At 41.7% G+C, this 288,358-nt stretch overlaps 5 protein-coding genes and 1 pseudogene across 10 annotated transcripts; 2 read left to right on the top strand and 4 right to left on the bottom strand.

The window, feature by feature from the left end:
* Positions 1-45,939: 45,939 nt before the first annotated feature.
* On the bottom strand, positions 45,940-125,494 carry Mylk4 (myosin light chain kinase family member 4). Of its 4 annotated transcripts, none has more exons than XM_076939206.1 (15): positions 125,278-125,494; positions 123,134-123,404; positions 73,606-73,684; positions 72,829-73,249; positions 71,493-71,596; positions 69,265-69,370; positions 65,413-65,506; positions 65,226-65,335; positions 63,789-63,930; positions 60,693-60,763; positions 59,778-59,906; positions 58,973-59,125; positions 56,028-56,106; positions 52,138-52,204; positions 45,940-47,749 (listed from the first exon to the last, which is right to left on the bottom strand). In XM_076939206.1, the coding sequence occupies exons 1-14, from the start codon at positions 125,292-125,294 to the stop codon at positions 52,163-52,165; spliced, it is 1,818 nt and encodes a 605-aa protein (XP_076795321.1). In that variant the 5' UTR covers positions 125,295-125,494; the 3' UTR covers positions 45,940-47,749; positions 52,138-52,162. The 4 variants fall into 4 exon arrangements, with proteins under 4 accessions (XP_076795321.1, XP_034366618.2, XP_076795320.1 ...); XM_034510727.2 differs by having other exon boundaries at positions 71,304-71,596; positions 125,278-125,493; XM_076939205.1 differs by having other exon boundaries at positions 71,304-71,596; positions 123,284-123,404; positions 125,278-125,493.
* Positions 125,495-142,270: 16,776 nt separating this feature from the next.
* Wrnip1 (WRN helicase interacting protein 1) lies at positions 142,271-161,925 on the top strand. Its single transcript, XM_034510543.1, has 7 exons — positions 142,271-143,292; positions 145,583-145,774; positions 147,202-147,443; positions 155,681-155,910; positions 159,500-159,655; positions 160,331-160,410; positions 161,206-161,925. Exons 1-7 carry the CDS (start codon positions 142,486-142,488, stop codon positions 161,479-161,481), a joined length of 1,983 nt encoding a protein of 660 aa, XP_034366434.1. The 5' UTR covers positions 142,271-142,485; the 3' UTR covers positions 161,482-161,925.
* Positions 161,926-187,746: 25,821 nt separating this feature from the next.
* On the bottom strand, positions 187,747-196,881 carry LOC117713787 (leukocyte elastase inhibitor A). The gene is made up of 7 exons (XM_034510244.2): positions 196,754-196,881; positions 195,561-195,736; positions 193,886-194,023; positions 192,648-192,765; positions 190,914-191,056; positions 190,561-190,728; positions 187,747-188,562 (listed from the first exon to the last, which is right to left on the bottom strand). The coding sequence occupies exons 2-7, from the start codon at positions 195,726-195,728 to the stop codon at positions 188,158-188,160; spliced, it is 1,140 nt and encodes a 379-aa protein (XP_034366135.1). The 5' UTR covers positions 195,729-195,736; positions 196,754-196,881; the 3' UTR covers positions 187,747-188,157.
* Positions 196,882-203,228: 6,347 nt separating this feature from the next.
* On the bottom strand, positions 203,229-208,454 carry LOC117713351 (leukocyte elastase inhibitor A-like). The gene is made up of 4 exons (XM_076938817.1): positions 208,367-208,454; positions 207,892-208,067; positions 206,661-206,778; positions 203,229-204,842 (listed from the first exon to the last, which is right to left on the bottom strand). The coding sequence occupies exons 2-4, from the start codon at positions 208,057-208,059 to the stop codon at positions 204,751-204,753; spliced, it is 378 nt and encodes a 125-aa protein (XP_076794932.1). The 5' UTR covers positions 208,060-208,067; positions 208,367-208,454; the 3' UTR covers positions 203,229-204,750.
* A 19,804-nt stretch (positions 208,455-228,258) lies between these two features.
* Positions 228,259-234,737, bottom strand: LOC117713350 (leukocyte elastase inhibitor A-like; annotated as a pseudogene). Its single transcript, XR_013112194.1, has 5 exons — positions 234,657-234,737; positions 233,241-233,622; positions 231,352-231,492; positions 230,995-231,162; positions 228,259-228,773 (listed from the first exon to the last, which is right to left on the bottom strand). The product of XR_013112194.1 is annotated as a leukocyte elastase inhibitor A-like (transcript).
* Positions 234,738-259,062: 24,325 nt separating this feature from the next.
* LOC117713560 (serpin B6-like) lies at positions 259,063-278,255 on the top strand. 2 transcript variants are annotated; one of them, XM_034509812.2, is made up of 7 exons: positions 259,063-259,386; positions 261,607-261,781; positions 264,606-264,758; positions 266,467-266,584; positions 269,197-269,339; positions 274,387-274,542; positions 274,874-278,255. In XM_034509812.2, exons 2-7 carry the CDS (start codon positions 261,617-261,619, stop codon positions 275,270-275,272), a joined length of 1,134 nt encoding a protein of 377 aa, XP_034365703.1. In that variant the 5' UTR covers positions 259,063-259,386; positions 261,607-261,616; the 3' UTR covers positions 275,273-278,255. The 2 variants fall into 2 exon arrangements, with proteins under 2 accessions (XP_034365703.1, XP_076795317.1); XM_076939202.1 differs by lacking the exon at positions 259,063-259,386 and adding an exon at positions 259,477-259,519 and having other exon boundaries at positions 274,874-275,419.
* Positions 278,256-288,358: the final 10,103 nt, after the last annotated feature.

Here is a 288,358-nt window from a genome sequence, read left to right as displayed (position 1 = left end):
ACTCCAGTCCCCGAAATAATAGTTTTTATAGACACTCTGCAGTGTGGAGGTTCAGACCTCCAGGCTCATTCACATCACACACTGTAGGAAGAAGTCTGTCATAATAAGGAGCTTCCCACGCGCCACAGAAGATAACACTTGGCTGTGGCAGGGATGGCGTGGGTGGAATCTACATTTAGTTGGCAAGGATTTTCTTCCTTGGTTATTTTTTTTTTACAATGATATTATTGTATTAAGATAGTTTTAAAAGTTGCTGTTTGAGTTGCTGAGTTTCTATAAAAAAAACTGGATGACTTTTGGTATGAGATTAAGACAAAACTCTCAACAATTTAAAAATAGCCCTATATTTGCCTCTGCCATTTCATACTATGTATTTATTCAAAGAGATTTCTCAGTATTGGCAATTGCAAAATCAAAATATTGATTAACTTTGAAAAAGGCTGAAGATGATCTATGTCCTATAGTATCAAGTATCAGCCAAGATTTAATTCTTCATGTGCTATAAATAAGCGATCTACCTCATTAGTATACAGGTCGACTTTCATCTCTAAAAATGTATAAAATTATGTGTATACCCCAAACTATTATTATTATTATTATTATTATTATTATTATTATTATTTTATTATTACTGTGCCATTAGGGGGCTCATTTGCCATGGTATGCTGGAGACCAGAGGCCAACTTTGTCGAGTCAGTTCTAGGAGTTGAATTCAGGTCATTAGACCTGTATGACACATACTTTCAGGCATTAAATCATCTTGACATCCCCAAATAACTACTTAAAATATATTTTTTTTATGATTTATTATCAGATAAAGTTTGGTTTATATACCTATTTTATATACTTATATGTAAATATACCTGTAAATGTATAAATTTTGTATATGTAAAAAATTTCTCAGGCAAAAGGTCCATGTGTGTTTTCATTGGAGTTTTCATTTCATTTCACTCTGATTTTCAGTGCTGAGGCTGAAGCCCTGAATTACATGGGTGCTAAGAAGTAATCTGCCCCTGAGCTACCTGTCCAGCCCTCGGCTGTGTATTAATATAGACCCTATACATAATCTCTACAAATGATGTTTCAGAAATAATTTTAAAAAGTAATCAAAATTCTTCATCTAAAAGGACACTTTGGGATTATTTTATAGTATTTTTTATTTTAATCACAGAAATTGCCCTAGTTACTTTTCAATTGCCGTAAAGAGACACCATGACCAAGAGAACTTATAAAAGAAATCATTTAACTGGGGACTTGCTTATAGTTTCAGAGGGTGAGTGCAGAGAGCATGGCAGCAGGCAAGCAGGGACGGCACCTGAGCAGTAGCTGAGCGCTCACATCTGATCTGTAAGCACATGGCAGACAGAGATGGAGACTGGCTGGCGTTTTCTTATTAAAGCCTCCAAGCCCACCCCACTAACACACCTCCTCCAATAAGACCACATTTCCTAGTCCGTCCTAAACAACTCACCAACTGGGAACTAAGTATTGAAATATATGAGACTAAGGGGGATCATTATCACTCAACTACCACAGAAATATTATCAAGTCCTTTTTTTTTTTTTTGAACAAGGTAAATATTCTACTTGAGAATAGGCAAAGTCTGTGTCAATTCCTTGGTTTTGTCTTTGTATAAAAGAAGAAGCAGTAGTCATAAGATGGCTTGGGAGATTGGGAGCACTTCAAACCTGATGACCTGAGTTCAATCCCTGGTGCCCATTTGGTGGAGAGAACTGACTCCAAGTTGTCCTCTGACTCCTAAAAGTGTGCTAGTGTTTAAGTGTGTGCACACACACATGCACACACATTCAAACATGCACATACACACTCACATACACATGCATACACATGTGCATACACACACGTGCACACACACATACACACATGCACACACACTAACATCACACACACACAAACACGTTAAAATGTTTTTAAAAGTTTAAAGCCTCCCCATTCCCACCCTGTCTTCACTATGTATTGTGTTCCAGAGAACTATAGAAAGTTCTTCTTGTGGCTGAAGCTTGTCTCCCTTCAGTATGTGAGGCAAATGAACTTGGACAGCAGACTCTTGATGTTTCAGGGTATCGGTGAGAAACAATTTCATAGGAGGCTTCTTACTGATGCTTAGAAACTAAAGGAACTGAGAAAAAGAAATGTGTGTGTGTGTATGTCAGAGAGAGAGAGAGAGAGAGAGAGAGAGAGAGAGAGAGACAGAGACAGAGACAGAGAGAGAGAGAGACAGAGACAGAGACAGAGACAGAGACAGAGACAGAGCACATTCATCAGTTTATAGATACCGTAACAACTACTCTGCTGCTCTTTAAAAACCTCTGGGCAAATCTAGAGTTATTTGTGCTACTTGCACACACTTCCTGTAATGATACAACAGTATTATCACATACACTTCTATAACTCCCTGTGTATTGACTGAGATGCTATTTTGACACACACACACACACACACACACACACACACACACACAAACAAACAAAGGAGCATTTTTACTTAAGAAAAAACTGGAACACATCAGCTTTGTGCTGCATGCCCTTAGCTTTCATGAACCAGACTTACCATTGGAAGCCACTGGGATTTAACCACACCAGTGTGGTTTCCCTTCGGTAGCTAAGATCCCTGGGACTAGGGAGTTGGTTTTACACTAATAGACTCCAGCTGAGTTAGGTGGAAGACTGTTCCACAACAAAAACTCTATCCAGAGACCAAACGGTAGTCTGTCCTCAAGAGTACTTAGGGTATAGGTCAGTAAGTGTGGCAAAGCTGCCCTTCCGTGAAAGATCTAGAAGAGAGACAAGTGGTAATCTGTCCCAACTTGCTATTTTTCTGCCTGGGGTGGCTGGGGCCCTGAAGGCTCAGGTGACTGGCTGGAGCCACACTGTAGTTAGTGGCAGAGCCAGGATGTGCCTGGGACCAGTGACTCATGTCAGACTTTCCTGGGCTCTGAATTCAGCAGAGGAAATGCTTTGTTTTCAAAGCTAAGTTCTTTTCCTTCCAAACTTCACTTCCTGCATTTATAGGAGAAAATGACACTTGTTAGAGAACTTGGTCAAAACAACAACAAAATGTGGTGATGTAAACACCACAGTTTGGACAGGACAGTAATGGGAATTGAGAAGGAGTATTTTTTAAATGTAGAAAACATTCCAGATGGACGTTAATGTTTGCATATACAATAATGTGCTTTCTCAAGTTTATGTCTAATAGCTATGTTCTCTCCATCCTTGTTCCTCTCTCTAGCCACTGGTCTGTCTCCAAGCCCACATCCCCATTCTCCTGTCAGATCATAGGCGCAGGCATGTCAAAAACATCAATCTCACAAAAGCGTGCTACCATTTCAGTCCCCTCTCCCAACAAACACATTACAAAATATCCAAATGTGCTCATCCCATACAAAAACTGTAACAGTGTCTGCATATAACCCTCCATATATTCCTGTATCTTTTCAGTCATCTCTGAATGACTTGTAATAACTAACACATTGTGAGTGCTGTATAATTAATTCTACTTCATTGTGTAAGGAAAGGTCTGTACATGTTCAGCATAGATGCAGTGTCTGGCTGGGGAATATTTTCTATCCAAATTGGTGCAGACCCAGAGATATGAAGGACCAGCTATTCTCCACCATTCTTCATTGATTCATTCTACCATACCTGTTGAATATCAGTCCAATCATCATCTCCTGAGTGCATCCTTCTATATCCCATAGGCAGAACTTATGAATCCTTACTGTGTTGCATTGTTGCACCCATGGTGACTTCCACTATAGCACTTAGAGCCTTTAATTACTGTTATTTGATTACCAATGTTCATCATTCCTTATTTGATACAAGGATGGGTTCAAGGCATGTCGATTAAAAAAACAAATACATAAAGGTCTCTGGCTTTAGCTTGGGGCAGAACCATTGTAGATAGAAATCCCTGTTAAACAAGCAGCACCTGCAAAGGACAAAGTTCAACTTGAGGACACTTGACACTTAACACTTAAAAAATATTGTACTCTGTTCAACCCTGGAGGATGTGGGTAGTCAAGGAGTCTAAAGGTAACCAAGGACACTGTCGCCCTCTGGCATTTTAAACTGAAACTGAAATCCTAAGTTGAGTCTGGGGACTATCTCATTCTTTGTTCTTTCCAGATCTTTCATATCACCGTATATCTCATGTAGCAAAAAAATGTGCCAGTCGTAGAAGCTGGGAGCAAAATGGTCTATCAAGGTGTAGGGGAACTATGCCTGACATGTGGTGGAGTTTGCTAGAATCCCCCAGTGAACTGAAGACTGATCCATGCTTAAGGAATTCCTTGGTTCCATTTGAAGACATGCAAAATAATATTTCTTAAACACCATTGATAAGAGACTAAGTGGTTAAGTCTGATCAAAGACTAACTTGGGTCCCAAGCCCAATACTGCCACCTGCTGCTAAGTGACAGGGGTAAACTTCCATGTCTCCCTCTTACAACCTCCCTTCTCTTCTACCACAAAGAGGAAGACATGGATGTTAAATGCTCTGCATGTCATATAGAAATAGCCAAATGTTGAAAGCTTGTGAGAATGCCCTGGTAATGGTCATGAAACTAAAATTTCCCATTTCTAAGAAAGTTGCTGGCTTGACCACTTATAGACAGCATTCATGTGGCACACATATAACCAAGATTACTGAAATATGAAGAAAATCCGCCATTTCTTACAAGTGGTGATGTTTGTCTCAAATAATGAGAGTACATATGTGGAATCCATTTGGTCACTGTTGTTATTGGAATATAAAACATTCCCTAGAGGCTCCTATGCTTGATCACTTAGTTTCTAACTGGGAAAGTCATGGAACCATTAAGAAGTGGTGTTTTGGTAGAGAAAGTTCATCACTGGAGGCAGGTTTTGAAGTTAGATAGCGTGTCGTCACTTCTCTCTCTCTCTCTCTCTCTCTCTCTCTCTCTCTCTCTCTCCTTCCTGAGTACAGATGAAAGATGAAACCTGATCAGCCAGCTTCCTGAACGCCCTCTCTGCCTAGCAATTCTGCTGTCGTATCTTCCCCACCATGATAGACTGTGCCCCTGGGAAACTGTGAGCCACAATAATTTCTTTCTTTCTTAATTTGCTTTTGTCAGGATATTTTATCTCATCAGCAGAAAGGAAAATAATACAGTCACCTAAGTGACAGACAATAATTTTCTTATTATATCCCACATTTGCTGTATAAACACTACCCCCAGATCTCAAAAGCATGTTACTAGGTAAAAGGTGCAAATCCAAAACTGCTCCACACAGTATGACCCCCAACTGTGAAACTGTCTGGAAAAGACACAAGTATAAAAGCAGCAAAAAATGTCACGGATGCCAAGGGTTGGGAGGAGGGAGGGATGCGGCCAGGAATACAGCAGACTTCCAGTAAACCTATGAGGACAGGCACTTTATGAGTACAACACACACACATGTATCAATGACTATAGCTTTACAACATGAAGAATGGACCAAGGTGTGAATTCCAGAGCTCAGTTAACAATGATGCGCCAGTGCCAGACCCTTGTGGTAGTTGGCTTGGCATTATTGTACCAACTAATTTGAGAAAAAAGAGTTTTTATGGGGTGGGGTACAGCTTACAGTTTTATTTTTTCTGTAACTTTGGGGTCCATTGCAGGGCAGAATACCATGGTTGGAGAATGCTTCCCTCATGGCAGCTGGGTAGAAAAGAGAGAGGGAAGAGAACAGAGTACTGGTATCCATTTTAAGGCCACAAGCTTCAGTTACTTAAAGTCTCCATTTGTCTCCACCCCTTAAAGGTCCCATAATGTCCCAGCTGTAAAGGTAGTATTTTTCTTTTCAAACTGCCCGAAATCTAGTCAGATATCAGAGCAAATAGATTGCTTGCTCTCTATAGTGTAAAGAGTAGCAGGGTCCACAGCCTTCTTCAGCTGACAGTAGTCTGAGAACAGTGACTATTTAAAAAGCAAAACTGCAGGGCTGAGCATGGAGGTTGGTAGTAGAGCATTTGCCTAGCACATGCAAAGCCCTGAGCTGAGTCCTTAGCATCACACACACACACACACACACACACACACACACACACACACACACACACAACATCACACACACACACACACAAAGAGAGACAGACAGATGCACAGAGACACAGAGAGACACACAGAGAGAATAAAGCCACAATTCTTAAGTCTAAATGAGGAAGATTTCCCAAGATGCTTTTATAAACAGTCTAAAGGAACACTTTCAAGACTCCAATTATAACCCAGCAGTGCATCATACACAAACAAATGCTGATGGATGTGTAAAAAAGGACAGACAGGTTGTATGGAGAGCATTTTGAGGGATTCTAACAAGTACTACAATGTGACATAGTGACTGTGACGCAGGAATTCATTTCCAAAGGTCCTGTGGGGCAGGAGCGCCTGCTTTGTCCCTTGTGTGGTATGCCAGTCTCTTACATGACAGTTTTACAAGGGCTTTGCAGATCTCAAGTGGTAAGGTTTGTCCCTGCAGATCCCGACACCGGTCACCAATGGTAGATGAGGTGCGAGGGCTCTGGGTTGAAGTGGAGAGATGTGCAAGCACACAGAGCCCACCAGAAATGGAGCCCATTTCTGGAGTGTTCAAGGCATAGCAGGGGACAACTTTATCCACACAAAGCTACTCCAGAGTCAAGGGAAAGAAGCCCCCTTCTTTGGATGACCACGATAGGGAGCCAGCAGAAATAACTCCATCCAGTGAGTAAAAAGTTGATGCTTAGCGCATGAATAACCTACAAGTGGTTTTTCATCATTCACAGCATTTTAGACAGAACATTCTGCCGTGTTTTTACAATTAGCCCAGCCTTTCTCCTCAGAGAACAAAAGCAAACTTTAGTTAATGCTCCTAACCCAAATCACAATTTTGGTAATCGACACACTTCCCTTTCTCTTTGTACCACCCATTAGAAAGATAATCAGCTCTGAGCTGAATCTCAGAGCAATCATCACCAGCAGCATCAAGATTGTGTGTGTGTGTGTGTGTGTGTGTGTGTGTGTGTGTGTGTGTGTGTGTCAGGGGTGAGGGTGTCAAGCCAAATGGCATTTGAAAGTGCCTAGGAAGGGCTCTGCCTCTAGAGCACACTTACTTACAGTTCACAAATCATTTCCATCTGAGGAAGGGTGGGGGGTGAGTATGACAGGAGAGGAGGGGGGTCAGCCAGTAATCTGATCTCAGAGAAAATTGTCACAATTACCACCTGTGCTGGTGGTCTTGGCCCAAGTTCACACTGCCGGGGAAGAGAGAGAGAGACTCTACTCCACAGCTCTCCTTCTGGTCCTTGGAGGTGTAGCTATTGTGGCTTCAGGGCTGTCTGCGGTAACAAAGCATGAAGTCTAGCATGCCACCCATGTGGGAAGAGCAAGCACAGGACAGAAGGACCCCAAAGCCACTCACCCAATAGCCACTCACACATTTCAAAGGTCAGTAGGGTAGGCAGAAGTCTGGCCCTGCTGATGTATGCATGTATGCTCTGTCACTCAGTTCAACATTAAATACCGATGTGAAGGGTTATTGCGGATGTCATTAAAGTTTAAGATAAATTCACCTTAAAACAGAAAAATCACCTGCATCCTTTGAATCTGGGTCAGAGATCCTCAATGGAGAGGCTGAGGATGGTGTTGCTGAAGGAAAACCCATCTAATCCTTAGACGAAGGGAAAGTTCAGGAGATGTCTTAGAGGGTAAAGCAGTTGCCGTAAACACATAAGAACTAGAGATCAAATACCCAGAAAGTCTGTAACAAACTGGATGGCATGGTGGCTAGACTATAATCTCAGCATATGGAAAGCAGAGGCTGGGAATCCTCAGAGCAAGCCAGCTGGTTAGCCAAAGTATGGCGAGCTCCAGGTTCAGGGAGACCGTGCCTCATTGTTCAAGGAAGAGTGTTACGGAAAGGCACGTGACATTAGCCTCAAGTCTCCAGTCTTGTGTGTGTACAAATGCATGTGCACATTACAATTATACTTACACTCATGCCAACACACACACATGCACATCACATAACACACACACACACACACACAAACACACACACACACACAAAGAGGGGATTAGAAGAGATGAACAGTCATGGTTTAAATTTGAAATATCTCCTGAGGTTGGGTTTTTAAATGTTTGTTCTCAGCTGGTCATGTTGTTTGGGCCGACTGTGGAACCTACAGGAGGTGGGGCCTGAAGGGTCCAAGTAGGTGACTAGGAGTGATCCTTTGAAGGTGGTCCCCAGTCCCAAGTCATGGATACTCCCTGATTCTTAGCCCACCTTGATGTGAGGATCCTTTGCTGTACCCTCCCACCATTGTGAACATGCCTTCCCACTCTGAGCCCAGGTAAGCTTTCCTCCTGGAAGCTGTTAGGGATTCACCACAGTGACACAAAGGAACTAGTGGAAACCACGGAGTGATGTGACCAAAAACTAGTGGGGAAATGGGGCCTACAGTTCTACAACCTCGGGCGCTGGGTTCTGCCCATAGTGGGCACGAGATGGAGAGAAACACTTCTCCAGAACCTCCAGAGGAAAACTCAGCTCAGCACACATTTTCTGTTTTTACTCAGAGCAAAAGCCCAGCCCTGCCGTGCTGTAGACTCTGAGCTGCAGAAATCCAGCCCTGCACACATGTTTCTTTGAGCTAGTAAGGCTGAGACATCCATCACTCTACGGTAGATACTCATTAGTTGCTTTGTCCCCCTGCAGTTAGCCCGCCTAACCTTCAGGTTCTAAATCTTCCACTTAGACCAACCAGAGATGCAAAATATTTGAAAAAAAATATTTAGCTTTTACTGAAAGTGTGAGGAGGTATCTCCATCATTCCTTAAATAATCCAGTATAACAAGATTAATATTCCTGCTATTATGTATTGTAAATCAGCTAGATATGATTTAGAGTGCAAAGAAAGCTCCGGGTGGGTTCTATGCAAACATTTCTTTATGTCACATACAGGACTTGGGCATGTGTGGACTTTGATGTGCTTTGGGGATCGTGGAACCAATGTCCCTTGGAGACCAGAACCCGTTGTGTTTGTTCTTCTCTCTCACTTATTCTGATTCTATTTTTGATGTGCCTATGATAACACGTAGCAAGACATATAAGAATAGGTTTATTTCTCTAAATCTACAAAAAAGGGAGACTACATCACATGTTTTAAGATAAAATAATAGTTATTTAACAAGCTTTTGGTGATTAAGGCTTTGTGTCTTTAATTGCCAAATAGCTTGGTATCTGCATATAATATAGATAGTGACTCTCAGCTATATGGGCAACTCTCCACCACAGCAGCCAGCAGCTTCTGATTCTGAGGAAGAAGAGCAAGGCCAGAGCCAGAGGGAGGCAGGTGAGGCATTCATAGAGTTGAAGAGAACATCCAAAATTCAGTCACCAAAATAAATGATAATATTTAATTATAGGGAAATGCACACTATAAAACGTAGTAAGTGCACAGTTCAGTGGTGGTAAGCACACCCCAATGTTGCATGGATACCACTGCCTTCATCTCCTCAACCTCTGTGTCCATGAGGGACAATCTTAGGATCAAAGCAATATTGAACAGAGTGGGTAAAGATCTCCCATTCATTCTCCTCCTCAGTATTTGGTCACGCCCCTTATCATCACCTACCCTATGGTGCATTTGTTAAAACAGATGACTCTACAAAGACATATCATCGCCACCAAGCTCACCGGAGTTTATATAAGCATTCACCCTGGGTGTTGTAGGTGCTCAGGTTTAGACAGATGACTAATGGCATGTGTCTACTACAACAATACCACACTGAGTAATTTCATTCTGAGTAATTGCCTAACCCCCCCCCCCCTTTTACTTTTCATGATTTCTTTCATTATGTCCTTTCCAGGGTAACATCTTCTTGGAATTACATAGTGTGGCTATATTCAGACTGACTTCTTGCACTTGGCAACTTTACTTTGTTTTCGGTATTGGCAATGGAACATGGGGCACTGCACAAGCTGGGCAAGTGCCTGACCAGTGAACTACAAGTCCACAGTAACTGTTAAGGATCAGAATGAATACGAATATATCTAAGAAAAATGACCAGAACATACGTAAGTGCTGGATCCCTGTGGCCACACACCTTAACTCATTGTCTTCTCTGACAGTCACATGTCCATTCTCTTATAAAATCGGGGCATCCTTTATTGGTTATTTGTTGCCAACATACTTTTCTTACTTTGAATCAGCTGTGACAGCCTGGGAATACTCTTTAGGCTACATGAACACCGCCTAAGAGTGGGGTACATTCTTTCTCTTTCCCACCCCTCCCCTGCTGGACACTTCTGGGAAGTTCCTAGGTGGTGGGTGGTGTAGATTACAGCTGAGAAATTAGTTCAGATCATGCAAATAAATAAGAGAAATAGGGAATCAGCATGGGGCTCTGTCCTGGCTTCCAGCACAAGCTCCCATCCCTGTTTCCAGAGCTTTTACTGGCATGACTTCAAATACCTTCGCCCTGGATCTCAGCAGTGGAGTGCCTGCAGAGATGAGAGAATTGCTTAGTGACTGGGGAAAAAGGCAAAGCCTGGCGCCTTCACCAGCTGGCTCTTCTTTCTGGTCTTCTCCCCACCCACAGGGTGCTGTGAGGCTGGGATCAAGTGGCCACAGGCACTGGCAGGTGCTTATTCCCTCCCATAGCAAGGAAGAACTCAGATAGGTGACACCTCCGGGAAGGCAGCCAGGGAGCCTCTCCTCCAGGTGCTGGGTGGGCAGTTTGGGTCTCCCCTCTCAAATGAGCTGGTACATGGAAAGGAAGGTACATTTGAAACTGATTCAAGGAGGGACCTCTGCCAGTGTCTCTCCAATCTCTCTTCAATGGAAGATGCTCTTTAAATGTTTCTAACATCAGGAAGTAAATCTGGTAACTTGCTCCTTTAGGGCTCATGAGTGAAGGGAGAAATGCGTCAGGACTCAGTGGTTGTTGTGGAAAGATTGAGGAAAGCTAAGGAGTAAAGGTGATGCAGGACCAGAGAAAGGACAGAGGAACTTGAAAGCCACTTGGAGGCACTGAAGTCAGAGGCTTGGATGTGGCCCGACCGTTGGCAGACTGTTTAGGTGCCATAAAAAATCCCAGGCTCTTACAAGATAAGAAGCCTTGTTCCCATTCTCTGGGGGAGAGGATGGAATGTTCTGAATTCGATCAAGCACAGATCCATGAATGATGGTGAGAGACAAACACGCCTCCTTTCCTGTGTTGGTCGTCCCACATTTATCCTAGATGGGCCAGTTTAAAAGAGAACTTCACTGACCCTCATCCTCGGTCTCCTGGAAACTACTGAGCTGATAAGGCAGGAACTGGACTATAAGGATCTTAGTAAGGTGATGGATGAAAATCAGAGAACCCCCACCACCCACCAACTCTATGAGCTGACAGAGAAGAGTCCCTAGACTTATGTCTGGGCTTTATGTCTGCTGTGGAGAGTGGGTAACTCTGGAGTTTACTAATGAGGAAACTAAGCTCATCCATCTGAGTTTCCTGCATAGTCAATCGTCATAACTAGAGATAGAGCTACCCAGGTGTCTGTCCTGGACAATGCCCTTCACTGGCTGACTGAGAATAAATGGATTTCCCAGAACAGATGAGGGTGCATGGCATGGGGAATCCCAGGGCCTGAGTGCTTGATGAATAAAATCCAGTCAACAGTGCATAGAGCAGTGTTTGAAGGCTTTTTTTTTTTTTTTTTTTTTTTTTTTTAGGAGTGGAAGGTGTTGAGCTGGTGGATAGGTTGGTTGTTTTTACTCAGAGTCTCACAAACATTAAGCTTTACTCTACAGCTGAGCAATACTCGTAGCCCTGAAATGTTTCCCGTTAAGGATTTTGCAGTCTGTGTGGGATAAGTGAAAAGAAGAAGCTGGGCTTTAGGGGATTTTTTCCTATAAATAGTTATTAAGAAGACTCTTGGGGTCTAACTCCAGCTAGCTCCTCCTTCAAGGACAGTGAGAAAGTGCAGTTTCACACCCCATGGTGTTCTGTGGCTGTGCCCTGCATGTGCCTGAGGTCAGGAGGCATGAGAATAAAGCCATAGTTCCTTTGAAGCACATGGAAATGATATTTGTGGAAGTCGTCAGGAACTCCTACTCCCCATTCCTGTCCCCAAACTTTAAACCAAGTTTTCTGACTGCATGATTACATCCCAGAATATACTGTATGTAACAGTATTCATTTAGAGGGCATGGAGTGGGTACTTACTGGAACCTAGGATTCCTGAGTTTCTGCACTCAAGGTCTGGCTCCTGAGAGATTAGAGAGAAGCTCTTCTCTGTTTGCCCAACAGTTTGGATTGAGACTAGGGTATCCGAAGAGGTCTGTATGTAAACCCTACTGACAAGGGAAATGGGGTGCATCACATCCAAGAAATTCTATACATGTTGGTGTGTCCTACAATGAAAGTGACTCTGCTACCTCTTTGCTTGATTTACACACACACACACACACACACACACACACACACACACACACACACAGAGCAGATATATCACCCTGGCTCTATACAATCTGTTTTACTACATAGCACTTCTCTGAAACCATCCATGGAATAGTTTATCAGTAGCACCAAGATGAGTTCTGTTCCTGACTCAACTGCAAGAGAAAGGAAGGGAAGCAGAGCAGACCTGCAGGTGTCCTCCGTTTCCTCGAATTGCACAGATTCCACATGAAAACAAATAGCACTAAGCATGCTCAGGAGCTGTGTTTGTCCCCATTTGTCATGGTCTATGTGGTCCTTTTGCTATGTCTCTGCTGCATCCTAAGCCTTTAGTTGTAAGTTTCCCCTTTCCCCGGATTTTCTGTTCTTTTGAACGTAGGAAATGTCAGTGGTTTGTCCTAAGTATCTCTGGGCAGGGACGAGACTTTTTTTTTATTTTTTTTCTCTTTAGAGTCAGAGCAGGAAAGGGGCATTCAGCTTATCTTGCTCACTTCCTGAAATCCAAACAACTCTCAGAAAACTGCCTCACACCCTATCCATACAAATACGTCTCTGCCCTTGGAAAGGAGATATTCCGACTTGACAAAACTGTTTGGAACTGGTTTGAGACGCCTCCATCGATTTAAGAGAAATAACTTAGAAAGTCTGAGGCAAAAATTGGTGTGGTTAGTTTTCTCCTGTGGAAAAAATTTAGAAAAAAAAAAAAAAACCTTTCTTCATTCAGAGAATGGGACTCCAATTGTCTGTCCAAATTCTCTAGTGGACTGATGGCAGATAAATTCAAATTCTGCCCCAAAGTCTGTGTGCCCACTGAGCAGGGGACATCTGCTTATTCTCAGTGCTCCCCTTGTCCTGGCTGGAAAAATGTGCTTTGAGATCTGTGTGTGATAGAAATGACAGGTTTTGAATAAATCTACTTGCCCTCAGTCAGATCAAATATATTTTATAACCATTAAAAGGACATTAGGATTCTCACGTATTAAAAAAAAAAGGAAGAATTCTAACACAAAGCTTTTGTCTAGAAAGAAAGAAAGAAAGAAAGAAAAGAAAAGAAAACCAGTTACCAGGCAGCTAAGTCATTTGTAAAAATCAAGTACATTTCCAAACACAGTGCGTGTCTCGGGCAATGACCTACGTCACTGTCCACAGCTTTCTTCAGCTTTTATGGGGAGCACAGAGCTGTGAGGGCCCAGGTTCAGGAAGTGGCCATGAGCAACATTATCACTTGACATGACGCTGAGAGGTACCTGCACACTGGATGGTGTACCTAGTGTGGTCTTGGGAACATGACTGTGTTGTGCGGTCCCTATGGTCATGCCTCTGAATCCCGAGGCCTGCCATGGCTTCTTTGCCTAGTTGGTGCCACGAGGAATCTGTTCATTGTTATCATCTGAGACAGTGGGCGTATTCATCTGTCAGCTCTCACCACTCATGTGGAAACCCTTGGCCAACACTCATCAGAGGAGCCAGCCTTAAAATATGGGAAAGTTCCATTATCAAACCACTGGATTTGTAGTCATAATTCATTGTCAGAGTTAAAAATAAAACCCAGCCACCCCAAATCATGACATCTCATTCTTTTTACTAGAATATGATCATTCGCCATTTTTGAATAAATTCCAGTGGCATTTTACTTAATAGGTTGCTCTGATAAAGACTGAATGTGAGAGGCATCCAAGCAATTTTTTAACCCTTTAAACAACTTGTTTGTTTACTTACTTTTGCTTTGAACCATGACGTTTTGGGTTTTTTTTTTTTTTTTTGCTTTTTATTAAAAAAATATATTTGTTTCTCATATAATATATCCTGATTACAGATTTCCCTCACTGTACTCCTCTCAGTCCCTCCCCACATACCCTCTTATCCATATCCTCTTCCTCTGTCTCTCATTAGAAGAAACAGGCTTTTAGGGCTTAATAATTAAATATAATAAAAAATATATATTAAGATAAAACAAAACCCATCACATCAGGGTTGGATAGGACAAACAAAGAAAAGAAAAATGACATAAGAATCAGAGACACACTCATTCACATACTCAGGAATCCTCCAAAACACTAAACTGGAAGCCATACTATACATATGCCGAGGACCTGGTGCAGGCCCATGCAAGCCCTGAGCATGATGTCTGAGAGTTCATATGGGCTTTGTCCATGCCGATTCAGGAAGCCTTGCTTTCTTGCTGTCCTCCACCTTCTCTGTCTCTTATACGCCTTTTGCCTCCTCTTCCTCAGGGTTCCCTGAGCTGTGTGGGGAGAGATTTGATGGAGATATCTCATTTAGAATTGTGTGTTCCAAGGCCTTTCACTGTCTTCACATTGTCCAATGGTGGGCCTCTGTATTTGTTCCCATCTGCAGAAGGGACAAATCCCAGAAGCAGGAGGAAGCTCCTCTGATGGTGGCCGAGCAAAGCACTAATCTTGGAGTGTAGCAGATAGTCATTAGGAATCATTTTATTGCTACTTTATTTTTTAGGACAGTAATATTTGGTTTTACCTTAAGTCCCTGGACTGCTTAGTATCTAGTTTCAGTTCCCCCAGGCAGTGTAGGGTATGGGTTTCATCTTGTGGTGTGGTGTGGGCCTTATGTCAAATCAAATACTGTTGGTTACTTCCACAAGCTTTGTGCAACCATTGCCCTAGCATATCTTGTAGGTAGGACACCACTGTAGAGCAAAGAGTTTCTGGCTGCATTGGTGTTTACGGTTCTCTTTTGGTAGCATGCAGAGTACCTTCCTGTATCCAAGATGCTAGAATGCATCGTGAAGGCTCCAGCTTGACTTCTCCATGTTCAATCTGTTGCATAGGTGTTGTCTTTAGCAATAGGGACTTCTTGTCAGTTTGTGGAGAGCAACCTATAGCCTTGACAAGACCCTGTGATGTTTGTGAATTCTCATGGGACCTTTTTGGCCAACAGCTCAATCAGATGTAATCCAACCCTGGTACTGGCAGCTTCATTTGGTAGAGAAAAAAAAGCCATTTGGAACTCTGACTCTCTCATTACTTGGCTATTTCATTTAGTTAGCCTTCATGTATATGGCTATTTTAGGAAATGTCTACTGTATTATATTACATACCACCCTTTAAATAATCCTTCATTTTAGCTGTCTTTCCTCATATCCCCTCTCCCATCCTCCTGCCCTTGATCCTCCCACACCAGGCCCCCTCCTTCCATTCATAACTATATATTCTATTTCCCTGTCCTAATGATATTTACCTGTATCCTCCAGCAGCTTGTTCAGTACCTAACCTCTGTGATTCTAGGGATTGTAGCTTGGTCATCATTGGTTTAACAGCTAATATCCTCAGATAAGTTAAAATATACTGTATTTCTCTTTCTAGGTCTGGGATACCTCAGTAAAGATGGTTTTATTTTTTTAGTTCCATCCATTTGCCTGATGGCTCACTGATAAAGGCTCTTACCACAGCTTATTGATTTATTTTTTTGGTGCTGAGGACTAAACTCCGTCTCATCTAAGCACGTGCTTCTGCCCCTGACACACACCTCCAGTTCAGCACATTTATTTTCTACCTTAACTATTTGGGTCATATGTTCCTCCATGAAATACATTGTGAAACCTTCCATTCTCTTAAAAACTCAAGTTTTTAAATGGTGATACAAATTCAAAACATCTAGACAGAATGATAAATATCTATAATCCCGGATAGTTTGAAGGCTAAAGCAGGGAGATAAAATAATTCCAGGCCATAGAAGCTTCATTCCTACTAGCTAACTGATATAGTTCTGAAAAGTACTATGAATACTATCACAGAAGAGTGATCAGCATCTGGCCCAGCTACAAACAATGTGAACTACAATGATTGTCCTGGCAAGATATGCCCTGGGACTTGTGCAACATTGGCATAAATGTGGTTAGAGTAACCAAACACTTTCTGATTGGACCTAAGGCCTGCTTCACAAGATGGAACCCATACTTGGCACTGCTACTGGGCCAAGACAGCAGTAAGGGAGGATAAACTGCTATTATTCTGTTAAATGGCTATAATATTGAATTGACTTACTGACCTATTTTTGCATCAATGGCTATAATATTGAACTGACTCTTACTGACCTATTGTTGCATCAACAAAGTAGTATATCTCTTCTTCAGAGAAGCTTCTTCTTGAAGTAAATGGCAATTAATATGGAGATATCCAATTAATTAACATACAGAGACTAAGAGGCCACACAGTGTTCAACCCTAATTGGAATAGTCATATCGAACTCTTCTCCCCAAGAGTCAGACGTCGTCACAGAAGAGAGAGACTGGAAAGATGGTAAGAGCCGGACGCAGTGCATGACTACAACAAAGCTGTTCTCTGAACACGCCTGGGCAGTTGCACACATGAACTCACAGCAGTTTTGACAGCATGCTCAAGATCTACAGTAGCTCAAGCCAGGCAAAATCCCAGCACAGAGGAGAGGTAGACCCGGAGTCAAACCCTAGCTGACGAAGCTGTTGGCAATTGGTGTCTGTTGACAAAAGGAGAGTCAGTGTGCTCTAAGGTGTGACTCCTGGTAGGTCAACCAAGCTCCAGGGTAGAGATCATAGCCAGGAGAATCTTGGCAGCACAAATGGACTCCTTGTGTTTAAAAGAGAAAAGAAGACATAAAATTGGGTTGTGAGGTTTGGGAGTGGATCTGGGAGAAGATGGGGAGGGAAGGAATGTGAGTAAAAAATACATATGAAATTTTCAAATAATTAATTAAAATATTTTTAAAGAATTATGAAATTATAAATTAGCAAAAAAAAATTTAAAGAATCTCAGGTCAGGCTGGGGTACACAGTAAGTTCAAGGCAAACTTAGGAAACTTAGTGAGCCCTGCCCCAAAATAAAAATAAAAGCAAACTGGGAGATGGGGTTCAGTGGTAGAGGTTTTACCCAGCACACACAAGGCCCTGGATTCAATCCCACACAATAAAAGAAAAACAATCCTGTTCATTTTTTAATTCTATAGGCCAGTGGTATGCAGAACATTTGTCAGTGTGATTTCTCTGGGTGAAGGCTCCAGCTTGACTTCTCCATGTTCAATCTGTTGTGTAGGTGTTGTCTTTAGCAATAGGGACTTCTTGTCAGTTTGTGGGGAGCAACCTATAGCCTTGGCAAGAGCCCCGTGATGTTTGTGAATTCTCATGGGACCTTTTTGGCCAACAGCTCAATCAGATGTAATCCAACCCTGGTACTGGCAGCTTCATTTGGTAGAGAGGAAAAAAAAAAAAAGCCCTTTGGAACTCTGACTCTCTCATTACTTGGCTATTTCATTTAGAAAGCCTTCTAAATGTATGTGATTGTCTATGTGCATATGTGTATATCAATGTTGTGTGTCTTTTTCTATCTTCCCTTACCTTGCTTTTTGAAAAATACTCTCTCACTGAACCTGACTTGGTCAGACTGGCTGCTGGGCAAGACCCGGTGGTCCTGTCCTTTACCTTCCCAGTGCTGGAATTATAGGTGCACACTGCCAAACCTGCCTTTTTACATGGGTTCTGGGAATCCAAACTCAGATCTTCATGCTTTATGTTTAAGTAGCAAGCATATTAGCAATCAAAGCATCTCCCTAGCCTCGTAAGTTACATTTATATTGTTGACCAACCATTACACTGTTCTTGAGTCAATTATATATCTTAACCTTGCCTTGATATAAGAGCTGATTCATTTTAACATAAATTAATGTTGTCTTGATATATCCTTGCCATTGTTATGTGTTCCCCATACTTTGATCTTCTGTAATGTTTTTCAGGGGAAAAAGTGAAGTGTCTATGGATGTTTATCCTATACACTAAGGAGCCTCAAGCTTTGAGGGGCTTTTGAAGTCTTAAGATACTATTATCTTATTGCTCTTGGATTTTTGTTACCCATCTTCTCCTACAAGGGTGTAAACAATAATTTTTCTTTAGAGGAAAATTCCCTATTCCTGAATTCCCTACATTCCCTCTTTCCTGTACTGCTACAGGGGCAGCCAAGAGCTAAACTTCAAGTCTGGCTACATAAAATTCTGTGAGTACAGTCACAACTGCTCTGTGAGTGCACTTCATGGTGTGCATAGTGGTAACTGGGAAACATCCTTGCTTCTTGCAGGACATTGCAGTGACTGACAGATACCTGACCTGTAAATAAAGGATGGCTCTCATTCATATTTATCTTGGTTGCCTTAAACTTCCCTTAACATCAAAAGGCAGAGTGCAATAATAACATCTGCTAGCTTGGTCCCCACTGTGAAAGCAAAGGAGAAAATTCAATTAAGGAGTCAGAGAATTTAAGCAAAACTCCCTGTTAGGTTACTATCATTTCCTGCCATCAAAATAAAAGACAGATTCTTTCTGTATTTACTCTTGGTTTGTCTTGCTCATGAAGTTATTAACTCCCTCTACATGTCAGACAAAGAACTCTGGCCAGAACCTAAACCTTTAGATCAACCAGAAGGCAGGCACTGTTGGAGAAGACACCAGGTGCATGGGAATGCTTGTCCAACATGTCCTAGACAGAGGAGAGCTTCCTGGAAACATCTGCCACCAGTGCTGTAGTTTGGCATTTCCATTAAGTCATTGGTTTTACTGTGGGTAATCTGGTCAGCCAGGATATATTTGACACTATCTGCAGACATATGTGATTGTCACACAAAAAGATGAACACTTCTCTATCCAGTGAGTAGAGACACTGATACTGCAAATATCCTGCAGTATATATAGGTCAACCCTTCCACAAAGCTCTATTTCCGACTGCCAGGACTGCCCCAGGTTAGGATTGCAGAGAACACTGGAGAAAAGAAATAGAAGCACAGGTAGGTACTGGGAAGAGAGCAAGACACCAATCTCTATGGGTAATAACAAAAATGCGGAAAGGTTCATGAAGTGTCCATGGGTGGCAAGAGTTCCTGGAAACGGATACAGGAGGCCAGAGAGCTATTGTTTGAGTTTGAACGTACAAAATGTGAAGGAGCCTGCAGGAAGTTGTGGCTGCAATGGTGAGCTGACTGGAGCACTTGTTGGTATGCTTCTATGTCTCCTCTAAATGTGTGACCAGCTTTCTTCCACCCTAACAAGAAGGGGAGAGGATGAACTAAATATGCTGAATGCTGCATATAATGAAATAGTTATAGATCTTTGAAAGAACATTCTGCTTTGGTTCATGGTTTTGAAACTGCAGTTCAAAGTCCATTGACCCTATTCTTGCTGCTTTTGGAATTGTGGGGAGACAGCACACCAGGATGAGGAAGGAGTGGTTAAAGAATCAAAAGATAGAGGGGGCCAGTGGTGGCACACGTCTTTAATCCCAGCACTTGGGAGGCAGAGGCAGGCGGATTTCTGACTTCGAGGCCAGCCTGGTCTACAGAGTGAGTTCCAGGACGGCCAGGGCTACAACAGAGAAACCCTGTCTCAAAAAATCTAAAAAAAAAAAAGGTAGAGGGGAAGGCACCAAGTCTAGCCATCCCTACTTCAATGGCATGCTCCCAATAACCTAGATGCTTTTTTAAAGGCCCCATCACCTTCCAGTAACACCACAGGACAGATCCGAACCTTTAACATATGGGGCCTTGGGAGGATTTCAGATCTAAACTATAGCATATGAGGATGGGACGGACTTGTCTGTGATTGGAAGGCAGTTCTCATTCCTCCTCCCTTAGTTCCTCTCTTTTTTCTTCCTTCTCCTCACTATTTCTGTCCATTAGATAGAGGCAGAGATCTTCAGTTCTCTAGACAGCCTATTGATTCTGTTTCTCTAGAAAGTCCTAAGAGAGTCTGTTACAAAACAACATTGAAGACATTCTAAATCGCTACCATCAATGGATTTGATAAATAGCATTTAGCATATTCATATGATAGAATTCAGAATATTCATCTGTATCAAAATTAAGTTTGAATTATTAATGGATGAATGAATAACAAACAAATACATTAAGTTTGTGATTTTTTATTTGAACAGTTCTCGCCAGTGAAATGCTGACTATAACAATAGCCTTAAATGATTTATTCAACAAGATGTCAATTATGCAAATTATTAAAAAGACAAAACATTCCTAAGCTTCAACTATGAAAAATATAAGTTGAGAAGAAAATACAGAAGCGTGTGCTGGAAGGGTGCATATCTAACTAAGGAGGGGTTGGGGTCCACTAGGAAATATGTAAATAAATGGGACTATGAAGGGACCCAAAGAAGGCTCTGGTTTACCAGAAAAGCTTGGTTTTGTTGTGACAAATGTCTGGACCACATATGACATGATGGTGACATTTGTCTTTCCCAAGTAATGTTTGTGTTGAATAATGCCTCTCCCCACCCAAAATATACATCTACCTTAGTCTGCGAATGAGGCCTTGTTTGGAAGCAGAATCTTTGCAGATGTAACTAGGGTGCATCCTAAGTCCACTGTTGTACTTTCCAAATGTAGAATTCAGTTCTGATCCTAAAATTCTAAAACTAGTACCCCAAACCATGCTGATACACCCTAGAGAGAATGCAGACCCCACTTAAAGTATTCGCTGAAGTCTGGTTGGCCCAACAGCCCCACTGACTCCTGCCTTCTAAGTTTCTCTTGGTGAAACTTGGGGGCCATGTGTTTCAGATATCAAGGATACAGGTAGATCACAGTTGTCCTGGAGGGAGCAGTCTGACCTTGACTTTAATGGGCAAGAGGTACACTTTTAATTGTTAATTTATTTATTTTGGCTTATGGAGACAGAGTCTCCTGAAGCCTAGGTTGAACTTGTTACATACTGAACTCCTGATCTTTCTGCCTTCATCATGTCTGAATGCAGGAAGGGTAGGTGTGTATCACCGTGCACAGCAAGGACACCTGTATTGTGTAAGTGAGATCTCAGGGTGTATTTGCTCTGCAGCAAAGCCCTCACTCTGACATACACAATGCCTAGAAGTAACTATCTCATCTTTAATCTACCGTCCTCCCTGAATATTAACATTTTCAGAACTTGCGACCCAAATTCATCTTCTATTATTAGGGCTCTGTCAGTTCTCTTCAGGATTATTAAGCCATTAGTCAATGTGCATTAAAATCAAATCACAGCCTCCTCCACTGGGACCTCACGAATGCTCCATAGCCAAGTAATAGTGCACGTCTTTGCTCTGACTCAGAAAAGGAAATCGTAACACAACACATTTTGCTCAATAGTAAAAACAAAGCCATGTTCACTGAGGCTTTGGGTGCCAAGTATTGTAAAATCACTCAGCTCTGCCCTCAGATGCCTGTGGGGTTGTTCACTGACATTTCAGAAAGGAGAAGGGACACTTGAACATGACTACGGGTGTGAAGTTGTTTGTTACTTGTAACTGATGAAACTTTGCCTAGTCTTTCTTTTTTTCTTCTTCTTATATTTGTGTCTTTCTGTCTTTCTTTCCATCGGTCCACCTGCCCACCTGCCCATCTATCATCTATCTTCCTATCTATCTATCTATCTATCTATCTATCTATCTATCATCTATCTATTACCTATCTATTTTGAGACAAGAGCTGTCTTTAAACTCATAATCTTCTGCCCTCAGCCTCCCAGCCACTGGGACTACCAGCATGTGTACACTCATTCTTCATCCCTAAGTGGCCACAGGGGATGGCGTTTGGTTGAGTTGTTACTTTATTTTACCAAATCTATGAAGCACTATTTTTTTTTAATGAGAAGAAAACATGAAAATAAGGAGGGAGGAACCGGTGGTTCTGAAATTGAAGCCTGCCTTCACATTCCAAAACTACCCCCATCAACTGTGACCTGCATGAGTCACAGAGCTATTGAGGACATCAGATTCTCCATCTAGAGAGTGGGTGCAATAGTTTTTATCTCCTTGAGAGCAAATAGTTTTATCTGAAATGTAAACTCAATGATTTATATTCCAGACATCTAAAAGCAGGCTCAGAAAGTGGTGAAGGTTTTAAACAAATTGCTTTTAAACACTCCAAGTCATCAGAGAGACTCACTTTTTTCCACACACTTGCTCTTCTCAGTGTAGACAACCCCAGGGAAGTTTGGTGCGACTTTTTTTTAAAAAAAAATTTTTATTGGATATTTTATTTATTTACATTTCAGATGTCATCCCTTTCCTCCATTTCCCCTCCCTAGAAACCCCCTATTCCACCCCCTCCCCCTTTTGGCTTTTATACCATTTTAATTTAGTACTACTTTCTAATGCTTTGACATGAATTGCGAGGGCGTCAGGGAGGCTATGGGCACGAACAGAGAATGTTCTTGCCACACATCCAGGTTTTAGTATGAGCACCAACCTGAGTCACAAGTGCATACCCCCGCATGCCACTCCAGGCCATCTTTCCCTGCCAATGCCACCCACTGAGGCCGAGCCAGGTGTCTGTGACTCAAACCTGTCTTTGCTTTGACTTGGCACCACAGAGCTTTTGAATGGAGTCCACAAATGCGTGAGACAAAAATAGGCTAGCTAGCCCTCACCAGGCCTTCATTGTTGAGGGATGATGGTTGGCTGGTGGTTATGCAACCGAAACCTGGGCCCACCATGGAAACGCCAGCTCAGCCAGACAAAAGGCCCGAGCTCTCTGCCCACGGCAAGGTCCTTTGTTCTTTTTTTCTCTGCCACTCCCCCACCTTCCATTCTTCAGAATCCAATTGTTAGAAAGTTGACAGGTAAGCTGGTGACAAGTCTCCTTAGATAGCTTTCCTGTCTTCAGATTAAAATCCTGAGAGGACTGGAGAGGCTCAGTGGGGTGTCATTCATACCCAGATTCCAGTGGAGGGAAGGAATATACCCTCTGGCTAATCTTATTTCTTTGGGGCTTCAGTTGTTCTTTCTGTCATTGTACCACAAGAACCCATTAATGTTTTTACAATTTTGTAGTAGAGAGAGATTTTTCAATACACTGGTCTTGTTTTTAAATTTTAAAATACTGGTCTTGTTTAAATAATAACATATCTTACAAGGCTCACAACACCATCTTTTTTTTTTTTTTCAGTGCTATAATTTGCCCCTTTCCCTAACACAGTTTGCACCCTGCCTGCTGGTGCCAGGAGATGATGGCCTATGCCATCCCCTGAGGCTTGCTCTGGCTGGGCTCTAGGTATATACTCCGACAAGTTCTCCTCCTTGTCCTTCTGGGCTGTGACGTCTCCCACCTCCCTCTGCTTCTTGAGACAGAAGAGGAAGAGGAAGAACAGGGTAGAACTCAGACCCCCTTAGACCAGTTTTAGCCAGGCCACCTGTCACTCTTGGGCAAGAAGTGCACACAGTGCTAGACATCATTTGCTCAGCTGGCAAGAACTGTAGTGGGATGAAGGTGAACATCCTTTATGTGTCTTGCCCCTGGGTGCTCATCCCCGCCGCCAGCCTTGCTCAGGAAGCCGGCAAAGCAGAGGTCAGAGACAGCGTTTCGGAGCCAGTGGCAGTGTGCATCTCAGCTCCGTGTTTATCTCCTTGGCTGCATAGCCTTGAACATCTGACTTACAGTTGTTTTCATCTTGAAAACAATGAAGCTATCCACCTTGGTGGAGGGCTGTGAGAACCACGGAAACTTAAATAAGGCAGCCGGGTTGTAGAGCTAGGAGGCTTGGGTCAAATGGCTCAGGAGGGGCCCTGATCTTCTGGTCCAACACAATAATCTGCCAACTCCGAAGTCTCTTGTTATCTGTTGACTCTAACCGCTGTGCCAGTTTGATCAGGTTTTCCTTTTTATTATCCCATCAACTTAGGCATCTCCGATTTGCCCAACTAATGAGTTGCTCTTTTCCAGTGCCCCAGTCCACAGTCTATAATCCCTTTTGTCTATCCTTAAAACGACCCACTAGTACACACCCCACCCCCAGGCTCTCAGTCCTCTGTAGTCTTGCTGTTGTAGGGCTCCCTGCGTTCATTTACATCCTTCTGTAAACCAGGAGGAGCACAATAGTTTGAAGCCAGGAGCAGGGCTGGACCGAATGACAGGGCTGATTCTGGCCCCGAACATATTGGCTACCAGGAAATGCATAGATTGTTAATGTTCAAAGTCCATCCTTCCTCTTATAAAAATACATTCGTGCAAGCGCTCCACTGAACACGGCTGTTTTCCCTGCTTGATGAGGAAGCCTCCACACTCTGGCCAGGTCCTGTGCCTCCATTTTTTTTTTTTCCTATACCCATTTGAACACACTCATCAGTCCACCACCCTATCCTTTGAGGGATTTGTACCTCTTATTTGTGTTTGCTTCTGCGAGGTTCTCTGAAGCAACTGGGCACAAGGAGGGGAGAAGGAATCTGCTGAGAAATAGCGCTTTATATAAAAAAAAAAAAAAAAAAAAAAAAAACATAAAATACTATAAGCACTAGAGGCTGGAAAGAACTTGTGAGCCCCATGGGGTGGGGCGCAGTGTGCTAGTGAATGACAATACTGCCCTCTGGTGGTCAACTTAAGGAAGACACCCATAGGTTGCAGGCTGCACCAGGGAGTCTCTGTAAGTTTTCCCACTAATCCCAAAGAAACCATAATTGAACAATGTAAGGAATTCCCCATGACACCCTGAGGTTACAAAGACTCAAAGGATAAAAACTCATGTAAATATTCAATTGTTTTAGAATGTGAACATTTCCTTTCATTTTTTTTTTTTTGCACTAGGCAAAAATGCCACATTCCATTATTGTACTTTTTCGTGTTTAGTTTTCACATTGTGTACTCTATCTATAAACTCATAATTTGGGTTCTCTATGAACTAGAAACCTGGCTTCAGTACTTTCCCCTGGGCCCAGTGAGAACAGTCACTGGTAGGTGAATGAGTATGATGAAGTCTCTTTTTCCTAGGCTGTCCCTTTAAAGTTTCAATGGCTCCCTGTAAACTCCTCCAGCCTGGGGTGGAAAGAAACCTGCAGTGTGCTTGGGAGTTGGGTGGAGGACTGGAGTCCAGAACAGCACAACCCTTTTGCTATGTTTTCACTCTGGGAAGTATAACCTTGGACATTTAACTCTCTGTTTCTTCATAAACCAACCGACTTCTGATTCTCATTCTACTACAGTTTTGCGTGGAAAAGAAGGGCAGAATTTTTTTTTTAAAGAGTGCTTGTAGTTTCTTCCAAAGGAACAGCTCTGTAAAAACCAACTTCTGCAAAGCAGAAAAATACCATCTATCAGCTACAGAAGACCAAAGTTAAGGTCAGTGGCAAGGGCCTGTCACACCAGCAATCTGGACACGGAAGTGTATGGACCCAGAGTTCAAGACTACAGCCATATAGAGAGTTCAAGGCCAGTCTAGACTACATGAGGCCCATCTCAAAGCAAACCAAAAAAAAAAAAAAAAAAAACCCCGCAAAGTCTCATTATGGTTGTGCATTTTCTTGTGTGAAATATAATTGCCTGGTCAGTTGAAGGCCTGGTCTTGACAACAAGTGATGTTTCACTGTTGATTCATTTTTAAAGATTTATTTGCTTGTATTTTATGGGCACACAGGTTTTGTTTACATGTATGGCTACATACCACATGTGTGTCTGTTATCCAGGGAAACCAGAAGTTACAAACAGCTGGGAGCCACCATGTGGGTGCTGGGGACTGAACAAGGGTCCTCTACAAGAGCAGCAAGTGCTCTCAACTACTGAGTCATCTCTCCAGACCCAGACAAGTGGTGTTTTGGAACGAAATAGTAAATAACATAATTCAGAAGAGGGAAATCTAAACAAACACAATGAGGAATGTGTGTGAATGTCACACTATTCTCTACAATCCCAGCCCCCCACCCCCCATGGGCCTGGCAAGTGATGGTCCCGGAGCACGGCTCCCTCTGGTGAGGATGGGGTGTGTGTGCGGTTCCTCTACCATGGAAGTGAGTGTCCACTGGTTTTACAGGCATCTTCTTTTTGTAGTAGTAGCAAAGTGTACTTAATAGACTTGCTTGTCCGTTGTTTTAGAGGCAGTCACTGTCCAGATGAACACTCTCACTTGATGTGTGGCCATTGTGCTATCTAGCATTCTGCATTCTGTCCTCGTGAATCTGACCGCTCTGAAGTGAGATCATAGCGCTTGCCCGTTCGTGACTGGTGTATTTTGTGTAGCATTAAGTCATCAGCTTCATCCCGATAGCATGCGTCACAGTTTCTTTCCTGCTTGAGACTGAATCATACCCCACTGCACAGACGCATCTTTGCCCATCTCTTTTCCTGTCAGTAGACGCTGATCATTCTCTCTCTCTCTCCTTGAGCTACTACAAATAACACTGTTATGGGAATAAGTGTAGACATCTGTTCAGGACCCTATGTTCAGTTCTGTGTCTATCTAATAGAATTGTTGTGCTGTTTTTCACAGCAAACTCTGACAAAGCAGAGAGCTCCGTGTTCTCCTGCCCTTGACCAAACTTGGGAATTCTCTGTTTCTTGATCACAGTCACCTTGAGGTGGGCTTGGCTGCCTGCTTCTGATTTGATGTGACACTCTTCCTAGGAGCTTTACAAAATGGCAGTTTTTCATTGTGGTGCCTCAGAACAGAACGCAATGCCGTAGTGGGCACAGTTAGTCATGATCTACTGAAAGCCAGTTCAGCATGAGACACAGCCTTCCCCAGAGCTACCCATTCTTTCTGCTTCCCCTACTGCTGCACCTAAAAGTAGGCTGGGAGCAGAACACTCAGACTTTGGGGAACCTCAGAGTCCTTGTGACCTAGTGTCTGGGTGGCATCTGGAGGGTGAGCAGCAGCCAAGCTGGACCACACAGCCCCAACATTGTAAAGTCACCCTCTTTGTGGCTAGAGCTGCCCATGGTCTGGTAGCTGTCCTGAATGGGTGGGGCAGCACGCCGATGTCCAACCACACAGTGGTTTCCATGGAGCCTGGGAAAAGTGAGAAACCCTGGATTATGAGGGAACAAGACCCAAAGGACAAAAATGACTGAGTGGGAAGCCACCATAGCCCTGGCCAGGTCTGGGAAGGAGACGGGATGGGAAGTCATCTAAATATAGTCTGTTTACGGCCAATGATGGGCTCTCACAGACACTGTTTGTGTGTGAGTGGGTGACTGCCACTCCAGCAAATGACTAAACCAGCATTTTATCACCGGATTTTACTTGCGTCTAAAGTGCTTTTATTGTATGTACCAGAGAAGGAAAACCCCAAACTGTGGCTGGAAGATAGGCAGACTTTCCCATGGGAGCTTGCCATCTATGCCTGTTGGGTGTTTGAATATTTAAAACAAAGAAGGTCTGAAATAACAACTTGTCTTTCACATCCTTATATTCATCTTACTTCCGGTTTCTGACTGAAAAGTTCCACATCCACTCTTCCTTGTTCCAACGAGTTGTATCAAAATACATGTGAGCCTTTCAGATGCTGGGGGACTGGTTGCCATTTTACTTGGGACAATGAAGTTATCCTGAGCTCTTGGCAGAAACCTACCTTGTAGTTTTACTCATTGTTGGTAGCGTTTCCTCAGATTCTGTCGACTGAAGACTTCTATCTCCAACAGTTGTCTACACCCTGGGCGACATGGGAAAATGACCTGAGCAGATTCTCAATGCTGCATGCATACCAGGCTTCACCCTACCTGGCTCAGTTCCGAGCTGTTGGAGTGGGATGCTAAGCCTGGCTGGTCCAGTCTCAAATTGAATGTGGGTGGAGGGCTACTGTTCCAGCAATGGTACAGCTGAACTCAGGGGCTTCTCTAATTGTGCATCCTAGTAACAAAAGCTCATCTTCGTTTTCGTTATTTTTCTCAATTGACACATAACTGGACAAGTACAAGATCTGGTATGATGTGGTATTTCTAGTTCTTTCCTTTTTCCCAATACCCAGAGCACCTCAAATACCCATTAGATTCCTCCTGTTTTACTACTGAGCTAGCTATATCCTCAGCCCCTTTTTGTACTTTTTATTGTTCAATAGGGTCTCATTAAGTTGCTTAGGCTGGCCTTGAATTTATTTAAAGCCCAGGCATACCTTGAACTTGTCACCCTCCTGCCTCATCAGCCTCATGAAGCTGGGATTACAAGTCTGTGGCACTGGGTTGAGCCAAGGTGGTATCTCAATGCAAGTAAATATGCAGTACAAGATGTCATGATCAGAGCAAGTGAATGGCAGTCCTGGTAACTCAGACTCTGACCATTTCTTGCTGTAACAGGTACTCGAAAGATGACAAAGAGACTGGAGAGATAGGCCTGGGCTACTCTTTCAATAGTTCAATTCCCAGCACCAGCATGGCAGCTCACACACTGTCTGTGACTCCAGTTCCAGGGGATCCCATTCCGTCCTCTGCTTCACATGATACTGCGAGCATATGGGTCACATAAGCTTGCAATGCAACCATATGAATATAAAAATAAAAGATCAATACATATTTTAAAAATGAAACCCTTCAAAAGGGACTCCCATGGCAGGGAAAACATAGGATCAATCATCCTATGAACACATTAAAAATAAATAACTGTGTGGGTTTGTATTCAAAGAACCATGTGTCTTTTCTTCTCTATGTATGTGGTAAAGGATGGGCTGAAGCAAGTCTACCAGCTGGTCGTTTGTACGGCAGTTCCAGCTTCATCAAGTTGGTATCTGTCTGAGTTTGAGCCATTCTGGAAGCAGAGTCTAGCGTGTGCCTCTGATGCAGGTAGTTTCCTGGGAAAGGAATTCCAGAAAGCAAGATGAGGACCTGAGACAGGAGACTGACCGATAAGAAAAGTCAGCAGAATGGCCAAAATATTTGAGCCAACTTCCCTGTCCAAAGTCATTTTCATGTCTGAAGCTTACTTTCTTGTTCTAGCCTAAAATTTAGATTCCTGCCTGAAATTACTTCTTTGATAAGCCCTTAGAAATAGTGATCACGGGAGTGTTCACAGAATTTTGTTTATTGTCTTGCTTATTCTTTGACTATTTGTGTTTATTGGCTTTCTTGTTCCTTGACTATTTGCATCTATTGTATTGCTAGTTCCTCAACCTAGAACTGACCTTAACACTCACATGTAATTAAAATGGTATAAAAGTAGAAAGGAGGAGGGGGTATGGGATAGGGGGTTTCTAGGGAGAGGAAGTAGGGAAAGGGGAAGGCGTCTGAAATGTAAATAAATATAATATCCAATTAAAAAAAAGGAAATGCCTACAACCTGTCAGTCATCCATAAGGGAAAAAAATTCATTTGACTCTCAAAAAAAAAAGAAAAAAAAGAAAAAGAAAGAAAGAAGGAAGGAAAGAAAGAAAGGAAGAAAAAAGGAAAGAGAAAAGAAGAAGAAAGGAAGGAAGGAAGGGAGAAAGGAAAGAAGGAAAGAAAGGAAGGAAGAAAGGAGAAAAGTCAGCAGAGACTGTGGCGGGGCTACAGTGGCAACTAGACTGGCCCTCGAGTGACCTTGTGAGGAATGGTGAAGAACATACCTCAGAAAACTGTGTCCATTCATGGAATGGATGCCTGAAATGATCACCTTGTGAAGAAAACAGGTGCAGTGTAGCTCACGGTTTTGGAATGCCAGTCTATGGCCAGTTGGCTTTTGGGCTGTGGGGAATCAGCATATCTCAGAGGGAGCGCATGACAGAGCAACCATTTCACCTCATTGAAAAAGGGAAACAATGAAATGAAAAAAAGGAAGAAAGAAAGAAAGAGGTTGGGTCTCAGTAAACCCTTCAAGGGAACACTTGCAATGATCAGAAGGCTCTGGGACCAGAGTTCAATTCCCAGGACCCACATGGCAGCTCACAACTGTCTGTAATTTTATAATCTGACACATTCACTCAGACATACATGAGGGCAAAACACTAATGCATTATTTTTTAAAAAAATGATTAAAGTTCTATTCCCTCACAATGACACCATACTTGGAGGCCAGCCTCTAAGACAGGCCTTTGAGAGTCACTCTGTTGGGAGCCGACTTTAAGCAGAAAGCAGCTATCAGCTTTGCAGCCATCTTGAGCCATATACCCTGACGTGAGACTTGTTTTTCAACAGCCTACAACAGCTGAAGCACACTCTGATATCCCACATATTTTGTTTTGCTGTTTACTGCCCCCAGCTGCAAGGCGCACGTGGTAGCCACACCTGCAAGGCATGCAGTTCACGTGCTGTCCACGTGCTATCCATGCCATACATGCCTATAAGGTGCACGTGGTATCCATGCCTGTAAGGCTTACGTCATATCAACACCTACAAGGCACGTGGCAAAAGCATATAAATACCCCAGATTTCCCTTCAATAAACGAGACTAGAGACTTGATCAGAACCTCTGTCTTGTTTCCATTCTTCGAGTCTCTTCCCCTTTATCCCCACTCTTTCTCTCTCGCTAGACCCTAACCGGCAGACCGGAGTGGCAGCTTGGGCTGGGAAACAGTGGCCGCCAAGCGTGGAGTGGAGAGGGCCGCAACATCCCTCCAGATCCAAACTGCAGCAATATTTTTCCCCCAACAGTCAAGAAGCTTGGAATTTCCCGCTGGCTCCTAACTCCTATTAGTGAAGGGTCCCTACTGCTGGGCTGTACTGGACAAAGGTACTATCAGGAATTTAGGAAAAGTCATGAGGCTGAAGGGAGACAGCTAGGGCACTCACCTGAGCATGTTCAGAGCTTCTTACTTCAGCCACACAGAAGCTGGGTGGGTGGAAATGTGGGCCATTTCTCAGCATCAGGACCCAGGGAAAGGCAGCCATCACTGGCAATCAATTTAACTAAAGATACACAACTATGGGGCTTGATAGATTGCTCAGTGGTTAAGAACACTGACTGTTCTTACAGAGGACACACGTTCAATTTACAGTCATCTATAACTCCAGTTCCTTGGAATTGAACACCCTCTTCTGGCCTTTGCTGTCACATGCACTCACACAGACATACACATAAATAAATCATAAAATACATCTTTAAAAAAAATACACAAATATACCACCCCCCCCCCCCAAAAGTTACAGGGCAAGGCAGTTTATCCTGAGCAGCTTTGGAAGTCCCTTGAGCTCTGTCTACTAGGAGGCACTAAGATGAGCAGATGAGCATGAAGCTTCCACGGGTTGCCAGTGGTCTGTGGCCTTTGTTGATCCAGCAGCTAGCTAGGCTCCTCAACTCTAGGATAAAAGGAGGTATTACCATATATATACCTCTCCGCCTGAGGCTCAGACCAAGTCCCAAATAAGCAGTGTAGACAGTTCAGTGACTTCAACCTTGTCTAGGTCCTCCAGAACACACTTTCTGCTCCCTGAGCTTGCACCTGCAATGAAGGCCCTGGGTCGAAGTGGGAAAGTGAGCTGCATTGTGGACAATCTGCTACTGTCATCTTCCCCTGGAGCTGTTCATGACACACAGGCATATAACCAGAGCTCTGAGGGTGACAAGACATTTGCCAAAAGGCCTTAGGGGCAGTCTGTACTCTTTAAAATTTTGAACAGGGAGGGCTCAGCCTATTTCTGCCAAGTTTCAAACTATCAGCTAAATCTGCCCTCATGCTCAGTGGAGGTCACTGCAGCCGGAGTTGAGAGTCAAGGTCTCCTTCTTTGAGAAGCTCACCTCCAGGAGCGTACTCTTGCCAACTGCTCCCAGCAGAGGAGACTAAAAACCCAGACAAGTTCTGGAGAGGCAGTTACAGGGCAAAGGGGAGATAGTTAAGTAGGTTCCTAATAGTGAAACCTTTTTCTCAATAGTGATGCTTGTCTGTCTCAAAACAGAACCTGACTGAGTACCTTGGGTAAGTGCCTGGCCAGGGCATTGATATAATATTCAGTAGAAAGTGTGCACTAATTTGAATAGCTCCAGAGCGGCTGACAAACAGGACCAACGCTTTTGACAAGGAGTCGAAGTCTAGAAGTGATGGGACAAATGCACTTTAAACCAAACAGCGGGCACAAAGCATCTATCACAGCAAGTTCACAAACGTGTTCACCACCAGTAGCCATGGCGTAGACACGGGTCTCACCTGGAAAAGGGGCAGAGTTACTCTCTCAAATGTGAGTCCTTGTCTTTCTGCTCAGAATCATGGCACTCTATAACAAGGGCAAAGCTACAGTTGGCAGGAAGCCCTCTCTTTCTGTCTCTCTGTCTCTGTCTTTGTCTCTCTATGTGTGTTTCTCCGTCTCTGCCTGTGTGTGTGTGTGTTTGCACACACACACATGCATGAGAGAGACAGATAGACAGACAGAGAGACAGAGACAGAGACAGAGACAGAGACAGGGACAGGGACAGAGACAGAGACAGAGAGAGGTTTCCATCCTGAAGCCAGCATTACTGGACTGAAGTTTCGTGCATGGACTCACGGGGATGCTGTGTGTGAGTTCCTGAGAACAGAAGCACGCTTACGGTTAACAGGAGTGCTGGCTGCCTTTCTGACCACAGCAGCTGCTGCTGCTCTCCTCCTGCTGCCACTGTGGCAGACAAACATGTTCTCGGAAGCCCCTGAGAAGATTTTTCACAATGGAAAGTTGTTCAAACTTGATCAAATGGAGTCTCTCCTGAGTCTCTCCTCTCCAGTTGTACTTTGATGCCATGCTTGCCAGCTCAGCACCCATGTGATAACGCTTATTATGTGCTTGTGGATAGGGTCTGGCAGCTGTGTAGTAGAATGCAGTTGGAAAAGCCAAGGGGGTGAACTTCAATTTGTCAGTTTGACCACCTTCCAAACCAAATGGCCTTCGTGTCACCTTGCTATAGAAGACTTAGTTTCCCGAGCTGAAAACCAAAAATGGTTTATAGTAAGACCTAACGCTGTATGGGTAATTGTGTGCACTGAATCAGGTTATGATCTCGGCACAGTGTCAGGCACACAGTATGTGCTTAGTCGTGATAGCTATGACGGTTGGGTGTCAGAAGACGTTTCATGTAAGTAAACATGCTTCGGTGCTTCCTGACTTGTTTCTCATCGGGGCCCACCCGCTTCTCTGAGTGGGTACATTGAGACATCACTTTAGCTTGGGACGGAAGAGTGTAAGCTCAATGACACTAATCTGCCACCAGCTACATCCAAAGAGCCATAGGTACGAAGGAGTCAACACAGCGATGGTTTTGCCTGCAAAGATGCTGCATGGTAACGCGTTAGCGTGCGTGATGCTGTGAGAAGTCTGCAGGCTTTCCTCATCCTGCCACCCCGGCTGTTTCCGATCTGCGTGGCGCTCCTGGCTAAGGCAGTACGTAATGGTAATATGAGACAAGAAAAACTATTTCAGAAGTGTGACCCAAACTTCCTGAAGAAATTAGGGAAAAAAAATGCACAAACTCAGCCTTTGGGAAGAAATAAAGATAAATGATGACAAAGACCAGAAGTCCCCTACAAATAAAATAAAAATTAACCGGTGAAACAATAAAATGTAGGCTAGCTCTTTAAGAAGAGTTTGAGAAACCCTGAGTTTGATCCTCAGGAACAATGGCAAAAACAAAAAAAAAAAATCATTTTTTCAGGACTCTAGAAATTAATAAATGCTCATGACAACTCATTTGTGACATTTTAACTTACCCTCCTGCACCCCTGTCTTTAGTCCTCAGTGGCAGTAATGGTTAATATTGGTTCTATTTAATAGGATCTAGAATCATCAAAGAGACAAGTCTTCAGGATGTGTGGGATTAAATTAGGTTGGGGTGGGAAGATATCCCTTAACTGTGGGTGGGTCAATTCTACAGACCAGGGTCCTGAACTAAATTTAATGAATAAGGGTGGTCTGAGCACAGGCTTCATTGCTCTCTGCTTCTTGACTGCAGGTACCATTTGAGCAGCCTCAAGTTCCTGCTGCCAACATCCACCCCCTCCCAAGGTAAACTGCACCTCTACTGTCAGCTAACATTAATCCCTCCTTCTCCAGGTTTTCTTCATGTCCGGCGCCTATAACAGCAAGACAAGGAACTAATACAGTGCTCTTTGAATCCAGCAGCCTAGCAGGCTCCAGACAGGGTGCAAAGGGTGTGACATTCCTTCAACTTCCATCCTGAGGGCATTGTCACTATCATATCTAACAGGTAGTTTCTTGGGGGAATTCCTCAAGAGTTTTTGTGATGTGAGCCAACCTGGGAGCTCCCTGGAGGAAGGGGCAGTGAGCAGAGTCCTGTGCCCCAGTCGTTTACCCATAACAACCAGTGGTCATTGTTTGCCTGAGGTGGAGTTGCCAACTGGAGCTAAATAAGAGGCTATCCAAAACCCATGAAGAAAAATCTACAGGAGTAGATGTTTATTCGGGATGTTGAAAAGTACTGACATATACTGTGCCCATGTGCAGGCTGGAATTCCTTAGGAATTGCCTAAGAAAGACAATATCTTGCCTCTGGCTTTGAGCTTTATGAAAATGAGAAATAAGACTAAGCAGGATTCTAAATTACTGTTGTATTTAAGATGTGGCCCAATCCAGATGAAGCTCCTTCTGAGGAGTCATTGCAAACATCATTCAAGGAGAGACTTGAAAATTACCCTGGAAACAGGATGACGACTGAGCATCAAAGCACTCAAATGTTATTCTGTCATCAGAATCCTCCAAAAACAGTTACAAATTACATTTTTCATATTTCCAAGATTAATTTACATTTTGATAGCATTTAAGATTCTCTATGTCCTTTATACATTCTCCAGACTTGCTTTCTCTGTAAATTAAGTGAGTTTTTTTTTTTTTTTAAACACAACAGGTAATTTGGGAGTGCCCTCTAATTATTTCAACAATGAGAGCATCAGTTCAGTGACTTGTCTTCTGCCTTGAAGTGCCTGTGGCTGGTTAGTAATTATACTGTGTGAGAGTTCATTTATTTTTCTTTTATATTTTCTCAACTAATGCAGGTTAGAAAATGTTGTGTCTCATATTTATTTCTCAGTGTGTAGAACGCCGTAACGTGTAAAATGAAATGTAAAAAATTAATAATAATATTTTATACCAATTTTAATGCATTTGGAAGGAATTTTTAGATTTTTAAATCTTAACTGTCTTTCAAGTTTCAAAAGCCAAAGCATTCCACTATGAGAAAATGACATATCTTGGGGGAATTTAATGTCTCAGAGTCATTTTAGTACTCTAAATATTGGCATGTGCCTTCTAATTAAGTATTTTCAAATGTCTCTTACCTATTCTCTTTATCTATTCATTTGTTCAAAGATATGCATACTAAATAAAAAATGACTCAGTGAAAAAAAATGTGGGAGCTTCAGGCGTGTTCCAAAAGGAGAGTCCCTTCAGAAACTCGCCTTATGTGGCCTATGGCTTCCACTGGTTATTGTTCTGTCTGTTCCACAGTAAAAGGAAGTTAAAATGAGGAGTGGTTGAGAATCGGCTTAAGAGTTCAGTTCTTTAGGTCAGGTTTATATTGATCAGATGCAGTTCTATTTTTTGTTAATTTTATTTTTCTCCTGCGGTCTGTTAGAATGGACCATCTGCTCACAACTGAAGATGTGTGCGCTCGTGTGTAGGTGAATATGTGAAATTAAGTGATTATTTTAAAATGGAAAAGTCTGTATGTCATATACATCTGTTTGACTTTTATCCTCCCATCATCCTACTGCCATACAGAATAACTTCCAGCAACAAATGAGAAGAGCTGGCTGTTATGCTTTACAAATTACTACATACAGGATAAATACTGTTTGCTGTGAGCAGGTGGAAACCTCTATCCTCCAACATGAACATGGAGCCCTCTTAGCCTCTCCTGTAAGGAGCATTGTTTTGAGAATGGCAAGTCTGAACAGATTAGTCCAACAAGGAACAAAACCTGGGGAGGGAGGAATCGGATCATTATCTGATCATTTCTTCCTATGGCACGACCAAGGCTTCAGTGGTGTCAGGCGCTCCAACCAAGCGATGTGTGATGCTCTGAGACACATGTGGGTGTTAGTCAAGTTTGCACAACACACTCTGCAGTGAGAGACCATTAAGTGAGTAGGCAGAAGGAAACATCACAAGAAACCATCACAAGAAAACAGTGACCCAAACTGGAACCTAGCTGGTGTAAACTTGGCAGAGATGGGCTTGGCATGAGTATGTGTTTCACTATAGAAGTTTGTGCACTGTTGCACAAGAGGCCAGGTGCTGAGTTAATGATTGAATGATAAGATTTTGGACAAATACGAAAGTTTGGAGTGAAAGGGTTTTTTAACAAGTTTTTGAAATGCATTCATAAAGGCTGACCATGTGCTATCTTTTGAAACCTTAGAGAAACATTTTTTGAAATATAAAGTTCAATTTTATTAAACATATGGGTAATCTCAAAATTATCCAGAATAGTAAAAGTAATTTGAAAATAATTAAAATTCAGAAAAACTTCAGGTGTGTATCCAAGTTCTGAGCAAGTCTAATATGATGTAAAATGGCTGAGGAAATTTACAATGCGCAGGTGTGTAAAGTAATTGAAGGGGAAAAGTTCAGACATTAATTAGCAAGAATTATGAATATCTTTGTTGGATTGTTTTTCTCTTAAATTGGCATGTTTAAGCATATGTATAAAGAAATATTTAAATTACAAATACAGACCCTAATTCTTACTCATGGAAAGAAAACTTTATAATGGTTTATATACTTTTGCCATCAATCACTGGATGAAACATAGAAGGGAAACAAAATGGGGGTCTAAAGCAAAAGAAAATATGATTTTAAGTAATTTTCAAAATTTATCCAATAAGTCTTATAGTAGTGTCAAACTGTACTTCATCAAAATCCAGCCAAATAAGCACACATATGCTCAGAGATTATCTCTGCTTAGAACTGGAGAAAAGGTTAATAATGCCAAAAGCCAGCCCCTGCTTCCTGTATGCGAAGGTTTTAAGTATTGTTACAGTTATAAAACAATCTAACATCTACCCAGAGAGGATGCCAAGAGTCATCAGGACTGGGACAGGACAGTGGATCTACATGTTCTCAGGTAGACAAGACTAGTTTTATTTTCTTTTTAAAAGAAATTATTTAAAGAAAGAAAAGATGCATAAAACTTTAGAATTACAAAGAAGCCCACTGCACTAGTGTTGATGGCATGAAGCAGAATACTTTCACTTAAGGTGTTGTGCTCAAAAGACCACTGTGCGGAGAAGTGAGTACAATGTTCAGCTGAGTACTGTGAGTACTCCATGACAAATCCCAAAGGGGAGAAAGAGGCCTTGGTACCAGAGCCACTTAAAAAAGCTGAAAAGACTTTGGGAAGAATATTTAGAGTTGGAAGAACCTAAAAGAGCATCTCATAAAAAATCCTCAAAATGTTTGAGAAGTCTGAGAGTTGAGTATGTTAAGGACAGTGAAGAAAATCCCCTTTGAAACTGGAGACAGAAGATCTCTGCTGTACTCTGGTAGAAAGTTCATCAAGAATAGGCTGTCTCTACAGTAATGGGGGATGGGATGACTACTGAACTATGTGATCTAGTGGAGATTCCCAGAAAACACAGAGAACTCTTCCTGATTTCTTCTTGCCTCTTATTAAGTGCAAGGGTCTGGGGGGAGTGAATTTAAAAATTCCAACTTCTATAGACATCAAATGATCCTAACACTCAGGAAAAGGCACCTCCTTAAAATTTAAAATATGGACACAGGGGACTACTGCATAAGATGGTGGATGAGAAACCTTATCACTGAAACTCATAAAAGAGAATAGTAAAGATAATATGGTCTTATGGTTCTATGCAAAGGACAAGGCCTGTAAACCAATTTATTAAGCTGGAGGGAGATCTCTGCAGGGAGCAGATGGTAAAGCTGAGATTGGAGCCAGGTATATGGCCTCTCCACACCTGCCAGTGGCTTGCAGAATAAAGCTGCCCAGGTAACAGTGGTGGAAACTACAAGAAAGGGGTCGATTTCCATCTACACCAGATATGCAGGCCTAGGAAAGTTGCAGTGTAGGAGTCCAGGCAATTGTCAGAAAGAGACTCCTAATCTCCCTTTGCCTACAGGTCAGAACTCCAGGAACACTGAGGTTTCAGAGGTTAGCGGTTCCTACCTTACCACACAGTACCATGAGAAACCCACTAGAAGCAGAGCGACCTAAGAACTTCACCTTTCGGCACACAATACAGCTGTGCCAGCAATTCCTTCCATACATGTTCTTTATCTCTTGTATCTTCTGTTTGATTTCTACTCTGATATGACTGTCTCATGGTGATTTTGCTTCTTTATGGACACTGTTCATTTAGGTTTTAGAGCTGTTGTTTGTATCTCTACCCAATTTACTATAAGGCATTCTCCTATACACCAGCCACACCCCATACTACTCTCCTCTTTTATTCCTATTCATTTTCTTCTTTCATTTGTATCCTCTCCACCTGTTACCTCTTAATTGCAACCTTCTATCACTTTAACACGTTCTAAAATCTGTGGATCCTAACAGTATTTTATCTTCCCCACTCCTAGCTAATTTACCCACCTTGAGTTTTTTTTCAAAGTCAATCTAATAATTCTTAATGTTATGCATACTATCTGCTTCTCAGTTCTAATTTTATTAACTAAAACTAGGGTATACTCCAAATGACCCTCAATTGTTTACACTGCAATGGTTACTGAAGACAAAGGGTCCATTGTTGTCAATTGACTAGTACAAAAATTGCAAGGTGACAGCATCAAGCCACTGTGGTTACTCTCCTAATTAATAACCTACCTGGGGGATAATGTACAGTTTACAGCAGGCACTCAAGGCTCCTAGTCTAGGCAATTATTTTCTAAACTACAACCAATGCTACCACATCGAAGTTCTACTTGAATACTGCAAATACTTCAACTGAAGGAATAATTTTAATTCAGTTGACAGGATAATTTTTAAAGTGAATCAAGCAAAGAAGTAATACCAGGTGTGTGTAAATCCCAATGCAGTAACATAAGAAACACATACAGGAAGAAGGAGAATGATGAGGAAGAGGAAGAGGGGGGAGGGGGGAGGAGGAACAAAAACCCAATTCCTCCAAAAAAAAAATTATTAACACTACAACAATGGCAACTAGTGAGAGTGAGTTAGATGAAATCCAAGATAATTCAAAATAACAATTCTAAGTATGTCAAAGACACAAACAGCTGAATGAAATAAGAAATATGATGGATAATATGAACTAGGCATTCAACAAAGACAGAAATGCTAAAGGCAAACCATTCTAAAATGTGGAAAGTAAAAGACACAGTCAAATATACTCTATACAGAGTCTAAGCAAAATAGTGGATCAAGAAGGGGCAATGTATCTGAGCCCGAAGACAAGTTGGAGGAACCTGAACAATCTGATAAGTACAGAAATAAACTAGTAAGAAGGTACCAGTAGGAATTCATACACATCACTCTGACAATGTCAGAGTTATGCATTGTATGGATAGAAGAAGAAAAACATTTTCAAAAGAATCATCACTGAAAAGTTTCCAGAGTTAGGATACAAGATGTCAGTCCAGTGGGAGATATTTGGTATACCAAATTGTCAAAACCAGAAGAAGTAAAACACTAAATTTACAAAACATAGGACGTATATTGGACATAGCAAAAGAAAAATACTATGTCATAATAAAGGTGGGCCTATCACAACAATGATGAGATTATTCAACTGAATATTAAAGTCCAATGAGCTTGGAATGACATATATCAAGTTCTGAAAGATAACAACTGCTAACCCAGAATATTATACCCAGCAAAGGTATCTGTCATAGTAGAAGGAATTTAAAAAAAAACTTTTAGTGATAAGAATAAACTAAAGGAATTTATGAGTAGTAAGCCAGCTCTGCAAAAGATTCTTGTAGGAGCTTTTCTGACTGAAGAGAAAAATAAATCCATCCATGAGGCCACAGAAAAGAATAAATCATGTTAAAATGGTACTAAGCAAGAGAAGAAGAGAAGAAGGAAGGAAAGAAGGAAGGAAAAAAGAAAGGAAGAAAAGAGAAGGAAAGAGATTATGAGCAAAGATCAAATTCAGGCTCTCTGCTGAAAAGATGAACTAAACAGGAAACAGGGAACTTAAAACTCTTTCCTAAGACCTCAGAAATGCCAAGGACAATGAATCAAAGACCCATTCTGATAAGAGGCTGACCAAAAATGAAGATAAAGTGGGGTTTATCTGGAGGGACGTTTGGGCACAGTCTTCATCTAATGGAGTTCAGTCTCAACGTTCATAGGAACTCTATAAATTTTTAGGAAATCCGTACTGTCAGAAGCATCATCAGCTTAGACTGAAGTAGTCGAATATAACTCAAAAGCAACAAGGCTTCTGCACTCTCACACTGAGGAAAGCAAGAGTGCATGTGCTTTCCTCAGAGTGGATGAGAATGATTCAGAGAATGAGTCCAAAGCCTAGAAGGCGGGGCCAAGATCTACAGCACTCAACTGGAGACTGAGTAACCTCGAAGCCAAAAACAACTGCACAGCCGCTTGGACCAGTGAATCACCTGATTGCTTCCCTCTTCTGGCTGTCTTAACTTGTCCACCACTGTCCAACAGGTGTCTGTGCTGGGGAAGCATGACTCTTCTCTGAACTCAGAGAAACTATACGCTGAGAGCTAAATCTAGTGAACATTCAAGGAGAAAAAGAGACGAGCCCAGGAGACAAGCAATGAAACATGAGATCTCTGCAGCGTGCTCCAGCTAGTGCTCCCCAATGACAACACTGAGGCGAAAAGGTGAGAGGTGCAGATGTGTCAGAGGGAGGCAGATCATGACTTACAGAGGTAACTTTGCCATTGCTAGTTCAACTTGTCACAGAAATTGTAGGCTTTACTCTAAAAGGAAGTAAGAATCAGGAAGACCATTCTGCTGGTAGGGTAAAGGCCACAGTGTCCTTGGGAGCAGTCTTCTTTTCCACATTTGTGTCCACTCTGGGACATTCCTCATTGGACTTAAGAAGAGAAAGTCCCCAGAAGGGATTCTGGGATGATGTGTTGGTGTAGTGAATGGGCACGTCCTGATGTGTGCATTTTACAGCAGAGATTGCCTTCAGGGGATCACAGAGAGGTGAGTCGACTTCAAGGGACTTGGGTGTTCCTCAGCCAGCTCCATGAGAAACTAAAAGAAGAAGCTAAAATAATTTTTTCCAGCAAGGATTATGTGAGATTTTGTGGCCAAGAGGAGTGATTTTATCTGTAATTTCTTATAAAACACTCATACAGAAGTGAGGTAAGATCCAGAAAGTACTGACTTAATCGGTTCTATACCCCAGAGGCTGGGAGGGCTCACTTAAAACTTAGAACCCCTGTCTTCTTTCCCTATATTTATTTGTTCAAGACCAGAAGTTCTTAAATTAGTATAATGGAGACTATAGTTATTTCTTGGTAAAATGAGTAGTGTCCAAATTATGTAGACTGGCTAGAAAAGCAGCACATGTATTTGCACCTTTACATGAAGAATGAAAATATAATATAGTAAGAAAATAATTCATGGTCTTCCTGTTCAACTCCTAGGTTCATGTGCTTAGTCATCTTGCCTCAGCCTCTTAAGCAGCTGGGATTACAGGCATGCGCCATGCTACTCCCTAACAATCTACTGCTATGTATAAAGAACTCAAAGGTCCAGGAGCCTAGCCTCTTAAGAGTGGCTCTCAGACCTTCTTATTCCATTGCCTTTTGTCCAGCCATTCTTTGAGGATGCTGTCGCCTGATCCAGTTAGACAGTTAAACCAAGGTTCAATCATCTTTGTAAGTTCACTCGAGGCAGATACTGTCATATCCATGTTGGGTGAAGCCTCCATATGGGACACCTACAAAAGGCTCTAAGAACTTAGAAAGGGAGATCTTTTCTAGGCTAACATATCAGTTTGTCTGTAAGTGTACTTGCCGTTCACCATCTGCACATGCCTCATAACGCAGCCTAAGCCTTGTTCTTGTATCAGATTCCATCCAGAAGGCAGGTTGTAGGGATCAGGGTGAGATCTGTTTATTACCTTCACTGGCTTCTGACTACTGGAAGCCTTTAGTTGCTCCGGAGAAGATTGCAATGGTTGTAATGTCCCCATTTCCCATAGTTTTATCTGAGCACAGGAAATGAGTCTAGTGCTGCATGGTGACTGTTCTCAGCTCTTCTGCCCAACCATGCTCATTGCATTAGTGATCGGAGACTCCTGAAAGATTTCAGCACTGCCTCCTTGGCAGCTCTCCTCTGCTGGAGGGATGCTGGGTAGCAGCACCATTGGCTGATGTGGCTGGGGGATGGATAGGTCCAGAAGAGCAGTAGGGAGGTGATTTGCAGTGCTGTCCCACCACAGGAGGCCACGCTCCCTGACACGTTAGTTCCTAAACTTGTATAAGAATATTTTGGACGTTACCAGAAATAACAGTGAGTGTTGAAAGACCCATGAGCCAGCTAAATAAATACAAAGGACACTCTTGTATGAGACTGTATTTATACCTAGCAATGGTCAGAGAAAATTGAAAATAAGTTCTTGAAGAAACCTGAATTAGGAGGTGTGGAAAGAAGTTACTTGCAGGAAGACCCCAAGGAACCATTTTCTTTTGACTAGGATCATGAGGCTAGAATGGTGATGCACTTTCCTGGTAGGAACTGGAAAAGGAAGTCAGAAGGGTCTGATGGCCTCCTGTAGCATATTGAGGAAGACAAACCTGCCTTGCCTACTCTAGTTCACCCTGGGAGACAGACAAAAAAGGACAGGAGAGGACTTGACTGGCCCTCTACCCCAAGTGGCAGGGCCTCGAGATTGCGCACTAAGAACTTGTTCCTGATGAAGAATGAGTCCAGGACCACTGATGGGGTTGGTGAGTGAATGTGGCTTCCTCCTTGCGGAAAACATGTCAGATGACTCACCTAAAGGGTCAGGCCTGAGAGACTGGGTTCAAGAGGATGTGCAATTACTCTAGTGAAGAAACACAAGCCTCTACCTCTACCTGTGACTAAGGGACTGGAAAATGCATGTCCCTGGGTAGGAACTTCACAGTTCAAGAACACATCACTACAGGCCTCAACCAGTTCTGGCATTACCCCAGCTGTGCATGCACACTTGGGAGCTGAACACTCTTATCTTTAGAGTGGACACTCAAGCCCAAAAGACATCACAGCAGCCTATGGCAGGGCAGCCACTTGGTACTGAGGTTCCATGCTGGGGAGTTGTCACTGGCAGATGCTAGGGGTTATGCAGCTGTGTTAAACAGATTGGGAAGCTCTTCTCTATTCTCTGGCCCTAGACAATTTGCAGATGCATATATGTGTTGTTCAATATTTTTGGATCGATGGGAAGAAGAGCTGAACTTCTACACTGGACCAACCATGTCTTCAAGTGGGACAGCTACTTTTCTCCTGTGGAATTCTTTGCTAGTCACATAGATGGTTCTGGAACCTTCATAAACAGGAAGCTCCTTTAAGGTGCCTTGGAGATCTTAGTGTCATGTATCATCAGACAGTCAAAAAGGGAGGGATTTGTGTTGTGTTAGCCAAGACTTCTTTATTGAATAATTTAAATCATTAACAAAGATAAATAAGAACAAAGAAAATAAGATAGTTCTTTAATATAATACACATACATGACTTACAGTGCATCTTCACAAGGCAAAGAAGTACAGCCAAATGTTCCTTCCACATTCAGAAATAAAAATATACATGACAGTCACTACACAATCCACTTTTAGTTCAGATCTGCATGAATGAACCTCTTCAGAAGGACACACTGACATCTGTCAGCTAGGGTGACAGCAAAATGCACACATGTCCAACTTTTCCACGTTGGGGTAAGGTATCTGCTGTTCTTTTGAATGTGCTCAAGCCTTCCATATATAAAGGTCACTTATAGAAACACACATCACCAGAATGTAGCAAGACGATATGTACGGCACTTCTAATTTGAGACACTGCAGACTTCAGGTTGCACGAGGACATGGTGTGAATCTTGAGCCCAGTATCACCCATCCACTTTCTTGTGTCACTGAAGGCACTTTGCCATTTGGAAAGGAAATTTTCATCTTAAAAAGGTCACAGAGAAGTTTATGTGTAGCTCAGTGGCATAGCATGTGCTTAGTATGTGCTTAGTGTGTGCTGGGGTCCATTCCCAGCATGAAAGAAAAGAAGGAAGGAAAGAAGGAAGGGAGGGAGGAAGGGAGGAAGGGAAGAAAGAGGGAGGAAAGGAGGGAAAGAGGAAGAAAAAAGGGATGCAGGCTGACTGGCTCGTAGAGGAATATCATAATGAGGAAGATGGACTAAATTCTAACTTAAGAAAAAGAAATGAAGAGAAATTTAAAAGCAAACACATTGTCTGAGCTCTGGAGATGCTGAACAGTGAGCTTCAGCCAGCATGGCCTACAGGGATGGCAGAGCTGAGCCTACCCACCACAGCCCACAGGCCCTGCCTTTCCTTGTTTATACTTTTACAAATAAATTTTCCAAGGGAGCTGGCCTGGAGCCCAAACTAAACAAGAAAATGTATGCACACTGCACCCCTTGCCCAGGTGAGGGGGTGACAGGGAGCAGTCAGAGGAGAAGGAATGAATTAAGAGCGTGACCCTCATTTCCTTAGTATAAAGTCCATATTTTGATTCCAAAACAAGGAAATTGACTATGCTAATTTCCATAACTATTCACATGTTCTTCAAAACACTAAAGTACACATGCCTATTTACATTTTAAAGAAAGAAAATAAATTAATATTACTTGGGCAAAAAGCCACCCAAAAATAAACTCATGGATCTCAACACGTATGTGTTACCTAATTTAACCTGTGAAGCCTTGCCCTAAGCTATCGTAGAGAAGAATTGATTCCAATTTCTTTATGGAGCACATGGGAGCGTGAGCTCTTTCCTCCGTGTTCTGAAATATCAACTGTTTCTGGGCAAATGTTGGTATCTTCCAAACTCTGAGCAAGGACACCCTTCCTTCACAGCTGTCTTCAGGCTATTTCTTCCTGAACAGCACCGGTGCTGTGTGCTTTGTTTCTTAGCTAAAGAAAGCACCAGCTCCCGGGCAGCTTCGGTGGAACAAAGAGAAGCGTCCTGTCCATGAAGAAGGCGGAAGAGAAAACAGTACCCCAAATCCTGATGACTCTCAGAAAAGTGGGTGACAGGAGCCACAGAATAGCCACAGCCACAGAACTGGCATCTGCTTTGATCCCCCAGCTTTGCAAAGCCCCTTTCCCATCAGAGCTGACATTCAAAAACAGAGCTGACATCATTGGCTCTTACTGGAGCAGCCTTACGTGGGTGTGGAGCGAGGGGACATGCAAAGCCAGACTGATCATCTCCTGTACCACTGTAAGTCAGCCTGTAATTGTCAACTCGCCTCAGCTTGCCTATAAAATGCTCTTGCTGGAGCAGGGTACCCAGCTTTCTATCCAAATGTGCAAGCTTAATTGCCCACTGGAAGATCCACTCTCAAAGCAGTCTCCTCTCTAAACCTCGAAAAACACAAACTAAAGCAATCACACCCACTAATTGTGGGGTCAATGTGGAAATTCAGGTGGCCAAGAAATCATGCCTGTATGTGTCCTAAGCTGTCCTTTCCACATGTGGCAGGTCCAGGTGTACAGCAATGTGAGTTAGAATAAAAGTTGCATGTCTTACTGAAGATCTCTTCCCCAGAGAGTCCATGCCCAGAACTGAAAATGCCCTTCTATGCAGGGTTTTCAACCAGACCCTTGTGTCCCATTTAGCATTTGAGTGAGTGCCAGCCTGCTGTGGTCAAGGAGGATTAATGCATGCACTGACTTGTATATTTTTCCCTATGCTCAGTGAACAGCATCCGCTAAGCTTAGCACAGTAATAGGACATTGAAGTCAAAGCTTCTCCACCTGTCCTAGCTTGTGTGTGTGTGTGTATTTTCTTTTTTAACAAAGGAAGAAGAGGAGAAGAAAAAAGAAAAAGGAAAAGAAACATTTTAAGCTCAAAGGGGGTATTAAAAACCAACCTTGGATGAACACATGGACCTAAAGAAAAGAGAACATATCTGTGTCACAGCCTGAGAACACTGTCTGGAACAAGCAAATTTTTACAGAGAGCACAACAGTGAAATGATACTGGCCTTTGATAAGTGGCACCTACTTCCCCTTTACTTCAGTCGGGCATGAAAAGGCTGTGAGGACACGTTAGCTATTGGCGGGCATGCTTATGGCCATGAGGGTTTGGCGATTAGTCAAGGGCCTCAAGTTGGCCTTCAGTGACAGGGCCATTTGGTTATTCTTACCATTGCAATTGTGACATCAATTTATGGCTAAAACTGGGGGGCATTGTTTGGCTGACCTAAACTCAATGGAAATTTGGAAATGAGAGCCTGAATGTCAGTGGAATTTCAGAGAGCTTTGCAAAGTCTTGTCTTCATACAGAAATGTGTTTTCTGTTTTACTTTCTGTAGCTCCAAGTCATCCTGTTACCTAAACACCACCTACAGTGGTGCTTGGATTCCTAATTAAATGCATTACAACAAATAGCCCATGAGCTAGGAAATAAGAAACTTGCAACCAATGCCAGGCATGGTAGTGTGTGCCTTTAACTCAGCATTCTGGAGCAGATGTAAATGGTTTTCTATGAGTTTGAGGCCAGCCTGGTCTACATAGCATGTTTCAGGCCAGCCAAGACTATACATAATGACACCCTGTCTCAAAAAAAAAAAAAAAAAAAAAAAAAGGTTGTAATCAGAAATCAGTTTTGCCTTAACCTTATAACCATTGACTCCTATGAGAATTTGCATAGTTTTGAATTTGTGTAGCTACGATTAATGATCTTTTAAGTGTTTCAATTTACCCAGTTTCTGGAGCCACTTTCTAGACACTGACCCTGGACATCAAGCATCATATTTCCCCTGGATGCACAGACCCAGCTCCTACTGGTGGCACCTAGGTCTTGAGGGAAGCTCATATGGCTGTCTTTTGAAGGTTGTCATTTAAAAGACTAACCACAAATATATACCTTCCCAAGCCACCATGTTTAATGGGGATAAACTTGCACATTAGGCCAGAGCAAGGGGAACTCTGTAAAATGGTGGCACATAAATCTGAACATGAAATCAACCACTGGGTAGAAACTGTTGCACTTGAGAGAGAGTTCAGAATACATGGAAGGTACCATGTATGAGGGCTTATCTTGCCTTAGAAGATGTTCCAGCAAGCTAACAATCCATCAAATTCATCTCATTTCAAACCACATAGAAATGCAAATCAAAGGGTCCGAATCTTAGGATTTTCCTGGTGATACAACTGCCCCCTTGAGAAGCACAGTGCAATGACTAGAAGCCTTTTCATCTCCCCCAGTGCATCCTCCAGATTTGTACATCTCAAGCACCGCTCTGGTAGTCCAAGAAACAGCATAGCATACCCACTGCCCCACTAACATCCCAAACTACAAACAAACATTGAAACACAAGAAGCCAAGAAGGCAGAGAAACATCTTCCCCTCTGTACACTAAGTGGGATGTGGGCATCTGTCTGAGCCCCTAGGGAGCAGCCCTGGGTCACCCACTGAGAGCAGCAAAGCCTCTCCAAGTTCAAGTTCAAGGCCGCCCATGCTATGGCTGCCAGTCATCCCAGGGGTCAAGGCACCAGAACTGCTGATTTTTCCAAAAGCCTTCTCAAAGCAGCAGCAACCGCAGCAGTTTTCCTGCAAAGCAAACAAAATACCAGTCTTGTTAATTCAGCAGGACTTTAAAATTGTAATTAGCTGGTTGTGCCCCTTAGGAAAACCACAGAGGACTTTTCATAATGTATGTGTGTATGTGTGTGAGACAGAAAGAGAACGTTTGACAGATTCCACTACACACCAGGGCTGTTTTTTTTTTTTTTTTTTTTTTTTTTTTAAGTCCCTGTGAGTATTTTAACATTATTTGCAATGCTGAAGGACAAGGCCCTCTTTGTTTCATCTGAAGCACAACCACTCCTGTGCTCTTGTCATCAGTCCATGGTCAACTCCACCTCAGCATTGAAGTGTGCATTTGGGCTAGGCAGGGAATTTAGTCACCTATCATATGGGGTGGGGGAGGGAGTTCCACTGACCCTCCCACAGATGCCAGAAGCCACAGAAGCCAGCTTCCATATATAAAGTGAACCCCTAAAACTGTGCAAAACCTATATACAAATCCCTACATGTTTAAAATCATCTTTAGGTGGCTACCAGTGCTAGCAATATAATACCACATGAATAATTGTACCCCATTGATTATGGAACAGTGATAAGGAAAGAGTGGGAACACTCAGCATAGACACAGTTTTTCTCTGCAAATATTTTCTACCTACACTAGACTGGATCCAAAGATAAAGGCCATAGAAAAGAAGGAGCTGACTGTATGCCCACCGATGATAGAGGCTTGTACACTGTTGCCGCCTGGCCTCACCACTGAGCAACATCTCAGTGTTTATCCTCATAGATGAGAAAAGACACACAGTTGGTTATGAAAGCTCCAGGCTTGTTTTAAAGGTGTTTTATTGGTGCATCAAGAAACTCTAATGGATCGAAGGGGACTTATGTGTCTCAATTTACATTATAAATTGTGCCTTATTCATAGGACTTACATCTCTTTCTTTTCCATAAGAATAATTTTTAACCACCAGGTTTTTAGATAAATATTTAATTTAAATACTAGTTTCACATATAACATCTTTCCAGAAACCTCATTCATCTTCTCAAGTGGATTTGCTCAGTGGTGATACCTACTTCCACACATACACAGACACAGACACAGACACAGACACAGACACAGACACAGACACAGACACAGACACAGACACAGACACAGACACAGACACAGACACAGACACAGACACAGACAGACAGACAGACATGCATGCATGCACGCATGCACATGCGCGCGTGTGCACACACACACACACACACACACACACACACACACACTTTCTGTTTCTTTTTGAATGGTGCAGAGGATTGAAATTAGGGCTTTGCACATTCTAGGTAAGCACCATGCCAAGGAGCCATAGCCTCAGCTCTCTTTTATAGTTTTACATTTTGAGACAGGCTTTAATAAGACACCTGGCCTGACCTTGAACTCATTCTACAGACTAAGCTGGTCTGGAGTTTGCCCTCTGAGTTAATACTTTAAATTTAATTTTTAATTTAAAACTAGGGGTTCCATAATGGACTCTATGCTTATCAAGCCTCACATAAGGCTGGGTTCTACTCCTGGAGCTGAGAATAAAGAGAAAGCAATTGAATAATGAAGTACATAGATTGTGTAGATTGGCATATCTAAAACCATTCTGCTTGGCCTGCAAGGAGACTCACAGACCGAGGGAGAGTAAAGGAACCCAGGGAAGGGAGGCAGGCAGCCCACAAGACCATCATGAGGCAAACCTGTCCGGTCTCAGTAATTCCTGCAGAGTGTACCCAGCTGTACGGTGTGACCAGCTCAGTGCTTCCGCTGCTGTCTCCACATGGGCTGCACTGTCTTCCATCACACTGGGTTCAAAGTGACAGCTTTGGCATGGAAGGATTTTACCTCCTCCCACCACCATTTCCTCTTCATTCTTTCCCCACAGACCCTGGCGACAGGCCCGCCTTGGAATGCAACCTCCTGTCACCCAGTACGTTCATTCCCACCAGGCCTCAAAAGCAGCGACTCCAGGACTTTCTGTGGGAAGGTGGTTTGTGGTAAACCCAGGGGGGTTGTGGTGGCTGGGGACAAAGCTGCTTCTAAAAGAAAGGCTGGGGGAGAGCAGAGATGGGGACTAGCACTGCCTGGTTGCTCTGGGGCCCTGACTGTTAACAGCTCCCAGTACAGGCCATGGCTGAAGGCTGTCACTTATGTAGACTAGGGGCTCCTACGGACCTTAAAGCAATACCTTCCTCTGCTTTCTCTCACTTTATTGCCCCACAGTTTTTGACAAACAAGAATGTCTTGTGCACACAAATCCCAAACCTTCTTAACTGGTGATAGATTCTTATATAAATGAAAGACACTTAAATAACCCTGACACTTCTAAAGGCTATGTAACAAACCCTGGTTTGAGCTTTTAACTATGATGTACTGATTTATTCCCTCCCCATCATATTCTCCAAAAGATTCAAGGCCACTTAAAAGAATATATCCTGGCCGACATAGGCAGAAACCCTGGGCCCAGAAAAATACAGATCAGAATGAAAGATTAAAACCAGTTAGAGCTGGAGCTACTGTTCAGTGTTAGAACACTTGCTTAGCATACATATGGCTCTGGATTTGTCCCAGGCACCACTAGAAGAGAGAGAGAGAAAGAAAGAGAGAGAGAGAGGCGCCATGCACTGCAAAAATATAAGCCCTGTGCAGTTGTTAAAATTAAGCTGCAAGAATGACTATAGACTTTCTAAGATTAGAGTAGTATCTCCTTTCAAATGCTAAATTCTGGGATTTTTAAGTCTCTCTTGGTTGATGTCCTGTTGTTTTATGTCTTCTCTAGAAATTTGTGTTGCATTTACTATTGGTATAAAAGAAGGCATACATAAAACCATCCCTTAATAATTCAACCCAACTGAGCATGGGGCAGAGAACTCATTTTTTAGTTTGTGTGCAGTGTCAATGTGTACAGTGACACTATATACAGTGAAACTGGGTACAGTGTCAATGTGTACAATGATGATGTATGTAGTGATGTGTGTTCAGTGATGATGTGTGCAGTGATGGTGTGTGTAGTTATGTGTGTGAAGTGATGTGTGTGCAGTGATGTGTGTGCAGTGATGTGTGGGCAGTGATGTGTGTGCAGTGATGTGTGTGCAGTGATGTGTGGGCAGTGATGTGTGTGCAGTGATGTGTGTGCAGTGATGTGTGTGCAGTGATGTGTGTGCAGTGATGTGTGTGCAGTGATATGTGTGCAGTGATGATGTATGTGTAGTGATGTGTGTGCAGTGATGATGTATGGGCAGTGATGATGTGTGCAGTGATAATGTATGTGCAGTGATGTATGGGCAGTGATGATGTGTGAAGTGATGATGTGTGGGCAGTGATGGTGTGTGTAGTTATGTGTGTGCAGTGATGTGTAGGCAGTGATGATGTATGTGTAGTGATGTGTGTGCAGTGATGGTGTGTGTAGTGATTATGTGTGTAGTGATGGTGTGTGCAGTGATGGTGTGTGCAGTGATGATGTGTGCAATGACATTATATACAGTGAAACTGGGTTCAGTGCCAATGTGTACAGTGATTATGTATGCAGTGATATGTGCAGTGATGATTTGTGTAGTGATGGTGTGTGCAGTGATGGTGTGTGCAGTGATGATGTGGGCAGTGAGTGATGGTGTGTGCAGTGATGATGTGGGCAGTGAGTGATGGTGTGTGCAGTGATGATATGTGCAGTGATATGTGTACAGTGATGATGTATGTGCAGTGATATGTGTGCAGTGTTGATATGTGCAGTGATGATGTGAACAGTGATGATGTGTGCAGTGATGATATTTCTTGGGGTCAAAAAGCCAGGGTGAGAGGCAGCTGCTATGTGGGGGAATGCAGCCTTTAGCTTCTGAAACAGCAGGGTATGTCATGCCACTGTTTTCAGGTTAAGGGTGCATAGCTTCAGGTGAGCTATTTTGTTCTCTCAGGAATCACTCAACTGTAAGGCCTCTGACATCACCCAACTGTAAGGGTGACCTGAGATAATTTCTGTGCAAAGTCTGTATCCCACTCTGCTAGGAAGTCTCAGGGCTCTGCCTGTGTGACCCTCAGAGGGGTCACTCTGCAAGCTGTGGCACAGAGCTATCTATAATCCACACAATAGGGAACTGCACTTCCTCCACTGGAACATGATAAAGCTGAAGTGAAGAAAACACAATAATCTGATTGGAGCCTGCCAGATAAAACACTCCCTGTTTCCCTCAATGTCCACACAAGAAATACTCAATTTCTCTCTTACTCCATTCATGTAAGCAATCCACAGACATCACCCAGCAAACAGCTCCAAGACCAGAAAAGCACACTGGAACATGATTTTCCTGGGGCGCAATTTCAGTTATCCCCAAACAAATGTGATTTTATTTGTTCCCATAGGAAGAGATGGGGGAGACTTGAGACCAACCTTTTGAATAGGCTCCTTCCATGACTTATTTGGTCGTGAGGTTAGGAACACCAGAGTTGCAGTTCTTCTAAGGAAACAAGAGACATTGTGGAAGAAGGATTAGAACAGTTTTCACCAGTTTCTGACTTACAATAGGAGAGCATGAGAAGAACTGATCATTTTCCACTGGGTTCATGGTGCTCTTCCAGAGACATCCAGGAGGATAAAATTCCTGGCAGCCTTCTGCTAGGCGCACCTGTCCTCATCTACTGTAACATCCTAACATCACTTCCTTTCCTACCACTGAAACCAGCGTCCACCCACCTGCTCCCTCATCACATTTAATTTGCAGATGTATGTTTGTTTAAAGTCCACTTTGCAAAGCCGAAGAGCCAGTACTCATCTCACTGGGGCTACGACAACTAAAGAGCACAGCTACTTTCTGGTGAGATCAGGGTAGCAGATGAAGGGATGTCAAGAGGCATCGGAAGATTTAAGAGGACAGACAAGGCCTCAGACAGAGACTCTGCAGCCATTGTAAAGGAGGTGATACTGAGCATTAGCCTTAGTCAACGGGATGCAGGGTGATAGGAGTGGTGGAGACGAGGCTGGTGAGTAGGGTAGATTAGCACGGCTGTGGCTGCTGGTGTGTTGCCTTGGTGTAGACAGTGCAAGATGTGTGGAAACGTTCTGATTACAGATTGTCATGATACAGTTTGGATCTTAACTGCCCCTCCCCCAGGCCCATGTTCTAAAAATAGGCTTAGCCTCAATCCTGCTGTGTGTTAATGGGAGGCGATGGAACCTCTAAACAGTCACTGGGGGGCATGACCTTGAGGAGATGATAGCATCATAGCCTGTTCTTTCTGTCTTTCTCTTCCTGTTCACAAAACGAGCTCTCTTGTTCTCTAACTCCACAGGTCCAATAGTAATGGGATTATAGTTGTGGTGCAAAATAAAAAAAAAAAACTTATCACAAGAACTTTAACATCTCATATATTTTTATAGTGCTAGAAAGATGACTAATACAGAAGTTGGAAATGAGGAAATCCTTTGATGGAGAATGAGTGGCCTATGGTGTTTGACCATACACTAGGAGAATCTGTTAGTAGATCTGAGAACAGGGAGAAAGAAAGAAGGAAGATTTGTTCTAGGGGAAAAAAGCCACATTATCCTTAGGTACATTTCTTTCTTCCGGCTCCAGAGCACCAAGGAGTTTAGTAGGAGGTGCCCAGTGAGCTCTGGTAGTTGAGAGGGCTGCTTCTGATGGGGATGTGCAGCATATGGTTGGGGACATAAGACAGAGCAGAATTATTGTGTGTCATTAGAGACTAAGCCAGAAGGCAGAACTTTCTGGCTTTAGTTTCTAAGAGAGAAAAACACACTTCTTAAAAAGAAGACGGCATGTTCGACCCATCAAAAGCTAACTAAGAGATTTTGAACATAAAACAATTAAAAGGGATAACAAGAAAACACAAAATACTTTAAATAAATGGTTAAAATGGTAGTTTGATCAGAATTAAAATTGTATTGTAATACAAATATAAATTCTTATTTTTTTGAGAACCTATAAGAACCAGGTTATTTCAAGAAAATTTGCGAAAGTTTAGTCTCCACACAGGTTTAGTATTCCTCATCCAAAACTCTGAAATTTGAAATGCCTCAAAATCTAAAACTTTTTGAATGCCAGTAACATTACTCATAAGTCGAAAAGCTCACATCTGAACTTGTATGTCATGTAATGATCAAAAATGGAGGTGCGCTGAAAACATTGCACACACTTTCATGAAAATATATGTATAAGGTGTATATGAGTCAAGGGGATTCCATGCCAAGATGGAGTCCCTTTCTTAAGATATCTTACTATGTATATGAAAATATTCCAAAATCTGAAGAGATCCAAGATCTGAAACTCTTCTGGCCCTAAGCATTGTAGATAAGAGACATTCAACCTGCATTTCTTTAAAAAATAAAATATAGTTTGGTTGGATATAGGGACCCAGGAACGTTGAACTTCTACAGTAATCAAGTGGATCTAGAAACATGTTTCAAGCCCTTACCCAGCCATCAAAAGAGTGGTAAAGCTCTGCCAAGACTCTGACACTTCCCTGTCCCTCTTCAGTGTACTTAACGACAAAATCGGGATGGTAGTAATGCCAGGGTTATGATGTCAGCGTGAGGGTTGCATGTGTTCATCTTTGTAAGGCAGTTAGATTCAGTGCCATGTGAGTATAACTTTAATAATGAGATGTATGTACAAACATTTGAAAAAATATGTTCTTGTAATATCTATTTGTTTCAGGTATCACCAGCTGGGTGGCATAGCACAAAGGTGATTCTGTAGTTGTGGTCCCATGGTTTAAAATATTTCTAAGCATTTTTTAGCCTGTATAGTGTCATTAATTCCTTGCTGTGGTTTCTATATTGTCCTGACATGTCAATGTGTATTTAGACTCTTGGTTAAAAATACATTGGTGGAAAATGGGCTCAAAATAGATTGGTTGCCCTAATAAGCAGTTTATGTAGTCTGGGTGAGGTACTGGCTAGGTAATAAGTCTATTTTAATTTGGCATCAGTACCAATTATCAAGGAAAGGTATATTCAGACACAAATAAAACCCAGTACTGATGCTGAATTTAGATGTAGATTTAATTTCAATAAGATGTGGCTGTGGAAAAAGTGAGAACCTGACACATAGTCACTCCACGGTCTGCTGGTCTGAGAGAAGTTCCTTTCCAAACCTCAGGGAGTGTGGACAATGAGGAGAGAACAGGAGGAAATGGAAGTAGAGAGAGTATGTACTATCCCAGGCATGGCACCAGCCAACTGAGGCACACATTGAAGACATCCTTCCAAGCCTGAAGCTGGAAGGTGGAGCTTGCATACCGTGTCCATGTTCCTCTGTCCCAGTTAGGCAGCCTACATGTTGAGCAAAGTTACTCAATGCAGTGAATCTGCCTTTGGGTTATCTCTATAATCCATGGTTATTTAGAAGAGAAAGGCATATGAGGCAGAGAAGCCCAGCTAGGAGGCGACTGAAGCAATTCAGGGAGCAGGTGTCCCAGGCTAGGGCAGCATGGCATAATGAGAGCCAGAGAGAGTCCCAAAGCAATTAGAACATACAAGGTGCAGAACTTGTAGGCTAATCCAATATGAAATGAAGGACTGAGAGAGGAAGGAAACAGGAGCTGCTCATGAGCTGACTGTGCCTCATAATGGACGTTCTTTGCTGGAAGAATGGTTAAAAGTGACACAAGATGGAGAAGAGTCTGCCTTCAGGCTGAGAAGACCCAGGTGGAAACATTTAGGATACATATAATTTCAAAGTTTAGATTCTGTCCCAAAAGGACAGATGAGAGAGTCGGAACACTAAGGTGATGGGAACAGATTCCCCCTAAGAGATTAGCATAGTGTGCTCAATTACCCTAAAAAATACTTCAGTCTTTAGTCTCCAACAAAAATCTCTTTCACATATGCTCAAACATATGCTCATCATACCAAGCTTAGTATTAAACTAAGATCTGGTGCCCAGAGGAGAAAAATGTATACAAGGTAAAAAGAGAATTTAGAATTGTAAACTTTTTACGGAGAGAGTTCTTCTAAATGTATTTTAGCATATCTTCTCCAAACTATGCTTATATATCCCAAACCATATATCTGTATACTTGTGTGAGTCTGTGGTATGATACATTTTACAACAGATACAGTGATTTCATAATGCTAAAGGTAATCTATGAAACGTATATAAAATATAACATTAATATCTCAATGAAAATACTCCAAGCAATTTATTTCTAGCATGAGGTTTGAGGCTGTGAGCAAAGACATTAGGAGAAATCTCATTGAAGGCTGAGTTACATCTGAAGAGACAGGCAAATGGGAAGTGAAGAGGAAGCAGAAAACATGGTCACCTGTGCACGTAGCCTGGAGTGGAGCTTGTGGTCTGACAACCAGGGGTGCTTGAGAGCTTCACTGGCACTTATTCTCCAACTGAAAGGAAATTCAGAAGCACGTTAGAGGAACACACAGATGACGCCTGCATCAGCAGTCTTTCTCTGGCTCACAGAGACTTTGGTACAGTGGCTAACCCACATTCAAGCTTGTCTTCTGGACTTGTGTGGTATGAAAGTGTCCAGAGGTGATCATCAGCTCTTACCACAGGAGCAACACTGGTAATACAGGCTGGACAATAATCAAATTCTTATTAATAATTGAGTATTTTTTCAAATATAAGCAATTATTCTCTGATATGACATCCAAGCTTCATAAATTGAATTCTTAACAGACTATTGAAAAATAAGTACACATTTTTTATTTATAAGAATAAAACGCTACAGTAATTCTCAATGAATACAAAAGCAATTTAGGTGGAAAGTCATTTGTCTGCTAACTTTTGAACGGAGGAGTTTTGAAGAGTTTAGAACAGACAGAGTTACCATAATCATAACAGAACATATTAGATTACTTCATAAAGAAACTATATTCTTTTGGAGATTAAAAAAAAGGTTTACAAAACTTGAAAAAAATAACATGATGAGTAATAAAAGTCATATCACATCCTAATTCTAAAACTTATAAACATACTTAGTTGCTGATAAATACCACATTAAAATAACCTTTCAAATTAAAAACTGATTGCAACAATATGAAATATGCTTCTGCAAAAACATCAAATAGTTCTAAGCAGTCACAATGCTTCCATGTAGAGGATTGCTTCAATATAATTGCTTTATTAAATGCCAAATATTGAAATGTAAGTCTTCACTTGCAATGAAGTTATTGAGGAAAAATCTCTGTTATAGGACCCTGAACATATAGAAATTATTAAAAAAAACTCCTCAGCCCCATCAACCCCACATGGTTCTACTTAGTATCCTAAGGTTTTGCTGTTGGATCCCTTGACCAACAAAGGGGGATGGTGTTGAAAGATGATTATTCCTACACTCCAATGAAAAATGTTTAAGATCTATTAAAAAGTTATTAAGATTGTACTTGTAACTGACTTCTAATAATATTTCAGGTTCTTTTTTGTATTCCAGATATTTATTTGATGACAGTGATATTTGGCCTGAACTTCAACCAAGTGTTGACTTGAGAGCTAAGTCAGTCGTTCATCTGTTATCTGATATTTCTTGGATACTTAAGAGACCCCAGACTGTTGGAGAGGGCAGGATTCAGATGCCCACACCCAGAAAACTCACTTCCAGATCTGTTCTGCTCTAGCCACTTGACTCCATAGCTCTCAACCTCTCTTTCTTTACATGACACTGTGATGATTATTTCCACGTATAACACGAGTAAGAAGAAGTTAAAAATACACATATCACACACACATTTCATAGTAAATGCAGTTTTTCATCCTCCAAAGTTCAAAGAAGTTGGCATTTTTCCATCTGCATTGTCTAGGATCCATAAAGGTAAAACAATAACAACTTTGGCTATTATGGGGCCTAGAGGTCAAGGACAAAGAAATTATGTTTCTAAATTGTTCCTCCCCCACCCCCACTGATGTTTTTTATTAAGCTTGGTCTCCTCGTTCTCTAGAGCAGTGGTTCTTAACTTGTGGGTCATCACCCCTTTGGTAAACTTCTATCTCCAAACAATTACATTATGATTCAAAAAGTAGCAAAATTAGTTACAAAGTAGCAATGAAAATAATAATATGGTTGTGGTCACCACAACATGGGAAACTGTATTATAGGGTTGGGGTCACAGCAAAATGAGAAATTGTATTAAAAAGTTGGGGTCACCAAAACATGAGGAACTGTATTAAAGGGTTGTAGCATTAGGAAGGGTAAGACCCACCACTGCAGAGGCTCAGATCTGGCCCAATTGTTCTATGAAGTACTTTGTATTGTTTCTTTCTAAAAGAGATAACTTGCCAGACTGATGGTATCTGCCTTTTCTCAGCACCAGTGAGACAGAGGCAGGCAGATCTCTATGAGTTTGAGGCCAGCTTGGTCTACAAACTGAGTTCCAGGCCAGCCTTGACATATTTCCTGGGGATAGATGGCCTGTTAAGTGCTTACATGAAAGAATGGCCTTCCTGGCATCATAACCCATTATCCAGGCTCCTACTCTCTCTTACATCCTCCTCCCTCTTCCTTCACAATCTTGTTTATTAATGGGCCCATGTGCTGCAGAGACAATAAAGTAACTGTTATTGGCTCTGAAGACCTTAAATGTAATCTACTGTCATATAATTTAGATATAAAGCCATCTAAAGTGGCTACTCAGTGTCCATATGTGGTGCCCACTATATGACACTAAAATCAAGATGCTATATTTCAATATCACACTTGTTCATCAGCTAAAATTTGAATTAATGTGTTTTTAGCATGAGATAAAAACATAAGGCTATGTGACAGCCTAGAGTATGAGCTTGAAGGAAGAGAGACTTAAGTTTAGTGTTATTCCTGCCCGCTCCTAGCAGTGTGATCACAGGCTAACTACATACCATCTCATCATAAAGAAGTCATAACAGACACTTCTCTCTCTGGGAGTTAAAGGCTATGATTAAAAGAAATAATGTCCGAAAGGCAGATGACACTGTCAGGACCATAAATGGTTATAGACATGAACAGATTGAGGGCAGGTCACCTGAGGCCAACCAGAAGGGCTTGACTGCAGGAGCTTCATTGTAAAATTCAGAAGGAGACAAGTTTTGCAGCCCCGTCCAGCCTCATGACTGAAATAGTCCTGGGCTTGAGTGGAATGTGTCAAGGAGACTGCCTCATTGAGTTCAGAGCTACACACGGATTGTGGATGTCATTGAGGGAAAGGGATCCACTAACTCCATGGTGCACACTGCACATCACCCCTACTCCTCCCACAACATGAGACGGACTTGCTTTACCTCTTCTCCTTAATCAGGAGCTTGGAAAGGAACTCCTTGGCCTCCTCTGAGATGTCCTGAAATTCTTCATCTTCTAAATCCCACCGGCATGCCAGGATGTTGGTCAGTGTCTCTGCATCATTATCACCCAAAAAGGGGGACAAGCCACTGAGTCTACAAGGCATAGGGTTCAGGGTGAGTGTTTTGTAAACAGTCATGAGTCCTTTATAGACAGGATGCTTTCTGGTTTTGTCATTGAAAAATAAAAGCAAAAAAATAGCAATAAACTGCAAGTATATAATCCATCATTGCAGCCAGGACTCTGCCTATGCATCTCATCCCAACCCTTAATCCAGCAACTGCAGCAAACATGGTTGCAGTTATACCTGAATAAATCTCAAACAATAAAATAAAATTTCTTTTCAAGTATTTTACAGGTGGCAAGACGAGATACAGTCGCATACCCAGAAAGCAAACCCCAGAATATCATTGCTGAGGTGAAGCTAAGCAGATCAGTGTATACTGATCCAAACAGATCAATACCTAGGGTTTTTTTTTTTTTTTAAATCATGTTTAGGGTTTTTAGTGGTATCCCAGAACTCAAGGTAACCCATGGAAAAGACATACATATATTTTTTTTCCTCCCCCTAGAAACAACGGGGAAAGGAATAAACTCTTCAAATTGTAAGACTCAACAGAATCTAAGCAACAGGAGATGGCACAGTGTTATTGTAGAAGACCTAGGTCAAGGCTTTCATTCTAGTGAAACCTCCTAGACCATTCACAGACTAAGGATGAGTATGTGAGAGGCAGGGAAGTTTCTTACAGCATGTATGTGATGACGCCCACACTCCACATATCTGTAGGAAACGAAACGAAATCATAGTTCACAACTTCAGGGGCAAGAAATTCTGGGGTTCCAAAGTTCACCTTCAGCTTCTCTCTAGGCTTGTATCTGAAATTGAGGGGACTAAGGTGAGGGTCGGGCATGTCAATCAAAAATCAAAACTAATGAACATTGAGAACAGACACCATTTATAAGATACAGCCAACTTCAGTTATACAGCAAACTAAAAAATAAATGAACTTTCACCAGAAATTGCATGATGTCAAAAACCAGCAAAACATTCTGGGGGTGTTCAAAAGTAAAAATAAATTTTACAAAACCTTAATATTCTGAAACAGCTGTGAGAAATCTACTCCGAATAATTGGAACATCTAAATACAGACTGTGGCAGATACCCTCATTAAGTCCTCGCATGCACTTGGCCAGAATAACCCTTCCACACTGACAAGATGCTGCCATAGCTCACAGCATCTGCTTTCAGCTCATTAGCACACTGAGCTATTAACATACCCATGTAAACTCTTTGTTCCCCTAGGAAACCAAACCCCTCTACAGCCTTGTTTAAACTATTAACATTTTAAAGTCTTCTCCTTATAAATGGAACAAATAAAAAAAATTAGATAAACACAAATCCTGGATTAATAAACTTCTAAGTTCAAAAACTTCACTGGACTAGGTTTTCATTTCTCATTTTGTTATTAGATGCATTGTAGATATTTCTCAATGTTCGAGTCTCAGCTCTAACAGGGTTAGGGTAAATGCGAATGTGATTTTCATTAAATTAATTCTAAATGAAGGCATGGGATCTGAGACATATTAGCTATGTCTCTGCAAAGAGGAGCATGCATCCCATCCCCTGCCTCCATCCCAGTACGTACACCCAAACAGCCATACCTTCTGGCCAATCCAAAATCAATAATTTTTATTTGCTTAGCATCCCGATTCACACACAGGATGTTCTCAGGCTGCCAGGAGAAAGAGACACATTAGCAATGAAAACAACCATCTTTCACTCAAATTGTCCTTGAACCACAACTAAAAATACAACATGCTCAGGAAAAACATATCAGGCCGTTCACTCGGGGGCTGGTTTGTCTGTGTGGGTATTTTCTCCTTTAATTATGTGGTGGATGAGGTTGTGGGTAGCCTGCCAACTTTGCATTACCCTGCCTGTCCCTCTTCATGGTTTTACAGATTGCCATAATGCATGAGTTCAGGCAGGGGCCTTCTTGAGGAGAGAAAGAGAAGGAAGCTGCTCCAGCACTTCTCAAATGGGCTGGTGTAGGCCAGTTCAGAACTGACAGAACCCTCCTCCTGTTAAAGTATTAAGTATATTTCCTTCTTGAAGCAATATTTCCCTTAAGATTTACGAGTTCCAAGAGAAATGGCCTGATTCAGTTAAACCACCACGCTGAATGCGCAATATAATGCGACCAGTTTTGACCTCTGGATTTTTCCCTGGTGCTTTGTCTATGGGAACGTAGCATTCTAAAGGAAGGCTTTTGTCTCCTGTTCATTCTTCATCCTCCAAAATTCCAAGGTTTTGCTGAGCTTGGTCTCAGTGCTTAAAGTCCTTGACTAAGTGTTCCCTTGGAGTTAGATGCTAGTAAAACTTGGCCCTGCTAACCTGACAGGCTTGGGGGAGGGGACGAAAATCAAGCAGTGCTACTCAGTGTCCCTGGAATGTCCTGCAGATGTAGCTATATTTATTGGGATAGAAAACTTTAAGTCTGGGAAAAATAAGTAATTTCATTTAAAGCCAAGGTCATCCATAAAACAAGAAATAGCATTTTCAAAGAAGAGCCAAGAACTCTTAAATCCTAATTTCAACTCCACTAAGAGCTGGGCATTAGCAAAGTTGCCAGGTGCCCAGGATTCCATCCCCATCCTTTACATGGACCACGCCCCTTCCACATCCTGTCTGGTGGAAAGGAGGTCCAAGCAAGGCAGAAACCCAGACACACTTTGTGAAATGATGTAGTGTCTCCATATCAATATCTAATCATCCATTTAGTTGTGTGTAATATCTTTGGGAGCCCTTTCCTAAAATGCCTCTAAAACAGATGCCTGAGAGTAAAAGCCTCTTTACACAGCAGTGAGTGCTGTACTAGAGCAGTTGGAGATGTATTTAAATAATGGGCTGAGCAAGTAAAAACTGTCCTATTACCAAAGAATACCATGGCATCCTGAAAATTCTTTTGCAGCATGCAAAAAAAAAAAAAAAAAATCTTTGTGGGCACTTCAAAAAGGTAATTTCTGACACTAAAACTAAAGAATGTCCATTATCTATGTTCAGATAATATTTACAGAAAACACGATTACAAAGGAAATTATTTTTAGGTCACCTCTCAACCCCCTGTGGTGATGCATACTCAATATCTTCAGTCTTTGCTTCCAAAGAGCTCTCTGAGAAAAAAAAACAAAAACAAAAAACCAACCAACCAACCAAACAAACAAACAAAAAACGCAGGTCCTTCGAGACCCATCCAACTGTCGCTTTTATTATTATCTTTATATATAAACCATAACTAAAACTGCCCATTGCAAGTCTTCAATCAATGTTACAAAGCCACAGATGGAGTCATTTGACTTATGATAGGTCAGCCCCTGGCTCCAGTTGCCAATCAAATCCCTTTAGGGATATCTGTAGAATATCCAGTAAACAAAAGTGCTCCTTGAAAATGGACATTATAATAGTCATTGTGGCCAAGGACTTTGCTAATGATTTTTAACCTCTGACTTTGTCATTTTATGTATCACTTTCCCCCTCCTCCTGTGCAAGAGTGAATGGGAAAGGCAAGGCACATAAATCAAGACAGTGAGGGAAGCCAAGTTTTAGGAAGAGAGGCCCATGGAAACCTATTTAAGGGGGCCAGATTTATTCAGCTGTGCCATCCCTGGAGACTTACAATACACGGTATGTTACATAGAATACAAATTTATCTCACTGTCATGCTGTGCAAACAGGGAAATGAGAAAATGATCAAGCCACACAAGAAGATGCACTTTATGATAGTAACTCTAAAAGACTGGATCGGGGTTATTAGGGCTTAGTTTTTTGTTGGCTTATCTAGAGCTGTTTATTGTCCAGTTCTGCAGACTTTATAATGAGAGAGAGATAAAGAGTGGGAAGGAAGTGGCCTGGTTTCCCTCATGCTTTCTGACTTGTGAACGACTACCCTCTCTGCTCTTGGCATTGAAGCCACACTTTCTACAGGCCTGAATTCCATTCTCCATGGCTTCTACTCAGTGTTAAGCAAACTCAGAGGAGAGTAAATCCCAAATCAGAGATTCCTAGAAGAATTCAAGAGGCTACTGGGGATTTTTAAAATCTGGAGAGGGTAGATGCAACTTGGGAATTGAAGACTAAAATTCTCCCACCATAAAAAAAAAAAAATTCTCCCACCATGTACTCTGATAGTAAGGAGTAAGGAATATTGTGAGAATGAAGCTGGTTTTAATTCTATACTTTTAGGGAAATGGCCTTCTGTGTTGATTTAATATAGGTAATTATAAGAATCTCAACAAAATCTCAAAAGATGGACATGCAAATAACAGTCCCTGAAGGTGGTGACAAAAGTTGAAAATGAGAAAAATTCCTGATTATGCTAGGTGTTCTGTCCCAGCATCTGACAGGCTGAATTGAGAAGAAAGCTTGAGCCCAGAAGTTCATGGCTAGGCTATGTGATAAAGCAAGACAACTCAGAGAGAGAGAGAGAGAGAGAGAGAGAGAGAGAGAGAGAGAGAGAGAGAGAGAGAGACAGAGACACAGAGAGAGACAGAGACACAGAGAGAGACAGAGACACAGAGAGACACAGAGAGAGACAGAGAGAGATAGAGAGATACAGGTTGTTATTAATTCCTGAAAAACATGACCAGAGACAATGCAACTTTTCAAAGCTGGTACATAATATTTCACAGGTCCCCCAAACAACGTGAGAGAGGAGCTAACATGGCTTTGCATTTCACAGGATGAAAAACATGTTGTACCTTGAGATCCAAGTGGAGGATGTACATCTGGTGCATGTACCTTATCCCCTCACAGATCTGCTTCATGAACAGAATGGTGTCCAGCTCTGTCAAGTTACAGTTTTCATCAATGATTCGGTCAAACAGCTCCCCGCCCTCCACACTGCAGAGGGAAGAGGTGAAACTCTTAGTCCTGACTCCCTAAACACTGTATGCTTTTCTGGTGTTGAATTGCTGCCTGAGTTCCTTTAGCTCTTCCATAGGTGTGTGTGTGTGTGTGTGTGTGTGTGTGTGTGTGTGTGTGTGTGTCTGTGTGTATAAGCACACACAGTTATTTCTTTCCCTTCTTTGCCATATGAGTCTTGTGTTGGATACCTTTAGTACACCTTATGTACATATGACCTTCAATGTCACATAACTAAAGTCTCAAAGTCCCTGTCACTAGTAGCTGCAGCTCTACGTGAGTCCATGTTTATCACTTAGATACTGGGGATGAAGAGGACTCAAGGACACTGAGGAGAGATTCCAGTCTTGACAGAAAGTGAGACAAGGTCTTCATGGTTTGAGTTCTTAGATTAAGTGTGATGGCAAAATGCTTGTATGGAGTAGATGCTGGATACTTAAGTTTTCCAAATGCCTTCTATACCATGGAAAATAAAACTCACAGTTTTAAAAATTGAAATAAAAATGACCTGAGTTTTCATGTCTGTTCTGAATTACTTGCATTTTGTGGTGGGTATGCTGATGGTCACTGGTAGGACTTAGATGGAAAGCAGGCACCACACACACTAGGCAGGCACTCCACCTCCCACCTGAGCTGATTGGATCTTTACAAAAGTGGTTCTGAAATGAAGCTGCTTAGCCTAGTATCAGTGGCTGGGCATGTGCTTTGTGTTCACAAACACTTAACCACCCCTCATGCACAGCTTCATTTTGCTAGGTTTTAGCTACTTGTGGTTACCTGTGATCAGTGTAGCACAAGAGATTCTGAGATACAGACCGCATTCACACAACATATATTGTCATAATTGTTTTGGTTTATGATGAGCTAATAATTTATAAGCTAACCTCTACCATGCGTATTTAAGTACCTATAGGCTCAGTACCACTCCCAATCTCAGGCATCCATTATAGGCTTTAGAACATGTTTTTGAGGATAAGGGAAATCACTGTTGAGAGAAACAAAGCTCACAAACCACTTTTTTCTAGATTGCCCAAAATAAAGTCCAGCCTTGGTTTTTGACACAGCTTAGATACAGGATGCATCTATTTTGTCCTGCTCTGTCTCATCAGTGAGTCACACTGGAAGATTGCACTTAAAAGCAATTTCCTTTCTGACCCTGGCAAGATCCCATGTCTCCAGCAACTCAGATCCAGAGGTGCACTACCCATGGTTCCGGCTGAGTCATGAGTGCTGTGCAGGTGTGTGAAGGTGGATGGGTAGGACAGAACACCTACCACTCCATGACAAGAATGATGTCATGCTTGGACTCAAAGGCATCATAGAGCTGAATGAGGTTCACATGGTCCAGCTGGTTCATGACGTTGATCTCGTTCTTCACATCCTCCTGAGGAGAAGGAAACAGTAAATTAGTACAGTGAAGACTGGTCCAGCTTAGAGAGACTCACCTCCCATGGCTTTTACCTTGTCCTTTGCACCTCTAATCTTAATGATTTTAGCAGCCAGCTTCAGGCCTGTTGCTTTCTCTTCACACTTATGAACCTGGCCAAAACGCCCCCTGCCAAAGAAGAGACAGTTTAGTTAGGCACTGTAGTCTGCAGGGCCCTGCCAGGTGGACAGGATGAGTTGCCTATGCATTTGCCTCTTGAGTGAGCAAACCTACAAAGACATCTACTGTATCTAGAATATCACTGGTCAAAGTGAGCTCTATGGGTTGCCTATATCCCTCCCATAAATGGAGCATTAAGAATACTGTTTCTGGGGCTCTGCGTCTGTGCAGGAAGTCATGGTCCCAGAGTCGGTATTTTCAGCTGATTCATAGGCATACTAAAATTTGAAAATCACTAGTGCAGATAATAAAAATCTTTCTGAATACATATGAATGTAGAAAATTGGAATTTGTAATCATATGAACAATACAACCTGTGGGCCAAGGATATTAAAATCATTCTAGAAACGGCATTTAAATAAGATAACAATTTGCACATAGAATCATAAAATCAAAAGTACATATTGTATCCAATGAGTCCCCAGTGAAGACTTTTATGTAGGCTTAGATATCAACTTAATACTTTATAAAAACAGCTGCTTCTATGGACATGGTTTAACTATGTTCCCAGAGGTTCAAGTGGTAGAAACTGTGTCCTCAGAACAGAGGTGCTGATAGTTGTGTTGAGTCTTTAAGAGCTAGGACCTATTGGTAAGTAACTGTGTCACTAGAGGTCTTCAGAGTAAATTAATATAGTTCTTATTGTGCCCTAGTTAGTTCTCAAGAAAGAGTAGTTACAAAGCAAAGTCCAATTGCTCTATGGCTTCCTGTTCTATATGATTCATTTTCTGTCTATCTCTGCTCTGTCTCTCTTCTCTCTGTCTCCCTCCCTCCCACCTTCTCTTCTCTCTCATCCTTTGACTTCTACCTTCCTCTCCTTCCTCTGTTTCTCTGTCTCTCTCCATCTCTCTCTGTCTCTCTCTCTCTCTCTCTCTCTCTCTCTCTCTCTCTCTCTCTCTCTCTCTCTCTCTCTCTCATCTACTATGATATTATGCAGCAAAAGGGCCTTTCACCATAGCCAAGTGATGCTGGTAGCACATTACTAATTCTCCAGAACTGTAGATCAACCTCATGTCATCACAAAGTACCCAGCTTTAGTATTTGATTATAATAGAAAACAGGATAGTTGGTTTTCAAAACATCAGAAGTCCATAGAACTGACACTACAAATATTTATATATTAATGTTCATTTTGATTAGAGACCTGTCTGCTCCTGACAGCTTCCTGTCGTGGATTCTAAGAAGAAATTGAGCATCCTTGGAGTTACTCCAGTTGTGTGGTGACAGCCACTAGGCAAGAATTGCCTCTCTCCATCTACAGACAAATTACTGTCCAGAAAAGGACTCACATGCAGAATAGTCGACTGATTATATCTGCCTAGACAGAGTAATCAGCCCTTAATAATCCTGCATCACTAAGGTCTGTCAGATGATTCTGGGCCAGAAGGCTGAAGATTTGATGCTCCAGCGTTCGGTAGTATAGGGGCTTTTCAGGTGTTCAGCGGACTCTATAAATTGGCTAAGTTTTAGAAGTTATGTTTAGTGCTTCCCATAACTTCAGTTAACTCAGTCATTCTGGATTTCTGATGGGGTTGAAGACCTATAGTCTCATAGCCAATCCTGGCTATTTACTTTGAGAGAAAAGATCTGAGTAGATGGTTTTCAGCTGACATTCATTCTAAAGCAAAAAAAAAAAAAAAAAAAAAAAAAAAAAAAAAAAAAAAAAAAAAAAAAAAAAAGGCCAGGATCAAAAGTAAGTGTTTTAGTTAGAAGAGATAACAGAGGTTCTGGTTAGTCAACAAATGATGGACTTGGAATTAGGACTATCTTGTGCCTCACTGGTACAATTAGGAATAAGTATGCTCTAATTGTATTTTGAGAGAAAAGTTTTACTTTAACAGGAAGAGTGATATGTAGGAGGAGCTAAGTGGGAAGGAGTACTGAGAGGAAGAGATGGAACAAGGAGAGAAGATGAAGAAGAGGAGAAGCTAGGTGATGAGAGAGAGAAAGAGAGAGGGGGCATGAAGGCAGATGTTCGCATGTCTCCACCAGTCAAAGATAGTTTTTATATCTAGGTTGGGTATTGGGTTACGCTTCTGATTGAGCATTACCAAACTTATAAATCCTTTGATTAACATTTTAAAAAAATCGTATAAAAGCAAAAAGGAAAGGGGGGACATGGGACAGGGGTGTTCTAGGGAGGGGAAATGTGGAAAGGGGATGGCATCTTAAATGTAAATAAAATATAAAATAAAATTAAAAAGAAAAAAAAAGAAAACAGAATACTATAGATTCTTACTTATGTAACTGCATTCAGAAGTGCATACACATGAGAAACTTGACTTGCTTCCCTTAGTGCTTATTAATAAAGGTAGGACATAGGTCTCTGCTCTGTGCATGATGGCTTTCATGGCAGAGAGCAAAAGGGAATCTTCCATAAAGGACCATATGCCTGTCACCTACAGAGATGAGTGTGATCGTGCTTGACATGTACGGCGTTAGTAGCAGCCCAAAATTACTCTGCATTACTATGAGTGTCCATACGTGTCCACTTAGATTCCAGCACTCACTATAATGGCCCTCTGTGCTGGCACACATGAACATAGGCCCAAGTACTTCCCATGTAACCATGATTAAGGAGATGTCTTTTTCTCTCGTTAGCACTAATCCTAGAAGTGCCTGGTCAGCAGTTATGTCCCTTCACTGTCTGACTCCAGTGATATCTTCATGCTATGGATTTCACATGACTTGTTCTAGAAGGACCTTGATACTGAGGCCAACACATAGAATCCATGCAGAAACACCAGAGTCATGCTAGCTGAACACAGACATGAGGTATACACATGGTTAGCCTAAGGGAAGAAAGGTTTGTTTTGACTCCTGGGTTCAGAGAGTTCAGCCTATGATCAGCCAGTGGTGCTTTGGGCATGCAGCAGCACGGCACATCATGGCAGAAGAGCTGCTCACTTCATGGCAGCAGGGAAGCAAAGGGTAGAATAGGATGAGAAGCCACAGAGTTTCCACTACTCCCTTCAAGGGCATACTCCTGGTTGCCTAATTCCATTCAGATATGCCTCACATCCTAAATGTGCCATCTCCCAATAATGCCACCTAGTAGCCTGTAGTCTCTTATACACATTGGGAGAGATTTTAACCCAAATGACAACACTGACATAAAAGTACCCTAACACCCAGAGAAGAAGATGAACCTAACAAAACTGCTGAGAATCCAATGGTATTTTGACCTGTTTCAATATCTCCTCCAAGTAAAAGATAAGCTATTGCATAATGTACACTTTACTAATAACGTGTCTGCTACTAACACTTTACTGCTAACTAGTGTCCTGAACTTGGTAGAAAAAGCAATTAAAGCTAAAACACCAGGAATGGAAAACCAGCAAGAATGAGAGAAAGATGAAAGCCATGCCACTACAAATGCATAGATCTGGTGCATTTCACCTCCTAGGGGCTACAGCTAGCTTTTGACAGTTCCTGGACCTTCTGGTAACTCACACTGGGTTTTTCCTACTCTCGGACTTTACGATATGGCAAACAAAGCAGACGTTAAATGAGAAGTATGGTCACCACACCAACCGCATGGGACCGGTGACATTTTTCAAAAATGGTCAAAACCTCTTGAAATGTTTATTCTTAATGTTTGTAATTCTCAAGTCAAGACTGGCAAACATTTCTGCATCTTGGGCTCTGCCTCAGGAAGGCTCCCTGCTTTTACTGAGGGGCGGCTCCTCAAGCAGAGCCTCACTCACCCTCCTAGGATCTCAGATTTTCTCACGGTGTATAGACTGTCGACGGCAGCATGTTTGGCCATTACAATCCGATGATCAAATGGGGCAGGAGGAGCAGGGACATCATCTGTAAGATGAGAAGAAAGGGGCTGTCCATCAGGAAGTCTGACTTCCTTTCAGCACTAAGCAGCATGTCTCAGAGTAAAAATCTGCTCATGTAAAAGTAAAATACAATTGGCCATCTGCCTTAGTCCTAATGATGCTAGATATACATTTTCATTCCATGTATGAATGGACTGTAACTGAAGAACATGTTATCTGGTATCTTTGAAAAGAAATGTCATTCACAAACTCTTTAGGGTCACTTTTAGACAATGCAAAATAGCAAGAAATCTACAGTTCCAGGACAGTGTCATTTCTGGGGCTGGTGCTGATGCTTGGTGGAGAAGTAGTTTCCTAGCATGGACTAAATTTTTGGTCTGATCTCTAACACCTCAATTATTTTTTTTCTCATATGTTTCCAAGCCCAGGACCATTTTTCATTTGACCATGAGAAATTAATTGATCCATCATTTTGGAAAATGACCCTGTATAACTCATATTTTAATTAAATTATTTAATTATTATTATTTAATTTAATTAAAGCATAGAGGAAAAGGGGAGAAGCATGAATTATTTCCTTATGTCACTGAAATATTTAATACTGTATATTACTCTTTTAAAATGTTTTAGTCTTTATTCCAGTGGCATTTAAAGTGCAGAGTTGAATTTTTCCTGGCTGAATGGAAATAAAACACCCAGTAAAACTTGCAAGTTATATTCTCTAGCTATTCAATTTCTCCCACTTTCCACCTTCTACCATATATATTTAAGTGATAGTCCACAAAGACATGAATCCTAACATAAATAGCTACTCAATAATATTTCTCAATAATATTTCTCCGACTGGTCTTCATATTTTCCCATGACCATTGCTATTGATGAATTTGCTCATCCACATTTAATTCTTAAAACAGCTACTCCATAATTCAGCAAGGGTATAAAGAGAGAGGATAGAACAGCTAGATCCTTTATTTTATTAACTCATTCATTCATTCATTTAATTTTGTGGGTTTTTTTAAGACAAGATTTCTCTGTGTAGCCTTGGATGTCCTAGAACTCAGAGATTCACCTCTGCCTCTTGAGTGCTGGAATTAAAGGTGTGGGCCACCACTGTCTGGCTCCAAAATAGCTAAGTTATTTAAACTTGGCAAATATCCAATACATATTTCCTGAACACTTATCTTGTTCTAAGTATACTACTAAATAGTAATATTAATTATGTTTAATTAATTTGCATTTTTATATTCAGATAACACAAATCTCTTGGAATCTAATTTGATGTAAATGTTTACCTTTGCCATACACTTGGAAAAAATCATGAGAGAATTCTTCAGGAAGCATTCATTGCTTCACATTCTATTCAGGCTGGGATGATATCTCAGTGGGTAAGAGAGTTTTGTGTGCAAGCCTAAAGACCTGAGTTTGGATCCCTAGGATCCAAGTAAAAAGCCTAGCAATGTGCCTGCAATCTCAATGTTATGGCCACCAGCTGAGCTTCAGTCTCAAAGAAATATATGTGTGTGTGTGTGTATCATAATATTCACACATGCCTAAAATAAATAATAGATAATAGATTGTACATAGATAATAGATGATAGATAGATAATAGATGGATGATAAATAGACAATATATGAATAGATGAATAGATGATAGAGAGATAGATAATAGATAAATAGATGGTGGATAGATAGATAGATAGATACATAGATACATAGATACATAGATACATAGATACATAGATACATAGATGCATAGATAGATACATACACACACAGACAGACAGACAGGACTGGTTCTCTTGCCTATGCAAACAGTGTTCAAACATAATAATAACATTCATATGTTATTATTATGTATATGTCTCCTTAAATCTGTTAGGATAAGAGAAGTTAAGTTGGAATCCTTGCTGGGGATAGATAGGAAGCTTTAAAAGTCCAGAACAAAAGGCATTTCCTACCCAGTGGGACTGCCGGGTCTTGCTCTCTAGTGGTGGTGGTCATTCCATCCTGGAGTCTACCATCCAGGCTCCTGGCTTGTCTGGTTTCCTCTGTCCTGTCTGTGGGCTCTTCCCCCGTACTCACTACATCTATTCTGCTCTTTTTGTTGTCCTCACTGAGGAAACACTCCTCTGCCACCCTGCGCTTACTGCTGCCAGTAGACTCTGTCTGTTCAGTATTCTGGAAAGTGGGTCCTGATGCTGAATTTCCAAGGATTCCTGGCGTAGCAATGGTCTTTAGATTACTGATGCACCTGGAAAATAAAATACAGTTTCAAAGATTCAAGAGAAAATGCTCAGATCATCAAAACTCTTTGGAAACTGATACTTTCTTATGACAGCGTCTGGGGAAGACAATGTGCTTTATGACACAGAGAAAACCAGTCCAGCAGTTGAGGACATCAAATTTAAGATTCAGACACGGAGAGTCTTCCAAGGACCTCACTTTGAGCCCTAAAGTGACCATTTATGAAACCTAACTTAATAGAAGAGAGAAATTATAGAAAAAAAAAGCAATGATCTCTTTAAAGATTGACGGCCACCGAAGAGCCATTACTGGGGAAGATCAGTCTTAATTAGCATATTCTGGCAGGCTCAGTTTTTCTAAGCACATCTTATGGACTTTAATAACAATCCTGATTAACATATTGAAAATTATATTTGTTCAAGATTAATCTCAAATGCTTTATACTAAAGCTAAGTGATAATCATATCTTAAAAGACATCAGAGGTGCTTGGATACTCTTTATTCCAAACACAGTCATCAAACTTAGAGCAGCTAAGTTTAATTGGATACAAAACTTCCAGAATTTGTACCTGACACTTCATAGTTTTAATATTAAGGAAGAAACTTAGTCAATTATCTACTTCCTACAATACTAGGGAAGAAACCACTATTGCAAAATGGATTAGGCCCACTCTTTCAGGTTGGGTTTTTAGTTTACAGCTCAACATAATCATAATTTAATTCTTAGCCTTAGAAAGAATATTTTTTCTTTGTTTTTAAATGACAGAACTTTTTCTACTTGACCTTTAGAGAGTACTGATTGCTGGTGATATTACAAATGGTGATCTCGGTATTGGTGTTAAGACTTAGGAACAAGCAGATGCGGCTCAGGGAGGAAGCTTGGGCTTAGCTGGAGCAAGGCCCTGAGCTCCATCTCCAATGGAGAGAAGCAAGGAAAGAAGGAAGAGAGGAGTTAAGGAATGGAGAGAGGGAGGAAGGAAGGGAGGAGAGAAGAGAAGGGAGGGGAGGGCAGGGCAGAGGAGGAATGAAGAAGAGAAATAACTGAAAATACTGGCAGGAGGAAAGAGAAATAGCGGAATAATAGCAAAATAGCCATGAAAATCAGTATACAATAGAAGGGTGGGTTCTAAACATTGCCTTTAAAAGTGTCTTCATTGTTCTTTCAGGATGGCTTCAAATATCACAGCACAAAGAGCTGTAAGACACACCAACTGCAGATGTGTAATCTTACAACACTACCTTTCATGGGATGGGCCACCATTCATGTCCTCAGTGTGCTGGCTTTCAGTCGAGTGTTTGCCCAGCACTGTTCCAATTGCAGCTGATGAAGCTCTGTTCTCAGCTTCTGTCCCTCTGGAATCTTCCTTCAAAGGAATCCCACTTTTCCCTCCATTGTCATCTTCAATGTCTTGTTTATCTCCCAGGTTGTTGCTCTCTTGTTTTTCCAGACTTTCTATGTATGGAACATCTTTGGCACCTGCATTCTCTCTTAGCTCTGTGGAATTCCTCTGAACAAATTCTATCCTGTCTTGTCTTTCCACATGACATATGACACAACTTCTCTGTACTTCTGAGGCACTGGTCTTCTCTGCATTTTTCTTGTTGAGATTAGTAATCTTTTCTTTCTCGGAAGAGAATTGGTCTTTCTGGTCAGATATCTCTAGAAGCCACAGAACACAGAACATTTTAATGAAGAATGCACATGGTCACTTTAATTCTGCCTTTATTTAATGGTACCTCTATTCTGGCTCCTATTAGACAGTCGATTCAAGCTTTCAGAAGCAAAGCAGAATAAAATATACCTAGCTGACTGATAACTGCACGTCAAGAGATTTTCTTATTAGTCACAGGTATGGACAAAACCATTCACATAAAAATAATAAAAAAAAAAAAAAAAAAAAAAAAAAAAAAAAAACCCAGCACCCTTTTCTACAGGATTTAGGAATGTGTGATTTCCTCTGAATAAGAGTAGCAACTGAACTTTTTCCATAATTAGTAAATCTCCTAAGATGTTACCTGTGAGGGCTGATGTCCTTCCTCCTTTGACAATTGTCCTTTCGTTCAGCGCATGGTTGGACCACACATTTTCCTCAGCCTGTGGGTGCACACACAAGCAACTGAGGTTACCAACAGTGTACCCAGTGCTTAGCTTCAGCACTATCAGCACAGGCTGCCCAGTTCTTCATGCAAAGAGCACCACAGCACAATGATGCTTAGCATTACACCTGGCCTCTCCCAACCAGTGCCAGGAAAAACCTGCCTTCCAGAAGTAAGCGCCAGAAGAACCGACTTCAAACTATTAAAATTTAATTTCTTGTTTTGCAGTGCATAATACATTGTTACTGACTATATTTACCAGCTGTGCAAAAATATCTCAACCATATTCTTGTCTATCTTAAATGTTGTTCATTTAAAATAATATTAATAAATCAAAATGTCTCCAAAGATTATTACATTTCCTCAGGAGTAAGGGGAAATTTTTTTTCCAAGTTGAAACTAATATATTATATAATTCAACCATGGATGGCAAAAGCACAGAAACTAACAGTCATGTAAAGTATAAAATAATCTGAGTTAATGGAACCCTACATAAACAGCAATATCAAAGAAAAAGAGCTCACTATTTTCAAAGAAACTACAATTCTGTCATGGTGTGTGGAAGGTAACCCAACTTCATTACTTCATTAAAGGGTTTGAATAGTATGTTTTCCACCCTTGACCTCCACTTTAGTTGTCTTGGTTTAGCTCACATATAAATTCAATAAATATTAGAGAATATGTGTGAATGAGTGTTCTAAACTACAAAGACATGAAGGCAGTGAGCTTCATAAAAATGAGCTTTTTCTTCCCCTAGAAGATGCCTTTCTCTCAAACAATTAAATGTTCTCACAATCCTAGCTTCCCCAGGTTAGCTTAACAAACCCTTTCACATACCATGTGACAGGTAAACATCAGCCTAATGTATACAAGTTCTAAATTATTCATTATAAATTGATAAAAATCACAGGAAATCCATCTCTCCTCTTTTCAGCAGTACATGATTTGCCCCGGAGTTCTGCAAAAATGAAGTATCACAAAAGTGCAGAGTGTAGGTATTAAGATAAATTTCAAATACTCTTATAATTCAGAAAGCTTCTTTTTTGCAAATGGGCATTTCACAACACAGAGGAACATTTAGTACATTTATAGAAAGCCAAGGTTGGAGATCAAAGCTATAGAAAGCCTCTCACTTTTAAGTGCAAATACTGATATGGAAAGGAAAAAAGTCAATTTTCCTTGGGTGAAACCAGTAGCTACTTCTGTATGTGGACATAGAAGTTGGTACGAATACAATACCAGCGTCCCTTGTAACATTTCACCAAACCTACTAGATGATGGGTTTATTGTGGCCATGGTGCTTAGACCAGAGACATCACAAAGTGATGATGGTGGTGGTGATGGTAATGGTGGCAGCAGCAACAGCAGCAGCAGCTGTGGCGATGTAACGATGGTGATATAAATGAAGAAGAAGATGACGATAGTGTGATGATGGAGATAATGATGATGAAGATGATAATGATAACTAACACGTATTGGACACAGACAGTCTGTGAGAAATTCTTTGATGCACTTTGCATGGTTAACTCACTTGTGATTCTCGGAAGCTCTTTGAGAGAGACTATCAACCATATTTTTACAATGAAGTCAGGATTCTAATTAATTTCTCTGTTTGGTCTGTGCCCTAATGACAGCATATTCGATACTATTTTTATGGTATAGAAAGGGACTTTAGCCAACCTGTATAGTTAATATTGTTTGGAATCTACTGCAGAATAGGCACCATGGAATAAAAAGAGTAACAATTGGGACCATAAAATAAAAGCATTAGCACAGTGAGGAAGATATATATGCTCATTAGTTAAAAGATTAGAATTAACATGGAAGAGGAGAGAAAGAGATAATTTAATTTTAATTCTGAGAAGTCAAATAAGGCAGTTTAACAAATTGTGTTGGTGGCATTTTTGTCTCTTGGTAATTTCTCTTCTGAAGTATGTCTGGAGTATTGGTAGGCACCGTGCTTTGGGATTTAACCTATGTGGCATAAATGTTCCAGTAAGAGCAAAAGTGAGCTTAATAATGATGAAAACCTGGTGTGTCTATTCCAACCCATCAAAATATGTAAACTGTGGCTATATAACTGCAGAGCCAGTCGGACCATGAGTATCCGCTGGCAAATGTGAGCATGCTGTGTCCATACTGTTCAGACAGAGTCTGGACTAGCCAAGGGCAGGAACTGTCAGTGCTGAAGGCTCAGGAGCCAGTCACTAAGCAGGACGTACTGTGATTATGCGCCACACACGTGTTTTACCATTTAAACAATGCAAGGCCTCCACTCATTGCCGCAGGCTGTTTATAGTTTCATTTCCCTATGTAATACTGACATCTAGAGGAACGTTGAACTGAAGCATCTCTAATAAGCTAAAGTATCTCTTCCTCTCTTCCCCAGCAACCTAGTGGCCTTCATTCCAAAGGCTTGTCATTTTGCATCTCCATTTCTCCATAGGAGTTCCTAAAATAGGACGCAAGTCTATGGATATGTTTTATTTGTCACCTAAACATGACATTTGTTTCCTATGAATGTAGTCAGGATCTGTGCTGTTAAGCCAGATATTCCTAAAACCGTTCCCATCATCCCACAAGAGAGGAAGCCTCATCAGGGTCGTGCTCTTCTATTAGATTCCCGAGAGGAACAAAAGAGCTCACTTCATTCAGATTCATCATTTTAAGAAGATGTGTGAACTTTCATACAGACACCTTTTCCAACTCCTTTCACAACAACTCTCTTTAAATTTATATTTTACATGTTTAAAAATGTGTATTAATAAAATTTGGAAAACATGATTTATGAGTTACTATAATAAATGTCTCTTAAGAATAAGCAAGCCCACATTCATTATCACTGCTTCTCACACATCACGCCAAGTCAACTCTACAGTAACATGGATGTCACTTGCCATAGGAGCCAACCATGCACTTTGGTGGACACCCACTGCCTGGGCATGAGTTTCTTTTTGTCCTGTACTTCAAACCTGGTTTGGGACCACATCCAAACTCTCTCAGAAGTGAGGGATGACAAAAGGGAAATTAACCCCCAAGGGCAACTTGTACCTACTCCTTCTTTCATTCCAGTCAATAAAAACTATCTTTTTTCTTTCATTAATTTTTTATTCACTTTACATCCCATTGCTGCCCCCCTCATTCCAGTCCCCCCCACACACATACAGTTCCTCCCCTAAACCCCCATACCCTTCTCCTCTGAGAGGGTAGGGACACACTCAAATCAATTCTAAAATGGATTTAACCTTAACTGTCACAGTAAAAGTGAAACTCCGAAATACTGTTATCAGCTTTTGTGTTGCTGGGCCACTGTCCTCTGACTGGGATATGGAGTATTCTATTTTTGTTTCTCTAGCACTTGAACGAGAGAATTTAGAGCTCTAAAAAATGGCCAGGAAAGCAAAGTACAGTGAAGGGAGGAAGCACTTGCAGAACCGGGTCTATCAGTGTGGGAGCGATCTGCCATTAGGCTGTGTCACAGGAAAGCAAGACTTCCCTGGGGACCATCTTGGAACATCTCTGACACTCATATCCATCGCTTCGCCTCAGAACAAAATGTTACATGACAATTATATTCCTGCATTTACGAATTATAGTTGCTTGCTTCAGAACAGAAATTTGTAACATCACACATGGAACATGACCAAGACTGAACCTCGATAGTGGCTTTGTATCTTGTTGCTATGGCAATGCCATGGTGAGCACTTTCTGGTCATTTTAACCCAATGTCTAGTAATATAAAAACAAGGTTATAATGATCTAAAATAACTTTGTTAAATTTAAATTAGGTTCTTAATGGGAGAATTGAAAATAATTCCTGAATATAAAGAGGATGATTTTTAGAAAAATAGTAACTTTCACTACATTTTCCTATTGGGGTATAAAAGATTAATTTTGACATTTTATGTCTATTGTTTGTTTGTAGTGAGTGTGCCAGAGCAGAGCGTGGGGGTCAGAGAACAGCTTGCTGAGTTGATTCTCTCCTTCTATCATGTGGGTGCTGGAAACTGAGTACAGGTCTCCATGCTTGGTAGAGAGTACCTTTACCTACTAAGCCATCTCAACAGCCTGATGAAAGGTTAATTTTAGAGATCATTTGTAAGCAAATCTATTTCTCTTGATCTGTGGATGCTCTCAAATTCCTGGTGCACAAAACAGAGAAAATGCCCCGTGTCTCTGGTCAAACAGGAGGAACTCTCTCTCACACAGCACAGCTTGTGTTGTGGGCTGTGGCGAGTGGCACGGGGTAAGCCAGAACAGGGTCTCTGGGAAGGAAAGTATTGGCCTTGACCTCAGAACTGAGGGAGTGGCTCTTCCCTGAGTTGTGGATGACATCAAGCAGAATCAGTCACCTGAGTAAATAACCCTGAGCGGAAAAACGAAAGCCAGTGGATGTGTCCACAAGTCAGGGAACAGTGCTTCATTCAGAAGCTTCATTCAGAACCATGAAAACTGGACTTCATGGGTCTGCCAGTAAAGCTGCCAGTTCAGGGAAGTCTAATTAGACCATCTGTCAAATGAAGATACATGGAAATATAATGTAGAATTTAAGTTCCAATTTTTGAAAAGACACTGTATTCTTTAGCCTTCTCCTGCAGAAAAGGCCAGCACAGCATAACGTTGGTCCAATCATCTTCTTTGGCTGTTCCTTGATGACAAAGACCTCTTCTTTTCTTTTTCTTTTTGTCTCTTTCCTTTTATTGAAGGTTGAACCTAGGACTTCATGCATGCTAAACAAGTCCAAAGCCCGAAGCTCACCTGGATAGTATGTCTAAAGGAGTTTTGAAAGACCAGTGACTAGGGCTGGCTACAGAGGCTGGAGAGTGGACCCCCAGTGTCTACTCCACCTTTATTGGGGTACAGGCTATGGGTCACAGCTATGAATGTTCCCCTCCATGCTGTTATCCAGCCTATCTCTGGCAATTTTAGAAAAAACAAACAGTTTAAAACAAGCCAACTATAAGCTTTTACCTAATGTTTAGTCTGGTACTTAGTCATGTATATCTTATGTCCATGCTAAGATACATTATAAAAGATCCACATTTCTTTTTAAACTTTTACTTACTTTTGCTTTATGTGTATGGGCATTTTATCTGGGTCTATGTGTGTTTACTACATGTGTGCCTAGAACCCAAGAAGGACAAAAGTGAGTATTGGATCTGCTGGAACTGGAGTTACGTTGTTAAGACTCAGGAGGGGATGGGAATTGAACCCGGGTCCTCTGGAAGAGCAGCCAGTGCTCTCACCCACCCATCATCCTTCATCTCCTCATTTCTTTCTACTTCTTTTCTCCCAAAAGAGAGAACTTAAGGGTTCTTTGGAGAGTCAGTTGTGTTGGATGGTGTTTTGCTGGGAAAAAAAATATGGAGTGTTTTCCTGAAGTGGACACAGGTGAAAGACTAAGGCAGACTTGTGAAGGAATGTTTCACTGAAGCAGACACAGGAGAGAGGATGTTTTGATAAAGCAAGCACATGAAAGGACACATGATGGAGAATTCTTTGCTAACAACTTGCATGTATTGGTCCACCTTACATTGTGTAGTTGAACTTCACTTGTCAGGACTCTGCGGACTCTGGCTGATTGGATATACATATGTGTTGAGGCAAGGTTCGTGGAGGAAGTGTGATGTTTGGATGGTATAAATCGGACTTGGGAGTGATGGAGACAGAGCTAGGCTTGTTGGTGCAGCTTGCTGTGCAACACTTGTGGGTCTCACATCTTCACAGATCTTCGATTCCCTGAGAGAGGCACAGCTGAGAACTTGCCTTGTGTCACTGCTGTTGCTAACCCAACTCTACCAAACTGGGATGCTGGTGTATCTACGATGTGTTTGTGAGTGGATTGAGCTGCCACTGCCTGCTAACCTGTGAATCGAACTGCCAATTTCCAGACAACACAGACAGGAGTTGCTCCAAAGAACCTTTCTAAACAGGTCCACTCTCCCTCCTCTGGCACACACTGCCCCCATCCTTTCTTTTCCACTACCTCTGCTGGGTAATGGGCTACAAGGGAGGTTGAAGCATTTAAGAACGAACCATCATTAAAAACAGGATTTGAAAAAAAATTAAAGTTACAGAGAATGCAGAGCCCTTTGCCTTTGTTTGTTTCCCCCTCAGATGGTGACTTTTCTGCATGCCACTCCACCTCCACATCTACCTTCTTTTGCTCCAAAAACTCTTGGCTCTGAATGCCAGGTCCCTGCTCCTAATGGTTCTAATAAAAGTGGTAATAAAGGAGGTGGGTCTCAGACCCTGAAGTCCTCTTAACCCCACTCACAGTTGTTTGAATGTACTGCAACCCTTGTGAGCCACCAGTCTGTCCTTCACTGCCCCCAAGCCCGTTTTACTTGTCAGGTACTCACCCCTCACTCTCATAAAACCTTCAAGCATCTTTTCTCTCATCTAGGGCAGAGTGCCTACAAACCCCTGCCTTACCTTTGACCCAGGTATACAATATGTAAGTGGAAATCATCCAAAGCACTACCATGGGGACTCCAAGTCCCCTTTCAAAAGTGACCTATAGGGTACCCAAAGAGAACTGTAAAATAAAAAAGCCAGTATCCTTAATTACACCTCTGGTCCTCTGTCTGAAGGCCTTCTGGTTACTCCTTAGTCACAGTGTGATAAGTAGCCAGGGAAGGGCTCAAGTTGATGGAGAGAAACATCACTGGAGAGGTCACAGATTTATAGCTCTTTATATAAAAGTAAGTCTGAAAAGTATAAGCCATGGTATCCTTTGGTCTCCTTGGGATTCTATGTCACAATAACACTTGAGTGTGCCAAAACCAGCACTGTCACTTCTAAAAAATTGTGAATGTGGGCAAGTGTATGAGAAACGAAATTCAAAGGGAATCCTCACTGTTTTACATTCATTTGGTTAAACCAAGTCTTACATGCAAAATTCTTTTTGTACTACACAAGACTAAATCTTGGAAGATTTGCACATGAAGTTTACAGTGTTTTTTCATCACCCAATAAAGCTTTTGATTTCTTCCACTGCAGACAGTTTTAAGAGCGTTCATTTCACTTGGTGTTCTCAGTGTGCATTTTATTTTAGACTCAATTTTATCCTTCCACCTCCTGTCTCCCACCCTAAACATTTGTCCTATCAACCCTCATTCCCCCAGACCAGCTCTCTGTGGTGGCATTTGCTGGCAAAGCCTGGGTAGGAACACAGTGTCTTCTAGTGGAGGGGATGTGTCGTCCTGTGGATGGTAGAGACCTCAGAGATTTAAACTTAGACCAACTGAGCAAAATACTTAACCTCTTAATGGCTGGCCTTCTGCGTGTTCCCCTCAAGTAGAAAATGCTAGGATATTCTACAAAGCAGAATAGTTTGTGGAAGGCCACTATTTTAAAGCAATGAGAAGCTACAAAGCTCTTCAAATGTTACTAAACTTCGTCTATGTAATATGAAACCTAGATAAAAACTAAAGGCCAGGAGTTGAGGGGGATAGTAGCTGTTAAGTGGCTCTGCTGGTAAAGCCTGGTGACTTGAACTGAATCCCTGGAATCCACATAGTAGAAGGAGAGGACTGAATCATAGATCATACACATTCCATAGTCTGCAGATAGCATTGAGTAAATAAATAAATAGTTTAAAACCTAATTGGTTCTAAATACACTAATCCTTTAGTTGTCTGCAACCTTCTACTTAACATGGGTCTGTGGACTGGCAGCATTACCTTTCAAATGCTATTAGAAATGCATACAAGGGCTAGGAGAGCACCTTAGAGGTACATCTGGTGACTGGCATGCACGCCTCTGGGTCCTGTCACCAGCACAAGGAAAGAAGGGAGGGAGGGAAAGAGGAAAAGAGGGAGGGAGGGAGGGAGGGAGGGAGGGAGGGAGAAACAAAGCAAGCCAAATCCTAGCCCCCACTACCTAGAACCTGCATTTCAACCAGTCCTCAGATTAATTTCTATGCACATTAAAATTTGAGAACATGGAACTAGAAAATCCATATAATGAACTAGTGTGAATAAATCACACAAATATTTGTGATGGCCTTATGGATCATTTTTAATGCTGCCTCCATCTTTAAGGACCTCACCAGCTAATCTCTTACATACATGAACTCACAGGAGAAACAACAGAAATGGGAAAATGGCTGACAACACTGAGCTGGTCTGGCTGGCTGGCTGATGACCTCAAAGGGAGTCACATTCGAGAACCCAACACTGGGAATAACATCAATAAGGTCTTCAGAGTATCCAGACCCTGACAATGGCCAGGACTTCCATCAGGAGCTGAGAAAGGACAATGTATGGGGGGGTGAATATCATACTTAGAACTTTCCAGTAATTTTGAGGTATACAGACTTTCGAACTTGGATCTCAGAGAAAAAAACATTAAGACTGGTGCAACCATGTAAGAATGAGTTCCAAAGAACTGGGAATACAGTCATCAGAGTGTGTGAAGGAGGCTGGTCCCGGGATCTCTGCTGACATTAAGATCCACAGATGCTCAAGTTTCTTGCATCAAATGGAGTAACCCTTACTTACATAAAAACTACACATGTTCCACATGCTTCCAACTACCCATAGCTCCCTGACGCTGTTTAGCGCCATGTAATGCTGTGTGAATAAGTGGTTGTTATACTTCACCACTTGGGAAATGATGACAACGTCTGTACATGTACAGAGCTGATAAAAATTGTCCCCAAAATGTTCAGCTGGTTGAAGTTACAGATGCAGGAATCCTTGTATGTAGAAAGTCTGTACACACTGATTGGCTCCACCAGAGCAAAGAATACAGTTATAATGAAATAAGCTTTTTAACTCGGATTCTTCTTATAAATGTGCCCAAAAAATACTTTCATGTAGAGAAAATTGCCAATCTGTACCTCCATAAAAAACAATAGTCTTCTTAGACTACAAATATTTGTGTCACCACTAACATCTGGAACTCTATTCCTACTGTGGTTTTTAAAAATAATTTACCATTTGGCCACCTTCTCTACAAACGTTTTATTTCTAATGAAAATCAGAACATGAACTGCAAATGTTCATTTGTTATTCACATTTCCGCACTGAACACAACTTCTTCAACATGTAACTCCTTTAGCACATTAGTGCAGAGAGACATTTCATGAGTGCTTTTGGTGAGAAAGAAGAGGTTTCAATTAGTCATGGTCACTGCCACAGTTCAGTTTACTATAATTATCGAATATTCTTTCCAGAAGGCAAGAGCAAACAGTAGCTATTTCCTTTGAAACAGCTGACGAAACTTCAGTATACATTACCTAGCCTAACACTGAGTAGGTGTGAAATGTCTTTATATTTTACTGTTAAAGTTCTTCACAGCCAGGTATAGCAGCCCTATATCCTCTGTCCCAGTTTCCTATGAGACTGAGGCAGGACCACGCTTGCCCAACAGTTCAGGACTAGTCTAGCCTAGACAACATAGCAAGACCTGTCTTAGGGAAAATATCATGTGTGTAATTCTACTGTCTCTTCTGTTTTATAAATCACAGAATAGCCGAGACACCATCAATGAGCACATGCTGAAGCGTCTGGTATAATAAAGCACTCCTCGGGTGCTTTGCCAGGGACCTTCAGAGAACTTCCCAGTGGAGGGGTTCCTAATTAAGAATGTCTCTGAAGCTCATGAAGGAAGCAGTCTGTACTTATTTTCTAAGCATCTGTAGTTCATGTCTGCTTCTCAGGAGGCAAGAGCTCTGCTTGGCTTTAAGACCAGGCTCTCACTGCATCAGTGACATCAACCAGAATTCTGTTGCAGACTCAGTTTCCCAAGTGTCCCTATCTCTAAAGGTGACTGGAGTACAGGAACTCAATATTCCATTTGTTTTTAATCTGAAGTAACAGTTTTTATTTGAAGTAAAATAATATGGAAATAAAGACAAGGAAATTTGAGGGGGGGGATGATGGATAAGTTTAGGACCTTGTCCAAAGTGATGGCATCAAGGGTCTTGCCCACGCCTAGACTCAACAATGTACTCTGAATGTATTTTTTGTGTATTTTATTTATACTTCAAAATAAAGGTTTTTAAATGGGCATAATAGCAGACAAGATTAGGCCAGATTGTGGTGGTGGTGCAATTGGGAGAAAGAGGCAGCCAGATCTCTATCTCTGTGAGTTCAAGGCCAACCTGGTCTACAGAGTGAGTTCCAGGACAGCCAGGGCTATACGAAGAGACCTTGTCTTGAAAAAAAAAAGATTAAGAAAACTAGATTAGTGACTGTATTAGTAGGCCTTACATTAGTATAACTAATCCCTGAGATAAACAGCTTACAAAGAGAAAAGGACTATCTGTACTTAAAGTTATAGAGGTTTCAAGCCAGGATAAGTTGGGCCCACTGCTCTGAGCTCCCTGGTGACACACTCATAGACAAAATGCTATGTGGAAGAGGGAAGAAAGGAAAGAGCCAGTGTCCCAAAATGCCTCAATGCTGTCCTCTCAATGATCTAAACACTTCCAACTGGAGGTCACACTATCTCCCAACTGTGCCACCTTGGGGACCGAGTTCTTACTTTTTTTTTTTTTTTTTTTTTTTGGTTTTTCGAGACAGGGTTTCTCTGTATAGCCTTGGCTGTCCTGGAACTCACTCTGTAGACCAGGCTGGCCTCGAACTCAGAAATCCGCCTGCCTCTGCCTCCCAAGTGCTGGGATTAAAGGCGTGCGCCACCACCGCCCGGCCCCGAGTTCTTACTTAACACATGGGCTTGGAGGGGGGAACTTGAGATCTAATTCAGCAATGCCTGTGGAAACTAAAGAGAATCCTTGGACTCAGCCTTTGCCTGTGCAGTGCTTGAAAACTCTGAGTGCTACCTTCCTTCTTTGGCTGTGGACGTATTCAAATGGAACCCTCCGGAGCAGAAGAAAAGATGCATGAAGGCAGATTCGCTCTTCTTCCACTGTGCTGAAAGCTTCAGTAAATTAATGTTTACAATGGGGTGGCAGCTGGCCTCTGCAGCACACCAGAGTCACAGATGGAAGGTTCAACTGTGGGTATCCCAAGAACAGAATTCAAGTCTGCTTCTAGTTAGACGTCTCATAAAACCATGCTCCATCTGTGTTTACCACATGCAGCTGCGCCTTCCCAGCCAGTTAACGAACTTTCTCTCCTTTGTGAACACTGCCCTGAAGAAGTGCACGGTCACAACCACTTGAAGCACAAGTAGTGAGCAAATGCTTCATAAGACAACACGAAGACGTAGATGTATGTTCTTTCCAAGTGACTGAAGTTTTGCATGCTTCAGGTTTGCAGCCTAAGATAATTCATCAAATCACAGAATGGAAATCCAAACTGTGAAGTGAGAAACTGCTTTAAAACATACATGGATTTTTTTTTTCCACCTATCCTGATTCCATCTCACTATTTTTGAGTATTAAAATTGAGGTAGTGGTCTAAATATATTTTAATTTCACATATAACGAGATGGGTTCAGTTTGTAATTTAACAATAACTAATAAAATTGTTCATTTTGAACTGATTCAGTTCTGTACTGATATGTCTCTCAAATCGATCTCATTATTGGTGGAGCAAATGTATGCAAATGCGTGACTTGCTGCGGCAACACCCATCAAAGCTGGACATGCAAAGTGCTTTTTGTGTATTTACTTTGCTATTGATCATCTTTATTCATTCCCACAAAATCAATGGCCTTGGCATGAAGCTGTCCTGCTTAACAGACTCGTAGTGTGAGATGACAAGGAGCACGCTCAGGCTCCAGGTAGATGCCATAAACATGACAAGAGTTTTCTCATTCATTAATTCTACTTTTAGTTTGTATCACCTGAAATTTTTCCTTACTAACAATATTATGACAATAAATGTCAAAGTCAAATTTGATTTCCCTTTTGAGTTAAAAGAAAAAGAAAAACAAAAACAAAAGAGTACTATATTCTTATGAAAATTAACATTATAAAAATGAGGATTCCAACTCTAAAATATGCCCCTCTATTCAAAATCCTAAAAATCTATATTTTTTTTCAAATCAAGGTTGGTTAATTACCTACAACAGGTATTTGTTTTTAATGAAATTGCATTCTATTTAAATGCATTATATTTTTATTAAATTATTGTTCCCATCAGTACCGGTTCAACCAAATTTACATTCATAGAATACACATAACCTTTTCCTTCTAAAAACTCTAATTTATTAACATTTAGGAATAAGAATTTTGATAGCAATAATCTAAACTTTACATTGAGTGATACTCTCTCTAAAGCATGAGTCACTTGGATAATAAGCAATGTTAATAAAAATTTCCCTGCTAAATTCACAAAAGAAAAGTGGGTAAGATCACTTACTAAGCAAGCCTGAGGACATGAGTTCAAATGCCCTGAACCCATTATGAAAGAACAGAATGACCTCCTAAGAGTTGTCCTCTGACCTTCTGTCTCTCTCTCTCTCTCATGCATAAACACACAGACTCACATACACACATACACATAATGAAAAAAAATTTATGTGTGCTCATGAGTAGTATTTCTTAATGAAAACCCCACTTTTAAAACTTGGCCTCTGAGAGTTACATGTGGTTTCACTCTTTTGTAGTGGCTTAGTGAGTTAATTTTAGAATATATAAGAGTTGATGTTTGCATATCAGGGATTAACTTTGCAGGTTCGCCCCACACTGAACTCTCCTTTGTCATCTTGACTGTGTAAAGGGGAAGAAATGACTCACCTGTTAACAAAACAGAAGGAATTATCCAACACCAAAAACTGTACTTTTACTTTGCCACAAGCCCTCCATGTCATGTCTGACAGCCATGATAATCACCCAGTGCTTAGGGCTCCTGGAAGCTCACAGCTACTGACAAGGGCTGCTGCTATGGGTTAGTCAGGACTCTGTCCTAGCCCCCTTCTCTTAGCTTGTCACTGTGCACTCCACATTATCACTACAAGTTCTAGCTTCCATAGAGGATGTGGGTACTCCCATGCAGAATCTTTCACTATAGAAAGAACTGAGTTCATCTTCTGAGACATAAATTATCCTATATGACTCACATCCCTGACACCATGGAGTTTCTTTCTAAATGAGTAACTCTGATATGGGACCTTTTAAAAGAGTGTAGCCATTCTCATGGAATGCTTGGACCTGTTCACCGTGGCAGCTGTGGCCCGCCTCCTGCTCATGATGGCCTCATCTCTCTACACTGGCCATCATAGCACCCTGGTAGTCCTCTCCTTGACTAGTCTTGGAATCTATGGACGTTGAATACATTTATTCTCACTCCTCCTGGTAAACTCATCCAGCCTTCAACTCTACACCAATCATTTCAAAATGTATCTCTATCCCTCTAAAACAATAATTACTAAATCCTAACATTGGGTTATACTATAAAGGGTGTGTGTGTGTGTGTTATACATGTGGGTGTGCACACCTGTATGCACATGGAGGTCAGGGGATGTTAGCTGTCCTGTTATTTCCACCTGAATCCTTTGACACAGGTCTTTCAGTGAACTTGGAGCTATGCTGGTGGCCAGCAGCCCCAGCAATGTTCCCTTCCTAACTTCTAACTTCGTGCAACACTTAAGTGTGGCCACACTCAGCTTTTTACGTGAGCCCTGGGAATTTGAACTCAGGTGCTCATACTTGCCCAGAAAGTACTTTCACCTCCCGAGTCATATCTCCAAACCCAACGGTTTTGAACTTTATGTATCAAAAAGAAAAAGCCATCTGTAATCAACATCTTATTCTCTAAATTGGCTTGTTGCTATAGTTTGGATATGGAATGTTCCTCATAGGCCATATATTAAAGGTTTGGTCTTCAACTTGGTGCTTCTGGGAGGCAGTGGAACTTTTAAGAGCCAAGACTTAGTGGTAGGTCCTAGGTCACTGAAAGTATATCCTCAAAAGGATTGTGGGATGTCGCCCTTTCTCTCCTCTCTCTCTCTCTCTCTCTCTCTCTCTCTCTCTCTCTCTCTCTCTCTCTCTCTCTCTCTCTCTCTCTCTCTCCAGACTGAATAAGATAAACTTCATTCCACTATAGGCTCCTTGCCATGATATGTTGCCCTCACCCACTAATCTCCAAAACAATGGAGTTGCCTGACCATAAATTATAACCCCCCAAACTATGAGCTAAATTGTCTTCCTTCATTTGTGACTTATTTGTAGAACTATGGAATTTAGAACAGAAAGCCTGATCTGTGAAGAATTTTCACCTCTAAGAAAGCAAGGTCAAGGCTGCAGAGATGTCTCAGTCAGTAAAATGCCTCTGATGTAAACCCAAGGGCTTGAGTTCAGACCTCCAGCAACCATGTAAAGGTCAAACCTAGTTGCAGATTCCTGTGATCTCAGTACCGGTGGGAATAGAGACAGGCAGATCCTTGGGGCACATTGGTCAACTAAATCAGTGAGATTCAGGTTAGTAAGAGGTCCTTCTTGAAAAATAAGGTAGAGGGTAATCCAGGAAAAAACTTGATGCCATTGACCTCTGGCCTTTACAAATATATTCTCTCTGTCTCTCTCTCTCTCTCTCTCTCTCTCTCTCTCTCTCTCTCTCTCTCTCTCTCTCTCTCTCTTCTATGAGTCTTTTGGATGTGTTATTAACCATAACTTCATGATTAGGTGCTTTCATTCCCTGCTATCATTTTCTGTTACAATGTCTTATTCAACTCTGTACTTTTGGTGCAGTAAAGATGAAATAAGGGCAGGAGAGATGGCTCAGTGGTTAAGAGCACTGACTGCTCTTCCAGAGGTCCTGAGTTCAATTCCCAGCAACCACATGGTGACTCACAACCATCCATAATGAGATCTGATGCCCTCTTCTGGTGTGTCTGAAGACAGCTACGGTGTATTTATATACATAAAAGTAAATAAATCTTTTTTTAAAAATGAAATAAAATGTGAACAAGACTTTATTTTAATTTTCCAACTTTGTGTTACTTTGATACAGAAGAATAGCTGTTTAGGTGTCTTATGTGAGCTTTGCTGTAGAGAGCTAACCTCATGGAATGTAAATAACTGCACATGAACAAGTTTTAACAGGCAGTACTAGTTGAGAATCTAGAAGGTACAAGAATGCTTTGGAAGCGACATTTGAAACACGCATTTAATATGTAACATATATTAACTGAAAAGAACTTTTAAGAATTGTGAAATTGGATTATTAAGGCAAAAATTAAGGTCTATAATTTTAAAGTAGGTTCTGAAAATCTTATTCCAAACAGCAGCATGGAGTAATAAATGTTTCCAAACTAACTAAAGCTCTTTCTTCCAGCCATAGTATCTACTCATGGCACAGTAGCACTTAGGTTAAAATTTAAAACATGAAACACATGTTATATGTTATTCAAGTAGATGCATATTAGAAGATAGTCCAGAGTGGGCCATTTGAAGTAGTCATATCTTATCTTTGGTTTTAAATTCAGAAGAAAGAGACTAGTGCTAGCTGATTTATTTAAAGAAATGATCACCATGTCTCTACCAGTGTTCAGTAAGCCAACACCCGCAAACCCTGATCTTTGGTGCCCTACAACAGCAGCGTCCTCATGCTTTTAGGCTCACATTCAGCAGAGGCCACCAGAGTTCATGGATGATCTCTCCAGAGAATAGGTAGAAAGCTAAGCTGGTCCCCTTTAGTCTTTCAACAGCTTCACCAGCTGCATCCACAGGCATCCGTGTACTCTCTATGATAGGTAGGGGTAGTCAGCAAATTCTAGAAGGTGGAATGCCTATGAGAAAGCCTGCCCAGGCCTGTGTGACAACCTCAGATCACTTAAATCCTAGCAGAAAGGCAACAGTAATTCAAAGGACATTGCCAGTGATTGGAGTGTGGTCAGTGGGGTCTCTGACTATAACAGTAACAGTGAATTCATTAATTTATGCCATTGTGTTTCAAGAGGTGATTTTTAAATCATCCCAGTCATATGCCATGGTTTCTAAGCTTATGATGGGAATCTCAGAGACAGTTCATTTGATAAAGTGCTTGTTAGATAAGGAGGCCCTGCCGGGCAGTGGTGGCGCACGCCTTTAATCCCAGCACTTGGGAGGCAGAGGCAGGCGGATTTCTGAGTTCGAGGCCAGCCTGGTCTACAGTGTGAGTTCCAGGACAGCCAGGGCTACACAGAGAAACCCTGTCTCGAAAAACCAAAAAAAAAAAAAAAAAAAAAAAAAAAAAAAAAAAAAAAAAAGATAAGGAGGCCCTAAGTCCCATCATTAGAACAGATCATTAAAAGATGGGGGGGGGGGGGGGGGGAGGGGGTTTAGCCAGAGGCAGTGATGCATGTCTTTAATCCCTGATCTGCATAGCTAAATTCCACAACAGCCAGACCTACATAGTAAAACACTGTCACAAGGAAAAAAAAGGATTGGGGTGTGGGGGATAAGAATACTGGTGACAACCTTGCTCAGCAGGTAAAAATGCTTGCTGTAGAGCCTGACAACCTGAGTCTGATGTCTGAAACCCACATGGTAAAAGAGGAGAACAAACTCCTGCAGGCTGCCCTCTAACCTCTACATATACACTGTAGACATGCAACATGTCCCTCCTTAAAATAAATAAGTAAATAAATAAATAAACAAACAAACAAAAATCTTTCAGAAAGTTGAGTATAGCTGTGTGCACTTGTAATCCCAGTGCTGGAAAAGCAGAGAAAGAGAACCCAGAGATTGACCTCCAGCTTCTTCATGCACATTTATACACATGTGTACGTACAAATTCACATACAAACATACACAACACACACATACACCACAAAATAAACAAATTTAAACAAAATAGAACAAAATCAGCCAAATTAAACATTAATGGTTTCCTGGGGAATTTGGTGGTTAAGAAGACCCCTTAAGATATGCCTGTCTTCATCAAACTGAACTCCTGCACTGGAGTTTTAAACACTAAGGCATAGGTAAACACTCTCTGTAACACTCAACAGAGTAACTTAGCTCAAGCCTAGTAAAGTCTTGAAGAAGGCAAGCTATTCATCTCCATCAGGTTCACTCCAAGGGATTGTTTCTGTCAAAACCGAAGACTGACTTGGAGCTAGATACCAGATGTTGTGTTCTGAATAAACAGTGTCCAAAGACCCATGTGTAAAAAGTCTGGACACAAGCCAATGACTGGGAGATGATGGAACCATTAGGAGGTTAGAGGGAGAGAGTTAGGTCATTGTGGCTGTGCTCTTAAAGGAGGTATTAGGACCACAGGCTCCTTTCTCTCCTTATTTCTGGTCACCATTAGATGAACAACTTCTCTAACACATACTTCTCACCTTCATACTCTGCCTTGCCACAGGCCCAGAGGCAATGGAGCCAACCACGGACTGAAATCTCTGAAGTTATGAATCAAAATAAACTTTTCCTCCTATTAAGCTAATGGTTCCAGTATTTTGTCATAGTATTGGAAAGCTGAATAACACAGGCTTTGATTCCATGTCTGCTGACCAACCATATGCCCTTGAGGAAGTCATGGACAACATCTGCTTCTGTCTGTTGAATATATTCCATAGAATTGTGAGAATAATGCACAGTGACATATGTAAAAGTGTTTGTAGAAAAAACCAAAATAGCAAAGTGTTAATTCAGTTTAGACTTCCCTTGACCAGTCATTTTCAAGGTCTACACAAACATAGCAGTGCACTGATACTCTCTCTACTGCTAAAATAGAAGGTTCTCCATGTATGAGTCTCAGGGTCGTGTCTTTGTCACCTCTGCTGAAATTGGAGGAGTGTCCATGCTTGACCCTTACAGGTGGAAAAACACTGTCCGTTTTACGTAACAGCCACAGAAAGCTGCCCATAGTAATATGTTAGGCAGCACATTCCCTATCCAGGGAGTCAAGTCAGGATTTCACAGCCCAGACTCTCCTGGGGCGCTCACTAAGGAACAGCAGGGGCTGGTGGTGCAGCCAGTACCTGTTAAAGGTCACATCCTACTTTTAGCCCTAAGCAGAGGCTGTCAAATGTGTCCTGAGTTGCCATTTAGTGGGGGATCTAGCTTTAAAATATTTCCTCTTCAAAGCATAAGTTGTAGCCACCCCCATTCAAGGCAAGGTGAAGAACAACTTTTTGTTTGTGTAAAAAATAATGCATACTCAACCAAGCTGAGATGCAGGCTACAACAGTGCCTGCTGTCAAAATCGGGACATTACTAAGGAAGCAGCAAACCTGGACCTTTCGTGGGCTGCTGATAGAAATGTAAAATCGTCTGTGCTGTGAGAAGGCTGTGCAAGTCCTTCAAAAGAGGGGACCTAGCTAGCACTTCCGTGGGATCCAGCCATGGCACTTCTGGGACTTCTGGGTCTCTACACACAAGAATGGAAAGCAGGGTGTCTTAGAGTTCTATTGCTGCAATAAAACACCATGACCAAAAGCAAATTAGGAAGGATAGGGTTTATTTGGCTTACACTTCCACATCACAGTCCATTATCAAAAGAAAACAGGTCAGGGACCTAGAGGCAGGAACTGAAGCAGAAGCCATGGAGGAATGATGCTTACTGGCTTTCTTCTTATGGCTTGCTCAGCCTCACTTTTTATAGCTCCCAGGACCACCAGCCCTGGGGTGGTACTGCCTATAATGAGTTGGCCCCTCCCACATCAGTCAACATATGCACCATGGGCTTGCCTATTCTAGTGGGAGCATTTTCTCAACTGAGGTTCCCTCTCCCAAAATGGCTCTAGATTGAATCAAGTGACTTAAAACTGGCCATCACATGGGGCTAGGTTCACATTGGTATCCACGGCAGCACTACTCATAACAACCAAGAGCAGGAACCCAACCATCTAGGGACAGAAAAATGAGATAACAGCATGTGATGAACTCTTACAATATAATACTCCATAGTATTAAAAAGGAAGAACATTCTGACACACTTCTATATGGACAAACCTGGAGAACATTATTCTCAGTGAAATCCATCAATCAAGACAGGGTAAATGGTATATGATTGCTCTTATGGGAGAACTTGAAATAGATGTATCCATAAGATGAAGAACATAGCAAGGTTTGCCAAGAACTAGGAAGGTAACAGGTGTTTGGTGGTTGTATTTTCAGTCTGTGAGGATAAAGTTCTGGGGATGCTACTGTCAACGTGTCTGGAGAGGGCTGAGATCAGTGGGTGCAACCATATGAATGCACTTAAGGCTTGAACTGTGCCCTAAAGTATGCTGAGAATGGGAGGGCATGGTGAGTCACAGCCCAGCATTACAGGAACTGGGGTAGCAGTATCACCATGGGTTCAAGGCCAGTCTGGGTTACACAGTGAGACCTTTGGCGGGCAAAAACTGACACATTTATTAAAATGGTTGGCATGTGTGCTCTATAACAGGTTAAGAACCTAGGTTCAAATCCTGACCTGATTATTTCTTAATCACACAATCTTAGGCAAGCAATTAAGTCTTTCTTTGCCCCAACTTTCTATGCCTGGTGGTTTTCATAAATTGCTTAGTGGGTGTCTACAGGACAAGTGCTCAGAACTGGGTTAGCATAGGATAGGCACTCTACAGATCTCTGATGTTACCAGCGGTAAAAGACAGGCATCACACCATAAAAGAAGGGATCTCTGCTGTCAGATTTGTAACTCCTGAGGCTTGGAGCTGAAATAAGGATCAGATGGAATGTGAAGACCACTGGGCGACTGCAAGGTGAAGAAGGAAAGATGGAAGCAGAGGCAGCTCTATGATGTGTGGCCACTGTGAACTTCTGAACCTTCCTTCCAAGAGCAGCACAAGGAAATGAGAAAGAAAGCAACTTTGTTCATATTTTAAAAGTCCAGCACTAGTTCCTGTAAAGTCTGACCCTCCATAAGGCATTTCAGGCTCACATGTTAAATTTCTTTTTTACAGTCTTCTTGGTAGACGTTCACACCTGATCAAACATCTGTAAATGAGCTAGTATAAAAATTGAAACCCCTGAACTATAAGGCCAATCCCCAAGCAGACCTCCAGGGCACAGATTGCCTCACACCTCTGAAATCTAATCGACACCTGCTGTGGGTGTTTGTGGTTAGGAGAGGGCCTGTGTATGACCTTGTATCTCCCCCAGTACCTACTGAGCTAGATTTAGAGGTGAGGATCTTGCATGTCATATGTTGTCTCCACCCCTAAATTGGAAGTTAGACTACAGTCTTGGCTATTCAACTTGGAGGTCTTATTGATTGAAGACAGATGTGCTAAAAACACTTCAAAAAAAGAAAAAAGAAAAGAAAAAAGAAAACAACCCATAAGTAGACCTTATGATGAGTCTGCATCTAAAATCCAAAGTGATCCAAAACCTGAAATTTCTGAAATGCCATAGAATACTACAAATAAAAACCAACACACTTAACCTCATACAACGTACTAAAACCATAGTATAAGATGACAATCAGTGTACGTGTGCAAGTTACATATATAACATAAATGGATTTCATTAGACCTCAGTCCCATCTAAGATATGTCACTATTAAATACAAATATTTCAAAATATGAAACACTTCTAGCTCAAGCTTTTTAGATAAAGATCACTCAGCTTGTATTTCTCTCCTGGGGTGGCGTGGATGGGGAGCTGCTAAGGAGCTGAGCAGCTTGCCTGATGAGTAGCTGGAACTCAGACTCACGTCTTCTGACTTCATATTTAGTGCTCTCCACTGCTACCTTCTGCTGCCTGCTCTGAGCAATACCTTAAACCCAATACCCCAAGATATCTCCCAGAGCCATGGAGTATTGTAGACGTGAGGAGCTTTGACACCTCCAACCCATGCACCAAGACTCTGCTATGCACACAGGCTTAAATACATCTCAGCACTGTCTGTCAATCAGACAAATCAAAGACTTTTAGGAATCTATTCAATATCCTTTCCCGTCTTTCAACCATACAGATATCTGTGAAGCTATTTCCTGAAGATTCTATTGCAGATCGGGCAGTCAATAACATAATCATAAAAGAATAAGAATCTACCATGGAGAACTGTCTGCTCTATTATCACCTAGTATAGCAACAGGAGCTTGGCCTTGGACCTATGGGGGCGGGGGGAGGAATCAAAACTTTGGGTTATAAATTAATATTTTAACCAGCGCTGGGATTCATTTTTACACATTTAATATTTTACACATTTAAATTTACACATTTAATTTTACATATTTAATCTGATGTAGTTAAGGCTCTGCTAGAAGATGCTTACAATCTCCACCTGATACACAGACGAGTGATTGCTGGGTTATTTCATTGCTTTTATACCTGTGTGGTTTGTTAGAATCACATTTACTTGAAAGAATAGCAAATAAAAAATACCCACTTATCATATTTTAATGTGACAAATAAAATTTTAATTTTATTTCAACATGAAATAACAGAAGAACAGATGTCACTATGAGGGAGTCTTGAAAGGTTCCTTCTTCATACATTAAGAAGTGCTGGAGATGGGGGAGGGGTGGTACTATTGGTGGGTCATTTTAACTTTAATAGGGTGGGAAGTCAGTCCCTTATGGTCTCTGGGTGTGTTTTTAAGGCCAGTCTCTGGACTCACAATAGGGGTCTCTTTCATTCTTCTGACACTTCTCACTGCTGTGGTAGACGGAATGAAAATAGGAGCTGGCTTTGAGCACAAGCCTCCTAGCTTCCCAGGAAAAGCCAGCATTCTTCACAAAAAGACTCTTCAAAGGGCAGGATGTGCAGCTAAATCTCGAGCTACATTCTTGAGTTACATCCACCCACACATGGGGAAAAACATTCCCGTCAGCTTCACAAGTACAAAAAGCACAATGAATGTTTATCCAGGACAGAGAAGAACACAGGAAGAGAAGGGAAGTGGAAAGGAGAGGAGTCCAGCAGTAGGAAGACAAATGGGCAGCACGTGGGAAAAACAAGCATCAACACTGTGACCTAGAAGGCAGAGACGAAGTTTGTCTCCATGTGTCCTTACAGTCCTGAAGGAGTTAAAAGAGCGTGACAATGCCCCAAGAAAACTATCAGTTTAAAAGCAATGCCATATACAATAACAATCTGTCCAACTACAGAATGGATGGACTGTGCTAAAAAGTCAGTATTAACTGGCTAAGAGAACATGCAGCACCTCCTAGCCTTGGGCTACTTGCCCACGCTTACTAGTTTATTAGCTATAACTGACACCTGACCTTTCACAATTTGTCTTGTCTAACTTTTCACAAAGTTAATTCCAAGTCCAAATAGATGGGAAGTTTATTAGAAAATTATCAAACTGTGGAGCATTAGCTTCACATCAGCAGGCAGCATTTGTAACCGGAAGAATTCATTCATTTTTCTACCCACATTTTAATAACTACTGTGTAATAGCCACTAGTATTTTCTCTTGCCTATGTTGGCAACCTATTTGCAAACTTCTCCATCACCTTTGTTTTCAAAGTTGGGGATAGAATCCAAGACCTTTCATGTATTATTAGGCAACATGTCCTACCACTGACACACCCATACACACCCACACCCACATCCTCATTCATATCCACACCCATACCGATACTCACGCCAACAAGGCTCTTTTAAAACTGAATTGTCTTTTTGTCAAATAAGACAAAGATAAACTTTAACCAAGCCCATCATCTTTAGCTGTAAATGAGCAGTGTCCTAATGAAGTTGTCTAGCTAATATGAAGGTCTCACACTAGATACTTGGGTTGTTTAAGGCTATTCACTCTCTCCTGAACTAAGTTCTCAGTGCTGCCAGCATGGTACAGGTAGTCAGGAGTCTACTTGGAAATCAGCTCTATACCTTTTCTATCTAGCACTCTTGAGTTATATCTACTCAAGCATGGGGAAGCTACTCCAGTTAGCTTCACACCCCAGGCCACTACATTGACTCCATATCAGGGAGCAGGGAGGAAGAAGAAAGGGAGAGAAGAGAGAAGGGAGGTGGTGTAGAGAGAGGGAGAAGACTATGCTCTGCTGCTTCCTTGGATGTCACTCAGAGCAACAAAGAGATTTGAGAATAGCAAACACATACACATAGTCAAAGAGACAGGAGGCAACACTAATAGAATTCTGGAACTAAACATCACCAAGAAAGCTAACTCTTAAAGAGAGCAAAGAAAAAATAAGTTGGAAATAAACTCGAGTTCCATATTGAACCTCTGTAAGTCTGCTTCCCAAGCAAGTGGCAAAAGAAGACACCCAGAAACTCAAATAATTACAACTCTCCATCATGTTGCAGGAAGCACATGGAGGTTATAGTCCACTTAAATCAGAGATTAAACAAATAAGCAAACAAACAAAACAAAAACAAAATAGAGGCGATCTAACATAGAGAACAGCTCTTACCCCCACACCAGCTGTGCTTTGGGTGCAGTGGGATGAGGTCAAGACTGAGCAGAACTGAATTGGAGAATTTTTCTCCAAGAACATAAAGTTTGTAGACTATCTAATACATCTGAACGTGTGTAAAATGATTTTGATAATTAGTATATAGTTCAGCTTTTTACTAACAAAAAAAAATTTAGATCAAGGCAACCAATAACTCTGGGCAGAGGACAGTTTAGCAAGAAATAAAAGTTATGATAATGTTTCACTCTGCAATCACTCACGAGTAGAATTTTCCAGAAGCACTTAACTCTTATTTAACAAAATTTGGTAATAATTCCATGTTTGGAGAACAGAACCAAGAAGAACAACCTCATAAGTTTGTGTGTGTGTGTGTGTGTGTGTGTGTGTGTGTGTGTGTGTGTGTGTAATGCAGTATATGTGTGTGCTTGTAGTATGTTGGAGGTAAAAAGTGGGAGAGATCTAATTCTTATCTCCTTTTATAAATAAGTCATTTAAAAAAACAAGTATGAGAAGCAAAAGAAACAAATATATACTATTTGAACATACAGAGGAAAATACTAAACAAATTAGTCAATTAATGAAAGTGTCCACCTCTGATGAAGAAAAAAATGGGGAGGGGGATACTGATTGCTGTTCTCACAAAAACTTCGTAGAACTTTGAGTCTTCAGATCACATAAATATATATATATATATATATATATATATATATATATATATATATATATCATATATATTATATATAACAATATTAAATATTTAATATTATAGTTATAAGTGGATTGTCGTAATTTTAGCCTGGCATTCACTGCTATATCATCTCAGTAATTAGTGGTTTTCAATAAAATGGAAGCTTTTTTTGTTTGTACTTCTTTAACATCATTTTATTTTTAGATTAATTTTCTTGTCTGATCCTACATATCATATGTATATATACTGCTTGTATGCCTGGTGCCCATGGAGGTTAGAAGAAAGTTCTGAACCCTCTAGAATTGAAGTTACAAATGTTTGTGGGCCACCATGTGGGTTCTAGGAACTGATCCTGGGTCCTCTGCAAGAGCAACAAATGCTCTTAACCACTGAGCCATCTTTCTAGACCCTTTCCTTAGTCTTTAAAAAGCTTTGTGAATGCTGAGAATTGTTAAAGCATTAAGTAAAAATTGAAACATATTTCATCTATTCCCTATCTTCCCAGACCATGGGGGAAAGTTGGCTTTACAGCTCTAATTTGAAATGAATCTGCTCAAGAAATCCAGCAATCAAATATTTAGAAATACAGAATATACAAAGATTTCTCAAAATAGTTAGGTAATCTCCTCTGCCTGAGTCACCACAAGGTTCTCCTATCCTTACTGGCAGGGCTGGGTCTTATTTGTCTTTCTGCATTTCTCCTTCATTCATGGTCCAGTCAGAGATTCTCAGGAACTCATGACTTGGCCTTTTGACATTCATTGAGAGCTCAGGGGAAGATGGCCAGGCTGTGCATCATTCTGGTTCCAGTCATCTCTGGCTAGACAGATACCCTTCATTAGGTTTCTAACATTCATGGAAGTCTCACCTATGATCAGTTGCTGCCACTGGCTCCATTGACAGAGCACTTTGAAGTTGACATTGTCCTCTTTCTGTAACCCAAAGTGACATTTCTCTTTGTTCAGCATCCACCTCATATGAACTATCCACACACAGGACATTTTAGTAACTGCTTAGTCATTCCTAATCTAAGGTGGCATAGGAACTTGGTCTGGACAGGGACAGGAGTCCTAGAGAGTGCAATGTATAGGAACTATAAAACTGTATCTCCGATTTGATACCATTAAGGAGAAATCAAGATATAACTCATGTAAAAAGTAGCTACAAATCTTTTGTCAGCCTCTGGTTAAGATACAATCTATGAAATGAAAGGCATGGGAAAACTGGTTAGAAAAGAACATGTTCTAGAGTTAAGATGTGAAGTGATAATGGTTTGGTTTCCAGTGAGGCACCTCAGGGAGGCAGTAGAACCTTTCAGAGGGAGGGCTTAGTAGGAAGACACTGAGGCATGTGCCCAGGAAGGGGATTGTGGGACTCTCAACCCCTCCTTGATCTCTTTTAGTTATTGCCCACAGGGTGAGTGGTTTTGTTTGCTGTACACTCCTACCATGATGTGTTACCAGTCTACCATGGGCCTGTAAGCACTGAGTCAGCTCAGTAACAGGCTAGAACCTCAAAAAATGGAGACTCAGGCAACCCTTTTCTTCCTGCAGGCTGATTATCTCAGGTGCTAATTGGTATTATAAATATAGGCCTTCCAAATACAGACTTCTGGCTAAAACACCAAGAGATGCATCCTTTGACTTTCTTCCTTGCTTTCTTTTTAATTCGTTGCTTAAAAGCCCATGACAGTTGAACCTACTATTCCAAAGCTTATCATTTATTGAGTATCTTGAGGAATCTATTTTGCAATGATAAAGTTAACAGTGGAAGCCTACCTAGTCTAATGTTCTAAGCAGGGTACAAATCTCACATCACATGAAGAGAGAATTATCAAATACATACATGAAGAGAGAATTATCAAATAATAAAAATATGAGATTTGGAGAGCCTCATATTCTAATAACATAAGAAACACAAAACTCAAGAATATTGAAACTCTATTGAAAGTAAATTGTAGGTAAGATGTTAAACCTCTCTATTAAGTTAAATTTTTATAGGCAGAGCATTTTCAAATAATCTTATGTGTTTGGCAGAATGTGTCATCATAATTCAAAGTTTATCTAATTTTGATATTTCAAATCATTCTATAGTTCAGAAGCTCTATGTGTATGTTGAGCATTTGACCTTGTGTGATATGCCTAGCAGGTGGTTATCTAGCCACAAACTTCTTACTACGTAAGCCTTTTCTGGGATATAATTATTTCTGTATTTGGAAGGCCTGTATTTATAATACCAAAGTGAACATTCCTGGTCTCTTATCTTAAACACATTGATTTGAGGGGGTCTCCCAAGAAGCAGGCTATACCAGTGTACACCTCTTTCCCTTGGCTTACTTATTGTTTTATCAGATGCACATACTGCCAAATACCTCATATGGGCAGGAGCATCAGAATACTGTAATAAAACGTCTTGTCTACATATACAGTGTGTTTAGGAAATATACATTGCATATTAAAAAGTCCAAAAATGGCATTGAGACTCTCTGCTGACAGAATTTCTATAAGAAAAAAATGTCAGGTTAGACAGATGTAATAAAAAGCAGAGAAGATGGAGTAGGTGTGAAGAGAGCGAGGGATCTGGGCACACAAAGCCATATCCATTTCCCCCAAGAAATTGTTTTAAAAGTTTTTAGAAGGTAGGCAAGCAGTTAGCATGAAACCAGATCTTCAGTGTTAGGTGTTTACTTAAGTAGAGTCCAACTCCAGCACGCTCTCCTTCCCGTCCTTGAGAAAATTACTTAAATGCAGAGGAGACATAAGCCATGTCCAGAGTTGCTGGGTTCTTACCAGAGATGAGGAAGCAGAGAAATGTTGAAATGGCTCAAGGGAACCACAAACCAAAGTAGCCTCTAATTGTCAGCTCTGCCTACAACTACCTGAAGACAAGTCCGGCTTAATAAATTACCAAGTAAATACCTCCACATGGTATTATTACCTCACAGCAGGAAAGCCCCATTTTGTGGTAGCTAATGCATTTAAACATATCAGAGTGTGATCTAAAAGGTGGTCTTGCAAAGGCCTCTATGCAAAGAGCAGAGGTGCGGAGGTGCAGAGGTGCAGAGGTGCAGAGGTGCAGAGGTGCAGAGGTGCAGAGGTGCAGAGGTGCAGAGGTGCAGAGGTGCAGAGGTGCAGAGGTGCAGAGGTGCAGAGGTGCAGAGGTGCAGAGGTGCAGAGGTGCAGAGGTGCAGAGGTGCAGAGGTGCAGAGGTGCAGGCAGCTAGGGCAGAACCCAAAAGGCATCTGTGACTAGCTTTCTGTTCTTTGTCATCTTCCTGGGTCTTAAAGAATGGGCTCCATGAAGTAAAACTCAAAGGCTGTTCTCTCCACAGCAAAACCAAGCCAGTGCCTGGCTTCAATTACACAGGAATTTCCCACTACTTTAAGGTTCTGCCTTTGAGAAAAGCACAAGACTCTGGAAAGCTCCACAAGCATTTAGAATTAGATGGAAGTTGAGAAGAATAGAGAACGGTGGGCAGTAGGGCTGATATCAACTGTAGAACAGAAGAGCCTAGATAGACTCACTCTCCACACCCGGTACTCTCAGGTGGAGCAATGGAAGCTATCATCCCAGGATAGCATTCTTTCCCAGAAAAGAAAAATCAGTGAGTCTGTGCTCCCGTCTGCAGCAGCACACACATTAAAACTGAAACGGTGGAGGTTAGCAAGCACAACCCATGTGCAAGGATGACACCCAAATTCTATTTTATAGAGAAAGAATCTGAAGTTTGGTGGGTAGGGAGGTGGGAGAGAATCCAGGAGGAATTAGGGAAGGAAAATGAATGTGATTTAAAAACACTGTATGAAATTCTCAAAGAATAAATAAAAATAATTCTTTTATTTTTCAAGATCAGTGATTTAAACTTTCAAAATATTTAGGAACTCAGAGTTGTTAAATCTGAACATGAAGATCATAGACTTTTATTCTGTAGGTCAGGAATGCTTGATGTATTTTTAAAAGCACACAGATCTTATCTTATTATGATTACTATTAGTACCTAACATTTATAATGACCTTACTCTGGTCCTGACGGTCCTTATTTAAGGTCTAGCTCTACCTCATATATGCCACACACACACACACACACACACACACAGACACACACCAGCCATTGTATACTTGAAAGGTTAATGTCTCTGAGGCCATACAGCACTAAGTAGCAGATTGGGTGAATACAGTTGGGTGGTAAAGCACTTACCTAACACTTAAAAGCCCTCTTCTCTAGCAGTACAAAAACCACCAACAAAAAAGGTGACCATTTGAACTGAAAATCCCATAGTAGTACACTTAGCTTTTGAGTATTTTTCATGGCCAACAGCAGGGTCAAGAAACCTGGCTATTTTCTGCAGAATTGGAGAATGTTAGGGGCCCCTTGGAGGGTCCACTTTACATCTTTTATTTAACTTATTCGTTATTTATTATTCAAAGAAAGTGCTTTGAAACAAAACAAAATACGTTGGTAATGTCTGGCTTTTGCAAGTTGAACGTTCTTTAAACAGTTTTCCTGTGGCTTCCCCATGCCTGACTTCTGCAAAGTCCTGCATCTGCTTGAGGACTCTGTATTCTTTCCTATCTGAGACCTCTCTCTTCCTGCTTACACCACTGGTTTCCAGAGAAGACTGAGGCTGAGAGCCAGCTGGGGGTCCACAGAATGGACTTCTGTTCTGGTTGCCAGAGCAACCAAAAATTCCTGGCACCCAGCAGGCTTCTCCCTGATGTGGAAATCATACGACTTCACATGTGCTTTCTCTTGGTTTTCAAAGCACTTGTCAAGTCTACTCCCAGTCCGTAGACTCCCTGAGACCTCAGTTTCACTTGAACTGAACCTACCTCTAGTGCCTCCAACCCCAAGAAGCATTGGGAAGAAGCTAGAGAACATTAACTGTTCCCAGCAGCATTGGTTTGGGTTCTTTTTATCTTACATTGCTGCCTCCTGACTTCACAACCCCAGTGCCCTGTATAATAATGAAGCCTCTGCTGGCTGCCATTCCTACTTGCAATGCAATGGTCCCCAGGATGTCCTCACTTCCTGTGAATGTCTACCATCTGTGCTCACACAGAACTCAGTTCTTCAAATGTGCTTATGTAAGCCTGGCCTTCATTTTGGAAGAGAAAAAAAAAAGTCATATTTTATTTCTTTCTAGGAGACTCATTTTCAGGGGCTTTGTTTAGCATTTACAAATTGACATCATTGGGAGGGCAGTTATTACCAAACACAAAGAATACTGTTAGAAGCAATGACTTCTGTGTTTTGTTTTGTTCATTACATAACCATGAAGGGTTACTTAATCTGTTTTTTCCCCAACAGAACCAGTGATCTGTCATATCTCCACCCAGCAACATAGTGACTGGTCTTTAAATACTGGGTTTTCTCCCTATGGGCAGCTGGCTAAGAGCAAAGCACTGGGGATGTGTCTAGAGATGGCCAATGGTAGCTCATGGTTCACACACTGAACATAACTGTTCTTTGGAGAGTTGAATTTGCTGTAAGCCAGCTTATGCTCCCTTGGCTAAGCCCAAGAAGAGAATGTCAGCTGGCCAAGATGTGTGTCTACAGTGCACGTAGAAGGATGTCCTTGTCACTCTAAGGCCCCAGAGGGAACGTCTTTTTAAATTTTACAGAACTGCACTTGGCTGGCTTAGAGTGGCTCTCTATTCCAAGAGAGTGTCCTGGTATTGAAGAAGGAGGACATATAAAGCACAAGGCAGGTACTAAAGTCTCAAAAACCCAGTTCTTCTCATTACCACATTGATTAAAGGCAACAGATAGCCACGGTGTAGAGCAGGTCCCTGTGTGGTTAAAGGCTCAGCAGTTCTCTTACCTGGCATTTGTAATCAAAACGTTCAGTGTCAGGAGGAATGCTGAATGAATGGGGCCGTGTAGGAATCCCCTGTTGTTGATGAAGAACTTAAAAATCAGGACAGCAATGGTTTATGCTGTTTCATGCAGAGAAGACCCTTACCGTGGGTTCCCATACCTTGTTTTTCCCTTTATTTGAAAGAAGAAAAAGTACAATTTATGCACCTTAAGAAAATACAAAGTGAAAAATTATCCATCAGAACAGCAAAGACCTGTTTCCAGGAAATGGATTTTGAAAGGAAAGCCTTGGTGTCCTAAGGTTGAAACCAGGAGGTCTCCTGACTTTGAAAGTGAAGGATGAAAGAACCCTATGTCCAGGTGCAGGTCAGGCGGGCCTCATTTCTGCTGCTACAGGAGGCTGCTTAAAGCCCTGGTTGTGGTCCAAGAATATCCTGGCAGTTAGTATCCTGCATTAAAATTTATAAACCACAAAAGACCTTTTCTCACAGAGAAGTTAATTCAGGCTGCATAGCCTTTGAAAAAAAAAAACCCTTTAAAAGAAGGTAGTCATCAGAAGAGGTTGTATGGAAAACTAGAAGTAAGTGATGCTTTTTACTCCCCCCCCCCAAATGTACTAAAAATACAGCAATAGGAATTTCAGAAGGAAGGGAAATGGCACCACGTATAATTTTATTTCAAAGAGGTCTCAGGAATGAACTATGGGATTGCCAGAATTAACTTTTAACGGTAACTAAAATATGGGAAGAGTATTACAGGGTACAGACCCTGCCCGAAGAATGGAAACTGTCTCACCTTGGTTTCTCACTCGCTGGAGACTCAAGGTTTGAAAAAGTCCCCCAACCAGTGGCCCTATGACTGTCCCCAACAACCCTGCTGTCTGCCCTGCTCCCCTCCCCCTGAGCTTCATGGGCACCTCTTCTAAAATACTCTGAGTTAACTTGGCCATCCTTTGGTACCAGCTGCAGCCCAAGAAGCCATTCTAACTCTACAGGTTAGGATAAGTCTCCCTGCTATGTGTTCCTCCAGAGCCTGCTCTTACCTTAACCCTTAGCAACCTTCTCCATTGCCTGGGCAGGGTAGGGTGTGGTTAGGTTGGTGCTTTTATTCAGCACCATATCCAACTTTTACTCATCCACCCAACATACCCAGTAAGCCCTCATGAAGTAAATGAAGGCCACGCTTCCTAGGACTCCAGCATTCTATGTTCTGTTATAGCTCCTCATTACTACACATCGAGACAATCGACTTGCAAAGAGAAACGTTTGAGTTGGGCTCATAGTTTTTAAGGTCCCAAGGCATGATAGATTGGTCCTGCTATTTTGGAGTCTGTAGTGAGATAGTACATCATAGTAGAATTGTGTAGCGGTGCAAAATGGCCATAGAAATAAAAACCCGAATAAGAAGAATTTAGGGTCACTCTATCCCTTCAAAGTATATGTTTTCAATGTCCTGAATGTCATCTCATAGGCCTCATTCCTAAAGATCCATCACCTCCCACAGTGCCAAGCTGGCTTCCACCTTCTACAGGTCTACTACCTCCTGTCAAGAATCTCTCTCTCTCTCTCTCTCTCTCTCTCTCTCTCTCTCTCTCTCTCTCTCTCTCTGTGTGTGTGTGTGTATGTATGTGTGTGTGCATGACAGAAATTCATCTGCCTCTGAGTGCTGGGATTAAAAGCATGCATCACCATGCCTAGTCAACACATCAACTTTTGGGGAGGAGGATTTTAATCAAAATATATGCTTTCTTTATCTTTTATTCCAAAAGGACCTGGATAATTGGCTCTGAAGTTGACATTCTGAGGATACTGGTAAAGAAAATGAAGTAGCATTAAGAAGGTAATCATTCAAAAACAGGTAGTCACAATGTTGTTAAGCTCCACAAAGTAGTTAAGCCAAAAACAATCAGGCTGGTGGGCAGCGAAAGCATTTCACTTTGTAGGAGCAAAAGTGAACACAAAAACTATGCTCCTAGCTGTCTCAGAAGTCAACCTGCTCCAGCCTATACTGCACCTGTGGGACAAACCCACATTAAAGGGAACATCTGGAAGGGTACAGGACAGATGTGGAGGATTACAGGACATACCCAGAGGGTTTCAGACCCCAAACCCAATCTCAAATGAACTCAGTCTTGTTTTCCTTCTGATTTATGTAATTGGTCATTTCAACCACAAGAAAATAACTTTCTAAAGTACCATTAACAACATCATTAGTAGTTATTTTACCTATTTGCTAAGTGCCGACTTTATACAGGACACAGGGCTAACCATTCTGTGCCCAGTTTCTGTTTATCTTCCACCGAAGTCTAAATGAGAGCGAAACCATTAACTTGTGTCTGGTATCTAAATTGAAAGCTGGAGACGTGTGTATATACCACAGCTAGTCATGGTAGACACACCCAGGCAACTCTGTTACTTTGGCCTTCTCTGCAGATTGTTGTGGATATCTGGGTGCAGAGGAAGCATTTATGAAGCCTTTGAATCAGCTCAAGCAGAGTAGAACAAGTCTCCAAGTTTTGACTTTCAGGAGCTGCAAGCTGGGCCCCACATACAGACATGGGGTCTGTCCAAGAAGACCCCGATTTTCACAGAATCCAGCGGTCTTCTCTGAAATGAAGATATGCTCTGTGTGCTAAGTGAGACTTGAGGCTTGCAAAGCTGATGGGCCAAGGAAAGTGTTAGAGCAATATCTTAGGAGATTGCAACCTTCAACTAATGCTAAAACTGAAGATCTAGAGGGTCTTGCAAGAAAGGCCAAAGGGACTGAGCTGGTGCCTCAGACCTCCTGGGAGTGACCCATGTTGCATAAAGTTTGGGCTGCCCTCCATCCATGCTTGGCTCTTCCTGCCAGACATGAAGCCTTCCATAACCTCTGTCCCTGTCTGCCCTCTCAATCTATTTTCAGATGTGACTTAAGCTGATGCCGTGGAGTTGAATTTTGGTCAGTTCTCAAGTAGCTGTCAGAAAGATACACTGCTTTATAATTACTCAGGACGGTGACTTCTACCTGCTTTCACATAGAGCAAAGGGATTCTCTAGTCTTTGCTCAAGTCTACTGTAACCTATATTCTTCTTTAGAATTATTTTTAACCTATTAGTCTTATCTGTACATATCACTTTTTCTACTTCAGCTATCTGTTAATTCCTTTATACCAAACCTTAAAAGAAGCAAGCCTTCGATTAAAAAAAAAAGAAAGAAAGAAAGAAAAAGCTTTCTCACTCAGTGGGCAATGAGGTAACCAAAGTTTTAATCTCATGTACATCTTTTAGTCCAGTGTTGCTGTAACTCACACAAAGGTAGGAGTCGTGGGCTGCAATGTGCTGAAGCACAAGTGGGGTCCTGAATCCATGTCCAGCACCAGATCAGAAAAAGGAGATATTACACTGGTAATGGGAAAGTGTGCATGACAACTATAGTCTCCACAAGTTTCCTATGTTACAGTCCTCAGAAACCATGACCACAGAAACCAAACAAGCAACAGGAGAAGAAACTCAGTAATTAGTCAGCTTATAGGCCTATACCATTTATTCCAAACAAAGCTATCTAAGAGCTGTGCTTGTCCTCTGCGTCACTCTGCGAAGATCCTAAGGAGCCACACGGTAACTTAACTATAAGAGGTAAGATTTATGCGTAATCAGCCCAGAAAGAGGTCAGTGTTTTAAAATTTGATATTTTTATAGCTTAGAAAAATCCCCAGAGGTAATATGACATCTTTTTAGTCACCAGACACAACCAAAAAGGGAAAGAGAGAGAGAGATCTGGATAGTAATCCAGTGGCTGCCCAGGAAGAGTGCCAACTATACTTCTCATTGGAACCTTGGTGTTATTAAAGACATGGACTCCCAAGCCCACTCTAGCACCTACTGCTGAAGGATTCTTGTGGGGCCTATGAGTATCTGTATCTTTAATCCAAGGGATGCTTGTTTCCAGTGTCTCTCATTCCATAACAAATATCAAAGTGTCTCAAAATGCATAGATGTCAAGATTGCTTATCTGACACAAGTTGCAGGGCTCAGATGGAGTTGTAAGCTCCATTCCCTACTGACCTTTCCATGTGACCCTCGGAACTGTGAACCTAACATTAGCATGGACAGAGTGCAGGGAGATCCAGTGGCTTCCTGCCATGGACACTTATATTTGCAGGCCCTGCCAGGGAGCACCTGGCAGGAGGGACTTGGTGACAACAGAGAATCTCACAGCCTGTTCTTTTACTCAGAATACATGTGGCTTTCAATTAAACCACCTGCTGCCTTGCTGACAAGGGCAGACCAAGGAATTTCCATGATGCACATTCTGTTGGTGTCCTGTCACGCAGCAGCCTCCTTTCAAATGGGTAAAGAACTAGATGTCCAGACCACCTCCCTGGGGATGAATGTGACCCTTCCAGGGAAGGCAGGGTGTGCTGCCATTCACATGTCCCCTCGCCCGAGCTTATCTGACTGGCTGAGAGACAAATTCTGTGTTTTGTCTGCCTGGGAAATCTAATGGAAACAGCTATTAATAGACATATTTATTTTATCAAGAAAAATATGCTCTTAAAATGTTCAAGAAAGGATATTGCCTAGTTCTCAAGGACTAGCCTGAGAGAGCCTTGAGAACACACACACACACACACACACACACACACACACACAATTATAAACATACATATATATGCAGGCATCCATTATCAAACTAAGCATGTATACACAACTGTACTAATATCACATTTCAGCAGCTTTCATGGAAAAGTTTCAACTGCAGGAGGTACTTAATATTCTGGTGCTTTTCAAATGTTAGCATTTACCCAGGTAACCGCATATGGGTGGACCTGAGAGTATATATCTGGAACAAGTCCCTTGGTTACACCAATGCTGCCTGGAAGGTATGGGCTGCTGTTTGAGGAATGAGATTCCACTTTATGGTGAATGGCCGTTTTTGTATCACCATAAAATAATAACTGACAAAGTAGAACCTATAAAGCAAACTATTCAGATTGGCTTATTCTTTTTAGGTCGAGTCTAAAAGGGACACCAGAACCTAGGCAATGCCTTATTGCTGCTGTTAAAAACAATTTCCAGTATGCTAGTGCCACTGCAGAGTAGAAGTTAACAATTTTGACTAAGGAGAATCAGATTGTCTTCTTTTCTGGAGGGAACAGATGGTATCCAGTAAAACGAATGTCTTTCTTTATACTGATTTTGAAGGAAGACAGTCAGGGTGTATCAGACCACACTGACCTTGCAAAATTGATCCTGTCTGCAGAGGAAGGATTAAAATTCACTCCAGTGTGTTGTCTTCGAAGATCTTGGAAAAAATAGGCAAACCCAAGTTATCCAAATATCCTGACTGGCCACACTCATGACTTTGTTTAAATATCTAACTAAGTATATTAATCACTGTCACTTCTAAAACTTAAAAAAAAAATGTACCTAACAGCTATAGATAAACAGTACACAAAAGTAAATGGGCTTATCTCATTGAAGGATATGATACAAAAATAAATAAACAGGGAATAATCCCCTTGGAGAGAAAGCTCTAGCTTTCTAAACATGAAAGAGTTTACCTGCAAAACAGTAATGATCATAAAAGACACATAAAGTAGCCACAGGCAGCACAGGGTCCTTAAACAGTGTCTATGAAAGGTCAGACTAGAACTATTTATGGTGAGATTTGAATCTGGTCTTGAAAGATTTCCAAAGCTATCTCAGAGGAAGAAAATGATCAAAGGTATGGAGTATAACCAAGAAGCAGGTCCATGAGTCAATGTGGAGGTTGTATGTCTGTACAAGGAACCAAGCTACCTGCTTATAGCCACATTATCTTTTGGAATTCTTCCCCCAAATAATTTGACATTATTATAGCAATGTGGTGGTACAAGAACTTAAACAAAGAAAAATTTAATGAGTAATGTCATGCAGCTATTGAGTGGCTCCCAGGGATGTGAATTTGAGCAGAAAGGGTACTAGAATCAAGATGTGAATCCCCACATCTAGCTTAGAGTTCCCCAGGCTGTTAATTGTGAGTTGTGAAAGAATATTAAAGTAGAATAATTAGAAATAAATTTTAATGGGGTTCAGCTATAACCCTTTATTTTATAGACTGTAATATGACTCGGCATGAATAAGATGTTAAACAACTTTATAATTTAATAATGAGAACGTACCTTTATAAAATCAAAAGTGTGCGGTAAATGCTATGTGGTAGGATCCTATCATTTGACTTGTGAGAACCAGATAGTAAAGGCTTCATTGAATGTGAGGAAAGGCAGAGGTTTGGCATTTTATTGACCAGATTAAGAGCTGTGCCTTAAGAACTGAGAAAGTGCTGGCATTAGTTTGAACAACTACAAAGAGTATGCTGGGCTGATGTGTAGCACAGTGGTAGAACACTGGCCAAGCACACAAAATTCCTGGGTTCCATTCTCAGCACCAGGAAAAAACAAAAAGCCTGAAAGGTCATCTTCCGCCCACAATAGCTTTTCAACTTCTTTCCACTGGAGGTCACTGTTACTTTGCATTAGCTGACAAGAACCTTAGTTTACAGGTTGGCAAAGTGGACATTTAAAATCTACCCAGTCCTTTTATGTGTACTTGAAAAGCAAACAACTAAAACAGTCATTAAATTAGGAAAAATACTTCAGATCATGTGAGGATAAAACAAATTGTCCTTAGAAAATTCTGTTTGTCTATAAATATTTAATGTTTTTGTGGCCTTTTAAATTTTAAATTACTATACTGATATAAACATGAAATTTTTAAACTCGTAGACTGTACACTAGGGGTGAGTCTCACTGTAAACTCTAGTGTACCAGCATAGGCCTGTTAGTTAGAACAAAAGCACGGCTCAGCTAGGCAGTCTGTGTTGTGGGAGATGCCAGCGTATGCAGAGCTCTCTAACTTTCTCTTGGTTTTGCTACGAACCCAATACTTCTTTATGAAACAATTTTTTAAAAGAAACTCTAACAAAAATTCTGGCAATTAAGCCTACATGTGGGTTTTTAATGTTCAGCAAATTAATCTATTCAGAAAGAAATACCATCACGGGCATGCAGCTATATCACTTTGGTTAAATTCCTAGTACATTTCTAGCTTAGTAATAGTTGTTTTTTAATTAAGTTAATATACAATCTATATGTAATGATTTAAATTAATAATTAGATTCTGCTATGGGTGGGTTAGATATATTTGTGAATTAAAATTTTGCATTAATTTTATGTCTGACCCTTGTCTTAATTTCATTAATATAGGCATTAGACTATGTAGAAAATGTAAGAATTGGCCCAGCTTGCTCATGTGTGGAATACAAATACTGGAAGCTAACAGTTACTTAGACATGTTGGAATGTGAGCTCACACACGACTGGCTTCTAGCCTAGTTATTTCTCTTTTTATAGAATTTCCTGATGCCTGGGCCACTGACAAGATCATTAACCTCACACCTGTTACAGCTTGAGTCTCTGGACTCACCCCCTGCTGTGCAGGCTTCCAGCTCTCAGGTTGAGACATTCAGAGAATTTCTGGGTGCAGTGCTGAGCCCCTGGAAATTAAGCACCAGTGACAATCAGTGTAGAGCTAGAAACCATGAGCCCAGGTGAAAGTTCTCGGGCCTGGCTAGTGCTTTACCATCCCAGAGGAGGCCCTGCAGGACTGGGGGAACTGAGCCAGATCTTGATCTGTAGATCCAATGTAGGAAGTAGCTTGTAGGGGGTAGGGGTGGGGGCTGACCCTAATAGAGACAAGAACTCTGAATTAAAAATCTGGCTCTGGCAGCACAGAAGATGAGTTGGAAGTAAATCTTGATGTTCAGAGAAGATATTCCCTCTTGTGTCAGGAATCTTGGATAAATCTGTTTTACTGCTCTTGGGTTTGAGTTCTCCTTTCAAAGATTTAGATAAGCTGGCTTCCAAAGTCCTTCCTCTGTGTGTAGGTGTGTGCATGCCTGTGCGTGTGCTTGTGTTCTGTCTGTCAGAAAGCAAATCTAGAGCCTGTGCATTGTAGGCACAAGTTTGACCATAGAGCTGTACCCAAAATTGACTTACAACTAACATACCCAATAACACAGAAGATATTATTAAAAAGCACCACCATAATTTATGAGCAGCAGAACCTCCTGCTGTGTGAAGCCATGAGCCATGGACTAGTACTAAAGATTGATGAAGGTATTTTAAAAACCATATATCATTTTAATTCTATAAAATGAACTCATAAATCAAGTGCTTTCCCTTCCCTAAAAAAGCATTAGATGAGGTTGAAAGAATTGTTAAAACAAACACTAGGGGGCACACACAGCAGAGGCTGTCTCCATGTTCATGGTCATCTATGTGAGATGACATAAGACCTGAGGCTCAGATGCAGAGGAAAGCAATGCGCTGAAACTGGTTACAGTTACAGAGCTCCACAGTTTACAAAGCCTTTCCACATATACGTGCTACTTTATTTTATCCAAACAGTGCCCCAGTAGGACAAAAAGAGACTGCTATTCAAAGAACATAAAGAACTCCTGTAAGTGGAAGAGTTGGGGCTGGAAACTGTCTCTATTCTTGGGGCAATGCTCAGTGCTGGTTTTGAGAACAAGCACAGGAGTCACTCTCAGTCCTCTTCCTGCCTGTGGACTGTGGTCAGGCATCATTCATTTCTGTTGTGGCAAATACACTAACACAGTGGCAGAAGGGGATTACTCTGTTTACAATTCCAGGTCACATCTCTCATCTGGGGGAAGCCAAGGCAAGAACCCAAGCAGCTATCACATCACATATGATGCTAAGAACAAACAAGAAAATAAGTGTGTGGCTGGTTGCTGATTATCTTCCACTAGTGTTATTCAAGTTTACAAAATCTAGGATCCATTACCTCTCCCATATGCAATTACCAGTCGAGATAATCCCCCAAAGACACACCCAAAGGCCAACATGATCTAGATAACCCCTCTTTAAGATTCTTTTCCTAGTTGACTCTAGGTTGTGGCACATTAACAGTTAAAACCAACCAGCACAGCAGATTAACTGACTCCAACTATATAGAGAAATATTAGTGTGTACCTCTGAGATGGAGCAGGGAAGGCCATGGTACCCACCAAAGATTCCTGCTAAACACTGGCTGCTTTCAGAAAGTGGTTTCCACCAATGACCAGGTTCAGAGAATTGTCTCCCCCCACATAACAAGTACTCCATCTAGGGGTAAGGAGCAATGGCAAACACCTCCACCATTTTTTGTGAGCATCGTGCAGAAAGACCCAATGTTTCATGAGCATTGGGTCTGTGTCACGTGAAAAACCATATGTGGACAGAAAGAACCGACAAGGTGTGCAGGCATTCTGGGAGCCTGTGCAACAGTGAGCAGTGTATCTGGTAAAGCCAAGGTTTCAACTGTATAAAACGTTTTACTTTGCGACAGGGTATCTTGGGATGAACCCCAACTCAGAGATCTGCTTGCCTCTGCCTCCTGTGTAATGGAACTAAACCTAGTGTGCCCCACTAGGCCGCATGTATAAATAAGCTTTGTTCCTCAAGCCTCAAGAAGCAGTCCTGAGACCCAAAGCCATGCAGACACTTGTCTCCCTTGCACTCAAGCACAGTCCCCAAGGAAGGCTTATTGTGATGCTAGGAGTGCTTGCTTCTTCATGACTTTTTGTTTGTTTGTTTGTTTTTGGTTTTGGTTTTGGTTTTTTGAGACAGGGTTTCTCTGTGTAGTCCTGGTTGTCCTGGCACTCACTCTGTAGACCAGGCTAGCCTCAAACTCAGAAATCCACCTGCCTCTGCCTCCCAAGTGCTGGGATTAAAGGCGTGCGCCACCACCGCCCAGCTAGACTTTTTTCTTAAAGTGTGCAAAAGTTCCCTGGAATAAGCCAGTCATGTCAAAAGTAAGCTAGTACTACTACAAGCTGGAAACTGGTAAAACCAAAACTGGCAACAACATTAAAAAAAAAAACAATGCCAAACTGAGCAAAAGAATGCTATCTGATTGGCAAGACCTCAAAGGAAAACTTTGAACTTAATGTATTTGAAGACTTCCTTTCTGTGTTCTTTCCACTGTCTGGTCTACCTCTGTTCCAGCTGTTGTTGAAGCAACTATATGGAGACTTTTTCTGGACCCTTCAGAGTTACTGCATCTTGCCTCCTTCCTAGAGTTCTCTGGCATTTCTGAGTGAACAGCTTCACAGAGGCTACTGAACATGCCACAGGGCGTGTTAAACTTAGCATTAGAGACAGACCTACAACAGGGTGCAACCATGAGTCCTCCTGGCCACAGTGGCCAGCTTAGCTTGCACCACGCTGGGGCTTCTGTCTTTTACTATCTCACACTTCAAGGTTCCATACCTATTCCTAGGAGCCAATTTCCAAACTAAGGATCCTGGTTTCAGGTTCTGCTTTCTCGTGGGAATTAGGGAGTGGCAGTTTGGAGAGGCTAGACATAATAGTCTTGGTCACATAAAAATTCTAAGCAAACTTTCCCAATATCAATGTTCTATATATATTATCAATTTTCTCTTTCTCTAGAAAGAAGACTCTGCTGTTGCCTGCTTACCTCGGTTTCCTTGGACTCTGTGATTGCTGCCACTCAATAGACAGGAAATAGAAGAACACAGGGAAAGAGTTCCTGTTGCGGGTGCTGGAGGCTGATCAGGGAATGCCTGGTTGTGGGGGCCGGTTTAGGTTCTCTGATGTCACATACTAACAAATCATTTTAAATTTTATGTTGTGTATACATTGCTGTGCGTTTGAAAAATCTGTACTAAGCATATCAAAATCATAATTTTGTTCTGTTTTTGATTTTGCTAAAAATGCTTTAAATAAGTTGGCATATTAGAATGTTAATAAAAATAAAAGGAACATGAAAGGAGCCATTGGCATGTATGCTTGGGAAATCTGTTTCTGGAACCCCTTCCACTTTAAAAAAAATCTTTTATATAAACTGTCACAAGGTTTACATATGATTGGGTACCTCCTCTCTTATGTTTTAAATCATCTCTGACTTACTTGTAATACCTACAGCAGTATGTATGCTGAGAGCTGTTGTTCTCTTATTATTTGGGGAATAATTACAAGGAAAAATGTCTGCAGATGCTCAGTACAGACATAATGTTTTCTCCATGGTTGGCTGAATCCACAGATGTGCATGCAATTCAGGGATATAGAGGGTCAATTGTGTAGCAAAAGTCATGAAGATAGTCTGTGAAAAATGGAAGTCTGGGTAATGCTAATAGATAAATGTACATTTTTATGACCATAATGGTTTTGGGAAATGGAGGAACACAGTCTGGTAAATTATATTTAGAAATTTCATTAACACATGTGCTAAGCATTTTCTTACCTAGAAACATAGACATAACTAACAACAATTATATATTTAATTATATAACTTTAGCTTTGATAGATATAGGCACAATAAATATATTTTCTTCATATTAAACAACTAACAGAAATTATATAAATTATTAGAATTTTGATTTTCAGAGACATTGGGACAATGTATCTTGTAAGGTCACTCATCTGTATCCTTATTCAAGGGCACATAAAACTTTATATGAGACAGAATCTATTATACATAGTGCATCACAAAGCTTTTACCCCTTGACTGGAAACAACATTACAAATGGATTTTCTGACACTTCTGTGAAAAATAATCCATAAACTGTTGTGCTTGGGCAAAGTTCTAAGATAATCAGTTGTCAACATTATAAATAACAATTAGTGATGAAAAAGGGTAATAGTTATGTTGTAAATCTGACATAAATAAGTTTTTCTTTACAGGTAAAAAGCTACAAGAGACCTTTAAGAGAATATGTGTGGGACTTCTAAAGGCAGATACCAAAGGTAGAAATACCAGTGGCCCACATCTCAGAGCTTCAGTGAACACCATTCTTTGCCATACAGAAGCTGCAGGCCCTCACAGTGTTTCTCACAGAAGAAATGTTGCCCTCCTGATATTTCCCACAAAAGATACATTAAACAGCCAGACATGATTAATGCTTGGGCACCAGTGACTGGGTCTGAAGAGTCCCAGGGCAGGCAACTGTGAAGTCAGGAGTGGCCCAAAGACAGATTTGTATATGCTTCAGGATTTTTTTTCTTTTGCTGTTTTTCTCCTACAGATTTTATGTTGCCTTCAACTATTATCTCAAGATTCATCTGGTTTTTTTAATGTGAAGTTGATAATCAGAGAAGCGAAGGCTCAGGAACTTGGGAAGCACAGAGCTGTGTCTTCTAAACACCATTAAGATGCAGAACTTGTGACTTCTCATAGGATAAGATGTAACTAATGCAGACTGCCTGAGTGTGCTATGAAACCACCCTCTCTGGACAGCCTTTAAACTGTAAATAATATATTGCCAGCAGAGCAATAGCACTCTGGTGGGGCATTGGTTCTTTGTGGAGAAGAGGTGAAGGAAATCTTACTCTTGGTATGTGTAAAGGATGTGCATATATAATGCATTCAGGCATAAATAGTATTTACTGAAAACAGAGTTATCTGTAGAAATAAGGTTCATAGGAAGGGCTCAGCAGCACTTAACTGGAAACTTTAAGGCCCTGGTTTTGATGCCTAGCACTGGATTCACGCAAGCAATGTGATGTTAGCAGGGGTAGGAGCAGGGAGAGGGTAGGGGTTAGATGTCCTCAGGAACACCACCTACTTTTTTATGAAACAGGAGCTCACTGGAATTCACTAATTAGGCTAGATTGGCTGGCTAGTAAGCACTGGGATCCAGCACTGAGGTTACAAGATGGGTCAACATGCCTGACATTCTTACAGGGTTCTGGGATCGAACTCATGCCCTCATGCTTACAATGCAAGCACTTCACCAACTGAGCCATCTCTCTAGTCCTTTAGAAAAAAAAAGTTTTTATATATTTATTTATTTATTTAGGAAGGAAAATACAATTTCACGTAAGAGATGACTGGGGAGGGGGTGCTGGAAGAGAATGGAAGAGAAAGAAAAGGGTGCAGAGAAACACTGTTGCAAGCCTGCCTTTCCACTAGACTGCTGGTCCCCAGACTGCTAAACAATCTAGAAGTGTTTCAGGACTTAGCAGATGATGATTGATGAGATACGCAAGTTCACAGGGAGAACTGGTGTTCTGGGAATGAAGACCTCCTCGCAGAAAGTACTAATCTCTTTACACTGGCAGCATTTCTCTTCCAGAACTGTATTTTGCCCACAGAATTCCATCCTAGGAATAGCTTATGGAAAGCCACATCAGCTGCGGCCCAAAGCATAGGAGGAGACATTCCCCATACTCAGCACCCCTCAGTGCTATGCCTACAAAAGATTTCCTACAAACAGGGTGAATCTTGCATTTTTTTTTCTTTCATAACTAAGACATAAGAAGGACAAGAATGAAATGATGCCAACATTACTTTTAGTTCTCATACCCAAAACAGATCACCAACTTAAAGTTAATTCCAGACACAGCTGCTTCAAGATTCCCCGAAAGTTGGTACAATTGCTAGAAATGATGAAAGTTGCCACATGTCACTATTATTATCCCAGCCCTCCTAAGACAGTAGTCCTGGGCAAAGATCCAGCAAGGCATAGATCAACTGCCTTTGGCAAGCACCACTGCTGGGCTGGGAATGTTCAAAGAGAATTGCCAAATGAATCTGCCCTAGTTCAGGAGGATTTCACTACCTGTGCATTCTTAAGTGCAGGTGCCTGCTTGGGGCCTCCCCACGCCGTCACTGACCGAATCAATCTCCAGAAGACCGAAGAGGACAGAAGGCACACGCTACCCACAATCCAGAGGTCTTTTCTTCGAAGTGTGGAGTCCATTCTCTGGGAGCAGCTGTGAAGTCCCTGGCTTTGTAGGCACCTTCCCTGCCCTGGTCTAGCACAGCCACTTTTGAAGCTCCCCGTGCTGCTCTGAGGAGTGGGCATTGTGAACTGCAATGGGATTCTTTGTGCAGTCCTACGCTGGGTGTCTCCGGTTACATGATCGTCTAATACTCTGCTTCTTTAAAAGGAAACACATGATGGCTTTTTGTGACAGATCAGAGACAGGTGCAGGGACTGATGGAAATCGCCGGTCATAATTTTCACTGACACACGTGTGTTCGTCCCCTGGTCAAGGACTAGTAGCTGCATCGTAACTGGCATCAGCCACCTCTGCTGGGCCAATGCCACCTAGGAAACTTTCCCTTGTCATTGTGGGGCAAACAGCAAAACACGGAGGAGGGTGGAAGAATGTAGCTTCAAAAATAAAAAGCCTCCATCTTTATGCTATTTTGAGATCCAAGAATAGTCATTATGAACATGGCTGGTGTCATTCATAGCAGCTGTCAGGAAATGCCACTTGCTATTAAAACAGTCAACTCAATCAAAATAGGGACACCCATGCTTTACCCAACCAGCCCTCTCTAGTCTTTTGCCCATCCGGCTAAGAACTATTTCTGTTTAGTTCAGTCTTTGAGTACCTGTGTGAGAGGCATTAAACATCCCAGTGATTATGAAAGCCTGTCTCTATTGGGAACATCTTAATCTTCCCTTCCAATTGGGACTATGGAAGAAATAAACCTGTTTTTGATGGTGATAGTATTATATTTTGAGGTTTGTTTATTTATCGTTTCTTTTTGTCTTTTGACAAAGGTCTCATGCATCCCAGGCTAGCCTCAAACTTTCTGTGTATTAGAATAATTTTCAGCTTCTGATCCACTTGCTTCTGATCCACCTCCTAAGTGCTAGAGTTATAAGCACAGCATCATCATATGCTTTTAAGGTTATAGGGCTATAAGCATGGGTCATCATGCCCAGTTTATGTGTTGCTACTGCTCAAGCTCAGGCTTCATGCATGTCAAACAAGCATCCCACTCACTGAAGAGCATCCCCAGTCCTAAAACCTGGGGCTTACTAAAGAAGACTTCTGTACAAATCATAATTAGCATAGATTCATAAGTGATCCACCTTGAATAAACCCTGGAGGAGTGGCTCACAAAGGCATATTTTTTTTTTTTTTTTGTAAATGGACCATCCAAATTCTAATGCCCCTTAGTTTCTGCACTTGGGACCAAGCTTTCAAGGTAAATGACAGGAAATTAGGGTTGCACAGGAAGGTGGAGAAAGCCAAGAGAGGTGAGCATAAATTGTCTTGAGTATAAAATGTAGAAATGTGGGTTGGGGGTATAGCATATCCTTGAGAATTTGGTTTGGGTCCCCAGAACCAAAAGTATAAATATTAAAACTCTATGTTTGATTATATCAAAGTAGCTGTAATTGTAATTGTGAGAACTATTTTTTCATTTACAAGGTCATGGTATATACATGCTGGCTACTAAGCTCATCACCCAGATCAACTGCTTGTTAAGTTCCATTTGATTTCAATAATATACTTTGAACAAGCTTAGATCTAGTGTATGTTGGTACAGGTTATCTGTGGAAAATCCTTTATTCAACCATTTATTTAATTTCCATATGTGCATGATCTTTTGATCATGTTGTAGGTGTCCTTATGGGAGGGCTAGGGCAAGGGCATGGCCTAGGAGTGAGTGTAAAATCTAGGTTTATGTACTGAGCATTTCAGAGAGAATCGGGGAGTCCTTGACCTGTGCAAAATCTTGCAGATAAGATAGTCATGCTTGTGGGAAGTCCGGTTGGAGATGACTGGGAAGTGATGGATATAGAGTACTGATGGTGGCGCAGATTTAATGTCTTCTAGAGGTTGAGACTGAGCTGAAGAGTTAGTCTTACAGAGCTCATACATGTGATATAAAGAAAGAAGAGGAAAAATACCTGGGGGAAGGGAAGTGGAGCTGTGGCCTTATTCATGGGACAGGTGACTATCACTTTCTATCTATTGCCAGCTCCTTGCTTGGGGAGAGGCCTCTGCCATCCTTCAGAGTCTTTAGTTTTGAGATATGGGATGAAAAAGGGGGAGCAAACGGAAGCAAGCCCGTGGATTCCTGCTTTAAGTCATAACCCTTCTTAAATCCATCGGTACTGTAACAGAAAAGCAACGGGGCATTAGAGGATCAAATGGAAAATGAAGACAAATTAAAGAAGCAAAGTTAAAATAACAAAATAAATTAAATGTTTTGAGTCCAAAGAAGTAGAATATGCAGTATTTAATAATTCACACAGAAAGTGGAGGAAGAGAAAGGTAGTTTAAAATAAACCCAGTGAAAGGAAAATAAATGAAACAGAAAATCCTGGTTAAGAGCAGGAAAGGTTTAAAAAAAAAAAAAAAAAAAGAACCAGAGTTTCACTGAACTATTTTAGCAAATACAGGTTGTTAAATTTATATACAGTTTTTCTGCTCTTGGGACTGAGAGCAGATAAAGTTGCTTTTGGAAATAGTTCTCCAAGCTTCCAGAACAAAGCTGTGTCCCCAGAGAGCCTGAAATCCAGTGAAAATTGCCTTTCAGTTCAGCCAGCAAATGTTTCTGCCATTAGCAGTCTTAATCTTCTCAGAAAGAGAATGGTAGGGGGGAAAGAAGAGAGAGTGAGAAAGTTGACAGGCCTTTAAATGGTCCTAGGAGAGAGAGTGGCACAAGAAAGACCAACTGCTGCCCTGCAGAAGATGGAGACAGCCATGGTAGCCCAGCTGTGTCCTCACACAGAAGCTGCTTTTCTACCTGCCAGCTGCTGGGCCTGCTGGCTGTGCTGCACCCACAGATTGGGCTTTGACTACCATAGGGAGAGCTCCAAGCCTATCATGTACCTGTCCATTCTGTGAGTGGCCAGAGAAGGACAGAGGTACTCATGGTGACATCTCTGGGCCCTTCTCTGATTACAAATAAAAAACTGAACAGACATTATGGCACTCCTTGTCACTGGTGTCTACCTTTGACAGACTCAACTGTAGTATGAAGCCAAAAGGGACCTGCTACACAATGTTTGTTTACTTCTTTTAGGGTCTCTGCAACTCAATCTTTTCCCCCAAATGCCAAAATATGTAACTTCCAAATTAAGTTTCAAACTTTCTAGAACAGTTGGTAATGATAAAACAATTCTTCTAAAGAAAGTTTATAATACAACTCACCATTACCTCACAATTTTAAGGCTGTTGCTTTAACATTTTTATCACATAAGCTTGGCGTGGTGGCACACAGCTGTAAGCTTAGCTCTTAGAAGGTAGAGGCAGGAGGATCAGAAATTCAAGGCCATCCTAAGTACACATGGAGTTCAAGGCCTGCCTGAGCTACACAAGACTCTCTCTCTCTCTCTCTCTCTCTCTCTCTCTCTCTCTCTCTCTCTCTCTCTCTCTTTTTAGAGGGCTGACATTTTATTAAAGATGTTGGTTCTAACAGCTTTTCTTTTTTTTCCCCTTTTATTGGATATAATATTTACATTTCAAATTTTATCCCCTTACCCCATTCTCCCCACCACCCAGGAACCCCTTATCCCATCCCCCCTCCTCCTGCTTCTATGAGGGTGTTCACCCTCCTACCCCCAATCCCCCTCCCCACCCTCAGGTTCCCCACCCCCCCTCAGTGCTCAGCCTTCAAGGTACCAATGACCTTGTCTCCCACCTATGCCCAACAAGGCCATCCTCCCCTACATATACAGCTGGAGTCATGTGTCTCTCCATATGTGCTCCTAGGCTGGTGGTTTAGACCCTGGGGAGCTCTGGCTGGTTGGTATTGTTGCTCTCCTCATTGGGCCACCAACCCTTTTGGTTCCTTCAGTCTACTCTCTCAAAAGAAAATTATACCACAGGTTTATGAGAACAAATGGACTTAACAAATAATTAAATCCACATAAACCGTTTGTTGATTTCTGTTGAGCAAAGTGACAAAGGATAAAAGGTTTTCTGTTTCCTAGGGAAATTCATGAGGAGAAAATAAATTCTGTTTACTTGTTTGTGTTATTAGTGGCCCCATTGAGGGTGTCTTTCATATCTCCCTTACATTTTGCCTATGATAATTTCTTCTTCTGTCTCTAAGAAGCTGGACTCTTGTGTGCACTTTGATAGCTCCCCCATCTGTGGCATGCAAATGGCTTGGACCCAGGAGTTTAGGACTGTGAGTTTTACCTTTTGTATTTCTCCCACCCCAAATCTATACAGTATGCATTGGGAGCACATAAGGAGGGACCTATGGCTACAGCTGTATATGTAGGGGAGGATGGCCCTGTCGGGCATAGGTGGAAGAGGAGATCCTTGGTCCCATGAAGGCTGGACACCCAGTGTGGGGGAATTTGAGGGTGGGGAGTTGGGAGTGGAGGGCTGGAGGGGGGCACATCTTCATAGAAGCAGGAGGAGGGCAGATAGGATAGGGGGCTCCTGGGTGGAGGGGAAATGGGGTAAGGGATAACATCTGAAACGTAAATAAAATATCCAAAAAGAAAAAAGAAGAATCTCAAAGAGAAGAAAAAAAAGAAAAGTAACCAAACCATGTTATTTATTTTATTATGTGTCTGAGGTAGAGAGTGTGTCCACAGGAGTGTTGTGCCTGTAGAGGCCAGCGACATTTGGTCTCCTGGAGCTAGAGTCACAGGCTGTTATGTGTGACCCTCTCATGGGGGCTGAGACTCAAACTCAAGTCCTTTTCAAAGTCAGTGCATGCTCTTAGCCACGAGCCATCTCTCTAACCCCTATATTAATCTTCAAATTTTTCTTTAATCTTTAACACTGTTGTTAATTAATCTTTTTAACTTTTTTCTACTTGTTATATGTGTGAAAGAGATGGGGTGTGGCACGTGTGCCACCACAGGGTGGGGCTAGAAGACGACGTGGACTCAGGTCTTCCCTCTACCTTTATGTGGGTTCCTGGATTCTAGCTCAAGCCACAGTGCTAGCGTGAAGCACCTCTACCTACTTAGCTATCTCTCAGGCACACAGCTTTGAACAGTGTAACTTAGAAATCCACAGAGTCAGATATGAGTATATGGTGCAGACACCTAGATATCCATGTCTCGAATTTCCTGTGTCACACACACACACACACACACACACACACGTATGTGTGCGTGCACACAAGCATGCATGATTTACAAATTAGCTTTTTTCTCTATTAATAAACTTAACAACTCTGACACAACAACTATTCTACAGTATAGTCAAGGATAGCCTTTACTTGAGTGGAGGTTCCTGGGGTAACAGATGTCTTCGGTATTATGGTGGCAGGCTAGACTGCTTTCCCTACCACTGCTGACACTAACACTTTCCCCTCACCCTGATTCGCACGCATCCAAAACACTTACCATGCTTTAGACATAGTACTCAACCTACTGTCATAGCACTTGTCACCTCATTGATCAGATTAGGCAGGTCCATGTTTGAATTTGATGCACCTCAGAGCATTTGTTCTGCACAGTGGTCACAGGGTTCTCCCTTCATGATATCAACAAGGAATGCTTTCCCTTCTCTGGGCTCTGTTGTCAGCAGCCCTACTCTCACAGAGCTCAGGATTTTTAGGAAATTAGAAGGTGCTTAGTTATGCCCCAATTGGTGCTTCTCCAAGTTTTCAGCCCAAACGTGTTTTAAATGATCCTTCTATGAAGCATGTCTTCCATAGCATATTCCATAAATATGTATGTATGTATTCATTCCTGGTTGACAGGGGTGATGATATGGAACCCAGGGTCTCCAGCATGTTATGTACAGCCTCTACCACTAAGCTACCCACTCCCAGGCCCCAGGAACTTATTTCAAAACTTCTCAGCACTGCAGGTAAAATACACGTCCAAAGGCTTTCAAACTATCAACCCAACTCAAGTGTAGAGTTTTCCCACAATCCTCAGAGAAGTGGAATGGTCTGTCTGTTTGCAAGCTTCCTTGGTCCTACGTGACAACATTGAACTTGAACAAAAATAGCACCATCCCTGAGGTAAGGCAGCACATGATTACCTCACTGTCTCCACACTGCAGATCCAGATCACTCGAATTCTCCTCCAGAAAGCATTTCACCTTCTCCACCTCTTCCATGCACTGAAAAAAGGCCACCTTCTCCAGCGGGTTGCTGCTGTGGCACGAGCTAATTTCCTCCAGCCTCTTTACCTTCAGCATGCTGGTGGTGAGCCTGATCAAGCTACTGTCAGGAGTGGGGCTTTCATCTCCCTCTGTCTCCGATTTGTAAATGAGGACACAATCGTGACTTTTCAGCACTCCCTTCTCTTGACTATAAAGAAAGAAAACAAATAAAGAAAACCTTCAGGTTATTTATTCTCCATCAACTTCCCAAATCAGGAGCGACCTGAATGTTCACATTGAAACTTTTTCCACTGCTGGGACTTTTAAAAAGGAAAAAAGAATTTTCAAAACATTTTCCCAGGAAATCTAATAGTAAGAAGCACCATACCAGGTGGCCATGTGCACCTTTCACTGCATTAAACAAGGTACACACTGAGAGAAAATAAGAAATCCAACCCCAGTGTTGTTTATGCAGTATTTTTCAAATTGGTTATTCAAACAAACCACAGATCTTTTACACATAGGAATGGCTGGGGAAATCCTTTTGTAAAAGGAAATTTATATGATCTAGGTTAAGAAGTAACAGATGAAGATAGAGGTATTTCCATCTCGTATATCCCCCCTTCCTAGAACCCAGGAAAGACTGATTCAGCCCAGTAAGAAGAGACAGTGGGCTTCACATCTGCCCTGAACAGAAATGATCATAGGAGGCTGCCATCTGAAAGAATTCATGTGCACCCAGGATGTTTGTGCATTCTCTTTGATCTTCTAGAGACTTCTCTTTCCTTTCACCCGAGAAGTCCAAACTTCAGTCCCTTCAGGCTCTACATAAAAGACCACTATGCTGCCCCACTTCATGCTTCGAGCAAGCATGTGCTTTGTTTTTTTTCTAAAAATCTATTCATTATCAGGATTTTTCTTCACAGACTAAAATTTAGCCAAGCTGCAGGAGATAAGGGGCAAATTAAAAAACCTGACACCGGATAAAACACAGTATAAGGATTGGGGTTTTTGCCTGCAGTGGCGTAGCTTCCTCCTCACAGTCCTGCAGGAAAGAAAGGCCTGTCTCAGAAGAAGGAATTCTCCCTCTTCCTTTGGAAATTGTGCCTCTTTTGGCAGTGTTTTCACCACAGTGATATTCTGCCATCCTCCTCTGTAAGTTACTCAGTGTTGGGAATTAAACCCAATAACCTACACAAGTTAGGTAAACACCTCTACCTCTGAGTGACACCCCAACTCCTCTTGCCTACATCTTAGGACATTTGGTATTGATTTTTCAAAAGAAATTCATTTCAGAGGAAGAATGTAGCCAAACACTTTTCATTGCATCTTTACTAACAGCTGTACACTGAGTTCAGCTGCTTCTGCTTTCTCCGAAATATTCTCCTTACAAATTAGGTAATGCACGTGCAACAAAGTAACACTTAATTCTTGACACATAAATGCATCTCCGTATTTTTGTATCACTTGGCTATAGAAGGAGACAAAAATTAAAGCAATACTTGAATTTTTTTGAGCTTTCCAGTGGCTAGCCCCCGAGGCCCCCTGCTGGAAATTCTCTGAAGTTTACTTCATTTTCTCTAGTAATGATTTCTAATTCTGCCAATGAAACTTCATTTGTACAATTCATAGAGTAAAATAACCTACTAGAGTTATAAAGTATTTTAAATTCAATTCTCTACAAATTTGTCTATATTGCCTAAAGAACTTACATTTTAAAAATGCAAATAACATCAACCAGAACTCTAGAGATTCATTATAGACCATTACTAGTATTTTTTTTTTTTTTAACATTCTCTGGGGTGGGGGGTATTCTTAAAATAAGAAGACAGATGCATGTCTGTTTAATGGTGAACTGTGGATAAGACATAATGTTGAATTGCAGGCAATACCAGAAATAGATCAGGAAGCCACAAAATTTTACATATTAAAACAGAAGTTTAGGTTTAACACACAATCATTCAACAAAGAAATACCAAGCATTGAGCTCTGCCTGAAGTTTGGAATGACTTGTTAATTAAAGCAACACAGAGAAAAAAATTGCAATTATATCAGTTATAACAATAAACAGAAGTAATTACCATCTGTAGGAGGACATCCTGGAGTCTGAACCACCCCCACAAGTAGAGGATTCTTTCCAACAGATAACAGGAATCTGCAGAATTCAACTGGACTGCAGAACTCTCCGGGAAGAGACTTCACTCTCAGTGGGCAGAAGTCATCTGGAAAGACCAGTGTCTACCACCAGAGGAAGTGTCTTCCTTCTCCAATGCCACATTGAGCCCTTGTTTAAACTAATGTGTTCCTTGATCTCATGTTGCTCAGCTGTTGCTTCCTTAGTCAGATGGAGAAGAATATTAATTTTAGATGCCAAGCCTTTCAAAGCTGATGGCTCCATTTCAAAGGTCAGGTAAGGAGAGGATGAACTGAGAACACTGGATGAAATATCACCTTTACCTTCCCCTCTAAGCCCCTTGTAATTACTGGGCTGGATTTGTGCTTGGTGGTCGCTTGGTGGCTCTCAGACATGATTGCAGCTGCCAGGACGAAAGGAATGGGAGTCCAAAATGTGTCCCCTGAACATTTGTTTTAATGACTATGAAGTGATCCAAATGTAGTATGGGGCCTTCTGAATCCATTTAGTGAGTACTGTTTAATTTACTCAGTCATAATAGTATTTGAAAGGTCTCCAGCTCTCCCTAGTTCAGGGGGAAAGTTAAAGGCATACATATCCAGGTAGGTACAAAGACTAGAGGTGGATTTTGCACAGATGCTTATGAGTAACACTGTGACTCTTCCCAAATTATTATGAAAACAACCACCTTTCCAGGTTTACTCTTCCTAGATATATACACTTGATATAAAACTTCCACTGTTAACACACTAAAACTGACATTATAATCAGCTCTATAATGATTTTACAACACAGACAATTGTCACCTCTTGTTCAGCCTTTATAAAGCCCTGTGTCCCATTGTCACAGGTAACCTCTGACCCTTTGCTTGTGTGTGTGTGTGTGTGTGTGTTTAAATCAATGTTTTCTAGTCAAGACGAAAATGGTGTCTTTCACTTTGAGTAGTATTTGAAGGATTCTAGCAGAATCTCACTTGAAAAGCAGAACTGTTGCTATTGTTCTAGGATTCCAAAACTTAGTTCTTCAGAAAGAAAATACATTATTCTACAAAGCATTCTTAAAAGGCTAAACTGACTTTAGGCTACCAACTTTTATAGACATGATTAAACTGTATATGAATGCTGACAAAGACAAATCTTTCCCAGAATAAGGAAGTTGTATGTGGCCACACCCCCAGTCAGAACATAAAAATGAAGTCATTATTCCTATCTCCTTGGCTCTTAGCCACAAGCATTAGAGATCCAGGCCCAGCAGATGCACTACTATTAACAAAACATAATAGTTAATTTTCTTCACTCCTTTTTGGTTCTAGAATCCCATGCATGCTTCCACATTTCATTTGGAGCTAACAAGATTTGTGATGGATTAGGCACAGGGTATAAAGGGAAGACCATAGATGGGATGATTTACAGATTCCTTCTGCATACCTGAAGGACAAAGGTGAAGTAAGTAAATAAGATGGCTGTGGGAGGCCATAGAAAAAGCGGTCCCAGCAAAACTTGCCCAGTGTTTTCTTGACATTTTTGGACTTATTTCATACACACACACACACACAAACACACACACACACACACACACACACTAGCCTTTCACAAAGCTAAGAAATCACTGATTGTAAAACAGAATGCTCAATGTTAAATAGGATGTCTTTATCCACTCTCCCACTACCAAGGTTTAGGAAACATCGCTGAAGAGGAGGCACTGTAAGTGCTGGAGCATATGAAGGAGAGCTGTGCTGTGTTTCACACTTATGAACCCCGTGGTTACCTGCACAAGACCTGCACAGGGCCAAACCAGCTAGTGTTCTACACACCTCACCCCTCTCTAGGGGTCAATAGCTTCTGGGGAAGGGAAAATCATTCTTTTTAGGAGGAAACAAAGTTGGGACAAGGCCATGTTGCAGGAATATGAGGAAGTCAAAGGAAGGAAATGGAGCTGGATGTATTTCATTGTATACATGTATGATGTTCTCAAGAATAAGAATGTAACTCCTTGACATTTTAGACAACATTTCCACTACCCAAGGAAGAGACTGCAATCTGAGGAGACACACAAACAGGTGTCATTGACAGCTGACCTTCTGTTGGGCATTCAGAGCAGGCCTGAAAGTGTTGATTATTTCTGTTTATACACAGCTTTCTGAATTTCTCCAGAACATCAGGCTTCTACACACAGAAGTGGAGCAATAGTCACGGATATAAACACGTAGCTGAAAGGCTGCCTCATTGTAGCCGCCTCCCTAACAATTACATGTTACACCTCCCTAAAGCACCAAACAGTATGATTCTAAAAGCAGAAATTGATCAATTGCACTCCATCAAAATCCAGAGTCTGCTCTTCAAAAGACAGCATTAGAACAGTTAAATGACCAGCTATAGTCTGGGGAAGATGCTTTGATAACCCAGATGTGATAAAGAGCTTATATTCAGAGCATACAACAGATTGTTGCATCTCACTAATGGGATGATATACACCCCAATTTTAAAAGTGGACAAAGGATCCGAATAGACAAGCAGACAGAATGTCAGCCATCAGGGAGATGCAAATTCAATCCACAACAAAACTAACATTTTGTACTCTCTAGGAGAGGGTTAATTATAAAGAGAAAGAGGAAAAGCAAACATGGCTAGGATAGGAGGAAGGGGTGCTCTCATCAGACAGGAGATAGGAAGGAAAATGGCACAAAAGCTTTTAAAAGTGGAATGTTTGCCAGTTTAAGTTACTTCCCATACATCTGGTACTTCTGGGTACACAGGCAAAAGAAATGAAAACACAAGAACATGCGGCACTTGCACATAAGTTTGGGGAGGTGCAGTGCCCACAACTGCCACAATTAGAAGCAATACAAATGTCTAGTGATTAGTTTTGTTAGTGGAGAATACAAAGTGGTATGTCCATGTAAATAGAAGACTAAGTCAGAAATGAAATCCACTACTTCCTATAACATGAATGGATCAAAACTTGATGGTAAATTTAAAAAGCCAGAGACAAAGGCCACATACTATGGGATCCTATATAAAAAAAGATCAGTCTGTAGACATGAAAATCAGAGTGGCATCAAGAATTAGCTGTAAAGAGTATCTTAGTGGATCGTGCAAAATGGTAATGATTACATAACTCACCAAATTTCTTAAGATACTATTGAATTGTATACTTAAGATGAATAAATTTTATGAACAGCAAAGTACACTTTACTAAGTTCACTACGAAAAAAGGAAACTCAGTTTTAATATGATTCATAAAAAGTAATCTTGCTAAAAGAAGGGGGCAGTGCTACTGGGCAGTTTGGAGCTGGTTCCAAGTGACCAAGGCTGGGATCCAGAGAGACATAAATTAAGGCCACAGTACTGGGTCACCTAGGGCTGAAGAAAGGAGAAGGATAGGTGGGAGAGAAAGTTAGTCTCATACTTTTTCTCTAGCACAAATGCCATGTAACATGAGATTTTCTCATTAGTAAAAAAATGTGTGCTACATGAATGGAGTTAGCTTCTACCACTTATGATCGCCTTGGAGATAAGATACTCTCAGCCAAGAGGGTAATGATGTTACAAAATGTCCAGACTTGTTTACAGTCCATTTGATATTAGACCTTTAAAATTTCCAAGTGGCAGTGAGTAAGTAGCTAAATATTTTGTAACAAAAACCAAGGAGTCTAAAACTCCCAGGCAGGCTGGGCATGGTTAGGTGGTAGAGTTCTTGCCAGCATATATGAGGCCCTAGGTTAATCTCCAATGCCACAGGGGAAAGAAAAACAAAGAAATAAACTCATATTTCTCTGGCATGTAATTCATTTCCTGTTTCTTTTACTATTTAAAACATGAAAACAAAAGAACTGGTATAAAACTGCATAAAATATAAACAGGAACATTTAAATTAGTTTATCTTAAACATATTAAAAACTGTCTTAGTGAATTATTTCTATAGTAGTTGTGTACTGTTCTTTTAATTATATGTCATTGTATTCATTGTTGGATACAAATACTTACCATTGAGTTGATAACTTATTTAAAAAATAGCATATGATACTTCATTTGAATCGTGCAATATTGATTATAAATATAGTGGCAAAGGAGTTCCTAAAGTCATATATGACTTTTACAAGATTTTGTTGGATTCCTTTGCTTCCTAAACCTTTAAAAACAAGCCAGGAGGCTAAGAAAAGTGTTTGTTTAGGATGCAGGAGGTCCTGGGTTTAGTTCTCAGAACAGTAAAAAGAGATACATGTAAAACATTTTAAGTTCCAGAGTAAATTGCTATATACAGTTTTCTTATCATCAGCAAATGGTAAAGTGTTTTCCTCATTTGCTGTTTCTGTCTTCCATGTAGAGGCTGCAGTTTTCATGAGGCTTCATCCCTACATGCCTGAGCATGTTTCCTCAGAAGGAAGACACTTCTCACGCAAGCGGGTCCAGTCAAATACCCCATAGTGCATTTGTTGTAAAGTCTTTTTTAAATCTTATTTTCTCTACTTAGGAAGCAACCACCCCATTCTTTTTTTTTCCTTTTATTCTACATGATATTGTTATTTTTGAAAACTCCAGACAAATATAGCTTCATAAATTATCACAGTTTGAATTGCCTGATTGTGTCTTCATATGTGGAAGCAAGCTAGATTTGTGTCAAGAAAACCAGAGAAATATATTTTTCTCAGGGTATCCCAATAGGTGGCATCCCAATGCCACCCTGTGCCATCATTAGCTAGTAAAGGTAAATTTGATGATTTGATTATGGTGGTGACCAGATTTCTCTAATGTAAGGTTAGCTTTTTCTCTTTCAAACGATACATGAATTATGGGGCTCTGAGTATCCTGTGCTCCAGCAATTCAGTGCCAAGATTAGTATCTATTCTTGGTTGGATGGATTGCCGTGGTGATGGATGATGTAACAGTCAGTTTCTGAGCCTACCATTTCTTCCACATTTGTTAACTGGTATTCTTCTAAATCACAAAGCTTCCTTCCTGAACCTGCATCTCTCCATTTTAAGTGGAGATATAACGTAACACCAAAACCAAACCAAACTAAACCAAAAAACCTTACATTTTCCTTTTGATGCTTAATTGTCAAAGTGTTGCGTATTTGTTCAAAGAGAGCATCTGTGTTGCTGTTGTGTACTTTTGATACACCAATACTATTTCTGATTACTCTTTACTTCCTCTGTATGTTCACTCTATTTCTGGAATTTTCCACTTCTTCAAGGAACACTGGTTCTTTTTTAAAGAAGGAACATATTTCAAAACTCAAGACCAGACCACAGAGATGCCCCTTAAAAATCAAGAACTGGGCGCAAGGATGCTCCTTGCTACTAAGGTGTCATTGCTTTTTGTCATGACAATAAAAATAGCGCCTTATATTATATGATAATTCACACATTTATAATTCCACCCCACACTGTAGGATTCTGCCTCTTTTTATGTCTTCCATATGTATCTCCCTTGTTGGTTCTTTAAGCCTAAGTAGGAAAGAAGAAAGTAAGATGCTTGCTACAAGGTACAATTCACACTATTGCACAGATTATCCAATCTAAACACGTGGAGGGTGTCTAGGAGACTGATGTCCCCTTATGAAACCCCCAGCCTATGGCATGAATCATCATTTTCTAGATTTAGGAACTAGAAGAACAGTATATTTATACTGACGTGCTTAGAAATGCTCTTCTACTTTCTAAATTAGAAGAGGATTTGAGGAGCCAGGAGCAGCTTATGATAGCGACGAGGCATGAAATTACAGAAGTGCAAACTTCAAGCCACACACTCTCTTACCAAAGCTGGTGAGCCAGAGGGCAAGGCTCAGGGGAGAAATTTTCCACAAGGAAAAACACTGCACTAGGGGGCATGGTAGTGGCTGATGAGGAGAACTGGGGAAACCTCACCCATGGCTGGAATGTGTTATTTACTGTGAAATAAAAAAGAATTTTAGGTAAAATAAAACTGGGCAAGCTCAGAATAGCTCAGAGGAAGTTGCTAGTGTTTATTCTATATGTTCAAAAGTATTGAAGACTTTGACTGCAAGGTCTTCAGTGCTCTGAAAAGACTCCTTATAACCAACAAGAGGATGAAAGGCACTACCAACACAGTTCCCACCCAGAACAAATGTCCACTGTGAAGAAAGCTGAGTGAGGTGGGGTAGATGCTGCTACTCTCACACATGGTAGAAAATGAAGGCTCAGCTAATTATGAATCATGAAAGACACCATGGGCACACCCTTCAACCACATCAATGCATTTTTTAAAATACTTATTTATGTTATGTCTATGAGTACATATATATTCATATATTTTATGCATATGAGTACAATGTCTTCATGTACATCAGAAGAGGGCATCATATCCCATACAGACGGTTGTGGCTACCATGTGGTTGCTGTGAATTGAACCCAGGACCTCTGGAAGAGCAGCCAGTGCTCTTAACCTTTGAAATTATCCTTGAAGGTATCATATAGTGGCATTATTTTTATGTTTAAAACATTAATTAGGCTATGAGATGTAGCTCACTGGTAAGAATATTTACCTCTTGTATTCAGTCTTCAACACTGCCAATAATAATGATAATAACACATTGCAAATAGACATTAAAATAAAATGTAAGTATAAGAGTGTCTTAAATAGGATAGTATCTCCATGAGAAATATCATTTCATTACTCCTATTTAACAATATAAAAATAAATTTAATGATCAAGTTGAGAAAAAAATTAAAGATTCCAAAACAGTATTTTCAGTAGGTTCCAAATTTGTTTGCTTGAGACAGGTCTTACTATATAGCTCTGGTTGTCCTGGAACTCACTATGTAGACCAGGATGGCCTCAAACTCACAGAGATCCACCTACCTCTGCCTCCTAAGTGTGGGATTAAAGGTGTGTGGCACTATGGTTTAAAAACGTATGCTGTAAATAAATATTACACAAATGATAATATATAGAGAAAAGTAATAGAAAATGTCAGACAAGATTGTTGCAACACATATGACCTATGCTTTTCTAAAGTTATCCACTGGTCTATAAGCATGTATTTTATTTTTAACCTGAATGAAACTTCATTTAAATAAAACAATTGATGCCACAATAAATCAGCTAGCCTAGTGGGAATTTGTGGGCATTATAAAGAGTGATTGGAGGTTTGAAGTTGAGATTCCCTTACTGTGTAAATTCAGAGTGGCTGTGTGGTCATCCTAAGCCTTGGTTCTTCTCATCTGTTAAATGACAGTAATACTATTTATGTCACAGAGATGAGGGCTAGAAAATGAGGTGAAAGTGATTGATGTGTAACAGGGACTTGACAGATAGCAACTTTTATGTTATTTTTGGTACTATTATCACTATTAATTAATTATCACTAAATTATCCCTCCCCCCGACAAAAGATATCAACTAAAAATTTAACCTAGATTCTAAAAGGGAAGACATTTCTGAGGATTTTAATTTAATTATTCCACAGTGCACCTGTAAAATATTTTCCCCTTCACTGGGCTGTTATACATAGAAAATTCAAAAATTAAAGTATAAATATAGCTTAAGAAGAATAATGATCTCTCATAAAGCCACCACCAGGCCACACACCTGCACCCCTAAACCTCATTCTTTTACCTTCTCTCCAACTAAATTCTAATCTGAGTTTTTAGACGACAATTGCCTTGATTTTCTTCATAGTTTTACCACTTGCATGTGTACTGTGAACATATAACTTTATGCCAGTCTAGGGTTTGTGTGTAAATGTATCCATACTGCTTGTATTCTTTTGTGTCTTTTTTCTGTCAATCATCTTTTTCTTGTTTACTATATTTTTGTGTCTGCTCATCCATTAAATGCATGTGTACAGGTTTTAATTTCATGCTTTAATAAATTTTCCATTATTTTTATCACTATGTAGGAATTTTCAAATATGTCTTAAATATTATGTTGGCTATATTATATTTTATTTAATAATATTTATAAATAAATTTATTTATATTGTGTTTGATATTTTATTTTCTAAATATGTCATAATTTGAACTTCCCATGTAGGAATTTATTATGAACGAAAGTAGATCCAGTATTTTCATATGTTCTCTCAGTATCTCTTATAGAAAAGTCTATTTTTTTCACTAATTTTTAAGACAGTCTTTTCCTGTGGTAGTACTTGTATGTTTGAGATGTGTGTTTTGACAAGCTCCTTCACTCACTGAGGATATCTTGATATTCTTAGCTCATTTAAAACATTTGTAGGCTCAAAAGATGACTCAGTGGCTAAGAACACTTCTACTCTTCCAGAGGTCTTGAGTTCAATTCCCAGCAACCACATGGTGGCTCACAACCATCTGTAATGAGATATGACATCCTCTTCTGGTGTATGTCTGGAGATAGCTACAGTGTGTTCAAATACATTAAATAAATAAATAAATAAATAAATAAATAAATAAATCTTTTAGCCAGGCAGTGGTGGCGCACGCCTTTAATCCCAGCAATTGGGAGGCAGAGGCAGGTGGATTTCTGAGTTTGAGGCCAGTCTGGTCTACAGAGTGAGTTCCAGGACAGCCAGGGCTACACAGAGAAACCCTGTCTCAAAAAACCAACCAATCAACCAACCAACCAACCAAACAAACAAACAAACAAAATACCCAACACCCCCTCCAAAAAAAAAACCCCAGCCATTTGTAGAATTAGATTGTTAGTTTATAAATGCATACCTGTGGCCTATAGGCTGGGATGGAACTGAATCTGTAACTGAGTCTGGCGGTAGTTTGTATCTTACACTAATGGGTGTTAGGAGCTGCAGATATGGAATATCACTCCATTTATCACATTCCATTTACTTTCTGTCAGGGAGATTGTACAGCCTCCCACCTCTGAAGGAAGAAAACTGTCTCTTCCACGAGATTTACTGTTACGTATTTTGTATTTGTGCTGCTGCTTCCTGCTTTGCTCTTTAGCCTCTTCCCACTGTGCCCACTTACAATGTTGGACATTTAAAGCAGACAACTCATTAAACTGATATCACTGAAAATAATGTTTCTATCCATAATTCTTTGGATATTCTACGGATAAAGATGTGTCACTCTTCCATGCGGTCCGCAGTCCTTACCCTTACTCATTCCTCACTCTCTTTCTTATGTCATAGTGCTTCTAGCACAACATTGAATAGAAATGGTCTGACATTTATTATGAATTCTCTTAGATGAAACTCGACATTATCGTTAGTGCTGTTTCTGCAATTCTGGTTAAAAGGGAGTGACAGCCATTGTGGTTTTAATGTGCATTTAATTTTACACACTATTGTCTTGAAACTTTTACTCATTTGTAATGGGATTACTTTGTTTTACTGTTATAGTGAGGTCCCTTTCCAGATTCATAACACAAATCTATTTTCTCAATTTCTTTGTGCTTAGATTGTAGTTTCATTTTTGTAAAGGTGTCCTTTTTATTTATTTAATTTATTTATTCATTCTTGTAGTCCAGGCTGGCCTTACATTTGTAGAGACTGTTTGGTCTCTGCCCCTCAAGTGCTGGGATTACAGGTGTGAGTCACCATGCCCAATATCCGAAAAAGTCTTTTCAACAAATGTATCTAAATTTTGACAAAATCAATTTTAACATTTTCATGCTCCACACTACCCAGGTCCTCCCCAAGAAACCATCTACCCAAAGCCATGATGTGGTGACACTTTACAGAACTCTCCATTTCTTGAGACTGATGATCTATGTTGAATTCATTGTTTTCCATGTGGGACCCTCTCTTCTGGATAATTAAATCTTGGCAGCACCGATTACTGATCTCCAAATAAATTCCAAATACATTCCAAAGGAATGTCTCTTAAATTTCCCCCTTTCCTTTACCATTCAACCCAGCTAGCACATGACAGAACCCAGTGTGTCCCCTACAGATTTCTGGAAGTTCCTCAGAGACTCAGCTGTGTTCACAACCAGTCCATCAGTGAGGCCACTGATGAAGACCTCACTACTGGCCTGCTGGGGATGCCCACACGCAACCCCAAAGTCTATGTGGTAGGTGCTTTGAGCATGTGTTTCCTGAGCTACCATCCTCTGAGGCCAGAGTGAAGCTGGAGAACATGAGTGCTTTGGGCCTTCCAAATCTTGGAGAAAAGATGGCTTCCTGAAAGTCCTGCTCACGTCTCTTTTCCAGCCTTCTGGCCATTGGACATCCAACCCAGTGTGGTAGGGGAGAACAGAATGTTTGGTATGTCTACCATGTCTCTTTTGTCAATCCCACTGCTCTCAAAAAGGACCTGTGTTTTCTTTCTACTTTTACCTCTGCATTCTTCCCAGATGACTGTTATACTTTTTCCTCTGAAAATGTTTTTTCTTTTCTTTTTCTTTTTCTTTTTGGAAGGCCTCTCTAAATATTTAAATCTGCAGAAAGTCTTCATCTGACTTTTACTACTTTAAAAGCCTCGGTCAGGTGGTTTCCCCAGAAGAAACAGAATGTTCCAAACATTAGCCTTGAGCAAAATGAGTTAAGCCTACACATCAGACCTGCCCAATTGCTTTTACCCACTAATTCTGTTCCAGCACACCCCACAGCATGTGAGGCCCAGTACTTGGCATTGAGCTGGCAAGGGGAAGAACTTTACCCTCTGGTGGAGGTTGGCAGGAGTAGTGGAAACAGACATAGTAACTGGCAGTTGGGATACTGCCAGGTATCTGCTCTGAGGGACAGTCAGGGTCAAATAAGCATATGGCAAAGAGCAGCAAAACGGCCTGGAGCCAAGGAGAGGCTAACAATAGCACCTCTATGCAGAAAGGTAACCAGGGTTCCAAACCTAGTGGAAGGCTAGAAAGGTACTCTAGGGTGAGGCAGCAGGCTGTGCAAGGGTGGGGAGCTGGATACGAACATAAAAGCCACCTTAAGTGCTTCTGATCATTAGACATCATAATGGCTGCTGGTTGAGGCAAAAAAGAAATCATGAAGTTAAGAAGGTATCTTTGGTAAAGCTTTGTTGTTTGTAAAGTCAAGGACTGATACAGATTGCCATCAAATGTTCACAAGACAAAGAGGCATGCTTTCTCCAATAATTTGACAACAGTTAGTATTAGAATGGAAAACTCGAAAATTCTCCTTCTATCAGCTGTGTATTCTGCAATTCAGTTCTGACACTGTGCCGCTCAGTTAGTACATCCTTGACTGGTCAAGAGCAATGTCCTCCACACAATGGCTCCTCCATCACTTTAGACTGAACTGATGTCCTAGGAATTACTTTTACTCCGGATAAGGTGCAAATGTGGTATAGTTAAGCAGAAACTCGTCACAGAACTGGTTGGAAAGAAAAACTATACTTAAGAGATTAAAGCCTCATTATAAAGGAGATATATAAAGAAAGAATATGCGGGGAGAAGGGCAAACCCTGATTATGAAATCCTATGTATTGTTGACAATGGGTACAACCCTGTCAAGGACTCCAAAGCCTTGGACCCATGGGACACTGGCAAAGGTGGTTCCCCCTGTGGTCCAGGCTCAACATGGGTGCCAAAGTTTTCCTCAGGAGTCCAAGTATTAGTGTTTACAAACAATTGGTCAGTGTGTGCAAAGACTAGCAACTTCAGCTTCCTCTTCCAGCTAATTAACACCATCCCCCAAAACCTCCGTGCCTCAAGCCACACACACACACACACACACACACACACACACACACACACACACACTTGCCACATTCTGGGATGTACATAATAAACATGCTGAGATTTCATGTTGTAGGGCATAGAGTTCAAAGAAACTTCCACCATATCCAACCAACTACAGTCTATGTGTGTCTGTCCTTTCTTCACTCCATCCCTGCAGCTACTCAGGATTCTGGGGCCCAAGCCTTGCAGGCCATGGTGAATGTGTTAGTCAGCTTTCTACTGCTGTAAGCAAATGCTTGAAACAACTTTTTGAGAGGCAAAAGCTTATTTGGCCTCACAGTTTTGGAGTTGCTAGCAGAATAGTGGACCCCATTGACTTGGGCCTATGGTGAGGCAATTGAGCATCAGGGTAGGAAAATGAAGGGGAGAAAGCAGCCTCAGAGGAGCCAGGAAGGAAGGAAGGAAGGAAAGAAAGAAAGAAACAGGAAGGGTTTGCTAGGATTCCAACATCCTCTTCAAAGACGCCTCTCCAATGACCTACTTCCCACTAGGATTCATCTCGTCAAACTTCTATCATCTCCCAATAGTTCCACAGGCTGGCAAATAAGGCTTTAGCAGACAAGTTTTTGAGGGATACTCCAGAGATAGCAGTAAGGCCCAGGGTCCAGGCACAGTGCTCCATGCCCTCTTTTCCTCATGTAAAGGCATGCCACTCTCTCTCACTTCTGTGTGATCATCACCAGGAAGTTCCACTGGGTTTTTCCTGGAGATTCACTCTCTGGCAAAACTGACTAAATCACCATCCAAGTTTCAACCCTAGGGAGCACTGGGCATTGCATATTTGCATAACACAGGCATCTTAGTACTCAGGAAAACCCCAGATTTGAAAGATCTGGGCCAGCTGGAAAAAGATCAGATAATTTTTTTTTACTGTGCTACAAATTAAACTGGCTAGAGACTAGGTATAAAGCAAATAAGCACAAGGCTCTTTGAAGGTGTTTGCAGGTCCTACCTCTAGATCCTACCAGAAACTAGCAAAATCCAATCTCTAATTGAGCATGTGTGGAAGAAACCTGTTCAGTCAGCCGATGCCCTCTGCTGTTACAAACTTGTCACTCACATAAAAAAAAAACGAGATACTTCTCACTGAAAGGAGTATGCAAAACATGAAACCTGGGACAAGGCATGACTGTCTATGCCTAAGCACAAGAACTTTGACCAGTCCCCCTTCTTAACCATCCAATTAGTAAGCTGTTTCTCCCCTCTCTTCCTATAAACTGCATCTAGGTCAACAAATGGCATGCATACATTTGAACACTCTTCCTGTGTTAGTCTTTAACAGAAGGCCTTTGTGTTTTACCACACAAAACCAATCTGGTGCCACAACATTGGCTTTTATGTGCACAAGGCAGTGGGTTGGCATTCCCAGTGTTAACCTAAAAGTGAGAGACCAAGTCTTTTAAGTTCAGACTCATTTTAGAGAATTTAAACTCAGGTAAACTAACAGGCTAGTACCTAACATTAGCTTCCAAGTTACCCCCCAACAAAACCCGAGCCTAGCTCTAGTTTCTAGGCTAACCCCAACAGACCAGCGTCTCCAGATTAATCTCCCCCAACAATCCAGCATTTCCAGGTTAATTCCCAACAAGCCTACCCCCTAACAACCACCAATGCAGAGGGAAGCAAAAGTTTATGGTTTGACTCCCAGCACCAGACAATTATGCTAAAGGCCATAGTAGCCCTCTAATTAATTGCCAGGCTAGAAAGACTCATCTCCCACCTGTTGCTTTCTATAAAGCCTTACCCTGATAGATGTTCAGGGCTCCTTTCCATCAAAACCATCCTGCATGTAGGCAGTGGGCTGAGGGGCCTGAGCTAGCTCAAATAAGGCCCTGTTGTGATTTGCATTGGATCAGCTCCTGTCTGTACTTTGGGGGTTCGCTAACACTTCCCTGGCACTACAAAAGCACTTAAAACTACTAGAAGTCACGAATATGAAAAAATTAACTCTTAAAAATCCACACAGTTTTATACTAATAGAGGTAAGGGAATAGCATTTGAAAGTCCTACTTGCAACACCAAGAAAATATCTATAATATGTTGGAATAAACATAATAAGTAATGTGGCCTAGTCTCAAGAGAATGCAAAAAAGAGAACCATGAGCTATGGGTAGGGGAATGACACAGCAATAGCATCGGATGATCATAGGGGTAGCTTAGATGAAGGTGACTGAAGATGGCTGAGATGCTTGCTGTGTGGAATTAACTAGACTTGAAAACAGGCATGAGGGTGTAAGACAATGCCCAGAGGTTACACATCCCAAGGATGCTCACAGTACACCTGTGTCTAAGGACAGCAGTGTAGCACTCTGTTTATGCTCATTGAACTGCTCAATCAGATCTATTCCAGCTTCTAAGGACGCCACAGACTCCACTCTGACCCTTGAGGCAGGAGAGAGAAGGTGTACACAGCTCAAAGTAAGCACTCAAAGACAGCTGAAAACCATCAGTGTCTCTTTTAAGGAGAAAAATCAATTCTAGGCTTTTGGTTTTTCATTTCTTGTAATTTTGTGGCAGAGTTTACATGTATTTGCATTTATGCTGATTCAAAAACAAACTAAGTTTGGTTAGCTAGGCAATACAAAATGAAGAGTGATGTTTTTTTTTTTAAGTCCTTGCTGGTATGGTTTATTTTTGTACCATCACCATCTAGTGGAGAAAACCTTGAACTTCAAAGAGCTAAGGTTTGAGAAGAAATGCAGGGGCATTACACTAGTTTTATTCATTCTGTTCTCACAAAAACGGACTGGGAGGTCATTGTTCTTCCTTAATATCTGGAAACAGGGTCAGAAGTTAAGTGAATGTGTATCTTGATATGGAGAATTTCCTTAATTATATGTGTGAACAAATGGCATATGCAAAGGGACTAGGATGAAGATAAAGTAGAACACATAGTTAGTGTGTACAAGGCCCTGGCTTTGAGCTCTACCACAAGACAATGAAAGCAAGAAGAAGGAGCTAAAAAGAAGGCCCCCCAAGAGACTGAACTGACTTCCTTTATCCCTGAATACCCACTTCTTCCTATATGAGCTAACTATTTGTTCCTCTTTGAAGCGAATATTCTTGAATCTTAGGCATTGGTGGTTGGTCATGTGCACTGTATATTCAGATCTGATTTCTGTGCCCAGAGATCCATTTGCAGTATGAATGCTAGCATTGTCTTGATTATTGAACCATCTCCTGTATCAATGTTGTGTAAATAAAACTCCCCAAGGGCTGGAGAGATGGCTCGGTAGTTAAGAGCACTGACTGCTCTTCCAGAGGTCCTGAGTTCAACTCCTAGCAACCACACGGTGGCTCCCACATCTGTAATGTGATCTGAGGCTCTCTTCTAGTGTGTCTGAGGAGAGCAACAGTGTACTCACATGAGTAAGTATATTTTAAAAAGAATGCTCCCCAATTATCTCTGATTGGTTAATAAAGAGCTGATCAGCCTATGGCTGAGCAGAAGAAATAGGAAAGCTGGACTTCTGATCTCAGCCAGATAGAGAAGGAAGAGAGGGACCACGAAGACAGAAGGTGGAGAGAGCAATATTTGCCATGAGGTTGAGATGAAAGAGCAGACACACATGGAACAGAGGGAGCCAGGGCAAGACTAGATTGGCATGTAGTGAGGCATTTGTCTGGGTATTAGCAGCCCAGAGCCTCTCCAGCTTAGGCTTACAGCTTGCTATTACACTTAATAGGTCGTTGTGTCAGTTATTTGGTCGCCAAGAATGGGAACAGTTGACGTCTATGCTTAGGTATGTAACAGAATTTATAATTCACTTCACATTAGCTATTGCCAGTTACTTCGTAGCATAAGGTAATCAAACCTCCAGTGGGAAAACAGTAAATAAGAAGTTTCTATAGTAACTCATAATGGTATACTGTTGGGTAGTAAAGCAAATAAAAAACTCAATTTTTGACAAGATTCATAAAAGTCTTCATTTTTGCCTTAATACCTTTAATTTCTGATTATGGACAATAATCAATTATAATAAAAGTTTGATATTTTCGGTACCCCTAGGTATTTGAGAGGTTGAGAATTCCAGCCTTAGCAACTTAACAAGTCACACTCCACTCTCCTCTAAATCTCCTTATATGTATTTATATATCTTTTAAAGACTTATCGCTTTTTTTTTTTTTTTTTTTTTTTTTTTTTTTTTTTTTTTTGGTTTTTCGAGACAGGGTTTCTCTGTGTAGCCTTGGAACTCACTCTGTAGACCAGGCTGGCCTCGAACTCAGAAATCCACCTGCCTCTGCCTCCCAAGTGCTGGGATTAAAGGCATGTGCCACCACTGACTTATTGCTTTTATATTTACATGCTTTCCTGCATGTATGACTGTGCACCACCTAGGTGCAGTGCCCCTAGAGGCCAGAGTAAGGAGTCAGATCTTCTTAACCGGAGTGAACAGTTTTGAACCACCATGTGGGTGGTGCAAACTCAAAGAGTCACCTCTCCAGCCCCTTTTGCATCTTTCAAAGGGGTAACTTACAGAAAAGCAAAATAAAATCATAGGCAGTAATACACAGACGTAGACTACCACACTTATTTTTTAAATTTGTTTTTTAAAAGTAAAAATACAATTTTGTATTATGTAACCCTGGCCGGCTTGGAACTCAATATGTAGACTATGTTGGCCTCAAACTCAGAGATCCACTTGTCAGTGCCTCTTGAGTACTGGTATTAAAGGCACACAGCACTACACCCAGAGACTGTATAAATGTCTATGGCACTCATTTCCTGTTCCTGCGAATAAGTTTAAGGGCTGCCTGCCATCATTTTGTTATGGGGATACAATGGTGTTTTAGAGTTTACGGCTATTATATAAGCTAGAGATAACTCTTAAGTACTTTGGGTGACAGGCTCTAAAGTAAAATTAAGGGGGACAGAGAGGGAATCCCTTTTATTGCATTTCCTTGAGCAACCTTCTGAATTGAACTTTGTCTACCTGGGTAGCTGCTTGTGTTTTTATGTCGAAGTCTTTTCTCCAGTTTCCTGGGCACCTCTGGGGTATTTCCATTTTGTTTTAGTTTTATTACAAATATTCTCCCTGATGACAGCATCTCTGGTTCCGCACCTAGAAGGCCAAAATCCTGGAAAGCTGGGTTCCCAAGTTCCCTCTGCTTTTGCTTTACTCGAAGGCGGCTGTTTCCGGTACTGAGCGGGGGATGCGCACGCGCACCACGCCTGTCCTAGCCGCGCCACAGAAAGGCCCTTCCTAGGGACGGAAGACTCGAGGCCCTGTTGTGACGGTGAACTACATTTCCCAAACTGCAATGCGAGAAATTGCCGGCGGCGATTGGGGCAAACGGTTGCGGACTAGTCTGCCCGCTTTGGACTACACTTCCCGACACGACGCGCGAGGCGTTGCCAGCTGCGGGGCTGAGGGCGAGTTGACGCGGGAGCTCGGGACGTGAGGCATGAGCGGCGCCCTCCCTCGGTCCGTGCGTGTCCTGCTCTCTACCCGCGCGAGGGTCTCGCGGCACGGGGCCTAGCAGCGGGCGTCGGCGTTCTCAGGGGCAGGTGCAGCCGCACGGGAGCCAGGGAGGGCAGCTGCCACCATGGAGGTGAGCGGGCCGGAAGACGACCCCTTCCTGTCACAGCTGCACCAGGTGCAATGCCCAGTGTGCCAGCAGATGATGCCTGCCGCGCACATCAACTCGCACCTGGACCGCTGCCTACTGCTGCACCCTGCGGGGCACGCGGAGCCAGCGGCCGGGTCTCACCGCGCTGGGGAGCGGGCCAAGGGGCCCTCGCCACCCGGCGCCAAGAGGCGTCGACTGTCGGAGAGCTCGGCGCTGAAGCAGCCTGCCACCCCGACGGCGGCCGAAAGCAGCGAAGGCGAGGGCGAGGAGGGCGACGACGGCGGCGAAACTGAGAGCCGTGAGAGCTACGACGCACCGCCCACGCCCAGCGGTGCGCGCCTTATCCCGGACTTCCCGGTTGCCCGCTCCAGCAGCCCGGCCAGAAAGGGTTTGGGGAAGAGGCCAGCGGCTGCAGCCGCGGCGGGCAGTGCATCCCCGCGCAGCTGGGATGAGGCGGAGGCGCAGGAAGAGGAGGAGGCGGGGGTGGACGGCGATGGCGACGCGGACGTGGACGGAGAGGACGATCCTGGGCACTGGGATGCGGACGCCGCTGATGCTACGTTCGGAGTCAGCGCGGGCCGCGCGCATCCCCGCGCGCTGGCGGCTGAGGAGATCCGACAGATGCTGGAGGGCAAGCCGCTGGCGGACAAGATGCGTCCGGACACGCTGCAGGACTACATCGGGCAGAGTAGGGCGGTAGGGCAGGAGACTCTGCTCCGCTCGCTACTGGAGACCAACGAGATCCCCTCGCTCATCCTGTGGGGCCCGCCAGGTTGCGGTAAGGTGAGTGCCGCTCTTGCCCAGGGCCGCGGAGGTATTCTGCGCCGGGTGCGGTCCTCGGGTTTCTGGACCCCTCCTCTGGAGAGAGAGGCCTGGGGGCGCGGTCCTGATGCGTGAGCTGAGTTTGTAATAAGCAAGCATGTCATTCCCCCAGATTCCTTAGATCCCTTGTTGGGCAGTTTCCAAAGGAAAATGCCCGAATTTCTTGGTTTATGCAGAAATTCGGACTGAGATTCGAGCTATCTTTGTGGTCATATCCCTGATTTTTAGTGACCCAATTCCAAGCAAAGGGCGGGCTGCAAACACTGGGGAAGAAACATTTTGTATACTCCATTTGTTGTGGAAAAGTAATTAAAAATTTTTTTTCTATTATACTTTCTCCCCCTCCCACTAGTTGGTTTATTCTAGCTGGTCTTTGGAACTGATAGAAGTCTCCCTTCTGTGAGTCGTTTTCAACAGGCATTTGCATAACTTTCCCACTGATGCTCTCGAAACAAGCATCCTTGCTGTAGTGTCCTGTCCTGTGTTTCATCTTAACTACAGCCGGAGGAGATGGAGGAGATTGGTTGGAATACCGTGGGTTTAGAGAACAGGTCACCAGAAGGATACTTGAGAAAATGTGATGAAGTGAATCCTGTTCATAGGATGCCCTATCCTATGGACAGTCAAGAAGGAGCCCGGGAATATAAAGAGCTCTTGTCAGTTTAAGGTTCATACTGCTTCATTCACAAGCACATTCCTGAGGTTTTTCCTGCTTTTCTTTGCAGCTCCTCTCAGCCACACCTCCTTATTTGCTGGAATACATCATTCCTTTTGTGCCTGCTTGTTCTCATGTTCTCGCAGACCAAGCATACATCAGATGTATCCAGATAACATTTTTTTTTTTAAGCCCAGGCCCTTGCACTCTACTCCATCATTGAGCTACACTTCCAGCTCCAAAATAACATGCATTGTTGAACATGTTTAGCATGCTGACTGTTAGCATCTCGCCCTCTCCTCCCAGATTTAGTGGTTTCTCCGTTCAGGGGTTTGGTCAGTAGCATTGGTAGTAATTCTGACATCTGTGTTACAACATGAAAATAGCCAGCTAGATGCTTGTAGGCTTTGAAAAGATCTGCAGAGAGATGAGTGGTGAGTCATGGAGGATTGAAGACAAGAGATTGACTGGGCCAAGGCTGCTCAGTGAGGCGCTTAGTGATAGTCACAAGCCTATATGACAAGGGAGCCTCATTCCAAAAGGCACAGGTAAGCTGGGATTTGTTACCAAGCAGCCAGTGTCTAGTAACACTCAACTATACAATTTCCAGAAAATAAAGTACCACCTTTCTATTCAGGGATAGTTAGTCATTCGGCAATCAACCTTCTCTTTTTCTTTCTTCCCATTTTTGATATTGAATTGCTAACAGTAGTAGTAGTGGTGGCAAATACATATTTATTGGGCACCCATTACGTGCCAGATATTGAATTAAGAGTTTTCTGGAGGTCCTGAAAGGTAGCTCAGTTGTTAAAAGCACAGACTGCTCTTCCAGAGGACCCAGGTTCAATTCCCATATGGTGGCTCATAAGCATCTGTAACTGCAGTTCCAGAAGATCCAGTGCCCTCTTCTAGGAGATCTGACCTCCTCTCTTCTGACCTCCCAGAGCAAGAGGCACACACATGGTACAGGCAAAACATCCATATACATAAAATAGATTCTTTTTTTTTTTTTTTTTTTTTTTAAAAAAAGGTTTTCTTGAGTCTTTCCTTTGTTTTCTTAAGTACTAATAAGATTACATTGCTCCCTTTAATTTCCTTCTAGAGTGGATGTTCAGAAGTGGCATGTAGCTGTTTCATATGCTAGCTGCTTATTGCCCTCAGAAGCTGTTCATTTTGTTTTTCTCAGCTAATCTGCTGGCTTCCCATTTAAGCTTGGTTCTGGGATCAACTCTTATCCTGGGGCCTTTAGGCCATTATACTCTTGGCCAAAGGAGAAAGAATTTTCTCTTTGGTGAGAGGTCACAGCTGTCACCCTGGCTTTGCTAAATCAAGACTGCCATTCTTTATTGGGATTTGTAAGATCTTAAAGAGTCCACCAAAAAGGAATCAAAAGAAGTTAAGGGTGGAGGATGGTCAGAATTGGCCTAAGATTTAACTATCTGCCCATTTTCATTGTAATGCTTTTGTTTTGTTTAATTCTGTATAGTCTATGCTTCAGCACTCTTCCATGTTCAGTGTACTTAGCTAAGTAGATATGATACCTATGCATAGTGCCCAATCCGATTAGGTTCTTAAACTTTGTATATCTTTTTCTAGACCACCTTGGCTCACATCATAGCCAACAACAGCAAGAAGCACAGCATAAGGTTTGTGACATTATCTGCAACAAATGCCAAGACAAATGATGTTCGAGATGTCATAAAGCAAGCTCAAAATGAAAAGAGCTTTTTCAAACGGAAAACCATCCTTTTTATTGATGAGATTCATCGCTTCAATAAATCTCAGCAGGTATATTAACTTTTTACTTTTTTTTAGATACTATGTATATATAAGATACTATGTATATAAGATACTATGTATATAAGATACTATGTATATAAGGTACTATGTATATAAGATACTATGTATATAAGATACTATGTATATAAGGTACTATGTATATAAGGTACTATGTATATAAGATACTATGTATAAAAGATCTTAGAATGTAAGATCACTTTGTAAAGTATAACGTAATATACAAATGCAACAAATGTTAACTTTCCTCAAGACACATAGGCTTGCCATCCATCATCAAACCCCTCCCTCCCTCTCTACCTCTCTACCTCTCTCTCTCTCTCTCTCTCTGTCTGTCTGTCTGTCTATCTTTAAAGTATTTTTAGATGACAAGAGAATGCTTTCTCCCTCTGATAAATGAAATAATTGCCATATCTCTGAGCTGTCAGTAGAAGAAAAGGTTCTTTTGATCCATTTTCCAACTTTTAGAGCCTTTTAATCTAAAAAGACATTGTAACAAGTTGAACTCAGTCTAAAGATCATTATTTAAGGCTAGGGTATAAAGCACTTACTTATCTAGCTTACGAAAACCCTGAATTCTAGCTCTATGCCCAGCCCTCCGAAGTTCATGGTTTTATCTTTCCCCAGTATTTTTATGTTCAAAATTATTTTCTGTTTTCTGTGCCTTCTAGTTCTTGTCAAAATAAAAATTTAAGATATTATTTTAAGCCCTTTAGAAAGAAAACTATATTTTTTTTTATAAATAAAACTTCTTTTTGAATTAGCTAAATAGAAAAAAAAAACATTTTTAGGCATACTTTTTTCTTTGATTTACATTATTATAGCTTTTTAAGTATAGGTAGAAATAGTTCCCAAAACTAGTAAACCTTTTTTCTCCAGACTTGAATCTTTTTGAGTATTACAAAACTTTAGAGTTCTACCTGATTTTGGTTTAAATATGGGACCAGTGAGTTGGCATTTCCCCTTTAGACAATGTCTGCTGGTTGTGTATTCACCAGTTTGTTAAGAACAGTAACATGGTGATTGAATACTTGTAGAAGAACATTTTAGAAATATTAACAGTGATCTTCTGTAAAAAGCCAATGTTGCATACGTACACAATGCGTACTAGTTCATAGTTCAGATTGGGTAGAAGGTACTTTTCTAAGCAGAGAAGTAGTTTACGTTGAAGCTGTTGGATTGTACTTAAGAAATACTACATTCTTCCAGCAAGAGACCAGAGTTAGAAATGGGCACCCAGAAGTTGCACTTTACAGATACTAACCAAGAAAGATACTCTTGAAATTGATGTGTCTATACTGATGAGTGTCCTGAAAAGGAAAAATGAGAAAATGAAGGAGTAGATAGACAACTTACGTAGGGCTCTGCACGTGGCTGTTGAGTGGAATCACTTTCTTCTCTTTTCCTCCCATGATTAGGACACTTTCCTTCCTCACGTGGAATGTGGGACAATCACGCTGATTGGTGCAACCACTGAGAACCCTTCCTTCCAAGTCAACGCCGCACTTCTGAGCCGCTGTCGGGTAATTGTTCTTGAGAAGCTTCCAGTAGAGGCAATGGTGACGATTTTAATGAGAGCGATCAATTCACTGGGAATCCATGTCCTAGACTCTAGCCGTCCTACTGACCCTCTGAGCCACAGCAGCAACTGCAGCTCTGAGTAAGTAAATGTGTGCAGCCCCTGGGTGCCCACACCTCCCTGAGAATCTCTTGGCAGAGGGCCAGAGAGGGCTGGGCCGTAGGCCGTGGACGGGTGGAGGCAAAGAAGAGCTGTTGGTCTGTCTGTAAGGAAAGTGAAGGAGGAGGAAAGTGCTTAGTCCTACCTGCAGGATCTGCCTAAGGTTCCCTTTTCTTAAGGTGCATCTTGTGGCTACTGATAGGTGTGTCTGCATCTCTGATCTTTAATATTGCTTTGTTATTATAGTAACCTGGACATTTGCTTTTATGCTTCATACTTTTTCCTCACTCACTTATTTTAAAGGTTTAGACAGACTATAGGAAGCCTTATTTTAAAGGATTCAGGCCACTCATTAAATAGAAGAAATAGATATATACTTCTAGAATTAATTTACAAATCTTTGGAGATTTGTGTTAGATTCAGATTTCTTTTTGCCCCCCCCCCCAGTGTAATTTTCAAAGTATTGAGGAAAAGGTAATGTAATTCTACCCATACAATTACTTAAAACATTTTGTATATTCCAAAACTCATTTCCATGAAAGTAAAGAAGCATTACTGAAAGTAACAGACTGAACAGACTGTCTCATTCCTTTTGTTGACTAGCTATGCATCCTGATCATCCTGTAGCCTTTCTTATAGTTAATCTGTTTGATTTCGTGGGTCAGAGGTTTTTCTTTATTGTTAGAAATGTTGTTCAGAAGTCGTTTGTTGATGTGCTGGCTGAAATAATGCAGCAGAACATAATGTGGTCTGAGGAGAATCTATTGCCCACCTCCTCTTGCTGTGGACCAGACAGCTGCTTGTGCTTGCCCCAAGGCCAAGTTCTGGGGTCACTTTTCTGTGAGGATTAAAGTACAAGGCATAGTTGTCCTCTTAGGTTTTAGGTTTCAACAGTTTCTCCCTATGTGTCTGCACACTCCCATTTGCTTTTGTCTTACATTTAGGAAGAGTACTACCATCATGCCTCATTTAAAAAAAAAAAAAAAAAAAACAAAAAAACCACCTTGAAATATTTGGCCAAAGATCCCTGGGCAGAATGAAGTTGCTTCATTGTAGTGTACAGTTATGGAATGGCCTTTAGGAGTGTGGCCAGAAAAATAGTTTGGGACCTGCTGTTATCTGACCATTGTTGTCAGATCAGGGGCCCTTGTGGGCTGGGTCTCAGGTCATTGTATCTACTGTAGTCTTTTCTCTGTCTCTTTAGAGGTTTGTTCAAGGACCCCTCAAAAATAAACATACAGATACTTATGTACTCTCTATAAAAAGATGCAGTGTTTGCTTTAAGTCTGTACACATTCTCCCATGTACTTCAAGTTCTGATTGGATTGGTTTAGTTTTTGTCGGGAAGTTTTTAACATTTTTTTTTTCAGTCAACTCAGTACCTTGTTGATGACAGACAAATGTTTTATTACTGAGCCGTGCTTCTACCCTCCCTAAAATATAATGCCGGATATGATACAAATGCTATACAAATAGTTGTTACTCTCTGTTATTTTGGGACTAGGGACAAGGAGAAAAGATCTGCACATTTAGTAAAAACACATTTAAAAAATGTTTTTTCTGTCAAAGATATTTTTTAGGTGGTAGAGAATCTATGGGTCAGCTATAGACCCATGTCAGCATGTGGTAAAGGCAAATTGAAACGAGAAAAGCAAGGAAGAAAATTATCTAAGCTTTAGGAAACTATTTTTATCCTATGTGTTGGTTGTAATGTGTCTGTAAGTTTATATCATGAATAGTCAGGGTCATTTTTATTTCCTGTCCTTTCATGGGACTGAGATACCCATGTTCTTCCAGGCTTCCTGTTCACTGCTTTGCCATGATTGAACTGAGGTCAATAGAGCTGTGGAACTCATCCTTATGAGGAGGGTTTCTGTGCTTTAAGAGATTTCCAGATGATCTGCAGGCACATAAAAAAATGAGAAGATCCAGTAGAAGAATTAAGATTTCATATAGATACTGACCTGCTGAAAAGGCATTGCAGTCAGTGCAGACCAGGGTTTCTGTGCTTTAAGAGATTTCCAGATGATCTGCAGGCACATAAAAAATGAGAAGATCCAGTAGAAGAATTAAGATTTCATATAGATATGACCTGCTGAAATGGCATTGCAGTCAGTGCAGACCTCCGATAGCCAACATGGCTTACTGTTTCCTCTGTCATTTGTTTGTAGCTGATCTTAGTTATGGCTTCTTTTCATTCTTGCTTGCTTCTTCTGTCCTCTACCTTCCTGGGAAAGCTAAGAAAATGGGAAGTTGTCCTTGTTTATATCCACATCACCCTGTCAATCAGATCTTATATGCTTGGTGATTGGTTAGAGCGTGGATAAATCCTAGCTTGTAATGTGAAAGACATGGGTTAGTTCTTCAGTGTTGTCCTTTAGAGGAGATAATTGCCCAGGTATGAGAACCTTTTTCTTTAGTAAAGTATCCCTTTTTACCTGTTGAAAACACAGTAAAGTACGTTTTAACCTTAGCTCAATTGATGACTGAATGGCTAGCATTACTGACAAGAAGTTAGGAGATGTCATAGATCACAGAAAAACAAACACATTCTAGGTGACTTCCTGAAAGAAGCAGCTGCCACCTTAATTTCCAAGAATAATTTTTGACTTTCAGTTTTTGTGAATAAATATTACTTTCAAATCACTATTTACTGGCATCAACTGTGCTTTCATTCTTACACACAATAATCAGCTTGGTTACACTAATCTAGCTAGAAGAAAGACTCAGACCCCAGTCATTGATTCCTCTCTGGGAATACTGAATGTGCATTTGTGTTGATGTATTATATTTTGGTGCTATAGGTAGAAACTAGAACAGAGAAATTGTAGACTGTTGAAGGCTGTGCATGAAGTGGCAGGTATGGCATCTAGGACTACTCCTAGTGATGTTTACGCCACTTGATTGTATTTGCAAATCCAAGTTCTCACACACAGTGTCTCCATTACAGCAGCACAGAAGTATTCAGTTTCTTGCTTGTTTTTGTGCTGAGGTTCATACCCAGGTCTTTTCAGTTGCTCAGCCACCGAGCTCCACCTATCTCCACCCCAGCCTGCATGCTCTTAAAAAACAATTCCTGAGGCCTTTAATCTCAGCATTCCTGAGGCATTAAAAGTCCTGCATATGCTAGGTACTATGCTTGTTGAAAAGTACATTTCTGTGCCTGTAGAGAGCATGTAGTGTGATAAAAGTCAGATGAGCAGAGAGCTCGGACTCTGCTATGGTCATTTGTACAAGGGAGCTCCTAAACTTGGTAGACTAGAGATCCTTTTCTTCCAAGAACTTGTATGACCCCAGGTATATAAGAGAGGTATAAAAGTCGTACTTTGATGGGCAATGATGATGATGATGATGATGATGGTGGTGATGATGATGATGTTTATGTTTTTGTTTTTCAAGACAGAGTTTCTCTGTGTAGCCTTAGCTGTCCTGGAAATCACTCTATAGATCAGGTTGGTATTGAATTGAAAGATCCACCTGCCTCTGCCTCCCAAGTCCTGGGATTAAAGGTATTCACCACCACTACCTTTAAAATGATTTAAAAACAGTTATTTAGTGTACATGTAATTTTTTCACTAAAGATGAAATTTATTTGCTTAATAATGAGATGAGTATAGTTGCTTGTCTAAAACAATACAAAGGATACACACTAATTGAAACTATATACTGATGAATGACAATAGAAAAATATTAAAAGTCTTTCTTGTCTTGGAACTAGGGATGTACCTCAGTTGGCAGAGTTCTTTTCTAGTATGCATAAAGTCCTGGGTTTGATTCCCAGCACTGAAAAAACTGGGCATGGTCACATGCCTGTATTCCAGCACTCAGGAGTAGAGGAAAGATGATGTAAAGTTCAAGGTCATTCTAGGGGTATAGTTCAAACCCGGTGTCTTGGGTCCAGTCAGACAGCTGACTGACTGCACATGTGTCACTTAAGTGCTCTTTACATATACTTCATTTCAGCTCTGGCTTTATATTCAATGAACCAGGCTGGCTTCTTTGGTTCTCCCATGAAGTCACAAGAAATTTTACTTTTCAGTATCATGTGTCGAAAACAAAACCCAAAAACTAATGTGCAAAAGAGTTGAGGCTTCTAGAAAAAACGAGGGAGTTTCCTGTGTTCTTCTAAGATCAAAGCTTTTTCTGCAGTTGGAGAAGCTAGGTTCTAAGTCTTTTACCTCTGCATCTTGTTAACCAAAAATACATTTTCAAGTGTATTTGTTTTAGCCAATTTTTCCTTATTACAGAAGCTTTTATATCTTTGTTGTTGTTATTTGCTTTTTTTTTTGATAATTTTGATGAATTATTTCTTCCCCTCATTCAATTATAGGACATTTTATTTTTAAGTTTTAGTATTTTTTAAAGGTTTTTTTTATTGTTAATAGTATTGATGTGTCACTGTGTGGGCTTGTGCAGTGCGTGGGTATGAGGGTGCTAGAAGAGGGTAGTTAGAGCCAGGTGTAAAGATGGTTGTGAGCTGTGCCATGTTGGTTCTAGGAACTGAATTTGGGTCTTCTGCAAGAGTATTGCATGCTCTTATTCACTGAGTCTTCTCCCTAACCCTAATTTTTAATTATTGTGTGTGTGTGTGTGATTTATGTGTGTGAATGAGTACATGTGTATCATGGAGCATATAAGAAGTCAGACAACAACTTTGTGTAGTTGGTTCTTTCTTTATGTAGGTTCTCAGCACTGATCCCAGGTCTCCAGGCTTGCACACTGTCTACCTTTACCTGTTGAGCTGTCTTCACTGCTCCCAGAGTATTTTAATGCACCTTATGTCATTACTCTTCACAGCTTATAAAAACAGGAGTTCGGGATGTAACTGAGTGATGGGGAGAACCTTGGAAATTCCTGCCCAGGATTCCTAAGTAGGGATTTTCATTCGTACTTTGCTTCTGCCCGCTGAGTGCCATCAGCACAGTCCCTCTTACTATTTGGACAGAGTTGCTGACAGATTTATTCTGTTTTAAAATAACTCTGACAGAGGAAAAGTTGCAAGTATGAATGATATATAAAGGGAAGAAGGAATGGTGGCTCTGTGACTGTACTGGGACAGAAGAAGACCTCTGCATTAGAACCTGTAATGACAGCTAGCTTGGTTAGCTCCATAGGCAATTTCTGGATTCAGTATAGATAGAAATTGAGGAATATACTGGGGCATCAACCCCAGACCTCCACATGCACCAGTACACACATGTGTGTACACACACACACACACACACACACACAGTAGTTAAAAGTTTAATGTTTAAGGGGGTGGTTTAATTTTCCCAAGAGGATAAATCCCATGTCCACTTTTGAAGCTCTAGTCACAGTGTGTTATTTATAAATCTTTGGAGCACATGCTCGTAGAAGGGACATATACCACAGTGCTAATTTTAAAGACTAGCATTGTATGCTTCTATCTTTTTTTTTTTTTTTGGTAGGTTCAATATAATATGTATTTGCTTTAGAAATGAGGTCTGAGCAGCTATTTATTTGAAGAACATTATACAGTATGATTCCAGGAGTATTTTAAAAATTAGCTACACTGTTAATGGCTGGCTGAATCATAAAGGAAAATTAACAAATGACAATGTAAATGTTATTTCTGGTTGATAGAAATAGGAATTTTGTTTTCTAATGCTTTATTTTATTTTTTAAGAAAAGAGTGTCTCACCATGAGATGCTAAGAAAGGCAAATTAATCCACTCATTACATAAATTTTGAATGTCTGTTATCTACCAGGCATTGGGACTACCACAGAAGGATAGACCTCCCACCTCTGCTGTCCTTGTATGCTGTCTTTGTAGGATAATAAAAATAATTTCAAAAATGACATTCTCAAATACCACACTCAGTGTTTATTGGGGACTCTTGAGAATAGTGGTCAACAGCACACCTCATGGTTTAGGGCTCACAGTTTTTGTGTTGCTAGGAGGCAGAAGATGTTGCTTTTATTCCAAGGCAAACTAGAAGTATTCAGGCAGTTTTGTTCCTTCCATCGCCTTCCTCCCTGGCATGTCCTTCCTACTCAGGTGCCCCTCTGGTCCTGGTCCTTTCTCTGCACATTTTGTTTAGTATGTGTCTTTTGATTTTGTTTTAATTCATCTTCCAGAAAATCCCATCTCTAGTTGATAAATGTTTCCTAGGCTCTACAGAATGCTAATGGTGTAGTCTAGATGTGTGGTGAATCTTCTGGTGAAGTGTCTGCTGATTGGAGCTGCCATTATAAAGGAAGAAGGCCATTCACCAGAGCTGTGGGGCTCAGGTGGTCCTCAAGAGTCTTCGTAGAAAGCAGTGTTAGAAAGTTACATGATGAGAACTGTAGTGTCCTTGCTTTTTTGTCAACTTGTACACTGGAGTCATTTGGGAAGAGAGAACTTCAATGGAGATAATGCCTTCATCCACATTGCCTCTAGGCAAGTCTGTATTTTCTTAATTAATGATAGCTGTGGGAGGACCCAGCCCGTGGGAGGCGATGGCACCCCTAGGCAGTTGGTCCTCAGTTGTATAAGAAAGCAGGCTGAGGAAACCATGGAGAACAAGCCAGTAAACAGCCTTCCTCCATATCTGCTGTTTCTGTTCCTGCCTTGAGTTACTGCCGTGACTTCCTTCGGTGATGGACTGTTACTTAGAACTGTAAGATGAAGTAAACTCTTTCCTCCTGCTTTTGGTTATGGTGATTAATGACAGCAGTAGAACCCCTAAGGCACATAATGAATAACTAGAAATCCAGGACAACTTAGGTAAAGAAAAGAATATCATTTTTAAAAATTATTACCATACAAAGGATTAAGTTTTGTTACAGCTTTTTTTTCGAATAAAATTTGGTGGGTTTATTGTTGTTTCTGGTTCTCCCATCTTCCTCCTCCGAGGCTATTTTTAAAACATTAGACATTACTCTTGTGGGTGGGCAGGTAATAACAAACACTATGTTAACTCCAACAGACAGGCTGGATCCTTTCCTCTTCAAGACCCTTTCTTAGCCTAGCCCAGTTCATTGTACACTGTTTTCCAGGTAGCTGGCTTGGGCATCATTGTTACTATAAATAATTTTAACAGAAGGCTGGAAATAATACAAATAAACTATAAATTTAAATATTTTTTTCCTCCAAAAAATACAACTAACCACTCAGTCAAAAATATTCTAAATAATACGTGTTTGATGGCTAACTAGGTTGGGAAGAGAAATTTTATTAAATTAGGCTTTAAAGGTAATCATAGTTTGATCTTCTTTTTGAAAGTCTGAATTTAGAAGTGTGATTGTGTATAGCTAGTATGACATAAGTCCACTGCTGGGAATCAGGTAGGAAGATTGCTAAGTTAAGGCTGCATTTATTGGTCTTCGTAGAGAGTCTATGCCTCAAAAACAAACAAACAAACAAACAAACAAACAAACCAAAAACTGGAAAAATAGGTAAATGAATAAATGTTATTGTGAATTTCAGTCCTAAGAGGTTAGGTGACTTACTCAAGTTCTGAACGAGTCCTCTAATCAGTTCAAGGATAGTGTGAAATACCAGATGCTCTTCATTACACTGGGAAGATTTTATATGATTAATGCCACAGAAAGTGGCATGTTGCCATCCAAGAATGCCATGGCCAAAATTCCAAAGGCCTCTTGTTCCTTGGTCTGCTGTGCCAGAGTAATTGAGATTCTTGTTTACTTGTAAGATGAGGGATTTGGGCTTTCTGATTAAAGAAATGTGATGCTATCTTTACCCCATGTGGAAGGTGATCCAAATATTCCTGTGTCATCAGATGTGGATTACCCTTGACATAGGCTTTCTATACACTATGGTGAAATGCTAGCATATGTAATAGTTTTCATGATTCTATAGGCTTGAAGCAGCAGCCCACTTGTCAACAGCGACTTTTTATAGCATTTGATGACTTGCTTTGTACAAGCCTGTATAGATGAACTTGTACAGTGAGGTCCTCTGTGGCTCATCGGTAGATAGACATGACAGCCTCAGCTTGTGAGATAGAGAGAGATACCTACCCTACAGCTCAAGTCTGGTAAAGTGTAGTGACATGACCTTATGACTTAGGAAACTTGGTTAGTTCTTAATTTAAACAATGCCTAATTATCTATGTTAACAATATGATTTCAGAATAAGTACTAAAATATTTGAACCAGAATGCTTTACTGAATTTAAAGTTAAATTAAAATGTGCTGCAAATGAGAAGTTGAGCCTTGAATGTGCTGGTAACGAACACTGGTTTCATTGCAGGCCCTCTGTCTTCATAGAAGATAAAGCAGTGGACACTCTGGCTTACCTCAGTGATGGTGATGCTCGGACTGGCTTGAATGGACTGCAACTGGCAGTGCTGGCCAGACTAAGCTCTAGAAAGATGTTCTGTAAGAAGAGCGGTCAAACCTATTCTCCTAGTCGAGTTCTGATCACGGAGAATGATGTAAAAGAAGGCCTACAGCGGTCCCACATTTTATATGACCGTGCAGGTGAGGAATTGAACCATGGGAAATTAGAAGTGCAGGGACAAATGTGCCCGCAGTTCTTTCCACTCTCTGATCTTCAGCTGGGTCCAAAGCATGCTCCAGATGCCCCATTTGATCTGCATATTATAATGGGAGTAAGCCTCTTACACAGGGATGACCTTTCTGAAGACAGAAATAAAACAAGCTGTCTTGATAAGAATCAAGAAGAACTTGGGAGTTTGAAATAGGAGGCTTCCTCTACGTCTTGTCAGGTGGTTAGATATAGATTTCCCCTTGTTGTCTGATAGCACCGGGGGAACTTGGCAGTTGACAGTGATCCTTGTGATCACTTCCAAAGTTAGTAAGGCAGAAAAGATTTACTGGTTTATTTGAGAGTTAAAAATCCTTCATTTATAGTCTAAAAGATGAGTTAACAGGGATTTTGATAGTTTGGCTTTATAGTAGCTTTGAAATTTTTAATTTTGTAGTATGTGCTAGGTGTTTGTATAGAAACATGTTTATAGATGGCAGATATCCAGTTCTTATTAAATCTGTGAACTGGTAATATTAACTATCGTAAGCACAGCATATTTGTAACTTACCATGAAAGGTAGAGACGAAGATGGCTTATTGTGGATTAGGATGAACTCTATTCTAGAACATTTGTGTGACTCTGAATAGTATCATATTGCATAACTATGGAGTGGAATTTCCATGCCTTTAAAAGTCCTGCCAGAAAAAGAAGCTGATAATTGAACCTTCCAGGTCTCACATTGACTATGTCTCCATTCTGGTATTTCTTAATGATGAGAGTTCTCCTTACAGGCTAGAGAACTGGGGGTGGCGGGACTGTAGAATGACTCAGGTCCTAGCCCCTGCTTTTCATGAGTGAGCTGGCTGGCTATGCTTTCTGAGTGACCAAAGCATCCCTAGCTGATAATACTGTGTGATATAAATAGTGCTGAGGATACATTGGTCACCCCTGTCCTATCTGTGCTGTGCTGAGCATGTGCCCCAGCTAGTGGCGTTTTTGCATGCTCTCCCTTGATATCTTGTCCTTGAAAAGCCTGGGAAGTAAAACATCTAGGCATAGTACCCTACTTTGCTTTTAGGCAAATATTAACACAAGATTAGAACAAACTGAACATTTTTTAGAAGTGAGCAGATTCTCGCCCACCTTTTTTTTACCTCCCCTTGTGAGCATCCCAGAAGACCCTTTTCTTTGACTAGACCATCTTTCATATTTATAGCTCACTAGTCAAAATCCATAGGACATTAATGAGTGATTTTTTGAGTGTTTTTTTTATGTTTTCCAAACAACCTTAGAAGGTAGCTTATTAATATTATTCATACTTTATATAAAAACTCATCTCAGTTAACAAAGCATGTGCTAAAAATGATCCTAAAATTCACCTTTATCTACTTCCCAAGAAGATGTGCTGCCTCACTGCCTGCATATAACCCCATGCCTACCTCATGGAGTCACTAAGTCAGTCTACCTAGGCCATGTTACTGAGAAGAGACACTTGGAGGTGTTCAGCCTAGGGAACTGTATATGAGGGAGCACTTTCTTACTAGCCCTCTGCTGTTCCAGGAGGAGCTGAAGGCAGTGGAAGCTACTTGGCTTGGTAGCACAGCCGTGAGGACCCATACATCATGCCCTCCTATATCAATGTGCTTACACTGCCCATCCACACCAGCATGTGTGTCCCAGAGGGAATCATCAGACACACATAAATATAATTCACATTCTTAGAAAACGTACTTTTATAGGTTGTTCCAGAAACAAGAATTGTAAAACTATTGCCTTGTAAATGTGTTAGCTTAGACTCTTGAAGTTTTTTTATAACCCTGATCTTTGTTATTAATTTCTTTTAATGTCATAAACTACATAGTGCCCCCTAGTAGGATCCAGTAAGAGGTTCAGATGTTTATACACCAGAGTGAAGGTATTTCTGAATGTGAACAGATGGTCTGCCCTGCATTGACCTCATGCTTTTAGGTTAATAGTATGAACTCTCCAATTCTCAAGCTGTATATAATAAAAGCAAAAGTAAATGTATTATTTTTGTAGGCTAGTAATTAACGCTAATAGGTTTAGTTCTTCCGTACTGTTTGCTCTGTCCAAGGCCTGTGTGTTTAAAACAATTACATTTTGCCTAGTGAGAATCCCAGTGCGTGGAGAACTTGCTAAAGTCTGCATTGCTAATAAGCTTGAGCTTCAGGTCCAAACTACCTTGGGCTGGAGCCTATGGTACTGTTCACTGTATTGTACAATTGGATTACCTCTCGTGTTAAGTCAGTAGAGATGAGTGACCTGTGTTAGAGGGTATAAGATTAACTGGTATAAAGGACTAGAGGTGGTTGCCTATCCCTCCCCTACCATAGGCCCTGCTCTGTTGAGAGATCAGGGTTCAGAGTACCCAAATTAAAGAGGTAAAACGACCAAAGCCATGTAGATCACCCAGGATACTTCCAGCCAGGGTCTATGGCTCACTTTATTAGAGAAGCTCCAGGTAGGGGACACTGCTTATTCATAAAGTTTAATAACTAGATTCATGTCATTGACCTGGCCTGGATTTCCTTAGGAATTGAAGTTTTGAGGCCCTGCAATCAGCCTGTTAGATACTTACCCTTTGGTAGACCAGTTTCTCGTCACTCTATTTGAAGACCAAATGTCATCTTAGCAGCTGTTAGGCTTTGTTCCTGGAGCCAGAGTGCTCTGCCCACCAGAACACTGTCGCATTGTTGATGTAGCTCATGATGTCTACAGAGCAGGTGCTTCTCTGGAAGGACTTGGGACCAGAGGATTTTGCCTTCTCAGCTGTCATGTTCTTAAACTTACATGAGAGAATGGTCAGAAGGCATGGGCATGTGTAGAGAGCACTGCTTATTTTTGCTTATTTACTCTTCAACTATTATTCCGTTCTTAAATTTTTTCTAAAGTATATTTTGCTAATCTGTTTGCTCGTGAATCTAGGATTAAAGAAGGACTGAGGCCAGATGGTAAGAATGGGGCCACGGTACTTTGAGGCTGAGAGCCATTAGTTCATTTGCTGATACCCTAAGATCCTGCTTCACAAATGTCCCCACAGTCTATGGTGTAATGACTGTGGGCTTTGGATATTAAAGTGTCAACTGGCAATGACACTGAGGAACAAATGGGCTCTATCAGCTGTCCTTGCCACTTTCTCTCAACCCTGATGACTATGACCAGGCCCAGTCAGTTTTACTCAAATAGACTTTGTGTGGGCAGAAGATAGAACCAGGACATGAGAATTTCTCTCCCACCTCTCTTGTCTCTGACAATCCACTGTGATAGAGATCACCCTTAAGACCGCCTGTCCCCTCCTTTCCCTTTGCCAGCCTCTGTGTCTAAGTGTCCTCAGTGTGTATAACCATCAGGAGTTTCTCCTCTGAATAGGACTGCTAGGAAACAGGCCTGGAGCCCTGAGTGAGCTCTGGGGCTTAACCAGGTTTTACCCCACTGCATGTGGCTGGAGGGCAGCTGTCATGCCTGCCTTCCCCAGCACAACTGGGACCTGTTTTAGTGCTGCTTTGTATGTTGGTTAGGTGTACAAGGCAGCCATGTGACTGTTGTTCTGGTGTACAGGGGAAGAGCACTACAACTGCATCTCTGCCCTACACAAGGCTATGCGTGGCTCTGACCAGAATGCTTCCCTGTATTGGCTGGCCCGGATGCTTGAGGGAGGGGAGGACCCACTCTATGTGGCCAGGAGGCTGGTAAGGTTTGCCAGCGAGGACATCGGTGAGTGGAGGAGAGTCTGTGTAGGGGTGGGGATTCTGAGAGGGAGTGTGCATACTCTAGTGTCATGTCATGCAGAATAGGCAGGAAAAGAAAGACTTGTCTTGAACTCAGTGGTCAGTTGTTCCGTGTGCATGTGTCTGACTATTTACAGAGTCACTGTTTCTGCTTCTTTGGAGATGATCTCAAGATCATTCAAAATACTGATATGTAAGAGATATTTTTGGTTTGCTTTGCAGCCAAATGTTAAGGTTTTTATTTGTTAGTTCTTGAAGTAGAAATGGGAGCTTCTAGACACCATTCAAGACAAAGATTAGAAAATTTAGAAGATTAGATTTTCCTTTTCTTATTGTAGATACTGTGTTTTGATTCATCCATTCTTATGAATGCCTTCATGGCCTTTGCACTTTCTGTCTGTCATGTTTAGTCTCTAGTTTTTTCTACTGGCATGTATTTTTTACAAGAGGCCATTTTGACACCAACAGTAACTCAATAAACAGTAACAACTATCATAAATGTAATGTGATTGGAGATTAGAGATAAATTGGTATAATTGTGCTGGGTGTTTATCCCTAAGTCTGCATACAGTAGTGGTTGCTGGTTACAGCAGCACACTGACAGGTCAGAACAAGGGTGTCCTGTGACATAAACTGTATTTTGTCTCTTGTTGTATAATAGGTCTGGCAGATCCATCAGCATTAGCACAAGCAGTTGCTGCCTACCAAGGCTGTCACTTTATAGGCATGCCTGAGTGTGAGGTAAGAGACCAGCTCAGTTCTTTGTAAATCTTTGTTCTGTGCCCTGTCTTTTGTGGATTTGAATGTAAGTCTTGCCTTCATCCCAGGTGTGTTAAGACCACTGAACAAGATGCTTAGCTTTTGAACCTTGTTATGTAGAATCTTAGCCTCCTAGAGAGATGAGAACTTCCCTGTCTCGTCAGATTGTGATTTGGTTTTGGTTTTGTAGTATTGGAGCTTGAACCCAGAACTCGCATGTGCTAGTTAAGTCCTCTATCACAGTGCTATCCACAGCCCTGTTTTAACTTTTTAAACCAGGTCTTTTAGGTTGTTCAAAAATAGTCCTTAACCCGTTCACTAGCCCAGGAAGGCCTTGAACTGAGAACTTCCTGCCTCAGCCTTCTGAGTTACTGAAGTTATAGGACTGTCACCAGAAACAAGACTACTTTCACACTGTCCTTAGGAGTCTTGAGGCTCAGAAGTATTCTAAGCTTTCTGGGAACAGGAAGGTAGTGGGTTCACCTCCATACCAGACAGCTTCCTAGACATTTGCTTTATGAATCAGGGCTTAAGAAAGATTTGATTTAGTGAGAAGTTCATAGGTTAAATGAGAACTACTGATCTAGTTCCTACCTCATAAGACTTTCTCTGTTGTTACTAATTGTCCAGACTAAATGAAAGGAGACTATAGAAATTAATTTAAGAAACAAGCAAGCATGAATCATCGAAGAGTTAACTAGGAGGAATCATAGAATACTCTGCCAAACAGAAACTTTGTGGTGTCTTCCTGGTGACATGTGCTTTTCTGTGTCCTAGGTGCTTCTGGCCCAGTGTGTGGTCTATTTTGCCAGAGCCCCCAAGTCCATTGAGGTGTACAGTGCCTATAACAATGTAAAAGCCTGTCTGCGGAATCACCAGGGGCCCCTGCCTCCTGTACCCCTGCACCTGAGGAATGCACCCACCAGGCTGATGAAGGATTTGGGCTATGGCAAAGGCTACAAGTACAACCCCATGTACAGTGAGCCCGTGGACCAGGACTACCTGCCCGAGGAACTGAGAGGAGTTGACTTCTTCAAACAGAGGCGGTGTTGACTCTTGGGCCATGAGTAGGATGCTTGTATCTTGAGGAAGGCCAAAAGTCACTGGATCTTGGAGTTGGTTGCCTGGGGAAAGTTAAAATAGACCAACTTTTTGTGCCAGAAATTAAGGGTTCCATAGATGGAGGTGGTTACTTCAGCTAAACGTGTACCATTGAAATTGTGTTCATTTGCACTCTGTGCAATGATTATGCTTATACCTGGCAGCTTTGTGCAATTAATTAATGTTATAAGGAATTATCTATTTTGTCATAGTATTTAAGTCATAATGTCATTTCAAAATTCTGTTCAGTAGACTTTTTTTTCTTTTAAAAAATGTATATTCTGGGTAGTTATAATTGGTAAGAGAAAATGTAATTGTGATTTAATACTGCATAGTGATTTGGGTATTTTTTTTATATGCAAAGGTCTTATGAGCCAATAAAACTATTTCAAAGTACTCTTCAGTTCTTCAGTGTTCCTCCTTTTTGGGATGGTGGCACCAGTGTCTGCCACCATTATATTTTAGGAACTGAATACAGAGAATGAGCAAACACCATAGGGAAGAAGATTGGAAAGGTAGGGGATTTTTCTGAAAATTAGGTATTTTCCTGTTGGAGAATCTCACTGTGTAGCCCAGACTGCCCTTGAACTTGTGGTCCTTTCCCCTCACTTCTTTGGTACTGGGCTTCTACAGGGAATGCCACTGTACTCAGCTCATTTTATTATGTAAAGGACTACACCTGTATAGTTTTCCATGGCCTGTGAGAGACTCTGGCATTCCTAGCACATTCCACCCCAAAGCCAGTAGGCCTGTTTCTAAATCTTTCTTGCTTTACTTGTTTTGTTTCCTGAAGTTATGCCACTATCACTTGGCTTACTGCCTTTGGACTGGATGCTAATTCTTCTTAGATGCATTTCAAGGGCCAGTCTGTGCATATTTCCACAGGAATAATGGTCACTTTTTACTCCATTAATGTGATCTCTCCTAGAGATTCCTTAGCCAGTCCAGAGTTGATGTCAGCTGTTTTCCTGGGAGTGCCTCTGCCTTCCTGATGAGAATACCTATTTTTGCACATATCATCCTGCTGCTGGGACATCTAGTTTCATCAGCCCAGAAAGGGAGCGTACTATAGAGGCTATTCATCCTTGCTCAGGCAGCATACTGCCTTCAATAGTGTTGTCACTGAAGGATGCTGAAAAGAGCCACTCAAGACTCTTGAGGACTGCACATGGTGCTTGTGGTCTACCTTTAGGCTTGTCTGATGGTTTGGCTGGAAATACATTGTAGGTAAGGAATTATTTGTTGTCTTTTACTTTCCCAGTCTGAGGATGTTCTGATCTGATATCATATCGTTGGTTTGTAAATACTACAAGCTTATAGAGCCTTCTGTTTATAGAAAGTATATAGAAAGTCTTTAATAGTCTTTGTGTGCATTTGGTAGGACCTTCCTAGATGGAAATCCCTGACTTGTCATTCTACAATATCTCTATCTTCGTTTTTTTTTTAACCCATTAAATATTGCCTGCTTCACACTAAGCAATCTTGTTGATGTTGGAAACACCAGTGAACAGAGAAGCCAGTTTTGCATTTATTGAGTGAAAAGTTAGTGTTGTGCCATGTAAAGAACTGAGTGAGAAATGAGGTGGAGAAGATGCAGAGGTGTGGTTAGATTGAGCTGGAGGAGCAGTGGGGATTTCAAAGAGGGACGGACTGCTACCATCTCCCCTCCACTCTAGCCCCAGCCCTGTTTTCCTTCTTACTGTAGTTTCTGGGAAATTTCTTCACCTTTAGTTTTTTGCTCCTTCATTGCTACCACCCTGTCTTAAATTTCCCAGGGCCTGCTTTTCTTCCCTGTCTGGTCCTTCCCTTCCTCCCCCATTGTTTCCTTCTGTTCTCTATTAGTTTTTTTTAAAGTCTATATTTATTGTATTACTTGTTTGATGACTGCTTAACTCCCTGAGGATATTAATTTTTAATTTTTTTCTATTTTTTCCTGTTTTGGTCTCTCGTATTGCTTCCCCCCTACCCTCATGCCAGGCATGAAATTGGAAACTGAGCATGGTATAGAAGGGCAGTGTCTTGTGTTAGCTTTGCTCCTGTTCGGGCTATTTGTTGAAAACCCTGCAAGTCCAGTCCTTCCTTGGGGTTTTCCGGTTGGATAGTGGGAGTTCCCTCTGTTGTCTGCCTGTGGGAGAAGATTCAGTGCCTTGAGTGTTGAGTGTCAAGCAGGGAAACAGTCAGGTTTGACCTCTGATGTGGTGACAAAGTGGGACCCAAGCTGTTGGCTCTACTTGGAGTTTTACAATTAAGATGTCCTGCTGTGGCCTGGAATAAGAAGAGATTGTCCCTGGCCTTGTGAGTGTCGCCCGAGTCTTTGAGACAGCTTCCTTGGAGAATAAGCATGTTCTAGGCTTTCGTCATTGAACTTTTATCATCTCTGACCCTAAACATCATGTGCTACCAACTTCCTTGTTTACCCATTTTTCTCTTTCCTTCCTTTCTTCTTTCTTTCTTCTTTTCTTTCTTTATTATTGTTGTTGCTGTTTGTATTTCAAGGCATGGAACTCTAGACCAGGGTAGCCTTGAACTCATAGACCCACCCCCAGCCCCCAAGTGCTGGGATTAAAAGCTGTGCCACCATGCCAGGCATTAACCCATTTTTCTAGGGATAGATGCAAGATTTTAAAGATTGCTTCACCATAGTTTTGATGAAACTTAGGACAATATGAAATTCCTGTAGGACTAACTGGCTTTACTGATTTTTTTTTTTTTTTTTTTTTTTTTTTTTTTTTTTTTTTTGGCTAGGATTCACTACTCAAATGTTTCATCAATTTGCATTCTCTAAATATGGAGATGAAGTCACCTGTTTCCTTGGGGTCTGAGTGAGGAGGTACCAGAGAAATCCATAAACACTGTCTGTCAAGCTAACAGGCTGTGGAACCATCTGCTCTCATCTTACTGGGCGTTTAGCTGAGGACATCACAGTATGTGAAACAGGAGTGGTGCCTTCCCTCAGTTGTAAAGTCCTATGGAAGTCAGGAAGTGCTTTTTGGGTGATTCAACAAATCTTAAAATAGGAAAGCAAGGTTTTTTGTTTGTTTTTTTGTTTTTTTAAGGTAGATATTCACTGGCCAAAACAATATATACTACAACACACACCTAGGGAAAAAAACAGTACAACTCAGTGCACAAGGGAGTCACGGCATTTGCCAACTGGAGGCAGCTAACCTGTGTTGCCGTCTGTTAAGGTCATGTTATAATTCTGAAGAGCAGTATACAAACAGTTCACTTGTTGTGTCCCAGGGGTGGTTTTTTTTTTTTTTTTTTTTTTAACCCTGGTGCAGCACTCTAAAATTCAATGATGTTATGTAAATGACTTGCAGAGAACCTCCAGTTGCTGTAAAAACAAAATGATCATCTTTTCAAGGTACACATCTTCAAACTAAGACATTTTGTCAATTTCAAATGAGAACCCAGCTTTTATTAATACTGTATTAGAAAGTCTTGTGTTCTAGGTAGGATTAGGGAGAAGCCTCAACAGATAGAGGCTTCACATAAACCTAGAAACCTGAGTTCAGTTGTTGGAACCCACATGTATTTTCAGTGTTACTTTTCTGTTGTGATAACATGACAGCTAAGGCAACTTAAGAAAAGAAGAGTTGGAATAGTTTCAGAGGGATGAGAGTCTGTGATGGCCGAGTTAGAGCATGGCTTCTGGAGTAAGAAGCTAAACACTCATGTCTTCAGACCACAAACAGAAGTAGAGAAAGCAACTGAAATGGCGTGACTCCAACAGTTAAAGCACTGGCCCCAGATTGATTCCTGGCACCAACATAATGTTTCACCACTGACTATCTCTAGTCCCAGGGAGATCTGAAACCTTCTGGCACAATGCACAGACACACATGTAGGCAAAATGCTCATACACATAAAATTTTATTTAAAATTCGAACTCCCAAAGCCTACCTGCGGTTATATACTTCCTTTAACAAGGCCACACCTCCTAAATGTGCCCCAAACAGTTCCACCAACTGGGGACCAAGTGTTCAAATACATGAGCCCATGGGAGCCATTCTCACTCAAACCCCCATACTATATAAAGGTGGAAGGAGAGAAACAACTTCACAAAGTTCTCTGACATACATGGCTGCATTTCAGACCCCTAGAACCCATGCAGGAGCCATGCTTTAGAAATGATGACCACCTACAACCCAAGGACTTAGGAATCAGAGATGGGATTCCAGGGGCAAGCTGGCTAGCTTGACCAGAATTAGCAAGTTTGGTTTAGTTGAGAGACCTTGCCTTATGAAACAGAGAGTAACCAAGGAAGATAACTGCTATCAGTGTTGTGTTTCTACATGCACTTGCATATGTATGTGCATTCCCTCACATGTACCCACCCATACACACAGACACACAGACATGGAGGTGAAGGAAGATGTGGAGAATACAACTACTCTCTTAGAGGAGGCTATTCCTGCATTCTTCAGGCACTAGAGAAAATATCTGAACAGTAAAATGGCCAGATGTAAACAACAAATTCAAGTTTTAGCCACTAGGCACGAGCTGCACACATACCCAGAAAGACTCCTCCAATGGCAACCAAAACTGAACTTGTCAGTAAGGAGGACAGGATAAGGAGCATGCTAGAAACAGAAAACTTGTATAGTTTCTGAGTGAACCCTGCCTTTGGTTTGTTTTTGTATTTCTATCATGCTTAGCATGTAGAATGTAAAAGTACATATCTGCTAAATAATAAAATGAATGGAAAACGTTTCCCCGAGGTCTATGCAGTTGTCTGAAAATCAAGCTAGTCTTCAAAGCTGCTCTCCAGCAGGGGTCAGGCTGAGGCTGGAGCAAACTTTCTGAAGCTGCATCTCAGTCCAGTCCACCTGCCTCAGTGACCAATGCAAGCCAAGATTGTCTGAGTGTTTGTGATCAACAGGACAGATAAAGTAACCTCTTTAAACTAGAGTCGATGTGTCTGGTTGCAAAAGCAGTGTTTGATCACTACAAAAATGAAGGGAGAAAAACTAATTTTCCTCAGTGGTAACTACTGTGAGTGAGTAATTCAGTATATGTCCTCTGGGTTACAACCAGTAAATGAAGTTTAATAGACTCTATTAGTTATTGATAGGACCTGGCCAGCCCCCCAGTAACTGAGGCAGAGTTCTATGGATTTATTTAATAAGCTCTTACAGTTACTAATCTATTTTTCTAAAGCTAGACTGGCTACTTCCCAGCTGCTCTCCCTATGGAACTTACTGTTTGAGTCTCCCTCAAGTTACTTGTTCTCCAGCAGTCTATCTTGGGGACGGGGGTGGGATATTTGACTGGGGCATGTTCTCCTGGCCCATCACATCTCCTGTTCTCTCCATCTTCCTCCTTCACTCTCCTTCTCTCTGTCCCTTGTAGAAACTTACACTACCTGTTTAGCAGCTATGCTCAGAGCCACCAGGGGGCGCACAGTTCATGTCCACATCTCCAGCTGTGCCACCCACATAGGCTGTGACAGAATGGACAGCCTAGGAACTGGACTTTATAAGAGGAATGAAGCCCTTTGTGCACTCTGCCTGCCAACCTTTGCCATCTACCCAGCCATCTATGCACAGTGAGGAACATGGACCTGGAATGAGTTTGCGGGAACTCAAATTCTAGCTGGGCTATTTCATGGTCAAGGTTATTATCTCTGCTTTTCTCCTTCTTCATCTGTAGGAACTTAATTGCAATGGAATCTCATCGCTGAGGACTGAAATGGACAGGGTCTCACCTTGCAGCACTAAGTTCCTCATCTCAGCCTTCTGAGTCCTGGGATTACCAATGTGTGCCATCATCTCTGTCTGATTATTTCCAAAATTGACTTTAAAACCCTACCACAATGTTGGCATCATACTGTATTCTTTGCTGTTGCTTGGGAACGGACTCCTTTAATTTGTGAGATCCTGCCTCAAAACAAACATGTCCCATCACTAAGCAAGCAGTGTATTTTGCACCCCAGGCAGTGTAGTATGTTTCTTGGCTGTAGCTGCACCACAAACACAAGGGAGACATGGCACATAATGGAACTAGGCCATGGGAATGTGGGAGCTCCATTACAATCTATGGCAGCACCATCATATGTAACAGGTACTAACTGGCAGTGGCAAAATGCCAGGATACAGGGAAAATGTTTGTTACAGGACTCAAAGTCCCCTGTGCAATCTCCTTCCTGGTTATATAGTAAAAGTGTTCCTTTCTGGTCCTGAGTATTACAGAAGTGGCTGGCATTGCTTTGCTGTGGTCCAGGTGCAGCTGTTCTGACACCTGCAAAGCCAGATGTGTTAAACGTTAATTCCATGACTTCCTTCTGAGGACTGTTTTTCCTGTGTTTTAAAACATGACTATGTGGAGCTGGGTAACAATCTCTGATTCAGCCTCAGGACATATCATCGCAGGACAGGAAAGGAACATTTGAGTCACTTACTCTAATTCCTGCAGCGTGACAGCAACTTGACCATGGTGGAGATAAAAAGATCAGAATTACAGTTTGCCAGATGATGCGTTTGATCATGACTTTTTCCATTAAAGCAGGCTCAAGAACACCAAGCCCTCATTGAATTAATTGCTTCATACTGTGTCTGCAAGCATAGAAACAGCACAGTTTTAAAAAGTGAATTGTAGATACAGAAGCTGTAACAAGACAGGACACCTTCGTAATATGTGAGTAACAAAGTTAGCTCCTCTGTTCTATGTACTTAATCAAACTCCCATGACATTCAGTTAGTTCTCTTAACATCTTTGCTGGAAACAGGTCTAGAAAAGTATTATAGAGCCATCTTACTGTGCACTGACTGATATCAACTTACCTGCATCCGACAAGATACAACATATTCACAGGCAGTAAGTTACAGGCAGTCAGCAAGAGACTGGAAGGGCAGGGTGCCCTGGGAACTGAGCCTTAAGGCTCAGGAATGCTTAACAGAGTAGATGGACTTCCTACCATGCACCACCACTGATAGAGCCCAGAAAGCATGCTATCTTGGTCTTTATTTTCCCAGGGCTAATTGACAAGCTGAACTAAAGTTCAGAAAGACAGCTGGTTTCTAGAAGAGACTCCTCTTTCTCAAGCTGTTGTATTCTTAACACTGAGAATGTTTATTTCTGAGAATAATTAAGTAAGGAACTAGATTGATCCAAGGTCCCCTGAAGAACCCACCCAACTCAGTTACCCTCCTTACAAAGCTAGTTTGTTTCCAGAGTCCTGTCTCCCAGACACATGTGCCATGGTCTCTTACTATAATAGTGGATTTGACAACTTCTCCTTTCATTTTTATCAGTCTTGACTCAGTGTATTTTGAATCCGTTATGTGCATAGATTTAATAATCCCCTAGGAGAATAGATAATTACAGATCTTTGGATGATGAAAGTAAGATGCTGATGAGAATGAAGGGAAACCAAAATAAGTCTGTGATTGTTTGTTATCTGTGGATTCGGTGTTATATAAATCACTGTACAACAAGGCTGTCCTAGTCAGGCATCACCTTGTCATTTTCTCCTGAGCCCAAAGCCCTCAGGATCCCTCTTCTGTCAGATATTGGACTCATATTCTTCATCTCCACAAAAATAGAAGTGATAGATCACTACTAAGTAAATGGCAACTAAAGATTATTATTTTCACGGCAAGTATTGTCATCTTAAAGAGGCCTGTACTGGTTACTTTTGTGTTCCTGTGACTAAAGAACTTTAAGGGAGTAAAATTTTGGGAGAACCATCATGGCAGGGAAGCTGTGTCGGGTCAGCTTACTGCTTAGCAAGTGAATGTAGTGGAGGCTGTTCATGTCCCAGAAGAACACTAAACAGAGCTCCACAGGAACTGGGGGCTAGACATTACTTTGCCCACCATGAAATCCTGCCACTTGGACCTACCCTGTAAAGTCTACACAGTCTGTAAATGGAGCATATAATATGTATATTATACATACGTACTAATATGTAAATGTCACTATTAGCTGGAGACAAGTGCTCTAAACATTTCATCTTCGAATGCAAGTATTGTCACATGTAAAGGCAACGGATGCAGCTTGGCTACAGAATTTCAGACATTATCAGACCTCTGAGCCTTGAAGCCCTGAGATCCACCAGGAATAGCTGTCAAACTTTTTTTCAGGGGCCTGAGGAAATAGCTCAGAGGGTAAAGTCCTTGCCAGATGTTCAAAGCCCAAGAACCCATGTAAAAGTTGGGCAGGCATGGCAGCCACTGGTAATCCTTGCAGATAATCCCTGAAGCAAACTGACAGCTAGAGCAGCTGAAATGGCATGCTGCTCGTTTAGGGAGAAGAGTCTTGCTTTGATATATAAGGTACAGTAATCAAGGAAGACATTTTGGGCCACCACATACATGTACCTGCACACATACCACATATATAGACTACACACACACACACACACACACACACAGGAAAACAAAATTCCTCATGGCTTAAATGAACCTGACTTCTGTCACAATACATCCCTCAAATTTCAACTGTTCTACCTAAGACTCTTTCAGCATGTTGACCAATAGAAAAAGGAACCAACCATACCCTCCTGCTTTATGTTATTCAAAGGTCTTACCCCACCCCACCCTGGCCCTGTAGGCAGTCTAGTTCTGACTAAATCCTCCCAGCACTTGAAGCTAAACCGTGAAATTTCTTCCATCCTGACCACGATTGCTGTCACAGGATTTGCGGGTGGTGCTTTAATAGTCAATAGGAGTTTCAAGTAATGCCTTAAACTCAAACTGAAGTTGGGGCTGAAATAATAGTGAAGCATCCAGCTTTTTATGTCACAATTAAGCCTGACGAAGCTATCATTTTCTCCTGCTGCCTGGCAAGCCCAGAATATAAAGGAACTTTATTTCATGTGGGAGGGAACAGAGAATAGGGATAGATTTGTGGAAGTTGCAGAAACAATGATAAGGAGAGATAGGAAATCAACAAGGAAATTGTTGCCAGGCAACATGGTTGGTTGTCAAAGAGATAACCTTCAGTAATAAACCCTTGGCAATCTTCAATATTAGGCTGTAAATCTCTGAATAAGAATGACTGTGCTGTGAATAGATCAGGGTGGACGCTTCCAAAGAACCAATGCACCCAGCTCGCCCATTCTGTCAGTAAACATAACTTCCACCTCTCTGAGAACTGTGCATCTGTTTCACTGACTGCAACACTTTCTCTCTCGTCTTTGTCTAAAAGCTTTTAGAATTGTACTGTGATTGTATTTTTTTCCTTAGTTACAATGAACCCAGATTGCCACCACCTGACTTGCTGGATCTCAGAACTCTGGCTAGTGGTGGCAAGGGCCACAGACAGTGAAACTGGGAATCTGTGGGAGTTCTCCACAACTTGAAACTAAAGCCTGTTTATTAAGTAGGTCCTGGAGGAGGGACTAGCTAGCTCTGTGTGGGAGGTCTGGATGAGCAATACCAGTCTGTAAACACTGGTGAGGAGGAAGATACACTTGCTAGTTTTTGTACACACCGGGGAGGAGGAAATACAGTTGCTAGACTTTGTACACACTTATCAGCCTTCCTAAACAGTCATGCTGGAACTCCCGAGAAAAGCCTTGCAGTTTCTCTTAAGCCTGGCTCATATGGAGAACAGCTTTCCCCATTTCCCATGTGTCCGAGGCCTTGCGCATCCTTGACACAGCTGTGTCCCGCCTGGTTTATATGGATAATAGTTTTGTCAGTTGGCCATTGCCATTGTCAATTGGTCTGGCAGGCCTTGGCCATGATAAAAATACATATCTCCTCAGGATTTCACTCACTCAATCCTTCCTTTGCTTTCTATACCAGATTATGCCAAATTACCTTATATTATCCTAGTTAGATCACCAACATTTGACCGGTGAGTGCTATGCATTCCCAGGTCCATGAAGTCTGTAGGATGTTGGATTAGAAGGAACATTACGGAATACTGGACCACAGTCTTCATTTCCATGGCTATGGGATTTCCGGGATTCAGAAACCTTGACAAATGGATCTGAGCAATGACCTCCAAGAACTGCAGCAAAGCTTAGTCACCTAGAGGTTGTCTTGACACATTTGGAAGAGTCTCTCCTTCTCTCCCTTCCCTGTGTGAGACTTTGCGCAAGACAGTGTCCATGCATAGATGAATGAGCAGGCTCTCTAGGCTGAATACTGGCTCTTGAGACCGTTGACAACTTGTGTAACATCTATTTATTGGTTTCATCACCCATACAGTTAGGACATGTTATATCCAACTCATTAGCAAGAGTCTATGAAGCTTAAAAAATTCTAGTATGTAGGTATTATATCATATGAGGTATGTCTTCATTTTTGAATCTTTGCCAATATTCTTAATCAAGATGAAGCAAAATCTGTCTCCCTCCCAGAAAACTAGGACATTCTGTTCTCAAAAATGAAGGTTAAATTCAAGGGCAGGAAAGGTCGAGGTGTTGGGGGGAGACAGGTGTCTCTCCTATGGAGGGGGTAACTTTTCTTACTGGGTTGGTGGGATTTTTAGCAGTATAAGCTACACAATCACTTTGTTTTTTTTTTTTTTTTTTTTCAATTAAGACTTGTCACATGATGCTGACTTCAGTTTATTTTTTTCAGAAAGTGAGCTGACCAAGAGGGTTTGATATACCATCACAACAAAGCTGTGGTTGAACCGCTCAGGAAGACAATGGTTTCCTGTGTAACTGGAAACAAAACTGCCTGTATCTAGGGCAAAATGTTTCTTAACATCCAAGAGAAAAGGGAAGACAAGGACCAGAACAGCAAAATGAGATCAAAATTCTTTTTTAAATTAGTGTATATTGATTGCACAAAATAGTGGGTCCCATTATGACAGATGTAAGTAAGGGGTTTGATCATATCTATCTCCCAAAACATACACTATTCTCACCCCCACTTTTCTTCGGTCTTGTGCCTTGATGGTACATGCCCCTTGAATTTCAGGTCTTTTTATTTTTTTTTTTTTTTTTCAAGGTGAGAACTCTTTGTGAATGTTGGCACACAATACTGAAGATTTAACAGTACCAGCCTCCATATTGGAACTGCTGTGGGCCAAAAGGATCAGTTAAACAAGTGAAGTTTCTAAAGAGCTCTTTTATTAACTAAACACAAAAGAAACCGGTGGAGCCTGGGAACACAGCTCAGGTGGTAACGTATTTTTCTTGTCCCACAAGGACTTGAGTTTGAGGCACAGAACCTATATAAAAAAATTCTAGGCATGGTGGTTTGCACTTGTAATCCCATCTGTGGGGAGGCAGAGACGGCCAGATCCCTGGGGCTTAGTTAGCTTAACTCACCTGGCCAGTTCTGGGCTGGTGAGAGACGCTATCTTTTAAAAAGGTTCTTGGCTCCTGGAGAATGATACCTAAGTTCTCTGGCTTTCATCCATATATGTATTATGTATATAGATAGACAGACAGATAGATGGATGGATGGATGGATGGATGGACAGACGGACAGACAGACAGACAGAAAGACAGAGAGGCAGTTAAAAAATTAGAAAAAATGCAGAAATCCTAATGTATATAGGCATGTCATGTGAAGTCTAGGCAACTCTTACTAATATTTACTGCATTGTCTTAATAGAAAACATGCAGGTGGCTGAGCACAGTGGAGTATGTATGAAATACAAGCACATAAAAGGTTGAGGCAGGAGAATTGTAAATTTAAGATAAGTCTGGGATATATAACAAGATTGTCTCAAAACACCAAGAGAAGGAAAAAAGAAGCAGCATAGGTTTATTAACCATGAGGGGAAGAGACTCTTATTTAATGTCCTAAGTATTTTAATGAACATGATACTTTACACAGAAAACTGAAATCTGTGGTGCATCTACATTCATTTAAAGCTAACTGCTAAAATATTGTGCAATGTTATTTACATTTTTAAAATACAGGGAAACCATTTTCTCTGTGGAATTGAAGTCTCAGTAGGATCTGTCGTAACAGTCTACAACCTGAAGAAAGGGCTGGCGCAAGCGCACTTTGAAAACCACATTCGGTAACATCCGCTTGCTCTTGCAATGCAGAGCTCTCCTGCACCCTGGAAAATCTCTCAATTTAATGAAGCATGTAAGACAGCACACTGTAGGATCCCCTTGGGGCCGTTCCCTGCACTGTATTCCCTCTCCACACACCTCTGTGTTCATTTCCCTGGTGTTGAAGTATTGCTGTCACCTCCAACACAGCATGCGAGGGCCCGATAACTCAGGTGTAGAAATTCTTTCCCACTTTATAACCTCCACGTCTCTGAGCCATCAGCTTCTCTGAAAGTGAAATGTAACCACTCTTTCCTCAATCCTGCATTGTCTTTATTTCATGTATACACTCACTCTCAGGCTCACTCATACTCACTCTCACACTCACTTTTACTCTTCACTCACACATTCACACACTCTCACATTCACTCTCATATTTACTCTCACTTCTACTCATTCATTCTCACTCACACTCATTCTCACACTTATACTCATTCACATGATCACTCACACTCATAATCATTGTCACTCATACTCATTCTCACTATCACTCATACTCTAACTCTCACAGTCATTCTCACATTCACTCTCACTCATTCTCACACTCTCACTCACTCTATCAGTCACAATCACTCTCATACTCCCATATCACCCTCACTATCACTCACACTCACTCTCACTCTTACACTCACACTCACTCATAGTCACACTCACACGCATTCTCACTCGCTCATTCATTTAATGTGTTGATTTCAATGCTGGACATTAAATCCAGGGTCTGTTCATGCAAAACTCAGGCTCAACCACTGAGCTAGATACCTAGTCCCAAGTGACCTGGGTTTGGTGATGATGCTGACTGTTTATAGAGATTTTGGATTTTGTTGGAGCCACTGGAAGAAGGAGGACTGCTGAACTGGTGCCACAGAAAGATGACACTCAACAGCTTCTCCTGGAATGCTATTTACTCGCTGTCTTCCATCAGTCTCAGCTACCTTGTTGAATAGAAGTTTATTGGAGATTGAAAAATTATCAGTGTTTCCTTTAATTGGCAGCCAGTGAAAAGGCATTGATGTTAAAGTATAAGGACCTCCAAGGATAGCCGAGAACCCACTCCTCCTCTTTGTGGGCATAACTCTTTGTAGAAGTTGTCGGGTACCAGCCATGAGCTTGGAAACATATGCTTTCATTCTCCTCTGAGCTCTTCCATGAGATGAGGACAGTAGTATCCAAGGCATGATGTCAGGGCTGATACATCATAGACATCCAAATGTCAGCCTACAGACCCAGGCTTACTCCATGTTACTGTTCTTTTGCATTGGTTTCTTTCACCATAACAGGATATGAGGCTCTCTTCCGATAAGGCTCCCAGGTTACATTGCCATGACTTTCTTTTAAGTAGAAAATTTGTAATGAAAACAATAATAATTTTAAAGAAAGAGAGCAGTGCAAAATGTGTCAGACGTCTGCTGTAATTTTGATGATTTGTAAAACACTCTTAAAGGTAAATGAACGAAAGCACCTCAGTTTTGTAGCACTCAGCCAGATTCCTCTCCTCTCCCCCTCATAGCCACCCCTTTCCTTGGGCCATTAAGGGCAGTGTTTCTACCTTATAAAAGCCGAGAAGCCATTAGAAAGCTGGTTTTCTGCCACGGCGACTTCACAAAGCTCTCCCTGCTGTCAGCTGTAGTTTTTTGTTTATTTCATTTGAGATAAAATGAGAAAAGTTCTGGAATTGGGCTGTTCCCACAGATCATTCTCTCGGAACTTATTTAGACTTTACCTCTCTATCGGGCTGTGGCCCATGCAAATTATTAGGAAACTTGCTATTTAACTCCAAGTGTGCATTTTGCAAAAATGAGGATTTAAGTTGGCTAAATCTAAATTTAACGAATAAAAAAATATTAAAATGTCCAAATAAGCTGAATGTGGTTGTGTACACCTATAAACATAGCTGCTTGCGAGGTTTGGGTGGGAGGATGGCTTGAGTCTGAAAGGTTAGTGGGGAAAGAGGAAGAAAGCAAACAAGAAAAGAAAAGAAAAATGGAAGAAATGAGGAAGGTATGGGGACTCCAAATGCTTAGGACTGGAGAGATGGCTTAGCAGATAAGAACTCTCTCTCTCTCTCTCTCTCTCTCTCTCTCTCTCTCTCTCTCTCTCTCTCTCTGTGTGTGTGTGTGTGTGTGTGTGTGGTGTATACTACATTTATTTATGATGCCTTCAGAAACTGGAAGAGAGAGGACCAGAGTTACAGATGGTCGTGAGCCACCACATGGATGCTGGGCATCAAACACAGGTATTGTACACGGGCAACAAGTGCTCTAAACTGCTACATCATCTCTCCAGCTGCCATACTTGCTGTCCTTGCAAAGGACCTGGATTCAGTACGCACATGGCAGCTCACCACAACACTTAGCTCCAGTTTCCCAGCTGATATCTTCCTCCTACCCTCCATGGCCAATAGGCATGCCATGCCTGCAGGCAAAACACTCATATACATAAATTAAAAACAAACATATTAGTACCTTTCAAAATGTCTAAGTCAAATAAAAGACTTACTTCTTGTATATATATTCTGCTTAGAAATCACTTCTTTCAAGAATTGATTTAAAAATCCCACATATTTGGTCTTCTGTCACCTTCTGAATAATTTGTTTTGCTTGCACAGTTAAGTCTACAGTTGTGCTGCTGTAAATTTGTGCACAGGGTGTAAGGAAAAATTCTATTTTATCTTTTCCCACACAGGTTCCTAAATGTTTGAAAAAAAATGTATGGGAAATTTCCTCCTTTCACCTTTTGCCCTGGAGAGCTTCCATGTATTGTCAACATGTGGTCAGTGGTTTCTAATACCAGTCAATTCCATGTGGAGAGTAAAAGGTGGCATTGGGAATAGTTGTCCCCAGGTATTTGCAGGGCTATGGTTCTAAGACCACACCCTGTGGTCATCCTTCTGTCCACCATGGATATAAAACAAAGGACCAAAAGTACCTTAGATTACAGCATTTGTATAATTATACATATCCTCCCCTATAAGAAGTTGAGTTATCATTAAATGACTTGTAATGCTTGATACAATGTGCAAACAGCATAAATCATTATACTTTTCTGATTGGGGAATTATAACAAGAACTAAATATCTGCATGTGCTCAATACAGACACAAATTTAAAATACCTTTCATCTCCAGTTGATTGACTGTGATGTGGAACCATGTACCTGGGGTAACTGGGATTGCACTGGGATTAGAGGCACAGACAGGCTGCTCTGGGAAATGGATCCATGGTCTTCCTCATCAGAAAGCAGGGCTCATAATGAGCAGGGTGACTTCTAGGCTTTCTGTTCCATCCACTTCTGACCATCTTCATGTATAAACTGTCCTGACTCATTTCTGCAGCACTGCCCTAGAAGGTTTGTGCCTCAGTGTGTCCTCTTACCTAATTTGTCTTCTTGTTAGTCTTGGACATTCTTGGTCTTTTCAAATTAATACAACTATTAGCTACACTTTCTCTATTTCACAGGAAAGAAGATGTCTTAGTTACTCTTCTGTATCTGTGAAGAGACACCAGGACCAAGGCAATTCATAAAAGGAAGCATTTAATTGGAAGCTTGTTTACAGTTTCAGAGAGTGAGTCCGTGACCCATGACCATCACAGAGTGGAGCACAGCAGGAGGCAGGCAGGAGCAGCAGTTGAGAGCTTACATGAGACAACAGTCATAGGTCAGAGAGAGAAAGAGAGAGATAGGGGTGGGGAGGAATGAACATGCCTGAACTTTTGAAAACCCCAACAGCCCCCTATTGATACACCTCCTTTAAGAAGACCATACTTAATCCTTCCCACTTCCACCAAATGTGGACCAAACATTCAATTATATGAGCCTATGGGGGCTATCCTCATACCAACCACCACATAGAGTAAAGCAAAAGTGAGCTGATATGGATGTAACTGGGTTGTATATTCCAGATATCAAATAGTGTTTTTGAAATACTAGATCACAGGCTGGCAAGATGGCTTAGAGAGTAAAGTCCTTGTATCACATACAAGGACTTTATGTGAGAACCTTAGTTTTATCCACAGAATACAAGTAGACATCTATAACCCAACACTAGGGGATGAAGACAAACGGATCCAGGGGGCTCTCTGGACAGTGAAACTAACTGGAAAAGGGGGTTTCAGATGCTGTGAGACATTTTGTCTCAAGATATAAAGTGGAGAACAGTAGAGGAAAGAGGAAGACATTTTTACATCCACCTTCAGCCTACACACACACACACACACACACACACACACACACACACACACACACACACACAACTGCAGATTTCAAATCACTGAATCATGACCACAGTGTACCTCTCTAGTCAGATCTTTTTCTCAGTGATGTTTGTAGTTTTCTATATAGAGACCTGAGGATCTTTTTTTGGACTTATTTTCAGATACTAGAGTATTTTCTGATTTACTCTTAATTTTAAAACTGCAAGTGTAAAGATTACATGGACATTAAAAGTGGTTTTGTAAACTGAACCAACTATCTTACTTAACTCCCTTCAATAATAATAATTTAAATTTTATAACAAATAATCTAGAACATTATGAAGTTTTTTCTTCCTTTGCAAAATAGTTCTATATTTTTCAATTATAGGTAGACTCTTTATTAACATACTAGATTATTATTTATCAAGTGTTAATTACATTTATTAATTATTAATTATGGAGAGCATGATTTCATTTTATATGGATATTTTCTCCTTTAATTTCTTTCTATTTTTGTTCTTTCAGTTTGAGGGAATGCTATTGAGTGCATCCAAATTTAAAATTTTTATATTTTCCTAGTGTACTAAATCTTTTTCTCATAAAATGTTTATTTCCAGGATAGGAAAAGTTATTTTTGCCTAGTATTAATATAGCTACATCTACCGCTATGGTTAATGTTTGCATGGTATGTTAGCCAGTGAAATGTTTTCTGTTTGGAGATTAAGAGACACAAAGGCAGATTGTTCTTTGCATTCAAGATTAGAGGAGTTAATAACATCATAGATGTACAAACAGACAACAGCATGACTGGACACTGAGGACAGATGCAGCTGTGTAAAGGAGTAAGGATTCTTCTACATTTTTGAGAAAGAATTATGGATAGATTGAATATGGATATGATTGAATATGGATAGATTGGATATTGAATATGGATAGATTGAAGTGTTTCTGTTTTTAACCCAAGGTTGGCTTTGGTGGGGATCAAGAGCATATTTGATGAGCATATCTCCCAATTGGTGAAGACTTGGAACCAATGGGACAGGGAGACAAGAACCGGAGAAATAAGTTCACTGTATTCTGGAAACCAATTGACTGTTGTTACTGGAACTGACACAGTTGATTGAACCAAAATGCAAGATGGCATGGTCCTGGCCAGCAGTCAGTTTTCTCACTGTGGCAGTTAAACACCTAAGAGGCTGCATGATGGTGGAAAGATGGATTTGTGCTGATGGCTTTGGGGGTTTCACTCCCTGGTTATCTAACATGGATGCCTTTCACTACATCATAGCTGTGAAGTGGGTAGCAGATGGTGAGACTTCACTTCTGGACAAACAACAAGTAGAGAGACAGAGAGGAGCCTTGATAAGACAACAGCTTCCACAACCACACCCATTGATCTGTTTACTCCAGCTTGGTCCCACCTTCTAAAGTTTCCAGAACTTCCCCTAATAGAGCCAACAGCTAAGGACCAAGTGTGTAACACATGAATGAGCCTGTGAGGCACCCTTCCTACTCAAACCTATAGGATATTTTTTTTCATTTCAATATATGTTTCCTTTAAATGTTACACATTTTTTAAAATTTATTTTTATTAGATATTATTTACATTTCAGATTTTATCCCTTTATCCCCCTTCCCTCCACCACCCAGGAACCTCCTATCACAACCCCCCTCCTCATGCTTCTATGAAGATATGCCCCCACCTACCCCCACACTCCCACCTCCCCACCCTCAAATCCCCCCCCCACTAGGTGTTCATCCTTCAAAACATTTCAAATGCCCTACTCTAAGCCCTACTTCTGTGACTTTTCTTTTTTTTTTATTTTATATTTTATTTACATTTAAGATGCCATCCCCTTTCCACATTTCCCCTCCCTAGAACACCCCTGTCCCATGTCTCCCCTTTCCTTTTTGCTTTTATACGATTTTTTTTAAAATGTTAATCAAAGGATTTATAAGTTTGGTAATGCTCAATCAGAATCGTAACCCAATACCCAACCTAGATATAAAAACTATCTTTGACTGGTGGAGACATGTGAACATCTGCCTCCATGCCCCCTCTCTCTTTCTCTCTCTCATCACCTAGCTTCTCCTCTTCTTCATCTTCTCTCCTTGTTCCATCTCTTCCTCTCAGTACTCCTTCCCACTTAGCTCCTCCTACATATCAGTCTTCCTGTTAAAGTAGAACTTTTCTCTCAAAGTACAATTAGAGCATACTTATTCCTAATTGTACCAGTGAGGTACAAGATAGTCCTAATACCCAGTCCATCATTCTGTTGACTAACCAGAACCTCTGTCATCTCTTCTAACTAAAACACTTACTTTTGATCCTGGCTTTTTGGCTTTAGAATGAATGTCAGCTGAAAACCATCTACTCAGATCTTTTCTCTCAAAGTAAATAGCCAGGATTGGTTATGAGACTATAGGTCTTCAACCCCATCAGAAATCCAGAATAACTGAGTTAACTGAAGTTATGGGAAGCACTAAGCATAGCTTCTAAAATTTAGCCAATTTATAGAGACCACTGAACACCTGAAAAGCCCCTATACTACTGAACGTTGGAGCATCAAATCTTCAGCCTTCTGGCCCAGAATCATCTGACAGACCTTAGTGATGCAGGATTATTAAGGGCTGATTACTCTGTCTAGGCAGATATAATCAGTAGACTATTCTGCATGTGTGTCCTTTTCTGGACAGTAATTTGTCTGTAGATGGAGAGAGGCAATTCTTGCCTAGTGGCTGTCGACGCCCAACTGGAGTATCTCCAAGGATGCTCAATTTCTTCTTAGAATCCATGACAGGAAGCTGTCAGGAGCAGACAGGTCTCTAATCAAAATGAACATTAATATATAAATATTTGTAGCATCAGTTCTATGGACTTCTGATGTTTTGAAAACCAACTATCCATGTAAGGTAACCTGGACTGGTGTCTGTTCACTCCTCTCAGCTATTTCTAAATAAAATATGGAAAACACCCTAACAATAAACTCAAAACCATGAATTTGCTATAGTCCCTCAACTCATAGGTTAACTGTCCCAAATCAGTTAAAAAAGTTAAAAAAGGGCTGGGTCTAGGCCTTGTATTCCTAAATGTGTTATACAGGCACAATGCCCATGAGCGTATCAATAATTCATCTCATTTTTATATTAATAAGAGGCTCATACCAATGAAAACCTTAAATTTTAAATCAAAGTAAATTTTGTACCATTTAAGAAATTATAACTTCATCTTGATAATAATTATACAGATTTCTACCAATAGGTTATGGCTATGCAGTAAGTCCTAGCTAATCCCCCCTGTTCCAACAAAACCACTACTTTTCCCTAGAAAGACAGGCCATTATTAACCACATTAGTCCCCAAGCTCAGGGAATAGGGGCGCTGACTCTTCTTTAACTTCTTCAAGCTGATTAAGGGTGTTGAGATTTTAGAAGAGGGGTGGGGGGAAGAGTAAGTTGATAAGCCTCTGATGCTGTGTCTTCACTGAATCCAGATGGAATTCCAGGACATCGGAGGTTTGGGCAGGTCTGCTCAGTATGCTTGATGAGTAGATACACCAAGGCTGTGTATTCTGCAATATACAATTCTCAGAACAAGTTTTAGTACCAAGAAAAAAAATTTCCCACCCCCAGGGGGCTGACATTTTTTTTAAAGATGTTGTTTCTGACGACTTTTTTTTTCTGCTTGTTAAAATTGGTTGTAGTATTTACGTTTCAGATTTTATCCCCTTACCCTACTTCCTCCCACCACCCAGAAACCTCCTATCCCGTCCCCCTCCTCATGCTTCTATGAGATGTCCGACAAGGCCATCCTCCCCTACATATACCTCTGGAGTCTTGGGTCCCTCCCTATGTGTTCCCAGGCTGGTGGTTTAGACCCTGGGGAGCTCTGGTTGTTTGGTATTGTTGCTTCCCACCTGGGGTCACTAACCCTTTCTGCTCTTTCAGTCCTCTCACTAAGTTCTCCATTGGGAAACCCCTGATCATATCAGTGATTAACTGTGAGCATCGTCCTCTGAGTGTGTTAGTCTTTGGCAGACCTCTAAGGAGACAGCTATATCATGTTCCTCACATTATGCACTTCCAGCCATCCACAACAGTGTTTAGATTAGGTGGCTGTACATGGGGTGAATACCCAGGTGGAATGGTCTCCTGATGGCCCCTCCTTCAGTTTCTGTTCCATGTTTTGTTTCCCTATTTGCATTTTTGAGCATTTTTGAGCATTTTTGTTTCTCGTTCTAAGTAGAACTGAGGCATCCCCTCTTGGTCTTCCTTCTTCATGAGCTTCATGTGGTCTGTGGGTTGAGTCTTTGCTAATCCAAGCTTTTGGGCTAACATCCGTGGAGATATGTTTGTGTAACTATCTTCTTTTGGGGTTTTTGGAAGATTACTTTCTTGCTTTTTCTAGGTTGTAGTTTCCCTCCTTGTGTTGGAGTTTTCCACCAATTATTCTTTGAAGTGCTGGATTTGTGTTGAGATACTGTGTAAATTTGGATTTGTCATGGAATATTTTGTTTTCTCCATCAATAATGATTGAGAGTTTTGCTGGGTATAGTAGTCTGGGCTGGCATTTGTGTTCTCTTAGGGTCTGTATGATATCGGTCCAGAATCTTCTGGCTTTTATGGTCTCTGGTGAGAAGTCTGTTGTAATTCTTATAGGTCTGCCTTTATATGTTACTTTGCCTTTTTCCCTTACTGCTTTTAGTATTTTTTCTTTGTTTTGTACATTTGATGTTTTGACTATTATATGGCAGGAAGTATTTCTTTTCTGGTCTAAACTATTTGGAGTTCTGTAGGCTTCTTGTATATTTATGGACATCTCTTTCTTTAGGTTAGGGAAGTTTTCCTCTATAATTTTGTTGAGGATATTTACTGGTCCTTTAAGTTGGGTGTCTTCCCCCTCATCTATACCTATTATTCTTAGGTTTGGCCTTCTCATTGTGTCTTGGATTTCTTGTATATTTTGGGTTAGTAGCTTTTTGTATTTTGCATTTTCTTTGACAGTTGTATCAATGTTTTCCATGGTATCTTCTGCACATGAGATTCTCTCTTTTATCTCTTGTATTCTGTTGGTGATACTTGTGTCTATGACTCCTGATCTTTTTTTTTTTTTAGGTTTTCTATCTCCAGGGTATTGTCCCTTTGTGATTTCTTTATTGTTTCTACTTCCATTTTTAGATCCTGCATGGTTCTGTTTAATTCCTTCTCCCGTTTGGTTGCATTTTCTTGAAATTCCTTAAGGGATTTTTGTGTTTCCTCTTTAAGGGTTTCTATCTGTCTACCAGTGCTCTCCTTAAGTTCTTTGAGAGTGTTATTTATGTCTTTCTTAAAGCCCTCTATCATCATCATGAGAAGTGATTTTAATTCTGATTCCTGCTTTTCTGGTGTGATGGGGTGTTCAGGGCTTGCTCTGATGGGGGAGCTGGGTTCTGATGATGCCATGTAACTTTGGTTTCTGTTGCTTACGTTCTTGCTCTTGCCTTTTGCCATCTGCTTAACTCTAGTGCTGCCTGTACTTGCTGTCTCTGACTGAAGCCTGTCTTTCCAGTTATCTAGCTTGTGTCTGATCTCCTAGGGGTCCAGATGTCTCTGTGATCTTTTCCAGCTGCACTGATTACAGTGGTACCTCTAGGATGCCTCAGGATATGGTGCCTCCAAGGTAGTAGTCCAGCTAGGTGTCTGCTGTTCTGGGTGCAGTGTCTCCTCTAGAATATCTCAGGATATGTTGTCTGATGCTCTGAGTTCAGTTGTTCCTCTGTGGCTCTGGGTTGAGTGGATCTTCCAGTATGTCTCAGGTGGAATCCGGGGTCTACACAACAGCAGACCTGGCAGAGGTCTGATCCAGGCCTCAGATCTGAGAACTAGTTTCTAAGACACTGTCCGAGTTAGAGCGCCTGGGATCTCTGCTTCCTCTGGGTTCTTGAAGGTTGGGGACAGAGCTGCCACCCAAGATCTGCTCAGTGCTCTGGCCCATACCAGAAGGAACCAGTGTTCCGGGCTGGGAGTGACTTCCTGGGTCCTTTTGGTTCCCAGTTACTCCCTGATTAGGGCGGGCCCTGCTGTCTGCTCACCTAAGATACTGCCTGAGTTAGAGTGCCTGGGATCCCTGCTTCCTCTGGGTTCTTGGAGGTTGGGGGCAGAGCTGCCACCCAAGATCTGCTCAGTGCTCTGGCCCAGACCGGAAGGAACCAGTGTTCCCGGATGGGAGTGACTTCCTGGGTCCTTTTGGTTCCCAGTTACTCCAATGTTACACATTTTTAACATAGACTGACCACTGTTGTCTCTTAACTAAACCACTTAGTTTATGTTTCAAGTAATTACTTAAATACCTATGTCACACTCCATTTTGTTGTTTCTCATGTTTCTTGTATTTGATCTCTTCCCTCCTTCTTGCCATCTTTGGATTGATTGTACATTCTTTGTGTCTCTTTGGTTTAATATAAAAGCTGTCAAAACATCTTACTGTTCTTCTAGACCTTAGATTTCAGCACCAATCCATGGATTATCTTCCCAGACAATGCAAGGACCTTGGAAATTTTTCTCTAAGTGAAGTAAGTACTAGAGACTGAGCTATTCCTCTAGACCAATAGTTTATTAAACTCCATTCCCTGTCCTCTGACTTCTAAATATTTATTTAGAATTAAAGTCTTAATATGGTGTGATGTTATGTTGAACACATAAACTCAAATCATGCTCTTGCTTCAGCATCCTAGGTATCTAGAACTATAGTCAAAGCTCCAAATCTGGATTGTGATTTATTTTAAATTCTTTCCTATTGTTCTGTATACACTGCAAACTACTTAGACACCATTGCTACTATCTTATATGGTCAGTATTCACTAAAATTCACCACAAATGCACATTCTTGTTCTTTAATTTCTTATTTCCAATTCCAACATTCCTGTGCATAAAGAAGATTTTTCAGAATAGTTTAAAGGCAAAATTTACATAAATCAGTGCTCTAAGTTTTTATCTGAATGTGTCTTGAAGGATATTTTTCTCAAATATGAACTAAGTTGAAGTTGGTAGGGTTTGGAGTTTATGTTTCCAAGCAAACTGGAAGAGCTGTCTGTGGCCTGGCTCCACAGCTGTGTGGCTGTGTGTTGTTAGTGTGGCTGCTCCATCTGATCTCTTTTATTTTTTTTATTTTTTTATTTTTTTTTATGAACCTTGTCTTAAGACTTCTGCAGTTTTTCTAGGATATACTTTGTTTTATTTTCTTTCTAGGTCCGAGTTGTTTTGTTTCATCTGCTATGGTTTAGAGTGTGCACTGATGCTTTTTATCTAGTTTAAAATAAGCATTTTGAATGTTAGCTTTTTTCTTTTGGTGTATGTGTATGGGGGTATATGAATGTGTTGGTGAGAGTGGGTGTGGATGTGTCTACACACATATGCATATATACATATGGGTGTGCACACATGCATGCACCTGCACTGGAGGCCACTGCTCATCACTGTCCACCATATACTTTGAACACTGTCTCTTTCTGCACTGGCTTGGATATTTGTGATTGGCTAGCCAACTTCAACTTAGACAATTGTCTTCAGGGATACACTTGTCTCTGTCCAGTGCTGAAGTTACAAATGTACCCTTCTATACAGGGATTATATGTGTGTGCTGGTGATCCAAACTCAGGGCTTCATGTTTGCAGGGAAGGCACCTCAATGACCCAGCCATCTCCCTGGCCAAATGTTTGCCCTTTATATATTATTCTACCCTTTACCCCCACCCTGTTTCCTATGCATCTTCCACCTCATTTTTTTTTTTTTTTTTTTTTTTTTTTTTTTTTTTTTTTTTTTTTTGTAGAGGTGTTTTGAGATAGAGTGTAGACCTTGCAGTCCTGTAACTGACTTTGTAGACCAGGCTGGCTTCAATCTTGGAGATCTGCCTGCCTTTGCCTCCTGACTGCTAGGATTAACCCTGGCTGGCTTCATCCTAACTCTTTTGAATTGTTTATCATTACTTCTGCATTTTCTATACTTAGTTTTGATCTTGGAGTTTATTGACTATATTTGACTTTTTAGAAGAAACTAAAATCAGTTGATTACTTAAACATTTTAATGGATTTCTTCATAAGACTTTAAAATATACAAATTTTCTTGTTATCTAAGTTTTTCTGTGGAAATAATTTATTATATGTTTAAGCTCTTGGGTTCCTTGTTCCTTTTCACCCAGACACGCAGTGTAGTTTGTAAGTTTCTAACTGTCTGCTAAAGTTTCTGACCTTGGATTTGTTGTTCTCTGCTTTGTATGGATGGCAGCAACATTTAAAGCCTTCTACTATTGTCATTTTTTTTGTTTGTGATGATTTTTGTCTCTGTTGCCATGGCTCCCCACCCAAAGAGTTATCTTTGATTATACTCTGGATGTTATACTTGAAAAGCAGATTGTAGTAATGATTTGAGGCTTAAGGCTTAGTTACCTCCCCTACCGAGACAGACATGACTTTAGTTTGCATCTGCAGACACCCACCTACAGCCCATACAGATTAAGGATGAGAAAGTGGTGTTATCCAGAAGTTTCAGCCTAGCTCCAAACTTTTGATGTACTCTGGAGGTTATGCAAAAGCAGAGGAGAAAAACAGGAGTCCTATTCTTAGAAGGGCAAATTGTTTCCCTTTGCATTAATAGTGACACAATCTGCCATTCAGTTATCATTACCTCCTCTGGACTGGCAAGTGTTACTAAGGCAGAGTGGCCAAATATGTCCCTGAGTTTTCAGTTTCTCATATATATATACATACATATATGTATATATATATATATTTATACACACATATATATTCATACACATATACATATATGTATATTTACAAAATATTTGAATTAAAATCTAGTCTGTGATCTGTGACTTAAAAATATGTTTGACCTTTAGCAACATACGTGTAGTTTCCTCACAGATAAAAAAGATTTAAGCAGAGTTGCTTAGATACTTGGGATTTAGTTTCTGGATAATGAACACCATTTAGAATGAAAACAGTGGTTTTGCTGGAGAAATGTGTGAGTCAGCTTCTCATTACCATGACAAGCACCTTAGATAACAAGCCTATAGGAGCAAAGTAGGATTTGGTCTCCATCTCAGACTTCTGTCCATGATCACGTGGTATGGGTGGGAAAGCCAGGTGGCAATGACATGAATCAGGGAGTAAACTCATACAGCACACATGGAGACAGAACAGAAGAAGAGACTGGGCCATACATCCACTTGAGGAACACACCCACAATGATTTGATGGCTTTTCTTGAGCCCCCCCTTCTCCACACCTCTTAAAAGATTCACCATCGCCCAGCAATACTATATTGGGGCAAAACTGTTAAGAAATGGGCCTTTGGGGAACATTCTAGCTCCAAACTAAAGGAAGCCATCCAAAAGAAGTGCTACCGAGGCTATGCCTGCTGCATTTGTCTTTTCTACCACAGATAGGAAAACCTGGAGTTCAACAGGTGCTGGTATTCAGGTGGGGGAATAGGGAGAAAAGGAAGAAAAGCTTCTTGGTAATGTGCTACAGTTTTGTTTTCAACCTGTAGAACCCTTACCATATCTACATTGTCAGGCAAATCGCCCTTAGGAGTGTAGCTTTGGCTTGCTGAGACCCAGGATAAAGAGGATGGGCATCATCTAGCTTGCAGATGCTAAGAAATCTTAGATTTGTTAAATCCACCAGTATTGTGGAAGAATAAAATATAGAATTTCAAACCCCATTCAACAGAGTGCATTGGACAAAGGGTCATACCAACCCAAGAGTCTCCAACACAACTTCCTTCACATTGTACAAAGCCATCCTATCACCATAGCTACCCAAGTGATGGGGGTCAAGAGGCTTTATCAAGAAACCCAGAGAAGCTGATTAATGAGGACTCTAACCCTACAGGGCAGAATCATGAAAAAAGTTATATCTTCACAAGAAGGGGACTTTCAGTTGTATTTGTTCCTATGACATATCCGCCTTTAAATCCTCCCTTCAACAACCTGGGATGCCTTCCAATCTCTTTCTATAAAAAAAGGTGGGGGCATGGTTTCATGTCACAAAGAAAGAACTTAGATAGCAACTGTTATTTTGGATTCATTTATTAATGCTTTATTACTTATTGTTTTTACCTCTTCATTTTTGCCTTACTCTAATGTTAGACTGAGAAGCAACTTGCTTTTTCCTGTTTGGGAGTGTATCAATTCTATAGGTTACCTCATGGTCAAGAGTCTATACATCTATTTCATTCCTTTGCTTTTAGACTTGTTGCTGTCAACAGTGACAACTGGATTTTTTTTCATTGTATAATCAAAATAGGCATACCCACGCCAAAAGACATGGATATAAAAAGCCATCAGGGTTGAACATACAAAAGAAAGAAAGATTGGTTTCTGGTTAGAGGTTTCATTGTCGAGTACAAATGAAAGTAATCACTATTAAAATCTCAGGCAATGAAACCCTAAGCTCTGCCTTGTATCTCTAAAGTCACCTTCTTCTATGGGGAACAAACCCTGCCAAGGAAGAGCACATTAGCTGTGGGGTTGTGCCGGATAAAGAAAATGAATGGATGGTCCACTGTGAATTCTTCCTCAGGCATCAACATGCAGAATGCGACAACGCCTGCCGTGGCAGCGGCTGCCTCTGTTCCCTCCTCATTCACTTCCACAAAGGACTTGTGGACAATTGTTGAGACGAAAAGATCTCTGGATCCTGACATGCCAGACAGATCAGCCTTGCTACTGCTAAAGAGATCCTGTAATCCCAGTCGACCCAGGTTGGAGTTGAGGATGTAGCTCTCTTCTATCTTGAACCGGGGCAATTTGACATGGACATCAATGTTTTCCAAGTTCTCACTTTTGGTCCATTCACGTAGTTTTTCCAAAGTTATTTGCTCCTCAATCTGGAATTAACATAAAGCAGATATTTATTTACTTACTTGACATTTTGATATTTATATGGTACTTAGTATATGCCAAACCCTCTACCTACATAAATTTATTTGATGGTCACAGAAATGTCCCCCCATCACAATGGTTCACTGAAGACAGAATACATTCTGAATATTTACATTTTAGGATTCTGGGCTGGGAGTGTGGCTCAGTAACAGAACACTTACCTGGCCCAAGGTACTTGAACACTGTGAATAATAAAATAATAATAATGATAGAGGTTAATTTATTACCACAATAATGTACTATCTCAATGAATGGAGTCACAATTGCCACAACTCACAGCGTTTCCTTTATCTTTTTTCTGACCAAATAGATTCCACTTAGATTTAATTTTATCTGTAAATTTCTGGAATATAGCAGAATTATTTCCAGGTCTTTGAGGGTCAAGGTACAAAAACATTTAACAACAGGTCTTTCATCCATTCATCCACCCATCTATCTATCTGTCTATCCATCATCCATCCATACATACATACATCATTTATCCATTCATCTATCCATCTATCTTTCATCCATTCATCTATTCATTTCTCTCTGCCTCACTCACTCCTTTCATTTATTCTCTTCTTCCCTTCTATTCCTCCTTCAGTCCACCCATTTGTCTATTCTTCCATGCACTCAAGATTTTTAAACCCTTATCCTACTGAGTCACTGGACTGATGGACTGTTACAGGTTTTATTACCCTGATTGCTTAAATGGTACAAGGGAAATTTTAGTAGTTTTCTTTATTTTGAAACTTTCTAAAGTTATAGTGGTGTGTACACTCCACTAGAGCTGAAGTAATATTCCATAACTCCTGGGTAAAAATATAAAAAAAGGAAAAAACTTATGGGACTTACTTTATTTAAAACAAGTACAAGCAGTTGACATGGGGCTACACACCCTGCAATCTCAGCATTTAGGAGCCACTGACAGAGGACTGTAAGCTTTGGCTGCACAGTAAGACCTTGTCCATGAAATAGAGTCCAGTAGAGTAGGGTTGAGTTTAGTGGGATAGAGTAGAACATTAGAATAGAATAGAATAGAATAGAATAGAATAGAATAGAATAGAATAGAATAAGAATAGACTAGACATGCTAATGATACCAACTTTGTAGCATTGCTGTAACCATTGAATGAACTGATAAATGTAAAGGTTTGGCACATAGTAAGTACCATATAAATATTAAGTATTATTGTTCCTCTATTGGACTAGACCAGAACCACTTATCTTATGGAGACCGACAATTTCATTCTTTAGATCAGAGCATCATTTTGTAATGAGATAAATTACCAGCCAGAAAATACAACTGACAAATATACCACATTCATGTCAGTGCACAGTCTGTACAGTCAAGTGACAGCAGGCTCCTTCTTGATTGCAAGTGTAGGCTGGGAAGGAACAGGAGCTCAGTCACAGGGAAGTCTGGGATTTCTGAGGGAAAACTGTAATCTTCATAGTTTGTCTACTTCTAACCCTATTAGAAGACACACAATCCCCTAAGACAAATCAATTCTTATTATAATTCCTTTAAAGTTACTTTAAGAGGCTTTCTGTGGGGGACTATTATCACTGTTACCTTTACTTTTAAATATCTACATGTTCCCCCATCACAACGGTTCACTAAAGACAGAATATATTCTGAACATTTAAACTTTAGGCTTCTGGGCTGAAACTGTGTCTCAGTGACAGAACACTTACCTAGCCTAAGGTACTTGGGCACTGGCAATAATAAAATAATAATGATGATAGTAATAACAATAATAGTAATAATAACTGTATAAACATTAGGCCTCAGAGTAGTAACACCTGATGAACTGTATTGACAAAAAAGGGACTGTAGTGGCAATAGATTTTTGGTAAAGTCTGTGGATGAATGAGTGTTTACAGTTCAGTGAACACATGTGGAATCTAAGAGCAGTACAGTGAAAGGAAACATGAACCATGGCATTGAGAGCCAGTTACCTTCTTAAGACCTGTGGACTCATCCTCAATGTCTTCAGGCAGCAGTATAACCATGCTAAGTTCTCCACCCTGGTAAGGCATCTCCAGCACCTTGCACTTCAGGTCCGAAATGTAACCAAATGGAAGTTTTTTCTTTTGATACATCATCTTCACTGTTTTTGTGTCTTTCTGAATGGTTAAAAAAATACTCAAGTTATTCCCTCTTGTCTTTTAGAGCAGAAGTGAATTTGGGGTTTTGGGGTAGAAGGCTCACTGGTGAAGGCCTGGCTGACCATGGGGGAGGCCCTGCACTGCATCCCCAGCACTCACACATATACAACCAAGAACATCTCGGGATGATGGTGTCACCTGACCTTGTTCAGTCGGAATGGAGCATCTGTTGTGTCTCGTTTCATGAATTTCTCCTCCCACATTCCCTTGAAGTAGATGGCATTCACTAGCACAAGCTTGGTCATACTGTCTACCACACCCACAGCCAACAGTTCTGGGATTTTACCTGAAAAGAAAAAGTAAGCTTTTTAAAAGGTTCATATTGGAATTTTAAATTTAACCCAATAATTTCTTAGCTCTAACATAGACTTCACACTTCATTTTGTTTTAATTCATTTTGTTTTAATTCAGTATTAAGTTAGGAAGGACTTGTCTCATTTTATTTTAAACAAACCAACTTGTAAGACCAGGCAGGCTTGTGCCTAGTGCTTCTTGAGACCCTAAGTTCTATCCCTTTAACCAGAGGGGAAAAATATCATTAATATCAGTCAATGTCTTCAAAGGTTTAAAACAAGCAAGTCTTCCTTTCTGCCATGCAAACAATAACCATTATTTTGTGAATGGCTGCTCTTTAGAGAAAACAAACAATATTTCCTAGTGAAAATGTTTTGGTCACTGGTAAATAATGTCTTTAAATCTGCTAGGTAGAAGCCTGCTCTTTTTATATGGTCTTTGAATAAATGTCCAAGAGATAGAAGATTTATCCTAGGGTAAGTCTATTGAAACAGAAGCCACTCTCTGCACAGCCTAACACACTTCTGGGAACTGATATAATTCCAGACAGGAGCCCTGGGTGCTGACTCACACAGAAACAAGACTGTGGACAGATCTATTACACAGCTCAATTGAGCCCAGAGGGTGAGTCACTCCTACCCACTACTTCTGAGTTACTGGACAAGATGGTAGCCAAAATATTATGACTGCAACAGTTTCTAAATACTGACTTCATGGTTCCATGAGGCTTCACGTCTCAATCCTTTCCATATGATCACTAAATACCTCTGGACAGGCATTTTTTATTAATGTTATTCTGCGTTTAAATGCTGGTTTTAACTTTCAATTGTACTTCAGGGGAACCCATAGGTATTCAACTGGTTCCATTAAATCACGTCTGTATTTCTCCACTAATAACTTTCTGACATCTTATGTTGTTCCTTATTCTAGGGAATAGCATCTGAGTTTCAGTGCACATAAGCCAGGATTTGGGAAGTTGTGGGAGGCAGAAAGGAGATGCAAGTGAGAGAGTGCAGGGGAGTGAGAACCTGTGCACAATGGCTCTGCTATGGTTCAGAGGGGTCCCCCAAAGGCCCCTCTCTTAAAGGTTTGGACTCTGGTCCATTCTGCATTGGAAGATGGAGGAGCCTTTAAAATATAGGTCCTAGATGGGGGTGGGGGGGTCTACCCACCTATAGATCACTGGGAATGGTTTTTAATTTGTTTTTATTTTGAGACAGGGTCTTGCCATATGTGATCAAAGCAATCCTCCTGCCTCTGCCTCCCAAGTACTGGGATTGTAGGTCTTTATCATCAATCTTACCTTGGAGAAGTCTTACTGGTATTGAAAATGGCTGTGAGACACTGGTCTCTCCCTCTTTCTTTTTATTCACTAGTGAGGTGAACAGGCCTCCTCAGCTGTTCTGGCTTTTACAAGAGGCTCAGTGTTGCCATAGGGGCAAAGCAATAAGGTCAGTCATTAATAAAATGAAACCTGCAACACTGTGAGTCAAAAGCAGCCTTTAGTCCACAAGCTGATTGTGTCAGGTCTGAGCTGCAGAAGGGAAACTGACTGACAGAGCCAGCACTGCTCAACCTCTCACCTTCTGTTTGACCTTTGACCCACTGGTTTATCTCCTTCCTGGCATCCTCAGAGGCATGCTGAAAATCCACAGGGGCCAAGTCAGCACCGTACATTTTCTGGGTTGAAGCCAAGAAGTCCTATTTTTTTAAAAAAGAAAGTATCATGAACAACTTCTATTCCCTACATAAGTTTTCTGAAATCCCCAAAAGAAAATAACAAAGTCCTAAAATTTGAAAATGTTTTATTAAAACCCAAGCTTTAGACTTTTTTTTTATTGTTTTGAAAACCACACAACAGTAAATTTGCTGTCCTAATCATTTTCCTCCCTCCCTTCCTTCCTCCTTTCCTTTCTTCCTTTCTTCTTTCCTTCCTTCTTTTGTCCTTCCTTCCCTTTTCACTTCCTTCTTTCCTTTTCCCCTTCCTTTCTTCCTTCCTTTCTTCCATCTCATTCTCTCTCTCCCTTGCAACCCTCCCCTCCCCCCATGTCTCTTTAGATAGGGTGCCTATTTGTACCAGCCCTGGCTGTCCTGGAAATCACTTTGTAGATCAGGCTAGCCTTGAACTCACAGAGATCTTCCTACCTCTGCCTCCCATGTGCTGTGTCCTAGTCATCTTTGAAGGTTACAATGCTGTAGTGGCGAGTATATAACATATCTGTTGTTAAAACAAAGGCCACTCATTCTTTTTGAATTTTACATTAACATTTTCATAATTGAGGAAGTGTTGATTATACTTCAAGTGGCTTTTCAGACCCACTTTTGTGTGCGTTTGTGTGTGTATGTGGGCATGGTGTATGTGTGTACATATGTGTATATGGATGTGTATACCTGTGCAATCCTGGAGGTCAGACAAAGATGTCAGGGTCTTACTGTCACTTTCTGCCTTATTCCCTTAAAACGAGGTCTCCCACTGAACCTGCCTAGGCTGCTGGCCCACATGCCCAAGGGGTCCTCATAGCTCTATTCCCCACAGGGCTGGGTTACAGGAGACTATAGAGCCAGGCCTGGCATTTTTCATGGGTTCTGGGATCCAGGCTCAGCTTCTCATGATTGCACAGGAAGCTCTCTTCCCTATGGAGCCATCCTTTCAGTCCTTGCGTTAATAAGACATCCAGGAGGGATCCTTTCATTAGAAAGACTGAGATGAAAATTTACAAACATTCTTTGCTGTTTTTATGAATGGCCTGCAACATGGCTGTGCCGGGAAAAGTCTTCCTCACTTCAGGAAGTTTCAGAATGTGAAGTGCTAGGTACTTACAGGGAGGAAATTGTAGGTTTTCTCTCCATACAGTCTGTTAGCAAGTTTCAGAGTGTGAGATGCTCCCCGCTTGCTCACTTCAGCGTTCAGGCTTTGAAAGCGTGAATGGACGTCCTCCACAGAGTCAAAATGGAAAGTCTAAAGGAAAGAAAACATTCTCTATACAATCATCTCTTTTGAAGTTACGAAGTGATTCTGTGTTGTCTACCTTCACCTAATCACTTTTATTTGATACCAAGTAATTCCAGCCTGGTAGTTTATTAATATATTGTTGGCAAAGTAAACAAATGGAACCAACAATGTATGGCTCAGTGAGACATAATTAAACATGACTTCTAAATAATTTTTAATAGTTCCCCAAATGTGGATGGTTAACAAGCTAAATATTTATGTCTGAATTTTTTAAATTCAAATAAATTCATTTATTTTTCAAATTCAAATAAAGATTTAAATGGTATGCTTATGTTTCTATTCTGTGCCATATACAAGTTTGCTAAAAAAATAAATTAATTTTAAAAAAATGAAACAATCTCAGAAATAAATGAGCAGTGTCAATAAGACTCATTCCTACTGTGAGACCAAAAAGATGGGACTGACTGAGACCTTTCTCTTTGCTTATTTTAGAGTTCACAACTCATTCCCTAGAGAAATAACTTTCTTAAGTTTATTCTGGTGAGAGTTTACTTCCTCTTCTGTCAGTTGTAAATCAAGAGGCCGCTTATGGTTGTGTGAGGTCTGGGCTGCCTACTCACTTCTAGGACACAAAGGACAAAAAGCACACAGGGTCCACAGTCCATGCTGAGCTATGCTTGCTAGATTGCTACATGGACACACCTACTAGACTGAAATGGGGAGGGAAAGGCCTTGAGAGTATTGCTTCCTGAAGCTGTCAGCAGTAAAAGCCTTAACACTGAAGCAGACATAACCTGTGAGAAGCACCGAGCAGCGGGTGCAGAGGAGCCAGGCAGGTCAGTTAGGAAGCACTTTGTCCATCACTGTCTAGGCTTCCAAAGGTGGCAGGATTCCCCTCTCAGAATTAAGGAACACCAAGAGCAGAAGTCCCCTCCACACCCATTAAGGAAGACTCAGCAGCTGTGGGGAGGGAGGCAAAGGTGACCTGCTGTCTCCCAGGGGTGGGCTGAGGGGATGTGGGTCCTGTCCACCAGGCCACAGGGACTTTCCAATCTCTCCCCTGCAGAGCCACAGCCAGTGAAACCAAGCTGGAGAGAGGCACAGGGCTAACCCTGAGAACACAGACAGATGGCTGTCTTTACCTTGTCCCCACAAAAAGCCACCACCACCAAGCTGCCTCCTCTAGCATGTTCCTATATCTGTCATGCCTGAAGGTGACACTGTATTTCAGGCATGATTTATGAGTAGTGTTTATCAACACAAAACAAAGACATTAAACAGCTAGCTGTGGGGAGGTGCAGGGCTTGCTTACATGAAAGCCTGTTATTTACTCTTGTGAATGGGAGAACAAAACCCACAGGATTTGTCATTATCTGTTTTCACTTTGTGTCCCCAACTGAACAGAAACTCTGCCTTAATCTCATCTAAAGCTGCTAGTGAACCAACAATGGATTGTTCTGGGTAAAGTTGGTTCTGAAAGTCTGACGGCACCATGTTAGCAGGGATAAGGCAGGGAGAGCTGGCCAGTTTAGCTTCTGCTAACCTTGGAGAGCTGGGCTGCAGTGCTGCCTTTGGCCCCCAGGAAGACCATGGCCAAGGCAGAAGAAATGCTGAAGGGAGAGAAGAAGACATTTCCTGTGGGGTTGCTCTCAGTCAGGGTGTGGAACAGCTCCAAGGCGAAGAGGGTGTTGGCTGAACTCAGCTGCTCCATGGTGAAGGCTGCAACAGAGAGGAGATCAGGATTGCCAGCTACAACACCAGCAAGACCACCTACCTCAGCTTTGACACCCACCTCTAGGACCTGCAGTTGGTTAATCCTGCTCCCTCCCAGTTTTTTTCCAAGAGGGCAAGCATACTCCTCCAGTCACACAAAGCTGGGGACAGATTTCAGCAGTGACACTGGACCAGGCTTAGGGTGTCTTATGGCTCTAACCTTCCAGACAGCTGTGTCTGAAGAGGAACCATGCCGGTGGCCTCAGCACAGTGTCCACACTACACAACCTTCTGTCTGGAGCTCACACATCTCTCTCTGTGGATGTCAAGTTCTAGTTTATGTTGTCAATGAATCCAGACAACCACATGGACCTCCTCTGCATACAAGTGGATTCTGGTAAAGATAGCAATGTTATCATTTTAATTCTCCATGGATTAAGTTCTCCAGGCCTGAGGTCAAGGCTGCAGTCTCAGCTGGAGAGACATACACAAGTTTGTGATCGCCACTCATTCTCCCTAGTCAGGCTGTTGGTGACAGGGAAGAGGAACACTCTCTGGTGTCCCTTTTGCAAACAAGCTGGCCCCTGCAGTGGGTATGCATGCCCTGCTTGGGAGCCATCTGCTAATCCATCTGGGTCCCAAACTCACAGCTCCAGTTTGTCCAAGTACAGGCCAATCACAGCTGCCTGTTTCTAGCTGTTTGGCTACCAGGGCCACACCCAGTTCTCATTGTTGAGGATCTAGGCTCTCACCCGCTTCCCTCCCAGCCTCCCTGCTTCTAAGATTGACCTCATGGAACTGCAGGGCACTGTCTCTCTGATCAAGATTTAAAAGGAAAGCTGAGAGAAAGAAAAACTGTGGCAGGATCACCTTCTGGCCTGAGTCCTAGAAAGGGGTGTAGCTGGGACTCCACAGAGCATTTACAGGTCACCTCTTGAGTGAGGGTGAGGTACCAGGAATGTGCTGGTTCCTGGAGGAGGTGCCAGCCACCTCACTCCCTGCTAGGGCCCCTGAGAATCTTACCTCCTGCTTAGCAGATCTGGCTCCACTTGCTGGCTGACCTAGGAGGAAGTGCCCAGAGCCAGCTGTTGCCTTTATAGTATGCAGAAGGGGAGTGTCTTACTGGCGAGGCCAAGCTGGGTGGAGAGGTGTTTAACACCCAGCTTGGAAAGCTGTCAAAATAAAAGCAGAAGATTGCAGGCAATCCCAAGGGGCCCTTACTTTCCTCAGTTCCAGGCCTTTCTTTACTTCTCTAAGCGGAGACCCAGTAAGTTATTTCTTCCTCAGCTGCAAAAGCCAAGAGAATAAATGTCTTCTCTTCCAGGTCAAAAGATTCCCTTTTGAATTCCACTGAAACACTGAAAAATTTTATGGAATCCTTTTTGTGAGGTGTGTGGGTAGGCGTGGAGAAATACCTTTGTGGCCCCTTGCCAGTTACAAGCAATACCCTTGGCTGCTCTGCCTCTCAGGAGCCAAGGCTAGCTCAGGGACCACACCATCTTGGAGAGGCCCTCAACCCACCATTCTCCACTATTAGACTAAAAGTTTAGACACATTCCCTCACCATGCAACTTAAATTAGAATTGACTAGCCCAGGCTATCATTGGGTTGATGGGCTCAGCTTTATTCTCCCTTGAAGTGTCTGGATCTGTAAAGTCACAGAAGTTTTTAATGCTTCTTGTCTTTATTCAGAAGGACAAAGTAAGAATCATACTGTTAGTGAGGGTCACAACAACATGGGTTGGTGTTTGTTAGACCTGGGAACTCATGAAAAGAGGAGAAAGGGAGATGGGAAATGGGTCATCGTGTCTCCTGAGTACTCCAGTGTTGGATATAATGCCCACTGTGAGGGATCAGAAGATAGAAACTTAGTGTGTGGTGGTTGGGAGGTGGGGGCTTTGAGAAGTGATTAAAATTACACAAGGTTCTCAGGGTGGGGACCCCTGGCTGAATACGAGGATATCCTCATGACCACTAGATGTCGTGCACGCCCCAGCTCTTAAGGGGTATGAGTCTGGAGTTCATGGCTTTGCCAGGCTGCTTATGTTTCTTAGCTGTCAGCACCTCAGCTCTGAAATCTTGGAGGAAGCCTTTAGCTCTGAGAAACATAGTCCTGGTGAGGACTCAGCAGTCTGCTTTTATAAGACAGGAAAGATCAGAAGAGACACACCTGTGCTCTTTTTTTTTCCCCTATGATACCTTGATGCCTTATACTTTTTGGGACCCTATTCCAGACACAGGCTATTTCAGATGACAAGTCTTGAAAATGAAGAATTTATACTTATTCAGCCTCAAATTTTTTATAACATAAATGAACATAGTCCTTTTAACATACAAAATATATTCATTCCATATATCCCTACTTTATTATAGTATTACCAAAATGAGATATGAAATTCAAAATACTATTCCCAGTGAGTCTGTGAAATCAAATAAGCTAGTTTCTTCCAAAATAAAATGGGACCAGCTTAGAACAGAATTTTCTTTTTAAAAGTCAATGACAAGGAAAAAGTGGTAGGTCCTACAGACTTTCAAAGCCCAGCATTACAAGTACTGTGACACCTTGAGGTTTGAATACTCCCCGGCTCCACAGTCAGGGAGGGCAGGGTACTTGGATGTCCAAGGCTCTGGCGAACTTCAATCCCATGACCACTAGATGGCGATGATGCAGACGCCCTCATGGGCTGACTCCAGTGCTTTCCCAGACTACAGAAGTCTGTAATAACGTTCTCCTGCTCAGGAATCTTGGAAAAGAATTCGCCTTTAGTTTCTTGAAACATCTTCCCTGGTGGGAACTTTGCAGTGCCACAACCCCAGGCTCCAATAAGCAGCCCTCTGTGGTGACTCCATGTCTTCCTAGGACCTACATCATAAAGGCATCCCTTTAAATCAAGGAGAATGTGCCACACTGCACCACCTCACAACCAGCTGGCCTGAGACATCTTGACACAACATCAAGAACTTCCATCCAGAAAGACAGCAGACCAAAGAGTGCCACATTATACTGTGGGAGCAGTGGTGGCATCTCAAGACCCACAGTGCACTGGGTCCCTACCTGGATCCCTCCCTGGAAACTCTCGTGTCTGAGCCATTCTGGTGTGTGATAGCCATGGCAACTGGAATAATTCCTTGATGGCTTTGACTCACTCTGGCTGGCAGTAATGAATAGCCTCTGGCTTCTTGCCATATTAATCTCTTTATTAAATGTTACCTTTGTCACAGCCTCCATATTCTTTCCTGAGCATGTGGTTTCTTTCTTTAACATGGGGCGGGGGAGGGATTTCCAAAATCCTTAACTTTTATGCTAACTACCCTTCCTCTATCCCTCCATCTTCCCTCTCTCCTTATGTCTCTGTCTCTCTGTCTCTCTCTCTTTGTGTGTGTCTCTCTCTGTCTCTCTGCATGTGTATATGTGTGTGGAGGGGTGGGGGTAGGGTGTGTTGGGGGAGATAGAGGATTAAGCCCTCCTGTCCTATCACTGTTGTATCCATCAGAAAGCACTAAATTGTTCAAAATGGCCTGTAAATGGCCATCTTTCTGTATCAGACTCCCAGATGGTTTGGATAAGTGTGTTTCTATGGGAATTACTGGACATTTCCATTTCTATCTTAGATGCACAGATTAACATGAGCAACTGAAGAAGGAGCAAATGAAGTCATGAAGAGGGGGACTCCTGTACTCAGCTATTGCTGCTGCCCTGGCCCTTGAGGGCAGAAGTGCTTTACTGACTCTTGGTCCAGGCCATGCATGCTCTTCGGTTGTGGTTTAGCCCATGAGAGGCTCCAAGGGTTCAGGTTAGTTGGCTCTGCTGGTCTTCCTGTGGAGTTCCTATCCTCTTCGGGCCTGCAATCCTTCCTCTAGCTCTTCCACAAAAGTCCCCCAAGCTCCATCCTCTGTTTGGCTGTGGGTCTCTCAACATCTATTTCGGTCAGCTGCTGGGTAGAGCCTCTCAGAGGACAGTTATGCTCAGCTCCTGTCTGGAAGCATAACAGAGTATTATTAATAGTGTCAGGAATTGGTGTTTAGCAATGGGATGGGTCTCAAGTTGGGCTGGTTATTGGTTGGCCATTCCCTCAGTCTCTGCTCCATCCCCTATCCCTGCACTTTTTGTAGTCATAATAAATTTTGGAATAAAAGTTTTGTGGGTGTGTTGGTGTCACTTATACTTTGATGTCTTTAAAAAGATCTGTGATCAATATTGAGGGAAAATGCTATGTTTAGTGAAGGGACTTTAGCTGTCCTGAGGATGGCAAGCATGGCTCTGGCAGACCTTGCTCTTTGGCCCCATTCTCTCTCCTTGCTAAACACTGTTAGATTACATTCCTAAAGCTGGCTACCAAGGTTTAGTGCCTTATTTGTCTACTTCCTCCTTCTGGGGCTGACTACCAAGTTCTATCTATCAAAGTATTGAAGTCCATCAATCAAAAATCCCCTTGTGGTTAACCTAATTAACATGGAGAGTAAAAGGTGGCATTGGGAATAGTTGTCCCCAGGTATTTGCAGGGCTATGGTTCTAAGACCACACCCTATGGTCATCCTTCTGTCCACCATGGATATAAAACAGAGGACCAAAAGTACCTTAGATTACAACATTTGTATAATTATACATATCCTCCCCTATAAGAAGTTGAGTTATCATTAAATGACTTGTAATGCTTGATGCAATGTGCAAACAGCATACATCATTATGCTTTACTGATTGGGGAATTATAACAAGAACTAAATATCTGCATGTGCTCAATACAGACACAAATTAAAAATACCTTTCATCTCCAGTTGATTGACTGTGATGTGGAACCATGTACCTGGGGTAACTGGGATTGCACTGGGATTAGAGGCACAGACAGGCTGCTCTGGGAAATGGATCCATGGTTGTCCTCATCAGAAAGCAGGGCTCATAATGAGCAGGGTGACTTCTAGGCTTTCTGTTCCATCCACTTCTGACCATCTTCATGTATAAACTGTCCTGACTCATTTCTGCAGCACTGCCCTAGAAGGTTTGTGCCTCAGTGTGTCCTCTTACCTAATTTGTCTTCTTGTTAGTCTTGGACATTCTTGGTCTTTTCAAACTAACACAACCATTAGCTGCACTTTCTCTATTTCATAGGAAAGAAGATGTCTTAGTTACTCTTCTGTACCTGTGAAGAGACACCAGGACCAAGGCAATTCATAAAAGGAAGCATTTAATTGGAGGCTTGGTTACAGTTTCAGAGAGTGAGTCTGTGACCCATGACCATCATGAAGGGGAGCATGGCAGGAGGCAGGCAGGAGCAGTAGCTGAGAGATTATGTGTTGAGACAATAATCATGGTGCAGAGACAAAGAGAAAGAGGGGGAAATGTAGTAATTGCAGTGGCTTGGGCTTTTGGAACCCCCAAATCCTCCTAATGACACAGCTTCACCAACAGGACCATATTTAATGGTTCCCCACCTATTTCACCAACTGTGAACCAAACATTCAATTATATGAGCCTAGAGGGGCTATTCTCATTCAAACCACCACATAGAGGACAGCATAAGGGAGCTGACATGGATGTAACTTAGGTTGTCTATCTCTAGATATCAAATACTGTTTTTGAAATACTGGATCACAGGCTGGAGAGATGGCTTAGAGTAAAGGCCTTGTATTACACACGTGAGGACCTTAGTTCAGATACCCAGCATACAGGTGGATATCTGTAACGCAACACTGGGTGATGAAGACAAATTGGATCTAGGGGGCTCTCTGGAAGCCAAACTAAGCAAAACAGGGAGCTCCAGTGTCTGTGAGACACCTTGTCTAAAAATATAAAGTGGAGATCAATAGAGGAAAGAGGAGAACATTTGACATCTACTTTCAGCCTAGACATGCACACAGACAAACAGATAGGAATACATTCACAGAAACGTGAGCGCGTGCGCACACACACACACACACACACACACACACACAGAGAGAGAGAGAGAGAGAGAGAGAGACAGACAGAGAGAGAGAGAGAGAGACGAGAGAGAGATTTCAAATCACTAAGTCATGACCACAGCGTATCTCTCTATTTATTCGGATCTTCATATTCCTCTCAGTGATATTTGTAGTTTTCTACATAGAATCCTCAACATATTTTATTGAACCTATTCTTAGACACTAGAGTGTTTTCTGTCTTTCTCAATTTATATATCATTCAGAGTCTAGAGTCTGGGATCTGTGACTTAAAAACATGTTTGACTTTCAACAACTTACTTGTGGTGACCTCATGGGTAAGAAGGATTTAGGTAGAGTTGTTTGGCTTTAGTTTGTGTATGTTGAATACTATTTAGATCTAAAACAGTGGATTTCACTGGAGAAATGTGTGAGTCAGCTTCCCATTACCTTAACAAGCTTCTTAGAAAATAATCAGCTTATAAATAACAAAGTAGGATTTGGCCTCAGTCTCAGATTCCTGTCTAGGATCACATGGTCTCTGTTGGAAAGCAAGGAGCAGGAAGTAAACCCAAACTGCTCACATGGAGACACATCAGAAGAAAGAAGACACTTGGGCCATCTATCTCCTTCAGGGACACACCGCAGAATGATTTGAAGACTTTCTTTGAGTTCTACCCTAACCCTACCTCTTTAAAAAATTCACTATCTCCCAATAACACTATATTGGGGAAAAACTATGAAGACTTGGGCTTTTGGGGAACACTCCAGATTTAAACTAAAGGAAGCAACCCAAAAGAAGGACTGCAGAGGCTGTGCCCACTGCTTTTGTCATTTCTGACACAGCTAGGAGAACCTGCATTTAGTAGGTGCTGGTATTTGTGGGGAGAAGCAAGGAGAAAAGGAAGAAAATCTTCCTGATGATTTGTTACAGTTCTGGTTTTAACCTGTGAGGTCCTCACTACCATGAATATTATATGATTAATTGCCCTTATGAATGTAGCCTTGGCTTGCCTGAGCCAGAGAGCAAGAAGACGAGGATCATCTGGGTTGCAGATTCTAACACATCTTAGATTTGTTACAATTCACCAGTCTTGTGGAAGAACAAAATGTATAAAACAAGGCCCATCCAAGGAAGTGCATCTAATAACAGGTCATACCAACCCAAGAGTCCCCAATTCAGCACAAAGCCATCCTACCACCAAAGCTACCTGAGTAATGGGAGTCAAGAGGCTTTATCAAAAATAAACCACAAAACAGAGAAGTTGATTAATGAGGACACTAACCCTACAAGACAGAATCATGGAGAGGGTATGTCTTCACAAGAAGGGGGCATTCAGTTGTATTTGTTCCCATTATATACCCATTTTTAAGTCTGGCTTCAACAGCCAGGGAAGGTTTCTACCCTGTTTTCCAAAACTCTTTAAAAGGAATAGTGTTGTTTCATTTCACAAATCACAAAAGAGAGTAGACAGCAATTATTATTTTAGATCCATTACTTTTATTAGTACTTTATTGTTTATTAATTATTTATTATTTATCTCTTGCTTTTTAAAAAACAGGTCTTTCATACATTCATCCATATAGCTATTTATCTCTCTGTCCATCCATCTGTCCATCCATCTATCTATCCATCCATCTATTCATCTATCCATCATCCATCCATCTACCCATCATCCATTCATCTACTCATTTTTCTCTGACATACTTACTTACTTAGTCCTTCCATTCTAGTCTTACTTCAGTCCACCCATCTACCCATCCTTTTCATCCCCACAGGATTTTTAAACCCATATCACATTGAATCACCAGACTGATGGGCTATAAGAGTATTTATGATCGTGATTGCTTGGATGGTAAAAAGGAAATTTTAGAAGTTTCTTCTATTTAGTCTGAAACCTTCTAACAATGCAGTGATCTGTAAACTCCACTAGAGCTGAAGTAATCTCTAATAATCCTTGGGTAAAAATTAAAACAATTGAAAATGTGTGGGACTTAGTTCATTTAAGACAATGACAACCAGCTGACACGGGGGCACACACCTGGCAATCTTAGCATTCAGGAGCCACTGAAGGAGGGATGTAAGCTGAAGGCCAACCTAGACTGTATAGCATGACCTTGCCCATGGTGGAGAGTAGAATCGAGTAGAGTAGGGAAAAAATAGAGTGGAATAGAGAAGAACATAATATAGAATAGGGATATTAATGACACCAACTTTGTGGCATTGTTGTGACCATTGAATAAATTGAAAATGTAAAGGCTTGGCACATAGTAAGTACCATATAAATATCAAGCATTATTGTTTCTCTATTAGACCAGAACAGAACCACTTATGTTTTGAATAGTGACAATTTCTTTCTTGAGAATAGAGCCTCATTCAATTATCAGCCAGAAAACATAACTGACAAATGGACCACATTCATGCCAGTACACACTCTGTACATTCAAATGACAGCAGGTGCCTTCCTGATTGCAAGTGTAGACTGAGAAGGAACAAGAGCTAAGACACAGGGTGGCCTAGGAATTTTGAGGAAAAGCTATAATCTTCACAGTTTTGTCTCCTTCTGACCATGTCAGGAGACACCCAATCCCCAAAGTTGTAAATCAATTGTTATTATGATTCCTTTAAAGTTAATTAAGAGCCTTTCTGTAAGGGCCCATTTATCACTGTCACCTTTCGTATTAAATCTTTAGATGTTCTCCATCACAATGCTTCACTGTAGGCAGCAAATGTTCTGAATGTTTATACTTCTGGGTTGGGAGTGTGGCTCAGTGACAGAACATGTCCCTAGCCCAAAGTACGCAGGCAGTGTGAATAATAAATAATAATAAATAATAATGATAGTAACAACAAGAATAACAGCAATAATGACAATAATTACTGTATAAACATGAGGCCTGAGACCATTAACACCTGATAGACTGTAATGACAAAAACGGGACTGTAGTCACAATAGATTTTTGGTAAAGTCTGGGGATGAACAAGTGTTTACAGTTCAGTGAACACACGTGGAATCTAAGAGCAGTACAGTGTAAGGAAACATGAACCATGGCATTGAGAGCCAGTTACCTCCATAAGACCCATGGACTTGTCCTCAGGGTCTTCAGGCAGCAGGATGACCATGCTAAGTTCCAGCATCTTGCACTCCAGGTCTGGAACGTAACTGAATGGAAATTCTTTCCTTTGATACACCATCTTCACTGTTTTTCTGTCTTTCTGAATGAATACAAAAAAATCACTGAAATTATTCTCTCTTGTTTTTTAGAGCAGAGAGGAATTTGGGGTTTGGGGGTAAAGGCCTGGCTGACCCTGTGCTACATCCCCAGCACTCACACACATACAACTAAGAACATCCCAGGATGATGGTGTCACCTGACCTTGTTCAGTTGGAATGGAGCATCTATTGTGTCTCGTTTCATGAATTTCTCCTCCCACATTTTTTTGAAGTAGCTGCTATTTACTAGCACAAGTTTGGTCATACTGTCTACCACACCATCAGCCAACAGTTCTGGAATTTCCCTGGAAAGATAAGGTAAGCTTTTCTAAAGATCCATATTGGAATTCCAAATTTAAATCAATAACTTCTTAGCTCTAACATAGAAGCCACACTTCATTTTGTTTTAAGACTCATTTGTTTATTTTTTATTTGAAATAAACCAACTTGTAAGACATAATAGGCTTGTGCCTGGTGCTCCTGAGATCCTAAGTTCAATCCTTGAGCCAGAACAATATCATTAAAGTCAGTCAAATGTCTTTGAAGGTTTAAACAGGAATGTTCTCCATTTCTCTGTGAAAACAATAACCACTATTTTATGAATGGTCGTTCTTTACAAAAAAGAAACAATATTCCTCAGTGGAAATATTTTGGTCACTGGTGAATTATGTCTTCAAATCTACTAAGTAGAAGCCTACTCTTTTGAAAAGCACTTTGAACAAATGTCTAAGAGATAAGAAGACTTATCTAATAGGTGAGTCTATGGAAACAGAAGCCACTCTCTACACAGTCCGATGCACTTCTGCCAACTGATAGGATTCCAGACAGGAGCCCTGGGTGCTGACTCACACACACAGAAACAAGACTGTGGACAGATCTATTACACAGCTCAATTGAGCCCAGAGGGTGAGTCACTCCTACCCACTACTTCTGAGTTACTGGATAAGATGGTGGCCAAAATATTATGACTGCAACAGTTTCTAAATGCTGACTTCATGGTTCCATGAGGTTTCACATCTCAATCCTTTTCATATGAGCACTAAACACCTCTGGACAGGCATTTTTATTAATGTTGTTCTGCGTTTTAATGTTGGTTTTAACTTTCAATTGTACTTCAGAGGAACCCATAGGTATTCAACTGGTTCCATTAAATCACGTCTGTATTTCTCCACTAATAACTTTCTGACATCTTATGTTGTTCCTTATTCTAGGGAATAGCATCTGAGTATCAGTCCACATAAACCAGGATTTGGAAAGTTGTGGGAGGCAGAAAGGAGATGCAAGTGAGAGAGTGCAGGGGAGTGAGAACCTGTGCACAATGGCTCTGCTATGGTTCAGAGGTGTCCCCCAAAGGCCAAATCTCTTAAAGGTTTGGACTCTGATCCATCCTGCATTGGAAGGCAGAGAAACCTTTAAAATGTAGGGCCTAGAGGGGAGTCTATAGATCCTTGGGGATTGAGTTTTCTTTTTATTTATTTTTTATTTTGAGACAGGGTCTTGCCATGTGTGATCAGAGCAATCCTCCTGCCTCTGCCTCCCATGTGCTGAGATTGTAGGTCTTCATCATCAAATCTACCTTGGGGAAGGGGTGCTGCTATTGAAAGTGGTTGTGAGACTCTGGTCTCTCCCTCCCTCTCCTTATCCACAAGGGATGTGAACAGGCCTGCTTTGCCATGTTCTTTTAGTAAGTCCAGTGTTTATAAAGGGAAACCTGTTTCAGTGTGAGTCAAAATCAGCCTTTTCTCAGTAAGCTGATTGTGTCAGGTCTGAGCTACAGAAGGGAAACTGACTAACAGAGCCAGCACTGCCCAGCCTCTCACCTTCTGTTTGACTTTTGATCCACTGGTTTATCTCCTTCCTGGCATCCTCAGAGGCATGCTGAAAATCCACAGGGCCCAAGTCAGCACCATACATTTTCTGGGTTGAAGCCAGGCACTTCTGATTTTAAAAAAGTAAGTGTCATGAATAATATCTATTCCTCATAGAAGTTTTCTAAAATCCCCAAAAGAAAAAGGTATACAAATGAAACAGTTTAATTAAACCTTAACCTGTATGCTCTGTATTGTGTTATAAAACAAATAACACTAAATTTGCTTTTCTAACTAATTTTTAAGGTTACAGTGTAGTAGTGGCAAGTATAGTCCTTTACTTAAAGTTTCTGGTGTTAACCTAAAGGTTACTAATGCTTTGTGAATCTTACATTAACATTTTTGTAAATCAGAAAATATTGCGCATACTCCAAGTGGCTCTTCTCATCTCCTTTTGCTTTGTGTGTGTGTCCAAGTAGCAATCAGATATAACCTGTGAGAAGCACCTAGTAGCAGGTACAAAGGAGCCAGGCAGGTCAGTTAGGAAACACTTTGCCTACTCCTGTCTAGACTTCCAAAGGTGGCAGGATTCCCCTCTCAGAATTAAGGAACACCAAGAGCAAAAGTCCCCTCCACACCCATTAAGGAAGACTAGGCAGCTGTGGGGAGGAAGGCAAAGGTGACCTGCTGTCTCCCAGGGGTGGGCTGAGGGGATGTGGGTCCTGTCCACCAGGCCACAGGGACTTTCCAATCTCTCCCCTGCAGAGCCACAGCCAATGAAACCAAGCTGGAGAGAGGCACAGGGTTAAGCCTGGGAACACAGACAGATGGCTGTCTTTACCTTGTCCCTACAAAAAGCCACCACCACCAAGCTGCCTCCTGTAGCATGTTCCTATATCTGTCATGCCTGAAGGTGACACTGTATTACAGGCATGATTTATGAGTAGTGGCTGTCAATGCAAACAGAAAACAAGAAACAGCTAACTTCAGGGAGGTGCAGGGCTTACAGGAAAGATCTCAGATTGACTCCTGGGAATGGGATGGACGCTCAAAGCCTGTAGGTGTTGCTATTGTCCTTTTCACTCTGTGTCCCCAACTGAGCAAAACCACTACCCTATGCTCAGTTAAAGCTGCAAGTGAACCAACAATGGATTGTTCTGGGTAAAGTTGGTTCTGAAAGTCTGACGGCACCATGTTAGCAGGGATATGGTAGAGAGAGCTGGCCAGTTTAGCTTCTGCTAACCTTGGAGAGCTGGGCTGCAGTGCTGCCTGTGGCCCCCAGGAAGACCATGGCCAAGGCAGAAGAATTGCTGAAGGGAGAGAAGAAGACATTTCCTGTGGGGTTGCTCTCAGTCAGGGTGTGGAACAGCTCCAAGGCGAAGAGGGTGTTGGCTGAACTCAGCTGCTCCATGGTGAAGGCTGCAACAGAGAGGAGATCGGCATTGCCAGCTACAACACCAGCAAGACCACCTACCTCAGCTTTGACATCCACCCCTAGGACCCTATAATTTGGAATTCTCATCCAGCTTTGTTTTTACCAGGAGGGAAGAAGGGCATGACTTGGGGCGTAGCTGGGGATGCATGGAGCCTTTCTGGGCTGCTGGCTGCATGAGGGTGAGTGTGAGCCTTGGAAAGCATGCAGGTTCCAGGAGGCAATGCAGAGAGGTCTGCCCACATCCTGCCATCCAGCTCCCTGCTATGCCACCCAAGTGCCTTACCTCCTGCAATGTAGGTCTAGGTCCACTTTCTGCAGATCTAGGAAGAAGCTCCCAGGGACAGCTGTAGCCTTTATAGTATGCAGAAAGGGACTGTCCTTCTGGCAAGCACAAGCTGGGTAGAGATTATTCTTGCCTGGCTGAAATCTGAGCTTGCAGAGCTGCCAGACTAAAAGCAGAAGATTGCAGGCACTCCCTGGGGACCAGTGCTCTTCTCAGTCCCAGGCCTTTCTCTGCTTCTCTAAGCAGAGTAAATTATTTCTTCTTCAGAATGGCTTAGAGGATAAACAAACTCTCTTATAGTCAAGTGATTCCATTTTGAATTCCATGGAATCAATGCAAAACAAACAAACAAACAAACAAAAAACTAAAACAAAAACCACTCGGGATCCTGTGAGGTGTGTGGGTGGGGTGGTAAAACACTATTGCGATCCCTTGGATAAGGTTACAGTGTGCCAGTTTCAAGCAACACCCTTGACTGTTCTGCCTTTCAGATGCCAAGGATATTTCAGGGAGTCTCCAGCATTAGAGAGGCTGGAGAGACCCTCAAGTCACCTTTCTCAACTATTAGACTAAAACTTTGGGCACATCCCCATCTCGTGAGATGAAAATTAGAATTGACCAGCACAGTCCATCATTACCTTGAGGGATTTGGCTTTATTCTCCCTTGAAGTGTCTGGATCTATAAAGACACAGTTTTCCAATGCTTCTTGTCTTTCTTCTGAAGGGCAAAGGAAGAGTCCTATTGTTTACTAGTCTGGGAACTTATATCTATGGATAAGAGAAAGGAGGATGGGGAAATGGGTCAGTTGGTACCTTATTTACTATCCAAGTGTGAGGGACTGAGTTTGGATCTCTGAACCTCTGTAATCTTAGTGCTGGGATGGGGGTGTGGTTGGGGGCAAGCCTTCCCTAAGAGGAGCTCAAGGCCAGCTAGTCTCACTCTCTTGGTAGACTCCTGGGTCTGTGAGAAAACTTGTCTCAAAAAATGAGGTGGAGAATGATAGCAGGAGACCCACAATGTTGACCCCTGGCTTCTGTTTGCACATATGTATCTGTGTACTTGCATGCACACCACTCACCACCAGGAAAAGGGTCACAGTCTTAACGCAAACAAGCAGTCAAACAAACAAAGAAGCAAGTGAAATGAAAACAGAAAAAAAATAGTTTACAGTTGCCATAGTTAGTTGCCATGACTTGATCAGATCTGCAACTGCACTGCTATTTCCAATAAAACCGGAGAACTCCCTCAATGAAAGTATGTCAAAAAGGTTAAAATAGTCATCCAAACACTGAAATTAAAGACATGGGACAAGTGGTACACCTCTTTGGGAATGCAATTCCCTCCCACACTCATGAAGCTTTGGGTCACATTCTCAACTCAAGCCAAAAGAAAGAGAAAACAGTGTTCTGAAATCATTTTTTTCGACACGTCTATTGGTGCTTACCTAAGATCAAAACTATTTCATATATATTTTCCTCTAATTTCATATATGTACATGCATATACATATGTGTACACACACACACACACACACACACACACACACACACATATATATATATAGTGACTTTTATGTCAAGTTCTATAGATGCAAATGGCTAACGGTAGTACCTATTAGCATCTGACAATTGCATGCTGGCTTCTAGCCTACATTAGTACCTGTGCTCTTCTCAGCTGGTCTCATCTCTTCCCCTCCCCTAAGCCTCGCCAGCCCAGGGCCCTTGCATCTCCTCCTCTACTTTCTCCTCTAGCTTCTCTTTCCTATACAATCCTGCCATTTTCAGCCATGTGCTTTCTTGTCTTTCTTGGCTCTCTTGGCCCTTGGTCCCTTCTCCTTGTCCCCTCCCCTCTCACTACTTTTTCTCTCTTTCCCTCCCCCTGCATGGCCTAGTGCAGTCTACTGGCCATGCTTAGCCCACATGAAGCAGGCATGACCTCATCTTATTCACTTTACTGACCAATGCAGCCCAGTAGGGGAAGTCACATTCTGTACAAACCTGACAACTCTGGTAGTGTCTCCCATTATCAGGAAAGATCAGGTGGCCCTGGTGGTACTGAGTGGACTGAGCACCTAGCATCCCTGTTTCCAGGAGCAGCCCATGGGATTCCTTGAAGGAAGGCATCAGAGGAGGCTTCACCACCAGGGCAGCCAGAGCTCCTGTCTGGGGCATTGTAGGACTGGAGCTACAAGCAACCCCAACATGTGCGCTCTAAAGGGCAGAGCTGGAAGAATGGTTGGTACACCAAAGCATGGCAGACAGGCAGCTGTCCTGTCCACCTCTACATCCAAGCTCAGTGTCCCTCAGCACTGCTGCAGGGCACTTCGTCCTGCTGGAAGTGCATGTGTGTGTGCCGTAGTCAGATGGTGTCATTCCACTAGCAGGTCATTTGATGTCCCATCTTCATTGGTGTTGGGGCCACGACCCATCATCCAATAAGTCTGTTGATCTGAGAGTGACAGGGTGTGCAGACTTACCTGTCTCATGGGAGTTCACTGTCATGGAAGGAAAATTCTTATTCTCAGTGAAGGAAGTCCCCTAAGATCTAAACTTATGACAGTTTTTTTTTTAAATGCTTGTCATAAAGTCCCAACATCCACATAAGTGACATATGTATGTCTGCATATGATAGCAAGTTGCTTCCATTGGTCCTTGTTCCCACACAAGAGATCCTTAGACAGCCCATTCCTTCAGCTGGAGCCTTCCATAAGTCCACTGGTCTGAGAGTGACAAGGTGAGCAGACCTACCCTGTTTCATGGGAGTGAGTTTATTGTCACGTTGCTTGGGTATGAAAGGATAATTTTTGGTTCCAGTGAAGAAAGTCCCCTAGGAGATATGAATACACACAGAATAGTTCTGGTAATTCTGGTCATGAAGTCCCAACCTCTAAAACAGGTGACTTGAATATGTCCCCATTGGTACTTGGAAACAACTAAGGACCCTCAGGGGTCCTTAGTCTACTCATTCAGCTGCCACTCTGACCAAAAGTCCGGGCTATCAGCAATGACACCATAGTCAGTTATGTGACTGGATGTGATGGCAGAGGTAGTCAGCATGACCCTCATGATATAGGGCCTATTAGACATCTTATATCCAATCTAGGTCAGGAGGTAGCCATAGAGTGTCCAGATGCCAGCCATGTCTACTGCACCCTCATGATTGCAGTTTTACAGAGCCATCAGTGGGCACACCTCTTCATCCTGGACCCTTAGCCACAGTGGGCTGGGGTATCCACTAGAGACCACTCTGGTGACTTGCTGGTAAGCTAACCATTAGCCTGTAGAACCTGCTGGTCCCTTGGTATCTTATCTGGGGCCAAGTTTTAATGTATCATTTCATTGAGCATCTGAATTCTGTTGTGTTTGTTTATTTAAGAGCTGAATTTCAAAGTACCCAAGAATGGGAGGATTATAACAATGAAGAATTGTCTTGTAGTTCTGAAAGCTGAAGAAGTTCACGTTGCCAGTGGGTTTGCCGTCTGTTCTCAGAATGGTATCCTGTGAAGACAGTGAGATGGTTCAGTGGGTCAAGGAACTGGCCACTAAGGCTGATGACCCAGGTGTGAAGCTTGGGACTCACAGAGTTGAAAATAGAACTGACTCCAGGATATTGTCCTCTGACGTCTGTGCAGATGACCAGCATGCACTGCCATGCCTGTGCACACACAGAAATGTTAGAAACAAACAGACAGACAGACAAACAAACAAATAAACCAAAAACCATCTTGTTGCTGTGCCTTCAAAGATGGAAAGTAGAATCATAAAAGGGCCAAATGCATCTTTTATAAGATCCCAATCCCACTCACAAGGGACTGTTTAAACACTGTTAGATAGAGGATTAACTTTCAGTGGGAAATTTTGGAAAAACACATTCATACCTCAGTATCTGACCCACTGTGTGCTATAGTTAGGATATGGCTTGAGCATGTCTCCTGAGCGCCCACGTGTTCAATGCTCATGGTGAGGTATCAGAAGATAGAAACTTCGTGTGTGGTGTTTGGGAGGTGGGGGCTTTAAGAAGTGATTAAAATTACTCAAGATTTTCAGGGTGGGGCACAAGACTATCATCCTCATGACCACCAGATGGCGCGCATGCCCCAGATCTTAAGGGCTATGAGTCTGGTGCTTGTGGCTTATCCATAACACTGCTGCTATTCCCTTAGCTGTCAGCACCTCAGCTCTGAAATCTTGGAAGAGGCCCCGTCTATAGCTCCGAGAAACAGCGTCCCGAGGGGATTGAACAGTCTTCATCTATTCTCAGTTTTTTTTTTTTTTTTTTTTTTTTTTTTTTTTTTTTTTTTTTTTTTTTTTTTTTTTTTTTTTTTTTTTTTTTTTTTAAGACAGGGAGAGATCAGACGAGACACACCTGTTCCCTTTCCCCTTCCCCCGTTTTTAAATTGTGATGCGTTGAGACCTTCCACTTACTGGGATCCTGTCCAGACAAAAGCAGTTTCAGATGCCGAATCTTGAAAATGGAGAATTTATAGTTATTCAGCCTCAAATGTTTCCTATAATAACATAAATAGATATTGTCCTTTTCATATACAAAATATATTCAAATAGTCTATGTACCCCGACTTTATTCTAGCATCACCAAAATCAGATATGAGATTAAAAATATTATTCTTAGTGAGCGTGTGAAATCAAATTAGCTAGTTTTTTTCCGAAATAAAATGGGACCAGCTTAGAATAAAAGTTTCTTTTTAAGAATCGGTGACAGGCAAGGACAAAGTTGTAGATCCCACAGGCTTGCAAGCTCAGCGTTACAAGTATTATGACAACGTGAGGCTTGAGAATATCCCATGGTGCCACAGTCAGGGAAGGCAGGGTAGCTGGATGTCCAAGGTTCTGGCTGACCTCATGCCTATGACCACTAGATGGCGATCACGCAGCAGCTCTTACAGGCTGAGTCCAATTGCTTATGGCTTTCACAGGCTGCAGCTGTTTTTAATAATGCTCCAAGCATTTCCCACCATGCCCGCACAAGAATCTTGGAAGAAGGCCACCTTTAGTTCCAGGAAACATATTCCTGGTGGGAGCTTTGCAGTGCCACAACCCCAGGTTCCACTGAGCAGTGCTCTGCGGTGACTCCATGTCTGCCTAGGTCGTACTTCATAAAGGCATCCCCTTAAATCAAGAAGAATGTGCTACACTGCACCACCTCACAACCAGCTGGCCTGAGACATCTTGACACAACATCAAGGACTTCCATACAGAAAGACAGCAGACCAAAGAGTGCCACATTATACTGTGGGAGCAGTGGTGGCATCCCAAGTCCCACAGTGCACTGGGTCCCTACCTGGATCCCTCCCTTGAAACTCTTGTGTCTGAGGCATTCTGGTGTGTGAAAGCCATGGCAATTGGAACAATCCCTTGATGACTTTGACTCACTCTGGCTGGCAGTAATGAATAGCCTCTGGCTTCCTGCCATATTAATCTCTTTATTAAATGTTACCTTTGTCACAGCCTCCGTATTCTTTCCTGAGCATGTGGTTCCTTTCTTTAACATGGTGGGGAATTCTCCAAATTCTTAAGTTTTATGCTCACTAGCCCTCCCTCTCTCCCTCTTTCCCCTCTCTCCTTATGTCTGTGTGTGTGTGTGTGTGTGTGTGTGTGTGTGTGTGTGTGTATGTGTGTGTGTATGTGTTATTGATTAAGCCCACCTATCCTATCACTGTTTTTATCTGTAGGGAAGCACTAAATTGTTCAAAATGACCCGTAAATGGCCATCTTTCTGTGTCAGACTCCCATGTGGCTGGGATGACAATCTTGTGTGTGCCTTCACCCCTGGCTTCTCTTTTGATTATAAATTGCCTTTAACTTGTTGCCTTCTCTTTAGTACATCAAGCAAAAGTGCACTCTCAACAATTTCCACAGCGATTTTTAAAATTTTGATATCCACCAAAAATTCTAGTTCCTTGCTTTTATATTTCTTCACCCAGAAAGTACCAGGGAATGAGCATAATTCTGCCAAGGTCACTGTCAGTTTGTGGGAGGCCAGTCTTTCCTTGGGTTTCTCACACCTTGTTCCTCATTTCCATCTTAGATACACTCAGAACTACCTTTACCACCCATGTATCTGCCAACATGCAGATCTAAGCCAGGCTCCCTACAGCTCCCTGTTAGGATCTGTTATCACTGTCATCCATAAAGCCCCACCAACAGAAATCCCAAACTCTGCCAGTCTCTGTCACCACTCGCAGTGGAAGCCACTGTCATGGCTGGGGTTGGTTGTGTGAACACAGTGCAAACATGATGCTAATATCTTACTCTGTGGGATTGTAACTCAATAGTGAAACTGAGAAGTTTAAGAATTTGTTTCACTTTTTGAGACCGAAAGCTTGATTTCAAGATGTTGGGAAGTTCTGTATTTGGCTAAAGATTCTCTCTGCTTCCAAGATGCTGCCTGCTTGCTGAGGTTCCTGGGTGATAAGGATCACCCTCATGAATCAGAAGAGACAAAAATGGCAGACCATCCAAACCCTCTGTCTTAATCAGGGTTTCTACTGCTGTGATAAAACACCATGATCAAAGCAAACTGGAGACAGAAGAGTTCATTTCAGCTTATGGTCAGGTCACAAGTCCCCAGTGAAGGAACTTTGAGGCAGGAGCTCAAGGCAGGAACTGAAGCAGAGTCCATTCATGAGTGTTGATTACTGGCTTGCTTTCCATAACATATGCTGGCATATGCTGAAAATAAATTTTCAATACAATATGCTCTAATATGGATTTCTCCTCCCCCAAATACTTTAGATTCTCCCTCACCCACTCACTGACCCTTCATCATACCCTTCTGTCTCTCTGTAGAAAACAAAACATCCAATAAATCAGAATTTTAAAAAGAAAAAAAAACACAAGAAACACATACAGAGACAATCGCAAAATTGGAAACCATAAGTAAAAGGACATTAAGAAAAGAAAACAGAAACTAATAAAGCCACATGAGACAAAAGTTTATAAAAATACCAGAGTTCATTTTGTGTTGGGCACAGAACCCACCATTAAGCAGCATTAAGTGTGGTCAATGTACCAAGTGAGACTTCATGGGAGGAAACTGATCTCTCCTCTGCAAGCAGTTGTCAGTTGGAGACAGCTCCTTGGTGAAGGACGGAAGGCGCCCTTGTCTACTCCTTCTCAGTGTTGGAAGCCTGTATGGCTTGGACCTGTGCATTCTGCCACAGTCCATAAGAGTGTATCATCTATGGGATTGCTGGACATTTCTATCTTAGGAGCACGGATTACCATGAGCAACTGAAGTCATGAAGTGGGAGACTCCTGTATTCAGTTACTGCTGCTGCCCTAGCCTTGAGAACAGAAGTGACTTACTCTTAGCCTGTCCTGATCTTCCCACGTGCTGCCTATCGGGATTCTCACAGATACCATGAGAGCCTTTGCTTTACATGTTGAAAGCATTTTGCATGTGCTTGCCTGTTCCTACTCGGTTTAGAAACTGACATGGAGTGACTTGTAACACTTTAAATTGATGAGGAATTATAAATCTCACAATAGTGCTTTATGAAATAGTGTAATGTGGTAAATTTTTAAACTTTTTTTTTTTTTGAGTCACGGTCTCTGTGGCTGTTCTGGATCTCGATCTGCAGATCAGACTAGCTTCCAACTCTCTTTTGTAAACTTTTAAACTTAGTCTATATAATGTACAATAATGGCTTTCATTATTCCATCTTCATACATATATATCATCATACTTTGCGCAGGTCAACCCCTGCTTTACTGGCTCTTGTTCCCCTAAGTGAGAACATGGGTCCTCCTCCCCAATAGTCAAAATTTTATGTCTTCTTTTTTAAACTTTCCCTTCAGATCGCTTCCCTCCCTCCTGGTTCCTCCCCATTTCCCCCTGTTATACAGTTTCTTCCCTCATACCCCATCCCCCTTCTGTTTCTCCTCTGGGAATGTGGAGGAATAACGCCCCACCCCCACCTCCCACCCTAGCACATCAAGTATCTGCAGGTCTCGGAGTATCCTCTCCCACTGAGGCCAGACAGGCCGCCCAGTTAAGGGCACTCTACAGACAGGGAACAGCATTGGCAATAGCCCTCTTTCTCCACATGAAGAACAAGCTATACATCTGCTACCTGTGTGCAGAGTGCTCATATATGTTCTTTGGTTGGTGGTTCAGTCTCTGAGAGCCCCAAGGGTCCAGGTTAGTTGACTTTATTGGTCCTCCTGATGAGTTTTTATCCCCTTTATGGCACACAATCTTTCCCCCAACTCTTCCATAAAAGTCCCCAAGCTCCGTCTTGTTTGGCTGTGGGTCTCAGCATCTGTTTTGGTCAGCTGCTGGGTAGAGCCTCTCTGAGGACAGTTATGTCAGGCTCCTGTCTGCAAGCATAGCACAGTATCATTAATAGTGTCAGAGATTTCTGCTTAACAATGGGATGGGCCTCAAGTTGGGCCAGTTATTGATTGGCCATTCCCTCAGTCTCTGCTCCAAGCCACCCTCCCCCCGTTCCTGCATTTCTGGTAGACAAGATAAATTTTTGGTCAAAATTTTGTGGGTGTGTTGGTCCCCCTTATACTTTTATGTGTTTAAAATAAATCTGGGTTCCACATTTAGTGAAAATGGTAAATTAGTGAAGGGACTCTAGCTGTCCTGAGAATGGCAAGCATGGCCCTGGCAGGCATCACTCTTCATCCTCATTCCCTCTCCTTGCTAAAACCTGTTAGATTACATTCCTAAAGCTGGCTACCAAGGCCTATTGCCTTATTTGGCCACTTCCTCCTCCTGGGGATGACTACCAAGTTCCATCTATCAAAGTATTGAAGACCATCAATCAATAGTCTCCTTGTGGTTAACCAAATTAACATGCCTAATAAAAATTAAACAGCTCATCCTAACACAGATTTCCCCTTTGACCTTTATAAGCCATCACCTGCCTGTGGGCCATGTCTGTCTCCTCTCTATGCAGAGGCAGTCCTTTGTCAGCCTTCCCCTTGTTCCTTTCCCACTCTTCCTAGTCCTCCAGGTCTGTCTTCCACATATAAAGTGACTATAAAGGCACCTCATTTACAAGGTCTATGACTACTCAGGCCGGTAAATTTCCACAAAAGCTGCCTGTTTACAATAGCTTATAGCCATCTGCTTCAGTGTTTTTCCACAGAGACCCAAGACTTTGTGTTAGCAGGCATGTATGTCAGGCCTATTGCTGATTTTAGGCTTATGGCTAATTTTAGGCCTTCAGTGTATAAGCAGGGCTGTCCCTGACATCTCCTCCCTTCTCTGAGTATAGAAGGGCCATGGTGATTCTAATCTTGCCAAGGTGGGGATAGAGGCCTGACATTCAGTAATTAAAGGGGACTTTGTAATGGCTTCGGTCCTCCTGTCATTGTCCAGTGAGGCATGAGGGCCTTGGAGGATAGTACCAACTTAGATAAGGACAAGTGAATCATAGTGACCTCTCCCCTGAACCTTCACCAAGCTGATACCCTGTTCTGAAAGATACCTGTACTCCCCCTGAACACCTATGCTCCTGTGTCATCCCCTTCCCCACATCCTGCATTTTTGTGTTTATAACCCCTGTTGAAAAGTAAAAATTATGATTTGATAATTAAAAAAACACAATTAAAAAATAAAAACCATGTGACAGTTAGGAAAGACCCCCCCCACACACACAAAAGGCACCTCATGAAAGTTTCTGCAAAATTGACCACAGAATTACACAAAAAAACAAGTCTCACCTGTTAAAAGAAAAGTGAAATAGAAACCTGCATCCTATTTGACCACAATGGACTAAAGCTGGATATCAGCAACCACAGAAATAGCAGACAGCTTATGAACTTAGTGAAACTAAACAGCTATTCACTCGTGAATGAAAGTTGAGTCAACAGAGAAATTAGGAAAAAAAATTAGGAACTTTTCAGAATTGAATGAAAATGAAAACACTCAGACCCAACCTTTGGGGACACAATGAATGTAGTTCTAAGAGGCAAGCTCATAGCATTAAGTGTCTACATTAGAAAATAATTGGGCACATTGCCTACTAATAGCTTAATGGCAAACTTGGAAGCTCTTGAACAAAAAGAAGAGATCATACCCCTTTGGGAGTAGATGTCAAGAAATAAACCTTCAGTAGAAATAAGTAAAATAGAAACAAACAAAACAAAACAAAATAACCTAACAAACCAAACCAACCCCCCCAAAACCCAAGCAAACAAACAAATAAACAAATTAATGAGAAAAGATTACTTCTTTAAGAAAATCAATAAAATTGCCAAACCCTTAACCAAATTAAATATGGAGAGAGAAGATGCAAATTAACAAAATTAGAGAAGAAAAGAGGGATATAACAGCCACCAAGGGAACCCAGAGAATCATAAGGATGTATTTTGAGAACTTGTGCTCCACCAAACAGGAAAATCCAAAAGAAATGGATCATTTTCTTGACATATACCACTTACCTAAGTCAAATCAAGATTATATAAGCAATTTCAACAAATATAATTCCTATGGACATATAAACAGTAAAATCTCATAGCCAAAGGTTTCATGGCCAGATGGTTTTTAAAGCAGAATTATACCAGAATTTCAAAGGGGGAATTAATGCCAATACTGCTCAAGTTATTCTACAAAATTGATATGAAAGGAACATTGACCAATTCCTTTTATCAATCCAGAATTAGCCTAATACCTAAACCATATATTGTCCATAAAAAGGAATAAAATTACAGACCAAAATTTTTAATAAAGTAATTGAAAACCAAATCCAAGAACACACCAAAAAGATCATTCACCATGATCAAACTGGTTTTATCCTATAGATACAGGGTTAAATTCAACATGCATAAATTGATAAATGTAATGCACCATATAAACAGACTAGAAAACAAAAATCACATGATCATCTCACTAGATGCAGAAAGGGCCTATGACATAATGCAACACTCAATGATTAAAGTCCTATTGAGATAGGAATAAAATTGATCTACCTCAACATAATAAAGGAAGCCCATAACCAATATTGTTGGATTAGATTTTTCAAAACCTACTTTAGGGTTTTTTAGTGCTTCAACCTCCCTTCTAGACCACCTGCCAAAAGTTGGGGAAAGGAAAGATTAATAGGAAATGAGGGTTGTGGCCCTATTTAGAAGTAGTTCTTTGGGTTCAATCTTCATTGTCAAGATATAAGGAGTCTAGTTCAATAGTGTCACCAAACACAACCAGCAGGAACAGCTTGACCCAGAGGGAAAAACAAGGCTCCACCAAGTCAACAGAAGTCAGTGGAAGCAGTAAGAAGCAGAAGAAACATCACCAGAAGCTCTGTGGTGCATTTCTCTCTCAGAGCATGCAAAGATCAGCTAAGAAAACAAAGTGAACCAATGCAGATGATACTGTAGTATACAAAACTGACCTTAAAAATTCCACCACAAAATTCTTATAGCTGATAAGCACTGCTGATAAACAGTTGAGCTGTTGTAAAGTTGTGTACAGGATGTAAAAAAAAAAGTCAATTTCATCTTTTCTCACATAGGTTCCTAAATGTTAGAATACAACAGATGAGAAATTTCCTCCTTTCATCTTCTGCCCTGGAGAGCTTCCATGTATTGTCAACATGTGGTCAGTGGTTTCTAATACCAATCAATTCCACATGGAGAGTAAAAGGTGGCGTTGGGAATAGTTGTCCCCAGGTATTTGCAGGGCTATGGTCCTAAGACCACACCCTGTGGTCATCCTCCTGTTCCCCATGGATATAAAGCAGAGGACCAAAAGTACCTTAGATTACAACATTTGTATAATTATACATATCCTCCCCTATAAAAAGTTGAGTTATCATTAAATGACTTGTAATGCTTGATACATTGTACAAACAACATAAATCATTATGCTTTACTATCAGGGAATTATAATAAGAACTAAATATCTGTATGTGCTCAATACAGACACAAATTTAAAATACCTTTCATCTCCAGTTGATTGACTGTGATGTGGAACCATGTATCTGGGGTAACTGGGATTGCACTGGGATTAGAGGCACAGACAGGCTGCTCTGGGAACTGGATCCATGGTCTTCCTCATCAGAAAGCTCATAATGAGCAGGGTGACTTCTAGGCTTTCTGTTCCATCCACTTCTGACCATCTTCATGTATAAACTGTCCTGACTCATTTCTGCAGCACTACCCTAGAAGGTTTGTGCCTCAGTGTGTCCTCTTACCTAATTTGTCTTCTTGTTAGTCTTGGACATTCTTTGTCTTTTCAAACTAACACAACCATTAGCTGCACTTGCTCTATTTCAGAAGAAAGAAGATGTCTAAGTTATTCTTCTAGACCTGTGAAGAGACACCAGGACCAAGGCAATTTGGGACTTGCGTACAATTTTAGAGACTGAGTCCTTGACCATCATGGAGGGGAGCATGGGAGTAGGCAGGTAGGAGAAGTAGCTGAGAGCTTATATACTGAGACAATAATATAATGGAAGAGAGAGAGAGAGAGAGAGAGAGAGAGAGAGAGAGAGAGAGAGAGAAAATGTATGAACTGCAGTGGCCTGGACTTTTGAAACCCCAATGTCACACCCCTATTGACACACCTCCAACAAGACAATACTCAATCCTTCCCTGTTCCACCAACTGTGGACCAAGCATTCAATTATATGGGGGCTATCTCATACCAACCACCACACAGAGTGAAGCAAAAGTGAGCTGATATGGATATAACTGGGGTTGTATAGTTCCAGATACAAATAGTGTTTTTGAAATACTGGATCACAGGCTGGGGAGATGGCTAGAGAGTAAGGTGCTTGTGACACACACATGGGGATCTTAGTTCTGATCCCCAGCATGCAGGTAGACATCAATAACCCAACACTAGAGGATGAAGACAAATGGATCCAGGGGCTCTCTGGACAGCAAAACTAACCAAATCTGGGAGCTCCAGATGCTGAGAAACTGTGTTTCAAGATACAGGGTGGAGAGCAATAGAAGAAAGAAGAAGACATTTTACATCCACCTTCAACCTACACACACACACACACATACACACACACACACACACACAAACACACACACAAACACACAAATACACACAGATGCACACACACAGAGGCAAGAATGAATTTACACAAACAAGCACACATGCGTGTGTGTACACATACACAGAAATAAAATACTACAGATTTAAAATCACCAATTCATATCCAATAATGTACCCTCTCTATTTATTCAGAAATTCTTCATATTTCTCTTAGCGATGTTAAAGTTTTTTATATAGAGTCTTGAACATCTTTTATTGAACTTATTCACAGACACTAGAGTGTATCGTGATTAACTCTTAATTTAAAAATCCAAGTGTAAAGATTACATGGACATAAAAATTAGTTATGTATACTGAACTAGCTATCTTACTTAACTCCCTTCAATACTAAGACTTTAAATTTCCTAATAAAATATCTAAGACTTTATGAACTTTCTTCTTCCTTTCTAGAATGATTTTTTTCTTACTTCATCTATTTGCAATCCAGCTATTACTCCCCCGTCAATCCCCCTTTCATATAGTTCTTCATCCCATTCCTCCTCCCCCTGTGTCTGAGAGGACACTCCTCCATCCCTAGGCCTCCCTGCTCCCTGGGGCCTTAAGTCTCTCGAGGATTCAGAGCATCTTCTCCCACTGAGGCCAGACCAAGCAGGCCTCTGCTATATATGTATTGTGGGCCTTGGACCAGCTCATGTATACTGCCTGGTTGATGGTTCAGTGTCTGTGTGCTCCCAGGGGTCCTGGTTAGTTGAGACTGTTAGTCTTCTTATGTGGCTGCCTTCCTCTTCTGCTTCTTCCATCCTTGCCCTAATTCAACCTTAGGAATCTCCAACTTCAGTTCAGTGGTTGGGTATAAGTATCTGCATCTGTCTGTCAGCTGTTGGTTGGGTCTCTTAGAGGACAGCCATACCAGACTCCTGTCTATAAGCACATCATAGCATCAGTAATAGCGTCAGGCCTTGATTTCTCCCAAGAGGTGGATTCCCAATTGGGCCAGTCACTGGACTGTCTTTCTCTCAGTATCTTCTCCATTTTTGCTCCTTCAGTTCTTTTAGACAGGTACAATTCTGGCTCAGAAATTTTGACTGTGTGTTAGTAACCCTGTCGCTCTGGTTGAAGCCCTGTTTCTCTACTGGAGGTACATTTTTCAAGTTCTCTCTCTCCATTCTTGGGCATTTCATCTAAGGTCCCTCCCATTGAGTCTGGGAGTCTCTGGCCTCCCTGATCTCTGGTACTTTCTAGAGGGTCTCTGCACTGCCCACCTTCTGAGGTTGCATATTTCCATTCATTCTGTTGGCCCTCTGGGCTTCTCTCCTGTCACCCGCCCCCCCATACTCCATCCTATTCCCCTTTCCCCTTCCCCTCTTCTCTCTTTCCCAAGTTGCTTCCTCCCCCTCCCTCCCCTGATTATTTTCTTCCCCTTCTAAGTATCTGTATCAGCTAGACTCTTTATTAACATGCTGGTTTATTATTTATCAGTCACTAATTATCTTTGTTAATTATTAATCACTAAGAGTATGTGTTCTCTTATTTTGTATATACAATTCTTCTTTAATTTCTTTCTATTTTTATAATTTCATTTTGAGGGAATGCTACTAAGTTCATCCAAATATTAAATTTTTATATTTTCCAGTGCACTAAATCTTTTTCTCATAAAATGTCTATTTCTAGGACAGGAAGTTATTTTTTCTTAGTATTAATATAGCTACATCTATCTCTATGGTTAATGTTTGCATGGAATGTTAGTCTATGAAACATTTGCAGTTTGAAGTTTAAGGGACACAGAGGCAGATTGTTCTTTGGATTCATGATTAGAGGAGTTATTAACATCATAGATGGACAAACAGACAGCAGCATGGCTAGACACTGAGGACAGATGCAGCTGTGTAAAGGAGTAAGGATTCTTCTACATTTTTTGAGAAAGAATTATGGATAGATTGAATATGGATATGATTGAATATGGATAGATTGAATATTAAATATGGATAGATTGAAGTGTTTCTCTTTTTAACCCAAGGCTGGCTTTGGTGGGGATCAAGAGCATATTTGATGAGCATATCTCCCAGTTGGTGAAGACTCAGAGCCAATGGGACAGGGAGACAAGAACTAGAGAAACAAGTTCACTGTATTCTGGAAACCAATCGACTGTTGTTACTGGAACTGACACAATTGAACCAAAATGCAAGATGGCATGGTCCTGGCCAGCAGTCAGTTTTCTCACTGTGGCAGTTAAACACCTAAGAGGCAGCATGATGGTGGAAAGATGGATTTGTGCTGATGGCTTTGGGGGTTTCACTCTCTGGTAGTCCAACACCGATGCCTGTCTACATCATGTCTGTGAGGGTGGGTGTTACATGGTGAGACTTCACTTCTGGACAGACAACATGTAGAAAGACAGAGGTGGGGCTAGATAAGATAACACCCCCCCAACAACCACACCTTATTGATATTCTTATTTCAGCATGGCTCCACATTCTAATGTTTCCAGAACTTCCCCCAAATAGAGCCAACAGCTAAGGCCCAAGTGTTTAACACATGAACCCGAGAGGGACACTTTCTTCTTTTTCCTTTCAAAGTATGTTTCCTTTAAATATTACACAGCTTCAACACAGACTGACCACTGTTGTTTCTTAACTAAACTGCTCAGTTTTTATTTCAAGTAATTACTTAAATACCTATTTCACATCTCATCTTGTTGTTTCTCATGATTCTTGTATCTTAATCTCTTCCCTCCTTCTTGCCGTCTTTGGAGCGATTGTACATTCTTTGTTTCTCTTTGGTTCAATATAGAAGCTGCCAAAGCATCTTACTGTTCTTCTAGACCTTAGATTTCAGCACCAATCCATGGATTATCTTCCCAGGCATTCCAAAGACTTTGGAATTTTTCTCTAAGTAAATGAAGTGCTAGAGACTGATGTATGCCTGTATCCCACCAGAACATTAAACTCCATTCCATACGCTATGACTTCTTTATTATTATTATTCATTTTTATTTATTTAGAAGTATAGTTTCAATATGTCGTACCAGCTAGCTTTGAACATGTGAGCTCAAATTCTCTTTCATCAGCATCCTAGGAATCTAGAGCTATAGACATAACCTCTAAATGTGGTTTATCATTTATGTGAAATTACTTTATATTTTTCTGTGTACATTGCAAACTACTTAAACACTGTTGCTACTGTTGTATATGTTCATTATTCACCTAAATTTATCACGAATGCACATTCTTGTTCTTTAATTTCTTCTTTCCTACTCTGACATTCCTGTGTATAAAGAATAGTTTAAAGGCTGAGTCTACTTCTGTCATTGCTCTTAGATTTCTTTTTCTTTTTAAATATATCTTGAAAGATATTCCTCCCAAATATGAACTAAGCTGAAGTTGGTAGGGTTTGCACTTTCTTTTCCTGACATACTAGAAGAGCTGCCTGTGGCCTGCCTTCCAGGGCTTCTGTGTGTGGTTATGGTGACTGCCTTGTGTGACTCAATTCACTTGGTTGTGTTTATGATCTTTGTCCTATGACATCTGCAGCTTTTCTACAGTATGCTTTGTTCTGTTTTCTTTCTAGGCCAGAGTTGTTTTGTTTCTTCTCTAGGGTTTAGAGTGTGCACTGATGCTGTTTATCTAGTTTGGAGCTAACATTTTGAGAGTAAGCTTTTTTTTCTTTTTGTGTATTTGTATGGGGGGGGGGCACCTGTGTGAAAGTGGATGTGTTTCCACATGTGTGCATATGTGCTTGTGGGTGTCTGTGCACACTCATTCATATGCATCGGAGACCACAGATCACCACTCTCCACCTTATATTTTGAACATTGTCTGTTCCTGCACCTGCCTGGACATAGTGATCGGCAAGGCTAGTTGGCCAGTTGTCTATAGGGATCCACTTGTGTCTGTCCTCCCTCAGTACAGTGCTGAAGTTACGCATGCACCCCTCCATGCAGGATTTTTATGTGGGTGCTAATGATCCAAACTCAGGTCTTCAGGACTGCAGGAGAAGCAATTAATTCACTGACTGAGCCATCTTCCTGGCTCAAATGTCTGGTCTTCATGTTATTCTACTCTGTACCCTTACCTATCTCCTCTCTTATGCATCTTCATCATCTTTGTGTGTGTGTGTGTGTGTGTGTGTGTGTGTGTGTGTGTGTGTGTGTGTGTGTTGAAACAGGGTTTCTCTGTGTAGGCCTGGCAGTCCTGGAACTCACTCATTATAGCAGGCTAGCCTCAACCATAGAGGCTATCTCTGCTTCTGCCTCTTGACTGCTGAGATTAACACTGCCTGGCTTCATTCTAATTCCTTATTTCTTCCATATTTTCCATACTTATTTTTGATTTTGGAGTTTTATTGACTACATTTGACTTTCTAGGAGAAACTAAAAGCAGTTAATTAATCGTTTTAATGATTTCCTCATCAGATTTTAAAAATCCGGAAATTCTTTCTCTTTCAGTTTTTCTATGGAAATAATTTATTATATGCTTAAGCTCTGAGGTTTCTAGTCCCTTTTCATCCAGACATGCAGTGTAGTTTGTAAGTTTCCAACTGCCTGCTAAAGTATCTGACCTTGGATTTCATCAGTGTTATCTTCACAAACGGTTGTTCTCTGCTTTGTATGGATGGCAGGGACATTCAGAGCCTTCTACTGTTGTCCTTCTCTTTCGTTCTGCTATTTTTTTCTCTGTTACCATGGCTGCCCACCCAAAGAGTTATCTTTGATTATACTCCGGATATTATAGTTGAAAAGCAGATTGTAATAATGATTTGAGGCTTAAGGCTACCTCCCCCACCCAGGATGGACATGACTTTAGTTCGCATCTGCAGGCACCCACAGAGAGCAGATCCAAATCTAGGGCTGGAAATTGGATTTGTCCACAGGCTGCCGCACAGCTGTGAACTTTTGATGCACTCTGGGGGTCATGCAGAAGCAGAGGAGGAAAATGGGAGGCCTACTCTTAGAAGGACAAACTGTCTCCCTTTGCCTTAACACGGACACAATCTGCCATTCAGTTCTCATTACCTCCTCTGGACCGGCAAGTGCTGCCGAGGCAGAGTGGCCGGATTTGCCCCCAAGTTTGCAGTTTCTCTTGAATCTTGCAGTAACTCTTCCCATCCTATAGCATCCCATCACTGACTGTGCTTGTTTTCTCCATGTTATAGTTGTCTTAGGGGTTGTGTTCACACACACACACACACACACACACGCACACGCTGTATATACACATATATAAATACTTACAATATATACATATATACTTATAGGAATATATACATATATAATATCTGAATTAAAATCTAGTGCTTAAATCTGTGCTTAAAAGTATGTTTGATCTTTAACAACTTCTAGTTTCTTCACAGATAAAAAAGACTTTGAGCAGAGTTGCTTAGACACTTGGGATTAGTTTCTGGATGATGAACATCATTTAGAATGAAAACAGTGGGTTTTGCTGGAGGAATGTGTGAATCAGCTTCTCGTTACCATGGCAAGCACTTTAGATAACAAGCCTACAGGAGTAAAAGAGGTCTCAGTCTCAGACTCCTGCCCATGATCACTTGGTCTGGGTGGGAAAGCCACCTCTGGACTGGCAATGGCAAGGAGCAGGAAGTAACCCAAACAGCATGCATGGAGACAGAACAGAAAAAGAAGAGACTGGGCCATACATCTCCATCAGGAACACACCTCACAATGATCTGATGGCTTTTCTTGAGGCACATCCCCCATCCCATGCACACCTCTTAAAAGATTCACCATCTCCCAGTAACACTATATTGAGGAAAACCTATTAAGACATGGATCTTTGGGGAACATTCCAGATACAAACTAAAGCAAGTAACCCAAAGTAAGGGCTGCAGAGGCCATGCCTGCTTCCTTTGCTTTTTCTACCACAGATAGGAGAACCTGGATACAGCAGGCACTGGTATTTAGTTCAGGGACCGGGGAGAAAAGGAAGAAAAGCTTCCTGATAATCTGCTAAAGTTTTTTTTTTTTTTTTTTTTTCCCAACCAGTTGAGTTCTCACCACATCTGTATTGCCAGGCCGATTATCCTAATGAATGCAGCCTTGGCTTGCCTGATACCAGGGAGAAAGAAGATGGGCATCATCTGCCTTACAGATTCTAACAAATCTTAGATTTGTTACAGTCTACCAATCTTGCAGAAGTTTGAAGTGTAGAATCTCAAACCCCATTCAATGGAGTGCATTGGACAAAGGGTCATACCAACCCAAGAGTCTCCAACACAACTTCCTTCACATTGCACAAAGCCATCCTATCACCACAGCAACTTGAGTAATGACAGTCAAGAGGCTTTATCAAGAAACCCAGAGAAGCTGATTAATGAGGACACTAACCCTACAGGGCAGAATCATGGAGAAGGTATGTGTTCACAAGAAGGGGACACTCAGTTTTATTTGTTCTCATGGCATATCGGCATGCATATCTACTTTTTTGTTGTTGTTTTGGTTTTTTTTTTTTTTCTTTTAACCCTGTCTTCAACAGTCAGGGATGCCTTTTATTGTGGCTTCCAAAACCTGTAGAAGAAATAACATTGTTTCATTTTACAAATCACAAAAGAACATAGATAGCAATTGTTGTTTTGGATCCATTAATTTTATTAGTGCTATATTACTTTTGTTTTCTTTCTTTCGTTTTGCCTTACTCTAATTTTACACTGAGAAAAAAAACTGATTTAGGAAAAGCTACATATTTTCATGCCTGTCAGTAATGTATGTCAATTGCACAGATTACCTCATGGTCAAGAATCTATATATCTATTTTATCCTTTGGACTTTAGATGGGACATTGTTGACAATGACAATGGCATTTTTTCCATGTAAAAACAAAATAGACACACCCATGGCAAAAGACATGAATATTAAAAAGCCAACAGAGTTGTGATCTTTCTTACAAAATAAAGTCAAGTTTGGCTTTTGATAGAGGTTTTATTGTCAAGAATAAATGAAAATAATCACTATAAAAATCTCAGGGAATAAAGCTCTAAGCTTTGTCTTGTATCTCTAAAGGCTCCTTCTATGGAGAACAAACCCTGCCAAAGAAGAGCACATTACTAGTAGGGTTGTGCTGAATGAAGAAAATGAATGGATGGTCCACTATGAATTCTTCCTCATGCCCCAGGTAGCATCCAACAACAATGTCTGCCATGGCAGTGGCTGCCTCTGTTCCCTCCTCATTCACTTCCACAAAGGACTTATGAACAATTTTTTTGCTATGAAAAGATCTCTGGATCCTGACATTTCAGACAGATCAGCCTTGCTACTGCTAAAGAGATCCTGTATTCCCAGGCAGCGCAGGTTGGAGTTGAGGATGTAGTTCTCTTCCATCTTGAACTGGGGCAATTTGACATGGACATCAATGTTTCTCAAGTTCTCATGTTTGGTCCATTCACACAGTTTTTCCAAAGTTAATTGCTGCTCAATCTGGAATTAATGTAAGGTAGAAAGAAGTTAATTTCTTACTGTAATAAGGTACTATTCCAATGAACCAACTCATAATTGCCACAACTCAAAGTTTCCTTCATGTGTTCTACCCAAACAGGTTCCATATAGATTGAATTGTATCAGTCAATTGGTAGAATATAGCAGAACTATTTTCCAGGTCTTTGAGGGTCCAAGTACAAAATTTTTAACAACATGTCAGTCATCTTTTCATCCACATGTCTGTTAATCAGCCCATCCATCTATCCATGGTCCATCCATCCATCCATCCATCCATCCATCCACAGTCCATCCATCCATCCATGGTCCATCCATCCATCCATCCATTCATGGTCCATTCATCCATCCAGTTCTCTCTACCACACTCATTTATTCCTTCTATTCTACTCCTACTTCAGTCCACCTATCTGTCCACCTTCACGTTTACTCAGGATTTTAAAAACTCCTATCACACTGAATCACATGACTGATGGGCTATAAGTGGGTTATGATTCGGATTGTTTGAAAGGTACAACAGAATTTTTTCTTATTTTATTTAAACTCCAGATTTTATTCACCCCTCCTGTCCACCCTCCAACTGTTCTACATCCCATACCTTCTCCCTACCCCCTGTCTCCACAAAGATGTTCCCACCTCCCACCTCCTACCCAACCAAATCTCTAAACTCCCAGGGCCCCCCAGTCTCTTGAGGGTTAGGTATATTTTCTCTGACTGAATCCAGACCTGGCAGTCCTCTGCTGTATATGTGTTGGGGGCCTCATATCAGCTGGTGTATGCTGCCTGGTTGGTGGTCCAGTATTTGAGAGATCTTGGGGGTCCAGGTTAATTGAGACTGCTGTTCCTCCTACAGGGTCACCCTCCTTCTCAGCTTCCTCCAGCCTTCCCCTGATTTAACCACAGGGGTCAGTAGCTTCTTTCCATTGGTTGGGTGAAAATATCTGCACCTGACTCTTTCTGCTGGTTGTTGGGTCTTCCAGAGTGTGGTCATAATAGGTCCCTTTTTGTGAGTGCTCCATAGCCTCAGTAATAATGTCAGGCCTTGGAACCTCCCACAAGGGAAATTTTATGTTTCTTCTACTTATTCTGAATCCTTCTAAGGTTTTAGTGATTTATAAACTCCACTAGAACTGAAGTAATCTCTAGTAATCCCTGGGAAAAAATAAAAGTGGACAAAATGTGTGGGACTTAGTTCATTTAAAAGGACAACCAGCTGACATGGGGCGCAGACCCTGCGATCACAGCATTCAGGAAGTACTGAGGAGGGATGTAAGCTGAAGGCTAACCTAGGCGGTATAGCATGGCCTTGTCTACAGAGTAGAGTAGACTTGAGTAGAGTAGGGAAGAGTAGAGTAGAATAGAGTCGATACATAGAATAGAAGAAGGATACTAATGACGCCAATTTTGTAGCATTGTGACCATTAAATAGACTGATAAATGTAAAGGTCTGGCACATAGTGAGTACCATATAAGTATCAAGTATTGTTGTTCCTGTATTAGACCAGAAGAGAACCACTTATCTTATGGACAATTTCTTTCTTGAGATCACACCTCATTTAATTATCAGCCAGAAAGCACAACTGATCACATTCATTCCAGTACACATTCTGTACATTCAAATGACAGCAGGCTCCTTCCTGATTGCAAGTGTAGACTGAGAAGGAACAAGAGCTAAGACACAGGGTGGCCTAGGATTTTTGAAGAAAAAGTATAATCTTCAGTTTTGTCTATTTCTAATCTTGTCAGAAGATATACAATCCGTAAACATGTAAATCAATTCTCATTATAATTCCTTTAAAAGTACTTTAAGAGGCTTCCTGTGAGAGGCCACTTATCACTGTTACCTATACTTTTGAATCTCTAGATGGTCCCCATCACAATGATTCACTGCAGGCAGCAAATATTATAACATTTATACTTTAGGCCTCTGGGCTGGGAGTGGCTGAAGATACTTGGGCACTGGGAATAATAATTAATAATAATGATAGTGATAATAACAGTAATAATAACAATAATAACTGTGTAAACATGAGGCTTCAGACCAGTAACACCTGATGGACTGTATTGACAAAAACAGGACTGTAGTTGCAATAGATTTTTGGTAAAGTCTGCTGATGAACAAGTGTTGTGGTTCAGTGAACACACGTGGAATCTAAGAGCACTACAGTGTAAGGAAACATGAACCATGGCATTGAGAGCCAGTTACCTCCTTAAGACCCATGGACTCATCGTCAGGGTCTTCAGGCAGCAGGATGACCATGCTAAGTTCTCCACCCTGGTAAGGCATCGCCAGCACCTTGCACTTCAGGTCCAGAATGTAACTGAATGGAAATTCTTTCCTTTAATACATCATCTTCACTGTTTTTCTGTCTTTCTGAATGGGTACAAAAAATAACACTGAAATTATTTCCTCTTATCTTTTAGAGCAGAGGTGAATTTGGGGTTTTGGGGTAGAGGGCTCAGTGGTGAAGGCCTGGCTGATCATGGGGGAGGCCCTGCACTGCATCCCCAGCACTCACACACATACAACCAAGAACATCCCACGATGATGGTGTCACCTGACCTTCTTCAGTCAGAATGGAGGATCTGTTGTGTCCTTTGTCATGATTTTTTTTTCTGCCACATTCCCTTGAAGTAGATGGCATTCACTAGCACAAGCTTGGTCACACTGTCACACCCACAACCAACAGTTCTGGGATTTTACCTGAAAAGATGAAGTAAGCTTTTTTAAAGGTTTATATTGGAATTCCAAATTCAAACCTATAATTTATTAACTCAAACATAGACTTTGAACTTTATTTTGTTTTAACACAGTGTTAGGAAAGACTCACTTCTCCAATTTTTATCTTAAATAAACCAAATTGTAAGACCCCATAGGCCTCTGTCTAGTGTTTCATAACCTTCATGTCCATCTTTGGAACAGGAAAAAAATATTCTTAAAGTCAGTCAAATGTCTTCAAGGTTTAAAACAAGAATGTTCTTCATTCTGGGAGGAAACTAACCATTATTTTGTGAATGGCTATTTCTTCATAAAAACGAAACAAGAGTCTCTAGTTGATGATTTTGACCACTGGTAAATGAAGTCTTCAAATGTGCTAAATAGGAGCCTGCTCTTATGAAAAGGGCTTTGAGCAAATATCTAAGAGATAGTAAGACTTGTCTGATAGGTAAGTCTATTGAAACAGAGGCCACAGCCAGATGCACTGCTGGGAACTGATAGAATTCCAGACAGGATCCCTGGGTGCTGGCTCTCACATTAATAAAACTGAAGACAGATCCATCCCCAAGCTGAATTGAGACCAGAGGGTGAGTCACTCCCCACCCACTACTTCTGAGTTACTGGATGAGATGGTGGCCAAAACTATTATGACTGCAACAGTTTCTAAATACTGACTTCATGGTTCCATGAGGTTTCATTTCTTTCTATGTGAGTACTAAACACCTCTGGACAGGTATTTTTATTAATTTTTAAATGTAGGTTTTAACTTTCAAATTTTACTTTAGGGGAATCCATAGGTACTCAACTACATCCATTAAATCATGTCTATATTTCTCCACTAATAAAATTCTGACATCTTTTTAAAAAAGATTTATTTATTTTATATATGTGAGTTCACAGTTGCAGTCTTCAGACACACCAGAAGAGGGCGTCAGACCTCATTACAGATGGTTGTGAGTAACATGTGGTTTCTGGGAATTGAACTCAGGACCTTTGGAAGAGCAGTCAGTGTTCTTAACCACTGAGCCTTCTCTCTAGCCCCCCAAATTCTGACCTCTTAAGTTGTCCCTTATTCTAGGGAATAGCATCTGAGTATCAGTGCACATAAGTCAAGATTTGGGAAGTTGTGGAAGGGAGAAAGGAGATGCAAGTGAGAGGGTGCAGGGGAGTGAGAACCTGTGCACAATGGCTCTGCTATGGTTCAGAGGGGTCCCTCAAAGGCCCCTTTCTTAAAGGATTGGTCTCTGGTCCATTTTGCATTGGAAGGCAGAGAAACCTTTAAAATGTAGGTCTTTTGGGGGGGGGGGGGGGGAAACTACCCACCTATAAATCATTGGGAAAAAAAATTTTTTTTTTTTTAATTTTGAGACAGGGTCTTCCTATGTGTGCTCAAGGCATCCTCCTGCCTCTGCCTCCAGAGTACTGGAATTGTAGGTCTTCATCATCAAACCTACCTTAGGGAAGGCTTGCTGGCATTGAAATGGTTGTGAGACACTGGTCTCTCCCTCTTTCTTTTTATTCACTAGTGAGGTGAACAGGCCTCCTCAGCTGTTCTGGCTTTTACAAGAGGCTCAGTGTTGCCATAGGGGCAAAGCAATAAGGTCAATCATTAATAAAATGAAACCTGCAACACTGTGAGTCAAAATCAGCCTTTAGTCCACAAGCTGATTGTGTCAGGTCTGAGCTACAGAAGGGAAACTGACTAACAGAGCCAGCACTGCTCAACCTCTCACCCTCTGTCTGACCTTTGACCCACGGGTTAATCTTCTTCCTGGCATCCTCAGAGGCATGCTGAAAATCCACAGGGCCCAAGTCAGCACCGTTCATTTTCTGGGTTGAAGCCAAGAAGTCCTATTTTAAATAAATGAAGTTTCAGGGCTGGGGTTACATTAGACCATAGAGCCAGGTCTGGCATTTTTCTGGGTTCTGGGATCCAAACTCAGCTTCTCACGATTGTACAGGAAGCTCTCTTCCCCACAGAGCTGAAGGGAGAGAAGACATTTCCTGTGGGGTTGCTCTCAGTCAGGGTGTGGAACAGCTCCAAGGCGAAGAGGGTGTGGAACAGCTCCAAGGCGAAGAGGCTGTTGGCTGAACTCAGCTGCTCCATGGTGAAGGCTGCAACAGAGAGGAGATCAGCATTGCCAGCTACAACACCAGCAAGACCACCTACCTCAGCTTTGACACCCACCCCTAGGACCCTACAGTTTGGAATTCCTGCCCCATCCTGTTTTTCCCAAGAGGGCAAGCATACTTCTTCAGTCACACAAAGCTGGGATCATATTTCAGGAGTGACACAGGACCAGGGCCTAGGGTGTCTTAGGGCTCTAACCTTCCAGACAGCTGTGTCTGTAGAGAAACTATGCCGGTGGCCTTGGCACAGTGCTCACAATACACAGCTTTCTGTCCGGAGTTCACCTCTCTCTCTCTCTCTCTCTCTCTCTCTCTCTCTCTCTCTCTCTCTCTCTCTCTCTCTCTCTCTCTCTCTCTGGATGTCAAGTTCTAGTTCATGTTGGCAATGAATCCAGAAAACCACATGGACCTCCTCTGTATACAGGTGGTATGCCTGAGGTCAAGGCTGCAGTCTTAGCTAGAGTGACATATGCAAGTTTGTGATTGCCACTTACTCTTCCTAGTCAGGCTGTGGGTGACAGGGAAGAGGAACACTCTCCTGTGTCCCTTCTGCAAACAAGCTGGCCCCTGAAGTGGGTATGCATGCCCTGCTTGGGAGCTATCTGCTAATCCATCTAGGTTCCAAACTCAAAGCTCCAGTTTGTCCAAGTACAGGCCAATCACAGCTGCCTGTCTCTGGCTGTTTATCTACCAGGACCACATTCGGTTTTCATTGTTGAGGATCTAGAATCTCTCCAGCTTCCCTCTTAACCTCCCAGCAGCCAGGACTGACCGCATGGAATTGCAGGGTACTGTCCCTCAGATCAAGATTCAAAAAGAAAGCTGAGGGAAAAAAGTTGTTGCTAGGATCACCTTCCTTCTTCTGTCCTGGGGCCAGGAGTGGGGTGTAGTTGGGGATCCACAGATCTTTTCCCTGATTATCTCTTGGGTGAAGGAGAGGTACCGTGAATATGCTGGTTCCTGGAGCTGTGGAGAGGTCTGGCCATCTCCTCCCAGCTACCTCCCTGCAATGACCTTACCTGGTGACCTTACCTCCTGCTTAGCAAGTCTCCTCCACATGCAGCTGGCCTAGGATGAAGTGCCCAGAGCCAGCTGTTGCCTTTATAGTATACAGAAGGGGAGTGTCTTACTGACACAAGCCAAAGAGGATGGAGTGGCCTTTTCTCTCGTGAGTGTTTAAAACTGAGCTTTCAAAATAAAAGCAGAAGATTGCAGGCACTCCCAAGGAGCCCTTAATTTCCTCAGTTCTAGGCTTTTTTCTATGTCTCTAAGCAAGACCCAGTAAGTTATTTTTCCTCAGGAAAACAATGACCTAGAGGATAAATATCCTCTCTTACAGGTCAAACGAGTTTCTTTTGAATTCTACTGAAGTTCCATGGAAACACTGCAAAATGGAAAGACTTTTTTATTTATTTATTTTTTTGTGAGGCGTGTGGGTGGTGGAGGAGACATGCCTTTGTGACCCCTTGGATAAGGTCCCAGAGCAGCAGTTTCAAGCAACATCCTTGGCTGCTCTGCCTTTCAGGTGTCAAGGCTGGCGCAGCCCTCAAGCCACCAATCTCAACTATTAGACTAAAACTTTGGACACACCCCCTCCACATCAAACTAAAATTAGAATTGATTAGCCCAGGTCATCATGACCTCCAGGGACTCAGCTTTATTCTCCCTTGAAGTGTCTGAATCTGTAAATTCACAGAAGTTTTTATTGTTTCTTATCTTTATTCAGAGGACAAAGGAGGAATCATACTGTTACTGAGGGTCACAACACATGGGTTGGTGTTTGTTAGACCTGGGAACTAACGAAAAGGGGAGAAAGGGAGATGGGGGAGATGTCGGGTTGAGTTGTTGGGTTGATGTGTCTGTCCCCTCAAGGGGTTAGGGCCGCAGCTCAGGGAAGACAGAGGCATGGCAAGTTGACTGTGCTTATTACATGCCAGCATTGGGAAGGCATCAGGCTATGTGAAGCCTGGGGAACCCACTCAGGGCTGGGGAGCACAGTCTGAGGTCCTGCCAGGAGCCAGAGCTAGCTCATCTGGTTCTCAGGCCCTTGGGTCCCTCGGTGCTGCTGGGAGGCTGCAGAAGGGCCGAGAACAAAGTGGGGGCTGGGTCACGGCTGGCTTGGCTTGCTTGTTTGGTTTGGCGATCTCTGTGGCTGGGAATGCAGAGAGTTCTGCCAGAGATTAGATGGCTCTGTAGATGAAAGCCTGCTCCACTGTTCCCCACGGCAGACTTTGATGAAAGAGAAACCGTCCATGGTTTTAAGATGTTTATTGTCATGGCGGAAAGTAGATGAGAGACTGTATCCCAGTTTCCTCGGGTGGGCTTTTGCAAAGTCTGGGAAGGAATTGGCTATGCCCCTCTGGCCTTTAGGTATCTCATTAATATGGAGATGTGTCTTGAGGCTCTGTGGCCTGTAGTCACATTCTCTACCTGTGGAGGAGCTAGTAGGGTGTTGCCCTTATGTGACTGAAGGATCCAAATCTGTGGAGGGCGGCTGCCTCGTGTCAGGAGCCTGGAGTCCGGGATGGTGGTGAAACGCATGCCATTCCTTAGGATCACCTGGGGTCTCCAGCAGTTTCCAGCCTATGCTCAACCAGAAATCAGATTGCTTTTCACAGTCCTACTGGGAGATGGGTCAGTTGGTACCTCATTTACCACCAAAGCATAAAATTCTGAGTTTGGGTCTCTGAGCCCTTGTAATCTTAGTGCTGGGGTCGGGGTAGGGGCAAGCATTCCTAAGAGGAGCTCAATGGCCAGGTAGTCTTGCTCACTCAGTGGGCTCCTGGGTCTGTGAGACCTTGTCTCAAAAATAAGGTGGAGAATGATAGCAGGAGATTCATAGTGATGATGCCTGGCTTCTATATGCACATGCATCTGTGCACCTGCCTACATACATGCACACACACACACACCACATGCAAACCACCCACCACAAAGGAAAAGAGCCATGGTCTGAAAACAAACAAAAACAAACAATCAAGCAAACAAATGAAATGAAAACAATAAGAGAATACAGTTTACAGCTGCCCTAGTTAGTTGTCATGCCTTGATCAGATCTGGCAACTGCTATTTCCTACAAAACTGGAGAGCCCCCTTGACAAGAAGAAGAAGAAGAAGAAGAAAAAAACTAAAATAAAAATCCAAACACTGAAATTAAAGACATGGGGCAGGAGGTACACCTCTATGGCAAAGTCCTTGCCTGGCATACTCAGGAGACCTGGGTTCCATTCCTGGGTCAAGCCAAAAGAAAGGAAAACAAGTGCTCTGAAAAAACAATTTTTTGACTTTTTCTGTTGGTGCTCACCTGTATACTAACCCATTTGGATAAAAACTATTTCATGTGTATACACACACACACACACACACACACACACACACACACACACACACAAAATTTGTCTTCAAATATATATATATGACCTTTATGTCAGGTTCCAAAGGAAAACAATGGCTAACTGTGTTGCCTATTAGCACACCGAAGTGCATGCTAGCTTCTAGTCTAGTTGAGTGCCTGTGGCTCTTCTAAGCTGTCCACACCTCTTCCCTACTAAGCTTTTCCAGCCCAGGGCCCTTGCTTCTCCTTCCCCAATTTCTCTTTCTTATACAGTGCTGGGGTTTTCATCACTCTTGGTTTTCTTGGTTCTCTTGGCGGTTGGTCCCTCCTCCTTCCCCCTCTCATCTCACTACTTTTTCTCTCTTTCCCTCCCCCTGCATGGCCTAGTGCAGTCTACTGGCCATGCTTAGCCCAAATGAAGCAGGCATGACCTCATCTTATTCACTTTACTGACCAATGCAGCCCAGTAGGGGAAGTCACATTCTGTACAAACCTGAGAACTCTGGTAGTGTCTCCCATTATCAGGAAAGATCAGGTGTCCCTGGTGGTACTGAGTGGACTGAGCACCTGGCATCCCTGTTTCCAGGAGCCCATGGGATTCCTTGAAGGAAGGCATCAGAGGAGGCTTCATCACCAGGGCAGAGTCAAAGCTCCTGTCTGGGGGCACTGGAGGACCAGAGCTACAAGCAACCCCAACATGTGCGCTCTAAAGGGCAGAGCTGGAAGAATGGCTGGTACACCAAAGCATGGCAGACAGACAGCTGTCCTGTCCACCTCTACATCCAAGCTCAGTGTCCCTCAGCACTGCTGCAGGGCACTTCCTTCTGCTGGAAGTGCATGTGTGTGTGCCGTAGTCAGATGGTGTCATCCCACTAGCAGGTCATTTGATGCCCCATCTTCACTGGTGTTGGAGCCACGACCCATCATTCAATAAGTTTGTTGATCTGAGAGTGACAGGATGTGCAGAGTTACCTGTCTCATGGGATTGAGTTTATTGTCTCGTTGCTTGGGTATGAAAGGATAATTTTTGGTCCCAGTGAAGGATGTCCCCTAGGAGATATGAATACACACAGAATAGCTCTGGTATGTCTGGTCATGAAGCCCCAAACTCCAAACAGGTGACTTGAATATGTCCCCATTGAGAAGAAAGTTGTTTCCATTGGTACTTGTTACCCCTCAGGGGTCCTTAGTCCATTCATTCAGCTGCCACTCTGACCAAGAGTCCAGGCTATCAGCAATGACACCATAGTCAGTCATGTGACTGGATGTGGTGGCAGAGGTGGCCAGCATGACTCTCATGATACAGGGCCTATTAGACATCTTATATCCAATCTAGGTCAGGAGGTAGCCATAGAGTGTCCAGATGCCAGCCATGTCTACTGTACCCTCATGATTGCAGTTTTACAGAGCCATCAGTGGGCACACCTCTTCATCCTGGACCCTTAGCCACAGTGGGCTGGGGTATCCACTAGAGACCACTCTGGTGACTTGCTGGTAAGCTAGCCATTAGCCTGTAGAACCTGCTGGTCCCTTGGTATCTTATCTGGGGCCAAGTTTTAATGTATCATTTCATTGAGCATCTGAATTCTGTTGTGTTTGTTTATTTAAGAGCTGAATTTCAAAGTACCCAAGAATGGGAGGATTATAACAATGAAGAATTGTCTTGTAGTTCTGAAAGCTGAAGAAGTTCACGTTGCCAGTGGGTTTGCCGTCTGCTCTCAGTATGGTATCCTGTGAAGACAGTGAGATGGTTCAGTGGGTCAAGGTACTGGCCACTAAGGCTGATGACCCAGGTGTGAAGCTTGGGACTCACAGAGTTGAAAATAGAACTGACTCCAGGACGTTGTCCTCTGACCTCTGTGTAGGTGTCCAGCATGCACTGCCATACCTGTGCACACACACAAATGTTTAAAAAAAAAAAAAGTCTCCTTTTGCTGCTCCCTTAAAGATGAAAAGTGAAATAAAAAAGGCTAAATACATGTTTTATAAGATCCCAGTCCCACTCACAAGGGACTTGATTAAATACTGTTAGATAGAGGATTAACTTTCAATAGGAAATGTAGGAGCAACATATTCAAACTGCAGTGTCCCAACCACCAGCCCTGCTCTCCTCAAACCCATGTCTGCTATAGTTAGGTTATGGTGTGTGTCTCCTGAGTACTCCAGTGTTGGATATAATGCCCTCTGTGAGGTATCAGAAGATAGAAACTTTGTGGGGTGTTTGGGAAGTGGGGGCTCTGAGAAGTGTTTAAGATTACACAAGGTTCTCAGTGTGGGGACCCCTGATTGTATACGAGAATATTATACACATGGCCACTAGGTGGCGCGCACGCCCCGTTCTTAAGGACTATTGCTCCCGTGCTTGTGGCTTTTTCCCAGGTTGCTGCTGTACTTCATCTTTTAGCTCTGCTGCCTGAATCTGGGAGGAGGCCCTGCCTTCAGCTCTGTGAAATACTGTCCTGGTGGGGACTCAGCAATGGCAAAAAACCTGGCTCCAACGGACATAGACTCTTGGTGCTTCTACTTGTACCTCCGTTCTCTGCTTTTATGAGACAGAAACCAGAAGAGACACGTGCATATGTGCTCCCAGTTTTTCTGTTCGGTTGGTTGGTTGGTTTTGATTTGTTCTGTGATGCCTTAAACTTCCTGGGAGGGCTATTTCAGATGCCAATCCGTGAACCTAGTTATCCAGGCACAAGCCTTTTGTTATAATAATGTAAATGGACATAGACCTATTCACATACTAAATATATTCATTCCATGCCACTCATCTTTATTCTAGTATTACCAAATTCAGATATGAAGTTCAAAATGTTATTCTTAGGGAGCCTGTGAAATTGAACAAGCTAGTTTCTTCCTAAATAAAACAGATGCAGTTTAAGACAGAATTTCCTTTTTAAAAACCAGTGATAGGCAAGGAAAAAGTGGTGGGCCCTACAAACTTCCAAAGCTCGGCATTACAAGCACTATGATGACATGAGGCTTGGGAATATCTCATCACACCTCCCTGGTCCCTGTCCTGGACACACTCAGGGAAGGTGGAGTAGTTAGTTGGTTGTCCACGATTCCAGGGAACCTCATCGCCACGACCACTAGGTGGCATGCGCGCAGGTCTCTTACTGGCTGAGTCCACTGCTTGTGGTTTTCCCAGGCTGAAGCTGTACTTAACCCTCCCCCCCCCCCCCAGCCTCCACCCCAACAGGATTCTTGGAAGAGGGCTGCCTTTAATTCTGAAAAACATCTTCCTGGAGGGAACTTCGCAGTGGCACAACCCCTGGCTCCAGTAGCGATGGTTCTGTGGTGGATCCATTTCTGCAGCCATTCTCTGCCTTGGACCTGCCTCCCTTGAAATCTATGGGATTGCTGAACATTTCCATTGTGTATTTTAGGAGCACGGATTACCATGAGCAACTGAAGTCATGAAAACGGAGACTCCTGTATTCAGTTACTCCTGCTGCCCTAGCCTTGAGAACAGAAGTGACTTACTCTTAGCCTGTCCTGATCTTCCCACGTGCTGCCTATCGGGATTCTCACAGATTCCATGAGTGCCTTTGCTTCACACTTTGAAAGCATTTTTGAATGAGCCTGTTCTCCTCCCATCCAGTTTAGAAACTGTCTTGAGGTGATTTGTGACACTTTAAATGAACGAGGAATTTTAAGTCTAACAACGAAGTTTTATGAAATAGTAAAATGTGATTAACTTTTAAACTTTTTTTGTTTTTAATCAATCATTATTATTGTTATTGTTGTTATTAATTTTACCTCCTGCTCGCTGCCCCCCTCTTGGACTTAAACTTTTCTTTCGTTTTTTTTTCTCTTTCGAGACAGGGCCTCTCTGGCTGTCCTGAAACTACCTCTGTAGAACAGGCTAGCCTTCAAATCTTGTTTTTAAACTTAGCTTATATAATGCATCTAATGACTTTCATTATTCCATTTTCACACACGTATGTCATCATACTTTGCTCAGATCGAACCCTGCTTTACTCTCTCTTGTTCCCATTCCATGGGAATATGGGTCCTCCTCCCCAATAGTCACACTTTTATATCTAAAACAAACAAACAAACAAACAAACAAACAAACAAAAAAAAAACATGGGTTCCACATTGAAGGATTATTTGTGAAGGGGCTTTAGCTGGCCTGACAATGGTGAACAAGAATCAGGCCTTGCTCTTTGCCCTCATTTCCTGTCCTTGCTAAAAAAAAAAAAAAAAAAAAAAACCTGCTAGAGTGCATTCCTAAAGCTAGCCACCAAGGTCTATTTCCTTATATGGCCACTTGCTGCTCCTCCTGGGGCTAACAACCAAGGTCCAGCAATCTAAAGTCCCCTTGCGGTTAACCTAATTAAACAGCTCATCCTAACTGCGGGTTTCCCCTTTGACCTTTATAAGCCATCACCTGCCTGTGGGCCATGTCTGTCTCCTCTCTATGCAGAGGCAGTCCTTTGTCAGCCTTCCCCTTGTTCCTTTCCCACTCTTCCTAGTCCTCTAGCTCCTGCTTTTGTCTGTTGTTTTCTGGCCTGTGTCCATCTGGGGCAAATAAATCTGCTTTGTAATAAATCTACTTTGTGCTGAGAACGAGGTCTTGGGTGTCTTGAGCTGACTCCGAGAGTCCTTACAGTTTGTCCTTCTGAGCCTGGATATTCCACTTGCCATGATCTCCAGTTCTGTTCCCTGTCCTGCAAAAGACATGATTTCATTCTCAGCAGCTGAGTAAAACACCCACTATTGTGCATACAAACCCCATTAAAAGTGACTGTAAAGGCAAATTATTTCCATAATTGTGCCCTCTGGATAATAATTTTTAATTTTACGACACAATTTTTGGTGGGTGTGCAAGCATGTGGGCACACCCAGTTTGTTCACCACATGCAGGGAACATGAGGAGGTCAGAGGACACTTTGCTGGAGTAGATTCTTTCTTTCCACCATGTGGGTCTAGGGGATTGAACTCAGGTTGTCAGTCTTGGTGACAGGCACCTTTACCTACTGAACTATCTCGCCTACTTTCAAAGACAAGCTTTAACACTACAGGGTAAACTGAGGCAGGCAGGAAAGTATGGAGTAGGTGATTACGATCAGTGCTGAGAGAAGTTGACAGGAGTCAGCACTAAGTTGGGCTGATGGGGGTTGGTCCAGATTGTGACCGACCGGGTCTGCTGCCCATGGCAGCCAGCATTAGAGAAATTACTCAGCAGACTTTCTCTGAAGGAACAAAGTTTGATTCACTGGGTGTAGTGGTGTGAATATGTTTGAGCCAGGGAGTGGCACTATTTGGAATTGTAGCCTTGGAGTAGGTGTGTCACTGTGGGTGTGGACTTCAGTACCCTCATCATAGCTGCCTGGAAGTCAGTATTCTCCTAACAGCCTTCAGATAAAGATGTAAAACTCTTAGCTCTTCCTGCACCATGCCTGCCTAGATGCTGCCATGCTCCTACCTTGATGGTAATGGACTAAACCTCTGAGCCTGTAAGCCAGCCCAACTAAATGCCTTCCTTTATAAGAGTTGCCTTGGTCATGGTGTCTGTTCACAGATGCAAAACCCTAAGACACTATAGCTGGTACTCCCTCTGTCCAGCAAAAATTCTGGACTTTTTTTACTCTTAGGAGCTTGTGAGAAAAAAAAGGAAAGAGAGGAAATTCATACACACACACACGCATACACACACTGAGTAGATAAAGCAAAAGGTAGACTCTAATAACTTCATAGATACAAATGCATATGTTCATACTTACATGCATGTATACATGCATGTAAGTATGAACATACACACACACACACACACACACACACACATATATATATATATATATGCACTATGCACATATACCTGGTAGGTGGATGAAATAAATTTCCAACACATACCCACATACATACATACATGCATACATACATACATACATACATACATATTTGATGGATAGAACCAAGTTCCAACAAGTATATTTTGTCTCCTACAATTTATAGATCACAGCAAAAAAAATTCAAGCGGTGTAAAATTACAATGTGATTATGTTCTAGTTTTCTTCTAGGGAATGATTGTGAAAAAATGTATGTTCTCTAGTAACTTTTCAAGAATAAACATTACATAGTACAGGCAAAAAACTTTCAAAGTGAACATGTGTGATTTTTGGCTTTCTAAGAAAAGGAATGAAAAAAAATCACAACCAAATGTCCCAGATAGTCCTCTTTCAATCAGCATAAGACAAAGTTTCTCTGCTCTAACTCAAAAAAGGAACCTGATGGTCCTCAGTCATTTTTCTCAAACTTTGAACTTAGTCTACTTGGAACAGACTCACTTTGAAACTCTGTAGGCCTGGCATGGGTCGAGTCTATTAATAAACACCATGGCATGGCCAGAGACCTTTATCATGAATAATCAGAGAAACTCCCATCACATTGGAAACCCCTGTAGTATTTAAAAGGTGGTTTTTTTTGTTTGTTTGTTTGGTTGGTTGGTTGGTTTTTTTGTTTTTTGTTTTTTTATGAAGGTGGGTAAGCCATGGCTCCACAATTACACACACTCATTGTAGAGTGAAAAATTATAAAGGCCATTTTATGAAATATGTGTAGATTTTTTGCCTTAGACCTGAACAGGAAAAGTGCAGATTCCAGAACGCGGAACTGAAAATAAGATTTCAGGCCCCCCAGGACACTTGCTGGATGAATCACATTCCTCAAGCCTCAGGCAGCAGGCCCACCTGGGGGGGGGGGGGAGAAGCAGGAAGACACATTCCTGACCATAAAAAATACAAGCCATCTAGGTGGGGCTGTGACTGGAGGAAGTGAGAAATATTTTGTAATGACGGTATAGGGGACAGTGACTTGGTAAGACTACATTTTTGAAAAAAATGATTGTACTGAGTAATTTCCGTGGCTATTAACCTTTCAGGGTGGGTTTCTCTGGAATGTTTCACTATTCTTATGTTATGTATCCTTGGCAACCCCTTCCCCCCTCCCCACTCCCCTGGTTTGTGGTTTTCCTCTTTAAAAGACCCCTTAACCCATCACTCGAGACCAAACCTTGCTCTTGAGAGAGAGTTTGTGGTTTGACCTCCAGCCAACTTCCCTAATAAAGCCTCTGCTGATTGCATCCAGGTATGGTTTCTTGTGATCTTTGGGTGGTCGTGATTTCCTGAGACTTGAGGAAGGGTTTCCCGAGTGTGGGGGTCTTCATCATCAGCTGGGCAGACAGATACACTTGCTCAGAGGAATGGGAAGCTACAGAGACAGATTTACAATGAAACATTTGGGCATGTCAAAGTTACTACCCATCCTCTGGGTCAAATGGTATGCCTGACAGAAACTTTCAGAGACACAGGTCCAGGTTGCCTCAGTTGGACACCAATATAGCATGTCAGCTCTCTGAGGTGGATCATGGTTTCTCAGCCCTGCTGGTAAATTCATATCACAGCACAGACTCTGTCACAGAGTATGGAGCAATCTTCAATAATGAAGTTTCTATGGTTTAGATAGCCACCCTAGTGACATGGGTTGGAAAGTTGATCCCGAATCCAAGACAACTAAGTCCTGAAGAGAGCTGTTAGGTCATATGGACTCCACCCTCATGAAGGGATTAACATCTTGCTTTCTGTAACCCCTTTTTGCCCTCCCATCTTCCACCATGAAAAGATTCCAGAAGACTGTGATCTGACTTTAGACCCTGGAAATTCAGCCTTTAGAATCATGTACTGTAGCCGTCAGTGGCTACTACGGGTACTGGGTTCACCTGAAAGGAAGGCTGGGAATGAAAGGGGAATGGAGGTCAAGAAGAGATAAGGCCAAGACAAAGTTCTCTGATCAAGGCCCAAAGTTTAATATTTTGCTTTCACATATAAAGGATAAGCCTCACCTCCCAGAGTCTCTTCTCGGTTCAGCCCAGGGGCTGGACAAGGAGATAGCAGGTGTCAAGATGTCAAGGCTAGCTCAGCAGGCAGTCCATTCTTCTCAGCTCCTATAGTAGATTGCAGGGCTCCAAGGCCCACAATGCAATGCATCCCATGTCCTATTGTTTGGTCTCTTGTGGTAAACAGTGTTGGGCCTGCTCAGGTTGGCAGACTGGCAGGCTGGGGGAAGGGCACAATGTACAGAACAGGTTTCTATTTGTTATGAGTAATCCCTTCTGAGTTAATCTGCTATTGAAGTCTAAAAGGAACTAAGAAAGAAATGGCTTTATCCCTGAGTCCCATGTCATTTATAACCTCTCACACTACAATATGGTTGGCCCCAGGGTCTCCTAAGCCTGTTGCTTGCCCAGGGGGCACTGTGTGTGCCCAGGTACCATTGTAACTTAGCTCCACTCATCTCCCAAATAAACCCAGAGGAAGCAAGACACCTTTTGATTTGCTTTGTAGGGAAGGTGTGGTGAGTCAAAAATCAAAGATGGAGTCTCTAGAAGGAGCTGCTGCTCATTTTACAAAGAGGCTGACCTTGTACTTGACGTTTGAATATTCCAGGGTTAGCAAGCTGAGCAGGTGGGGTCAGGCCCCATGGTGAGGAGGACTGAGGTTTCCTGTGGGAAGTGATAAGGTGGAAGTGTAAGTAGAGAATACAGAAGGGAAATGAGGAACAGGGAAGCTGGAATTTCAGTAGCTTTTACTCCTCTGTTGGACACAAAATACAACTGCTCTGTGGCTAAGAAGTTACAGAGTCCAGGATGACTGCAAGGTCTGAGATATACCCTATGGGTTTGTCCTCCCCACTTCCTGGCTCTCTCCTGTAATTTTCCCAATGGCCTCACCTGGAAGGGACTCAGAAGTACTCCCTAATAGACAAGACGTAGACACCACACTTTCCTAAAATCTAGGGAGGGGGGCAGAAACTAAAGAACAGAACATCCCCTCAAACCAAGACAAGACCAGATATCAACACCTAAAATTACACTCACCCCTTACACAGATAACTAGACACCAACATAAAAATATAATCAATATTATCCAGAACAATATGTCTCTACCAGAGCCCAGGAACCCTCTTATAGTAGACCCTGAGAAATGCAATATAGCTGAAGCATAAAGCAAGGACTTCAAAGAAGCCATCATGGGTATGTTCAAGGACCTTAAAAACAATGTGAATAAATCTATTAATGAAACACACAATCAAACAATGAAAACTGTTCAAGACATGAGAATGGAAATAAAAGCACAAAGCAAAATCCAAACTGAAATGAAAAATCTAAAACTGGAAATGAAAAGCTTAGGAAGTCAACAAAACACTCAAAGGTAAACTTACCCAACAGAGTATAAGATATGGAAGAAAGATCCTTGGGCATTGAAGAAAGGGCAGAAAAAAATGGATAACCCTGTCAAAAAAAGTTGTATCTAAAAAAAAAAAATTTCAGGCACAACACATTTAGGAATCTTGGACAGTTTTGAAAGATCAAATCTATGAATAACGGGAAAGGACAAATGAGAAGAAACCCAGGTCAAAGGCACAGAAAATACTGTCAAAAATATCATAAAAGAAAATGTCTCAAACTGGGGGTTTGTTGCTTGTGCTTGGGAGTGGGTCCTGTTGGGCTGAGTTGTGAGTCCTGCGTGTCTGCCACGGCTTAACATTGGAGGCAGAAGCATTGGAATTTGACTGAGTTCCCACCACGTGGTGCTGGGCAGATGCTGGACTATGAAAAGCCACCGAGCTCTACTCGGGGCATGGGGAGATCTCAGTCTGAGACCCCACGGGGGCAGAGGTCTTGGGTGGTGACCCCCAAGCAAGAAGGCATGCAGGGATCGACTTGTCTCAGACTCCTGGGCTACCAGGTGCTGTTGGGAGCTGTGGAAGAGTTGAGGCTGGGGGCTTATGGACTGGACCAGCCCGTAGCTGAGGGGGGTGACAGAGAGAAGCTCTGGCAGTGCCCCACGGGGTAGTGAGATTCTTGGTTGAGGTGACTCACTTGGCTGGGTCATGGCTGGCTCAGCTAGCTTACTTGAGTTGAGTTGGCAGGCCTCTGTGGCTGGAACACAGAGAGGTCCTCCACAGGAGATTAAGGTGGCAGCTCAGTAGTTGAAGACTGTTTCCACAGTCCCCCACAGTGGAGCCCCAAGTATGAGAGGAAGTTCATGGTTTTAAAAGGTTTATTGTCATGGCAGAAAGTGGATGAAGCTGTACTCCTACCCTCCTCAGGGTGGGCCTGAGGTTAAATATCTTTTGCAGGGAAGGGGAGGGTCTGGGAAGAAATGCTTAATTGGCTATACTCTCTGGCCTTTAGGAATCTCATGAATAAGGAGATCTCTTGAGGCTCTGTGGCCTGTTGTTACGCCCTCTACCTGTGGAGGGACTGGTAGGGCCGTTGCCCTATGTGACTGAAAGGCACGGCTCAATGGAGGTTTTCTGCCTCGTGCCAGGAGCCTGGAATCTGGGAGCACAGTGAAATGTATTCTGTCTCTTGCAGGGATACCTGTTGGGTCTCCGGCCATCTCTAGCCAGCACTCATAACAAAGAAAGAATACTAAAAACTGCGAGGAAAAAAGATAAAGTAACATATATAGGATGGAAAAAGGGTATTCCAAGCAAAGGGGCCTAAGGAGCAAGATATTTTTATCATTACTGTTGACAAAAACAAACAAACAAACAAACAACACCACACTTTAACATGTAAGTTTGGAGAAAACATTTAAAATACAAATATTTTTTTCCGGTCCCTAAACACCAATGTTCCTTATATATTGCAAAATGAATTCAGTCTGTGATTCCCCTTTACCCTTAACAGTTCCAATAATGTGCAAAGGTCTAAGTACATAGTCTACTCTGAGAGCCAAGGCACCCTTATTTTTGAAGCTGTGGAAAACCAAAAACAACATCACAAAGGCTTCCAATACACGTCGACAAGTGGACAAGTGCACACTCCCCTTACAAAATGAGAGAATAGGAAACTATAAGGAGGAATCAGACTGGTGTGAGAACAAAACCCAGCAGGGAAAAGGTTAAATCCTTCAGCTTTGTCTGGCGTCCAGAGTATGTGATGGCAGAACTCAAGCTCTAACAGGCCTGAGCAGTCCCGGTCCTGTGGACTGGTTGGCTGTAGTTCACCTGATCTCCAACTTTGAGGCTGAATCTACTCTTTGTCTACAGCTTTTCCAGGCAGTAGAAGTTGGAGTTGTGTGGAATATGTTTCACTCTTACATGGATTCTGGCTTCTTGAAGTGGCATGGATGCTTCCACACTCTGACCTCCCAAGCTTTCTTCTGAAATCTAAGCAGAAGCCTATACAACCCCATCCCTCCTCCTATGTACAATGCCAGTCAGCAGTAGAGAGAGGAAGGCCCACTTGCACTGTGGCTGTGGTGACCTCTGAGTACCCGGATAGCTAAAACTTGAGGAAACAAACTCTAAAAAAAAACATCCCTAGGCAGCTCTGTGTAGGCAAGACATGTCAGAACTCACTCCTCAGAACAAAGTCACTTAACACAGTTTAATCCTCTTGAGTCTGTGATGAATGGGAACTTGCCAATTCCTGAGATGGCATCCAGCTGTCTTCCTGCTGTCCCATGCAAAGTACTTGATGGTGTGTGTGTGTGTGTGTGTGTGTGTGTGTGTGTGTGTGTGTGTGTGTTATCTTCTATGTGTGCACATGGAGGCCAGAGGTTAACATCCGATGTCTTTCTCTGTTGCTCTCCTCTTGGTTTTGAGGAAGGATCTCTACCATTCATTTGCTTGCAGGTGAGTTCTGGGTATCCACTAGTCTTTCCAGGACCCCAGTGTTAGGTTATAGATACATGCTTCTGTGCAGGGTTTTACCTGATACTGGGGATTTGACTGGAGATTTGCAGGTTCTTGTGCTTGCAAAGCAAAAACACATTACCCACTGAGCCATCTTCCCAAATCCTACTTGGTTTCTTTTTAATGGTACTAATTGCTTTAACAACAAGCTCCCTTCCCAGCCATTTCTGGAAAAGTAAGGTTTTTTGTTGTTTGTTTGTTTGTTTTTTGTCATTGTTTGTTTGTTTTTTAGAACAGCATTCCATCAAAATTCAGGAAATCATGGCAGAAGAAGCCTGAGAAGTAATTCACATAGGTTTTTTGTTTTGTTTTGTTTGTCAAAAATAGATTTAAGTTAAATACTGCTCTTCACAACCCTGCTGGCCTTTTGTTCTGTCTATGAAAACAGCAAACCATATGGATCTACCTCAAGTACCCTAATGTAGATTATTTCTCACAGGTAAGTGTACAAAGATGCTTTTGTCTTTGCCTGATGGTTTTAATGCAGGGAACTTTACAGGACATATGAATTAGAACTAGAAGCATTAAAAACAATAATCGGAAGTTATAACTACAAAAACTATATCTCATCCTTTCTTTTAAATTATTTTTATTTTTGTACAGTCCAGCCGTTGCCCCATTCCTGGTCTCCCCTTCCACAGTTCCTCATCACATTCCTCCTCCCCCTGTCTCCAAGAGAATGTCCCTACCCCTCTCCATCGGGCCTCCCCAATCCTTGGCACCTCAAGTCTCTCAAGGAACATCTTCTTCCACTGAGGCCAGACCAGGCAGTCCTCTGCTATATGTGTGTTGGGGACCTCAGACCAGCTCCTATATGCTGCCTGGTTGGTAGCTCAATGTCTGAGAGATCTCAGGGGTCCAGGTTAGTTGAGACTGCTGGTCTTCTTATGGGGTTGCCCTCCTCCTTAGCTTCTTCCAGCTTTTCCCTAATTCAACCACAGGGGTCCGTGTCTTCAGTCCTGTTTGTGTATATCTGTATCTGTCTCAGTCAGCTGCTTGTTGGGCCTCTCAGAAGACAGCCATGTTAGGCTCCTGTCTGTAAGCACACCACGCATCAATAAGAATGTTAGGCCTTGGTGCCAAACCCCACCACCCCTCCTTCATGAGGTGGGCACCAATTTGGGGCAGTCACTGGACCTCCTTTCCTTCAGTCTCTTCTCCATTTTTGTCCCTGTAGTTCTTTTAGACAGGGACAATTCTGGGTCAGAATTTTTGATTGTGAGACAGTAACCCCATCCCTCCACATAATGCCCTTTCTTTCTACTGGGGATGGACTCTTTGAATTTCCTCCCCTCACTGTTGGGCATTTCATCTAAGGTCCCTCCCTCTTAGTCCTGAGAGTCTCTCACCTCCCAGATCTCTGGTACTTCCTAGAGGCTTTCCACTTCCACTCCTCGAGGTTGCATATTTCCTTTCATTCTGCTGGCCCTCAGGGCTTCTCTCCTGTCCCCCCCATACCTGACTATGTTCCCTTTCCCCTCCTTCCCCATTCTCCCACCCAGGTCCCTCCTTCCCTTCCTTCCCCTGCCTCCTGTGATTATTTTCTTTTTTCTTCCATGTGGGATTGAAACATCCTCACTCGGGCCCTCTACTTGTTAACCTTGAGTTCTGTGGATTGTATTCTAAGTATTCTGTACATTTTGGCTAATATCCACTTATCAGTGAGTACATCCCATGCATGTGGTGCTTTGAAGGGTCTTCCACATAAACAAGTAGCTCACCACCTTGAACTCCGTCGCATTTTACATAAAGTTTCAAGGCTTAAACAACTGTTAGACAAGTTCCTTTTCAGGATGTCATCTGAACGGTATCTGATCCAATTTCTAACAGAATATTTTTATCTAGAACAGAACAACCTTGACTTTCCACATTCCCCGTCAGCATTCGCTTCCTCTGCATTACATGAGAGTTTCCATTATGCTCTGACTACAGCATCCTAATCTTTCTCTAACCTATAGCAACCATATGTCCAAGATAGACGAGATCCAATAGACTACACACAGTCCATCCATAGAACCCACAGTTCTAGCAGCTCCAGTTAAATTCTTAAGAAGGGACATTCTCCCCAAATTTCCAAACACACAGATTGTCCTTTTTTTCTCTCTCAAAGAATCTTTCTACCCAAATTCTTTCTGTTGCCAGGATGGCTAAAACATATTTAGCGAAGTTGGGCACCTCCTAAATTGAAGATCTTTATCCAGAGACCTAAGCAAAATCAAGAGAAAGCTTGTAAAGAACCTTCAACTCATTATACCTTCTAAGGTGAAACTGTCACCTCAAGCAAATAATATCCCCTGTTGTGTCTGTCACCTTTTCTGCTTATATTATGACCTTGAACTGAACATATTTAGAAAGTTTACTCCTTAACTGAGCGTGCTTAGGAATGTGTCCACATAAGCACTTTCACATACAAAAATGCATAGGCTCGCTGAAAAGCACTACAACAGGCACTGATTAGAATGTATCTCCTGGGATGTCCTTGACTGCTATAGGCAACAAGGGCTTCTCTAAGTTTTATGTCTTAACATTGTCTGATTGGGTTACACTCACCAATATGGGAATTCACTGCATTCAATCATACTGTTCTAAACATATATATATATATATATATATATATATATATATATATATATATAGTTCCTTATCAAAGATTCCTTCTGGGATACTTTTTTCACCTTTTTTATAATTATTATTTTACTTATTTACAGTCCAGCCATTGCCCTCCTTTCAGTTCCCTCTCCCACAGTTCTTCATCCCATTCTTACTCCCTCTTTCCTCTGAGAGGGTTCTCCCTCCATGCCCCTCCACCAGACCTCCCCTTTCCCTGGGGCCTCAAGTCTCTCTGGGATTAGGCACATCTCTCCCACTGAGGCCAGACCAGGCAGTCCTCTGCTATGTATGTGTTAGGGGTCTCAGACCGGCCAGTGTATACTCCCCGTTGGTGGCTCAGTCTCTGGGAGCTTGCTTGGGTCTGGTTAAATTGAGACTGCTGGTTTTCCTATGGGGTCACTCTCCCCTTCACCTTCTTCAATCCTTCCCCTAATTCAGCCATAGGAGTCCCCAACTCAATGGTTGGGTGTAAGTATCTGCATCTGTCTTGGTCAGCTGGTGGTAGGACCTCCCATCTGTAAGCACATCATAGCATTAGTAATAGTGTCAGACCTTGGTGCCTTCTCATTGGATGGCCTTTCCTTCAGTCTCTTCTCCATTTTTGTTCCTAAAGTTCTTTTAGACAGGAACAGTTCTGGGTCAGAAATTTGTTTTGTTTTGTTTTGTTTTGTTTTGTTTGTTTGTTTTTTGTTTTTCGAGACAGGGTTTCTCTGTGTAGCCCTGACTGTCCTGGAACTTACTCTGTAGACCAGGCTGGCCTCGAACTCAGAAATCCGCCTGCTTCTACCTCCCAAGTGCTGGGATTAAAGGCGTGCGCCACCACTGCCCAGCTTGGGTCAGAAATTTTGACTGTGGGTTAGTAACCCTGCCCCTATGCTTGAGGTCCTGTCTCTCTACTGGAGGTGGACTTTTCGAGTTCTCTCTCCCCAGTATTGGACATTTTGGCTAAGGTCACCCGCACTGAGTGCTTAAGGTCTCTCATCTTATAAGTCTCTGGTATATTTAGAGGGTCCCCCCACCTCCCATCGCCCATGTTGCTTATCTTCATTCATTCTCTTGACCCTCTGGGCTTCGCTTCTCTCCTGTTCCCCCCATACCTGATCCCATTCCTCTTTCCCCCTTCCACTCCATTCCTCTACCTCCTGTGATTATTTCTTTCCCCCTTCTAAGTGGAATTGGAACCTCCTCATTGATCCTTTCTGCTTGTTACACTGCTTATGGTCTGTGGGTTGTATCCCAGCTATACTGTACTTTTTGGCTAATATCCACTTATCAGTGAGTACATATCATGTATGTCCTTTTGGGTCTGGGTTACCTCACTCAGGATGATATTTTCTAGTTCCATCCATTTGCCTGCAAAACTTCATAGAATAACTCACATTTTAGCTTCCCAGTCAGTATCTAAGTATACAATGATAGCCCAAAAAAGGAAATCATGTTTGTTTCCAGTAATGGGTGAAAACACAAACAAGGAAAATATAACGGCAGTATAATGTCACTACTGTGCCCTATCTACTGTGATGGCTGAGGAATCCCCATTGTACCAGGCAGACTCTTAGTAGCTATGGACTTTTAACCTGACCTCCTAAAAGATGGTTTCCCAAAAATGATGACCTGCTATGAGATAATTAACCGTTCTCTGTTTTTTGTTTTTTTTTTTTTTTTTTAAATAAACCTGCTAGTTGCTGTGTAACAGGCAGTGAGCCAGCTCCTTTATCACTGTGTGTAAGGGAGAGAAGCAGTAGCTGAAGCGAGTGAAACAGTCTCTCATGTAGCTGCCAATTCCACAGAAGACAGATAGTCATGGTCTCCATTTTTAAATCCTTCCCCCAACCCCTTCTGGGAGGTACACTTCTGATTTAGCTGTAAGGCTCTTGCTCTGATAGCAGTATTAATAAATTCATCTCGTTATTATTTGGATCAAATCTGTGGTCTTTTCATGATGGTGTTAATTCCATAACCCATAACGAACAGTTTTTTTCTAAAAACAAATATGCTTAAAATGCTATCACTTAGTGGCTGCTAGAAGTCAGGTCTATCTGTTCTTGGCCAATCTCCTGCCTCACCTTACACTTGAGAAAGGTAAGGAAATAAAAAGTTAGGGGACAAGCAAGATTATTTAAGGAGCAAGCACTGGACCCAGCTGAAGACGGTAAGAATAAAAGACTTCAGTAAAGGGAAGTAAAATTGAGGTCATAGTCACACCAATAAATTTAAATTTGTTGGCTCTGAGAGTGAGGGCTTTGCAATTCAGATGAGTTAGACTTAAATCTTGGCTGGTATGTATGTGAGATGGAGTGTGTGTGTGTGTGTGTGTGTGTGTGTGTATGCAGTGTGAATGTGTACCTGTGTATAAATGTGTGAGTATTAGTACGTGTTGGGATGACCTTCCTGCACAATGAATGAAGGTGTGTTTCATTTGTTAGTTTCACTACAGGCAGAGCTAACTTCTGGTAGTATTGTATTCTCTATGACCCATCACCTATAGGTCAGTGCTTTTCCTTCCTTGACTGTCCAAAAGACGATTCTCTGAGATTATTGGATCCCTTTCCCCTAATTGGACAGCCTTGTCTAGCCTCAATAGAGAATTGCCCAATCCTGCAACATGATATGCTAAGGCAGAATGATACCTATGGGAGGTGATATGGAGGGTAGCATGAGGGGAAAACAGGTGAAAGGAAGGGGCTGAGAGGAGAGAGGGAAGCTGCCATCTGGATGTAAGGCAAATAAACTAATGAATTATTGAAAGAAAGTTTATCATGTTAAAAAGCAAGTTTTGATGGTGAAGGTCACACATTGCTCAATGCCAAAGAGCAACCCAACAAAATGGATCTTGTGTTGTCCTGCTGCTGATTGGTTCAGACTGGAATGTGGGTTTTTGCAGAATAAAGACCTGGCAGCAGAGCTCAGGCAGAAGAACTGGTAGATAGTTTTAGCAGGTGGAGAGAAGGCAGACACAGAGAGACACTGATAGATGGAAGGAACACAGAAGGGAGACAGGACAGAGCTGGGAACCACACGAAGAGACAGTGGCAGAGAAGTTTCTTTAAGTTAGAGGCTAGCTCCAAGTCTGCCTCAGCAAAAGGACAATGGTTAAACTATACAGATCTCTGTGTCCTAATTAAACCTCAAGCTGAATCCACTGATGGATCACTATAGATATGCATGAGTGTGCCGTATGTGTATGTGTGTGAAGGACTGTATGCATGCAAAAGTACATTGTCTACAATCTGATTATAATTTCCTTGAAATTCTTCATTCACTTTGCTCCTTCTTTATATTTTTCACCATGGATTCCAGGATAGAAACACTTGCATGCTAATTGCCTGAAATTGCCGATCAGCTGGCCAAATACTAGCACATTTGGAAGAAATTGGGGCTAGATTTCTCCCTCAGAATCAACACACACACACACACACACACACACACACACACACACACACTGTAGCTTTTGAGTCCCATCTCACAGTGACAGATGGAGCTGACACATGATAATGTTAGTGGAGGGTTACAACAAACAGCCCAGGTTTGGGAGTCATAATAACTGAACTAAGGCAAAAGTAGTCATGGGGGAAAAAAACAGAGATGGATATTCAATCATCACAGCCACAATGGGGGGAGCAACAGAAAGGGGGTTCCAGTGACCTCAAGTCCCTCTTCAGGACACTGACATAAGCCTTCATTGAATGGGATAAACTGTGAAAGAGGACAAAAGGTCCATATAACTTATCAGTTCTGGCTTAGGGCACATCCGGTTGATCTTTATCTACCATCTGCTTCTGGAAGTTGCTTCAAGAAAATTCACACTGGTCCAGGCACAGCCTCACAGTCATGGATGATGGAGTTTCTGCCCTCCGAGGCTCAAGATTTGTTGGGTGGTTTCAGTCCCTAGTCATCAAGATGTTTAGTCATCCTGTTGTTTCTGGAGTCCAAGGTAACTGCACCCTTGAGACAATGACTAAAGGCTTTCTGGAGTCATTTGCAGTTCTAGATTAGGACATCCTGAAAGCTGACAGTAAGTCACAGCCGTTGACATGGGTTGACGTAGATGGCGTTATCACCATCAAGTGCTCTTTGTATTCTTCGTCATTGACTCTCTACTCTATTAGTACTAATGCTAACCGATTGTGCCACTGGAGCTCCATGACTCTACTGTATAAACTGAGGACATGACTGCTCCTTGGTATGGTTAAGGGGAAGGCATTTACTGTACACATGGAAAGAAAACATCAGAGTCATCCAGAAGATCCAAGAGATAAATCCGCATACTAAATATGAACAGCAGACTGGACCTAGCCATGAAAGAAGCAGAAGCAGAGTGTGGGAGAGTGTGGGAGAGCAGAGAGAGGGAGGAGAAAAAAAGAAAGAGGAAGACCAAGAGTGTATGTAAAGAAAGAGCATAGCTGAAAACCAGGGCTGAGGAGAATAGTAGCTGTGGTGAGAGAAGCTACTGTTCTGGAGTTTAGAGTAAGGGATAGGGAAGAAGACCTGGGAACAGCCAGGATGTCAGCATGGACTTTGAAATGTGTGACACTGAGGGAGCCTGGAGCCCTGACTGTGCCTTGGTATACTGATAAGCATGACAGACAGCCATTAGTCCTTTCTGCCTTTTGGAATTTGGGGAAATGGAGTCTCCTTTGGACATGACACTGACAATGTCTTTTTGGTTAAACTAGAATGACTACTTCTTCCTGGTGATTTTTTTATGTCTTATTTTTGGCATGTCTCTTGGTCAATCTCTCCCACCGATAACTCTGTGTTCATCACAAATAAGATCAGAGACTATCACTTGTCTGTCCTTACAGAAATAATGGGAGAGTCAGTCTAGAAAGCCAGCCTCAGCTTTGAAGTATAGGCTTCTCCTCCTAGAAAACATGGAGGCCCATTGGGCCAGACTCTAGCCCTCTTGACATGCACACGGATTAGACTGCCATTCAAAGGGCACGTATGTTACAGAAGATAAAGTGACATGCCCCAGGGTCAAATGTGGAGCTCCCAGGAAGTGATACCTCACTCATCAATATTTACTTGGGAGTCGGCTGTGTGCTCACTATGTACAGCGAAAGCCAGTAGATATTGAATTGAGAAAGAAGTTTGTGTGCCTCTCTGTGAATATGGCTAGACGGGAAGCTTCAGAATGCTCAGTCATTCAGATAGGAAGAAAGAAATTGAACCTCTCCATCCACAGATCTCTGTCACAGACCACAGTCACAAAGCAGCAGCTGCCAGAGAGCAGAGGAAACACCACGTAAGAGAGGCAGTTGATGGGATTGTGTGGTCAATCTTTGTCAGTGTACCCTACTCCATATGTGAAACAGGGATTTCAAGAGGGTCTTTCCTTTTACAAAGCAGCAGTTGAGTCCATGTTAGATGCAAATACTGAGGCCAAAGGCCTGTGTCTTGTCTGTGCACGTATATACCACATTGTTACCGAGCTTACTCTGGTCATCCCTACCTCTGTGGTCTATCATGTTGCAGTCCTATAATCCATGCACTAGGAAGACAGGCAGGTAGACCAAAGGTTCAAGGTCATACTCAAGGTCATACTCAGCTACAAGCTCATTTAAGTTCATCTAGTGGTACTTGAGACTAGTCTGAGCTATATAATATAAGTCCCTGTCTCAACACACACACACACACACACACACACACACACACACACACACACACACACACACACACACGGTGGTGGTGGGGGAGAGACAGAGAAAACAGAGAGAAAGAGAGAGATAGGGAGGGAGGGAGGGAGGGAGCAAGAGAGAGAGAAAGAGAGGAAAAGAGAAAGAGAGAGGGAGAGAGAGAGAGAGGGAAAGAAAGAGAAAGAGAGAGAGAGAGAGATACACAGAGAGACAGAGACAGAGAGACAGAGATCTGAAAACCAAAATAAAAACCAAACAACCAACCAAAACATTCTGGGAAATATTAGACAAAAAAAATATTCTGTTCTTAACTTTCTAAGAGATTGTAATATGGAAACCATTATTAATAACAATGACAATGGGGTAGTGTGATGGGAGACAGAGTTGGGGCTCAGTTCTTGGCACAGTATGTACATCATGTAATCTACAGCCATAGAACAGGCAGGTGATGGTAGGTTAAAAACATTACTAGGAGCAAACACTGCAGGTGACTGGCATTCTGACCCTGCTGAAGACAGGCCAGGGTGATCAGATGCTGTTTGGGAGACATGATTGCTGGTCAGATATCAAGACTGATCACGTATAGAAGAGGAAGAGTTTTGGTTAGCTAACAGAAGAATTCTTGTAAAAGTTGGATTTTACAGACATGCATGAAGGCTCATGACTGTAGTATCAACAGTGAGGAAGTAGAGGCAGACCATCAGAGTCTGAGGCTAATATAGGATATATAGTGAGACTTATTTCAAAACAAAACAATGAAAATATGGATTTTTACCAGGAAGTACATACATGAACTTGACAAAAGATCCAGAAGATTGACTAGAATTAGACCCAGCAGAGAATCTCCATCAGGTACTGTTCCTATGAGGATGAATTCAACAACTAACCAAAAGTTCTGAGTATTTAACATTTTATGGACACTGTTCTTTTAGGAATCTGGATTCATTCCAGGATATATTTCCATCTCAGGCCTCATTTAATTGGAATGCACACACTGACACTCTGCCGTGTATGAATTAACATTGATGAGAGCTTAGCTGTACGCTAGTTATGACAATGGTCTAAAATCGAAACAATAATCAAAATACACACAAAGGAATTCAGGGAAGCCAGAAAAGGAAATAAGAGAGAGTTCTGCGCAATCTTTTAGGGAGACCACCCAAACATTTTTAAATAGCAACTCGGAGGTCTGTGGTAGAGAACTGAAAGAATGCTCCCTGTTGATAAGTAGGAAATTAGTTATACAGTGAACCATAATGTGCACACGTACAAAGATTATGTGCCCTGTAGTTTCAGAAAGGGTGGGCTGGAAGGATAAACCAGAAGCAACAAAGCTGCATTGGAAATAAAACAGAGGCTAAGTGAAGTGTTCCTTTGTGTTTCTGTATGTCAAGAGTCACATCTCACAGCTGGTGTGGTGGCCTGGTCTGTTACTGACATCTAGAAAGGCCAGGGTGTTGCTAAACACTCTATAAGGTTCTACAGCTGTCACAACCAAGACACACCTAACTCAAATGTCAGTAAGGTCAGTGTTGGGAATCCTATCCTAGTGTGAGAAGGAAGGAGGCCGAAGAGAATCTGAGGTTTCCAAAATTGACCAGTCTTTTAAACCTGGCCAGTATTCCCCCACTGGATCTTCCTGCTCTGTGGAAGAGATGTGAAATGTCAGAGTTTTCCTGCCATTTATATAAAAATGCCAGTACCTGAGGGCTGGAAGATTAGTGGAGTCAGTCTTGGACACAGTAATGACAAGGGAGGCTTCTGTGGTTTTCTGTGCATCCTAGGCAGGCACTTGGCCCCTGGCCATAACCCTAAAAGGAACTCCCAAAATTCCTGTTTAATGCTGTCTCGTTTATTCCCATTGAGAGTTGGCACATTTTGATCATTGAAGCCATAACCCTTGTGCAGGTGTGGACACACACACACACACACACACACACACACACACACACGGAGGAAGGGAAGGAAGAAGGGAGGGAGGAAGGAGGAAGGGAGAGAAGGACAGGGGGAGGAGAGAGAGAGAGAGAGAGAGAGAGAGAGAGAGAGAGAGAGAGAGAGAGAGAGAGAGAGAGAGAGAGAGAGAGAGAGAGAGAGATTGCATGACCCCTAGTGGACACGGTCCTAATTGCTTCATCCAGGCGGTTTAGTGAAATTCCTTGGTTTTCTGTAGTTATAGCAAACAAACAGTACCAGTGAGGAACCCTGATCTAACTAGACCTGTCTTGCAGCTAGTCGCTGGACCCGACTGCAGACAATAGTCAAAGTGCAGAAATCTTTTGCCCTGCTTCTTTTCCTTTTCACCCGGACAGTCGACCGCTCCTCTGCCGCTTCCCCCGGGACTTCCTGACTTTGAGACCTCCCCACCCTGCGCCCTGCAGCTATTTGAGGCCAGAACACAAGCTCTTCCTTTTCTAAGTTTTGCTTGCTGCGGGTCTGAACCTGGAGTCCGGGGTAAGCTCTGCTGCGAGCGGGCTGAAGGGCTTGGGGTGGGGTGCTGGGGTCGCGGGACCTGAATGGGAGGAGCTAGCTCGGTGAATGGAATGGGCACCAAGAATAAGAATCCTGGAGGGACTGGTACCAGGAGGTATGGAAACCAAGAGGGACCTAGTGGTCAGTCCAGAGTAGCAGGCTTTGCCACCCTTGTGGCTTATTGGCTGGCTGAGCCTGGGTCTTAGAGACAGAACTGGGCTGTTCTCAGAGGGTTGCCCATACCCTCAGTACTTTTAAGCTCCGACTGATACCCCAGGACAATTCCAGATGTGTTGTTTGTTTGTTTTTTGCTGTTGTTCTTTTGTTTGTTATTGTTGTTTTATTACACTCGCGGCAGTAGTGGTGGGGTGGTGTAAGATTTGATGATGTCTGTGGGACTGGTAGGACATAGGCAAAGTTATGATAAGGTTTGTGCGCCAGATGAAAATTGGAATGAGTGCTCAGGTTTTCCTCCCTTCCTCTGTTTCGTTGATGGACCCTGAGCCTGTTCTGCTGAACACTTGCTCAGCCCCAGAGCCCCAGGCTGGCTGTTCCTCCTTCTTGCCTTGAATCCGTTTTGATAACCAGAAGTATGGAAATCTAGCGTTCATGTGCGATCAGGAAGCTAGGTGAGGTTTGGTCCTTCTACACTGTTTTTAGAGTGCATGGGAAGGAAACAGCTGCTTGTGAGAGCACTGTACCCAAGGCTGACTACTTCCTTGCACTGTGGTTTGTGTGTGTGTGTGTGTGGGGGGGGGTCCTTAAGGAGAGCAAAAAGTACAATTCAGTGGTGACTTCTGACTTACTAACTTGCTAAGCCTTATCCACTGATGGCAGCCAGTGCCCAAATATAGTAATGATGCTTCAAGGGAAAATGATCCTGGAATGACTCATGAGGCTGATTTTAAAAGTCTAAGAAATTGTGCCGGTCTAACACATTAATAACATGTCCTAATTAAAATTTTCATTTTTAATGGTGATGTGATTTTTAACATGTCCTATGTCATTGATTAAAAATCGTTTTCATTTTTAATTGTGATGTGATCTTTACTGTGCAATGCTAGGTTTGACTCCCCCCTTGCCCCCCCCACCCCCTCCCCCCCGAGCCTGGGACATACAGGCAAGTGTTCTATCACTGACCTGTACTGCCAACTCCTGTAATGGTATTTGTACAGAAGTGAACATTTTCAAATTATATAATGATTTATGTGCATTGGTGTTGAGCATGGGATGTTTTTAGCCTTTGACTAATTGACTATTAAAGATTTCTATATGGCAAACTGAAAGTGAAATTCTTTTATTGATGTGTAATAGGTTTTTTTTTTCAAATTCATATCTCTGCACAATTGAGGATTTTACTCAAGGTTTCGACCTAGTCCATCAAAATAGAGAGGGAGTGATGCAATAAAAATATATGGACTTTAGACATTCAAGGATTTAGGTGTTATGATCACTGAAATAGTTTGTCTTATGTACTTTATCTTCCTGCTCTCCTAGAGCCAAGCTAAACTGACAGTGGAGGAGACTTTTAAGTAATCATAGCAAGTCAGGTCAAGAGAGAAGTGAACAGGACATGGACAGGAGGTACCTGTAGACATTTGGAGTGAGAAGAATGCTGAAGGAAGTTTCTGTGTCAGTGTGGGAAGAGGAGCTCAGAAGGGGCCACAGGTGCTGTCTTGGCAGAACAAGTCCCTCAGAGTCAGGGGTGAGTTCAGGACAAGGGAAGGAGAGTAGATCTGGGGTCAAATGTCAGTCAGACTTCTCAGTGGTAAAGCTGAGGGCTGAAAGCAGTTAAGCAATAGCTCACAGATTCAGATGTAAAAATCACACCCAGACTATTATAAACCCTGGTAACCTCTCAGTGGAATGAATGGAAGGATAATGATCATATCAGAAAAACAATAAATCAAAATAACTGATTGGGCAGCTTGAGTTATCAGAATGAGGGCATGAAGCAGGAACTATTATCTTGTCCCAGAACAGATAATACTGGCAAAGGGACAGAGCTGTGCAGGACTTACAGAGCAAGCATCCAAAATGGAGTCCTGTGAACAATCATCTAATGAGTGTGACCTTTACCTTCCATGCTGTGTGTGTCCCTTAGTGTACTGAGCCATAGCATCACTGTGTGAGTGACAGAGAAGATGCAGGTTACACATCAGCCCGTATTAATGTGAGGTTGATTTTAATCCCTCTTTCTAGGCTCACCATCATGGATCCACTGCTGGAAGCAAATGGCACCTTTGCCTTAAACCTTTTGAAAACACTGGGTGAAGACAGCTCAAAAAATGTGCTTTTCTCACCCATGAGCATCTCCTCAGCCCTGGCCATGGTCTTCATGGGGGCAAAAGGAACGACTGCACGACAGATGATTCAGGTAACCAGCCCCATTTCACCACAGCTAAACATCACTGATGGTCAGTTGAGCTGGTTAAGATCTCAAAGTGACTGCTCTTGATATACAACTGGTGGTGACATAGGGGTGTGGTTGTATCCGATGGGAATGGTGTGCTGCCCCTGCTGGGATCCTGGCATGAGTACCTTGACCAGTTAGTGCTGTCAAGGTTGGAGGTTTTCTATTCAGGCCTCATTTCCCTTCACATTCTGGCACAATTAGCCTTGACCATGACGGGTGGATCCTGAGTCCCGAGAATTGGGGAGGGAATACCAGGGATGAAAGAGACCTCAGGTGGGTGTGAGTATGATGAGAAAGACTCACAGGAGAGGCTTCAGCAAAAGACAGCTCTTTTAATGGAGGTAGCAAAAGCTACTTAAATCTTTGGGGGATGGGTAAGGGCTTTTGAGGTGCTGAGGATGCCTCATTTGCATAAGAAGGAATTCCAGGTGCTGCAGGAAAGAGAAAGTGTAACCTGGCTACTGGCTACCTAACCTCCTGGGGTGGGAGCAAGGATGGCGTGGCACAGGTCTAAATGTGCTGGGACATGCAGGCCCAGGGCAGGGAAGGGGAAGTGGTCCTTTTCCTGCAATCTCAGGATGAGATTTCTGGGGTTTGGAAACACCTTGACCTCACTTTTACTCTGGGCCAGCTCTCCCTATTCCCCGGACTCCCAGTCCCACAGAGGTTGGGGGGTATTAATTGGAAAGGTGCAGATCACTTGGGGGCAGGAACACCAAAAATTTTGCACCAAGTCTACTCATGACTTCACTATCTGTTCTCTGACTCCTCATGGGACTCAGTCTTCTAACAAGCCAAGTATAATGGGCTGCTCCCACAAGTTTCTTATCACATTGGGTCAGGTTTGTCAGGGACACCTGAGACAGAAACCAGCTGAGGCTCTTCTTGGAAGCAGTGCTTCAGGTATATTTGACACATATGGGTTTTGTTGGCCCATAGATGGCAGCTACTCCCTGTGTTCCCACAGTGTGTTTTTTTGTTTGGCGTTATCCAACGTCCTTTTTGATAAGGACACTTGTCAGACTGGATTAGATTTCTTCCTCATGACCTCTTTTTAACTTTACTCTTTCCTTACAGGCTGACGGTCACGATTATTTAGACAGATAGCAAAGGCCACAGGGGCAATGTCTCATATTTCTTTTGACCACAAACAACTATTTCTGCCAATATTTACCACACCACAAACCTTGTTCTCCAGGTCTCAGTTGTTATTACTTCATTTTTTAATTTCTTGTCCTTTATGGCTGTTAATTCCAAAGTCAAAACCTTGAGTTGAATTTCTGGGTTACTGTGTGCCTCATCTATTTCTTTAGAGCGTAGCCATCCTGACATACAATAAGCCAAAGCATTGCTGACATTGTTTCTCAGAATCTGGGGTCCGTGAGGAGCTCCTCTGCTCACTGGGAAACCAGATCAGCTGCCATCCTTTAGTTAGTGGGCTCTTTTAGCAACATCAGAAGGTCCAGTGAGGCTGATCTCATGTCTGAGGTACCAGGTACTGGCTGGGGCTGTGGTTCTCTGCCAAGCCACATTGTGTGATGATGCTAACCCTGGGAGTTTGCATCTGGCCAGCAAAGGATAGTTTCCATTTGCTTCCATTAGGTTGGCTGGACACAAAAATGGTACTGGATATTTGAAGGCCCAGACCTGGAACATAGTTATTTCTGAACACTGTTGGTCAGTGCTTTACTTAGGGTTACTATTGCTGTAATCAAACACCATGTCCAAAGCAACCTGGAGAGGAAAGGGTTTATTTTACTCAAAGTTCCATAAAACAGTTCATTATCAAAAGCAGTGAAGGCAGGAACTGACACTGGGGAGGAATCTGGAAGCAGGAGCTGGTGTAGAAGCCATGGAGGAGTGCTCCTTACTGGCTTGCTCCACATAGCTTGCTCAGCCTGTTTTCTTATAGAACCCAGGACCACCATCCCAGAGATAGTAGTACTCACAATTGGCTGGGCCCTCTCACACCGATCACTAAGAAAATGTTCTATATAGAGCTGTCTACAGCTCGATTTTATGGAAGCTGTCTTGGAATTTCATTGCTGAGTAGACATTATGACCAAGGCAATGTTTGTAAAGGACATCATTTAATTGGGACTGGCTTACAATTTCAGAGGCTCAGTCTATGCATGGCAGTGTGCAGGCAGACATGGTGCTGGAGAAGCCAAAGGTTCTACATCTTGATCAACAGGCAGCATAAGGGAGCTGTCTTCTGCAGGCAGCTATGAAGAGGCTCTGTCACACTGACCAGACTTGAACATTTATGTGAGACTTCAAAGCTCCACATCCACAGTGACACACTTCCTCTAACAAGGCCACACCTCCTCCGATAAGGCTGCACCTCTGAATAGTGCCACATCCCATAAGCCAACCACATTTAAATCACCCCCTTTTCAGAGGTCTTTATCTTGTATCAGGTTGACATAAAACTGTCTAGCACAGTCAGACAGTGGGAGAGCCAGCCTAGCCCAAAGGGCGAGGAAAGACTGCTGAAGTTGAAAGTTAGGGGCTGTCTGCTTTGAGCCAGTGGGAATTGGTTGGCAGCCATGCTTTTAGCCAGGGAATAGGTAGTTAACATGAAGAATTGAGGGGTTTTAGAGGTTCATTTCTGTTCATTTCAGGGCTGACAGGGCTCAGGGAGGACCCTAGGAAGGGAACATTCATGGTATTTGCACTTGAGGGGCAGCAGGAATCTGTGTAATTCTGAGGATAAGTTTAGTGTTGACTCATTTCCTATAGCTGGGCCTGATGAAGTTGTGTTTTTAATCTGTCCTGATTTCAGGCACTTTCTTTGGATAAATGCAGTGACAATGGAGGTAGAGACGTCCACCAGGGCTTCCAGTCCCTTCTCACCGAAGTGAACAAGACCGGCACACAGTACTTGCTCAGAACAGCCAACAGACTCTACGGTGAAAAGACTTTTGATATCCTAGCTGTAAGTCTTCCTAGTTTTCATGAAGCAGAGTGAGAGAGGAATTATGTGATTCACTAGAGAGTGTGTGTGCTGGGAGTTCCCTCAGCTATTTGAGTACCAGTGCAATTTTTGTATATGTTCATGTGCATTTGTGCTATATAGAATTGTACAGAATACAAATTAAGTCAGCAAAGTGTGAGCCTCCTCAATCTGTTTTCCAGTTTTCATCTCACCCAAGAGAGTTTATAGAGATGATGTTTGTCTTCCTACAGATGCAGAAATTTATCTGTGAATATTTTCCCTGCCTATGGACATCAGAACATATATATCATTCCATAACTTGTTTCTTTCACTTTTTGTATTTATGTTGTATTATAGATTATTATATCATCATTTATTATTACCTTATTATTACTTTATTGCTATTATTGATGTTGGGGTTAGAACCATGACCTCACACATGCTAAGCACACACTCAACCACTGAGCCACAGCCCCAGGCCTGCTCACTATGATCTGTCAGCATTTGGTAGTCTTGAGTATACTTGATTCATGGCATGGAAAGCCATTTGCCCATGGATGGATTTTAACTTGTACACTGTCTGGGCCATTACCAATCTGATGTTGAATGTGATTTTTGCACACACACACACACACACACACACACACACACACACACACACACACACACTTGGCACCCAGATGTGTTTCTAAAATGAAGAATGTGAAGCATTGAGATTGTAATATGTATTGCTAATTGCTTTCCCAATTAGACCTACAGGAACCCTCTAAGGTACAGCTATGGCTGACTCTTTCTTGCACCTAAGGAGAATTGTGAAGTTCTCCTTAAAACTAGTACTCTGAAAACAAATGAAAAATGTAGCCCCAAGCTGTTTGAAAGGAAGATTAGAGACTCATTCCATATGTTGTCAGAACAATGCACATCTCAGCCCATTTGTGCTACATCATCTTCTGTTCTAACATGGCGGTTTGTAGGCAGTCACTACGTTGTTACCATTTTATAGCATGTGTCAGGAACATAGTTTGAACATCTGCTTGTGCAACTGGAGATCAAACCAGGACCTTGTGCATTCTAGGCCAGTTATCTCTAGTAAATTATTTACTAGATTATGTCCCCAGCCCTGATTGCTTTTTTTGTGAGTTGCTCACTTCTGAAGCTGAGCCACCCAGTGTGGTAACTACTAGCAATTTAAAATCCAAACCAACAGTTACATAAAGTGAAATGAAATGAAATGAAATGAAATGAAATAGTTGTTTCCTCGCTTCACGTGTCATACTCAGGCACTCTATGGCCATAAGTGACATTGTGCTCGAATGGTGTCCATTTATGTAGCTTCTGTCTCAAGGAAGCTGTGAGGGTGGATGGTACAGAGTGACTTCCCATGTGACATCATCCTGTGAGGCCAACCCTCACTTTGTACACGCTGCAGTAACTGTACCCAAGGGTCTTCCCAGTGACTTCAGTCAGCCACAGCTATCCCTAGAGGAGCTGCTGTTTGTGGCATTTTTTAAAAGACAATTCTCTTACCTCATTCAATAACTAAAGTTCAAAAAAGTTGAGTATAGAGAGGTTTATTATAGATTCCCACTCTCCCTTTTTTAACAGCAGATACATTTGTACGTTGTTGAATTCTTGCTTTTCACATTAGGTAGGAGGCTATTGGTGCTAATCACATTCATGGCTGTATAATTATGTTGCTCTGTCTCAGTCTTTTAAGGATTCCTGCCGCAAGTTCTATGAAGCAGAGATGGAAGAGCTGGACTTTCAGGGCGCTCCAGAGCAGTCCCGACAGCACATCAACACCTGGGTAGCCAAAAAGACAGAAGGTGAACACAGAGTCATTCTGCTCTGTTTGGTTGGTTGGATAATTTTGGCACTGGGACCCAGGGCCTTGAACATGCTCAGAGACTCTTAATTACTGAGTTACCTCTAGTCGACGTCAGCCAGGTAGCCTACTTTGGTAGTCTTATTGTCTTCTCCAGAAGGACATCAAATGTAAAGTAGAATATCTCCCTGCCTTTTAAGGTGATGCTTCCTTTTTATTTTATAGTTTTTCCATGCTAGAAGGCAATTCTAGGGCTTCCTGCATGCTAAGTAAACACCATACCACTGAGCCACAGTCCCTGCCTTACATCAGAGCCTCTTGAACTTTTCCCATCTGTGACTCCTTTATACTTAATATATTTTTATGTGATGTAGCAGCATGTACCAAACAAATAAAAACTTAGATATCTGAACAATTATTGATATATATATATATATATATGTTATCATTTATTGTACATTTTTATAGTAATGAGATTGTAGTGCTTGTCCAACCCAACATATATATATATATATATATATATATATATATATATATATATATATATTACATATTACATTCACTAAAAATGATTATAGAAAATATTAAGAGTTTTTGTCTCTTATGATTAAACCATTCTGTTTGGAAAACAGCAGAAACTGTGTGTAGGAAAACATTGCAGTTCCCAACTTACAAGAGTCTTGAATCTGAGCCACAGTGTTTCGGACAGTGTGAATTAACATTATAAGCATGACAGGATGCACAGTGAAAATTCATATGTGTGCTCAAAACCAAGGGTGCAGAGAATTAATGTGATACAGTGCAGGCCATCATTGCCAGAACCACCCCAGGATCGTTACATGTTTGATTTCAAAGTTTGATTTTAGTTTTTGGATTTTATGCATTCAAATTTCTTTCACTTTTGCAAAATTTCCCCTTCCTACCTTATTTTGATACATTATGGGATAAGGACATCCATCTTAAGAAGCTCTGTTGTATGGCTAGGTGTAGTGGTACAGGCTTTTGTTCTCAGTAGTTGGGAGGCAGAGACTGAAGGATCTTTGTGAATTACAGGTCAACTTGCTCTACAGACTTGGTCTATATATAGTGAGTTCTAGGCTAACCAGGACAACATAGTGATACTCTGTCTCAAAAGGAAAAGAAGAAGCTTTTCTCTAAATTAATGCAACCTTTACAATTCTGCCTTTGATAAATTAATAGTTTCTGACATGTGGTCTAGCTTTATTCTTCTCTAAACAGTATATCCATGTCTCCCAGTATCTTAGACAGCTTTTCTAGAGCCATTTCCTTCCTCCACCCTATCTACCTGCTGCTTTCTTTTTTCCTTCCTTCCTTTCCTTTAGTCTTTTTATGAACAGTGTGAGGAACAGTGTACACTCTGAGTCTGGAGCTCCCTGCTCTGGTGTGGCTCATAATCTACAGTTCTAGTGCATTCCTACTGGTGGATAAGGTTTGCCCTCTTTCATCTGTGGTTTTAAGCTGTGCTGTGTACTTGTAAGGAACACTGTATATCTGCTCATCTAATTTTAAATTGAGTTTTAAAAACCCAATACAGGAAATTATACATATATATGGGGCTCTGTGTTATTTGCAACACATATAATCTTTCTCTGAGAGGGGCCAATATATTTATTGATCCAAATATTGTGTGTATGTGTGTACATATGCAAGCTCACCTGTGTGTTCAAGTGTGGGTGCATTTGCACTTGTTTCTGCATGTGTGGAGGTCAGAGGACATTGGCTGTTGCTTCTCAGGTACTGGTCATCTCTTTGCCATTTTGTTTTTAAACATTTTGTTTTGTTTTAAAGTCAAAGCCTCTCACTGAACTGGAACTCAAAGTAGGCCATGCTGGATATTTAATAAATTTTACAGATCCAGCTGACTCTACCTGCAAAGTGTGGAGATTATAAATATGCATGATCACATCACTGTTTTTGATTTGTTTGTCTATGTATGTTCTGGGAATTGAACTCAGGACTTTGTGCTTGCAAAGCACACACTTTAATGACTGAGCTATCTCCTTAACCCTATTTTTAAAATTTAAGTTTGTCCAAAACATTTTTATAGAAACATATTTTTAAGTTGTGTATGTGTGTGTGTGTGTGTGTGTGTGTGTCTGTATGTTCACCTGTGGGAGAGCATCAGGTCTTTCAGAGTTGGAATCACAGATATGTGGGAGCCACTTGACATAGAAGTAGGGTCCTTTGCTACAGTATAAACACTTTTAATTCCCGAGTCATCTCTCCAGCAAACACTCCATTTTTGAAAGTACTTAGAATTTCTTCTTTCTAGCTTACGTTTTAAGGATTCATACCGTATGTACTAACACTTCTTGTGCATTTTCTGAATTAATAGAAACAATGATGTTTTTATTTCTAGAATATTTTCTTTTGTTTAATTTTTTTCTTCTCAGAATTTTTGAAAAATGTGCTCCTTTTCTTTTCAGTGATGGTTGTGTTGCTTTAAGGGCAAATTCCTGACTAGTATTTAAGGGGCAGTGAAATTCCCTAAATGTGTACTTGGCCATTCAAGAAAGTGGCTTGTCTGAATAGCAGCCTTGTGCATGCATCAGCCAAACTTGAGCTAACTGGCTTTTTAACTCTTCCTTTCAGATAAAATTACAGAGTTGCTATCTTCAGGTTCAGTCAGTTCAAACACTCCACTGGTCCTTGTGAATGCAGTCTACTTCAAAGGAAACTGGGAGACACAGTTTAACAAAGAGGACACTCAAGAAATGCCTTTCAAAGTCACCAAGGTGAGTGGCCTCTAAAACACACTAGAAGCTGTCTTATGTAACCTGTGCTTCATATGGCTTTGGGTAGCTAGGCAAGGACTCCTCAGTAACCTGAGGGGCTTTTCACTCATCCTTTTCATCTTGTAAGGTACCATGGATATATGCTTGCTCCCCAGTTTCTTGTCAGGACCCTGCTTCTACGACCTGTGATGCTCTTGCTGGTGTCAGATCTGAACATCTACTGCCAAGTTTGCAGGAAAAATCTATGGCTCTCTCCATTACTTTTTTGTGGGCCTTTGGTTTTTCTCAACTTTCGAGATAAAGCTCAAAATTTATATATGGTGTAGGAGGATCTCTGGGTTCCCAGATCTTGTCCATCTTTCCAGATTCACTTTATGTCCAGCACTGTCCTCTAGGAAGTTCCACCCACCATCTACCCGCATTCTCCTGTTTGGTGTCCACAAGACAACATGGCAGTCAACTACTTTTGTCACTTGGCTGAAAAAGCAACAGAGGGAGACAATTGTCTGACAGTGGCTAGCTTAAGTTTAGCTCTCAGTAAACACCGAATCAGTGAGTGAAGTTTAGTTTGGATTTGAGGGGAAAGGTACAGAGCTTTGCTTACAGACAAGCAAACAAAGGCAGGTGTGTAGACAGACTCTAAGTTTAGCAGCCTCCACCTTGGAGGATGTTACTTGCTGATGGATCTCACTTGCTATTCTGCCATCCTCAGCACAGAGTCCTAATATTTTATTTGTTTTTTAAGTTTTTAATGCCTCTGCGTGAGTGTTTTGTCTGTCTGTATGTATGTGCATTTCCCTTGTGCCCATGGTAATCAGAGAGGAAGGCATTGGGGGAGCCTAAAATGGATGTTTGTGAGCTAGCATATAGGTTCTTGGAACTGAAACTAAGTCCTCTGCAAAGGCAACAAGTAAGTGCTCTTAAGTGCGGAGTCTTCTCTGGCTCCAAGAGGTTCCTTCTCCTCATGTTCATACTGTGATTTTGAGCTTGACTTTATCCGAACATGGAAAATGACAGAGGAAGGGGAGCAGGAAGCCTCTATTTTGAGATCCTGTTCTTGGATCTAGAGAAAAATCTTTCCAATATGTTTCATTCTACCTGCCTTTCTTAACTCTGTACTAGAGAAAGATGATGCTGTGTCGACAGTGGAGTCTGACCGCAACCCATATGTGTACATAGCTGGTCTGTAGAGTCTGAATGAACTATAGAAGGTATATAATTGTCTTATTTTGAATGACTGAGTTCAATAAGTACAATCAGTTAAGGGAAAAAATTAAAAAAAAAAAAGAAGTGATAGATGTAAATGGATGGATAGATGCATGTGTGCATGGCTATCATCAAGTCGGGAACTCAAGACATCACCTAAAAATTGATTGAGAGAACCCTATCAAATAAAGCAGCCAGCTGGAGTTGTTTCCGAGAGGGATAGCCCCAGATAGAGAGAGTGTCTACTCACATGAGGCTCCAAATAAAAAAATGAGAAAAGGAAGATTACATTATCAAACCTGGGACTTACAATCTCTCTACAAACCAACTGAGGAAAACCCCGTTAAGATAGCCAGCCAGATTTCCCCATAAGACAGACTATAATGTGTCCTCTATGAGGCTTTAAAGTAAAAGACTAAATACCAGCAGATGGAGATAACATCATCAAACTGGGGTTTATAACATCCCGTAGAAACCTACTGGGTATTTGAAACAGTGATCAGGAACACCAGTTGAGTGTTCTTTCCCTGGCTGAGGCTCCAAGGGTGAAACTTCCAACTTTGCTTTCCCACTGTAGGTACTTTTATATTGTGGAATAAAGACTAAAAACATCTAACTGTTCCCAAGGACGAAGTGTTTATCCTCCTGGACTTTCCTGCCTTTCTTGTCACAGAGCTGTGGAGAGGGGGACAGCTGATCCTTAGGCAAGGCACCTAGGAGAACACTTGACATAAACATGTTTGGTTTGTAAACATGTGGAGGGGAGAGGCTTCTGTCTTACAGGCACAGCTTCTCAGAGAGCTCAAACAACACATGACAATTACCAGTGTAACGTACTTGCAGTAGTTAGGGATCCAAAATGAAAAGATTTTGTGTTGATAAGGACTCTTATTTAAATTCCATATTACTAAATGAATAGAAATTATAGACACAGATTAGTGAATCATTAAATTACTAAGATTGGCCTTATTTATATTACATGATTGGAGGCTTAGGAACTGGAGGTGTATGGGGAGAAACTGCTGAAGGCAGAGACCAACACCTTGTGGGTTATGGACAATGCCAGCCCAGGCCCATTTTCCTGGACAGTGTTTTATTAGGACACATTCCTACTTGCTATTGACAGATGCTCCAATAGCAGCTGAGAGTAGCTGTGACAGAAAGTGTACATGGGCCACAGGATGAAGAATTCTTAAATCCTGGTCTGTTATGGCTGAAGTATGCTAGTTGCAGGCCAAGGACTTGGCTGAAGAGACAAGGACAGGTGGATGCTTGGCTCAAGGTTAGTTCAGGCAGATATGCTAAAGACAGAACACAACAACAGAAATGGCCTTCATTTGCCACATTTGATTCAGAATGATGTGCTGTTTCAGAGAACTGAAGCCAGAAAGAGCCTTTGGCTGTGTTTTTCCCAAGGCACTCAAAAAATCCATAGTCATTTCTAGAATTAAACCTCAAGTGTGGTCAGGAACCGAGGAGGATGGTTAGAGAAGACATGACCATTTCTGGCTAAAGCTAGACTAGTAACATTACAGTTCTTTTCTAGTAAGGTGTCATTTTGCCTGGCCCTCACTATTGCTGTTCATTGGCTTGTTACTAATGTATTAGCAGGCATAGCTTGGGAGCCCCTGGCATTAACTTGCTGAGTGTGCCCGACACTTGAAGTTCTTTTTTCTGAGGCATAGCAGCAATTACTAAACATAGATATGAACACTGGTTGGTGGAAGGGCTCCAGAGATGCACAAAGGAGCTAGTTGTATTCTGTGCTTAGGCTGCTTACTGGCTTGCTTCCTATGTCTTGCTTAGTCTCCTTTCTTATAGAACCCAGGACTGCAAGCCTAGGGATGACACCACTCACAATGGGCTGGACCTTCCCCCGTCAATCACCAATTAAGAAAATATCCTTACAGCTGCATCTTACAGAGGTTCTCAGTTGAGGTTTCCTCCTCTCTAATGACTCTAGTTTGTGCTGACATTAAACTAGCCAGGACAGGATGTGGTTGTGGGTGAAAGATACTGAGGAACCCTTCACTGGTGTGTGAGAAGACACCAGAACATAAAGATCTGAGGTTCTATGTTCTGATGACCACTTTGTTAAGAAGAAAGGGGGTGAAGCTAATTTTCCATCAAACCACAAACTGCCCCATGATTATGGTAGAGATATGAAGGATGAGGAACAGTATAGGTGAGGGGTGTGGAAGCAGGGCAAGTTCTTATTTTGATTCTGGGTTGTTCTAAAGTCATCACCTTTTGTCCAGATAGAGCAGTGGTTCTCAACCTTTCTAATGCTGTGACCCTTCAATATAGTTCCTCAAGTGGTTATGACCCTCAGAGATAAAACTATTTTTATTACTACTTTATGACTGTATTTTTTCTACTGATATGAATCATAGAGTAAATATCTGATATTCTAGATGTCTTATATGCAACCTCTGTGGTGATCACAACTGTAGAGCGTCACCATACTGGGGTGTTGAAGCAGAGTGATATGGTCTGACTTGCATTGTGCTAGAATATATGTCTGCTGTGATGGGGTCAGTGACAAGGAGGTCATCAGAGTATCCCAGGGCTATGCTGATGATAGAGATTTAAACATAAAGTCAGGTTTTGGTTATATTTCAAAGGGGCAGAAAAATACATGTTGGTAATAGGGCAGATGCAGGGTGTAAGAGAGGATTGAGTGAAAGAGAGGCAATAGTTTTGACAAGTAGAAGGAGCATGAGGAACAATGTGATGGTTTAAGTAAGAATGGCCCCCACAGACTCATATTTGAATGCTTAGGGAGTGGCATTGTGAGATGTGGCATTGTTGAAAAAAGTTTGTCACTGGGGGTGGGCTTTGGGGTTTCTGATGTACAAGCCAGGCCCAGTGGCCCTCTCTCTTCCAGCTGCCTACTGATCCAGATGTAGAACTCTACTCTTGGCTCTTTCTTCAGCACCATGTCTTCCTGTGTGCTCCCATGCTTCCTGCCACGATGACAGTGGACTAAACTTCTGCACCTATAAGCCAGCCCCCATTAAATGTTTTCCTTTATAAGAGTTGCTGTGGTCATGGTGTCTTTTCACAGCAATAGAACACTGACTAAGATAGACAATAATTATAGGAAGATCAAATTTGAAAAAGAAAGTATGGAGTTCTTGCCTTATCTTAAGTTGAGACTTTCTTTCTCTTTAAAGGAAGGCCTCAAATGGGAAGTAAAATGTATGTTTAGAGTCCTAAGAGAGAAGTTCAGGCTAAAGCAATAAAATTGGGAATCATGTTCAAAGTCATGAGAATAAATGAGATCCCTAATAGAAAAGAATTGATGGTCCAGGACATCCAACGTGTTTGGAGACCGAGTCAGTCAGCATTCTGACACTGTATTAACAGATATGGAGATAATCAAGTTGAGAAGAGGAAAGGTTCATTTGACTCACTTTTAGGGGTTCCAATTCCCAGTGAGATAAATCCATGATTTAGGCCTGTTATAGGGGTGCTGACGGGTGATGGTGGAATCACATTGGAAGCAAAATGGGTCACCTCAAGGCCAGAAGGTGAAAGAAAGGAAAAAAGAGGCCAAGGTTCCACAATCCCCTTCAAGGGCACATTCCAAAGACCTAAATACCTGCCATTAGGCTGCACCTTTTAAAGATTCCACCTCCTTCCAAAACTCTACTCTGAGGACCATGCTTTGAGGCCTGTGAGGTACATGTAAGATCTAAATTGCTCCAGAGGTTGAGGGACTGAGGGAGTGTTCTAGAAGTTTAATCAAAAGTGTTTCTATAGGCAGAGAGTAGCTACCTCAGTTACCCTAAGTATTCACTGTGTCTCTTTCTACTTAATATTTATCCATTATTTACAGAATGAGGAGAAACCTGTGCAAATGATGTTTCAGAAGTCTACCTTTAAGATGAGCTATGTGGAAAAGATATCTACTACCATTCTGTTGCTTCCCTATGTTGACAATGAGCTGAACATGATCATCATGCTTCCAGATGAACACGTTGAGCTGAGGACGGTAAGGATCACGGGGCCTTGATGGAGCTGCAATGGGGAAAGAGTGGCATTTGGGTTTCTGCAGGGGCAGCTCTCCTAGGCTCCCATGATCATGTTTTTATCATCTACTCATTTGTGGCGCTAGGATGGAACCCAGGGCCTGAAGCAAACAGAACAGAGCTGCCCCCTAACCCCTCCCAGCTATACCATATTAAGGGGATGGAATCTGAAGTGTAAATAAAATATCCAATAAAAAAAAAGGGGGAAAAAAGTTACAGCCACACTTCCGTGGGCATATAGAGCGTCCCCATCACCTCAGGAGCACTGATTTAAGGTCTTGAACTCTTTTCTAGGTGGAAAAGGAAATAACTTACAAGAACTTCATGGAGTGGACAAGACTGGACAAGATGAAAGAAGATGAGGTGGAGGTTTTCCTCCCAAGGTTTAAACTAGAGGAGAACTATGACATGAAGAATGTCCTTTGCAAGCTGGGCATGACTGACGCCTTTGAGCAGAACATGGCAGACTTTTCTGGAATAGCATCTAAAGAAGGCTTGTTTCTGTCCAAGATCATTCACAAGTCTTTTGTGGAGGTCAATGAGGAGGGCACAGAGGCTGCAGCTGCCACCGAAGCCAAGGTAGCTTTTAGGTGTATGGTCCCCCACTTCTGTGCCAATCACCCTTTCCTTTTCTTCATCCAGCACCGCAGGACCAATGGGATTGTGTTCTGTGGCCGGTTCTCCTCCCCATGAGAAAGGATGCTGTGCTGTCAGCCCACTGCCTTTGCCTACTCTCTTTCTCATGATTTGTCTGTGGATCAGTAAATGTTGTGACAATTCGGTGCTTGGTGACACACACCTGTAAAGCTAACCCTTAGCTGACAAAAATGAAAGAATCAGACATCAAGCAGGGCTAGCCTCAGCTATATAGCAAGTTCAAAGCAAGCCTGGGCTATTCTAGACCACTAAACACAAAACCAAATCAAATCAAAACAATATAAAAAGAAAAGAATATACCCACATCTAGATGCTTTATAAAAAAGAAGTATTGAGTTTACAGTTCTGGAAGCTGCAGAACATAGTTGAGGCTTCTGTACAGCTCTAGGGAAATGACTTCACAACAACAGGGTCAGGAGAGAGTGTTGAGCAGTATGTGAAGTCAAGATTCCTTATGAATAAACCATTCTTACGGGCTTAATCTAACCCCTTGAACCCTATATTAACCCTTTCCTAGACTGTAACCTTCAAGATTAAAGTAATTTTAGGGCCATATGGAAGAGTGTACTGTTACGCTATGAACCTTCATGAGAGGAACTTCATTCAAGTGAGCAACTTTCATCCTTTCTGCAGCAATCCTGGGATTTCAAGTTTTTGGTTTCTTTCTTTCTTTCTTTCTTTCTTTTTTTTTTTTTTTTTTTTTTTTTTGACAGTACTGGAGATTTACTATGGGTCTTACATATGCAAGGCAAATAGTATACACTAAATTATATCTACAATTTCCTTTAAAAATAATGTTTTCTTCCTTTGAGAGATGGTCTCATTGAGTTGCCCAGGCTGGCCCTAAACTCTTTCTGTAGCTCAAGTACATCTTGAACTTGAGATCTTTCTATCTCAGCCACCTGGGTAGCTAGGACTACAGCTTTTTGGCACCATGTCTAATGTTTTAGTTATTTTTTTAAAGCATTTGGGAAAAGGGAATTCTGGTAAAGCAACTGGGTTACAAGACTATTCTATTACAAGGAGTGCCTTTGAGATCTACAAACCTGAGGTCAACTTCTGCAGGTCTTACAGTAGTCCCCTGATATAACTGATAGAGTACTTAGGCCCTGAGCAAGGAGGACAGTTCCAGACCCCTGTTGCTCAAGCCTGGGGCAGCCTTGAATTGTAACTTTGCTCTTATCTGGTACCTTTCTGACTTCTACAACCCACCTCACATCTGGGGGATTCCTAGCAAGTAAGCTAATTTGTATAAAGGGTTACTTATTAAGTACATGGGTTGGAACCTTTCCTCCTACCCCACCCCCACCCTGCAACCAGCTCTAACAAATTTCCTATAGCAGCAAGAAATGTACTCTGTTCCAGAGAACTGAAGACTTTCTCCCGTCAGAACCTCTTTTCTCTCTCTCTCTCCCTCTCTCCCCCTCTCTCTGTGTGTGCCTACTTTTCTATCTGTGACTGTGAATGTGGTATGATGCTAATTACTCCCCTTTAAAGCTCTCATATAGAGAATCACATGTTTCACCGTCTCTAACTTGAATGTACAAACATCCCTCCTACCTTAGCTCAGAAATTATATTACAGCCCAACTAAAATTATATAACAGCCCAACTATATTGGATATGCTCCCTGGGCTCCAATTCTGAGGGTATTTGCATCTGGGATGCAAGGCAAGTCTTGCAGTCAGATGGAAGCTGTAATCAAATTCTCACATGGATGCTGAGTGTAATAGTCAGGGAACAAGCCACACAGACTGTGCGTAGATACCCTTTAACTTCTTACTACTGTTGTTTGGAAATAAAATGTTCCTCAAGGGTCCATGTGCTAAAGGCTTAGTCTCAAACTATGCCACTAAATGAGGAATTTAAACCACTTAGGAGGTGGGGTCTTGTAGAAAAAAGTTAGACTACTGGGGCATGTACTTAAAGTGATGGTGCATTCTGCACTCTCTCTCTCTCTCTCTCTCTCTCTCTCTCTCTCTCTCTCTCTCCACCCCCATGAGCTGAGCTGCTTCCTTGTATTTCTGTATTCTGTGATTCTGGGTCACATCATAGGTCCAAGCAACAGCACCAACTGATCATACACTGAGACCTCTAAAACCATGATCCAGAATAAACCGTTCCTCTTTATAAGGTGATTGCCTCAGGTTGCATGTAAAAATCGGAAGTCTACTGAGGACCAAGGGCAACACTTTAAATTAGCACTGGCTGATCTCCTGAATCTACTGTATTTTTTCATCTAACAGCCAGGAGTTTAGGGTGATTACGGTATCCCGAGAAATCATCTTCACTCTCTAAAGTATAAAAGAAACCAGTTAGAGATCCAGCTGAAGTGCTTGCTTAGATCTGCAAAGGCTGGAGCCACAGGAGTTAGAAAAAGCATATCTGAGGTTGACTGGGAATGGAGAAGCAATAGGCCATGGGTATCTTCCCAGAAGGTTCTACTTGTTTCCCATCTTCACCAGACCTCAGTATACAGTCAACACAAATGACTTGGATTCTCTCCCCCTCCATATTAACAGATGTGAACTAATACTTATCATGATCTCTAACAGCTCAAGGTCTCTAGAATAAAGGCAAATATCCTTCAAGTACCTGTCTGAGAAATCTCAAGCCTAGCAAAAACTTTGCAACCTATTTCCCCAAAGACCTGAACATAAGCCCTAAAGCTCCTTGTTGAAAGCATTTACTAAACTTGACTTAGAATTCCTCATCCCTTGATTCATGTAAGTATGATCGTCTACTACACACCAGTGTCTTTCTCAAGGATGAGAAATCCCATAGACCTGTGTCCCAGTCTCTGTGGAGGGATTGAGTCCTAACGTGGATATTCCATAGCTGGCCTGGTTGTACTTTCATATTCTTGTTTTCCATTTCTCCAACTGCCTTTTCCCTGCCCTATCCCCCCTTTCCTCTGTCAATTATTAAAGCTTCCAATCATCTCTACACAAAGTTGTGTTTTGTTCATGCTGGACTCTCTTACTTATTGCAATGATTAAAATGGCTTCTTACAATTTTAATTAGCATCTAAGTTTTCCTTTGATACAGATCCTTGGGAGCATCAGATAAAGAGCTGTGAGCGGTGAAAGGGGGATCTGGGACTGGTTTCTGAGCTTCTGAATCATAGGATTGAACCTGGTCGGGTAACTAAAAACTCCTACCTGTGCCTGGGGCCTGTGTGTTCTGCCTGTCATGGTCCCAGTCAAACTGAAGCCATTTTGAATAAAACTTCCATTTTGCATAGGAGTTCAAAGAAGTTTAAAATCTTAAGACCTCCCTGGGTGACTGAAATCCTTTTTTACATGAATGCTGGGCAAGTTGCCCCACTACAGATGAATAAAGCCACAAATGAGAACAGAATAGTGTACCACAAAGAAATGTCCCCAGGAAAGTCCTTTGTCCCTGAATCCTGATGGGTGGAAAATGGAACTATAACTTGACCAGAAAAAAAAACCCCCACAAATGTGGCTTTTGTGATTTATTTTTGTACTTAAAAGCTCTGCAGTGTTTTGGTTTATAGTCACAGTTCAACTCCCAAGTCTGTTCTGCATCCCTGATGAATCAGTGGCTTGATAACAATAAACATTTCCTTCCTACACTGGCTTTTGAGTTGCGTTGGATCCAAGTAGACCCTGAAACACCTCTTTTTCACCATTACCCATCACAATAGGTTCTCATGATGTACCTGTCATATGTGGTCAGGGGCCTTTGTAAAACACAGATATGATTATATTTGTCCTCACCTTAATAACCTACTTATAGGGGTGCCACCTAGACTAAAAGAGAAACAGAAACCCCAGTGTGAGAATTAATTTTATGAGTCAATTTGGGTAGATCACCATCACCCTGCCTCTGAATCATAGGAGTTGGTATTTTTTTTTTTTCAAATGTCAGTGGAGATATAGCTGAATGCCTTCAGAGGAAATGACCAAGGTCTCACAACCACACTATGAACTGTTACTCATTCCTGAAAACAAGACACCTAGCCATATAAAGACATCCAAGGGCCTTGTGTGTATTTGACATTATAAAAAAGGTGAACCTACACAGTGAAAAGATCAGTGATTGGCAGGGTTGTGAGCCTGGTGAGGGATGTCTCAGCAAAGCACAGAAGGCTTTAGCATAATGACTCTCGTTCTGTACGATGATACCACAGTGTTGGACCACACATCCTCATACACGTGTTCCAACTTATAGATAAGACAGAGAGAGGGGCAGATAGAGGACTTGTGTCAGGGAGGAGATGGCCACTCGTCCATGGGCAGAATAAAGGAAACGCCTAAACTTCTTCCTTCCACAGCGAGCTGCCTTGAGATGAATGACTTCTAAGCCACTTTACCTACTCATGTTTCTCCACTGAGAGGCAGGGGTGGTGTTCCTTTAAGATTTCCTGGAGTAAGGACCTTGACACACACCTGATACATCAAAGAATTACTTCTGATGCTTCCATCTGAGTGCCTGAATCCATCTACAGTTTCTTGGTGGTCTTCCTTCTTTCTCCAAACAGAGCAGCATACTTTGGAGTTGGTGATATGTTGGTTCAGACTGCTTGTTGACTCTGATACATAGGTGCCAGTTGCATGAGTTCCTATCTCACAGAGCTGTGCACTGATGACTTTGCCATCCATGGGGGGTGGAGGGTGGGGGGCGCATATTGCTTTAACTGAAGATACAAAGCAATAAAAAATGATCTGGAACAGATTTCAAATGTGCTGTACAAGAAGCAGAGTTGTGCCTTTCAAAAGCAGCTATGTGTTTTAAAAGTCTGAGGTGTGGTTCTTATGCTGAAACACTTTTGATGGTAGATCATAACCAATTTAGATTTAAGAGCAGTGCAAAGGAAGAAAGTGATGAGAAAGAGAGAGAGAGAGAGAGAGAGAGAGAGAGAGAGAGAGAGAGAGAGAGAGAGAGGAGAAAGATGCCAGGTGGCATAGTGCCAAGGCAGAGCCCTTTGAGACAAATGGTAAATACTAGGGGAAGGAAGAGATGGAGATACAAGGCAGGTGAAGGAAAAGTGAAGGAGGATTGTTGTCCTATAGGAGACTAGCCAGGAGGGCAGCTGGTGACAGGAATACTTAGCTTTGTTTCTTCTGTCACAGATAAGCAAGTTCTGCATGAGATACCCTTGTTGGCTCCTTTTCCAGAGACTCACTGGCTTTCCTAGCATATTTTAGCATTTCCAGTTAAAACAAAACAAACAAATAAAACCAAAAATGTAAAAATATTTCTTGGGGGATTTTCTATGTCCTTTTTGCTGCCAAATAACTGCAGGGCATTTCTATGCCAGCTCTAGCCCATGTTGGAGGTTTAGCTAACTGTTAGATAGATAACCTGGCTTGTGAAAGGCACTGACTGAGTTTAAACACTAGTACTTCAAGATACAACAAACAACCCCCTTCTTAAATTTTTCGCTTTCTTTCTTCATCAGCCTCTTCATTCAACTTCGAAACCTGTTTCTGCACAATGTTGACCATAAATCACATGCTCTCTGGGCTCCATGGCTGTGCTCCTGATCTGACACATACCTTTCTAGGTCCCCAAAATACTCTTAATGGAAATTCCCAGAAATAAAGGATTTCTTTTCATAGCTCTCTACCATCACACTCTCCAGCTAATTTCTCATATAAAGCAGGGATGCAAACAGCTCCCAAGGTCTCTTTTTTTAAACTACAACTATGAGTTCCTTCGTATATTTTACAGCCACTGGTCATCTTTGGATTCAGGTTCAGTTGGGATGCCTGTGGATCTCCAATAGCATTCCACAAGCAGCTTTGTTCTACACTGTCAAGTACATGTGCTCTTTTAATATAGGGTATAAGCTCCTTAATCATAGAAAGTCACTTTCCCTATTCATGTTTCTCGATGGTCCAGTGTACCCACTAATTATGAAAATATCCTGAAGCTGATATTAATGTTTTATACCACTGCCTGCCACCTTGATGTGACTGGTTATCAGCTAATGCTATCTTACTTTTTTTATTAGATAAGGAAAGAAAATTGAGAAGAAAAGAGGGGGGATATAGAAGTATTATATAGGAATAATAGGATAGAGTACATTATTGAATATACTCTTGAACTTAGAACTATGGATAATCTGAAATAAGGTTATTTTGTTTATATTGATATGGATTATTGTATTTGATACAGGCTTATGGTTTTCATTGGTAAAAATCTTTGTATATTAATACAAATTTTAATGTTAATTTTGTTACAATATAATGTATGAAAATTTCAGCTCTTGTATAGTTATTTTGCCTATGCAATTCATTAAAAAAAATACAGTGTTTAGTAGCAATCCTTTTAATAGCTGTGATTACAAACTGTTTAGGATAATAAAATATTGAAAATTAATGGTCAGTTAATCAAACTCATGGTCGCATTAGATACTAGACTAGTTTATCACAAATTATGCTTCCTAGTTTGAACAGATAATAAATAGTTAAAGACAATTCAGATATCCTATGAATAGACAGGTGATCTTCAAAACCTCACAGACATACAGAAAATGGTATTTATGAATATTTGTATTAATCTAAGGCCCTTTTGACGTTGAGAAATGTCAGCTCTTGGCAACACCCCAATGGACTTGGAAAAAGAAGGATGATCACTGAAGAAATTTTATTAGTTGATGACTTCTAATGTGGTCAACTACCACTGGGCAAAGAACATGCCCTATTCCCTCTGCAGAATGAATGCTGTCTAAAATGGGCAAACTTAAATGAAGTCAGAGTTGATTGCCAAACTCCCAAGAAATTTAGAAAGTCCTTCATAATTCCTGCTTCACAAAAAGTCTGTCAGATATACTGGACCAGAAGGCTGAAGATGGATGCTCCGACATTATAGAGACAATTCTGAGGGACTGTTTAGGTAGTCAATTCTCTTGTCTTTTCTATAGCCATGGAAGCTGCTTGCCTGCACTTCCTACATACTCAGATAATATTTATTCCTTCTCAAGTTTCTGACGTTGTTGAAGACTAGATAGATATAATGTCACAATTAAACTTAAGTTATAAAAGATCCAAGAAAGTGTTGTAGGGTCCAAGGAGATGTTTTAAGGACGGTAAATCCAAGTTATGAAGGTTGGAGGACATGAAAGTGTAAGGTGTAAGAAAGTATTTTAATGTTAGTAAGTGAAGGTTGGAGGGTCTAGAAGATGTTTTATGAAGTTTGGAGAATATTTTAAAAGAATATTTTAAGTTTGATAATGTGAGTTATTAAAGGATTTAAATGTTCAAGAAGATAATGAGAAAAAGATTCAAGTAGAGAACTGTAAACTCACCCAGGCAGGAGAGATAATAGAATACTTTCTCTGAAGTTGACAAATACAAATGGACTGAACATTGTGAATATAATTATTATGCCATAGATTTCATAATTGTTTCATAATTTTTCTTACTCTATGTAGTATGTTATTTTAAGATCAAGAGCTGTTTTATTTAGACCAAAAGGGAGAAATGCAGGGGATTGGTTTGTTGCTGCTATGGGTGAGTATTCAAATGCTAAATACTGGCTCCCAAGAGCTGGTTGTCTCTGATGGCCAGATCCTCACATACACCAGATTTGCTGTGTAAAACTTGCCCTTCCACCCCACCCCCCCCACCCCCCAACCCCCCAACCCTATCCCAAGTTATCACTGATTGGTTAATAAAGATGTCTACAGCCTGGGTTAAGCAGAAGAAAGGGAGGCTGAGAAAGTGGTGTGTGACTGTGGGGTAGTGTGGATTGTGAATGCATGGCCAGGAGGGCTGGGATGATGGAGTGGGAGCATTCCAGGGAAAACATAGCAAGTGATATCTCGAGAATCACCACAGGGAAGTAGACAAAATAGCACAGAGGGTCCGTATCTGCCCAGCTCTAATTCCTTTAAGCTTACTATAAATCTATATGTTTCTGTGTCATTTATCTGGGAACAATATGGTCTGCACTGAGGTAGGAACTTCTAGTAGATATTTAAAGACAACAAGGGGTGGGGTAGCAAACCCAGAATGATAGTTAATACAACAGGCTGCACTAAGTAAATCTACATGTCTCTGCTTTTCTCCATGACTGTTTCCTCCTTAGTTCACTTATGGCTCCCAAATTTGGGCTATTTGTCCTAACCCTCCATTAACATTACCATGGATCAGTGCCGTCTGTCACTGGGACTCAAAAGGCACACTCTGTGTCTTTTACAGATACACTTAAAATGTGCGTGTGTGTGTGTGTGTGTGTGTGTGTGTGTGTGTGTGTGTGTGTGTGCTGATTCTGAGGGAGGGATCTAGCCTCAATTTCCTCCAAACCTGCTAGTAGCTGGCCAGCTGAGTGACAATTGCAGGCAATCTGTATGCAAGGGTTTTTATCCTAGAATCTGCACTGAAGAGAATGAAGTAACAGGGAGCAAAGTGTCTGAAGGATTTCAAGAACATTATAATCAAGCCTGGTTCTCTTTTTCTCTGCAGTCTGTAACTTTTACATTTCTCCTTGTCCTGTTTGTTCCTTTTCATTGAAAATCTACAGAAGAATGATCACTGACAACCAGGTGACATATCAACACTAGGCTGTCTTAAAATCTCCTCTGCCAGTGATATTAATTCAAAACTCTTCAATTTAGGTTCCGGCAGATTCTTAGGACAAGGGCAAAGGCAAGATTTATTTTCCCCCTACAAAATATCAGAAGATGGTCTTCTGGTCACTTGTGAGTCTCAATCCTTTCAGAAACCTCTTGAGCTGGTCCTCTATAGTCCAAATTGCTCTCAGTACTACTGTCTTCCATGTTCTGATGAGGATGACGCACTAAACCCTACTGAAAGCATTCTACTGCTTTTCTAGTCCACATTTCTCTAACAAACAGTATGTCTTTCTTGTCACATCAATACCCCAGTCCCTGGAACAAACTTTTGTCTTTAGTTGGTACCAACTATTCCATTGTTGTGAGGATACCCAAGACAATAGTAACTTTAGAAAAGAAAACATTAAATTTGAGGCTTGCTAACATATTTAGAGGGTTAGTCCACAATTACCAGAGTGAGGGAGAAACATGACAGCAGGCAGGCTGGCATGGTGCTGGAGAAGTAGCTGAAAGCTCATCTGATCTACAGTAGCAGGCAGGAAGACAGGGTGATTGGGCCTAGCATGAGGTTTTGAAATGTCTATGCCCAACCCAAGTGATACACCTCTTACAATAAGGCTATACCTACTCCAATAAGCCACACCTTCTAATCCTTCCATAAGAGCTCTGTTGACTGGGAGACAAGCATCCAAACATATGATCCTATGGGACCATTCTCATACAAGCTACCAAATATAATATATATACACAATAAAAGTTTATTTTGTTATAAAGACAAATTAATATTGCCAAAAATGAGCAGATTATAAAAGTACTATATTAAGCAAGGTGATCCAGCTTTAAACATATTGCTTCTCATAGGTTGACCCTAACTTGAAAAAAAAAAAAAAAAAAAAATATATATATATATATATATATATATATATATATATATATATAATTTGTGGATGTAAATGTGGGAAAATACAGAAACAAAACAAAACTAACCAGAAAAGAGATAAAGAGGCAAATAAAAAAGGAGCTGAGGAGATGGGACCTCAGGGACACTTGTAACATGCAAGCATGATGGACACTGGAAGGAGGTTACAAGAAGGGTCAGAGCAGTCTGGGAGATAGGGTAGAGGTGAATCTGTAAAACCGGACTTTGCCGAGAAGAGCCTAATGTATTGCATGCACTATGATACTATCTAACACATTGTATGCTAATTAAAAAGCAACAGGGGTAGGGAGTAGAGGAAGACAAGTAGTATGTGTTAGAAAGGAAGTCCCTGTGAGAATATGAAATGTACACTGGTCTTAGAAACAGATTTAAGTCGTTCTTAATGTGTTAAACATGAAGTTGCAACAGTGCTGGCTAGTTTTATGCCAATAAGACATGAGCCGGAGTTTTCAGGAAGGAGAGAACCACAACTGAAACAATTGAGAGAAATGCTCCATGAGACCCAGCTGTAAGGCATTTTCTTAATTAGTGATTGATGGAGCAGGGCCCAGCCCATTGAGGGTGGTGCCACCACTTGGCTGGTGGTCCTGGGTTCTCTAAGAAGGTAGGCTGAGAAAGCCATGGAGAGCAAGCCAATAAGAAGCACCCTTCCATGACCTCTCCCTCAGCACCTGCCCCCAGGATATTGATTGTTTGAGTTCCTGTCCAGACTTGGATGAGGAACTGTGATGTGGAAGTATAAACTGAGTATACCCTTCCCTTTCCATGGTGCTTTGGTTATGGTGTTTCATCACAGCAATAGAAATACTATGATACCAACAGTTCCTTTCAAAGAAACTGTTGTATTAAAGAAAACGTATTAAATGTGTTAAAGAAAACTGTACACACGCATGCCAAGAATGGTGCACAATGTTCATGGCAGCATTATTTACTAATAACCAAAACAGAGAAACATTGTAAATGCCTACAACCTAATGAAGGAATTAAAAAAAACCTGGGTCGGGGGAGATCAGGGAGGGAAGAAGGGAGGTGAACAAAGGGCAGGGACAACGATGCTTTTTCTGGGTATGGGAGAGACTTTCCCAGAACCTTTCCCCAGTCTGTTTATGGCCTGTCATTTCATGTCAGACAGCTGCTTGCTATCATTAGCCAGAAGTGAGAGAGAGCCTAGGCAAGTCTAAGTCTTTAACCTTTATTTATAGTTCTGGAAAATACATTCCTAGGACAACCAACATGTAGAGCCGAGCAGAGTCTCTAACTCAAAGGTTAAGACAGCAAAGGTTTGAAATACAATGCGAAGACCAAGCCTTTGCATCCCATTCTCTCACCTATTAGATATCTGAATGGGCAAGGGAGAGTCAGTGTTTTCAATAAAACAGGAGAACCTATCCCTGAAAGCTACATGGAGGACAGCTTCTCTATAGAAAAGCAATTGGGACAGTTCTAAAGTTTTGTCCTGTTGTGTGATCTGCAACCGGAGTGAGTTTCAAATCAGGGAGAATGTGAAAAACACAGGTTTTGTTGAAACAGAAAGCAGTGGGGGTTTTACATCATGTCTGTGACTGTAGACTCAGAACCAACCAGACCATGGGCTTTCCTTTACCTCCTGCCTCCAACTTCCTGCCATGAGTTCCTGCCTTGAGTTCTCTCAATGAGAGAACGTGACCTGAGAGTCATAAGCTGAAGTAAACACTCTCCCCCACGCAAGTTGCTTTTAGTCATAGTGTTTTCCCACAGCCTCAAAAGCCCTACAGAGGCACTGTCCTTTAATGAAGACAGAGAGGAATCCAGAAACATAATGACAAGGTCACAGAGAAGACTGTTGCTGAGAAGCTGTGCTTTCGGTGAACTAGGAGTTTCACAGGAAGCATGGCTGGGTGGGTCTGACAGTGTTATCACTGTGACTGTTTTGTGTGCTTTCCTGGCTCCGAGGCCAGCAGCAGGACTCCACTGTTTTGATCTTGAAGTTATGCTTGTTGGAAAAAAATACACTTTTAGTTACTGTTGTGAGCTCAGATTCCTATTTCTCTGGACAATACTGGGAAATCTCAGAGAAAAAAGTGCTTCCTCTTTGAGCTAGTTTGTCCATAATCTGGAAAAATCCTTGAAAATCAGCCAGAGAAAGAAATATTTACATAGGTGCCGTGATGTCCTAAGAATAATACCAAAGAGGGAAGACTTTTGAATCGAATGATAAATAACCATAATCTCTTAATTACTAGTTCATTTTTGAATGGGTTTTGTGTCTCTTGTGTATCATTTTTATGGGGAATGTAGGAGATAAGATAATCTATTATTATCATATTAATAATTTATTTAACATTTGGCCATATCTAGTTTCCATGACTAACCATAATTTTCGTAACAAATGGGGATTTCCATTAAGCTGTGTAGAGCAGAGACAGCCAACATATTTATGGTATTATCTTTTTGTATTTTGGGGGTAGTTTGGACCTCATGGGCTCCAGTGATCCTCCTGCCTCTGAGCCCCCACTAGCTGGAACTATGGGTAACATCACCCCAACTGGCTTTGCACCATATTACACTGATTAGCATATACTAAGACCCTTTTCTAGTGTCAGCAACAGCATTAGCTGTTTGCTGCTTTAAAATCAGTGTTTTATACAGTTTTGACCACAAAAATGTAGTGTTGGCTGTTAGAGTAAAGTCTAAGCAAGTCTCTATGCTCCCTTTGAATGTGAAAACAACAAAGGTCATAGTTTGGAGCGGTTTGCCATCTATTCATCAAGAGCACACATTTCTGATGTGTGAGAGTTCGGCACATGCTGGTCCTGGTGGTGCTAAACCACAGCACAGGTTATTTGAGAGCTTTGTTTTTGATATGGGGCCTCTTCGTGTTACTTAGGTTCCTAATATTTAATCTTCTTATTTCAAGGGGTGTTTTTACTGGGTCACTGTGGCTACAGACAACTGCTGGATCTCCCAGCCTGAGGCGAAGGCTCTTTAAGGCATAAAGCCTGATGAAATAAGTTGGGTCACTCTGTGTAAAAAAAAAAAAACAAAAAACAAAAACAAAAAAAAAAAAAAACCAAAACAAAACAAAAAAAAAAAACAAAAAACAAAACAAAACGAAAAGCTTAGATAGCCAGCTCAGTAGATAAAAGCTTTTGTTGTATAAACAGTAGCATCTGAGTTGAAACCCAAAGCTTCCACATAAAAAGCCAAGGTGTGACCACACACATACCCTTAAACCTTGTTCTGTTTGAGAGTGGACACAGGAGCAGCATTGGAGCTTACTGGCTGACTGTTTGTATTTACAAAGTCACTGGGAGTATTTTTCAATGATGCTGTTCAAAATGAGGGGCAGAGGAAGTCCAGAACATTATCCCTAAAACCAAAACTAACACTCTAGTAAGACAAACTAACGTGGAAGTTTTTCCCAGTCTGGCCTCTTTCCTGGAAGTGTCTGATCAGCTGGGGAAAACAGACAGGTGCACACTCAGACAGCAGAGCTGACCCATGCAGGTAAGGAGCTTAGCATAATAATTCTTAACCATGGACAGCCCTCATTTATCTGTGATGGACCCTGAGCAAAGGGACAGAAAGTCTGTGAGTTCTGGCTGAGGCCACCAAAGAGCATGCCGAGAATTCACATACTTCGGGTGGTTGCCAGG

Source organism: Arvicanthis niloticus, chromosome 8, assembly GCF_011762505.2.
Source record: "Arvicanthis niloticus isolate mArvNil1 chromosome 8, mArvNil1.pat.X, whole genome shotgun sequence".
Taxonomy (NCBI): Eukaryota; Metazoa; Chordata; class Mammalia; order Rodentia; family Muridae; genus Arvicanthis; species Arvicanthis niloticus.
Note: the sequence above shows the minus strand (reverse complement) of the source record. Positions and strands in the feature narration are given on the sequence as shown.

What these genes read in the sequence shown, in the direction of transcription:
- Mylk4 (XM_034510727.2), bottom strand. An exon ending in GGCGTCATCACATACATGCT is followed by an intron (nt 59,126 to 59,777) that starts GTAAGAAACTTC and finishes TATGCCTTGTAG; the next exon opens with ACTCAGTGGCTTGTCCCCCT. An exon ending in ACTCCAGGCTACGTGCACAG is followed by an intron (nt 52,205 to 56,027) that starts GTGACCATGTTT and finishes TTGTTTCCTTAG; the next exon opens with AAGAACTGCAACTCTGGTGT.
- Wrnip1 (XM_034510543.1), top strand. Translation starts at nt 142,486, where the DNA reads ATGGAGGTGAGCGGGCCGGAAGACGACCCCTTCCTGTCACAGCTGCAC. An exon ending in AGCAGCAACTGCAGCTCTGA is followed by an intron (nt 147,444 to 155,680) that starts GTAAGTAAATGT and finishes GTTTCATTGCAG; the next exon opens with GCCCTCTGTCTTCATAGAAG. An exon ending in GTTTGCCAGCGAGGACATCG is followed by an intron (nt 159,656 to 160,330) that starts GTGAGTGGAGGA and finishes GTTGTATAATAG; the next exon opens with GTCTGGCAGATCCATCAGCA.
- LOC117713787 (XM_034510244.2), bottom strand. Translation starts at nt 195,728, where the DNA reads ATGGAGCAGCTGAGTTCAGCCAACACCCTCTTCGCCTTGGAGCTGTTC. An exon ending in CTCCATTCCGACTGAACAAG is followed by an intron (nt 190,729 to 190,913) that starts GTCAGGTGACAC and finishes TTAACCATTCAG; the next exon opens with AAAGACACAAAAACAGTGAA. An exon ending in AGTCCACAGGTCTTAAGAAG is followed by an intron (nt 188,563 to 190,560) that starts GTAACTGGCTCT and finishes TGTTAATTCCAG; the next exon opens with ATTGAGGAGCAAATAACTTT.
- LOC117713351 (XM_076938817.1), bottom strand. Translation starts at nt 208,059, where the DNA reads ATGGAGCAGCTGAGTTCAGCCAACACCCTCTTCGCCTTGGAGCTGTTC. An exon ending in CTGCAGCCCAGCTCTCCAAG is followed by an intron (nt 206,779 to 207,891) that starts GTTAGCAGAAGC and finishes TTTTAAAATCAG; the next exon opens with AAGTGCCTGGCTTCAACCCA. An exon ending in GATCAAAAGTCAAACAGAAG is followed by an intron (nt 204,843 to 206,660) that starts GTGAGAGGCTGG and finishes GTATTCATTCAG; the next exon opens with AAAGACAGAAAAACAGTGAA.
- LOC117713560 (XM_034509812.2), top strand. Translation starts at nt 261,617, where the DNA reads ATGGATCCACTGCTGGAAGCAAATGGCACCTTTGCCTTAAACCTTTTG. An exon ending in CTGCACGACAGATGATTCAG is followed by an intron (nt 261,782 to 264,605) that starts GTAACCAGCCCC and finishes TCCTGATTTCAG; the next exon opens with GCACTTTCTTTGGATAAATG. An exon ending in AACACGTTGAGCTGAGGACG is followed by an intron (nt 274,543 to 274,873) that starts GTAAGGATCACG and finishes ACTCTTTTCTAG; the next exon opens with GTGGAAAAGGAAATAACTTA.